The sequence below is a fragment of the Mixophyes fleayi genome, chromosome 7 (genome assembly GCF_038048845.1).
Source record: "Mixophyes fleayi isolate aMixFle1 chromosome 7, aMixFle1.hap1, whole genome shotgun sequence".
Taxonomy (NCBI): Eukaryota; Metazoa; Chordata; class Amphibia; order Anura; family Limnodynastidae; genus Mixophyes; species Mixophyes fleayi.
Window position 1 is genome coordinate 135844116 of NC_134408.1, and position 288358 is coordinate 136132473.

The window sequence follows — 288358 nt, forward strand, 5'->3', positions numbered from 1 at the left end:
GTTCGGTACACGGGTCACAAGAATAGAAGGGTAGTCAGCAAGCCTTTGGCTTATCGCTCTTCTTTTCATCCGCTACAGTAAGAGATTTACCTCTTCATCTACACCATGGAGCTTTGAAATAGGAAACGGGGCCACGCATGCGCGGTAGCCCGGTAACGATATGGCGCACGCGCAAAATGACGGCGCCCAGTATATGTAACTCGGACTTACCATTACACACTATTTATTCTTCTTATCCTCCTGATGAAGATTCTAGACAAAACGAAATGCGTTGAGCTCAATTGTACGCCCATAATGAACTATACTGACCTTCCTTTGGGATATCCTCAGTGGACTTTACTTCATTGAACTTTTGTGCGAAGACGGTGGAGAAACTACTGTATGGACCTATTGGAGATCTTACGTTGCTAACTGCTAACCCAGCAGCTATGCACTACAGATAAGCATATTATGATTTAATACTTTGTAAGTGAGCATTTTATATTTTATGTGGAATAATTTTTTGGTGATAAACATACTACACCATATGGGATTTCTCTTATCATATTCTATACTTGGTGAGTGCCTGCAGCAGCAGCAGCGAAATTCCTCCTTTCGGATGATTGAGAAACAGCGAATATATAGGCGATGACCACGTGCTGATTACAAGGATACTACATGCAGTAAAATATACAGATCAGCGCATATTTACATATATCTGGTAAGCATATATATAATCACACGTCGGGTGATCCTCTGTGATTTCCATAGTACCACACTCCTCCGGTTGATTCTATACCACTTACTTGGTGTTTGGAACCCTGAAGCTATATAGTTGGGAATCCACATAAATGGTTTAACTCCATAAGCTGTATTTATGTATGTATATATATATATATATATATATATATATATATATATATATATATAGATAGATATATTTGTGCTTATTTAATAACATGGTGCAAAGGAACTGCCAATATAGAAAAATACAATTTGCAGACTGTCCTGCTCTCTCCTACCTGTTCTTGTCGCTTTCCCTACCTGTGGCTGCTGGTGTCTTTTGCTCAGTTGCCGCTTGTCTGGATCCTGGAATGTTGGAGGCTCTAATTGGAAAAAAAATAGGTACATGAAATTTAGTAAACTCCAACGAGCCTTGGCGTTAAATGAAAAGCACCCACATTTATTAATTAGGCCTCCTTCCAGAACCCCTAGTGGGCTTTTTTGTCGCCCTCCAGCCCCAACATTAAAATAATAGTATTCATATTTAAAAAATAAACCTATTTCCCTCCTTCCAAACAGCCCCAACAATAAATTAATAACATTTATGTTTAATAAATATAACCTTTTCCCCCAACCATACCGGCATTAAATAATTCATATTAACATCTAATAAATAGCCCCCTTCCCAAACTCAGCCCCACATTCCATTAATAGCCCCAAACTACTTCACCATTAAACTAAAGGTCCCGTCACCTCACCTTAAATTAATAAGCCCCACTATTAAATAGTCCTACCATTACCCCACAAATAAATTTATAGCACCCAGCATTAAATAATTAGCTCTAACCCATAGTCCACCATTAAATTAATAGCCTACCATATACCATATGCCCCCCTGCCATCACACACATTCAGCGTCGGACTGGGGAATGAAGGGCCCACCGGGGAACTGCAACGGTAGGGGTCCACCAGAGGGGGCATGGCCAGCCATCATAGAGGTGAGACCGGCCAAAATTAAAGTAATAGTATTCCCATTTAATAAATAAACCTATTTCCCTCCCTCCAAACAGCCCCAGCAATAAATTAATAGCAGTTACATATAATGAATATACCTATTTCCGGCAACCGTCACTGTCATTAAATAATTCATATTCACATTTAATAAATAGACCTCATGCTCCTCAAACTCAGCCCCACATTCAATTAATAGCCCCCAAACAACCCTATCTTAAATTAATAGTCCTCACTATAAAATTAAATTGCCCCACCATCACCCCACAAACAAAATAGCACCCATTAGTTAGCCACCACCTACCACACATACATTACATTGCCACAAGCCACCTGTGCCATCACACACACATTACTGTGCCCCTTCATCACCATGCTGTGCCCCCTTATGATCACACTGCACCCTTCATGCTACTTTTGCTTCCCCCTTCATCACACTCTGCCATGCTGCCTTTGCTCCCCTCTTCTCCTGGCCCCCCTTCAATACACTCTGCCATGCTGACTTTGCCCCCTTCACACTCTGCCGTGCTGCCTTTGCTCCCCTTTTCTTCAGTTCCTTCACTTACCTTTTCTATCGGCTTCTTTCTTCTCTTTTCTCCTCTTCCTGTCTTCTGTCTTCTTGCTGACTCCTCTCTGCGCAACTCCTCACTGAACGTCGGGCGTGATTACGTCACGCCTGACATCTAGTGCGAACGGAGTGGAGAGGAGGGGCGCCGCGATCACGGTTTTTTTTTTCTTTTAAAGTACACGCTCCCCCCAACGGAGAGGGGAGCCATCAGGGTCGGGCCTACTGGGGGATACCCCGGCGGGCCAGTCCGACCCTGCACACACTACATTTCCAGAAGCCCCCTACACAAACATAACATTTTCAGAAGCCCCCCTACCCACATTCTTACTTTCCAACAGCGCTTGCTTCTCGGCACACATGGGACGGCACCTGTCACATGGTGCACGTCCCATGTGACCTCTGTGGACACACATAGGGGGAGGGAGGGATCCACGGCCACTAGAGGGAAGGTCCCGGGGAAGGGGCCAGCCACCTACTGCACCACGCGTCATGTGGCTGACATCTTTGGCCTGGTGGGGGGGCACCTGATAGAGGGGGGCCAGGGCATGTGTCCTTGGTGCTCCCCCCCTAATTCACCCTGGTGATTTTAATAAAAGAAAAAAGTTATGAAGATAGAACAAAAACCATCAGGCAGCCTACGGATGGCCTCATTAGGCCACCGGCCTACCAGTAAAATTCCCGATAAGGCCTATGGCCAATCCGTTCCTGTCCACGATGATGATAATGATGAATGGCTATATTACCTATTCGCCTCTGACTGAATGATTGCGGAATAACCTCCACGGCTCTGTTACCTGATTTGTGGCAGATTGTGCAGAGAAATAGCGCTTCTGTTGAGATATGTAAATTTCATTTCATTTGTTTACACCGGTTAACGCTGTTATGTTCTGTTTCTTGACGCGTGCCTGTCTCCTTAGGAAAGTGAGAGTACGCAAACGTTTATGTATAGAAAATGACATTAAAATGATGTTTGCCTAGGCTTATGTGATTGTGAATGCTATTCTGCAGCTACTGACACTTTTACAATTAGTAAACACATTACTCTGGCTTGATAGGATTTATATATTATGCAAAATGTTTTCTATGTTCTTTTTAATTAATATCAGCATTTTTTATTACTTTTTATAAAAAAAAATGTTGTCAGTGAGGCCACGGGCCCTTTTTACTGTGGTCACGTGAGGGGTGGAAGTCCTGATCTCACGTGACCACAGTAAGCAGCGCCCGTGGCCGCACTGACAGGCAGCTAGCAGCGATCGCTGCCAGACTGCCTGTCATGTAGTAGTGACAGACCAGGGGCGGTCCCGATGATTCCAGCCCTGTCACTGCCATAATTAAAAGAAATGGTAGGAAAAAAATGTAATCTCGGCAATGCTGCACTCCCAAGGCTCCAGCGCCCCAGGCTGCAGCCTGATCAGCCTATTGGTTGAACATGCCTCGACTGTTGCCATTTGAAGTGACGTGAATCTCAGCGGCGGTGTGTTCTTTGGGGGGAATTCTTGTCTGTGACTTTTTTCTCAAGTCTGTATTTTCTCCATGTCAGGATTAGAGCATTCACAATTTTTGTGTCGTTCCTGTTGTTGTCGGAATGACGGTCTTTGCAGAAAAGTCTACCACTGAGGTGTACCATCTCATATAGGAGTCCTGGGAAGCCTTTAAGTCTGGTGGTCAACAGGGCCGGATTAACCCGAGGTCTAACTGGGCTATAGCCCAGGGGCCTCGGGCATCCAGGGGGCCCTTCAAACTCCTCAGCAGCATTATTGATCGGTCGGGGGCGGGGGCGCCCCCGGCCCGATCGATGCTGCTGAGTACTGTCAGTGCAGTCCTCCGTCCCGGCGCGCTGTAGTCCGCTTACTGAGGATATCTCGCGAGAGTTCATGAACTCTCGCGAGATCTCCTCAGTAAGGAGCTTACAGCGCGCCGGGACGGAGGACTGCACTGACAGGTAAGTGCTTGGGGGGGTCCTCGCGGGGGGTGGGGGCGGCGGACGGCTCACATTGGGGGCCTCGCGGGGAATGGAGGGCCCCTTAGCCCAGGGGCCTCCATTCCCTTAATCCGGCCCTGGTGGTCAAGCATGGATTTCATATCTATCTCCGTGCAGACCTCTATGGGGTCACCTGCAAAAAACAGCCAGCCATTAGTGGACTATACTACATTTCCCGAAACACATATCTCAATCTGTCTTCCAATGAATAAGCAATGGCTAAGTGTGATTTGCAGTTTTGTAGGGCGAGAGCAGACATCGGGTAGGTGCTGCAACTTATTTGTATAAAAAAACATGTTTAACAAACAGCTTGATTTACTAAGATGTCTAATCTCTCAAGTCTTCAGCAGAGTGTTGAGGTATAGCGTATAATTATTCATTATGGGTATGACTAAGTAAGCAGTGGTTATATAGTCTGACAGAATCATGGGTAGTTTGTTATTTGGAAGTAACATTATGGGCCTGATTAATTAAGGAACTTAAATTAAGAAGTTTCTTATTTAAGTCTCCTGGACAAAACCATGTTACAATGCAAGGGGTGAAAATTAGTTTTCTGTTTTGCACATAAGTTAAAAACTGACTGTTTTTTCATGTAGAACACACATATCAACTTTAAATTTCAGTGTTTGTAATTGTCTAGAGAAGAGGGGTTGCTCTAGATCCCAAGCAGCATGCGAGAATCCTTTCTAACTGGGCAGTGCGCTAATTTTCTGTAACTACGATGAACTCACACCTGCCTGCTGCCATTCCTGAGGAAGCTCTGCACTGGTGGTGCCGCCGATCCTGCAGCTGAATCAACTTTAGGAGACTGTCCTGGTGCTTGCTGGATGCTCTTGGGCACCCTGAAGCCTTCTTCACAATTATGGAACCTCTCTTCTTGAAGTTCTTGATGATCCCATAAATGGTTTATTTAATCTTACTAGCAGCAATATCCTTGCCTGTGAAGCCCTTTTTGTGCAAAGCAATGATGACTGCACGTGTTCCCTTGCAGTTAACCATGGTTAACAGAGGAAGAATAATGATTTCAAGCACCACTCTCCTTTAAAAGCTTCCAGTCTGTTATTCTAATTCAATCAGCATGACAGAGTGATCTCCAGCCTTGTCATTATCAACCCTTTCATCTCTGTTTACGAGAGAATCACTGACCTGATGTCAGCTGGTACTTTTGTGGCAGGGCTCAAATATAGTGGAAATGTTGTTTTTGGGATAAAGTTCATTGTCATGGAAAAGATGGAATTTGAAATTAATTTCAATTCATCTGATCACTCTTCATGACTTTCTGGAGTATATGTAAATCCTAAATACTGAGGCAGCAGACTCTGTGAAAAATAATATTTGTGTCATTCTCAAAACTTTTGGCCGTGACTGCAGTCTCTTTTAAGGTATATACAAAGAGCGGTATATACAGGTAATGGGATGGCTATCCAGAGAGTTCTGAAAAACAGAGTTAATATTTTTCTCTGCTCAGTAATAATGTCATATATATTCTCCGGGAAAGTCCTAAGTATTCTGGATAATAAAGTCCTATACTACAGATAGGAAGTTATAGATCAAAAACTCTGGAGTGATCTTAAAAAGTATTATTTTATTTAAAAGAAGTAATGTCTAGAAACAAAAAACTCCCATCAGATGATGTTTTCTTTTAATATGCATTAGAAATATACCGTTAGATAAAACGTACTGCTTTTCAGAAAGGCATAAAACACTAGTTTTGATATAGTGGAAACAAACCATATATACACAATGTAAGCTAACCAGTCATATTCTGCTCTAAAATATCACTGATTATATATTAATATGTATAATTGTATTAAAATAATGATCAGGATCAAATTCCATGGGGCAGATTCAATTCGGTCACGTTAGTGTAGGATTAACGATGCGTTAGTACTATTACATTTAGGGGGGAATTCAATTGGCCGCGTTACGGGTAAAAGTAACGCAGCCTGCGCATTATTACGGTAATAATGCGCTTAATTATCGTTATTACGGTAGTTTCAATGCCAGCTTTTGCTCGCAGCTCCCTCAGCAGAAAGCCGGGTTAAAACTACCGTAATAACGTTAATAGTTTTAATGCCGTGCAAATTCGGGGGGAATTCAATTCCTCCCTTAATACTGTAATTTTTAACCCAGATTTTTACTCGCGATCCCGAGAGGTACGAGCAAAAATCAATGTTAAAATTACCGTACTAACGATAATAGGTAGCAGGCCGCTTTATTCCTAGAATAACGTGGCTGAATTGAATTGGCCCCCATATTTGAAAACAAAACGTTGTACGTCCTGCGCATCCTTTGGCCTACAGAACTACGGTTACCTGATAAGATTCATTACACCGTTAAGTGGAGAGTAAAAAGCACAAAAGGTTCTGCTATGGGTTCTTCAGCCACTGTTTTATGACATAAATCTACAGTGAGGTGCAGCATGGCTATTCTTAGGGGCTAACAAGGGAATTTACATAAAAATATTAAAGGGCTCAACAGACCCCAATTTGACAATATTCCAGCACCAGGTTCCATATAGCTGTATTTGCTCATTTCAGACTTTATTTCATATGAACCAATCATATTATTATTATTATATTTATTATTATTTTCGTTAATCAAGAGTATAGAGAGCCCCGTCCTGTCTTCTGCTCCCACCAAGTTAAACCCTCCTCATGATTATAAAGATGTGTGAATTACATAATGGTGACAGATGCCTGGGATGCAGCTGTCAGTCCGTCCTTGCCAGCAGCATCATCCACCTTCACCTCAGCGGAGTCACTGCTCGCAGGATCACTAGAGGGAGCCTTTGTCTTCCCTTGGACAATAAAGGGAGTTTCCATGTTGTATTCAGGCTGCCGTGAGCCTCTTCTGCTCCTCACACCAGCAGCAGCAGCAGCACCAAGCGGGGAGTGGGGTGTAAATTGTGCAACATGCAGATGCCACCCGTGCCTCCTACCCCTTCTCTAGGAAGCAAGCCGGGCAAGAGGGCACCCGGGGCCGGGAAGGTGCAAGAGCTGCTGCTGTGCTAGAAGGAGCCTGGGATCTGATTGTATTGGAGCTGTTCCATCTGCGCTGCTGGGTGCGCGTTGGCCAGTTTGGACTCACGCAGGAGAGTGGGGAGAAAGGACCAGCAGCTGTTGGTTGGTGGCTTGTTGCCGATTCCTGTGGCCAGGAGAGGGGTGAAGGTGGCCTTTGCAGAGGCTGCACATCATGGGGAATGCAGGGAGCATGGATTCTAACCAGACTGATTTCAGGGCACACAATATGCCCCTTAAACTGCCCATGCCTGAGCCAGGTGAACTGGAGGAGAGATTTGCTGTCGTCTTGGTGAGTACTCAGATCATTGCTGCTCTTGGCCAGACCCCCCCTGATTTGTGTTTTGTATTGATGCCTGCTCAGCTCTCCTTTGCAGAAAGTGCAATCTCCACGTCCAACCTCCTAACATTAGTGTCTGAGGCTGATCTAGGGGAAGGGTATTGCTGCTCTACTCACTACAATTCGCACTGAAAGCTGCCTTGGAAAAGCCCCATTGTCTGATTGTTTGCAAGGGGTGGCTCAGCTAAGCACGTTTCTGCTCGATCCTTTCAGCCTTTTCAATCGGGAATGCCTTTGTAGTGTAAGAAATGGGTTGTTGTCCCATGTGGAGATATTATAGTGTAAAGTCACTGCCTGGACGAGCTGTCTCATCTCAATAGTGGCGAATGGGGAGGGGGGCACTGAAAAAAAATCTGCATTTTATTAGCATCTGCAGGGTGTCAGTTCTTAAAATGGAAAGTCACTGACTTCAGAAGGACATTTTCCTCCATAATAATATAGTGAGAGCTTGAGTACCTCATAGATAACTCTGCTTTAGGGGCAATATCATGTGCAATGATTCTGAGTCTGGAGGTGTGATGTGTATTTCAAGTCCTGTGTGGTTTTTATAAAATATTAACTTTCAGCTTGTTCAATGAGTGGAAGTGCAACTCTGTATTTACTCAGTTCCAGTAGATTACTGTGAAGTGATTGTAATTCTATACACGTATTAAGTCAAAAAGTGTGGGAGCCCTTGCATGTAGAAGTGGTACAATGATTGACAGAAGGACAGGGCGATTTGCAGGAGCTTAATCACACCTTAGAGCACAATGTGGTGTTAAACTACTCACCCAGCATGACCTGGCATATCGTGTGGTTCACCTGGTACTTCCTTCACTTTTACATTACTATGATTATTGCAAAATTAAAAACCATGTTAACACTGTAGAATGTCTCTTGTATCACCAGACACTTCATTGTACTGTTAACTATGGGATAACAGTGTCAGAGTAACACACTGGACATCGTAAAGGAATATATCCAAATTGTGCGCCCTTCCTGCTCACACCCCCTTTATCCAACACCCTCTCCAGCAGTATGAAATGGTTGTTAAAGAACAAGTAGCAAAAAAAATAATAATAATAATAACATTAATGGAAAAAAGAATTCTGCAATTCTATTGACGTTTATATGTATCCTTATGGCCAGTACAGCTCTAGTAGAATTGGACTATTGGTAATATCAGCTCAGTTCACATGTGGCTGTGAAGGGGTTAACAGCATGTACTATAGCAGGCCTGGAAACAAATAGGATGATCTGTAGGTAACTTCTGTAAGATTTGCCCTTTAACTTGGAGTGTACGCCATAAATACTCATCCTGTACTTTTCTGAGTGTTTTATACATATGTTGATTAAAGGGCATGTAAGTGACAGTAGATATCAGAGGTGGGTAGATATGTGCTAGCACTGAAGATCATGCACTGACAATGTATAATGTTATATGCTTCTTTGTACTGAAAGAGTAGTGGATATCTAGAACATGCTCTCAATAGATATTAATGCATTTTTTGTAATAATTTAGAAAAACACAGGTATTTCTGGAGGAAAGGGCTGATTAGAGACTGAGTAACTGGATTACTGTGCTATCAATGACTGTTATTACCCCCCCCCACCCCCTGTAATAACACAGAAGACTTAGCCCATTTAACACATTGTAAATAGCTCTGAGTTTTTCATTGCCAAGTAAACGCTCTACTAGTAGTAACTTATTCACTTGCCATTGAGCAAAGCACGTCACCGCTGAGCAGATTTTGGTGACGATAAGCAATGTGTGGCATTTGAATTTCTTTTCTTTGTTTTTTAAATCTGTTATCCTAAAGCGGGATTAAGCCCGTGATTCAGCAGCTGGTGGCATGCTGAAACTTGTAGTTCACCAACAGCTGGACAGCCACAGGTTGACAAGTCCTGTCTGGAAGCAGTGTCCTTTTCTTTAGAAGCAGTGTGTTGTTAATTATCTCCTGTTATCATAGTGATTTACTTACTAATTACGGTACCAAGAGTTACTTCTCAACTTGGTTGAGATGGGTGATTTTATTGGTTGTGATGATGTCACATGTCCAGTCTGTGGCTTCTGGTCTGAGGATTTGGAGCAATGCTCTGTCATTAACACAGTAACGCTAGTATTCACATCTGACAGAGTAACATGTTTGTTCAGATGTGACAAGGGTTTCCTTCATAAAGTAAAAGGGTATTTTCCCCTTAAATATATACAGCTGAGCAATTTTGCACTTCCAATAATTGTGTGTTATGTCTGACAACCAAATTCATATTTAACAAACTGGGGTGCAGCTGTAGACCCGTAAAAATTATTTGTGGATTTTTAAGACTTTCATTTTGTTTGTTAAGAGGGGCAATCAGAGAATCCAAATGCACAAGCAGTTTTATCATAACGAAAGAAGATTTAATTTCTGTTACTTTTATTAATATACAGGAGAAGTGTGTGATCACGCTCCCACAGTATTCCATACACTCGGAAATTAGAGAGTTCAAATCTTGATATGCTGGGTTGTGCTGAACAGCAGATTCTGAATGCAGCTCCTCGTGGCGAAATGCTCGTTGAATTAAGTTTTGACTTTCTCAGTTCCTGAGCACTGACTGCGCTCTGTTCACCAGAGATGACTGCCACACATAACAGTCCTGATTTATTAAGAAGCATAAATGCCGCTACGTGCCGTAGTTTGTGTAAAATTGTTCTGTGCATACCCAGAACTGGAGCATAAACCAGAGAACACAACAACGTCCAATTCATCTTCGAGCTCAAAGAACCCTTACTACAGCCTACGATTCCAAGGGCAGAACGGGGAGCAGGCGTATGCATGTTGTCAACGTACAGTAAGGACTTGCAGAGCTCAAGCGCACGCAGCAGCGCCCTATTCAAGCTTTGGGCATCTCAAAGGCACCTGATTTTTAGTCGTATAGCATGCACCAGCTACAGGTCTGGTGTAAGTGCCGATTACTAGTGATGGCGGTTGTGTATACATGCTAGAACATGTGTTTGCAATCAAGAGCAACTGTAAAAATGTATTTTATGTACAGTAGTCATTCAAAACATCCCCAAAAATGAATTTTATGAGGTAAAAAAAGAAATTTTTTATTATATATTTTTAATATATATTAACAGGTGACAACAATTGAATGGTTGCATTCTTTTGTGACTTTTTATTCCATAAAGGTATTGGATGTCTCCTGCAGTGTATTGTCTGTTAGAGCAGAGCGGACCTAGACCCATATTCATCAACAGACGAATCTTTACATCCGCTCCTTGCTGTATACAGTCGTCCGTATACCACACATTACGTTCGTGTTGCGTTTGTTAGTGAATCAGGCCCAATGTGTATATATCTGAATGACACCCCCTCAATCCTCTGATGTTTAGAAGTTTCATATTGATACGTGACTCGTGAGTGGAATACTGAAGGGCCTGGCTTGTAAGTTTGGAGAGCGTCTCTGTATTCTCTGCCATTGTGCGGTGGTTTCATGCTCTAATCTGCACACTGTGCTGACAAGTCACTTGTAAACTAATTTGATGATTGTTTCAGTCCTACTTCTATGTGTTAATCCCCTCTTTCAGGGTGGAATGTGACGCTGGGGAGATTTCATGTGAAGTTTTGTGTTGTCTTTGTTATGGTTGAGTGAAAAGATATTTAAACACAAAAAAAAAAAATATCTCACTGGTAGATTGTAGTTTATAATGTTTAGAGTCTCTCCATGGCCTAGAACCAGACACCTAGGGGTATGTTTACTAAACTGCGGGTTTGAAAGAGTGGAGATGTTGCCTATAGCAACCAATCAGATTCTAGCTATCATTTATTTAGTACATTCTACAAAATGATAGCTAAAATCTTATTGGTTGCTATAGGCAACATCTCCACTTTTTTAAACCCGCAGTTTAGTAAATCTAGCCCCTAGTGAATTGATGGGCTAAATTCTCATAAATATTGGTTCAGCCACAAAATGACCACCTTCCCTCTGATTTGTTTACATTCGATGAAAGAGCACTGTGTCGCAATTACAAACATATACGTAAATCTTTCCGTACCTTGATTCCGATTTAAGATTGACAGCGCTCAAAGACAATTTAAAAACTGTTATTTTTCGGAAATGTTATGTTATGAAAAAAATAATGTCTTAATTTTTGTAATATTATTTAAATGATTGAATTTATTGTTTTTATGACAATGTTTATTATTCTTTTGTTGTTTGTTTTGCTCAGGTGTTCTGGTGTGATTCTTCATTTGTACGGCTGTTTGTAGAGAGTTACATAATAGAGTTTATTAGGACAGAATTAAATAACTAAGATAGAGGAAATTTTTTTCTACATTTCTACACTATGCTTTTCTACTCTGCTAAACTTTTTATTTTCTTATGTTCACTTTAAGGCCCTTGTACACAGAGGTATTAAAAAAAACAAGACCTGCAAAAGTGAAAGCAAAACCTTAGACTTTGTCCTCTCTTTTACAGACTGTTCGAAGCCTGTTTTATAATTCTCCGTAATGTTGAAATCGACCCAAAGCAAAGCAAACGCTTGTCAGAAAGTGTTTGTGTACAGCTTCTTTTTGCTTACATCATGTGTTGGACTGCCAGCGTTAATGGGCTTTAAAAGCTCATGATGAACATTCTTCCCAAATTCCCAGGTGGGACAGTCCTGATTTTAGGGCACTATCCCACGGATCAAGATTCTGGGACAGTTGCGTGGTACGACCCATTGTCAGATGCCCCTTCAATGGCTGGCGTAGCCAACCCAGGTGGAAGAAACCTAGCGATTTGGAAGATCTGGACATTCCTCAGGAAGGGGGAGTGACAGGCCACGTGTTATGTGAGCATGCACCGTTGTAGTGTGACCACACCCCCTTCATGTGGGCACTCTGTCGCTCCACAGTGGCCTGCATAAGTTGTCCCGATTACCCAGCTGGAAAAGTTGGGAGTTGTACGTTGAAATCCCGTTTGCACCAGCCCTTAAGGTGCATAACCAAACATCCCGCTGTGCCCCTTAATTTGAGCTGAGCACTTTTCCCACTGATGCCATTGTCTCCTAGTGATTTGATAAGGCCAGTGGTTAGGTTGCAAGCAAGGAGTGGGGAGGACATGGTTACATGATTGCATCACCATGATCCTGCCACAATACGTTTTATGGGGGTGGAGCTATGATAACGCAATCACGCCATCGAGCCAAACCTCCTCCCACTTCAGTATTTAAGCAGGTGGTATGTGGGGTGGAAGCCTACTCTTCCTGGAGTCCTGGAGACTCCCAGAAATTCGGGAGTAGGCAGGCGTATGTTATATTCCCATGATTATTATTTGCACCTATAAAATTGCTGCCTCCAAATAAACGAAATCAGTTAATAACGAGAGTCAAGGTTACTTTGTAACAGGCTGGAGTATAGAATTCAGCCCTTCAACCCCAATGTCAAACACATTAATGGTACCGTTGCAGACAGTATTTACATAAGAAACTACAAACTGGAAAGACTAGCCCCGGGGCTCTTAATAAAATGTATTTAAATTGTTTAAACTTAAAATCAATTTCATGGTCAGTGGTCTTTATTGCCCATTGCATTTAATGATTATTTCTTCTGCTGGACCTTGTAGGAAAGTATGAACCAATTCTGTCAAACTGCTTGTGTAACTGGCTCCTGGCTTCTGTGCGCTGAGAATAGCCCAGTACAAAGTCACAAGCTTAATCTTAAATGCTGAAATGAAAGGGATTATTGTGTGTCCTTCTGCACAGCACCCACTGGAAATGCTGTGTGTATTGTGCATTCTTTTTGCCAGTAGTCATTGCTGGGCACATAGACACAGGAATCAATGTGGACATCATATATTATACCTGAGCATTCACTTTCCACAACGGTGTCGGATGCATAGTTAGCATGGGGGGGTTAGTTTATACAATACTAGACTGATTGAATAACGAACATGCAAATCAGTCCTGTATTGTTTTGCTGGAGGTTAAATCTCCAGTGACTGAATCATTTGTATAGAGCCACCTGGGCAAACAATTCCTTGTCACCTGTCTGGATGCTACTAGCTCATTAACATTCCAGGTAGGCAATGTCTGGCTCCCTAGCTATTGTAGAACTACAGGTCCCAGCATGCACCGACAGTATCCATATAGTAGAACAGATGTCTTCAAGTATGAATGGCCGCATACATGTTGATCTTGATCCCAATAATTGCCCCCGAACCAAATCCATTATATTCCCATAAAATAAATCTCTTATGGAGTAATATATATCCAACAAAATAAAATGCACTTTGGGCCTGATTCATTAAGGCACGTATCTGCCGATTTTCGTACCGTATGCAAAATCACTCTGCGCATCCCAAGATATGTCCGTGAAGGCAGCCATGTCTGCTCCGTCATCGTATGCAAAATACATTTATTACAGTCTATTATTTTGGGGAGTGGACGGGGTGGGGAAGGGACATTTTGCTGTAATCATTGTAGAGTAAGGGCGTGCCAAACTCAAGCGCATGCAGCACCTTCCGAATCAAGCTCTTACCATCTCAAAATTACTTGTTTTTCTGCCGTATATCTTGTTCCAGCTACAGGACTAGTCTAAAGCTGGGTACACACTACAGAATTTTCCACCAACTTTTTATGCCGATCAATTTTACATGCGATCGCTCGGTCCATGGTCTGCATACACACTAGCCTTGTTTTAGAAGATAAAGGGTAGAGCGGACTTCCATTTAGCGACTTTTTACAGCCATGTTGTCGTGAGCAATGATTGCAATTTCGTACACATCGGTCGGAAGTTTATACACACTACACAACGGAAACCAGATTGGAACGAAAATATTAAACAGTACGACCAACCAAATGAGGCGACAATCGTCCATTTGGGCAGACTTTCGACCTTCGTGTCACTACACACACTGACCCGACTTTTGAACGAGCGGTCGTATGTCGGCTGATTGAGCCGATTATTGGACGAACACCGTGTAGTGTGTACCCAGCTTTAGTCCTGATCAGTAGTGACAGTCTGTGAATTAGGGACAGTTCACAACTGTGGGGTCCAGCAGCAGCAGAGCTTTGAGTCCAGAGGAAAATATCTTCCTTTCCTACACGCTCCCTAATTGGGACTGCATATAGATCTATTTAGACATTAGTAAGATTTGTTCTTTAACGTACCTGGATTCCATGGAGTCTTTTCTTTGCCTAGACGTTGTCCCATCCACCTTTTTACACTTGTGTAGTTATGGTTACAGTGTTTGTATCTTGGATGTTGCGTTTTTTGCACATGTTCTAGAGCGTTTGAGTAAAGACTATTAGAAATGAATAGTTTGGCAGCCTTGCGGGTGACTGGCTGCCAAATGTATTTGGGCTTCACATGCACTTGGCAGTGATGAGTGGCCCCGAATTTCCTTTGTCTCGGAATCATGACGCGAGTTAGACTATGGCTGCATAGAACAGACTCAGCGTTTCTGTGTCTCCTAGAGGCTGCTGGGACAGTCGCCTGACAATGGCTGTTCAAACAGCCCTTTCTGCTCACTTTAGTGTCTTGTGTGCGTGCTGTTGGCTCACTGAGTCTTTCCACAGCGGTATACATGACTGAGTTTAAAGCACAGCTAGAGATTTGGCGATGAAGGTCAAAAAGCAAAGATACACCCTATTTACATAACCCTATTTACAAACAGGGATTATTTTCACTTTATTTTTCCATAAATGTTGAGTGAATTACATACCCATATATTTTACTGAAAGATAATGCACAGAGACCTAAAAGGGAACACACAAAAATATTATAAAATAAGAATTTATCAATGGGCGTTCTAACCTATCTACTTGTGACCTGGATGTTTCAGCCGGCATGTATCAATTCAACTTAAAGATTATAGCCAGAGCTCTCACTGCAAGAGACAGTCAGCCAGGATAAAAGGATGGTGTTTCAGGAACCGGGCGTAGGATACGCTGTGCACAGAAATTCAGAATTATAAAAATTATCCTTTGAGTCTATTACATAGACTGACATAAAAAAAGTCCACAAAAGTGGACTAAATACTTTTTGAAAATAAGAAAGTTCTGCGAGTTGCAGTCTTGCACAAAATTGGTATAAAGTTGCAAAATATTTTAAATGGAATATTAAAAAGAAACATGCAGTAAATTCATAATCATTGGTATTGAACATTATAAAGTGTCTTTTTCGTTAATAAGATAAACTTAGTGAAAGAAAACAGTCAATGTCATATAAATGCACCAAGATAAAGTTCACCAGCATCGAACAGTTAAAACACACGATTATACAATATACAATACTATATGATGTGCTATAAAATTATTGAACTATTGTGAATGGATGTCGCACCAACGTGACACACAACGTGATACATTGTATGATCAATTGCACTACTAATCTTTTCGAAATGAAAAGTACTAAGTCAAGTACATGTGTTAATGAAATTGACTAAAGTTGAACCAATAAGGTAAAATGTTATGTATGTTGTCTATATATATATATATATTTTTTTTGGAATGCCATATTTTTGACTTGACTTGTTTTCCAAATGCTATATGGTACGGATTCTTTGTTGAGATGGTTAGGTGATTAATTGCCCAAATAGTAGCACGGCAGCACAGTGGCGAAGTGGTTAGCACATCTGTCTCACAGCCACCATGGCCTTATCTGTGTGGGGTTTGTATGTTCTCCCCGTGTTTGCGTGGGTTTCCTCCGGGTGCTCCCGTTTCCTCCCACACTCCAAAAACATACTAGTAGGTTAATTGGCTGCTATCAAAAATTGACCCTAGTGTGTGTGTGTGTCTGTGTGTGTTAGGGAATTTAGACTGTAAGCTCCAATGGGGCAGGGACTGATGTGAATGAGTTCTCTGTACAGTGCTGCGGAATCAGTGGCGCTATATAAATAAATGGTGATGATGACGATGAAAATAAACATTGCATGTATGAGACACACATATCAATTCAGACCAAAAGGGGCATCAGTCAATTTCCTGCAGACATGGGTTCCTGGAGAGAGGTAGCAGCTGCCTAACTGGGAAACAGATTTGTAGATGCAGCCTGCTGCTGTGTTTTCACATTGGGACTTATTTAATAACACGGGGCAAAAAGCGACGATGTGCTGTAACCCGTGACAACCAATCACTTCCAGCCTTTAGTTCAGTGTACACATTATCTGGTTCCACAAAGACGTGTAGAGAAAAAAAACATAACCGATAATCAGAAAAGAAAATAGAAACATTTGGGAATGTACCAGTAAAGGTCATGATTTTCTCAGGAGTTGTAAGACTCTGGGCCTGATTCATTAAGGAAAGGAAAGCGCAAAAAAAAAAGGAGTAACTTTGCACCTTGGCAAAACCATGTTGCATTGGATGGTGGGAGGGGGAGGTAAATTTAAAACTTGGGGACATATTTATAGTTGGGATAGGGCATGTCCTAGTTCAATTTTATATTTCAGTGTAAAAATAAAGCTATCAAGTATTTGTGTGCCAGTATTTTCCGTACGTGCAAAATAATAAACTAATTTGCACCCTTTGCATTGTAACATGTTTTGTCCAGGAGCAAATTTACTTCTTTTTTTTGCTTTACTTTCCTGAATGAATGAATCAGGCCCTATGTCTTTATCTAAGTTAATATCTTTTGCCTTTTCTCATTTGCATTTTTTGTGTCTGTACTTTGTATGTGTCATTTTGTTACTTTTCTTTTTTTTGTAGGAATCACTTGCTGTGGTACTGACAGATCTGTTGTATATTTTGTTGTTGTTATGATTCTTTAGATGTGTTTGTAAATATTCTTTCACTTCTTACATTATGGATCTATTTTTTGGCAAATGAAGACTATACTATTTTTTTATTTGTTTTGGTGCTTGGTGTGTTCTTTACCTTTAGTGTTTGGGTTCCCCTATCTTTATTACTCAAAATATGAGAATCATACGCTTGATGTGTCTAATTGTGTTCACATACAGCATTCAAAATTATTATTATTATCCATTTATCTATATATAATCAACATATTACTCAGAGAAAGTTAATTCATATCAGTCCCTGCCCTAGTGGAGCCTACAATCTAATTCCATATCACTGTTAGTTAGTTGTTCGTTATGTACTTTGTCTATTATATCTTATGTTTGTTTGTTTTTTTTTGTTTGTTTGCATTATTGTTTTATGCTTTTTCACTGTTTTGCATTTTGCCTTTGCTTGCTTTATTATTTTGCTTGTTGGACTTTTTATGTTTTATGTACTGTGTTCCATTTCCTCCGCTATACAATGCTGCAGAATGTTTTGCCACCTTGTATATAACGATAATAATAATAATAATAATAATAATAATAATTTGCTGTAGTAATTCCAGCTACCCTGTTCAGTTCTGATTTGCGCCACTGGAAATCTTTTAAAGCTGATCCAACGCTAGTCAATAAGTTGATCAGGCTCGGCGCTCTTTTTATGGCCATCCACATGGCGATTCCAGACCATTTAAACCATTTTATTCCAAATTGCAGTGTGCCTGGGCACCTTAGCGCAGGATGCATATTTCCCAGGATGAAGGTTCCTGATAAACTCAAATATACAGGATTAGTGAAAATAGGAACCTAGGGACTGAGTCATTAAGGAGAGCAAAGCATAAAAAAAGGAGTAACTTTGCACCTGGTCAAAACCATGTTGCATTGGAGGGGGAGGTAAATTCAAAATGTGATAGCAGATTTAGTTGGGGTAGGACATGTCCTATAGATCAACGTTAAATTTTATTGTAAAAATTAAGCTATCAAGTATTTGTGTGCTAGATGAATATACAGCCAGTACTTAACTTATGTGCAAAATAATAAACTAATTTGCACCCCTTGCATTGTAACATGGTTTGTCCCGGAGAACATTTACTTCTTTTTTTTCCCTTACTTTCCTTAATGACTCAGGCCCCTAGAGTTGTTGTATTGCATTTGGCACCTAAAAGGAAGCAAGGGTGGATGTTTCTAAACAAACATTGTGTCAGATGGGTGTAAGTTTCTGCTGCAATAAACATTTAACGCATTATGTATCTCTTAGATAGAAGTAATAGCAAGCTACATAAAAGCTCATTGAAGGTCCAATCTGCATGAAAAATCTGGTCTTGGGGAATTTGTGTTGTTTTTTTCCATGCAATAAAGTAAATAAATAAACATTACAAGGACAACGTGAACCAGCGATAACTGCCAGAACCCCGTTCATATAGAGCAACATTTACTCATTTATATTGTTTTATTTTTTTAGCTTCCTTCTATGTTTTTCAGCAAGGCATTGTGGACCTCATTTAGACTCGGACGCAAAGTCCGTTTTAGGCGCATCAAACACAAAAACACTATCACGCATGTGCAGCAAGCACCATATCTGCCTGCATCTTGGACGCAATTAACACTTGCGACAGCTTGCGGCTCACTACGAGAGAAAGGGCGGAACGCGGAATTGTGAGGGCGTGACCCTGTAAGCAAATCCAAGACGCAGTGAGGCGCAGACGCAACACATGTCAAAAAAGGGCTAAAACTGCGCGGCAGGAATTAGGTGGCACAAGCGTTTAGCTGCAGGAACTGCTCGCAGCTTGGTAGGGTATTAAGAGTGGGACGCAACTGGGGTTGCTTGCCACTTGTATTACTCTACCTAGCTGCGGCACACTCCCACTCCTACACGAACTTTGCGTTCGACTCTAAATGAGGTCCTGTATCTACAATTCCTACGTGTAATGACGTGTTCTCTGTGTAAAGCTGGGTACACCTCTAGGCAGTTATGGTGCAGATCACATGATTCACGACCGTTTGGTCAGATATTTCAAGAGTGTGTACCCTCCTGCGATCATTGTGTATCGTAGTGCTCCTCAATCAGTGCGTCGCTTCCAACAGGAGAAAAAGCACAAGATTTATGGCGGTACATGGGTCATACTATGGTTAACTGGAAGACCTTGTCTTTAGGAAATCATTTCACCATTTGTTCCATATGTTTTCTTTGTAAAATATTTTAATGAAATAAAGAGTTCATTATTATTATTATTATTATTATTATTATTATTATTATTATTATGTTACGGGGTTGACACTTATGAATGTATCGCGTACATGTGATGTTTCCGCAATCAGTAATTCCTGCTTTTTTTTTTTGTATATTTTTGCTTTTGGTGACGCTGCGGAATTCTGGGAAGGGCTTAGTTGTACCGAGGGTGAGAAATGTTTGCAGAGCAGTGGTGTATCGCACCAAAGCACATGGCATCTGTTGATTTGTTTTTTTAAAATTCCTAAAAATCACCATCAACGATGGAATGATGTCGGGCACATGTGGGAGTGTGTACGCGCTCACCGCCCTCTGTCCAACACTTCTGCCAATAGTTCCTCCAACACATTGCAGCAGTGTAGGCAGATATCTATGGAGTATGTACAGAGTTATGATCTTTACAGCAGTTGGTTATGTGAGATGAAGAGCACGGATCTCAGGGTAAATTGTGTAGGTGTGTACACATGATTCAACATGCTCAACGGGACTTTCAGTCGTTGGTGAAATCGTTACAGAAATTGCATCTGGAGTAAGATTGCATAAGTGTATACCCAGTTTTAGATACTGGGTATACATCTTTGTCTAGATGATGGAAAGACTTTAGTGAAAGAGACCGAAGGAATCAAGATGGATAAGTGGGGCGCTTAGTTAAAGTTGAAGAGGGCGTGTGCAACACATAAAGAAATGTTAAGGTGTAAAATCCCTTTAATCTGTTGTGCTAGTTGAAAGATTTCCTTTAGAACTTGTTGACAGACGTGCGCTGGTACAATGGGTAAAACACATTAATACTAATGCATGATTTAAATGGGCCTTAGTTATGTGTTTTAAAGTTTTTCATGTACTGCGCTTTTACCAATACAACATGTTGTACTGAGAGTGTGCCAGAGGCGTGAGAAATAGGTCAGTCTAGACTGTACTGGTAAAAGCGCAATGCATGAAGAGCGCATGATAAATGTATGACTAAAACGTGTCTAAAAGTGCTCTTGACTTTGTGCAACATTTACCTATTGTCCCAGTAAATATCTGTGAATGAGACCTTGAAGGGGGATGTCTAAATTTACCTTACAAGCAAGTTTGTTTATATATCCTTCCTTCGAATTAGTATTGGGCGATAACAAAAATATCAATACCAGTAACTTGATCACAGTAACTGTAGCAGTACTGTGTATATAATATATATAAATGTATATATACTTCCGCCACTGTATATATACATAGATGTGTATATATATATATATATATATATATGTATATATATATATATACATTGGCAGAATATTTATATTTCTGACTTTTATACCCCCCCTCCTCTAAAATTCACGACATTACATAGCGGGGAACAGGGCTTGATGACACGAATCTCGTCATTAAGCCCCTACTCTATTGGGCAAACGCAGGATTTGTAGAGGGGGAGTTTCCTCACCCCGCCGCCAGTGGGCGTGGCCAGCATGCATGGGGGCGTGGCTATAATATTAGACAGTGCTTGGCTGCTCTCCAACTCTTCCTATCCCTATAATATACATGGGCAATGCTGTGTGCACTACTGTTAGGTGCACGCAGCTCTCTCTTTTCAAGCAGAGCCGTGTGAAGCAGGGAGCAGGGTCCAGTCACCTCAGTTATACAGTGCCTCAGGCTTGTAGGGGGGTTTCCAGGCAATAGGAAACCCCCCATCTCGGTTTGCCTATGATATATATATATATATATAATACAGTTGCAGAAGTATGGCAATATATGGTGCCCATTTCTCCTCCTGCATATATCTATGTGTGTATGTATATCCAAATTAAGGCAGTGTGCTACTAGTGTTTCGGCCAGCTAGTGATTCCCTTCGCTCCATGCCCTGATGAAGGTCATCAGGTGACGGAGACGTTGGTGCACAATGAGTGACACTTTTGATTGACCATACATGTATATGATATTTTTATGATATCTGGCAGTGGAATAGAGTAATCTTCCCTCTTGCTTTTTGGTTCAGATGGGTGTTTTCTATGCCTTGACTTTTTTTGTGTAAACTTGTCAGTATAGGCAGGTTAGGTAACATCCAGAGAGGGGGAGATGTGTCTTGTTGCTGCCTGTGAGACATGAACATGTCACTATGTGCAGGCCTGGTTGCCATGGAGACGTACTGGGCCTTTGAAGGAAATCACAGACTGGAATCGTAGGCCTCATGCAGGATCCTGCATCCTACTTTTTACAAAAGCCACAATTTCTTACTTTACATGCAAAGCAGAGCAATGGAAATAGCTAATATATTGGTGCTTACAGGGGAAATGCAATCCATATAACATTTTTTATAATCTTCTGTACAATTAAATACAATGTAACAGGTCTTTTTATTTCAATATACAAAAACACACCAGTAAGTTATTTTATGACCAGACACAGGAACATAATTTTTTGCTTTATTTTTTGAAGTCTTGTGCTTAGTTTTGCAGCATTGTGCCTATGTTGCTGGGACAATGCAAGATCAACAGAATTTGCAATTCAAAATGGGCAGTTTGGGGATTTCCTTTCGCGTGATCCTCTCTGCAGGCAGTACAGGATTACTGAATCACAGAGCGGTCTGTGTGCACCTCATATCTTAATGTGCCACAGCTGGTACATGAGAACACGGAGACGATGCAACCAGGGTCGCCAAGAGGAATTTCGGGCTGCGGTACAGAGACTTTTTGGGGCCCTTTGCATAGCCACTGGGGGAGGGGGTGTTACAGGTTAGTGGTACTGTGTAGCTGCCCCCCACCTGAATGCAGCTAATTGTTGTCACACATTAAAGCTGGGTACACACTACACTGTTTTCGTCCAATAATCGGCTCAAACAGCTGACATACGACCGCTCGTTCAAAAGTCGGGTCAGTGTGTACAGTGACACGATGGTCGAAAGTCTGCCCAAATGGACGATTCTCGCCTCATTTGGTCGGTCGTACCGTTTAATATTTTCGTTCCAATCTCGTTTCCGCTGTGTAGTGTGTATAAACTTCCGACCGATCCACAACAGTGAGTACGAAATTACAGTCATTGCTCACGACAATATGGCTGTAAAAAGTCGCTAAAGGGACGTCTGCTCTTCCCTTTATTGTCCTAAATAAGGCTAGTGTGTATGCAGTCCATGGACCGAGCGATCGGAACATCGGTCGCATGTAAAATTGCTCTGCATAAAAAGTTGGTCGAAATTTCTGTAGTGTGTACCCAGCTTAAGAGGTTGGGGCAATTCAATTACCCTCAAGGTTCCGCAGTAGTCTTATGTTTCCGCATGCTGTTTAGTAATAATCTTCGCTCAGTTTTGCTCAGGGGTGCAAGCAAAAACGAGCAATGTTATAATTACTGTAGTTGCTGTGTTACGCGCATAAACCATACTTGCCAACTCTCCTGGAATGCCCGGGAGACTCTCAAATTCCGGGTAGGTCTCCCAGACTCCCGGGAGAACTGACAATTCTCCTGCATCTGCCCACTTCCTAGTGAAGTGGGCAGATTTGCAGCCTCCATAATGCAATTCTCCGGGAATCGCATCATTTTGGCCTGCCGCCCATGCTAAAATGTTGCATTTGTGGTGTTACGTCATGGGGGCAAAATGGTGCAATTCGCGGAGCCCCGCCCCCTCACACCCACCTCTATACCGAGACTCCCGGAGGCCAATCGTTAAAGGTTGGCAACTATGGCATAAACTTAATGTATGAGGCTAATACGGAACCTCGTGTCTCATTTGATCGCCGCATGCGTTTCACGTCAACCGCTGGATCTTTCATTTCTTATTAATCACCTATGCTCTCTCAGTAGAAGAAGATACTTTTCATTCTGCGAGTTGTTGAGGTTTTCTGCAGGGCAAAGCCGGCAAATTAGTTGTTTGTTGTGACTGATGCAGGACGAGAGGTGCAAAACTATTTTTTTTCAGATTTGTCTTGTGCCATCCGTTTATAAATGACCCCAAGGGCTAGATTTACTAAGCTGCGGGTTTGAAAAAGTGGGGATGTTGCCTATAGCAACCAATCAGATTCTAGCTTTCATTTATTTAGTACCTTCTATAAAATGACAGCTAGAACCTGATTGGTTGCTATAGGCAACATCCCCACATTTTTAAACCCGCAGCTTAGTAAATCTAGCCCCAAGTGTTGCTATTATTTTTAATAATTTCTAAGAAATCATAATTCAGAAAAGCAGAATAGCTGACAAGACACGTATAATTCATAGATTGAAAAAAATACTTCTGGTTTAAGGGGAAGCATAGGGCTTATGTCTGTGTTACTTTAGTTGAGATATTCTGTTTCAAGTTTTCCCCCCCCTCACTTTTTTCTCACCTTGGCAGCCAGGATACTTGGATTCATGACCCCTATAAAGCTGTTTCCCTTTCCTCTCAGCGTGACTCAACATGCTTTATACATCTATATATCTTTTATATCGTCTCATCAAAGCGGATTGCTTTAAAGGTAAGCGGATGTAGGACGTACTGTACAACTACTGAAGTGATTTAAAAACAGTAAATAAAATCAGTATGCGTAAATAGAGTTATAATATCTATATTTTAACCTTTGTTTATATAATATCTATATATAATGCAGCGATTGACAGGTAATTTTTTTTACTCATTCACATCAGCTGTTGTACTTGGGGAGCTTGCAGTCACGCGCTAACATTATTCTACCAGTGCGTTCTTTTTATTCTTAGCACACATCACAATAGTTTAAAAGCCACACACATGACAATATCAGACCATTTTGGCCAGAGTTGGAATTAGCGAGCTGTGGGCCCCGGTACGGGGAGGAGGGGCCCACAGCTCGCTAGTTTCCCATGCAGCGGGACCCATTATTTCCATGGGCTCTGGTGCACCACACCTACTGCATTGATGGTAGTTCCGCCATTGATTTTGGCTACACTGCCAGCGCAATCCATGTGTTGACAGATTTAAGCATGTTAAACCATACTTGCCAACTCTCCCGGAATGTCCGTGAGACTCCCGGAACCCGGGTCGGTCTCCTGGACTCCTGGGAGAGCAGGCAATTGTCCCGCATACGGCAAATACGTGGCCAAAATAATGCGATTTGCGATGAATCACGTTATTTTGGCCCCGCACCAAAACATAATTTTCGACGTGGAGGCGGGGCCAAAATGACGCGATTGACCGCGCTCCGCCCCCTCCTGCACTCTAGTCACTCCCCCTTTCCGGAATCTCCCGGACTTCAGTACCTAGAAGTAGGCAAGTATGTGTTAAACCATTAAACCTCGAAGTATGTCATTGTATTCTTCAGGACACCGTTTGTTTCTTAGTTACGTTTAATCAACATTTAATTATAATAGCCATAGGTAGAGTCTTCCTACCCGTAGATTGTGGCAGTGTATTACCATTCAGAGGCAAGGGTTAGCGGGCACTGTTAGTACCTGCCTGAGATCAGTGTAATACGTTGGCAAAATATCCAGGTGAGACGTTCCCACATATACCTGTATATATGGACAATGTATTACAAAGGCTGATCGGTATTAGTTTGGTCAATACAACCACAGAGTTGAGATTGTAGAGCTTGACTGGCCGACCCGTGGTTCTCCCGGTGCTGTGGAACTACAAGCCCCAGCATGCTTTGCCAGTGGAAACCCAGCTGCTAGCGGCAGGATATGTTGGAAATTGTAGTTTCAGGACACCAGGAGAGCCACAGTTTAGCCAGGTCTGCTGTAGACGGATAAGTGTATTCCTCCAAGCTATATAACAGCATATACAGTGGAATGAACAGCTGATAGCAGGAAGATCCACTTATCTTCACTGTTTGTATGACCCAGTCACCGGCAGGTTTCCTGATAGAACAGGAAAAACACTGTTGTTTCCGCTGAAGAGATAATATTTTCCACACAAACATGTTCCCACTGTGGACACGGAGGGTGACGCCAGACTGAGAAAGGGCGAATGTGTTCATTCCAAGTTCTTGCAAAAGCAGGTGTAGGAAGTTATGGTCAAAAAGAGCCAATTTCTTCCAGCTAAAATGAAAAGGAATATCTTCCCCTCCCTTTTGTTTACCTTTATGTAGCAGTTATTTAAAAATAATAGATTTGAATTCATCTGAATGAGCTCTAGTAATTGGATTTCTTATTGTGTTGGGATCAGGGCACTTTCCTCAATCATCTTATTGCATCGTACATATATCACACAAGACACTGCAAAAAATTTAATTCATGCACTCATCATCTCCCGCATTGACTATTGCAATTCCCTCCTTACTGGTCTTCCCAAAATCAGACTTGAACCCTTACAATCTATTTTGCACGCTGCGGCTAGATTGATTTTCCTTGCAAGCCGTTCTTCCTCTGCTGAGTCACTCTGTCAGTCCCTACATTGGTTGCCTGTTTTTCAATTAATCCAATATACATTTCTTCTACTAACATACAAGGCCTGTCTTTCTTCCCTCCATCTTTCCCTCTTCCCTTCAATAATAATAAATTATTACAGTGTTGGGCGCACCCCCCCGATTGGAGTTTCTCCTTTATCGGGTTCACAAGTGATTATCATATTAAGTATTCACAATAATCTGCCTAGTGCGGTTTTTCTACCCCAGTCTAACATACAAGGCCGTCACAAAATTGCACCGACATACATCTCACTTTTCTCAAATTATCTCCCAACTCAACACCTCCGTTCTGCACAAGATCTGCGTCTCTCTTCCACTCTCATCACATCCTCTCATTCCTGGTTACAGGACTTTTTTTCTGGGCTGCACCCACTTTGTGGAATTCCCTCCCTTGCACAATAAGACTTTCCTCTAGTCTTCAAACTTTCAAGCGTTCTCTGAAAACCCACCTCTTCAGACAAGCTTATAATATTCCTCTATCACCCTCTTACCCTCCCTAGGTTACCCTATTACCACCCTCTACACAACTAACACAAGACAACAACCCTCTGACCAACATTGCTGTGTGACTGAGCCTACAGCCCACTAAATACTTTTTACCATTGCATTCTATCTGGTCCAATATGCAATATGATGTAGCACTTACCCTTGTGTATCAAATTTCCATTGTCCCATAGATTGTAAGCTTGCGAGCAGGGCCCTCTTACCTCTCTGTATGTATTACACAGTATTGTTTTATTACTGTCTGTTCCCAATTGTGAAGCGCTACGGAATTTACTGGCGCTATATAAATAAATGTTGATGATGATGATTGTTATTGTTCTGTTACGTTGTGAGCGTGCTCTGGATGTTCAAACAAATCTGTCCTTAAATTGTTGTGTTTCTGTTTAAAGTTCCCATCTTATAAATTACCCAGCGACTATGCTTGTTCTTCATCCTGGGCACAATTTTTAAAGAGACAAAATGTAAATGTTGTATATAAATGGTTAACTGCAGTCACACAGCCGGCTGACCCTGCTCCCTCTGCAGCTGATCCTGCTCCCTCTTCATGCTGACTACACCCAATGCATGGACTGGCCTTGCCCCTCATTCAGCGTATTAAGTGGTGGGCCCCTGCTTTCCTCAGTTGGCCCTCCAAATCCCAGTCTGACACTGTCTAACCCTCTAACATGACCAATTCCAGCTGCTCCAAATGATCATATTGCAGTGTTCTGAGCTGTATTCGGTTGTTTAAAAGGGAGTTGTTTTTTTTAAATGCCGATGAATTAATTAAAGCTAATGTAATTAAGACAGGAATACAAGTGGGAAGTTCAGGAGCATGACCATTTGTACCTTGTGAAATGCGTTATGTTGAATGCTGAAATATACATTGGGTCATTACTGATATAAATGTGCAGTAAGGCTGGGTACACACTACAGGACTTTCGGGCCAGTCACACAATAAACGACCATTCGGCCCGGTATCGCATTAGTGTGTACGCTCTAACGATGAACGATTATGCAAAGCACATCATATTTTTTCATTTGATTTTTAAACCAAACTACAAATCTCGTTCAATGATCGAACTATGTCGTTCCATTTCTGCAGTGTGTATGCACTCAGGACCGGCAGTGTCCATAGATCTCTATGGAGTGTGCAGAGTCACCATCTTTTCAGCCGATGGTTTTGACAGATGAAGAGCACAGATCTGAAGGTAAATCGTGTAAAATGTGCTTAGTGTGTACACATGAATCGGCTGCTGATCGGGACTTTTCATTTTCAGTCGTTGGAAAAATCATCATGGATATTGCATTGGGAGAAATTTTGTATAGTGTGTACCCAGCCTAACCCATAGTAACTAACCAGACAATTGCTTTAATTGTCTACTCTCTAGACTGGTCAACGCTGCTTGCTGATTTGCAGGGCATTGTTCACCTTGGATGATCTGAGCCAGTTAACACACCACAGAACACTATGATAACACTATTATTCCCTTCCTTTGCCATAGATCTAAATCTAAAACATGTCTCTTGTGTGAAGGAGCCAGTTCATTCCCAAACATGAAAGACGTCTTTTACTGCTGATACATAGATGCTAGTTTGTGTGGTCTTCTAGGGAAAAAAAAACTTCCCGCTTTTGTAATTATATCCAAATGTGATTCCCACAGCAAAGGACTAGTGAACATCTGTCAGTTTAATCAAACGCACGCTGTATCACCTGCAAATGAATCTGTGTGCAAGGAACTTTAACCTCTTCTATGGTGGTTTAAAGAGCCAGTGAAGTTACTTCTTAGTGCTATACATAATGCCTGAGCTTACTAATATTTATAATGTAACTGATGTGTTTAGTTTACACCATACTTGCCTACTTTCCTGGAATTTCCGGGAGGCTCCTGAATTTCAGGGGGAGTCCTCCCGCAGTCCTGGAAGAGTAGGCAACCCTCCCGGATCCTAAAAAATGCTGAAATTCACAGCATTGAATATCAGGGGCGGGGCTTAATCACAACATAAAATCCCGTCCCCCGCAGTTCAATGACGGGAATTTCACTATTTTATAGTGGGGGCGGAGCTATGGTGACTCAAAGATGACACCACGCCACCTCCTACCCCTGTCACATGATCTTTCCTCTCGGATCTCCCGGAGGACAGAGTCACAAAGCTGGCGAGTATGGGTTACACCTGGTCAGCATGCTTTCGGTCCTGTCCCTCAGTGAGAGCAGTCATTGGTTGGAGGATGGTGCTTCTCTATATTGTAGCAGTGCAAAGCCAGAGCTTGTGTGATTGGTTAGCAAGTTTGTGCGGGAAGCTTGCATGCATTATTGTCAACAATATTTGTATGTATAAAGGTTCTAAAGTTTGATAAACAGGTTATCTGACCCACAGTTTTATATCTGAATTTAGTCCTTCCCGTTGTTTGCATCCCCATAACTGTGTGCACCGACATTTTACCACCTTGACAAAAGAATAAGTGCGTCACTTTTCTTTTCAGTCGGTCTGACCAGTTAAATTGAAAATGTAGACACCACCTAGGCTGAAAATTGGTTCAGCCCACAGAATAGCTCCCTTCACTGTATATAGGTAGGACAGTCCAGAATTTTGGTGGCCTGTTCTTGTCTGGACAGGGCATAATTTTGGGTGGGTCTGGGTGAGGTTTGGGGAGGATTTGCACATGGCTTAATTTGCCACGATTTTTCAATGGCTGCCTTTGGCAGTTTTGAAGTACACGGTAAATAAAATAAAATGAAATCATTTTTGCTAAATTAGCAACAAAGCCAGGCTGAGCGGACACGGATTGCACTGACCGATCAGAGCAACCTGGCAGATACCCAGACTCAGTGGATTGATATTAGCCTGATCTTTTTCTTGTCACTACACTAATCTCATCCTCCCCCTCAGGCTTTCCTAGTGACTGATTTGCAAATGAACGTGTCCAAGTCAACAACTGATGTGAAAAGCGCTGGTTTTATTCATATATCTTCACAGCAAGAGAAGTGCCAGAGCTGTGAATGATTTAGGGAAATCTTATGTCAACAGGAGACTTCATGTTGTGGGAATCTGGTTGGTCACTTTTTTGTGCACTTGTAAGTTGCCGTTGTTTCCAGCATATGAAGCACGGAATCTCACCACTCATCTGGACTGCTGGGACCTGTAGTACCCCTACCACCCACAGTGAAACTAAATACTACATTGAATATATCCCCAAAAATCCCTTTGTGGGGATGTCACTTTGATGGACAGCATTCTTTCATTATTTATTTTTGATGATACTTTATTGATTTTATTGCATTGTTCTTATTATTTTCCATATTTTTCATATCTAATATGTCATAATTAGAACAAAACATTACTGATATATTCTCCTGTTCCCCTTTCTGTTCTAAAGCATTATATTTCTAAGGCTCTACTTACCATTCCTGTTTGCATTATTTGTTGTGCTGTTTGATTAGAAATGTATTCACTGAGTCACCTGTGAATTTCTTATTCCCTGGGACACAGTTACCCACTGTGCCTGGCGCTCCTCCTTGTACCGACTGCCTTCTCACAAGGCCTTTCAATTCTAATGCGCGAAAAGGCTAGCCGGGTCATACATCCGCATATTCTCCAAGACTGGCCCAGAGAAGTGGTAAATTAATCCTACACACTCTATGATACTCAGCTGCCTCAGCGAGATTTACTGATAAATTGCGGCTATATCATATATTGTTGAATTGCTGCAACAAAAGATCATTATTATTATGACTTTTTAATCAGTACACCCCATGTCCTGTCCGCCAGAGATTGGTTCCGCAAGGGCTGGTGAGCGGCAGCAGTGTCAGGTCATTGGAGGACTTGTAGTTGCTGGCATGCAAGCCACAGGTTGGCCATTTCTGCCTTTTCAGATTTAAAGGGAGATTCTAACTTCAATGAAAAAGTAAAGGGATGTTTATAACAAATCCCTTTGTAGGTTTTGTTCTACAAACTATTCCAGGATCCTGGTTTGTCCTGGAGCCGGTGGTAATCGCTATTCCGACTCTGCGAAGCCATTGCCGCTTTAAATTCCGTAATTTTAATGTCGCTCTCTTTAGTGATGTCTCAGTTAAGTGCCGGCTGTCAGTCTCTTTGCAATTGAAAGAAGTCTGCATTACTGTCTCTATTATTGTAAATCTACCTTTAAAGCGTGTCTATGTTGTTGTCATCACAATTTTTTTTGGTCTATTTCCTCCTTGTTGGGCTTCTCAGAGTCAGAATAACATACCCCACCACCCAGGAGCATGGTGAATGTCACTAGATTGTGTAGGCAGCTTTAGTTGTGGTTAACTACCTTATCCATGAGGCCAGGCAGAGTGGGTCTCTCAGTCAGACTGACATGCCAGGGGGTGGAGACAACTTCTGGGGCATACAGCAAGGCTTAATCGCTGGTTGTGAATGACAGCCAGCCAGTCAGTAGACATGCAATACACTGATGGGGGATACAGTGAGCTGTTACCTAGTCAAGTGTCGCATTATAATATATTTAAATGACATATTTTAATTTTGAGATCACTGGGACATCCCTTAAGATGCACATACCTGTATCCAAGCTGGGATTGTTCCACGTTGTCATGTTTAATCATGCAGAGTGGTCTTCTGCTGAATGGGAACTGGTGGGGGGAGGGTGCTGACAAGGCTGGAAACACAGGTAGGGAGTTAAAAGCAAAACCATCTTCACATTTAGTGGGGCAGAAAGTAATTGCAAGAAAAAAGTGCCAGGATGTTGTCTGAGTGGCTTTATTTCTGCTCCACTAAATTTGCATTGTAGTTTTTAACCCTTTGATACAGTTTAGGTTTTCTTTGGTGAAGCTTTTGCATTGTATTTGTTTATTTTTTTTATGTATGAGACAGTTTATACATTCAGTCACAATAATCACATGTAAAGCTCGTGAACACAACATTGGTGTTGGGAGTTGGACATTTTTTAGTTCATTTGCCTTTTTTTTGTTTTGTGGACAATAAGTCTGAATATTTGTTTTCTGTTCTGTCTGGATAAAGATCCATCTATAGGAGTCAGTAACACTCATTTACAGGCATTGCTTTCAATGCAAAATTGGCACTAAGCCACATCAACCAATCAGACACTTGCTTTCATTGTCAGACATAAACTAGTCAGATAAAAAGCTAATTACTGATTGGTTGTTGCTGTGATTCAGAATAAACATCTAAATATGATATTGGTAAATAAGCCTAGTCAGTTCTGTCTGATCCCTACCACTCCCTTCTCCTTTCCATCCTCCTCCTCTCTAAACAAATGTCTGATAAGAAAGTATAATACTTCTATATGCAATATATAGAAGAAAAGTGGGTTAGGGGAGTTATTAGGCTCACACATATAACAAAAGTCCTTACATGTATACCTAACATCTATTCAGACGCAATCATGGCAAAATAAGCCAATCTACGCACCCAGCCTGACCAACCTGCCATCTTTCCGACCAATCACAACCACTTTCGGTTGAAGACCACCCCTTCAAGTGGAGATGTTGCCCATAGCAACCAATCAGATTCTAGCTGTCATTTTGTAGAATGTACTAAATAAATGATAACTAGAATCTGATTGGTTGCTATAGGCAACATCTCCATTTTTTCAAACCCGCAGTTTAGTAGTTATACCCCAAAATATTAAACTCTGCAGTAGTTAGCTTTTTTAAAGAGATTGAGAGAAAGAGAGCTATATTGTGATTTCCACATTGCATACAGTTGTATCCAGAAATCAGCTTTGTGTTGTATTCCAGGCAACGAAAATAAGCAAGTCTGCATTATGATATAACAACATGGCTGAATATTGCAGAAGGATTGATGAAAAGGCAATATATTTAGTAACAATTACAGTATTTACTTCCTGATGCAGTATGACATTAGTGTGATTATTCCAATATTCTTCTGTGTTACCTATTTGTTGTTATCAAGACCATGAAATTGATTTTCTGTCACTGGTCGGTAATCACGGAATGGACAGGCTACTTATGACTGACATCGTTATATTATACAACAACAATTTTGACAAATTGAAATGGTAATTCCACCAGTTAAATTAAACTCGAAATAGCAGTTTAATATATAAGTAATGAATAAAATTCAAATAACGACAACTCTTAAAGATTTAAAGATGCAAAGAAACATACATATATGCATTCAGGGAAATGTACACTTTTTAGAGGTTACTTGGGATACATAGATACACAATCGGGGGTTCCTTATAATAACATTGGGAAGAAATAGAGTATACAGAGGCAATATGACTATAAGTAATTTATATCTACTTCTAGACACATGGGAGTAAATGTATCAAGCTGAGAGTTTTCCGGCGGGTTTGAAAAACCAATCAGATTCTAGCTATCATTTATTTAGTACATTCTACAAAATAATAGCTAGAATCTGATTGGTTGCTATAGGCAACATCTCCACTTTTCAAACCCACCGGAAAACTCTCAGCTTGATACATTTACCCCATGGCCACGAGAGTCAAAGGGCCCAATTCATTAGGGAAAGTAAGGCAAAGAAAATTAGTACATTTTCTACAGGACAAAACCATGTAACAATGCAAGGGGTGCAAATTAGTTTATTATTTTGCACATCAGTTAAATACTGACTGTTTTTTCATGTAGCACACAAATACTTTATAGCTTTATTTGTACACTGAAATTTAAAGTTGATCTAGAACATGCCCTACCTCAACTATAAATCTGTCTTCACATTTTTAATTTACCTCCCCCTCCAACGCAACATGGTTTTGCCAAGGTGCAAAGTTACTAATTTTTCTTTCCTTTCTTTAATTCATCAGTTCCATAGATCTTATCATAACCACTTGTCCAGAATGTCATCTGAGGTTTTAAAGCCATTTATCTTCCAGATTGTCTAATATGAAAAACATTTCTTCTGGCTCGTTTACCATACGCTATTTAATTTCCCAGTTTAGGAGACATAATTTAATACTTATCTGTTGACTATTGTTAAAGGGCTAAGAAAAAATATTGTTTCCCCAATACAGATACAAGAATGAAGATTTTAAAGGGATCACACTGGTCCTTCTCAGGCGCAGATACTCCAGTCACCTCTTAGGGCGATGTTCCTATGGGTGAAATGCGTAACCTCATGGATGGCTGAGGAGACATTTTTTTGGCTGCTTCAAATGATACAAGAGGTTTCCATAGTCACAATGACTGGGACTGTCTGAAAGTGTGCAGAGTCAGACCTGTGACTATTTTTTACATCACATCGGGCGTCACTTGATCTAATGTCGCTGCAATGCTTAAAAAAAAATCCATTCCACCCATGTTATAATCCACCACTGCGGAGGCCAGAAATCATGATATCACAGTGACCCAGTCCGAAATTCACAGGAATCCTACAGACACATAGGCAAACCAAGGAGGGGTTTCTAGTGCCTGGAAACCCCCCTCCAAGCCTGGAGTACTGTATACTTGAGGTGGCTGGACCCTGCCCCCGCTTCACACGGCTCTGCTTGAAAAGGGAGAGCTGTGTGCACCTAACAGTAGTGCATGCAGCATTGCCCAAGTATATTATAGGGATAGGAAGAATTGGAGAGCAGCCAAGCATTGTCTAAAATTATAGCCACGCCCCCATGCATGCTGGTCACGCCCACTGGCGGCGTGGTGTGGAAACTCCCCTCTACAAATCCTGCGTTTGACCCGAGACAGAATGTGTCCTCCAGGCAGAGTAGGCTACTCTCCCACATCCCGCTTCATTTTCTTGTGAAATGGGTGGGGCCTTGAGGCCGCAAATCGCGATGTTGGGCAGCAGGGGGCGGGGCAGTGATGCCGCAAATCGCGTTGTCGCATCTCCTGCACTTGTCTTTCTTCAGGAGAAACAAAAAGTAGCCAAGTATGAAATATTGAGTTAGATTTACTAAACCTTCTAAAAAGGAAAAGTGTAGCTGTTGCCCATAGCAACCAATCAGATTCTAGCTACCATTTTCTAGAATGTCCTAGATAAATGATAGCTAGAGTCTGATTGGTTGCTATGAGCAACACCTCCAGTTTTCCTATTTAGAAGGCTTAGTAGATCTCCCCCATAGTGTTTATCTTACATCACTATTTTCACAACTATGTCCTGACCGTATAATAACTGTTTTGGCTAACTTGTAATGAGTAAAAAAGTGATAATATCTCTTTTAAACCACTTAGCAATTGCATGCCTCAGATTTTTATCAATTACATAAAATAAAGTGTCTGTGGCAGTATTACGGACATGTCTGTGTAGCCTTTCTTACTAAACTATAAAGTGACATGTCAGATACATGTTTGGCCTTTTAGAATACTATTGTTATATTTAGTGTTTTGTTTTTTAATGGTTTTAAATCTGTGGTACATGTGTTCAGAAAGTGTTTTTGCTCGGAAAGACACACAGTTCACGGGCAGGATAGAAGGGGATTTCTGCTGAGTTAGCTAGTGCAGTAGTTTAATCTCTTAATGTTTTCTTTTCCTCGTATGCAGAGTAGATCTGTTTTTCTTGCAGAGTAGAAGCCAAGGTAATCCAAATGCGCCTGCAAATTTAGCATTGAGAATTTCAGATAAGCCAATGAGAGCAGCATTCACTAACTATTATTCTTGTAGAATCTGATAAGTTGGTTCAGCAGCTGCAGTCTAAATTTGGTTAGCACTTAATGCCTTGCAGAGCATAAAGACGCTGTCTGTTCTTTATTGGAAAGTGTTCTTAATTATTTGTAAAACTTAGATACTGCTGTAATGTACTTGTTTTTTTTTTATGTATATTGTTAACAATTTATACTATTCTGAATAAAATAAAAAAGTATTCCAGAACAGTGCAATAAAGTATTCCTTTCAGCCTGGGGGAAATAAACCGATTGTCATGTTCAGAATTTCTTTTTATGTCTGTAGCTTGTTGACATGTTTTGTTTTCTTCTAATATATCATTTAGATCGTAAGCTCTTTGGGACAGGGTCTTTTCTTGGTACAGCTGTAGGAATTTGCCTTTATACTGTGCTTTTTTTTTTCCACCAGGCCTGTCCATTATAATTTTGGAATGCATTACATACATTGGTGGTGTGAAAAAAGAGAATGAAAGTTCAAAGACAGACAGTTGTCACATGCATGAACTATGGGAGGTAGAAGGCTGTGTGCAGCCCAGAAAATATGGAATGTTTGTTAATGATTGTCTGTCGCTGTGTTCTGTTTTAGAATTCATGCAGAACAAGGGCTTAATTTGTGCTAGAGAGCACAGGAAAGCAGCTATAGCACATCTTTTGACCCCATAGTCTTTAAAGCTGCACTACCTCCATAGTGTAGGTCCCCCATCCCCCATTCCTGGAGCCCCCGGGGCCATGTAGCTGTTTTTCCTGGGCACCCTCATTTTTGTTATAGCCCTGAACGAAAAGCAGAGTTGTGTGTAAGGGGGAGGACCCATCACAGATAGTGATTGGTCCTCCCGCTCACCCAATAACCGCCTCCCCTGTTTTTTTGGCCAGAGATGCAAGAGAAACTTAAGACCCCCTGGATATAGGCTGCATGGAGCAGCCCTGCGGCTAAAAAATTTTTAAGTATTAAAGCTGCACTGCCACCGGCTAAAAGGTAATAGTGCACCTTAAATGTTTAAAGAGTTTTCAATGTCCTCTCAGCATAAAAATATCTCAGCAGAAATTCCCTTCTATCCTGTTGACGAACTATGTGTCCCTCCAAGAAAAATGTTGTATGGCATATCTTTTTGAATTACACTTCTTTTTATCTACAAATCACTTGTTGAAGGAGCTCCCGAGAGGGTAGACCCTCCCTACACATGCCGACCAGCTGGAGAGTTCATAAGTTGGGATTCCTCCACAAGGATTACCTGCTTACTGCTGTTTCCTATCTCTGAGTATGTTCAGTCCTTTAGCTATAGAAGTATATTACAGCTCAGAGAGCACCTAGCAATAAATCAGTGTTGTCAAGTGAATAATTAAGCCTAGGTGGCCCCAGTTTGGACAATACCACCTGGACAGTTCTCTATAACAGTAGCAGAGCTATGGGAGTCTGGTTCACCGCCATTGTTAGGAGCCACACATCCTGAAGCCAATCAAGGATCAGAGAAGAATTGGATATTCAGTAAATTTGACTAATCAGAGCTCTTAAAATATCAGGTGTTGAGGAGCTAAGATTTATAATTCTTCTCCACCTTCAGCAGTGATTACTGCTTTTACAGTTTACTTAATTTTGAAATTGAAACCTGGGACACCCATCTGGCATTGAAGTTTTGTTGGGTTTATAGTCTACAGGCTTTGCTTCCTTTCAAAGTCACTAAAATGATTAACAGATACAAACACCCCTAATTGATACTTGTATCAGGAGTGTGGAATTGAGGAAAATAAGCATTCCATGTCCTATATCTCCAGGGGCAGAAAAGGGGACTGTCCTGCAAGAATGTTGGACACCGGAATCTTGTGTTTGTCACATACGTTCTTTGTGCCTTAAGTGAACTCAACTTTTCAATATCTGCATGTTTATTCCACATTATGAGGAAGGTTTTGAGAGCTGGTTCACTGGAAAAAAGATGCTGTAACTCCTCATCATCAGCTATTTATACAGAACCACTAATTCCGCAGCGCTGTACAGAGAACCCACATCAGTCCCTGCCCCATCGGAGCTTACAGTCTAAATTCCCTAACATACTTATACAAACACACACACACATAGCAGCCAATTAACCTACTATTATATTTTTGGGAGGAAACTGGAGCACCCGGAGGAAACCCACACAAACACGGGGAGTACATAACACCTAAGCAATTTAATAAATTACCCCAACATGCAGGAATACACTTCAGAGTCCCGGTTACTGAGGAAAGGTCTGACTGACATCATAAAGCCTCCAAAGTACTTCTCTGCTAGTCATACTACTGCAAAAAAAATGTTATTACTTACACTGTACTAAGTCCATGTTTTTCACGAAAACACATAATCACAGGCTAGCGAGTAAAATAGGCCATAAAAGCTAAGGGGATTTTTAATGAATGACATTAAGCCACATTGGACCATAAGTTGGGCCACCTATTGTATAATTTGTGCCCACAGTCATCTTAAATCTTGTTTCAGACCCATTTATTCTGTCTGTTCACAGATTCTAAACAAACCATAATGGTTTGTTTTTTTGTTTTTTTTAGAATTAGTTTTACCCTTTTAATTGTTTTTATGCTGTCATTAGCTTAGTGGCAATGGTTTCTATGCAGCAATAATGTTTCTCTGTAAGAGAATGGAGCCATTAATGTAGACACATATTAGCATAATGCATTGAGGAAAATGTGGAAACTGATGCTTTGTGGAGTGAAGTGCTCCAATTTTGATACAAAATAGCTGTCTTCCTTGTGAAAGCTGCTTCAGTGTACTTTGTTCATGACTGGCGTTGTGGAAGCCTGGTGGCTCTATAGAATACTTCCTCTACATGAAATACACCATTGATGGCAGAATGATTTGCAGACATTTAAACAGTGGCTGTTCTATTTCTCTGCTGATGCAGCCTGGCACTTAGGTCGGGTTAATCCATTTCCAAACCCTACCCTGGAGGTAATCGTGGTCTTCAGCTATCTCTAGATTATTAGTATTGCCATATTCTAGAAAAGTGGTTATATGGTATAATATTTAGCATTGTGAATCTATTCTGCCTATATAACAAGAGGTACGTGATTACCAACTGGCCCTGGTTTCCCAGGTTTTAAAACTTTGACCCTGGGATTTTTTGTCATGGGAACTGTCCCTGATTTTTTTTTAGTTCTGAACAGTTGCACAATAGAATTTCCCTTTTTCTGCATGTCATATATCATTTTTGCAATTCAGCCTTATTCTCTACGCTTTATATGTTTATATTTATTGTGAACAGGAGAATTTTAAAAAAAAACAGAATGCATTATGTTCAAATTCAGTAAACATGACATGCTGGTGATTGTAGTTCGTAGAGCATGGAGCGTGGTCTGCTTAGATTCCCAGGCTAAGCAGCAGAACATCCCTGGATATTATTGTATAATGTTGGCAGTTATGGAGTTGCTGTCTGTAGATTGTATAGTGTTTTTGTTACAGGACAGGCTAAGTATTAGCCTGAAACTATCAGCTAAAGGCTAAGCAATTAATAGAAACATAACTAGTGGGACAGCTGTTAAGTCCAATGACTTTTTTTCTGACAGCCCTGTACTGAATGGTTTGTATGTAAAATTCCCCAGGCATTTACGCCTGGAGAATTACCTGTTACAGGCTCTGTGAGCGGTAACTATCTACCAAAACGTTCACGTCCTGGGCATGGCAGACCTATGTTTTATTTTGTTGTTAGGAGATGAGGTTTATAATTACAAATTAGTTTCTTCCTGGAGAACCCCTTTAAAGGATCACTGCCAGTAAAATGTTAACGTTCAGCTGCTCCTCCATCTTAGCGGAGTCTTAGGAACTGAACTTTGAAGCAATTTTTTTCCCAGGCAATTCTGTGAAAAAGGTGTCAGCTTATTCTGTGTTTAGAAGTGTTAACCAGCCTAATATGTCTGCCCGATGGGGACCAATAGGAAGCCAGGAGCTCTGATCCATGTGCAATTAGCATATGCCCTTGTTGCACTATAGCAGGGAAGGCTAACCTGTGACACTCCAGGTGTTGTGAAACTACAAGCCCCAGCATGCTTTGCCAGCTATCAGCTAGTTATCTATTGGCAAAGAATGCTGGGGCTTGTAGTTTCACAACACCTGGAGTGTCACAGGTTAGCCATCACTGCACTATAGCAATATTGGAACCCAGGGAAACTGTTCAGTGTGCAGGTCCTGGTGCTGCATTAAGGCTGGGTACACATTTCAGTGTTTCCAGCTAATTATATGGCCAATCAAACGATAAACGAGCGTTCGACCTGATATCACATTAGTGTGTGCGCTGCAACACTAATGACTGATTATCGTTCAAAGCACATCCTATCATTTCATTTTATTTTTAAACCAGACTAAAAATGACGTTTAACGATGAAACGATCTTGTTCCAATTCTGCAGTGTGTATGCACTCAGGACCGGCAGTGTCTATAGATCTCTATGGAGTGTGCAGAGTCACCATCTTTTCAGCCGATGGTTATGACAGATGAAGATCACAGATCTGAAGGTAAATCGTGTAAAATGTGTATAGTGTGTACACATGAATCGGCTGCTGATCGGGACTTTTTTTTTTTTTTTATCGTTGGTGAAATTGTTAAGGATATCGCATCTGGAGAAATTTTGTATAGTGTGCACCCAGCCTTAGAGGAAGGAGCAGCTCAAATAAAGTTAACATTAATACACATTGTGGGATTGCTCCTTTAAGTAATTTCTTTTATGCATACCTTTATATGCTTTATTCAAAATGTTTTGTTTTGTATTAGTGACCTTCTGATGAGATTAATACTTTTGCATTACCATAGCCAAAACAGCTGCTATTATGGCTGCTCTGACATTCCATTGTCTACTGCTGTACTCTGTGTATACAAAATATTTTCATTCAGTTTAGTAGAACAAAAATTAAGTACAAATAATGAAAAACCATAATACATAATGCCTGTTTCCTCTGCCCATAATATGTGTTTCTGAAAAGATAAATTATTCCAGAACTTTATTTTTTATATATTTGCAGAACTCTTTGCTATGTAAAACAGTCTTAGCAATGATTTCTTAGTACATGACTGCTTGTTGAATCGGATATACACCTGAATATATATAACTGATATTCATCTGACACCGTTTAAACTTGATTCCCCTGGACTGGGGCTGGTCTATTTCACCAGGTTACCAGAATCAACAATGAAATATTATAGCATGCAGTAACATGCTGCATAACTTTGAAGGAAGGTGCCCAGGTAGGATGTTATTAAAAACTAAAATGAGAGGTCCCAGGGATGGTGGCATGTGCCCAAGTTGCCCTCCCCACCTCAGGTACAGAGGGCATCAGTCAGACTGAGTCATGTTTTGCTGGGCTGTGACATCATAACTCAGCGCCACACTCCCAGTCCATTACTAATATGGAGGAACAGCAGCTTCACAGGTAAGAAGCTGGTGGCTGCTGCATCTCTGTTGTGGGGTCGCTATTAGGATAATAAAATGAAAACATTATGTCACTCATTCAGTGTTTTAGGCACCCCCTAAACCTTAGCTCCCTCGATGACTCGGTGGACATCCCCTTTAAATACTTTAAAACTTTATTCTCACAAATATCTCCTGTGAGTGTCTAATCCTCTCACAACACACTGGATTGGGTTTGTAACCTAGTGGCAGTCATGCCTGACCCAGTTATTGTGTAACAAGGTGACAAAGAGGAGACAATCACAAACCTCTCATTTAGCCGATAGATGGTACATAAAGATAACATAAATCTGTGTCTATGAAAATGTTTTCAGCTAGAGTGTCTTTAAATTTATGTCTACCTTTTATTTTGAGATTAGAGTGTATTTAAATTTATGTCTACATTTTTTTTTTTGAGGTTAGAGTGCCTTTAAATTTATGTCTACGTTTTTTTTGAGGTTAGAGTGCCTTTAAATTTATGTCCACGTTTCTTCTTTAGAGGTTAGAGTGCCTTTAAATTTATATCCATGGGTTTTTTTTGAGGTTAGAGTGCCTTTAAAACTACCGACCAGGCTGACCCACATCAGTCTGACCTTAGACCCCGGAGAGAAGTCTCAAGCGCTTGGCCCCTTTGTTCATTCACATACCCAACAAACTGCGCAACAGACAGAACTCTGCTGAGAGAAACTATACTGAAGCCAATGCAGGGAAATGTGATCTCAATATAAAGAGTTTGCTAAGCTGTTCTCTCCCTGCCAAGTGTGTGTGGTCATCTGTGCCAACAAGATCATCAGCGTTTCCCTTTCCAAATTAAAACCTTGAATTGCAGATTTTTCTTCATGTGGATTCTGTCCAGACTTGTTGACTTGCGTCCTGCACTTATATGCTGAGGTATTGCTGCGGGCTGCAGATAAACCATGAATTTCAAGGATAAAATACCATACACTATAGAGCTGCTTTCTGTTTTATTCCACATAACTTAAAATAACTTCATTTCAAATAGCAGTGCTTAATGTGATATTAAATACTTAATAGAAGTTCTGGTGCGCTCCATTTAAATGTAATATAACAGTAATTTGAAATAAGTGATGGGCAACAGCTGGCCCTAGGGCCATATTTGGACCTCTCATCCTTCGCCTGCTCCCCAACTCCTTCCTGCGTTATTGTTAGATATATTTGCTAATGCCTGCTGATATTTTATCACAGATATGCGTCTTGCTCTTTGATTACATGTATTGTTTAGTTTATTGCTGATTTTAAGGGTATGATGTTGCCCAGAAATGTCCAAAATTATAAGGATTAAGGATTAGCCTGCGTGTTTTTTTAATTTATGAATCTGGGTTTGTAGAAGAAACGTTTGCGCACAAGCAGATGGATTAAGACAAAATGTATACGGTAAGTTCTTTATTTCCGCCATAATGCCGTAGAAAAATAAGAACTCAATAAACCATTGTAAACCATGTTACTTTAAATTGAAGGCTATGAATAAGAAACTGAGGAGATCTATTCTTTAAAAAAAAAATAATGCATATAACTTAAAAGACATTGGTTTTACAAGGAAGATTCTAATGTTGACAGCTGAGAATCTGAAACATCAACATGTAGGGATATATCATCTGAATTCCCATGAGCCTCTGCTCAAAGATGTTTTCTCTTTTTATAACCACTGGAAATGTGTTTTAGCTGAACTGCCAATAAATGTGGTTTTCATGTGTCTATATGAATTACTCATCTTCAGTAAACATACATTTCTTCGAGGAATGGGTCTGTTCTGTGCCTAAATGACTTCAACGTTAGTCTTAAATATTTAGATTATAGGAGTGATTGAGATAGTCAGGTGCAGGCTGGTTTGCAAGGCCCTTAGGTGACTGTGCTGTGATTTCAATAATGGGAACGTCCATGGGAGCTCACTAGTGCCCCACAGAGCCAATTGCACAAATCCCTGCGGTTGTATGGAATATGCCAAAAAAGATTTGTAAAAGAACAGATTAGTTGTACTTGTTGTTTTGAAGGTTTTAAGGAAGCAAATATGATTGGCAATTTTGATGCTTAAAATGTTCTTGTTCATGGTTTGCTTTCAGAAGTTTAATATTTTCCTAGAGTTAAAATTTTGCTTTGGATATGGATTTCTCTGTGTCTCAGTGATTTCAATAGTTTCTTATGAATCGATAGACCACACTCTCATGAATATTGGCTTAGCCCACAAGATAGCCACCATCACTGTTGTTAGGTGACATGTACACTTATTATTTTGGATTCCCAAATGTACACAACCAATAGTAATATAGACATGCGATTGGTTTCCGTGTAGTCTGATTTATACACCAACAGTGTACCACAGTAAGTCCACCTAGCAAATAAAAAAAAAATTAAAGGAGTGTTTTGACAAATAGTTACACTTAGTTATCTTGCAATTGGCTTAAAGTCACATGACCTACAATACAGTCGCCCATTCTGTATTTTTGTTTGAGTGTAGTTAATGGAGCAGCAATGAGGTACAGGTATATCTCAGTTCACTTTATTTTACTCAGCAGTAAAGAATCTGTGAACACATGTTCCTTAATAATTACCTATGTTTCAGTATATGTCCTTTAAATGACATGTCCACCTTCAGACAACCTTGATTTATGGGTTTGTACATCTCTCCTGCTATATTATTTGATCTTTTTGATGTTCTTTTGTGTTTTTCGGCGAAGCCTTTTCATCTACCAGGGAGTTTAGTTTAGTTTTGGTGCATTTAGAAATGTCACTGCTTAGGTTTGCTCTGTGAGCCGTTTTGTGGCTTGGGGCAGAGATGCTCAAACCCAGTCCTCAAGAGCTACCAGCAGGTCATGTTTTCAGGATTTCTGCCTGTCGTACCTCCTTCTCTCGTTCTCCCCTTTCTCCACCAGCCCCGCCTTTCTCTCCCTTACTTTAATGGCTCCCTCTTGTACCTGTCTGTCCACCCTCCCTTAGGATGTGAGCTCGTATGAGCAGGGCCCCTCTCCCCTCCTGTCTCCATAGCTGTTCTTCTGCTCCATCTTCGCCCATATGTCTGCCCGGAGTTCTGAAGTATTGGTACTTTGTGTTTATTGCTCTGTGCTATGTCACCCTGTATGGTCTTCTCTTTGTATTATGTACAGCGCTGCGGAAACCTTGTGGCGCCTAACAAATAAATGATAATAATAATAAAAATAGGAACAGGTGGAATTATTACTAACCCAGAAAAATAGGTTAACTCACCTGTGCAAGATTAAAGAATTCCTGAAAACATGAACTGTTGGTAGCACTTGAGTTTGGGCAATGAATGTAAACACTGTAGCTCAGCTGATATAAAAGATTAGTTGAAAAGCATAGAATTAAGTGTTGTTGTACATGTATTAACAGCTTTTATATCAGCTGAGCTACAGAGTTTATAGTCATTGCCCAAGAAGGGCTTGTACAACCCAATAAATGAAAGTTGTCTATAGCTGGAAAATCCCTTATGAAGTGAAAATACTCTCAGTATATTAGTGACCTTTATAAAGATATAAGTTACAGTTGCTGGTTCTGCAATTCACTTTCTCCTACTTACGCAATATCTCACACTTTCCTTCTCGGCCAAGTACATTCCAACTGTACTTTCAGAATCTGTGAAATGAAAATGTTACCTCTTATTCTACGTTCACACTGGCCTTAAAACTCTACATTCAAGATTTGTTTCTTATGCACGTTACGTGTATGTAAATGGACATCAAAATAAAAATCATTGTACCCAAATCCATTCACGTGCCATTAGGTTGCATTTTTTTTAACACTTCTTGTACCTTTTCAATGTCAAAGCAGTTGAAAATGAACATTTGTGTCAATGGGAGCCTTTGAAAACACAATGATTCAATTATTACAAATTCTGAGGCAGATTCAATTGACCGCGCTACTCTTGAGAGTAACGCGGCTTGCACACTATTACAGTTAGTACGACACTTTCAATGCTGATTTTAGCTCACGGCTCAGGGAGGCGCGAGCGAATGTGGGTCACGTTACTCTCGAGAGTAACACGGACAATTGAATCTGATTAACGTGATAAATTAACCTATATAATAATAATAATAATAATAATAATAATAATAATAAAAATGAGATGTAGTTAAGAGGCATTCGTGTATGCGTTTTCACATGTGTTTGGCTTATACAAGATAACAATTTCCTGTTTTACCACAGATGCCTGTTTAAAAAACGCAGCTTGAACGCATAAAAATGAATATTAAACACGTACATAAATGTAATGTGGTTTATATGTGTTTATATGTGTTTGTACTTGTGTGTAATAAAAGAAATGTATGCAAATAATAGCGTGGATCTAGCCTTAGTCCAAAATGTGCTTAACTAAAGCGAGGTACACACTACACAGTTTTCATCCAAAAGTCGGGTCAGTGTGTGCAGTGACACGATGGTCAAAAGTCTGCCCAAATGGATGATTGTTGCCTCATTTGGTTGGTCGTACCGTTAAATATTTTCGTTACAATCTCGTTTCCGTTGTGTAGTGTGTATAAACTTCCGACCGATGTGTATGAAATTACAGTCATTGCTCACAACAACATGGCTGAAAAAAGTCGCTAAAGGGACGTCCGCTCGTCCCTTTATCTTCTTAAACAAGGCTAGTGTGTATGCAGTCCATGGACCGAGCGATCGGAACATCGATCGGGTGTAAAATCGATCGGCATAAAAAGTTGGTGGAAAATTCTGTAGTGTGTACCCAGCTTAACCAGTGAGGTTTCTCCTGCACCGTTTCCTTGACATTCCACTTATTTCCAAATAAAACAGCTGCTATGTCTATAGCACATTTAAATGCTTATTTCCAGGTACCAAGAACATTTATCTGTGGATCTTAACTATAGTAACAAAATCCATACTTTGTAACATTTACAAAGAAAAATAACTTTAATAAGAACATATCTGCTGAAAATAATTGTAGAACTTAACTTTTAGCAGAAAGCACAAAGGGTACAAACAGTACAAACCAAAGATGTTAAAAATATTGAGTCCTCATTTTGCAACTTTTAACAAGAAAGCAATATAAAAACATCGATTGAAATCTTTATCTACAGATTTTTTGGGACATTTTTAATATGATGAAATAGTCGTCAGTGGGAAGGAATACAAAGAGGGGGGTGGAGAGGGGATAGGATCGGACGCTTTATTTATATTTATGATATATGTCTTATGACAATAAAATAAAGCTGTATATACAAATAAATTATGTAAGTTTTTTTTAATGTAAATTAAAGTAAAGTTGTTTTCTTTGTTCTTGATAAGTGATTTTTTCCTTTCTAGCTACAAACTATATTGCATTTTTAACAAAGGAAACGGTGGTGGACCCCAACGGTTTTGTGTAGTTATAAATCTATCAATACAATATGGATAACATATGGATTGTTTTTTATCATAACACAACAATGTGAAATTGTTGTCATAAATAAAACCACCTTGGACAAATATGAAAATGTTTGAAAACCATCAGAATTAAAACTTTTTTGTTAAAGTATAATTCACATATAATCCCATTTTCTTATATTGAACAAATGTGTCCTGATACACATGTTGGGAAACTGTAATCTACTGGTTACGTTAAAGGGACATTGCACCAAAATATTAATTTAAGGAACAAAAATGTGTTGTGTAGATGTTAAACATGAAATATCATCATCATCAGCTATTTATATAGCACCACTAATTCTGCAGCGCTGTACAGAGAACTCACTCACATCAGTCCCTGCCCCCATTGGAAGTTACACAATCTCATTTAAGAGGTATTTTGTTAAAAATAAGTAATAGAGTAATATTTTACATCAATCAGTACAACATGTGCAAATATTTACATGTATAATATGTTCAATACGTGTCCATTCGTAACACATATAATATATTACTTTTGTCAGATTAGGGTTCATAACCTATAGCCTCCTAAAGTAAATGAAGATTGATAAGTCTAACATACCTTTGAATTAAATAGCGCAATGTATCATCCATTTAAAAGCTAAATCTATTTCTGGGGGAAAAAAATATACATTATTAATAAATGACTAAGTGACTTGTGAGAGTACCTTGTGATGTCAGATAAGGACCTGGATAGGCAGTTTATTTGCCCTCCATTTAAAAGCTTGTCCACTCTTGGAAAAATATATATCTTTTAAAGGTTAAACACTAAGGGGCATATTCAATTCTTTTGAATCCCCGCGGCGTTAAAACTATTACCGTTATTAATAGTAATAGTAAGCTGGATTTCAGCTCGCGGCTCAGGGAGCTGCGAGCTGAAATCCAACGAGAAAACTACCGTAATAACGGTATTTACGCACACTATTACCGTAATGATGGTAATAGTGTGCGCGCCGTGAGTTTTTGGGCGTTTTCGCCAACAAGTGAATATGCCCCTAAGGGTGATTTATATAATTGCTAAACTTACTTAATACAAATAAATTGCTAGATAGACTCTATAACAGAGTATCTAACGGCTGCGATCTCTCTTCACTGTTTACAAATGGTTTCTAAAGGAACCATTTGGAGGATGATAGACCAGATATATCACCTGACACTTTCATTCTCATGATGTCATTGTCATTTCATGATGTCATTGTCATTTCATGTTGTCATTGGTGGCTTCAAACTCCCAGCACCATTTGCATTATGTGATTGATTGATTGAAACCCTCAGTGCTATTGGGGAATTTTGAGAAAAGGATGGGCACATCCCAGTACGGGAGAGAGGAGATGTTAGATTCGCTCTCTCTAATAGAGTGTATCTAATCAATGATTTGTGCTGGTTACATTTAATTTTATTAGGACAAGTAGATTGGTGATATACAATCAGATTCAAACTTGGGGGTATATTTACTAAACTGCAGGTTTGAAAAAGTGGAGATGTTGCCTATAGCAACCAATCAGATTCTAGTTATCATTTATTTAGTATATTCTACAAAATGAAAGCTAGAATCTGATTGGTTGCTATAGGCAACATCTCCACTTTTTCAAACCGGCAGTTTAGTAAATATACCCCTTGGTCCTTATATCAGTAAAATGAATGATTTTTTTTAACCTTATGATATATAGCTATTTAACTGTTACCTTATTTATTTATGTTGCTATGCTACAGACAAGTCCAAACTATTTTATGAGACAAGCAAATGAAGGGAAGCTGATCTGCTTGTCCCTCTTTTTGTTGAGATGAGCTATAGGCAGCTGCATTGGAAGACAATGAGGCCTCTCATTGGCCAATAGCACCTGCGGGCTTGGGGACCGTTTTCATTCCTCTTAAGAAACAGGATTGTTTCTAGCTGAGCTGGAAAACATCTTTCGCAGTCTGCTTAATGGATCCACCACACCTCCACTAGGGAACACGCAGCTTCCGCCCACGGCCAGCCAGCATGCGTGTACATATATTAAAGAGGGACTTAAGAACTAAAAGTTGATCCAATTTGAAAAATGACCTTGCAACATTTAGACGGTTACATATGACAGAAAACAAGATTGTTAGCAGTTCAGGTATGGGATCTATTATTTGGAATTCTTTCGGACCTGACTTTTATGGATAAGGGTTTCTCCATCTGTCTGAGAACCATGCTAAACTACATTTAAAAATTAACCCTTTTCGTCCCAAACTGCCACCGACATCCCCTCCTGGTTAAAGCCTAGTAGTGCTCTTCACAGTGACAGTAGGAAGAACCATTTATTGATCATGGCATAATCACAGAACAAAAGCAATGATATACCTTTTATTTTCTTTATGAGTGTCAGAACTTTCTTGATGATTACTTTTCACATAACAGATCCCATACTTGTATAAGTGCAAGCAGTGCCTCGCGCCTCATTGATGTACCTCCTTGTGATTTGACAGGCTGCCTTCTCATGGAAAGTTGTCTTTTTCTATAAACTTGAAACGTTGTACCTATACACAGTTATTATGTTCCATCATTATTTTATAGCTGATTTTTTCCAAGTACTGGAGTCAGTTGGACTGGCACTCTAGGAAACAGGCTTTCTAGAAACGCCTCTCTTTAGAGCCCCTAAAAGGGTCCGTTACTGCAATATTTTTATGTATAATTGAACAGTTCAGTGGTGATATCTACGTTTGATACAATGTTATCTTTTGTTGTGAACAGTTGTGCTGAACAATATTACTAAGGGGTGGATGCATTTATCATCTACAGGATGGAACCTCAGTGCTGTGTAGGAGTCTTAGGGGTAAATGTATCAAGCTGAGAGTTTTCCGGCGGGTTTGAAAAGTGGAGATGTTGCCTATAGCAACCAATCAGATTCTAGCTGTCATTTTGTAGACTGTACTAAATAAATGATAGCTAGCATCTGATTGTTTTTTCAAACCCACCGGAAAACTCTCAGCTTGATACATTTACCCCTTAGGGGTATATTCAATTAGCGGATGAACATCGCGGCTACGCGCGGCTGGGCATTTTTTTATGTTAATACAGTACCGCAACATTGCGGATTTCCCTTTGCAACCCTGTGGGGGTCGAATGGAAATCCATGGATGTTGCAGTAACGCAGAGCTCCTTCGGGTCCGTTCCAGAGGCACTGCGTGCTTAATTGAATATGCCCCTTATTCTTATATATTATGTCCCTGAGTCATTTAAGAGAGCAAATCATAAAAAGGAGTAACTTTGCATGTGGGCAAAACCATGTTGCATGGTAGGGGGAGATTATTTAAAATTTATAGTTGGGGTAGGGCATGTCCTAGATCAACTTTAAATTTCACTGTAAAAATAAAGCTATCAAGTATTTGCATGATAGATGAAAAAACAGCCAGTATTTATCTTATGTGCAAAATAATAAACAAATTTGCACCCCTGGCATTGTTACATGGTTTGTCCCGGAGAACATTTGCTCCTTTTTTTTGCCTTACTTTCCTTAATGACTCAGGCTCTATATTCTTATATACTATATAGGTGGTACGATCCCTATACTCAGCTGTGCACAGTCACTGTATACGGCATCTATGTAGTATACTAGCCCATATCAATAATTGTATTGTAGTTGTTTGTACAAGGCTTCAGGAGACAAAGTATATACTGATAAGCACGATTGACCTGTAATATGACACTGCTGTCTGCTCTTAGGCTACTATCTTTGCCCGTTATTGTAATGTTAGATATATGCTGCCTTACCATGGGTGATTACTTGTGCCTGTTCCAACAGCTGGCATGTGCCAACCTTCACTCTGTAGCTTAAAGGGGTTTTACCCCTTCAGGTGACTTTACTTATTGTCTTGCTCTTACTATTCTGCTCTGGCATCTTTGCTACATTTGCATCCAGAGAGCAATATGATGTCGTGCGATAGAGCCAGGTCCATAAACACCTCTGTCTAGTGATATCTGGTTAATAGGTACAGAGGGCAGCCAGGGGAATAAAGCAAAGCATTACGTAAAAGCCGCAGAAAGCCATATATTGGCCAACAAGTTAAAGACAACTAAAGGTGGAAAGTCCCTTTTAACTCACCACTGACCTATTAGTAGTAAACGATAAACTATTAACAAGTGTGGTTGTTTTTTGATTCAATGGAAAAATAACTGTTATGTACATTGTATATTTATAACCCATACTATTTTCTTGGCTTTTGGTTATACAAAGTCCTGCCTACATAATAAGAAAGCAAAATGCTACATAGTATCCCCGTATCCAATCAAGTATAGATCCTTTTACATTTCTACTAGAATACGAAAGGTCCTTTCAAGTAGATTTCTTGGCTATAGGTCTTAGTCATACTTAACAACCTTTGAAAAGTGAATTCTGGGAGATCCCAGGCAGGGGGCGTGGTTCGGAGGGCGTGAGGGGCGGGGTGCGGTCAATTGTGTCATTTTAGCCCAAAACCCACGACACAAACATAACTTTGTCGTGGGGGGCGGGAATCGCGTCATTTTGACGAGTAAGATGCCATATGCGGGATACTTGCCTGCTCTCCCGGGAGTCCGGGAGACTTACCCGGATTTCGGGAGAGTTGGCAAGTACATAGGTGTTGTTAGCTGCTCTGCTATTAATGGCACACATAATACCAGCACATGCTATATTATGTTCTAATGGGATCCTGTGTGATCTCTTTTTCATAAATATCACCCCTCCCCCCTCCACACACACATAGACACTTTGTGTGGGGCCCAGCTCGTTACGCCCCTGCACCAGGGTCAATGGTGGGATAAGCCAGTATGTCGGTGGAACATGTGGAAAACTGCACAAACACAAGAAGAACATACAAGCTCCAGGCAGTCCGCACAGCCAGAATCCAGCTCTGTCATGCAGCAATACTAACCAATGTGCCACCGTGCAGAATAAAGACACTGCATTTGCCTATATGTTTACCCTGATTTTGAGAGGAACAGCTGGGACTTGTGGAGAGGGATAATACACTATGTTATAGGAAAGGGAACGCATTCTTCAGTAAGGAGTTATTCAGTGCAGTTACGTTGCCCATGTGTTTCCAATTTGTATTTTTTTTTCTCTTGGCTGCTCCAGAATTATATAGCACAATTGTACTAGTATGAGGGGTGGTTGGAGACGAGCCGCATTAACTCTGACTGGCTCAGGAAAAGTAACTGGCTTCTTTGTGAGTGAATCCAGTAGTTCTGTGACCTAGAATCAGACAGCGGTGATGGTCTATATAGCATCTATAATGCGGGATGGCAGGTTGAGGGTAGGGAGCGTTCTGCCTGCTGCTCTCAAACACTTTTCATCTGCTTAATTGAATTCATCTTGGAATATTTAGCTGCAGACTGTCTCTCCGTAGCCGGGATAGAGGTTCACGCACGGTTCAGATTGAGAGATGTATCTGATGTTGAGTCCCGTAGAACAGTCAGTACGATCCCCTCTGCCTGTGTTTAGCACGGATCAACATCTGGCGGCTGGAGTGAGACACTTGGGCTTAACGTGATATCTTTCCACACAGACTACATAAGACCTCAGTTATTTCAGCAAGAAGAATACAGTTATTATATCACTCTAGGTGTATATCTGAGCAGATGTGAAGTGCACATGCTTTTCGTTTGGCAGGGGAGCGCCAGCCAAGCTTTTATTTTGGAGTTTTACGTAAAATAATAATAAGACTGGTTTTCTGCACAGGTCTGCCTTTGATTCACGTTCATTTTACGTCCAGAATGGCTGCTCTCAATCATCTCGCCCTATAACTTTTTTTTTAAGAGATAGTAACTTTTAGACATGAATAAAATCCTTAACAGGTTTTCACTAAGCACAATGATGTATCTGTGGGTCTCTCTGAGGTGCAGTGTTTTGGAGACGCTTAGCATCTATATTTCATAGTTGCCTACTCTCCCGGAGTGTCCGGGAGACTCCCGAATTTTTAGGAGTTCTCCCGGACTCCCGAGAGAGCAGGCAAAAATCTCGGACCCAGCTGTCGCCGTTGTTAAAGATGGTGGTGGCGGGGGTTAAACGCGCCATCGTGGCCCCACCCCCTGCTGTGATTGGCTAAGATTGACAGGGGTGGAGCCTAACGGCGCAACACGTATGGCCACGCCCCCCTTGACGGACCCCCTCCCGGACAGCTGCCTTCAAAAGTAGGCAAGTGTGCTATATTTAAAGAGTACATGTTACCTATACACCGTGGAGGCAGCCATTGTGGATGTAGTCCAGTGATTATTAACAGGCAGCCCTCCGAGCCTTCGCCTGCAGCCCCCAGCTCCCTCCTGCTTTATTGTAAGATTTGTTTGTTATAGCTTGTAACATTTGCTTAAATGCCTGCTGGTATGTTACATAAAATAGCCACTTGTAGTAGGCTCAGTAGAAGGGGAAAAAACCATAATATATTTTCATTCAAAAGATTCCAGAGCAGAACGTCTGAAGTGCATAAAGATTGGTACACACTACAGGTTTTTCACCCAATTATTGTGCCAATCACACGATAAATGAGCGTTTAGTAAGAGATCGCATTAGTGTGTACGCTCCCACGATCATGTTCTATCGTTCTAAAGCTTTGATTTGGTTTTATAAACTTCCTAAAAATCACGATCAATGATCATCATCATCATCATCATCATCAGTTACTTATATAGCGCCACTAATTCCGCAGCGCTGTACAGAGAGCTCATTCACATCAATCCCTGCCCCATAGGAGCTTACAGTCTAAATTCCCTAACATAGACACACACACAGACCGAGAGAGACTAGGGTCAATTTTAATAGCAGCCAATTAACCTACTAGTATGTTTGTGGAGTGTGGGAGGAAACCGGAGCACCTGGAGGAAACCCACGCAGACAAAGGGAGAACATACAAACTCCACACAGATAAGGCCATAGTTGGGAATTGAACTCATGACCCCAGTGCTGTGAGGCAGAAGTGCTAACCACTAGGCCACTGTGCTGTGATGGAACGATGTTGGGCAAATGTGGAAGTGTGTAAGCACTCACCAATAGCAGTGTAGGCAGATCTCTATAGAGTGTGCAGAGTCACAATCTTTTTTCATCAGATGGTCATGACAGATGAAGAGCACAGATCTGAAGGTAAATTGTGTAGGTGTGTACACATAAATCTGCATGCTCATCAGGACTTTCAGTCGTTGGCAAAAACGTTACAGAAGTCGCAGCCCAAGTAAAATGCAATAGTGTGTACTCAGCTTCAGACCAGGCACAGTGGCCAATCATGACAAAGAACGTCATCCGGTTCACACAGCAGGTTGTAAGTTCTTTGCTCTTAGAAGTTACAATTTAGTCCATACTTGCCAACTCTCCCGGAATTTCCGTGAGACTCCTGAAATTCGGGTCGGTCTTATGGACTCCCAGGAGAGCAGGCAAGTCTCCCGCAACTGCCTAGCCTAAATGACGCGATTCACGTCATTTTGGCCCCGCCCACCACAACAAAACGGCATTTCCGTCAGTGGGGGGGGGGGAGGGAGGGAATGACGCGTTTAGCTGCGCCCAGCCCCCTCCCGCCCTCAAGTCATGCTCCTCTCCCGGACTACACTTGTCGAAAGTAGACAAGTATGATTTAGTCTTTATTTAGTTTTTGGCATCTCATAGTCTCCCTTCTCTATCACTATACACTTGCAACATTTTGAGCTCCAGTGTTCCAATACTTTAACATGCATTCTAGTTATATGATAACGTGGTACCGAATAGAGTCTATGTAATATTATAGCGTTCCATCCATTACATGCCTCCTGAATCCGTCCGTGTTCAATGTGTCAGAAAGGATAGCAATCTGCCATATATTGAAAGGGTTCATTCAATTAGTATTGAGAGTTCTCTGGTGCCCGGGGCACTTACCATGTCTTACCCCAGGTCCTTAAAAGTATCCCTGTTGCATGGTTCATTTTTATGCATTGTATTAGGAGATAAATAGAGGGCAGGGGGCACTTTCCTGTGAACTTCTGACCCTCATCTGGAAAGGACATGTGACAGCCACCCTGTGAATTAAAGTGACTCCTCCATTATAACTTGTGAAGTATTTTCTCTCCAAACCACAATTACTAATTTGAAGCCTATTAGAGCTGAAAGAGCCAAGTGGAGGTTTTCTTTTTTTTTTTTTTGTTTAATTTATTTTTATAGTGTAGAATAGTTTAATATGTTCACACCACTTCAGACACAATGTGCCTCTAAAATGAACTGGTACAGAAGAGACAAAATAATTGAAGAAATACTTAAAGTCTGCAGTGTTTAACTGGGATCTGTTAATAAAATATCTTATAATTGTATTCATGTAAAAAAAAATGGCTGTATAATATAGTCACATAGATTTCCCAGTTGGGGCACAACTTTTAGTTTTTTATTGATATTATTACTGGATTTAATCCATCCATCATCATCATCATTATCATTTATTTATATAGCGCCACTAATTCCGCAGCGATGTATAGAGAACTCATTCACATCAGTCCCTGCCCCATTGGAGCTTACAGTCTAAATTCCCTAACATACACACACACATACAGACAGAGACAGACTAGGGTCAATTTGTTTGCAGCCAATTAACCTACTAATATGTTTTTGGAGTGTGGGGGGAAACCGGAGCACCCGGAGGAAACCCACGCAAACACGGGGAGAACATACAAATTCCACACAGATAAGGTCATGGTCGGGAATTGAACTCATAACCCCAGTGCTGTGAGGCAGAAGTGCTAACCACTAAGCCACCGTGCTGCACATTTACATTCTTCTATTGGTGTCTAAAAATTTAGTAAAAGTATGGTTTTTAATGCCAGTGGATCAGGGGCCCATTGCTGAACGGATGTTGCAATATTGCAGCCAATATCAGTAAGATATTGCAATGCCCACTAACAATCTGATTAAGATCAATCGGATCATTATCGGCATGTTGGTAAATTTGTTTGGAAGATAACCACTATTGCCCTGTGTGCACTTATCTTAAATCTGTATTAGCAGGACCCAGTTAATATAAGAGACAGAGATATATGCACAGCTGGAGAAAGCCAAGGTTTAATGGACATTAATCTTAGAGGAGGCTTACGGTGGTGCTCACAGTGCCCCACACACAGCGCATGGCTTTATAAATTACAAATTTAAAGAATGGATAACTGCACATTGAAGCATACAAACCTAGCATAGTATGCCCAGCAATAGCTAGTATATTTTACCCAATTTCCAGCATAATATTTGCACCAAAATACTCTGCAGTATAAAATAGTTTCAAGAATGTCCAGCACGGTATTCAGTGACCCCAATAATGTCAAGTAATATCATATTGATCCACCAAGTAGGCATTATATCAGCAGTAGGGACTCTGTTTATTATATCAGCAGTAGTGACCCGGACATTATATCAGCAGTGGGGACCTGGGCATTATATCAGCAGTAGGGACTCTGTTTATTATATCAGCAGTAGTGACCCGGACATTATATCAGCAGTGGGGACCTGGGCATTATATCAGCAGTAGGGACTCTGTTTATTATATCAGCAGTAGTGACCCGGACATTATATCAGCTGTAGTGACCCGGGCATTATATCAGCAGTAGTGACCCGGGCATTATATCAGCAGTAGTGACCCGGGCATTATATCAGCAGTAGTGACCCGGACATTATATCAGCAGTGGTGACCCGGGCATTATATCAGCAGTAGTGACCCGGGCATTATATCAGCAGTGGTGACCCGGGCATTATATCAGCAGTGGTGACCCGGGCATTATATCAGCAGTGGTGACCCGGCCATTATATCAGCAGTGGTGACCCGGGCATTATATCAGCAGTGGTGACCCGGGCATTATATCAGCAGTGGTGACCCGGGCATTATATCAGCAGTGGTGACCCGGGCATTATATCAGCAGTGGTGACCCGGGCATTATATCAGCAGTGGTGCACTCAAATATTATTCCATCAATAATGTCCTTGGACATTATATCAGTTGCAGATCCCAATGCATTATGCTATCACTAAATTGTCATTTCCTATGATTGAGCGATGCTATGTTATACGTCTGTGAGCACAAACCCTTTTAAGTAGGGTAGAGGTTGAATTTAAAGGGCACTTAAATCTTAGAATTACTATATTTGTCTTTCACCAAGTTCTCGCTGAACAAAGAGAGGAAATCACTATTATCCCAATAAGGACAAATACCGCTACAGTAAGAACACCAGCTAATTGGCAATCGTTACAGATTCTGTTTAGACCTCTGGTTCCTGCATTGTAATGTGGAATAATGCATGGGTTTAAAACTCTTTGATCATTTCTGTTATCAGGAATTAACTTTCCTCTCTCCGCCACCAGAGGATTCTAATTATTTTTAGACCCTGGCTTGTGAAGCAACATCGTGAAATGTTACACTGCATAAATTCCCTAACATCTGTCTCAAATCCCTGAGTTTTCCTTTCAAAGGCTACTACTAACACAGTAATCTCATTTCCTTCACTCAATTTCCTCAAAATGTGACACCTCTTAGCCGTTTAACATATCTGTTGATGTACAAGTAGTATAACTCCATGGCCTTATCTGTATGGAGTTTGTATGTTCTCCCATGTTTGCGTCCCACACTCCAAAAACAAACTAGTAGGTTATTTGGCTGCTATTAGATTGCCCTTAGTCTCCCTCGGTCTGTGTGTGTGTATGTTAGGGAATTTAGATTGTAAGCTCCAATGGGGCAGGGACTGATGTGAGTGGCGTTATATAAATAAATAGATGAGGAAGATAACTCTCATTTACTAAAGCTTCTGAGAGAAGTCAAGGTGTTGCCCATAGCAACCAATCAGAGTCTATCTATCATTTTCTAGATACTAGTACTAGATAAATGATAGCTAGGATCTGATTGGTTGACATGGGCAACACCTCCACTTTTCCTTTTAAATCCACCCATCAGACTTTGGAGTGTTTTGTCAAAAACAGAAGTGTAATCGGGATGAAAGGATGGACACACAGAGAAAGTGTTCTGTAGTGGAATACAGGGATATTACCAGAATGGTACAGATAGTGCATTGTTTTCAGTGCAGAGGAGAACATTGGGACATTCTGTTGAATGGAAATAAAATAAGAGATAAACTGACAAATCGCTTATTTCTGCATTAATTTTGTTTTACTAAGGATTATTCCAACTAACAAATGTAAAGGAAATTGGTGAAATTATTTAAAGGAGACGTCCACTGATTTTGTTTCAAATTCATATCCTCCAATAGATAATGAGATGATTTGAAAATAGTATTATTTATTTTTTGCTCCCTTACGGTAGAAAACAACGTTTTAACTGTCGGTTTCTTTACAGCACTAAGGGGTAACTATTTGCAGAGCGCTGCATTGTTGGTGCAACAATGTGGAAATGTAATGCTGCCCACAGACGGTGCTTTAGCTACAGCAATATTGGGCAAATGGGCCTATATTGGCAGCGTGTGTGGACCAAACATGACACCCATGCCTGATACAGTGCCTAAAATTGATCAGATCATTAAACATTGAACATGTTAGCACTCATGCCTAATTTTCAGCAGAGGAGGTCCAAGTGATGAGTGCAGGGGGTTGGTGACGTGATTTGTGTCATGTCCCTACTGCGAGGGAGGGGGGGAGGCCATAATGATGCGATAGGCAGCAGATTGTGTCATCGGGTCCCTCCTCAGCCCACTTTACTAAGGAAGTGGGTGAGATCCAGGGGGGTGCCCTGCTCTTCCGGGAGTCTGGGAGAACTCACGGAAATTTGAGAGTCTCTTGGACATTCTGGGACAGTAGGCACGTAAGTGATTTAGCCAGAAGATGACCCCAGATTACCGACCAAATGGGCTGTGGGGGCTGGAGTAATGAACAAGATTGGGACACCAGGAGTGGAAATTTTGACAGCACTGCAGTCCCAGTATAATAAATAGAAGTCCTTAAGACCAATGCCCATAGTTGCCACTCCAAGGACCCCAATCTTGATAGTTAGTTACCCCAGCCCCCAAAGCCTAGGAGGGGATTGGAAAGAGCCCTAGTGTGTCTCAGCACAGGGCTGATAGCCTCTGGGTGGGGGGCACTCTGTTTTTTTTTGGACCACTCTCCATTGAGGCGCTATTTCTTCACTGACCTGTTTGGACTAGCTTTCACTATAGCATGGGGACCCTACACCGGAGTGAATGTACCAGTGTTGCCCCCTATCAAATGTCCCTCTGCGGCCTGGAGATTGAGTCTTATGCCCCTGCTCCAGTGAGTGTTATTTATTTGCTGGGTTTTTTTTAACAAATCGGAACAATTCACAAAGTCATTTGGCAGGGAATATATGAAATACAATCGATTTACTAAAATTCTGCCAAATTTCAGAATCAACTGATTGGGATTTCCCATCTATATTCACCAGTGTACGAAGCTGAACTTTTCCTGTGTCTCCCGCAGTACAACCTGTTTGACTCCCATTAATATCTTAAGCAACTTATGATAATCGAAGACTTTATGCCCTGTCTTCATTTCAAATGTCATAAATGTGTCATTTGTAATGTTAGCTCCTTACTGTAAGCTGCATATTGTACAGTTGAGTTGGGCAAAGGGCACACCATTGACATTAGCTTATCCTGCCAACTCCAAGGTGGTAAAATGAAGGCTTTATACATGGTAGAAAACCTTTATCATCAGCCAGGTTATCCACATAATAATCGTTTCAGTGATTTAGCCGAGCAGGTATCTGATCCAGGCACATTGTAAACAGATAAAGGACATTGCTCATCCAACTTGGCATCACTACTGCTCATTATAAATGATGTACTGGTTCCTCCAGTAGGGTAATGTGATTTGGTTTGGTTCCAACAATTACAGAAAGTTACAGGACTGAACTCCCACTATGTGATCTTTCCTTCTCCTACCTATACACATGCATGGAAGTGTCACAGGCTCTCTTAACAACAAATGACATTTGGCCAAGTGACAAAACAAATCTGCCAAGTGATAAGTGATATTTGGAATCACAATTTTTCTGCAGATATCTAGAGTGGTTAGTAACATAATAATCCATTAGTGCTATAATAGTGAGAGATAGCCTGCAAACGGGAAGACTTATGCGATTTAGGACGGTGCACATTTATAGACCAATGCACTTGCTTAACTAACACAAAAATATATTAGTACACATGATTAAGTGATATCCTCTCATATTACAAAGACATATATTTAATCATAGCACCGTACAACGGCCGATGAGGAAGCTTCTGTGTTAGTTCTGTGTTTCCAGAGAGAAATGAAAGTGTTTCCATTTCCCTGAAAATGACCCAGTAATATATCAGTGGTTTTGTTTTTAAGGGTAACATTATTTTTAGGAGTGATTGCCAATTTAAAATTAGTTTTCTTCCTCAGTCTTATGTCACCCTGGACTTTCACGACAATGAAAGTTGGTTAATAGGATCATTCTCTCAGCATGTGTGGTTGGGGTGAACAAAGCAGCATAAATTAATGAGCTGGTGTAATAATTCCTGCAACAGTCAAACAGCCAGTTATGTTTTTAAAAATATTATAGTGAGCGAGAGAACCTGTAAATTTGTACGACAGTTGTAAATATATACAATATATACCCCATACATGCCCACTTTTAAGATTCCTCCTCCAGGAGATCCGAGGGAGAAGTCATGTGACATGGGGTAGGAGGAGGGCGTGGTGTCATTTTGCATCACCATAGCCCCACCCCCACTACAAAAAGCCGAAATTCACGGCATTGAATGGAGGGGGCGGGGATTGATGACGCGATTAAGCCCCCTCCATTCACTGCTGTGAATTTCGCCAAATTTTGGGAGTTTTGCCTACTCTTTCCCGGAAATTCAGGAGCCTCCCGGGAATTCCGGGAGAGTAGGCAGGTAAGATATATCCTATGCTTACGCATATATTAAAAGCTTGGGATAATTTCCTAATACGTTTATAAAACTGTTCTAAACTTTTTCCCCCTTTGAAAAAAGGTATTTCGTGGATCAGTGATGTCACTGTTCGCAAGAGAACCAATATTTTGTATTCTCATGATTATCGGTCAAGCTCACGAAATGACAGGTGCACTATTAAGAACAGATACGGAGAATTACTTGTAGTAGGGGTTAATCATCCAGTGAATGAATATTTCCAATTTTGATTCATTCATATTCAATTGAATCTATGTAAGTCGATCTGTTGCCTTTGCTTTTTTAAAGTACGTCACATTGTTTGGTCCGTGGACATGTGTGTTCATTCGCTGGCTTTGTGCGTTCCGTCGCTGGTAATTTCTGCACCTCTCCTGTTTTTTGGTGTGTACAATTCTAGCTATTGCGCTAAACTTTAAACCAGAAATTTATTTTAAAAGTGGACATAGTAATGACGATAGTATGTGTCTCAAAATTATTCTTATGTAGTATTTTTTACATACACCATCCCCTTAACCGTTCGTTCCCTGGACTATTCACCCTATAAAGCTGACTGTATACTGGCCAATCTGGCTCCCTAGCCTGAGCACTAAACAGCTGGATCAATCAGTGCACCATTAGTGAGGACAGATGATATGTATAGTTTGGAGCAGAGAAGGGACCGAGGGGACATGATAGAAACTTTCAAATATATCAAGGGTTATAACAAGGTGCAGGAGGGAAACATTCTACAATGGAAGAGAAGTATTAGAACACAAGGACATGTACTGACACTGGGGGGGGGGAGTAGGTTCAGAGGAAATGTGAGGAAAAACGAATTCACAGAACGGTAGTGGATAAGTGGAATAGTCTCCCATCAGAGATGGTAGAGGATAATACAGTAGAGCAATGTAAACATGCTTGGCATAGACACAGGGCCGGATTAAGGGAATGGAGGCCCCTGGGCTAAGGGGCCCTCCATTCCCCGCGAGGCCCCCAATGTGAGCCGTCCGCCGCCCCCCACCCCCCGCGAGGACCCCCCCAAGCACTTACCTGTCAGTGCAGTCCTCCGTCCCGGCGCGCTGTAAGCTCCTTACTGAGGAGATCTCGCGAGAGTTCATGAACTCTCGCGAGATATCCTCAGTAAGCAGACTACAGCGCGCTGGGACGGAGGACTGCACTGACAGTACTCAGCAGCATCGATCGGGCCGAGGGCGCCCCCGCCCCCGACCGATCAATAATGCTGCTGAGGAGTTTGAAGGGCCCCCTGGATGCCCGAGGCCCCTGGGCTATAGCCCAGTTAGACCTCGGGTTAATCCGGCCCTGCATAGACATAAGGATATCCTTACAAAGAATAAAGGACCAAATAGGGTTTGAGTTTATTGTAGGTTAAAAAATGGGCAGACTAGATTGGCCAAGCGGTTCTTATCTGCTGTCAAATTCTGTGTTTCTATGTTTAAGAGCAGCTGAGTGTGGCCAAAATGGCCGCCTCACCCTCTGCAAAAATGTAAAGTGCTGTGAGTCCTATTGGGAGAAAGGTCCTATATAAATAAAGAACTAATATTATTGATGCAAAGCATAATGAGGTAATGAGGGCTTGTTGTGTACTGGTTCTTTCACTTATATATATTTTTTGAATCAGCAGCCTATTTTCAATGGAAAAAACTGCAGATGGCCCAGTGACCCAGCCCAAGGTAGTCCACTATGGGACTGGCCTGGTGGGCAAATTCCCCACTGCCCCCCAGCCCAGCCTGCCCCTGATTGACCATGGTTTTAGAAGACTCGCTCAATGCCTAAAATTAACGCCCAGAGGGGCATATTCAATTGTCGGCGGAAACGCCGAAAATCTCGCGGTTCGCTCATTATTACCGTTATTACGGTAATAGTGCGCGGAAAAACGTTATTACTGTAGTTTTCTAGCTGGATTTCAGCTCGCAGCTCCCTGACCCGCGAGCTGAAATCCAGCGAGAAAACTACAGTAGCTAACTACTACCGTAATAACGGTGGTAGTTTTAACGTGCCGCGCCACGGAAACAACACAATTGAATATGCCCCAGTGTGTTGATAGTTTTGTTACATAGAATCCAGTGATTTCTCTTATGTTTGAATGGTATTATTACAGGGAGGGCTACATAGCTGACCTTCCTATTCTGTTAGGTTCACTGTTGCCATTTCCCTTTTCTCTGTAGTCCAGGAAGACCCCCACCCTAATTCATTGCACAAGCCTCTCTGATTCCTCAGCATGTCCGTGCTTGGTAATTATGTCTCAAGCAGAGCTTGTTAATGCCTGACATCATGATCCAATCACTCTCCAGGTTTTGCAATAATGCGAAGCACAAGCGGAGTGTCAGCAAGGCAGGCAGCCAGAAGTGCCTCGCACAGCTTCCTTCATTGTTCTTAGGGACTCAGGAAAAATACGATTTCACAATAAAATATATCTCACAGTTTTTGGCTGTCTTCAAACCTTCCTGTCTCTGCCTTGGTTTCCCCCGGAATGTCAGCAGAAGGGAGAGTCAGTGAAATCTTCACCTTGTAAATGTTGTATAGAAAAAAAAAAGATATCACTTTATATAGCGAGTTCTCCCAGCATCTGTTTAAGAGCTTTCTGCACACTTCAAAGTGGCCCAAGCTGGGGCTTTTGTCATTGTTTTATTTATGTAGCAGAAGTATTCAGAGGACTAACTAGAATAATTCAGCAGAGCACATAAATGTGGATAGGTGATGCAGGGTTTAAAGGCCAAGTCAATTTTTTTTTTAAAATATATGTTTAAAAAGCCTGGACCATAAGGTTAATTCCTGCAATAGAAAAATGTACACATCTCTTGCTACTTCACTTTTACATCTTGTTTTCATAGGAAAGGTGATGGAACAGGCACAAGCAAACTGTCTCCATCATTTTCTTGATGTCCCTGGGAGTTTCAGACACCCAGCACAGAGGCAAACGCAGGATTTGTAGAGGGGGGTTTCCACATGCCGCCGCCAGGGGGCGTGACCAGCATGCATGGGGGCGTGGCTATAATTTTAGACAGTGCTTGGCTGCTCTCCAACTCTTCCTATCCCCATAATACTGCGTGGACTCCTGTGAGGTGCACACAGCTCTCCCTTTTCAAGCAGAGCTGTGTGAAGCTGGGGCAGGGTCCAGCCACCTAAATTATACAGTGCCCCAGGCTTGTAGGGGGGTTTTCGAGGCACTAGGAACCCCCCCCTCGGTTTGCCTATGCAGCACCAAAAGCGTTTGAAACCCCCAGTGCTGTCAGGAAAATGTTATACTTTGGAGACTTGTTGTTTCCTATGGAGACCATTCTGAACAGCAGAGTGGGGCCCCAGCAGTCCTAGGCCCAAATAAATTTATTAGGGGTGGGGACCTCCACAGTGAATTAAGGGAGGTAGCGGGCACCATTTCTAGGTAGCAGCTGCTCCTGAGATGTAAAAGGTGGTGTGGGAGAGACCTCTGCGCGTAATTAAGGATGTGGCAGCGGCCCCCCCTTGTAGGCAGCATGTCTGCCTCCACTCGCAAGATGTCGGGGACCCACAGCTGACGCCATTTCTTCCAGTCCCAGCTCCCCAGGTGCCCGGCTCCCGGACATTAATTAATAACGTCACAGCACTGTCAATTGTAAAAAATTACAATGGTTGGTCAGTTTGTTCAAAGATTGTCCAACTAAATTGTCCAACCAATCTCCCCAGCTGTGGTCAGATTTAGTGCATCCTTTCTTGCCTAATTGTTTACTGTACGCAGATTTATAGTTTCTGCTTTCCCTTATGCCTCCCTTGAAACTTTTTTCCTGTATGTTTCGCCTGAATTGTGCAATAACATGAACATGATGAGGATTATGTAAGACCGAGAGGAGCCCACCATCAATCTTGTGCCTTTACTTCTGCTCTGACATGCAAATGTTTTTAGAGAGCGAACTTCCTGTTTTATTTCATGTTTTTTTCAGTAAAACTGTTTTGCTACTTTGTTTGCAAAAATGGCAACTATGCAAAATGTTGCTGCAATAACCTTGTGAAGTGAGGAGAACATACAGAGGGAGTTGGACCTCTGATCATGTTTCCCTTTTATGAGCCATAAACGAGGCATATGGAGGCCATAGATCAGGCAATGTGGATACAATACTACATACTACCCAAAATTTAAACTATAGGTAAGCCCTGCCACTGATCTTTCCTAACCCACCTGTGATCCACAAGGCTTATTCGTCCATTAAGAGAAACATTTTCTCAACCATGTTCAATAAGACCACCTTTTATAGGTTCACAAATTTGGTCAGTTCCACCAAAATCGAGCCTATTGGAAGGTATGCATACTGCAATGTGGATCTGGCCGCTCTGGGCTTCACTTTAGACCTGGGTGTTTGATGGTTTCATACACCCATCAATGGAGGTAATTGGGTGACCCAAATTTTAGGCCACGAAGAGTTCAGCAGTTGGCCAATTTCATCAAAAACAATCAAGTCGCCCAAACAACCGTTCACAGGTTGTTTGGCCCCACCTGTATCTCTCATGTTGCTCGGGGTCTTTACAAACAAGTGATAATACCCTATATTGCCTGTTACAGCTGCTGATTGTCACACAGAAGTGTTTTCCAGGACACTTCCTCTGATATCTTCCTTTCCTATGTGTGATTGATTCTACTGCTGTCATTATTAATTATTAAGCGCTAACTTATTTCACAGTGCTGTACAGTGGGATAAGATTGATCCATTAATTGCTGAGAACGGAAGTCTGTGTATTATTTATAAGGTGAGAGATGGTGGAGAGGAAACAGAAATTAATCTGGGAATTGGGAGCTGCCTCAGTGTCCTTAGTGGCTTATGCAACGTGTCACCATTCACTCCCAAAAGCTTTACTTACAGACATATGAAGTGGATTTTTAATTTTGTTTTTTAAACAAAATGAGATAATATGTCCTCATCATCTATTTATATAGCGCCACTGTTTCCGCAGCGCTGTACAGAGAACTCACTCACATCAGTCCCTGCCCCATAGGAGCTTACAATCTAAATCCCCTAACATACACACACACAGACTGAGACAGACTAAGTGCAATTTAATAGCTGCCAATTAACCTATCAGTATGTTTTTGGAGTGTGGGAGGAAACCGGAGCACCCGGAGGAATCCCACGCAAACACGGGGAGAACATACAAATTCCACACAGATAAGGCCATGGTCGGGAATCGAACTCATGACTATTTAACCAATTGTAGCAGCTGCTGCCACCTTGAAGATAATCACAATCAATAAGTTAAAAATTGACACCAGTACCAGTGGGCACCAGATTTTGTGTAACACAGGTATCGGGTGAAGCAATGAACCCTTCTCGTGGAACAATTTTTTTTTTTTATTCTCCAGCCTAGACCCATATCAGGTAGGAAAATGGGTGTTGTACTAAGAACACTGCTTGATTGTCGTCTTACCTGCTTGGGGTATAAATCTATACATCAACACCTGTTTCGAAATAAATGAAAGCTGGACCTTATGTACTATCACAAGATAATTAGTATCTTGACAAACCCAACATTTTGCAACAGTGTAACACGAGAGCTGTTACTCCCAGGGGTAGATGTATCAAACTTTCAAAAAAGGAAAAGTAAATGTGCTACTCATATCCACCAATCAGATTCTAGCTATCATTTTCTCTAATGTACTAGATTAATGATAGCTAGAATCTGATTGGTTGCGAAGGACAAAATCTGCCCCTTTTCCTTTTTAGAAGATTTGATAAACATACCCCTCAGTCTGTACTTTGCCCGATGGCACAATATGGCTTTTGGCCTAATAAATCATCTGTACTTTCCATTATATAGGTAAAATGACCAAATGCAGATTATCACAATATATCCTTAGTTCGTATTAATGGCGGATGTCAGATTGGATTCCTAGCACACAGTCAAAGGGCTAGATTTACTAAGCTGCGGGTTTGAAAAAATGGGGATGTTGCCTATAGCAACCAATCAGATTCTCGCTGTCATTTTGTAGAAAGCACTAAATAAATGAAAGCTAGAATCTGATTGGTTGCTATAGGCAACATCCCCACTTTTTCAAACCCGCAGCTTAGTAAATCTAGCCCAAAGTCTTGTTCATATTAAAGCATTCTGCCATACTGGAAGTAATTACATGTTGAAATTATACAAAATTGTGAAACATAGGGGGACCGTGCACTATAAGTACCCTTATAACACACAGGCTTGTCGGTGAATTGTTGAGAAGTCCATTAAAAACAGCAAACAGTGTAGTGCCACTGATTCCGCAGCGCTGTACAGAAAACTCATTCACATCAGTCCCTGCCCCATTGGAGCTTACAGTCTAAATTCCCTAACATACACACAGAGACTAAGGTCAATTTTGATAGCAGCCAATTAACCTACCAGTATGTTTTTGGAGTGTGGGAGGAAACCGGAGCACCCGGAGGAAACCCACGCAAACACAGGGAGAACACACAAACTCCTCACCGATAAGGCCATGGTCAGGAATTGAACTCATCACCCAAGCTCTGTGAAGCAGAAGTGATAACCACTTAGCATGGGAACTATTCCATATATATTTTATATATTTTACATACATACTTTAGATATATATTTTTGTATATTTAAATCTGTCTGTTCGTATTGGATTAATATTTATTTTTAGCTTTATTTAGCCTATGGATCGTGTAGCCTAAAGATATCCCTTTTTACATACAGGCGGGAGCACAGCTTAGTTCAGTGGTAGGCAAACTGCGGCTCTCCAGGTGTTTGTGAAACTACAAGTCCCAGCATGCTCTGCCAGTAGATAACCAGCAGATAGGTGGCAAGGCATGCTGGGATTTGTAGTTTCACAACACCTGGAGAGCCGCAGGTTGCCTACCCCTGGCTTAGTTAGACCAATGGCACGTGCACGTTCTAGTTCCTCGCAAATGGAAGAGAGGTGACAGGAGCGATCAGTGTACCCAGTGGCAGTGCCGTCAGTCTAAGTAAGCTGTACGACATCTGTATATAGTTAAGGGAAAATATTTATTTTATTACTTAAATAAATGTATTCTGGAGAAAAAGTGTGAGAATGAGGAAATGCACGGAGTCTTTTTAAGTCTGTGCTGACATCTGCAATTGTAATAATGATGGAAGCTGTGAAAGTGCTAGGCAGGCTGTCATGACATATTGTGGAGTCATTTACTATATTGCATAACCAATGTATATGCCTGGATCTAATCTATGGGATTTGGTATCACTGCAGCCCTCTGATCTTTCACCGTCAGTAGAACAAATAGCATTAACATCTGGAACCTCGGAATCCACATCTTGCCTTTATAAAGTCCCTGACAGTTATCAAGCGCTGGGATAAAAAGTTTTATTCGGCAGCATACAAATGTCATGTTTCTTTCTTGTTGTTCAATAACTAGCAACTCATGGTGACCTGGATTTCATCGAAGGTTAGTGAAGTGAAATTTTCCAGACACTGAACAAGAAACAATTCAGCCAGAATGACCTCTCATTATCATAAAGCTATGGAGTCACTGTATAGCATAAACATACAGACCTGACAACCACTTGAGATTACTGGGATTAATGGGAATGAAACCCATTTTTAGTCTATATTCCCTAAATCACACAAAAAGGCTTTTTTCAAATCATGATGTTTTTCTTGCTGCTTTATGGCTGAAATTAAGCACTTACCAGCATTGAATTTCAGGCCTGGCAGAGCAATTGTGGGAGATTTGTTTTCCTTATGATCGCTAGATTACCTCTCTGTAATATAATCATCATCATCATCACCATTTATTTATTTAGCGCCACTGATTCCGCAGCGCTGTACAGAGATCTCACTCACATCAGTCCCTGCCCCATTGGAGCTTACAGTCTAAATTCCCTAACATACACACAGAGACAGAGAGAGAGAGAGAGAGAGTTGAAGGATACTGCAACAAGCCTGTGTCAGATAATAGCTTGTATTTAGTGACTATTGTTAATATATCGCAAGTTCTATCAAGTTATACAAATATTTACATATAGATTCGTGAATGTTATAAGATGATATTTCGTATTGCAGTAGCATGTGTTTTATGTTTACTTGTTCTTTAAGTTCTACTAACCAGGAAGGAACTAAATAAAATGTGTTTATTTATAAATATTTGCAGTTAAAATCACTCATATCTTTGAGGTTCCAGCCCTTATGGATTTATAGGTTATATATTGGTTCTCCACTGTGTGCAGATGACAGATACACTTTAACGATATTAAATAATGCAGAACAAGTGTCTCTGTTTCCAGCTGATTCATCGTATATGTAAATGTATCACATTCTGTTGCGTTGTCAGATTTCATATCTTGTTGTATTAAAAGCTATTCTGCAAAGCTCAGCTGGTGTTGCTGTTCTATGGCAGAAACAGCAGCACATCCCAGCAATGAAGCCATAATGATGTATTGTTGTCTTCAGCGAGTCTTTATAATAACATAGGCAGGGGCAAACGCAGGATTTGTAGAGGGGGGTTTCCACACCACGGCGCCAGTGGGCGTGACCAGCATGCATGGGGGCGTGGCTATAATTTTAGACAGTGCTTGGCTGCTCTCCAACTCTTCCTATCCCTATAATATACATGGGCAATGCTGCGTGCACTACTGTTAGGTGCACGCAGCTCTTTCTTTTCGAGCAGAGCCGTGTGAAGCAGGGGCAGGGTCCAGCCACCTCAATTATACAGTGCCCCGGGCTTGGAGGGGGGTTTCCAGGCACTAGGAAGCCCCCCCCCCTCGGTTTGACTATGATAGGTATTCCCATATCATTAAACAGGATCTATTTACGTGATTATTTGCGGTCTAAACTCTCCTTAGATTTGGGACATCCCTTTTTTACTTTTCAATTCAATCACTTAGCGCCCATTATTTCTAGTTGTTAAAGTCAACACTTACAGAAGTTCAATCAATGTTTTGTATATATTGGCTCATGTCTTCCCATCAGTCAGCGATGAGATGCAGGTCCCTGTTAATTTGGCACAGATTGAAGGTTGTCAAGTTACAACAAGTCACATTGCAGGAGACTCCCTAAAGGCTGAGTTGTGCTACTCCCCAGAAGACTTAAATCAACTGTTAGGTGGTGTTTGAGAATTCAGTTTTGGGTGAAATCACCCCCATCCCAAAAGTTTTCTTACCTTGAATGTGGTAGTCATAAGGTGCAGTGGGTCTCAGGTTGTGTTGCCGGCACTCGGCACTGCTGTTGAGGCTTCCGCACCCGGCCAGTAGGAGATAGCAGGAGCCAGTAGAGTGCCATTGCTCACATGCAAGACGTTGCAGTATTTGTGAAGACTGGAGCCCAGGTAAATAATCTTTAAGAATGGGGTATAACTTCTAACATTCACCCAAATCTTAATTTTTTTGTTTTGGGTGAACATATTCTTAAAAGAGTTATGGGGGTAGATTTATGAAGCCTTCAAAAATGGAAAAGTGGAGGTGTTGCTCATGGCAACCAATCAGATTCTAGTTATCATTTATCTAGTACATTGTAGAAAATTATAGCTAGATTTTGATTGGTTGCTATGGGCAACACCTCCACTCTTCCAGTTTTTGGAAGGTTAATAAATCAGTCCCCATTATGACGCCCCATTATGACCTTTTTAAGGCTCAGATAAGTTGTGTCGATAAGTGAAAGAGAACAGAATAAGGGATTTTTTTTACATTGTTCCCGGGGGGCATTATTACATTGTGCCTAGGGCGATGAGGACCCAAGCACTGGCCATGGTTCTGGGGCACGAATGCATGCTATACATGCTAAAAATGAGTTGTTTGCATGTACCTCATTTTGCAAACCCGTGTTTGTATTGCAAACAATTGTTATTACATATGGTTGGGTAATAATCCCCATAGATCATGGTCTGTTGGGCACACATTATTAGCGTGGAGGGCAGCTTGCTCACTTATCACATCAGATTTTCATCTGCCACACTGAGAACCTGCTCTGACTTGGAGGGACCATCTGGGATGACAATATTTTGCTCTGTGCTGTGTCCATGTGTTACACACAGCTGACATCCCGGCCAGATAGATTATACACCAAGGAGTAGATACACGGAAGTTAACAATGTGTTAAATGCCTGCTGCCCTGTCATGCATGCAGCAGGGCCCATCTTGCATGATGTTAATGATTTTACTTTTGCCGTGTCCTCCGCGTCACCCCCTTTTCCTCTACATGACAGATGCCAGCAGCATGTAGTAATGGCTGCTCGCTCCCTCTATTGGAAGCGGATAAGGGTCATTAAATAATTTACAGTATTGCTGATGAAGAAGTTGCCAAACGTTTTAGAAAATCCTTTAAATGTCTCGGTCACATATTTGATTGCAAACATTTGTTAACATTATCAGTTTTTAGCACTTACTAATGCATCCAAATTCATCGTATCCCCTCACCTCCCTGATCCTTCTGCCAAAATTGACATTTACAACCCATTTTAATCCCCATTCATTACACTCCCATACATCCCATATCAGTAAATCTCCAAGGGCCTGATTCATTAAGGATCTTAACTTGAGAAACTTCTTATTTCAGTCTCCTGGACAAAACCATGTTACAATGCAAGGGGTGCAAATTAGTATTCTGTTTTGCACATAAGTTAAGTACTGCCTGTTTTTTCACTTCTTCTGGCTCTATCTGCTGCTCTTGGTTCTGTGTCTATCAGGCCAAATTTTCCTTTCTGTTTTGCTAATGCTGCCACTTTCTACCAGTCACAGGTGCGTCTTTCTGGCAGGAAACATTGTGGAGAATCCCTCCACAATGATGCACCCTTTTACATCTTGTTTCTTCATTCTGTTTACGGAGTACCCATTATTTTCAGTCTGTCAATGACCTATGCCTGTCATCCTCCCTTTTCACCGCCTCCTATCCCTGTATCCAACATTTCTCCTATGCTGTATGTATATCATGTATTGCACTACCTCAGCCATTCAGGCTAACTCCTAACTTACAAAGTATTAAGCATGCCCTAAAATCTGCCCTCCATGACTCACTGTTTCACTTTGTACATTATTTCTCTGATTATTAGCTGATTATTTGATTGTGATTAGCATTATTTAACCCAAAGTTCGTGCTTAAGTTCATTGTCATTGGCTCTTGCCATTTGTTTCATGTTTTTATTATTGTATTTCTGACCTGTGTTTTTCTCTGATTGTACAGCACTGTGGAATATGTTGGTATTATATCCATAAAGAATAATAATGTTTTTTCTGTAACTCGCGAGGTTTTGATAGATGTTAAGTGACAACGTGCCTCTGCTGCTCTTTAAAGAATGTTAGCTTTACTACATTTCTCCTGTGGCGTTTTTTATCAGATGTTGTGGAAAGTTGAGAAAGTAGAAGCATTAAAGCTAAGCTTAGTGTTGTCCTCAGCTGTGGTTCATCTGATCCAGTTATGTCCTCCTTAAAACATTTGGTTTTCTGGAGATGCGTAGCGTGCTCACTGAAGACAATGCACAATCGTATCTATTAATACAAATACCCAGCATCATTCCTCATTATGTTACTAAGAATAATGACATCCTCTGTATGTGGTAGGATGTCAGCAGCCTCTGTTTTGCAGCATGCGACTAAGCATTGCTAGCTGAGAATGTTTGTTAGATGCCTGGCGTATTACTGTATTGGTGATTTTATTTGGCATAATGGGGACTCTGGACTCCTCTAGGAGCACATCGGTGCCTGTGTATCATCCAAAAAAGATTTGCCATGTTCACAGAAAGCTTAACGTGTACCAACGATGGGTGTCAGAAGTCATGTTTTCTGAACTATCCGTTATTCATGAGAATTTAGCCTAATAATGCAACTCATCATCATCAGCTATTTAGCGCCACAAAATCTGCAGCGCTGCACAGAGAACTCACTCACATCAGTCTCTGCCCCGTTGGAACTTACAGTCTAAATTCCCTAACATACAAACAGACAAAGAGACAGAGACTAGGGTCAATTTTTATAACAACCAATCAACCTACCAGTATGTTTTTGGAGTGTGGGAGGAAACCGAAGCACACGGAGGAAACCCACGTAAACATGGGGAGAACATACAAACTCCACACAGATAAGGCCATGGGAATCAAACTCATGAACCCAGTGCTGTGAGGCAGAAGTGCTAACCACTAAGCCACCGTGCTGCCCCTCTTGCCTCAGTCATATCACTAGTTTCTGGTAAATTGATAAGCTGCATTCTCATGTATCAACCAACAAAGGTGCCTCAGCCTATTAAGTGCCTCAAGCCTCAATGATGTCACTAATGTCCTAGTGAACTGTAAGGTAATTTTCTAAAAAAAACATTGGTTTAGCACATTAAACCGCTGGCTCCACCGTGCATGCAACAGGTGCACTTTAAGATGTAATTCAAAGAGTAAAAATGACCTTTAAAATATTAATGGAATTACACCTTTGCATTATCAAGTTTATTATTAATATTACCACTGATATTAATTAATAGTTTCATTAATGTTATTCTTTATTTATTTTGTGCTTCTCATATTTCAGAACTTAAAGGCTTATGGTACAGAATTAAAATATATTTGAAAATGGAATTTTCCATTGTATCTATCTGACATGCTCTTATTTCTTATTTTATATGAACTAGTAACAGCGTTTCACTGTGTACAGTAGGTTTTTATACTGTAAAAGTCGGCACCTATTTCATTAGATAATAGAATTTTAATATATTTTATGACTTCATGGGAAGTGTGGATTTATGTGGCTATGAATCTATATTGTTAGCAATCTAGTTTCTATAATTAGGATTTAAGTGAAAGAGCAAAGTTGCTCTCTAGATGAATGGTGTTGTCCAGTTAATTAGTCGTGACAAAGCTCGGTGCACCGGGGAACACAAGAGACAACAGCGATTCCACAAGGCCTGTATGGCATTAGTTTATTGGAGAAGTACTGCACCCCATCTATTCAGATAAAGCCAACGTTTAAGATTTCCGGGGGAGAAGTCATGTGACATTGTGTAGGAGGAGGGCGTGGTGACATTGTCGCTGTCACCATAGCCAATGTTCATGGCATTGGAGGGAGGGGCAGAGCTTAATGACACAGTTAAGCCCCGCCCCCTCCATTCACTGCTGTGAATTTCGGCAAATGCGGGAGCTTTGCCCACTTTTCCGGGAATTCCGGGGGAGTAGGCAAGTATGGATAAAACATGTACAAATTAGAGATGCTCACTGATCCCCGTGGACTGGTTTTGGTTTTGGTGTTGGATCTGGATTAGCTTTGTTTTTTGTTTTTGGCAAGACCGCCCTCATGTGTTTTGGTTTTGGATTTTTTAGAAAAAAATCCTAAAATATGCTAAAATCACATATTTTTGCTCTTTTTTTGTTCCTACATTATTATTAACCTCAATAACACTAATTTCAAGTCATTTGCAGTCAATTTTGACCACCTCACAGATCACAATATTATTTTCATACACTTTCGGACAAATACTGCAGCGACCTGGCTGGATGGTAAGCGACAGAGCAATGACTGAAACACACGGCAGTTCGTAGCACATCTAGGACACATTGGCACACAGCAGTGGCAGGAAAGAAAAATGGTGCAAGATGGAATCGTCCTTGGGCCCTCCCTCCCACCGTTATGTTGGATCTTAAAAAGGAATCCAAAAATCGCGAAGTAACGTGACGTTTTTCCACGTTTTCTATTCCGAGGTTCCGGTGTGTTCGCTTCTCGAGGAACCGAGCCTGAGCATCTCTAGTACAAATGCAAATGTACAAAAGGCTGTAACTGAAACACCGCAGAACTGTGTCTGATCGTCCTATTACATGTTCACTTGCTTCAGAAAGTAGAGTTACTGGTCTAGAAGGGACAAAATAGAGCTTGAACCATTAATGGGACAGAAGGGAGCCTTGCACAGGACAGGTAGAGGACAAGTGGATTAGAATAAAGAGAAGTTAATGTTTGGTGAGTTCTGGGGGGCTGACATAGCAATCATAGAAGTTTTTAAAAGTAATTAACGAAACAGTAAAGATGGAATAGGAAACTATTGTGTGATATCTGGTGAGGAAATTTTAACTTAAAGAGACTGTCAACTTTTCAGGTAGTTCCAACAATCATCAACCATATCAATAGGGGATCCTGTTAGTATCCCCAATGTATTCAAGATTTGTCTCCTAAACTTACATTTGGGTAGAAGCCCAGCATCTGTCACTAATGCCTGGGACCTCGATGTTATGTGCACACTGTCTGGTAATTCCAGAAATAAATGCACTATAAATAGCAAAAGAAAGAGAGAATGAGCAGCACAGTGGTGAGCATTGCTGCCTCACAACGCTGGGGTGAAGGGTTCGATTTCGACCAGGGCTTTAAATGTGTGGCGTTTGTATGTTCTCCCTGTGACTACGGGGGTTGGGTCTGGGCGTTCTCACAATCCAAAGACATACTGGTAGTTTATTTGTTTCTGTCACATTTTCCCTTAGAGTGTGTTTGTACGGTAGGATACATAGATTGTAAGCTCACTGGGCAAGGACCACTAAGAATACCTACATATTTTCTGTAAAGTGCTGCCTAATCTGTAACCACTATTAAAGAAACTGTTAATAAATATTAGTCAACAATAGTCTATACTTGCCAACTCTCCCGGAATGTCCGTGAGACTCCCGCATTTTGCGAGAGTCTCACGGACTCCCAGGAGAGTATGGCAATCTCCCGCATCTGCAGAATTAGGTCCAAAATGCCACGATTCACCGGGAATCGCGCCGTTTTCCTAAATGACGCGATTTTTGGAGCTTCACCCCCCTTCTCCCCCGGCAGGCTCCCAGAAGCTAACTTTAGAAAGTTGGCAAGTATGCAATAATCCAAGAATAGGACCATACTTTGTAAAGGATATAATGCAATGTTTACTCAAAGGCCATTAAAAATAATAAACCAATGGATAAAGTTAGTTATCTCTTTGAAGCTTCTTTTTTTGTCCTTTAAAATATAAAACAAAAAAACAAAACAAACTATACCAAACATTCCAGACAGTATTGGGTAAAGTTTTACAAGACACAATGGCGTCTCATGTTATTCTAGTTTGTCCTTATAATGCTGAATCATGTCTTCCTGAGTTCGTTGTCATAAAGTGATTTTTGAATTGCACTCCGCCTGTTAGCGTATGAACCATAGCAATGCCTCATCCATTCACATAGACTCTGTCCCCTGTAGAGTGAAATTAGTAGTGTTTCAAACCCAGCTGCTCCCCCGCTGCTTCCTTAATATCCATTCTCTTTGCCATTTAATGCGGCCGCTCTTAATCCTATTTGGTATTTTTATGCTTTTGGCTCCGTTTTTTATATCTGAATGAGCGAGAGGATCAGTTGACATCATTTTTCTCGCTGACTTAATCTCTTTGTCTACGTTGCTTCTGAGAGAAATTACATAACACAGTTTTACAGAGCATATCACAGCCTCGGAGGGGGGAGTAGCATAGAAACCTGAATGTTCCCAGCAGATAAAGACACATTGGTATATGCAGTCTGTCCACTTCTTAGTATAGATCCATGTTTATCCCCTTCCCACAAATCCACGTTGTTGTCCATCATGAATCGTAGTGCTGCTCTGCAACATGTGTAATCAATATTAAATGGTGATGATGTGTCCTCTCGTATCTCTTGCTGACTCCCACTGTCCATGACAGTGATAGGACTGGGGGCAGTTTAGTTTATTTCCTAGGTCCTAATGGTAGAAATCAGTGTTCTAGTGGTAAATGTATCAAGCTGAGTGTTTTCCGGCGGGTTTGAAAAACCAATCAGATTCTAGCTATCATTTATTTAGTACATTCTACAAAATGATAGCTAGAATCTGATTGGTTGCTATAGGCAAAATCTCCACTTTTCAAAACTGCCGGAAAACTCTCAGCTTGATACATTTACCTCCTAGTGTGACAATGCTTCTGCAGGTTTAATGGGTAGCTATGTGATGTCATATTATGAGGTTCCCATAGAGGAAGAGAGGCCTGGGAGATCTGAGTAAGAACCCATCCAAGGGACTAGAGATAAAAACGAATCTAATGGGAATTTCTGTTCGTTTTTATTAGATCCTGTTCATTATGGATCTGTTTGTTCTGAAAATAAAGGAATCTAAGGAAAATATTGGAATAAGAGAAATATTGGAATGTCCAATGCTTCAAGGTCTCCTCTGGTGTAAATAAATATATTTTTTGTAAAAAAACAAAACAAAAAACAACCGCAACAATTGTTCATATATCTGTCTCATAAGAAGAAGAATTAAGGAAAAGTGTGTGTTTACATTTTTGCCTAATTTCCATACAATGTTTTCATAGTGTACACATCTACGCCCCTTAAAATAAATATATTGTTGACTTTAGCTAGTGAACTGTGCTTGTGTGATGTCACTGGTTCCTAGCGATCTGATAGTACATTCATGTATATCAAATATAAGTGAACTATATTCATTTATATAGCGCCACTAATTTTGCAGCACTGTACAGAGAACTCACTCACATCAGTCCCTGCCCCCATTGGAGCTTACAGTCTAAATTCCCTAATATAGACACACAGACAGACAGACTAGGGTCAACTTAATAGCAGCCAATTAACCTACCAGTATATTTTTGGAGTGTGGGAGGAAACCGGAGCACCTGGAGGAAACCCACGCAAACACGGGGAGAACATACCAACTCCACACAGATAAGGACATGGTCGGGAATTGAACTCATGACCCCTGTGCTGTAAGGGAGAAGTGCTAACCACTGAGTAACCGTGCTATGTCACTTTTTCCTAGCGATCTGATAGTACATTCTTGTGCTATGTCACTGGTTCCTGTTGAACCGACAAGTTGCATTCTTGTGCTATGTCATTGCTTTCTAGTGAACTGATTGTGCATTCTTATGTGATGACTCTGGTTCCTGGTGAACTGATTGTGCATACTTGTGTGATTTCACTGGATCCTAGTGAACAGATAGGCTTCATTCTTGTGTGATATCACTGGTTCCTAGTGAACTGAGTGTTCATTCTTGTGTGATATCACTGGTTCCTAGTGAACTGATTGTGCATTCTTGTGTGATATCACTGGTTCCTAGTGAACCGATTGTGCATTCTTGTGCTATGTCACTGGTTGCTAGTAGATGAACAGGCTGAATTTTCATACACCTTGGCTTATCCCACAAAATGGGCTGCTGCTAATGTGTTAAGCTGGGTACACACTACAGAATTTCCCACCAACTTTTTATGCCGATCCATTTTACATGCGATCGATGTTCCGATCGCTCGGTCCATGGACTGCATACACACTAGCCTTGTTTAGGACGATAAAGGTAATTTCGTACTCACTGTCGTGGATCGGTCGGAAGTTTATACACACTACACAATGGAAACGAGATTGGAACGAAAATAGTAAACGGTACGACCAACCAAATGAAGCGACAATCGTCCATTTGGGCAGACTTTTAACCATCGTGTCACTGCACACACTGACCCGACTTTTGAACGAGCGGTCGTATGTCGGCTGATCTAGCCGATTATTGGACCAAAACCGTGTAGTGTGTACCCAGCTTTAGACAGAACTGCTCTTTAGCTGCAGTTTTTCATTAATGCCTTTTTTCTTACTCTGAAACTTGTTATGTAAAACACAACAAACAAACTGTAACTGGAAAATCTGAGGCAATCTTGGTCACACAGAGAGCTTGCAGAGGGTCCCAAACAGCTGGAGTAAAGGCCATTGCCATTTTCCCATCGTATCGCCTTAACAAAAGCCCTTCTGTGTCCCCTGGTTGTTGTTGCAGGCCAAGTGACTCTCAGCAGTGAAAAAAAAGAGAAATATGAAATTATTGAAGCTTGTGTAATCCTCGGTGCAGTGGGAGTCAAAAATGCATCCACAAGTATAGAAAATATATGTAGGCTGTAAGAATTTTCACACAAACAGGCCCCACCCATCACTGGGGAGATTTCGTGGGATTTACAATAATGAGAGATTGTAAACATACTAAAATAAAAACAAATCCAAAGGAAGGTTCTGTGGATAACAAAAAAAGAAGAAAATGTGTAGTTTTGGATATGTGTACAGTATGTGCTGCGCAATACCGGGGTAACTGTACTTTATTAGCAGAAACAAGTCAAAGTTTTAATCTATGTGTAAGAAAAGCGTAGATGTCAGTAAAAAATATGACAATGCAGATATAGCTTTTGGGCTACCATAGTGGCACAGTGGTAAGCATTGCTGTCTCACAGCACTGGGGCTATTTTGTGATTTAGACTACAGACACAAATGTGTACAAAATATCTAGATACGCTCTATGGAAAAAAGTATTCAGGCGCTTGACCATTACACCAACAGGGACTGTAATGACATTGTATTCAAAGACATATACTTTAATATAGAGCTGGTCCCCCTTTAGCAGTGATAACAGCTTCCACTCTTCTTGGAAGACTTTCCATAAGATGTTGGAGTGTTTCTGTGGGAATTTGTGCCCATTCATTCTGTAGAGCATTTATGAGGTCAGGCACTGATGTTGGACTAGAAGGCCTGGCTCGTAATCTCCGTTCCAGTTCATCCCAAAGGTGTTCGATGTGGTTGAGCTCAGGGCTCTGTGCGGACCAGTGAAGTTCATCCACACCAAACTCATCAAACCATGTCTTTGTAGTCCTTGCTTTGTGCACTGGGGCACAGTCATGATGGAATAGAAAAGGGTCTTCCCCAAACTGTTGCCACAAAGTTGGAAGCTTAGTATTGTCCAAAATGACTTGGTATGCTGAAGTATTAAGATTACCCTTCACTGGAGATAAGGGGCCTAGCCCAAACCCTGAAAAACAGCCCCATACCATTATACCTCCGCCACCAATTTTCACAGTTGGCATAATGCAGTCAGGCAGATAACATTCTCCTGGCATTCGCCAAACCCAGACTCGCCCATCTGACTACCAGACAGAGAAGTGTGATTCGTCACTCCACAGAACACGTTTCCACTGCTCCACAGTCCAGTGTCGGTGTGCTTTACACCACTCCATCCGATGCTTGGCATTGGTCTTGGTGATATGAGGTTTGCATGCAGCTGCTCGGCCATGGAAACCCATTCCATTAGGCTCCAGCTGCACAGTTTTTGTGCTTATATTAATGCCAGTGGAAGTTCGGAACTTTTCAGCCATGGAATCAGCAGAGCGCTGGCGACTTTAACGCACTATGCGCCTTAGCAGTCGTTGACCCCGCTCTGTGATTTTACGTGGTCTACCGCTTCGTGGTGGAGTTGCTGTTGTTCCTAAACGCTTCCACTTTCTACTAATATCACTTACAGTTGACCGTGGAATATTCAGCACGGATGAAGTTTCACGAACCGTCTTATTGCAAAGGTGGCATCCTATCACAGTACCACTATTGAAGTCACTGAGCTCTTCAGAACAACCCATTTTGTATCACAAATGTTTGCAAATGGAGACTGCATGGCTAGGTGCTTGATTTTATACACCTCTGGCAACGGGTCTGATTGAAACATCTCAATTCAATAATGAGCAGGTGGGGCCAAATACTCTTGTCCAGTGGTTCCCAAACTGTGTGCCGCGGCTCCCTGTGGTGTCGTGGTGATCTTACAGGGGTGCCGCGGCCAGTGCTGGTGGTAAGCAAGGCGAGGGACTACTTGGTAATTATTTTGGCTTAGGGTTGCCTTGAAAAAATTATGGAGACCCTAAGGGTGCCTTGAACTGAAAAAGTTTGGAATCCACTGCTCTTGTCCATATGGTGTAGATCTCAATACTGTATAAAAGTGCTAAGAGCACAGTCTTATTTAAGGTGATTGATCTGGAATGATAGCATTAAAAACAAGAGCATTGGAGGGCGGGGGTTTGAATAAACCATTGTCCAGGGTTGCACCAAAGAGCGGGTTCCGAATGCAACCCTTCATGGTGAAGTTTTCATTAGATTAAGCTTTAAACACATTAATTTTAGAGGGAACATTGACCAGAAGTGGGATAAGGGTTTGATTATTGGGAAAATGTGAGCACAGTTGTGTTAACCCTTTGAACCCCTGAAGAGGGAAATTACTGCGCATCCCTGACGTCCTTTGTTGCTGTTTTACTGTATAAGAGAGCTTCCCTGTTCTTCATAGACTGGCTTTTGAAGAGAGTAATTCTGTCATGTAGCAGTGAGGTGCCAAATAGAGTTAATGAGCTAAAGACGGATTTCTCACTAATTGTTTCCTTGAGAATTTTTAAGAAAACATGTCTCTGTTTATTTGCTTTGTTCTTCAATGAGTGTGAAAGTTTTAAATGATTACTATATTAGTCACACAACTGTGCTATTGTTTTCATTTCATTTATAGCACACAAACACATTGCTTTACTTGCTGTGCTCACCACAACTTTATAAACCCCTCTGCTTCTAAATATATAATGAATAGCAGATAATATGCAGTGAGGTTATACCCTCACAAATGAACTTCAACTGAACATTTCTCTTCTACATTAGATTAGTAGAGATGCGGGATTGTAACATGTCAGACATGTGAGCTTATTAATAACTTGATGCAAAAAAGCAATGATGTGCTGTAACCCATAGCAACCAATCAGATATGAGCTATTAGTACTGAAGTGTAGCCAGAAAGAGAATATCTGATTGGCTGTTGTGGGTTACTGCAGACACACTCTAATTCTCCCTTCACAATAATTAATGTTATATAAGGTTCTTCTGATATAACATAATTTTACATTGGTAATTATGGCAGCTCCCACTAATATTATTATTATAATACTCCACGTTCAGAGAATACTATTTTATATGCAGATTTATTTCATTTTAAAACAAAAAATACCTCACTGAATGTTATCTGTGGTGATGTACATTGCTTATCTTTTCTACATAGTGATCAATAATCTCCAATGCGGCCCTCCAGCCTTCAAAGGGGCCACACAGAGGAAGCTCGGTTGCCCCCTGTTCTGATATGATCGGGAGTAACTGGATGGGGTGCCGCAGGTCAAAGCTCGGCGGCCCCTCTATTACACACCGCTGATTAATAGGAATAGTACTGGAATCCACATTGGTTACATTGACCAATAAAAATCACAGTGTCTGTGAGTAGGTTAAGGGGTAGATTAACAAAAGCTTCTAAAAAGGAAAAGTAGAGGTGTTGCCCATAGCAACCAATCAGATTCTAGCTATCATTTTCTAGAGTGTATTACATAAATGATAGCTAGAATCTGATTGGTTGCTATGGGCAACACCTCCACTTTTTAGAAGCTTTAGTAAATCTACCCCTTAGCCTGACCTGAGCATGCTGATACTTGTAGTTCCACAACAGCGGAGAGCCGCAGGTTGTTTACTTCTGTTTAGCAGTAGCTACAATGGAAGCACTTAGTCCTGAGGCTGTATAAATACGACAGAGAGAGAGTCTCATTGTGTGTGATGTGTTTCCTGGATACGTACAAAGCTGCTCTTTTTCCCCAAACTCTGCCCCACTTTTACAGCCAGGACGTTTCATCAATAGTCCCATTGTTTACTTTTCTTCTTGTTTTCCTCTCCGAGAAACATATCGTTATAGGAATATATCACCATTCTACGAATTTAATAAGTGTTTCAACTCAATTTTCCATATATATAATATTATCTTTAGACACAAACAGCATGTAAATTCTGCTTATTAATATTACAAAGGGGAGGAGTTCTGAAGAGGGATAAGCATACATTTGTAGATATATTATATATAAATGAGTACTATCATATTAGCATATTAATTACACTGCCAAATTAAAATATCCTACATACAGTATACAACCATAGAACAGTGTCAATAGATGAACAAATCTTTGTGAAAGAACATTTTCAAGCCCAGGGCCTGATTATCCAATAGGCTGACTAGGCTGCAGCCTAGGGTGTGAGGCTTTGGGGGAGGCGGGCACAAGATTTTTGGGGTGGTAATATTGTGCCTGGGAGAGGTGTAAACTGAAATTCATTTTAAAATAAACGACAATAGTTGTTCTTTAAATTCAAAGGAAAACGTAAAAGAAAAATATAGTAAGGTTTTAATCTTGATGTATTCTCATGGTAACAGCTGAAGACATTGAGTCATCCTTGGGTGGGCGCTTGAGGATCAGGGTTTAGGAGAGACAAGAATGATAACAGGCGCAGGCATGACAGGCCCATCCCCCTTCACATCTTCACCCTCAGTAGAGCTCGTTCGCGCCTCCGTTCTGCTATATAGCTCTGATTTTGTTGAAAACAAAATGAGTGACAAAGATTGCTGAGATTCTATTAATAACCTGAGTTTCGGAAACACGGGGACATAACATTGGTGGTGGGTGGTGAAGAAAGCCAGACTTTAAACTAAAGATGAGCTTGTTTTTACCAGGGGCGCACGCAGGGGGGGTTTCTGGTTCTCTAGAAACCCCTCCCCTCCGCAAAGAACGGGGGCTAAACACTGCCCCTACATAGCGGCACTTTATACAGCACCGCCGCAGGTGCTTCTTTGACAGCGCCACGGCTGCTGTACCCCCCCTTAAAAATTCTGCGTGCGCCCCTGTTTACCTACTGCGTATTAGCCTGGCGTGGAAGCCGAGAGGGGGTGGTATAAGTGTATTAGCCTGGGGTGACATGAACCCTTAAACAGGCCCTGTTCATCAACTATCATCATCATCTATTTATTTATATAGCGCCACTAATTCCGCAGCGCTGTACAGAGAACTCACTCACATCAGTCCCTGCCCCATTGGGGCTTACAATCTAAATCCCCTAACATACACACAGACTGAGAGAGGCTAAGGGCAATTTAATAGCAGCCAATTAACTCACCAGTATGTTTTTCCAGTGTGGAAGTAAACCGGAGCACCCGGAGGAAACCCACACAAACACGGGGAGAACATACAAACTCCACTCAGATAAGGCCATGGTGGGGAATCAAACTCATGACCCCAGTGCTAATGACAGCCACTGTGCTGCCCCTGTTCAAGCCTTTATTGAGTGATGATTTACAAATATCTAAAATAATAAATAAGCCTATTATTGTTTTAAAGGCCTTCTAAACACAAGCAGTCTTTGACTATTATAGTAATAGTTATAATACACTCAGATATATGTAAAAGTTTTAGAAACTCGTTCAGAACTGAAGAGTTGTCATGGTGGGGGGAAGATATTCCTCTTTACATAGCAAACTTCCTGTGAGTAATCCCATTAATGTACTGTGATGTCATTGTGGTTTATTTATATATATATATATATATATATATATATATATATGTATTTAAGCCTACTTTTATGGGTCCAAATATACAGATAGATACCCCACTGAGGAAGTTTGTGGTCTATCTATTTTCCAGTGTGCGTGATCATTGCACTATCAAAGGTGAGACACCGCAGTGCGCACCTTACACAAGTGGAAACATAACTACTAAAATCGCTCTACTATCCCATTTGGCCCACCCCATCCTTAATTTAAAATTTACATTTATTTTCCCCAATTTACTGTGTGTTTGAAACTTATTTATGTTTCATATGACTCCTGAAAATAAGGGAACATGTGGGCTGCTTTTGTTTCAAGTGTTCAATATTTAGCACATTGTTCATTAATTGCCCCAAGATGGGGCAAATTGAAATGATTGGAAAAGTACCAATTTGCACCACGTCTGATGTGGCATCCCACAAATCAGGAATCCTTCCAAATACATGTAATCTTCTTTCCTTTGTTATCATTGAATTGTCATTTCATATTATATACTCTGCATTATTGATGTACATCCAAGGGCCAGAGCTTACCCAGCACCTTGTCACTGTCCCCTAGTGAACTGATAGGCTACATGTCATGAATTATCCGTTCAGCCCATAAAATGGCCGCCTCTACTATGTGCAGACGACAGGTGCATTCTACCCTGTTATTATCACATTTTATATTTCGCTATAAGCTCCCCTGTGTATGAGAATAGAGAACTTTGAGACCTAAAATATTCTATAATTAGTGTTTCTGGACACTGAGATATGAAAATACTGAAGGGCAGTACACATACACCTGCTTGGCAAAGTATAGCTGTAATTCTAATAATAGCAATATAGGCCATCTGGTGCATTTGTTGTGATAACAGTGGCCTGTGGAACAGAATGAGACAATTTGGCATTAATATGAATATACAGGAACTGGAAATGCCTCAAATTTTCCTCTTCTTAAACTGAACCTATCATCTGATTTTATATGTATCAGATTTAAAGGAACATATTACTGAAAGATTACTTATTTTACATACAGTATGTGCTTATTAGTTATGTTCTTAATGAGTAAAATAAGGGGAATTCCATGTCTAAAAGACTTTTCATGACTAAGTTAATGTTTAATAAAGCCATAGCATTGTTTTACAGTTTTAAGTGATCACCTGGCCACATGAGGTGCATTTTGTTGAAGCCTATAGAGAGTTTTACTTCAGCACTGACATGGAGCAGCCATGTTAAAGTGTACTGTAAAGTGTACTGCTTTGCACACCGTGGAGGCAGCCATTTTGTTGGTTTAACCAATACTATTGAGAATGCAGCCTATCAATTCAATAGGAACTAGTCACTGAGTCATGAAAAGGGCATTTTTGAAAACAGTATTGAAGGAAAAAGATGGTGTTGCCCATAGCAACTGCTCAGATTCTGTCCGTGTAAGCAATAGCCGGTTGCTATGGGTAACCCCAGTCTCCAGTCAGCCCTGAGCTTGTAGGACTGTATATTATAAACCAGCATAGGTTAACTATGTGTCACTTTCAAAGGCATGAATAAATGTATTTTAATTGAAATTTAAATATGTGCTTTCATTCTTTATGCTTCCACTTTAGCCAGTGGCATTGGCAGTATTTTTTTTTATCAACAACACACTTGGTGTTTTTATTGTATTCCATTGTTTATATTTGGGAGGTTCAAAACCCCTACGACATGATTAATGGGGCATTCTTTTGGAGTTTTGGAATGAAGCTCGGGAACGAACAAAGGCGATTGTGTGAAGTTGTGCGTCGTGTAAAAGGAGGGAGCTTTCTGTAATGCGGAGCGAGGCTTAGCTTTGCCAGGAATTGACTCTTATTCCGCAGTGATTATTGTCTGATAACGGACCAGTATCTGAGTGAGAATAGCGCGTCAGGGGATGCAGAGCACCACTTGAGATGTAATTGATTGTGTGAGATTGGTTTATTTTGTGCTTAACAAGACAACAGTATCTGCTGAGTCCTTAAGACTGATTAAAAAAAAAATAATGAGGTGTATCTGTCACGCATGGCTAAAAATAAATAGTTCAGCACAAATAAAGCCTAATCACCCCAAATGTTCTTAGCGTTGGAAACCTACATTGTAGCTGACTGAACGTTGTGAGTTTATTAGCATAGATGTGCGCTGCTCAGTTTGTGACAGTATGGAGGGCTAGTGACTGCGTTCATGGAGAATATTGTGCAGGTTGCAGGTCGCTGGGAGGAATAAACTCTTCACTTTCAGCTTAATGTGAATAAAGAATTCATTAGCCGTACTTGCCAACTTTTCCGTGCCAACTCTCCCGGAAAGTCCGGGAGACTCCCGAAATTCAGGCCTGTCTCCCAGACTCCCGGGAGAGCTGGCATTTCTCCCGCATCCAGCAATTCCCTTGCTAAAATGACCCAATTCACCGAGAATCGTGTCATTTTGGCACCGTCCCCCTGCGGAAAACGTCGTTTTACTCATGGGTACTCCCGCCCTCTGGTCGCGGCCCTCTCCCGGACGTCTCCTACTGAAAGTAGGCAAGCATGTCATTAGCATATATGTGATGACAAAACAAAATGGCTTAATATGTAGTGTAAATTAAATTAATTTAACTTTGCATTGTATTTAAGTAGGAAAATGTTGGGTGCATGAACTTTGTTTCATATAGAGGTGTTTTGACCACACAAACTTTACATAAAACTTTAATAGGGGTATTGCATCACTATTCTGTGCTGCTGGGGGAATCTCGACTTTACTCCACCAAACTCTCAGTTTGGGCTTTCCCACTTTTCTGGTCCACTCATCCTATCAGGACACTGCCCCTGTCACATCCACGTCCTCACTAATAATCACACTGTAGACAGCTCACGTCTCCTGCTGCTGTGATCTGATTGGCTGCAGGGAGTTCTCTCCCGTTCACTTCAAAGCTGGGGTACATAAAGGATGATATAAAAAAGGTGTTGTGGCCCCAATTTAAAGTATTAACATTTTAGTAATTTAAAGTGTGTATTTTATTTTTTTTTGGGCGGTTTTTTCGATCTCAATTCTCAAGCTTTGCTCCCACTATGCATTGGTACAATGTACCTAAGTGCACAGGTCCTTCTGGTGGAAGTGGGGATAGGGCTGGGGATAGGAGGACACATATTGGAGGGTTTGAATTGTCCGTCATTCTGTCATAACACTCACACAATTTGATAATGATTGACATACACCTATCATGCAGTGGAGGGGAAGAGTTGGAGGAAGGAACTTTTTAAAAACTTTTTATTCCATTTATTTTTATTCCTTTTTTTCCATTATTTTTCTTAACATGGATGACTCTCTAGAAAGTGAGGAGGGTCTGGTGGAAAGAAATGAGAGTCTGGTGGATATTGCTTACATAGCACTTTACTTTTGCATTATAAATATTAAATGCAAGAGAACATCCCTCGTTTCGGTTTGCAAGTTGATTTCAAATACCCAAAACGATCGAAATACAAAGAATTCTGAACCATGGAAAGTTGTTTCACTCATCCCTGTTAGGGATGAAAGCCTGGATAATCTGAAGTTTGGCAGTGCGCAATTTGGGCATATGGGACATAATGCTTTAGTAAAGGTAATTTATGGTTTTGGATGAGATTATTCATAGATAATAATAGAATCGATAGCTCTCATGACAGGTGTTACCTTCTCTCACAATAAACCCACAGTCATAGTTGGTCAGGTTAATTCTCCAGATCAAAAATACACAGCCCAGATTATAGACACAGTAACTAGCACAGGAATAGGACACCCAGGATCTTGTTAGTTGTGAAAAAAAGGAGAGAAACAAAATGTTCAAAAATAAGTAATAGTTCCCCTTTAAATTATTCATTTATAATTAAGACATCCAATAAAAGGGTTGCTCCCAAAAGGTTTATTTCAGCAATTTTGCTAATATATATCATAAATGTGTAATTATGAACATCTGAAGGAAGGATCTCTAGAGAATTGACACATTTTTTTCAAAGTAATTAAGTTCTTATTTAAAGTGCACGACTCTCCTTTAAAGAGCAAATAAAGCTACTATTTGACATGAATAAATAGCAAAGGTCATGTATTACTGAGCTGAATAATACACATGATATACGCGGAGGATTTTATACTAAATATACATATATGTCGCTCATGCTTGGATCCCCTCCTGTGCAGCAGGTTGTCGTGTTAGCAGGGAGGTGGTTCTGTAAGTAAATAAGCAGAGTGTGACTGACAGGCAGACTGGCTTGGCTGAATTGCCATGACTAGCCCCGCCCCTGCGTATGATTAGCCACGCCCCTGCATATGATTGGTCGATTCATATGCAGGGGTGGGGCTAGTGATGTCACAGCAACTCAGGGTTGTGTCCTAAAAATATGGGAGGGGTTATGGCTGTCTGTAATGGAGTGGAAAGGCACATGCCCGATGCAACCACTAGACAAATCTCCCAGGGCGCCAGATTGTAGGGCAGGGGTAGGCAACCTGCGGCTCTCCAGGTGTTGTGAAACTACAAGTCCCAGCATGCTTTGCCAGTAGATAACCAGCAGATAGGTGGCAAGGCATGCTGGGATTTGTAGTTTCACAACACCTGGAGACCTGCAGGTTGCCTACCCCTGGTGTATGGGATGCCTAAAACACTGAATAAGTTACTTATTCAATGTCTTTATTGTCCCTGTGGCACCCCCTCACTATGCACCAGCCACTGACATGGAGGGGTACCTGTGAAGCTGTCGGCCGCTGCTACTCCATGTTGGTAATGGGCTGGGATTGAGGCGCCGGGCTATGATGTCACAGCCAGGCGCCACACTCCCAAAAGCAGGGGCGCATGCAGGGGGGGGGTTTCTGGTTCTCCAGAAACCCCTCCCCTCCACGAAGATTGGGGGCTAAACAGGGCCCCTACATAGCGGCACTGTACTGTACAGCAGCCGCGGCGCTGTCATAGAAGCGTCCGCGGCGGTGCTGTATTGTACTACAGTACCGCACCGCCGTGGACGCTTATTTGACGGGACTGCTGTACAATACAGTGCTGCCGAAATAGGGCTGCAGCTCTCTCTATATTTTTTTCCCCCCTTTTAAAATCCTGCGTGCTCCCCTGAAGAGGAGGACATGGGCAGCTCCCCACAGGAAGGGGAGGGCCCCACCTAGGGCGCCGGCCCTGGAAAGGGAGTACTTTACTTTTCAACAGAGCCGTAGTGGTATCTCAGGGTAACAGTGAACAATATATTTCTTTTCTACAGTTCATATCTGAAAATTTCAATTTTGGGGTTCAATGGTCCTTTAAGAGTGACTGATTTCTTATAAGCCTACTTATGTAAGTTATATTTTTCACGAGGTTGGGAGCTGAAGGCAGATAGACGTTGTTGGTACTGAGGTAGCATTAATTCTTCATGTTTCCTTTGTAATATACCAGCCGAGGTCTGGAAATAGTATGCACGCTCATTTTTATTCAGCACCACGCTCTGCTTTCAAGCAGATCTGCTGAACTGTTTAACCTAATTACCATCAGAAGGATTTATTCAGCTCGCAACTGTGGAAGCCTTTGCTTTATTTAACAGGTCTTCATTTCTGCAAATCTCAGGAATTCTGACATCATTATTTAGTCCGCTTCTTTCCGCAACCTTAAACATAGTCATTTTGTCTCAGCTTTTGTTCTTCCATTATATTCCTTACACAGTTTGGGCTGAATCCAGAATCTCGGGGAGAATTGTAGTCTGGAAGAAAGGATTGATTATTTTTCATTTTATTTTAATATGCAGACGTTCATAGGTAGTGGCGTTAGGAAACCAGCAAAAGGATAAAGAGTTATATAGTAGAGGGCACTTGGCAGAAGTTATAAAGACCTCATCCTTTACTCGCTAGAAAAGTCATACAATATCATCATCATCATTACTAACAGACCGGCATTACCCCGTACACAATACATACAAGTGTCTACAAGTCTGGAACTGTAATGGAGAACACTGACAGGCAAAAGGACTGAAGTCTGTCTTGCAGTCAGGGGCATAAATATTGTTCCCATTAAACCTTAAATTGGCCCCTTCAGACCTAAAAAGCACATGTTTCTCATGCCTTTTACCATGGTAGGTCAGTGGTGAGCAACCGGTGGTCTGGGTGCCCATGTGACCGTCATTGGAGTCTCATGCAGTATTTGTGATCATGTTGGTTTACCCTCATCACCATTTATTTACATAGCGCCACTAATTCCGCAGCGCTGTACAGAGAACTCACTCACATCAGTCCCTGCCCCTTTGGAGCTTACAGTCTAAATTCCCTAACACACATACACAGACAGACTAGGGTCAATTTGTTAGCAGTCAATTAACCTACCAGTATGTTTTTGGAGTGTGGGAGGAAACCGGAGCACCCGGAGGAAACCCACACAAACACGGGGAGTACATACAAACTCCTTAATAAGATAAGGCCATGGTTGGGAATTGAACTCATGACCCCAGTGCTGTAAGGCAGAAGTGCTAACCACTGAGCCACCATGCTGCCCTCTCCTGGTAACTCTGATTAAAACACGTTATACCATAACTGGATGGCGCACAGGAATGAAGTCATCACGCTTGGTTCTGTCCATCACTCCTTGTTTTGGCCCCACTACAGGGGGATTGGCAGACTCCGGAGTCCTGGAGATCAGCCATTTTTTTAGACATAAGAGTAGAGTCTGCAAGTATGGTTTCTGCACAATATGTAAATATTTCCATTTGATTAATATAAAATTGGAAATTTTTGGGATTAGAGTGCTTTTATCTTAACTTAAAGCACTCGGAAAGCAAAGCAAAGTTGTATGATGGCTATTGCATAAGACTAAGGGCTAGTTTTACTAAGCTGTGGGTTTGAAAAAGTGGGGATGTTGCCTATAGCAACCAATCAGATTCTAGCTTTCATTTATTTAGTACCTTCTACAAAATGATAGCTAGAATCTGATTGGTTGCTATAGGCAACATCTCCACTTTTTCAAACCCGCAGCTTAGTAAATCTAGCCCCAAGTTGGCTTGCTTTCGTGCAATCTGAGAAGACCCTGAAGCTCTGAGAAAATTCTGGTGTAGTCAGACGTGTTTGCTTTACATTTTATTATCCAGCCTGTGTTCAGTATTCAATGTCATGTGGTAACTGTACTACAGTTGATTGAGTGCCAGTATTAGTGAGAAACACATACTGACATGACGTGAAGTGCAAAATAATCCTACAAGTAAAGATTACACAGACTGGACACGCTTCCTTAATGAGCGGGGCATGACCAGCACCGCAGATATTTACAGAGTAAACTGTATGTGTCTACAGACTTAGCATTGTTAACAAGTTATGTAAAAGGCCTGGATTCTGTTGCATGAGAAAAATGTTTGTGTTTAATGCAAAACAAAAACAATGCAATGGAAATAAAACACTTTAGATAAACATGTCCCAGGTTTAAGGATTTTAGCAACAAGTTCAAAAGCATTATATAAGGGGTAGATTTATGAAACCTTCTAAAAAGGAAATGTGGAAGTGTTGCCCATAGCAACCAATCAGATTCTAGCTATCTAGTACATTCTAGGAAATGATAGGTAGAAACTGATTGGTCGCTATTGGCAACACCTCCACTTCTGCTTTCAGAAAGTTTGATAAATCTAACGGTCTATGTATGTCATAAGATGCCATAATCAGGTTGTTTGTGTGATAAACACATACTTGCCAACTTTTGCAAGTTGTGCTTCGGGAGAGCAGGGGGAGGTGGGAGTGTGGGGTCCGGGGCATGGTTAAACGCGCACCACCCTCTAAACATACATCACATTTTCTAACCTATTACAGCAGGGGTCGGGCCACTATGAGGCACAAACCACGTCCTAAGCCCCACCCCTGCCACTTAAGTAAAGAAATAACAAGAGAACATGGTTTCAATTTATGAAAGCGGACCTACACATAGTGGAGGCAGCCATTTTGTGCTGTGAACTAGTTTCATAAGGATGTAGCCTGTTAATTCCCAAGAAGTTCCTAGTGAACATAAATTAGGCAGGACAACAGTGATTTAACAGGTTCCGAGCAAACTGATAGGCTACAAAGTGGTGTAGGCCACAAAATGACTGCATCCATTGGGTGTAGGTGACAAGCAGACTTTAATGTGAATCAGGATAAAATGCTTGGAACTGTGTGAGCCAGCAGATTAGAAGCTAAATCATGCTTTTGCTTACTAAGTGATATAAAAATAACACTGTGGATCAGAGATTTGGGTGGAGTAAGGATTCTTTTTCAGGGTGTGCTGGCAATGGGCTGTTTTGCCTCTTGTGACCAAGATGGATCTCTCCCGCTGCGTAAAGGGATTTAATTGCAGGTAGCTTTCAATTAACCATTTTTGCCAACTTTTCCTCATTGGCATCAGAGAAAACGGGGGAGGTAGGTGTGCGGGGGCTTGACGAATCGCATCATTTTGGTACCGCCTCTAAACAATTGTCACAATTTGGGCCAGTTGAAGCAGGGGGCGGGGCTAAGATTACGAGATATTTGCGTCATTAAGTCCCGCCCTCCACCACTTATGTATGGCGGGGGCGAGAACCGGGAGGTTGCTCTGCTCTCCCAGGAGCCTGGGAGGTCTCCCAGAAATGCAGGAGTCTCCCGGACAGAGTAGGCAACTATGCGTTAAAGAGAAGCAGCTAATGAATCTCTAGAGACTGAAGTGTCTTTTACATATCTGTCTCCATTACTGAAGTAATGTTGTTTTACCTGTCAGTCTTTGATTAAATCTTGGTCTCCATGAAAATGGCCACCTCCATAGGTATCAATACATGGACATAGGACACAGTTTCTGAACTGTGTCATCATGCCACAGATGGCGAAGCCAACCACGTCTTGTACTGGCTCAGCATCAGGGAGAATGCCAGACTCTTCAGGGAGTGAGGGAGATCACCCCTATTTCAGGGAGTCTCCCTGACATTCAGGGAGAGTTGGCAAGTATGTAATTAACTGACAATTTTATTTGATACCTGTTATCCTTTCTCTACTCCAACTGGTACAATATGACAGCAATGGAAGATTTGGCCAAAACATGTAATATTACATCTGTTTTAGTTCGTGTTCATATGTGTACCTGTAAACGGACCTTAAGTTTCCAGACATTGATCCCTTGCTATTGTATTAAAGTCTGTTCATGCCCTGTGTGTGATCTGTCTGGGATGTTAACAAAGTGTAATAAGGCTCATACAGGCCGAAAACACCCCCGTGTGAAGAAGACCTAAACATAATTCTCAGATCATGACTATCCAGCTGGCGGCCTGAGATAAACAGCAGCAATCCTGTCTGACAGTCCTGTGCGATATTATGAAACTTTGTGCAGGACCCTGGTCCACCAGAACTGTCTGAAAATGGGAATATTATAGCGCTAGACGAGATGATTAAATGACAACACCCTTGCTGAGTATGTAGCGGTCTGTGTGGGAAGCAAGTAAGAACAGTTCTCTTATGTAATCGCAGAGTTTTCTCTAGTACAATTTTTTTTAAAAATCAATACTTGATGAATTCCAAATAATATTTGGCAGTAAACTATTCAGTAAGTAGGAGTTTTAGCAATTTAATATAGCATACAAATGGTCTTATCTCTGGGACTAGACATATTAGTTAGCTGGCCTGAATCACTCTCCACTCCTATTCCGCAATGATTTATTTGTGTTATTGTAACTGCTAAGTGTGTTTAGTTACAGCACAGACAGGACATCTGCACAATGGGCGTTGGACAGAGCAGTAACACAAAATGATTACAGTACTAACATAATCTGGTCATACTTTCAATAATTATTGAACTAAAAGAAACATTTTAATAATACAGATTTTGCAAATATTATTATTATCTTTTTTTTATATTCACCACAGTATTTTTGTATCTTATAATATTTTTTTTATTAATATTTCCAGCCCACGTTGATGTAGCAGCCACCTGCTTCCTTTACCCCTGTTAATATCTGTTGCTAGATTCTGGCTTTTTGATTAAACCGCTCCCCGAATATGTCACGCTCTCAGCGTCCATCTTTAGGGACCGCATTTAGAGTCGGATGCAAAGTCTGTTTAAGATGTGGAGGAGTAGGAATGTGCCGCAGCTTGTTAGGATATTACGAGTGGCATGCAACCCCCAGTTGCGTCCCACTCGTAATACCCTACCAAGCTGCGAGCAGTTCCTGCAGCTAGCTAACTGCTTGCGTCACCTAATTCCTGCCGCACATCCTTAGCCCTTTTTTGACATGTGTTGTGCCTGCGCCCTACTGCGTCTAGGATTTACTTACAGGGTCACGGCTCCACAATTCCGCGTTCTGCCCTTTCCCTCGTAGTGAGCCGCAAGCTGTGGCAAGTGTAAATGGCGTCCAAGATGCAGGCGGATATGGTGCTTGCTGCACATGTGTAATAGTGTTTTTTTTGGTCGATGCACCTAAAACCGACTTTGCGTCCGACTCTAAATGAGGCCCTAAATCTGTAAGTTTAGTTTTGCATTTATGTGAAGTTGTCAAGCTGCTGTGTTAAATTAAGAAATATCATACAGTCTATTACTATGTTCAGCTGGTGGAAGTGTTCAGTGGTTGCAGTAATTTGGCACCAAACTTTTTCATGACTAGTTTTTCTGAAAACCTTGGTCTGACTTGCTCTTTATTTCATTATACTGTGCATGACATTACTTTTTATGGTATGTTAGGGGTCTGGGCACTTTTTTTGTTATCAATCTTCATCTCCTCATTGTCCTGTGCACCCTGATTGGAAGTGAGAGGGAGGATATAAACCTGTAACCAATCAGATGCTGGGAATGTTGACAGCAGCTGGACTGTTTTAGAAGATGAATGTGCTGATCCTGTGGGAGGCAGTGACCTGTCCATTCATGTGATTGTGGTGAAAGGGCCGCATGTGACAGGAGCAAGTGAGGAAGGGACCGGAGCAAGCAGGAAGCCACAGACTGAGAGTTAGTGGAAAGAGCAGGGTCCCCCATCAGCACGGTCCCAATGTGAAGTTCCTCTAAAATTGAAGAGGGAAGATTGTGTTTTTGCAGGCACCACTAGATGTAACAAAGTTCATGCATTCAGCTTGTAAACTTTAAAAGAGTTTATATGCCCAGTTGACAGTCTTTGCAAAGTGTCGCAGCTGGATAAGGGAAACCCTTTTGGAATATCTGCAATTCCCTAAGAAAAATAAATCACATTTAGTTGCAAAGGGTTTTGTTTTTACACTTGGTTAGTTTTCCAGCATCGATTTGGAAAAGGAGAATGATTTGGGTGGTTCAGTGATTCTGAATTGAAGTCCGATTACAAGTAATAATATGAAACATACACATTTACCACTCCTATTCTAAGAAGCCATCATTACTGGAATAACAGTCAGAGATGTTCATCTCTATTGAGCATGCGCGGAAGCATGTTGTCGAAGCTCGGTTTGAGCTTTCAGTTCCATTGTTCAAACAAAAAAAACTTTATTTAAACAACAACAACAAAACTTTTACATATAAAAAATCTCACAGATATATCATTTCAAAGCTGTTTTTAGTCGACCCTTTTTTCCCCACAGAACATAATATTTATTTTTTGTGAGTGGGAAGGAGCCCCATTCATTCTAAAAACATATGCCTGAAAAAATTAATTTATCACAGACATAAATCATTTCTTTCAGCTTCTCTTTATGTTAACGCCATCCTGAGATCCCTTTTTTTCACCAGGCTTTTCACCCTTTGATAAATAGAGCCCTTAGTTCTAACCACAGATTAACTGCATCCTGTCACATCTGTCAGTTTATAAAACATACTTGCAGGTTGTAGTGTAGTATGGAATTTGTTAACCTCGACTTAAAGGTACAGTACATGAAAATATCAGAGCTATACAATACGTGTCTGATCATACTAATATGCCACTGAATGCCACTCACAAATGCTATTTACTTCATTGTGTCTAGTACAGGGGATTGTTTATGTTAGTTTTGTACTTTTGGTCTGACATAAATATCTGTCTCCAGGTCTGACCACACCCCAATAATGTCCTGCCTGCTAGCTCCATTACCACAAGTTGTGAGAGGATTATCACACGTGAAAAAGAATGACAGAAACATTGGCTTTGAAGGCAGCTAAACTCTGCAAGATTACTTAGTAACACCTTTATAGAAGGTAGTTTAATTTCTGCAACAGCAACATGATTATGCATTCATCTCTTAAACTTTACATTGGACTCTTGAAAAGGTAGTGGCTCCAGTTCTAGGTCACAATGAACTTTTGGGGGTATATTTACTAAACTGCGGGTTAGAAAAAGTGGAGATGTTGCCTATAGCAACCAATCGGATTCTAGCTGTCAGTGGAGATGTTGCCTATAGCAACCAATCAGATTCCAGCTGTCATTTTATAGAGTGCACTAAATAAATGACAACTAGAATCTGATTGGTTGCTATAGGCAACATCTCCACTTTTTAAATCCCGCAGTTTAGTAAATATAGCTCTTAAGCTTTTTATGTGAAGGATTTAAAGTATTATCGATCAGAACTTTTATTGAATAATCGTTCCACATTACCATGGGTTGGCTGTTGTGAAATAAATATTATTAATTTTTATTTCTGTGTACTGTTGTGGCTGTCATTGCACTATAAATATATATTTTAAATATGGTTGTGAATTTATTTTTTTCCTGTATTGTACACTGCAGAATAAGACAATGTTTTATGTTCCTAGTTGTTTATATGAAACCACTGGTTAAGTTAATAGAAGTGGACACATAGTTATATGATAATGATTATATCCTCTAATGTGTTACTGTAATGCTGGCAGACATATAATTATATTTAGGTACCACTAATAACTGACTTTCTTCCTGTGTTTGGCTCTTAAACTTATTTGCTGTGATCACAGGCTTGGAAATTGCTAGTGATCAGTCCTGATTTATGATGCCTGGATTATGTGATGCAGGTTTTTGTGTTTGTGTATCTCCGTCAAGGTGTGTAGACATTCTTGATCTCAACATGAATTCTCAGGAATTCTGTGCTCCTGGTAACAGTCTCGGCACTGACCGGTTTTAAATGCTCTCTCAGATTATTGAAGGTCCTATCATGAAGTCCTCTGTTATGTTTTGCTAATTATTGGGCATGCAGTTTAGCTGCCCATTGGCACTTGCAGGGTTTATGGGGAACTGAATAAGGCTGTTTTTTTCCAGCTAATGGAACATGAAGTTCCCATTACATACAAGGGAAACACTGTTTCCCTGTGGGAGGAGCTTTCTCCACCTCAAAACTTCAGAATAAAATCTGAAAACTAATCGATCCAGGCTGCTCACAGAACCTATACCCTCTAACAGTCCCTTATGCGTTTGTGGCCATGGATTGCTGTATGGAGCTTCTTGATGTCCTGTATGGTGTTGTCTCTGGTGTTGTTACACTGGAGCCTGGGATTGGGAAGCATTGCTCCCTCCCAAAAATGGGGTCATAGATTCCATTGTAACCAAGACCCTATATGTGCCGGGGCAAATGCAGGATTTGTAGATGGGGGTTTCCACACCACGCCGCCAGTGAGCATGACCAGCATGCATGGGGGCGTGGCTATAATATTAGACAGTGCTTGGCTGCTCTCCAACTCTTCCTATCCCCATAATATACATGGGCAATGCTGCGTGCACTACTGTTAGGTGCACGCAGCTAAGCAGAGCTGTGTGAAGCGGGAGCAGGGTCCAGCCATCTCAATTATACAGTGCCCCAGGCTTGGAGGGGGTTTCCAGGCACTAGGAAAACCCCCCTGGGTTTGCCTATGATGTGTGCAGTTTGTATGTCTTGAATTCTGATCCACTGGCAACATACCCACTCTCCTGGATTTTTCTGGGAGGTTCACGAATTCTGGGTAGGTCTTGGGAGATCAGACCATTTTCCTACATCATCTCACTTCCTATTCCATCATATTGTCATTGGGGGAGGGGTGTGTCCGGATTGATGTGTGTCGCTACACCACTCCTCAGTCACGCTTCACCTCCCTCCATATCTCCTGGAGGGATACCATAAAAAAGACGACAAGTATGCCCTATGTTCTCCCTGTTTTTGCGGCGGTGTCCTACGTGTGCTCCGGTTTTCTCCCACACTCCAAAAAAACATACTAGTGGGTTAACTGCCTGCTGACAAAACGAACCCTAGTCTGTGTGTGTTTGTGTGTATTAGGGAGTTTAGTTTGTAATCTCAAAAGCGGAAAGGACTGATGTGACTGACAAATAGTCTCTGCACAGCTCCATGTAAATAAGCAATAATAATAACGCTGACCACTTAGTGATAATACAGACAGCTACTGTTGGAAGAAAAATGAAGTGTAGGCTATTGAGCCTGAGAGAGATAAGCAATAATGATAACACTTGTAAACATTGTTACTTATGTGATAATTGTGCCCCTTTAAATTGTCTTAACCAAATAAGTTTTATAATTGTGAATGGCAATATGTAAACATATCGTGATCTGTTTATAGGCGTTATAACGTGCAGCAAGATGAGCCGACTCTATTGTCCTATGGAATCGTTGTGTCAGGTAGAATTCCCGCGTTCCATCTGATCCATGCTGTTAATTGGAACGGTCCACTCACATATTGTGTGCTGTGTGTTTGTAATGCGCTGTGCTACGATGGCGAGCAGCTTGCTTTTGTAGCCTGATTAAAAGATAGGATTAGTTCCATGAATAGAGCTTTAATACTAGTCTGGAACTGACCTTCTTTGTGCCAGATGTAAGCATGGAAGGAGCATGCTCAGAGTCAGCTTCACGCTGCTCCATCAATTTCATCCTCACAAGAGCTCAATTACTGGGGACTCTGCACAACCGTCCACTGACTTCCTGACTTTCTGCAAAGCTCCCGTGACACTTTGCTATCAAATGTATTCCCCCCAATGCCTTTCATCATCATCATCATCATTTATGTATATAGCTCCACTAATTCCGCAGCGCTGTACAGAGAACTCATTCACATCAGGCCCTGCCCCATTGGAGCTTACACTCTAAATTCCCTAATATAGACACACACTCCCAGAGAGGAAGGGAGGGAGACAGAGAGGGAGAGACTAGGGTCAATTTTGATAGCAGCCAATTAAGCTACCAGTATGATTTTGGAGTGTGGGAGGAAACCGGAGCACCCGGAGGAAACCCACGCAAACACAGGGAGGACATACAAACTCCACACAGATAAGGCCATGGTCAGGAATCAAACTCATGACCCCAGTGCTGTGAGACAGAAGTGCTAACCACTAGGCCACTGCGCTGCCTTTACTACTCCCGTATCTGTCCACACCAAACCAGTTTACATCCTGCCTCTTTTACGACAGGGCCCATCACTTTTGGCTGCATAAAATTGTGAGTTTCCCATAAATATCAGGACTGTTGGCAGTTATTAGCACTAAGGGGGAATAATAATAAGTGAATCTTTTCACTGACGTGAATTATCAAGCTTCTTTCCGCAATGAAAGTTCCAATTATTGTATCCAAAGTATCACTCAATATAGTACAATTGCTTGCTCACTTGATCTCCCGTGAAAAGGGCAGGGTTTGGCGAGCTGGATAATTGGACGCAAAATGAAAAGATTTGCAACTTTGAGCAGTTGTTTAGGAACATTTGGAGGTATCCAATATACACTATATGGACAAAAGTATTGGATGCTTGACCATTACACCAACAGGGACTGAAATGTAGAAAAGGAAATATGCTTAAAAATGTAAGGGCAGGGCCCCTTTTTTCAATTTAACAGAATACCAGCAGTGAAACGAGGGACAGGTGCACACAGCACAAACACATGTAAATCCATGTTGTTCTAAATGAGCTAAATCATTAAGTTAAAAATAGAACCATTTCTGTACAACCTATCCCCAGATAGCAACGGCAATGACATCAAATGTTACTCAGCTGGTCTTGTAGTATATTCAGCTGCCAGCATCCATGGGCAATAGTCGGGCTTATCCATGCATGTGTGAGGCCAGATGTTTCCACAGAGAAAGCAGCCAGACAAATCTGTCGGAGAGCAATAAAGGATGAGAGCACCGTTACTTTCTATATAACTAGAGGTCATATTACCATTACTGGTGAATTTGGCTTGTTATTGTATAAAAGTCCAGGCCACATAAAACTATTGATAAAATCTAAGTTGATTCAGTAAAACTTAGTGTATAACTTAGAACTTAATGTAATATATTTTAATGGGAATTCGACCTAACACAGAGAACCATAGGGAGACCCCGGTTGTCGGTGGATCAAAATCCGAGAATTCAAGAATTATTTAGCTATGATTGACAAAGACAAACAAAAGCAAACAGAATGATAGTTCCTTCTGACCACATGATGGGTACGGTTTAAATAGAAATAACCCCGCCTGCCCCCCCCCTCTCCCCTCCCCCCAAATCTGCCAGCCAATCAAAGACAGGAGTTCCTGGGCCTATTAACTACTTATAATAATTTAGATGGGGATTGTGCTTGCATATCTTTTTTTTTTTTTCCATTTGGGATCAAGAAAGAAAGAAAAGAAGGTTTTGTTATACCTAATAAAGTGGTTTCAATTGTGTCTGGATGGCTATTTTTTTTTTTTTTAAAATCATTTGTAATATAATGGCCAGGGGATTCATGGACCATTATATTGGGACCACTACGGTGGGAAAGTTGCCACTCCGTGGCGTGCCTATTTATGAATGGCCACATATGCACCCCATTAAATATCATCCTTTATCACAATGATAAGGGATGATATTCCATGGCTGTTTATCAGCACCTCCTATATAGGCTGTCCCGGCGATGACTTTCCGTAACTAACAACACTGGCTTCTGGGAGAGCTGGGTGGCTGCACAGAGGGACCCGTAGATCTTTTGTTAGAGGCTTTTGTTAGATAGGAGCCAATGACACGATAAACCACCATTCAGCCCTATATCGCATTAGTGTGTAAGCTCCCACGATCAACAATTATCGTTCCAATGCACATCGTATCATTTAATTTGATTTTATAAACGGAATACAAGTCTCTGTAAATGATGGAACGATGTCGTTCGAATTCTGCAGTGTGTATGCACTAAGCACCGGCAGTGTCCATAGATCTCTATGGAGTGTACAGAGTCATGATCTTTTGAGCCGATGGTTATGACAGATGAAGAGCACAGGTCTGAAGGTAAATCTTGTAAAACGTGTGTAGCGTGTACACAGGAATCGGCTGCTGAGCGGGACTTTCAGTAAAATCTTTAACGATATCGCATCAGAAGAAATTTTCCATAGTGTGTACACAGCCTTACTTAAAAACGCCGAAACCATGTGGAGAAAGCAGTCTCCGCAAGGTTTACGGCTTAATAAATAGTTGTCCACAGTTCCAAGTTTTATTAATTACTGCAGTTTCTGTGTAATTCAGACTTTTTTTTTATATCACCAGTATATAGTGACCAGCATATGGCCAATAGGAATTCATGTTAGATCACTTCCTGCCATGTACACCAGACAGTTACCACCGGCTATCTTGATCTGCAAGGTCGGTACTCCCAGTATTGAGAGTACTCACAATATGTATTCTCCAATTATTTATCAAGATAAAAAGTTCATGCAGGTTCAGTTTCTCAAATGGTTTTCATATATAATACTACAATACCAATTAGTGGGGATATAACATTGTATATATAAACCCACAGTATGACACAACCATGTGAATAATGACCAACATTAAATGTCATTTTTGTCATCCTGTCAGTGTAAGACCACAAATCGCAAACAATCCTTGATGTTTCCGATGCTATTTTTAATTTTTCAGAGATTTAATCTTTAGTAAATCCCTCAGCACTTTCCAGTCTCCATCTGTTACTGTGGTTAAAGCTCTGCGTTCTATCCTTGTCCGTACCGAGAATTTGAAATGGAAACTTCACCTATAGAACTTGGCAGATTAAGGAAGAGGTGATTTCTTTTAGAAGTTATTCTTTTTTTTTTTTTTTTATTAACCTGCGCAAAGCTGCCAAAATACTTCTCATGAACAGCTGCAAAATCTTATATGGGAGGAAAATAACAAGCCAGGACAGGTTTAAAAATGCATGAAATAATTCATAGATTAGTGATACACTTCCAAGTTATTTTATACTACTGTACTAAATAATAAACCTGAAGGAACAATCTTTGGATTTAATATGGTATGATGGTTACATTGTATAGGACCTATGGTACGGAATGCTTGGTACTTGGTGATTTACGAATACTATTTGTTTTTTTAAAAAATATGATTGATCCCTGGGGCAGCACGGTGTCTTAGTGGTTGGCACTTCTGCCTTACAGCACTGGGGTCATGAGTTCAATTCCCGATCATGGCCTTATCTGTGTGGAGTTTGTATGTTCTCCATGTGTTTGCGTGGGTTTCCTCCGGGTGCTCCGGTTTCCTCCCACACTCCAAAAATTAATTGGCTGCTATCAAAATTGACCCTAGTCTCTCTCTCTGTCTGTGTGTGTGTGTGTGTATGTAGGGAATTTAGACTGTAAACTCCAATGGGGCAGGGACTGATGTGAGTGAGTTCTCTGTACAGCGCTGCAGAATTAGTGGCGCTATATAAATAGCTGATGATGATGATGATGATAGACATACATGGAGGGTACATGGTATATAATTACGCTGACTTTCTGCTGTTGCTGTCCCTTACTACTAGATGTTAGAACACTATTAGTAGGCTTTCTCCTCAATGCCAACATTCCTGATTGCAAAAGTGGATCAGTTTAAGCCATCCCTACCTCCCATATATCATACACAACATCTGGCCAGACCAACCCACATCCAGTTCTGGTGAAGTCACACCCTTTTCCAAGCAGACTACACCCCTTTCTGACACTTGGGCTGATGAAAGCAAATTGGTAGACTTCCTACATTTGAATAACCAACTAATGCACAAGGAAGACATAAAGATCATATAATCATCTAGCATTCTTACAGGACATACTGTAGTGAGGATCCATTATCTAAATCCGCCTCCATAGGGAGATTGAAAGTAAAAATGTTACTGTGTAATAATATAAGAAGCTGCTGTGTAGAGTCGTCTAAACTTGTTTGAAAAGCCTACAAAGTATCAATACTATTCCATTCTGCCAGAGCTCTGACTTAGGTCTTGTTCACATATACGCTGGAAAAGGACAAACAACACATTAAAACTACTGCATAATTCAGATTAATTTTGGCTAAGTGTTTTTACTGTGGTTTCCATGCATTTGTTTAGATGTTGGGCATTTACCAATATAACCTATTGTACTAGTAGTGATTATTAATGCGTAAGAAATTGTTCTGTCCATGTCTTAAAATTTGAAATGCAAAATTAAAATGTTAGAACAAGCCTATAGGAAACCATTCATCATGTTTGTGCTTTTCATGTGTAAGTGGGTTAAATTGAATTAAACGCGGATAGATGTATAGATGTATAAGATGTGTTTTCAGAGAGAGAGAGAGAGATTAAATAAAGAGTGATATACTCTAGGATTTCTTTTCCAAAAAGAATAACCTCCTATCATAACAGCACACAATCACTGTACAATATAAGTACGTTTTATCAAGAAGTGAAGTTGTTCATTTTCATTTGAAATTAAGGGTTAAAGTTATCAAGCCCTCTAAAAGAAAAAGTGGAGGTGTTGCCCATAGCAACCAATCAAATGCCAGCAATCATTTATCTCGTACACTCTAAGTGATAGCTAGAATCTGAATGGTTGCTCTGGGCAACGCCCCCCCACTTTTCCCATTAGAATGTTCGATACGTCTATCCCCTAATGTGCTGTTTTTCAGCACCACAGGAACACTTCCCCTTTCCACAATGTCTTTCAGAAAACTCTGAGCAAGGATCAGACACAAAACATCACAAGAATTAATTGTTTCAACTAAAATAGCTTGAAAGACTGGTGCTAACTTCTGTCTGTCATTTATATTTGTAAATTCCCCAAAATGATTTTTTAGACATTATCAGCTTGTGACTGTTATTCACCCTGTAGGTGAAGAGCTTTATGTAGTAGATGAGTGGTAGGCAACTTGCTATTTTTCAGGGGACTCAAATGTGGCCTTTGGTCACTGAAAGGGGCTACATAATTACATTCTTAACTTTGTGGGCACCAAGACAATGTATCACATAATAATCCATGATTGGGTGTCCTCTGCCAGAGATTACTGCTCCACCTGAATCATGGATATGCTGGCCATTTGGTGTAGGAGTCATTGGTGCAAGGGGTCTATTTATCAACAGGGGACAAGCCTTAAATCCTGCGAAAAATGGGAGTTTTCCCAGGATTTAGGGCTTCTCCCTATTTACCAAAGTCTCCAACCAGTAAGAGCTTGGCGGACAGGCAGAAAAATCTGAAGAAGTGTGTAAATGTTACATCAAGTCCAACCTTCTATCATTTCAGAACCACTCTCTTCATTAACCATTAATATTGCAGAGTTTAGCCTCTACTTTGGCTTAAATTACTCATCAGAGTGAGGATACACCCAGACTGTTACACTACCTGTTGCATTTTTGTATTTGAAGTTTTTTTTTTTACATTGGGCAAAGTACAACTAGAAATGCGCTTGTCCGCTACTTGCTGATGTGTTTGTGTAAATGTATCAAGCTGCGAGTTTCCGGCGGGTTTAACCCTATAGCAACCAATCAGATTCTAGCTGTCATTTTGCTGAATGTACTAAATAAATGACAGCTAGAATCTGATTGGTTGCTATAGGCAACATCTTCACTTTTTCAAACCCTCCGGAAACGCGCAGCCTGATAAATGTACCCATTAAAGCCTCTTTGTTGATCAGTAGAGCACTTTAGACAAAAGACATTGACTTTCAATCCAATTCTTACTGACTGTTCTTTGTTCTCTTACAGAATGCTATGAACCTTCCGCCTGATAAGGCCAGATTACTGCGTCAGTACGACAACGAGAAAAAATGGGAACTTATCTGCGATCAGGTAAAAAGCTAATAAAATGTAATAATATGTAGAAAGCTAAATAGGATGTTTGAAACGAAAAGATAATAATTATTAAGAGATGTATTAGTTTTGATTGATTTTCTACAGTCAAAATCACACGGATGGCAATGGATTCTAAGCTTGTTGCTTGTACTTTACATTACTATACTTGACAAAATGTCTAAATGATTTTTTGCTGTTTAGCAGGTAAGTCTATACTCCATACTTGCCTACTTTTTAAAACCTCCCTTACAAAGGGCAAGAGTGGGGGAGGGGCCATATTGGCGAAATCAGGATCCGCTTAGTGAGACCTGATAATGCCAATAGCCCCGTCCCCAAAAATCACAGGAGGATTCCCCAAAATTCCAGGATAGTAGGCAAGTATTCTGTACTCATTAAGATTCATTTTCATATATATTATGGCATGTAGCATAAATGCAAGTTTGTGACATCATGCTGAAATGTACTGATTTATATGTGAGGCACCCGGATCAGTGCGCCAAGGTGGCGGTTACTATTTCGGGTCTGTTAAGGGGTGAGATTTAGGAGACTTTCGGATTTACGTGGGACTACAGCGAAATTTTTCTGCATAATGATGATGTTTATAATCTGTTTATCACTCCAGCCATATGGCAGGGCACCACATTATATATAGACAACATTATCGGTTAATTAGTATCTATTTTCTTTTACAACATAGTGACCAATCATGGATACTAGGAGAGAAGCAGTAGTTGATAAAACAGCTGCAGCTTCAGAAATAATGTAGTAACAGATTTGAGTTTCTCTAAGAAAGAACAAAATGATTCATACATATAGGCGTAGGGGCACAGACAGGTTTTAAGAACTGTCTGCGCCTTTATTTAAAAATAAATCAATAAGTCCAGATTATGACCACATCGTGACAACCACATTGTTAATATATAAATACATACATATATATATATATATATATATATATATTTCTCCTTTAAAATACCGATCATCCAAGCCTCCTCTCCTGTCTTAAATCAACCATGAGGATGAGAGACATTGGGACTGTCTCTTTTACATGTTTCATGTTTGGATGCTTGAATATTTTTATTACATGATTATTTAGGCACATAGAAGTGCATGTACCTGTACCAAATGTGTCTGTAAGGTATTGGTAACAAAATCCACCCCTGTGAAAGAATAGGATGACCCCCAATTATCTGGACAGTCTGAGCACCACATCCTGTCTCTTTGTGGGGGTAGAGACAATCTGGGGCTACCTCTAACAAGGAAATTTCCCCACAAATGTGCCCTTTCCACACCTTGAATCTCATTGAAATCTCATACTTCCATGTGGTGCAATTTGAGTGTGTCCAGACCATATTTACCTAGATGTCCGCCCAGCTTCTCCTAGTGGAAGATTCACTATTCCCTCCCTACCCAAGTAAAAGCAATGATCCTGGTGCAGATCCTCGCACTTCCCATAAATATCATCATCGGCTATTTATATAGCGCCACTAATTCAGCAGCGCTGTACAGAGAACTCACGTTAGTCCCTGCTCCATTGGAGCTTACAGTCTAAATTCTCTAACATACACAGAGACTATGGTCAGTTTAATAGCAGCCAGTTAACCTACTAGCAGGGGAGGGCTGGCAAACTTCACCCCGGGGGCCAAGACTCGACTCAACATCCTATTTTAAAGGGGGAAAAATGCCGGTGGCCCAGTGACCCTGCCCAAGTTAGCCCACTTTGGGAACGGCCCAGGGGGCAGATACCCCCCTGCCCAGCCTGCCCCTGCCTACCAGTATGATTTTGGAGTTTGGGAGGAAACCAGAGCACCCGGAGGAAACCCACGGGGAGATCATACCAACTCCACACAGATAAGGCAGAAGTGCTAACCACTAAGCCATTGTGCTGCCCATAAATATAGGTGCATTTGTGCAAAAATTATTTCCCAGAAATAATAAATGCACATTAATAAATAACCCTCACCTTGTGCATTATTTCATCAACTATATAGCTTTAAGGGCTATATTTACAGATACATTGATATTATACAGTTTTGATCATATAGTCCTTTAAACAAGTAATAAAAGTCTTAATTCCCAAGACAGCCAAGCCTGTTGTTTGCTGACATTTAAATGCACACTCACAGGGACTCATCTTTTTACCTTCAGCCACTTAATAAGGAATTACATCTTTATCTCATATGATTGACAGGTGTTTTGGTAAGCTGATCTGTCTGCAGGCAATTAGTCATCTGATGTAACTAGTCCTATAGATATTATGTAAGGCGAAGGATTATGTCATGTTCCGGATCCCTTGTCTTGTAACACAGACAATATTTTTAACCCTGATTAGGAAGGGTGCCCCTCCACTTCCCCCTGGCTCGGAACAGTTACTGTAATCACCATCCATCCATCACCAACTGAAAGGTTCATCTTCCACTTCAAAGAACTTCGATAACGCAGCCTGCGTCATATAGACGGCAGCCACTGGCTGCGGGAGAGTGAGGACTGGTTTTTTTCTTCCTTAACTTTCCCCCTGTAGTTATTTTTTGCTGTCAGATGAGGAATAAAATTCACATTTTGTTCCATAAATTAGACAATTAATTCAGCGAGGAGTTTACAAATGCTAAATTGCAGAGTCATCAATTGCCGTTAGTTGACATTTCTGGAGCGGTAGCTGAGAATCAGCCTGTGGGAGTTCCGTCTTCCTGTCGCGCAGGGACCAGCGCGGCACAGAATGTAAATGACTTCAGTATCAGCACAACGCGGTGCTAAGGTGCACGATACTATATATTTTGAAATACAATGCATTTATGCTGTGTATTAAGTAACAATCCAGTATAAAAATAATAGGGATATCAGGAAGCTGGTAAAGAGAAAATAAACCAATATCTAAGAATTCGGTATTGTTGATGGCTATTTTTCTTGTGTATTCAGCTCCCAGGGAATTTCCTTGTCAGTCAATTCATTTACATAGTGCATTCCTTATTTGTATGTAATAAACCTGGTAAACTTGCTCATTAAGTGCAATATAATTTAACTGTTGTCTTCCTAAAATGTCGCTAAACATCAGCATTGGAATTGTCAGGTATGAACCGTGCTGAAATAACTTTGTTCCATGTGAAAGTGATGTTTCATTGCAGCATAGAAAGAAAGTAATGTATTACCTCCCCACTTCTTTACAAACAGCTGCAATTCCATCCATATCTTTAGGAAAGTGTCTTGACGGGATCTAAAGCAGGTCAAAATGCTGCAGTCGTTTGAGCTGCTGTGGCATCATTGGCCCTGCCCATGTATATGAATAACCCACCCCACAAAGTGCATTTTTGCAAAGACTGCAAACTTGTTAGTCACTCTCTGGGATCTATTTATCAAACTGCAATAGCCTAAATATCCAGAGAAAACAGTTGTCTTCTCCAGAGAATGGTACGTGGAAGTAAGTCACTGGAACGCAGACGGACGGTGGCTGTGTGTTGTCAAAAAGCTCCAACGCATTTCATTTAATGTACAGACTTTCAAGGATCCAGTGACTCACTTCCATGTTCCATACGTGGCAGGATACCAGGACACAGTGGAACACAATCATCGTCTGGGGACATCCAAGCAAAGACTGAAAGAGCCAGTAGCAGCATTATAGGAACAACTAGATTAAGATTCTACTGTTCCAGCCGAATTGGCCTTAGTATGAAACCGTTCCAGAGACGTTTATACCTATTTACTGAAACAGCTATATCACTGTGCCATTGTTTCATCATTTGCGTGAATCACACTTATTTTGCCATATCAGATCTACGCTTGCAGTTAGTCTTTATTTTTAGTGGTTGCTAACGTTATTGGTTAATTTCAGCTTTTACATTTATTTTTGTTTCACGTTTTGCTTTTAGTTTGCTTATTTATTTATCTATTTTTATGTTTACTCATTCTATCTACTAGTGTTTGCTTTGACTTTTGAGTGTTTACTTTTCTCAGTGAGTTTATGATCCAATATATCCTTATTTATATTACAGATATTCTTGAAACTGCGCTGTCTTTGAACCCTTGTTTGTTGCTATATTTTATGAGGTGCTGCAAACTTGGTGAGAGCACTTCCTTTATTTACTAACTTTGAGAAATAGCCGCATCCATCTTTTGAGATGGGGGCCCACAATAAATATCACACAGGTCCCTGTATTTGCAAAGGCTAGTAAGTCACTCACACAGGGGGGAAATTTAATTGGCCGCATTACTGTAAAAAGTAACGCAGCCTGTGCACTATTACCAACGTTACGGTAATAATGCATGTAATTACTGTTAAGCAGGGTTAAAGTTACCATATTAACGGTAATAGATTTGGCACCACGTTACTTGCGGCAGAATTGAATTCCCCCCACAGTGTTAATCACGCTGTTATCATACTAGTGTATTGGTAAAACCAGCACAACGGAGACTGCTACTGCAGGCATCTCTGGCACACCTACAATTGTAATTATATTCCGGAAAGCAGGACAAAATAAGCCCCACCCATATTCATCAAAACTCCGCCCACAAATGGGCATAGTTGTTTTAAACACCACCCACTTTTCTGTTAAGCTCCACCCCGCTAATCTGGATGTCCCACCAAAATTAAGATAGTTGGGAGGTCTGTATGCATTTTGTGGTGGGCTGCACTACAAAGTCAGGGAAAGGAGTGTCTCTGGAGGTTGACTATGATGAGTATATTAATCCAGACACCCTTCAGTTCTATTCCCCCCACATACACATACACACACACACACACACACACACACAGGCACATGCCGGTTATGTCTCCTGCTCATGCTGGCCACATAGGCCACGGCCCATCACCAGAGATATTGGGGAGCACCATAGCTTGTGCTGGCTCCAGGCACCATGGCCCCTTCCTGCACCCCTCCACTAATCTCAGGTAGAGTGACTGTTCTTGACAGAGATTGAACATTTATGTAATGCTGTTTGGTTCTTATAACCACTCGTCACTACATATTTCATCATTTGTTTCATGGAGATATTTTTTACCTCTTTAATTTCCATTCAGTGTAATGCGAAAGCTGATTAATGCTTGGGAAGAAATATTTATATATACATTTTGCGGCACGATGAAAACGTTTGAGATCTGACTGCCAGGAAGATGAGATATGGAATGGTACGGGGTGAAACATGCCAGTGATACATTGTGTCGGTCTTTCTGTCTACACTTCCCTTCTTCTCTTCCCTATACGACCTGTGATCGTATTAGCAATGTCTGCTGTGGGTCGCAGTGTAACCAAATTAAATGACTGCTCTATTTCTTTCCATGACATTAATCTGTAACAATCTTTCTTCCGCATGTCCCTAAATGGCCTGCTGTAATGCCTTTCAGACCCTGCCAACTGCAAAATAATATACAATATGCGTGAAGAATATTGTGCTTTCTGCCGTCAGAGAAGGACTCTTTGTACATCTTCTACCTACAGAATTATATTTTAATTTCATTGATATCTATTTGTCAGCAGGTAGTAAGGGAGGTTTCTATTATTTCAAAGTATATTTTGAATATATTTCATAATGACAAATGCAATAAGATCTCTGGACATGGGCCAACACCAAACATGGCAAGCTAGTGTTATAGCCCACTTATACACTATCGTTCCCACAGTCTGCTATTGTCTATTCAGGCCTAAAAGGAAAGCAGTAAGCAAGGGAAGGTTTTTACGACCTAATCTTCAATGCTTGACCCAATTTTACTAACCCCATGCTGACCCACTGTCCTTTCCCTCTCTCCTTCTTCATATCCCCCATTTTTCGATGCCTACTGTATGTACAATTGACTTTTTTACATGATCCGTAACAGAACAAATAAAGGGGACAAGAGATATATCAAGAAATATTATTAAGTAAAATACATTTCATGAACATGTGGATACTCTGGTTCCCCTCGATGCCAAGGCATACTTACTGGGTATAATTTGAAGATTGCTTGGCACAAAAAGATTTTCTAGCTGGTAACCCCATGGACCCTAACTTTAATGTTTATCTAACAGAATACTAAACTGCAAATACAACTTACAACAACAATACAACATAGATGGAGTGTTACAAACTAACACCAACGTGACATATGCATGATCCACTCACAAGAATCCCTGAAGATTCCATGCCGCATTCCATTCTTCTCCACCTAAATCGTTAAAGCGATCACATGACCAGGATTCATGTCAATTGGTTACTGGTTGGTTTTCTGTGACCTGAGGAGACCAGAGACAAGGACCCAAGACCCTTTCTGCCTCCTATGTACATGGATTAAATATAACATATTATGCTATGCTACCTTCAAATGACTTTAATAGCTTGTGCATGCAGCCTTGCAATACTTACTAAATACATGGTTTATCTTTCTAAATCCCGTCTGTGCTTTTCAGCCATGTATTTATATTGTAAGATGGCGTTATGTATTCTGTTTGCACTGAGAAATGACACAAATCTGTACTCTGGAAACAATTATATAATGTTGGGTGCACAGCAGCTATGTGTCATATCTTGGCTCAATGAAAACAATCACCTCTGCCCGATGATATAAATGTATGGCTGAAGAACACAGATGGGTAGCAGAAAGGAATCATTGTATTTAATAAAGGACACAGGAGGCCTATATAAGTCAATATATGCATCTTTCAGTCTATGTAAAGTATAATGGAGATAAAATATTTCCCTCCCAGAAACACAGCCCCCGCCTCTTGAGATGTCATTGTGGCTATAGAATGAATGTCAGAAAAATAATATGCACATAGTTTGCAATATCCTGTTTATTTAAGAAATGTGTCTCTGGCTAGCCTTTCTGGCAAATTTTACAGATCCAATTTGGAGGTGGTAAGTTGAATTTATTTTGGTTCCGGACATGAAAACTCATTTATCAGCTTTAGAGGCAGACTGATAAATCTAGACAGTGGGTCGCAGCCAAGATCAAGGAAAACAAATGAAAAAGACATTTTTGTTTCCGTTTTCTTTTTTCGTGTGTTGACTCCTCCGTCTCTGAGGTGGTCTCAAGTCGGACTGAAATAGAGCAAGCGATTTATTATTGGTCTGAGGATCATATGTAAAACAGAATCTGAATATTTGCTGCTGGAATGAGAGATTGTTTTTTTTTTTAAATGAACAGGATCTATCTTTTAACAGCTTAGTTTAGAATTAAGGGGCCGGAATCATCAAGGAATGTAAAAGTCAATATGTACCTTATTTTGCATAAAATTGCACTGCGCATAGTCAGCACTGGAGCGACACCCGATTCACCTTCACGCGCAAAGGACCCTTACTACAGCTTGCGATTTCAGGGTTGGAATAGGGAGGTGAATGGGCGTGTGTCATACTTGCCAACTCTCCCGGGAGTCCGGGAGACTCCTGAAATTTGGGTCAGTCTCCTGGACTCCTGGGAGAGCTGGCATTTCTCCTGCATCACGCAACTCCCTTGCTAAAATGACACGATTCACAGAGAATCGCGTCATTTTGGCTCCGCCCCCAACAAAAACCGTCATTTTACTCATGGGGGCAGGGCCAAAATGACGCGATTCAAGGCTCCCTGTCCCCTCCCTTCCTCTAGTCACGCCCCTCTCCCGGACTTTGCCTACTGATAGTAGGCAAGTATGGCCAAGCTCCAGCACACACAGCTGCGTCCAATTAAAGCTTTGGGCATTTCAGAGGTACGTATTTTTCGGTCGAATCACTTGCACCGGCTACAGGTCTGGTGTAAGTGCCAATAACTAGTGATGACGGCTAGAATGCAAGCTAGAGTATGTACAACCAGGAGCAACTGTAAAAATATATTTTATGTACAGTAGTCATTGATAACCTCCTAATAAATGTATTTTGGGGGAAAAACAAGAAAAAATACCTTTTTTTTTTATTTATTTTTTAATGTTTTCTCATTAATGACTATTGGGTCTGATTCATTAAGGAAAGTTAAGCAAAGAATTGAGTAAGTTTTCTTACTCAAGTTTTCTGGACAAAACCATGTTACAATGCAAGGGGTGCAAATTAGTTTATTATTTTGCACATAAGGAAAATACTGACTGCTTTTTCATGTAGCACACAAATACTTGATAGATTATTTGTACCCTTAAATTTTAAGTTGATCTCGAACATGGCCTACCCCAAATATAAATCTGCCACCACATTTTAAATTTACCTCCCCCTCCAATGTAACATGGTTTTGCCTTACTTACTTACTTTTGCTTAAGTTTCCTTAATTAATCAGGCCCTATATTATTAACGTTATTTGAAAAGATTTTTATTTTATTTCTGTGTGTTCTTTTGTGACTTTATATTCCACATAAGTATGGTACGTTTCCTTTAGTGTATTGTCTGTTAGAGCAGAACGGACCTAGACCCGTATTCATCACCAGATGTATCTTTACTGCTTCTTGTTGAATACGGACGTGCGTATACCCGATGTATGTGCGTTTGTTTTAAAAACACACATTGTGTTTGTTTTACGTTCCTTGATTTAGGCCCATGGTATTCTTTTACTAATCTGTATCATAGGGAAACCGAGGGGGGTTTCCTAGTGCTTGGAAACCCCCTTCCAAGGCTCGGGCACTGTATAATTGAGGTGGCTGGACCCTGCTCCCGCTTCACACGGCTCTACTTGAAAAGGTAGAGCTGCGTGCACATAACAGTAGTGCATGCAGCATTGCCCTTGTATATTATGGGGATAGGAAGAGTTGGAGAACAGCCAAGCACTGTCTAATATTATAGTCATGCCCCCATGCATGCTGGTCATGCCCACTGGTGGCGTGGTGTGGAAACCCCCCTCCACAAATCCTGCATTTGCCCCTGTGTATCACAACCTAGTAAGAGGACACCTATAACTCCAACTGATCTTTTATACACCCAGTTGTGCTGCTGTGACCGTAGATCCTATGGGAAAGTATTATAACTATTCCACACTTACCAACATTTGAATACAATTTCCAGAGACAATTGGACTCAGTAATCTGTATGTGTTTGTACAGAATATTATATACAGACATAGGACATTGCACCTTTCCAACATAACCTGACCTCTGGACGTGATCATAATACAATTATATTACACGCTATACCAGAGGTTGAAGTGGAAATTTTGAAGTGCCAGTATGGAAAATAGGAGTGAGTGGAAATTGATAGTTTTAAAATTAAAACAGAAGGAGAAATGGCTGTATGCAGTGTTGGCTAACCTGTGACACTCCAGGTGTTGTGAAACTACAAGTCCCAGCATGCTTTGCCAATATATATAGCAGCTTATTGTTGGAAGGATATGCTGAGACTTGTAGTTTCACAACACCTGGAGTGTCACAGGTTAACCAACACTGCCGTATGTCATACCAACATACACCAGCCTTGTTCTACCACTGCTCTATACATATGTTATTTATACTTACCAACTTTTTGGTTTCCCCTCTGGGAGATCCCGGAGGCAAGGTGAAGCGGGAGTACTGAAGGGGGCAGTAATTTGCGAATCGTAATTCGCATTTTGGCTCCATGCCTGTGTCGGAATGACGCCAAATCGTCATTTTGCAGCCGGGTGGGGGCAAAATGATACAATTCACCGTGAATAGCGTGATTCACCAGGAAGTGAGCAGGATACGGGAGAATGGTCTGCTTTTCCGGGAGTCCGGGAAACCTACCCGGAATTTGGGAGTCGCCCCCCCCCCTTGACATTTCGGAAGAGTGGGCAAGTATAACGTTATTACATTATTTTGATGTTATAAACCAAAAATTTAAATACAGAAATCTGTGTCATATGTCATCAATTTGTGAAAACTGTTCCCATTGTGTGTCTGGCAAAATAGACTGTCTGGAATGTTCTCACCTTTGACATAGAAGCATTATGCTCTTTTATTTACAGTTGTATGTGTACAGAAACTATGAAAACAATCAATATTTCTTCAGATTGTATTTATACCCCCAATTTGCACTTGCAATAAAACAATGTCAGAACGCTTCAGAGGTAACAGTAATGAGAACTGATCACAGTACAAATGACATCTGATGAGTCAGACGTTAGATCCAGACGGTGCGGAGATAATTCAGCTGTGTGATGTGAAGTGACCTTTGGCCGAATGTTTTATCCCTTTTCTGTGATTAACCAGCGCTCCTTTCTAAATAGTGATACAGACCTCAGTGGAAAGCTTCTAACTCCAAAGTGACAAGTTGGCCTTTACCACCGAGCCATTCTTTAGATGATCACATAAATTGCCAAAAGAATAAGATCAGGACTAATATTGTGGAAGCCAGCGGCCTGTCTGACACGGTTCTGTGGCTCGAAACTAAACAGCCCACGAGAAGTCTATTCATGTACAGCCTGAGCTTGTATTATACATTATTTGGAATCGGGACATCTTTGTGGACACTTCACCCATTGTATCTTGAAATTTAATTTGATTTGAACTCTATACATCATGACATTAGGCATTAAATGTTCTCTTAATTTGCTTACACTTCACACGTTATTTTTGATGCCCTTGTACTTTGGCAACGCAGCTAAAATAACAGCTGTATTATATCCTGTGTTAATTAAGGAAATCCGTCTGGCAATCAAAACAGGCCATTCATAGAAGACATTAATTTAAGAAGTGTAACTTTCTTTGCTAATGCACTCCACATCTCCCAGAAGCCTTTGCCATGTGGCGATGTTTTGCTTTCATTTGGAAATGTTATTTCGCATATTAGTAATGCCAGAGCAATAAATCCATAAATATTGTTAGTTAAACATTTTCATTAGCTCACTTAGTTTCTTATACACCTGTATTTTCTGTTTTGGGTTATTGGTGAGTGCTGCCATCCAAATTCACAGCTTCAGAAACAAGAATGAGGAGGAGGTAGAGATTACCGGAGGGTTATTTTATACAGTTCTGTGAGAAGCTCATTGTTTTATTCATAAACGGTCACGGTGCCTCATTTGCATGATTTCTTGCTATACCCATCTATTTGAACTAACATGCCTAATACTTTCATTACAGGGATGCACATATTGGGCCTGAGTCATTAAGGAAAGTAAAGCATAATAAAGGAGTACCTTTCCCCTGGGCAAAAAAAACATGTTGCATTGGAGGGGGGAGGTAAATTTAAAATGTGGGGACAGATTTATAGTTTGGGTACGGCATGTCCTAGGTTAACTTGAAATTTCAGTGTAAAGATAAAGCTATCAAGTATATGTGTGCTAGATGAAAAAACAGCCAGTATTTAACTTATGTGCAAAATAATAAACTGATTTGCACCCCTTGCATTGTAATATGGTTTGTCCCAGAGAAGATTATTTTTTTTTTGCCTTACTTTCCTTAATGACTCCCGAAATTCGGGTCAGTCTCCCGCATACCTTGTTCAAAATGACGGGATTCACCGATAATCGTGTCATTTTGGCCCCTCCCACCCATTAGCCACGCCCCTCTCCCGGACGTCGCCTACTGGATGTAGGCAAGTATGTCCTTTATACACAATTACACCAGGTATCAGTGTTAGTCAAACGGAATAATGTTTATCTGTGACCCACCTGTCCAAGACCACTCTGACACCCCCCCCCCATAATTCTGATATCAAACTGATACTGGCAATTTACATACCAGTTCCTTCACGGTGCTTCTACATGATCTGTGCACCATGATAATGATTGGATGGTCATATCTCATAGTTATAGTAAAGAAGAACCAGTTACTAAGGAACCTACTCATCTCTATAGTCCTTTATGACAAAGTTATCCTACAGAGCGGTCACATGGTCTATACCAGAGGAGCCACCCGTGATTGGATGTTGATATCAGCTGACCAGTGACCAACATAACTGGCCAATTGTGGATGAACCAAAGTGTATGAGCCATTTTGCATTGGTATTCTGATGCTTGTTTAAAGTAAGACATAAAGACCTTGGTCAATTGACGGACCCAGGATAGGGTAGGACTCCATGGTGTCCTGGTTTTTCTTTGACATTACTGCTTTTTGTGGGAATATAATTCTGTGGTGGCTTTTATGGAGTGAGAAAACTTCATGTCCTTTTTTTCCTGTTTTAGAACTAAAGAAGCCCTAAGCATGGGCCACAAGTAGATACCATAATGTATATTATCTTGTCCATTGCTGGTATATAAATTCACAGTATCTTTTCAATGCTTTTTTTCTAGGAAAGGTTTCAAGTAAAGAACCCTCCACACACATATATCCTGAAGCTGAAAGGATATCTAGATCCAGCAGTAACACGAAAGGTGAGAGAATATTTATTACCTTGTCATTTTGATGGGCATTAGTTGGGATGCTCCATGACTGATCATTCATCACGCTGACGTTTCGGGAGAGCATCCAGTGAGAGTTTAGAGAGGGCTACATCATGGAAAGTTCTTTGAGAGGAAACCAAAGAGCAGACAGTTTAGCAGTGTCGCGAAGCGGTCCAAAAGTGGTATTAAGAAAGCGATTTGTATCTGCAAAATTGACTTCTTACCAAATCAGTGTGACAACAACAGACTGCTATACATGGTAATAAAATAACTTGGCGAAATTGGAAGAAATATCTTAAAATAACAGCTTTACTGCAAAAATATCTGTAATTAATAATATCCATGCAAGCCAGATGTGCTCGTATCCTGTGGTGATGCCTGAGCTGGGAAAGCTTAGTAGATCATATTGCTGATTGCTTCTACGGTCTTCTCAATTCGAACAATCCCTGCTTTGCGGGTTCCATAAAACTGCTTTATATTAGTACTGATAAGTGAGTTATGCAGAACTGATTGTTTATTTGTGTGTTTCTTAAAGTGTACCTGTCTCCTACACACAGTGGAAGCAGCCATTTTGTGGGAGGAGCAAATGTTCATGAGAATATAGCCTTTCAATTCACAAGGCGCTAATATTATTTCTGAGGTATGAGGCACTCTGTGTTTCATATGCCTCTTTTACTGGAATTCAGAGTCCATGTGGATTATTAGAGATACTGGTGGTTGATACCACAGATAACCGTTTAGTGCATTTTGCCTCCTCCAAAGGGAAGCAGGGAGGGCGGCAGAGCAAACTTGAGGCCTCCCGAGTTTCTTTATTTCTGTAGATGAAGGGAGCCCTGCCCTGAGGCGGCGTTCTAGTGATTCTGATATCAAAGTGCCAGCAAGGTGCATCCGCATAAACTAAGCAGCAGAATAAGCCATCCAATTATAACCTTGCAAAGATCACCGTTACCAAACAGCTTTAGAGGAACTTGGCTGTGAAACCACATTGGTACTGCTTACATCAGCGAGTTATAATGTTCAATTTCAAATCTGATGCTTTTCTGCTAACGTAGTGGGAGGACCCCCGAAGTACCGCCGCATTATAGATATTACCGTTATTACGGTAATATTAACCCGACTTTTTGCTCGCAGCTCAGGGAGCTGCGAGCAAAAAGCCGGCGTCAGAACTACCGTAATAATGGTAATTACGTGCACTATTACCGTAATAACGGTACTAGTTTTAGCGCGGCGGTACCTCGGGGGGAATTGAATGCCCCCCTATAAATCATACTGCCGGAATGTTCGGGACTCATGAGTTCCAGGGAGTCATTCCAGAGTATCCCTCCCTCCTGGATCCCGCCTCTTCCTGTTGTACAAAGGGTGGGTCAGGACCTCGCCAGACAGGTCTTGATGATGTAATCTCGCCATTGCACAGCGGGAAGCAGGAATGCAATGAGGCTCCCTGCAATTGCCATTTGGACCTCCCCTCTGGTGGAATTATCTGAATTAATAAATAAATAAATAAAAGAAAATGACACTTACCTGCTCTCCCCCGATTCTCTAATCCAGTAAGTCCTGTGATGCCTGTAACATTCTTGGCAGAAGATCTTATCGAAGTAGTTTTTTTTTTTTTTTCCAAACCGCTTGTGGTGTCGTCAAGTTTCCCCCATGGGGGAGCGCCCATGACAACACCGCTAGAAGTTTGAGAAAAACCAGAAAAGGATCTCCTGTTCGGACCATTATAGACATCAGTATCCATCTGATAGGAGGATCAGGCCGCTGCAGGTAAATGAAATATTCTTCTTTTATTTATGTGTCCAAAACAACATTTTGTTTTTGGGTGGAGTTATCTTTTAATGTGATACATGTGAGTCTGTCTTTGTGTTTTAAATAGTCTTATTTTACATCATGTTTTATATATAAATTAACACTAGTGGTTGGAAAATACATTTATCAAGTGAGAACAAAACCCCCCACAAAAGCCTGTGTTTAAATAAGAGCACATATTTAAATGCTAGTAAAATACATCACATTAGTTAGCCAACAGTACATAATATATTAATATGTTAGTTTTGGCGACCCTCCTTCTTTATCTGTTTTCCATTGGTTGGATAAGAAAGATATCACTTAATTTTCTATATTATTATTACTGTTACTCAGCGTTTCTGAAGCAACAACATGTCATGCAGTAATGTATATTCTGTACAATCAGTAAAACACTTCACAAGTCCAACCTATGACCATGTTAGGACCTTGTTCATTAATCCATAGTGTCTGGAGGTATTTTGTGCCTCTATGACCTGACATTTTTTCATACATTCCAGGTACAAAGTGCATGTAGGTAGTTTGCCCAGTGCACATCAAGGAGCACACCGATGCAAAAGTGCCATCTCCTAACCCTTTAGAACCTCTAGTCTACCTAGATCTATCAGAGCAGGCTGGCACAGGAGACCTGATCCAGTTCTCCCCTGCTTTTACCTAGCCTGGATAAAGCTAGGAGGATGTCCTAGTCCCGTCCCAGTGATGCAGTGATGGTGGGATCAGGACAGAATTAAACAAACTGGACCAAGTGGTCGTGGAAGGTTGGGGTGCTGTAATGGTGGTTCGCTCCATAGAACCTATTTTAAGCATAAATTCAAGTATATGAATGGGCATTTATAAATGGACCATAGGCATTAATAAATGGGCCATAGGGGATAAGGAGATAATTGAAACTTTAGTTTGTTCCCTACAATACTGCTTGGTTAAGATCCATTTATGTCATAAATGAATCGCAAGAATGAAGGGACATGAGGCTGTCCCTATGGTGTGTATGTTGTTATGACATTGGCTGAAATGGGCTTTCTGTATAAAAATCACCTGGAAGCTACAAAACAGGTCTCATTGACAGTATAGGCTGACTCCAGATTTCCACTACCTCCTGGGACGTGTTACGGGGAGAGAAATGTGCTCCGTCCATTGCCCCCATTAACCCGGAAAAATCGCCCTAGATTTGCCTCTTCTCCAACCCGTCCCACAAAACTATATCTTGTGAATGTGGGCGAACAACAAAGAACATTCATGTGCCTAGCCCTCACTCTTCAACGATCACCCCTTTCGCCCATCCGATCCCACCATTTATATATGTCATAAAAGTTGCTCAAAATCTTTGCATTGTTCGTAAAAATGTTGTTGTTTTCCGCAAGCAAATCAATCCTACATCATCTTGTGTTTATAGGAAGGGACAGGATTGGGGGCTAGATCTGACATGAAGAGAGATACTTGTTGCAACAATCTTTTGTTATAAGTGAAACTTAGGCAAAAATAATGTAATAAACTTGTAGTGGCTTTGTCTCTTTGATGACTGTTAAATTTTGGCAATTGCAGACCCATTCTTTATGTACAAATTCTATAGCAAGATTGTCTGTTCATCTTATGAAACGCGTCTCTGGGGGTTATTTTCAGAATGCTTTTGGAAACTGCTTAGCATGTCCGTTTAGATGTGGCTGATACATTGGCAACATGTAATAAACCACTCACAATACAGAACTGTTTCTGCATAAGATGGTGCCTCTTTAATTCTTACTTAATCCCTTTTGTGAGCAAGACGTTATACCCAAGTATAAAGAGTTCTGGGTCACCAAACCCACCACAGCTATTTGAAGTTCAGTTGGAAACAAAGATTTTCATTTGTATGGTTAAATATCTTAAAAGGGAAAATTGGCCGGTATACAAAATCCCTTTTAAATTGATGCTGCTTCGTATTTATTAAGGCTAAGTGGTAAGGTATTATTGCAGTTCTTTCCATTGCTTCTAGTTGCCAGTTTTATGCAATTATTTCTAAAATTAATATTTCTTATGAAAACATAAGTGTAATACGTATAAAACGGAATATTGGCCAGTTCTGTGGAAGTGATTGCTCTCTGAATTGCACAATTCTGTAGCAGTAACAGTATAGACTTGTCAGACTTAGGACTGTGTATAATGTCTCACTCTACTGGAATGCATGAATTGGTAACAATATCACACATCTGCACCACTGTTTCCTCTAAGCAGATCTGGGAGTCAATGTATCAAGCTGCAAGTTTTCGCCGGGTTTAAAAAGTGGAGATGTTGCCTGTACCAACCAATCAGATTCTAGTTATCATTTATTCGGTACATTATACAAAATGGTTTCTAGAATCTGATTGGCTGCTATAGGCAACATCTCCACCTTTCAAACCTGTAGCTTGTTACATTTACCCCCTGGAGTTAATCACAACGAGATTCTGCCATTCAGTGCAATCCTACACAATGGATCTTTCTGAACAATTTTTATTACACTATCAATTCCATCTCAGCATAGACAGAACAGTGGTCGCAATATCTCTTAGTTAATCAAAACTCACAACATCCCCAATTAAAAAATGTGCACAAATTAGGCTACACCCTGATCTTCTCAAACCACGTTTGTACCATCAACATCACACCCATTTTTCGAGGAGGCCAGGCGTTTTTCTGGTATAGGAAAGCTGGTAACGACCATGACATTGGGGCTGCTGGGTGGTATGGTAATTGGATGTAGAGCAAAGGATAAATAAAATTACTGCAACTTTTGCAGGGGGTAAAGCGTCTCTCAGACCTTACCTGACAAAAGGCAATTTGATGTGTGATTCTAATTCCAGTGTAAAATTCCATAACTATCTGAAGAATGTAAACACCGAGCATTGGGTAAGTGATGCATTTCATTTTCTATCTCTTCAGAAGTTTCGGAGGCGGGTGCAGGAATCCACTCAAGTTTTACGGGAACTGGAAATCTCTCTGAGAACAAATCACATAGGGTAAGAGATGATGTTTTGAAAATGTCTGTATTAAAAAAGAAAGCAAAGAATGTTTTTAATAAGTGCAGGGTGCAGTTATAACCCTAATGGTGCCCACGGCTGGTGCCCACTATATTCTCATCACAACCTTCATAACCTATATGTAGAGAATTTAAAAAAAAAATGAAGATTTTCTTTCGTCAATTAGTGCTTTTATACCTTGTTGATAAGCTTAATATTGACCAAAATGATAATTTCAGTGTTATGTGGTACTTTACATTAAAGCCAATATTTATGTTAATTTGAGTAAGAGATGAGAAGAATGCCAATTCTGTTGTTGCCACAGATGGCAGAATGGCTGGGTTACATGGCAGGAATAGACAGTAATGCGGATATAATGAACATAACTTACAATGATGGGATCTAATACATCCTTAAAGTATAGCGACTTGGGGGTATATTTACTAAACTGCGGGTTTGAAAAAGTGGAGATGTTGCCTATAGCAACCAATCAGAGTCTAGCTGTCATTTATTTAGTACATTCTACAAAATGACAGCTAGAATCTGATTGGTTGCTATAGGCAACATCCCCACTTTTTCAAACCCGTAGCTTAGTAAATCTAGCCCTTAGAGTCATTAAGGAGAGCAAAGCATAAAAAAGGAGTAACTTTGCACCTGGGCGAAACCATGTTACATTGGAGGGGGGGGGGGTTTCATTTAAAATGTGGGGACAGATTTATAGTTGGGGTATGGCATGTCCTAGATCAAGTTTAAAATTCAGTGTAAAAATAATGCTAATCAAGTATTTGTGTGCTACATGAAAAGCAGCCAGTATTTAACTTATGTGTAAAATAATAAACTAATTTGCACCCCTTGCATTGTAACATGGTTTGTCTCAGAGAACATGTACTCCTTATTTTGCCTTACTTTCCTTAATGACTCAGGCCCTTAAAGTGTACATGTGACCTATATATAGCGGGTGAAGCTAATATTTAGGAGAACACAGCCTATGAAATCACTAGGAACTAGTCACATTATGGAGGCACGAGGCACAAAGTGATTTGCCTTAGACAATTCTGGCTACATCATCAGGATCTCCTGACTTTAATTTCTCACTCTGAAAGGCACATTTGGGGCCTTATATGGGGGCCTATTTATCAAGGTTCTTTGAACGGATAAATCCCATGAAAATGTCAATTTCTGGGATAACCACATTATTAAGTATAGCAGTTATTTATATCTGATATCTGCTGCTGTCGCATTGTTATCGTGCGCAAAGGCAGTCCCCATAGCTCTCTATAGGGATTGCTATTTTGCGCGGTGTACCAAGTTGCCCGCAATAGCTAGCGCCATCTTCAGGTGGGTTAGCCATTGAATCCAATAGGAGAGCATTGGGATAAAGGGATTTTTGGATCCCTCACCGCGGCTTACCTGCTCTCTCCTCCGGTCACTATCTCAAATATGTCTCTGCTTACGCGTAACCAAAGCAACTTTGCCATAATGACCGTAAAGAAGAGACAGACAACGGGAGTTTTAAAGTAAGTGACATCATTGTTGGGATAGCCTCCTATCGAGTACGTTTTCCTGGGATGATTTTTTATTAAATGGTGTTGAAAAATTATCTGTCATCGTTGTAAAGACAGATGATCATTAACAAGGCAAAGCCACGTTAATTAATTAATATTCCCCTTAAAGGGAAATGTAAATATGTGAATTTGCATTTAAGATATGTGCCACTTTAAACCCAGCGTATAGATGTCTGGTGGATAAATGGGATTGTCATCATCATGAACTCGGAATCTTGCACCAGGCAAATGGAAAGTACAATGATTTGGCTCCTAAGAGACGTATCTTAAAGATCAGACGCTTCTCTAAGGGGTGTCGTTGACCATTGTCTCCACGCCCCTATTTTACTGAACTTATACATGACTGCCCCTGACCCTCCTCTCCCAGTGCACGTGGATTAACTATAAGATACGCTCACCTCAAAATACATCCCCCCGTTGCGCACATGCGCAATGCAACAGATTTTATGCAAATCGCATTTTTATGTGGTGCAAATGGTCTTGTGTCTAGCGCTAATTTAGGCCGTTTGTGCTTAATCAGTGCCACCTTTTTCTCCTGTTCTTCTCTAAGGGGTGTATCATGTCATCATCATCATCACCATTTATTTATATACCGCCACTAATTCTGCAGCGCTGTACAGAGAACTCACTCACATCAGTCCCTGCCCCATTGGAGCTTACAGTCTAAATTCCCTAACACACACACACACACACACACACACACACACACACACACACACACACACACACAGACTAGGGTCAATTTGTAAGCAGCCAATTAACCTACCAGTATGTTTTTTTGGAGTGTGGGAGGAAACCAGAGCACCCGGAGGAAACCCACTCAAACACGGGGAGAACATACATACTCCTCACAGATAAGGCCATGGTCAGGAATTGAACTCGTGACCCCAGTGCTGTAAGGCAGAAGTGCTAAACACTTAGCCACTGTGCTGTCCATATCTCCACGATTTACAATTGAACTCTGTCCGAGGCAGCTGAGAGATTCTTGGTTGCCTTTGGCGTTACTGGTCTGGATAAGTCTACAAAAAATGGATTGGTAAGGGTTAACTTAGAAAAAATAAATAAGAAAATTGCTAAAATACGGATCTCAAACATTGCAAAAAATTATGTTTTAAAAGTTTTCACAAATGAAAAAAAATGTTTCTTTAATTACTAGAGCATCATTTTTTTTCTCTTATTTTCTTCTGATATCGCCATCCTGAGACTCTACCACTGGGATCCTTGTTAAATAGACTTATATATCATCATTGGAACCTGTTAGAACATCCATATTAGTGATTTGCCTACTAACGAGCCTCAAATAGAACCACAAGTCCCAGAGGTTGGCAGGGGACCAGCTAGTGAGTCATAGGTTGCCCTTCACTGTTGTAAAACTTTTTTACAAAGTTACAAGCTAGGTCGATACTTAAATTACAGTAATTAACAGCTTTTCTATTCAGCTTAATTTTAGGGGGTTGTCTGTTATTATTTAATTTTACGATTGGCGTGTTTGAACATTTAAATGTACTTTATATAAGTATGTTCTGTTTTAACTGCCTGGTTCTGCATCGGCAAACTACGTAATAATTATATCTATTAGGTTTTATAGGGCATATAAGTACCGGTTTGATGGTGCCAGATTAGTGACCTCAGCAGTTTTACATGCCACAATGGAAGGGAGGGGGGGGGGGTGAATTTGGGCGCCCGCTGCAGCCTGGTCATGTTACTCAGTTTTTAGCAGCTTCCTATAACAAGAACATTATAAATTTGAGAGAAATGGAAAAACCACACCTTCAAATAAGGTTATTTTTAGCTAAACCGCAAAGTTTAGTCTACTTTTTCCATATGGATGATCTTGTTGTGGCAAGTACAAATCATTCATCATTCCTGTTCATATGTCACAGACATAGTGCTCTGAGAGTAATGTGCAATTTAGACCAAAGGTTTGCAAATATATCCCTTACTCTGTATCTGACCTTTGGTTAGATACACTCTGTTGATCAGATTCTTGATCTTCAGGGGGTCAGACTTATGCTGTCCTATGTCTACACATGATAAGATTAGTCAATTCAAACTAGCTGGCCAGGCCGTACAGCAGTGGGAGTCAGATGTTATCAGAGAACAGATAACAAATATGTATAACAAGGTACTTGATAGATAGACCAACAGTTAGATACAACCCAGTGGCTATATACACTTTGTGTGTATTTTGATTATTTAACACCCTAAAAAAAAAGGGGAAAAAGCTCCAAAAAAGTGGACTTAGCTTTTTAGAGTCTCTTTAAATCCCCACAACACTTAAAGTAAAATTACTCTACAAGTATCTTCTGAATGTATTATACACACACAGTATTGTCACACTTATGTATATTCTGAAGAGCTCTGCAGAGCAATGATAGGAATATAAGATACATAGTAACAGACCGAACCTGTCCCGAGAGCTCACAATCTAAAGGTAGTAGGAGGACTTATATACACAAGGCGGTTCATGTAATGATTGGATCTCCTACTGTAGCAACAACTTTAGATGCTCCTGTTAGTCCTTCAGATAGTCAGTGGTCAGCAGGGCTTATGAGAAGATAGATGCCAAGTTACTTTAGGTACTAAGTGAATGGGCAATATTGGAATCAGATGAACAGTGTCAATGACGAACTGGCTTCAATGTACCAAATCACTACAACTTGTTGTTTTGCCTGTTACCGCCCTGTTAGCATTAGCTGTTATTTCCTGATAGTTATTAGGTAATTCTATTATACTAAACAAGTATTCTGCAAACAACTGCTTATTGATGTGTAAGAAAGTCACAAATACAGTACACAAAAATGCGGTCTTGTGTGGGTTTCTCTTTAACGTTTAACCACCAAACTCCACCACATCTCTGCTAACCATCAGGTGGGATTCCCTCCCAGCTTACACTCTTACTCTTTCCTTGTGATCACTGCTGGTGCCCAATGACAGGCCTAGTGAGAATGCAGAATCACCGGGGATATCAGAGCAGGAGGAACCACAAAATGGGGACAGTTCAGACCTGCATCAAGGTGTGTTTATAGTGAGTGTTGCACCTGATTGGATGGCTTCACCTGTCCAATGAGGTACAGCAATCATTATTTGATAAATGTTGGACCACCGTCATTCTTCTAGCGCTGAAATCCTTGGAGCTACGGCATTGTCCCCCAAAACAGTCATCACCAATAATAACTACAGGGTAATGGTATGGAAGGGACTTCAGATGTATGAAATCCCCCTACTGCAAAAATAATATTAGTACAGCTGAGTTAAGTGGGGAAGTGGAACCCTTCCATTGGCTTTTACTGCTATATAGCTTTGTATATAATGTAACAGACTGTATAATGTAATGGACTATGGGGTCTATGCATCAAGCAAAAACTTAATGCGGAAATTGCTGTTTCCACATCTTTTAAGTAAATTTGCTATGTATTAACTGCCTAACGGAGGATATTTCATAGAAATGGGCAGCACTGTGGCTTAGTGGTTAGCACTTCTGCCTTACAGCACTGGGGTCATGAGTTCAGTTCCTGACCATGACCTTATCTGTGAGGAGTTTGTATGTTCTCCCAGTGTTTGCGTGGGTTTCCTCCAGGTGCATCGGTTTCCTCCCACACGCCAAAAACATACTGGTAGGTTAATTGGCTGCTAACAAATTGACCCTAGTCTGTCTGTGTGTGTGTGTTAGGGAATTTAGACTGTAAGCTCCAATGGGGCAGGGACTGATGAGAGTGAGTTCTCTGTACAGCGCTGTGGAATTAGTGGCGCTATATAAATGGATGATGATGAGATCTCCTTCGTTTTGGCTCACACCGTGCAGCATCGCAGTCCCCATAGATTACTATGGGGACTGCGATGTTCTGCAATGCATGAAGCTTTGATAAGCTTCGTATTGCACTGACAGGTACCTGTCATTTCCTATGGGATCCTGAATCCGGTACAGTGGAATTTCCTCCTGTCACCGGCAGCACTAAGTAGCAAAAAAGATCGCAGGAGAGGGGTCACTTCCCTGGGGCTCCCAGAGTAGTCCCTGCATGGTGCATCTTAGCGGTACCTAAATATGCATTACTGCGATTCATATTAAGCTGTACCGCATCTTATTGATGCATAGACCCCTATGTGTTTGTACAGGATCCCACTGCATTTTGTTTGGTGTAAAAAATGTTCAAAGTACAGATTAGACATACTTGCCAACTCTCCCAGAATGTCCCGGAGACTCCCGAAATTCGGGTCGGTCTCCCGGACTCCTGGGAGAGCTGGCAAATCTCCCGCATCCTGCAATTGTGGGGCTAAAATGATGCGATTTACGGTGAATCGCGTCATTTTGGCCCTGCCCCACCCGACAAAATGTCATATTTGACGTGGGGGCGGGGCCAAAATGACACGATTCACCGCCCTCTAGACACGCCGCACTCCCGGATACAGCTTGCCAAAGGTAGGCAAGTATGAGATTAGATTGTGATGTAGATTGTGATGCAGAACAGAAGCTCCATTATTAAGTAGTTTACTCAGTTCACTTACATGATAGGATTAATAGGGTCATGTATATTCTTCAAGTACACCATATAGAAGTTTTACATCAAGGAACTGCAAAGAAAAATTAGTTAATAGAAGTATAAAAAAATCTAAAAATAAAACTTATTTTGGATATTTCTGAGGGACATCTGTTCTCCTGGTCTCATGGATCTCAGCGAGGCGGTTGGCTATGTCCTTGCCTGGCAGCAGAAGAGTTAAAGACATTTATGGAGCCAGGGTTGGTATTTATAGCAGTACACTTGCCAGGCCGGGATGTCCAAATCCTGCATGAAAGTTGAACTTTGAACTTTATTTAAAAGGCCATTTTGTCAGTTCCCCAGCATTCCTCAGCCCCTCACTTTCTAGAGGGACAGATAGGCCATTCAAACTATTAAAAAAAAAGCTCTTCATGGTTCTGCGTCCTGCAGATGTTTGGATCACGGCGTCCTGCCCCAGAGGCCGGATATGTTTTTCTAAGTCCATTTCACTTCAGTATATTAATATTTACCATGTCCTACTCTGCTGTACAGATTTCACTTCTATTTCCTTAATTCAATCCACTAATTATGAATGTGTTGTTGTGACAGGTGGGTGAGAGAATTTTTAAATGAAGAGAACAAAGGACTTGATGTACTCGTGGAATATCTCTCCTTTGCGCAGTACGCAGTCACGTAAGTTGAAAAGATTTCTCTGCTTAAGCATGCTGATGCTCATGGTCCTTCATGGAGGAGAGTAGGCTATAGAAGACTTGTAATGCTCAATAAATGAATATATAAAATATGTGTGTGTTACTTTATTCATTTAGCACTTTTCTCCCGATAGTAGTGAAGTAAATATGTATAAACTCATATAACTATCTGTCTTTATCATCGGTGAGTCCTAATGTCATTAGTTCAGTGTTCATTAGGAAATCTTGTGAACTATAGGAAATAACGCACTCCTTGTCATAAATTATTACATATAGTAGTAATCATCGTGGAGCACCATGACCTGTATAAAGTTTGTGCCTTTAACTGCTCCTGGAAACCTTTGATGACTTATAATATCCTAATAATTTGCAGTAGGGGTACATTATCTCATACATTTAAACAAATACAAGTGATCTCAATATCTGTGATACAAATATACAATGCGGTTCTAATCAGATTTTGATGTGTGTTCATTTTCTTTTGGGCTCAGGCACCCTTCACTTTGCGGCTAATTAGGTGTACAATGACCTAACTGACTGTCAAAATCACAGTCTGTGCACCTTTGGACACAATGGCCTCTATCTTTTTAATCTCAATCAAATAATAATATAATTAAATAATTATATATAAAAGAGAAATAATATATCCAGGCTTTAGTTACTTAGTAGAAGAATGTTTTAAAGGCACTCAGATCTTCAAAAATATCTCGATTGACAGGAGGGTTATGGTAGGATATAAGGAGATTATCGGACAATGTGATAAAAAATGGCAGTGCACTGCTGCATTGTTAATTATATTATACAATTACTTCCTAATATTTTAATTAGAAAAAAACAAAGTTAAAATAAAAAAATAGGGAGAGTGTGCCTTTAAAGTGTGTATGTGAGTTTTAATTTAAGTTTAACTTAAAGTTCAGGAAATTTGGTCTTGGTTGCTCTCCTGTGTCTTAAAACACCTTAATTATAAAAGTCTTGTGAAGAGCTGGGGCTAGATTTACTAAACTGCGGGTTTGAAAAAGTGGAGATGTTGCCTATAGCAACCAATCAGATTTTAGCTGTCATTTTGTAGAATGCACTAAATAAATGACAGCTAGAATCTGATTGGTTGCTATAGGCAACATCTCCACTTTTTCAAACCCGCAGTTTAGTAAATATACCCCCTGGAGTTTAGACAAGATGTTACCTATTTGTGTAGCATATGTTACATTTCTACACTATATAAAAGAGAATAAGTAGCTGAATGTTACAAATAGTTCGGTTGTACCTTGATTAGAGTTTCGTTTGCGATATTTGCGTTTGGTAAACCGGTGTATCTAAAACACTGAAGTGTGTTTATTCATAATCATGTCCCTAACTTGTATATTTCAAGTTCCTCCTCATAAAATACTAGTTTGGCAACAGTTCTTTCACTTTCCAGAGAGTTGCCACGATGGAAAACATCCATTTTTAATAGAATGACTAACATTTGAAAATGGCACACAGCACAAAGACCCTCTTGTCTGCAGATAATTGTGTATGAGTAAACATGACCCAACTTGCCGTTTGGTCACTAGGATGTAGACAAAATTAATTAGCGAAAATCTAATAAAGTTATGTGCTGTGCCTCGTTTTCTGAGAAGTCACAATGGACAAAATTCCGTATAAATTTATAATTGACCATTACTGCAATGGTGCAGTGGTGGAAGTATTATGGCAAGTAATTACTGATAGGGTGCACTTCAAATATGGCAGGTAGCCGTGGCATGAACGTTTCCCTCAGTAAACACATGTACATACAGCTAAAATAGGTATGTGTCCCCTATTATATTTACTTATGATCAGTTGTGCCCCTCTACATTAGAAATAAATAATTCATGTGTCCCCATTATTATTTTTTAACCTTATTGACCCCATGAATTTTTCTGTAGTATAGAGTCCCTAATGAATATTTACCTGGAATCGGCTTGTTTTCTTGATCCAAATTATTCCATATGGAAATAAAAGAGAAAAAAGCCCAACATAGACAAAACTAACTGCTCCTACGCAGCTCCCAATGCCAAATGCGTTAAGCCCGCCTACTTAATAGATGGCAGCCAATCAGGAGCAGTCTCAAACGTATAGAGAGACCGCTCCACCCAAATCAGTAACTCCAGTTGCCAAAGATACATAAATGGATTATATTTCAGTTAAAAAAAATAAAATTAAAATGTTTGTGAGAACAAAGGATAAGTGAGCCCATCGATTAAAATGTATAACGCGTTTCACATTGTTGCACTTCGAAACTTTCTGGAATCGTGAGAACATGTCTCTAGTTTTATTATTCTCAATGCTTGTTCTTCCAACGTGTTGCAGCATGTATGTGATCACTGAATACTGTATGCAAGAGCGATATACAATAAAAATAGTGTTATATGTAAACATTCTTAGGTTATAACAGTTGGGAAACTCTTAAAGCGACCAAGGCTAGCAATAGTGCTCTGTGTGAGTGGGATGGAAATGTTCTGAATATTTTTTATTTTAATCCCTGCATTTAATTTTCTTTTTCCGTTAGATTTGACTTTGAGTGTCTGGAGAATAATGTAGAAAACAATGTCGACAAATCAAAACATTGGAGTCGTTCCATTGAAGATCTACATAGAGGGGGTAACCTGCCTTCTCCTGTGGGAAATAGTATTACTCGGTCAGGCAGACACTCTACTTTACGGTAATATATAAATATACATCTAATATCTCTCTCTCTTTCTCTCTCTTTCTCTCTGACCAATTGACGGCGAATCGCATCAGAAAAACACCTGTCCTGGCCACTTCACTAGGAAGTGGGTATGATCTGGGAGAAAGACCTGCTCTCCTGTGAAACTACCTGTATCTCTGGAGTCTCCCGGACATTGCGGGAGAGTAGTCTAGTATGTATTAAATACACAATCCAAGATATAGGTGCAGGTGCACAGTTTAAGCACTTAGAAAAAATTTAAACATAAGATTCCTAGTCCAAAGTTTGATAAAAATGTGCACTAAGAACCTCATGTTTATTCTAGAAGTCATATTCTAGAGTTTATTTTACTGCAGAGTTAAGTTGTATTTAGTTGTATAGATTTGTTCTTAGTGCGTAAAGTGCGCCCCTGCATCTGTATTTTAGATTGTGTATTGTATTTTCAGTCACATGAGTGTAGCACCTTTAATATAGTTGGAAATTAGTGCGGACCAACTCCCCCTTTGGTAAAAAGGATGTATTAAATGGTAGCTAGCAGAACCGTGTGGATATTTTTTTTGTAAATTGTGCAACCTGCCTATTTTCTGTCATATGTTCTGTAGCGGAGGATGTGGGGTGTCTGGAGTGGGCGTGGCTGACAGGTTTCACAAGCGCTAGTCCGCCTCCAGTTCTCTCCATTATCCCTTGTAATGCTGTGTGCACCACTATTTACTGTGGGTGGCTCATCCTTTGTGCTGTCCAGTGTTAGCTGATTTACAATACAGAGAGCCTTCTACTACCTGATACACAATACAGAGAACATTCTGCTGACTGATATATAATACAGAGAGCCTTCTATTGACTGATACACAATACAGAGAACATTCTGCTGACTGATATACATTACAGAGAGCATTCAACTGACATTCACAATGTGAGAGCATTCTACTGACTAATTTACAATACAGAGAGCATTCTGCTGACAAATACACAATACAGAGAACATTCTACTGACAGATATCTAACACAGAGAAGAATCTAGAGATTTTTTATAAAGGAAAAGAATTCTATTAATTGATATACAACACAGGGAATATTTCCACCTCATCTTTCCCTCACCCTCTTACCTCACTTGCCATGTTCCCCTCTTTTTTCCTTTCACATCCTCCACTTACATCATATCTGCTAGTGTCCTCCTTTCTCTTCCGTGTCTTCTCTGCCACTTCGACTCTCCCCTCATGTTTCTTGTAACCTCTGTCTATCAATTTTTCTTTGACAGGTCTAGTCCGGCTATTAGTTCTGTCTTACTATGTCTTTGTGTTTCCATATCTTAGCTGCCATATTTCCCTCATATTTTTGTCCCCCCTGTCTGCACCCATTCATACATCTGTGTCTCTATGCTTATGTCTGTCCATCCACCCCTCACACCTCTACTGGCCTGATGTCTCCCCTTGTCCTGCTACCCACTTACCTGACTGACGCACCAGGGCCGTAACTAGGGCTGTGCGACAGGGGCGATTGCCTGGGGCGCTAGGACTCTAAGTTACGGCTCTGTGACCCACCCTACAGCAGCCATGCATCTTCCTGAGCTGTACCAGTACCACAGGATCTCAGCCACCTTGGAGCACATATTATCTCTCTTCTCTTTGCAAAGAAGTGAGAGCACACAAGATAAGAGGAATGGGGGAAGGGCAGCGGGACAACAGTTTTTGGGGCTGCAGGCAAAATGTGTTGGAATGCCGTTACACTAGCACGAATGGAGCCCCGGGCATTAGCAAATACTAATTATTAATGAGAGCCTGAAAGAGAAACATAGGTAACGGCACTTCAAATACATCAACACAGCCTTGCTGCCGTTACTTGTACATCTCATCACTACAAATGAGAGCACACTGTTAGCGTACAAAATAGCATTGACATGCATACTGATAGAAATTATATTGTGTACAAATGGCCATAAAATTGCTTTTGAAATAAGCATTATCTCCATTTTTGCGAATGCCCCTAAAAATACATAGCAGCTTAGTTAACCAACTTTAAATGGCAGCAGAGGGGATGTGTGAGGACCAATCACAAGCTGCAATCTCTTGATTGGATTCTACGGGGTACATGTATCAAACCTTCTGAACAGGAAAGGTAGAGGTGTTGCTAGCTAGAATCTGATTGGCTGCCATGGGCAACACCCTCACTTTTCCTTTTTAGAAGGTGTGATACAGTTACCCCTATGAGTGATATAGATATATATATATATATATATATATATATATATATATATGCCTTCAGTCCTGTTTTTCCCCACAGGTTACTGTATTGCTTTAATGTGGATTCTTTCCTAGCAGTCAACGTCTGAATTAAATACTCTATTTATGTTTTTTTCATCTGCCGTCTTAAAAATATAACTTATCAATTGCGTGACTAAGAACGAGACTATTTGAAGAAACGACATGTGCAAATAAGTCTGCATTACTGTTGTACATCGCCACGTAAGTGTAAAATCAATAGGGCTGTCCACGTATTTGCTGATGTATGGAAACAATGTATTGAGAGGAGATTGCCTTGGTTCTATAAAGTGCAGTGTAGTAAAGAGCGCAAGATGATTAACGGCCATAGATTAAAGTTCAGTCACAACATATGTTGGATGCTGACATTGTTGTATGGATTGCTGCCTTGCTTTTAAAAGGAAAGTGTCACTAAAACCTATTCGTATATTTATGGTTTAGAGCAGGGAAAGATGTCCTGAGTTTTCTTTTCAGATATATTTTCCCAGCATGCTGTGCTAGGCAGACATTACCATAGCCAGGCCATAAAATGGATTTATGAAAATGTATAAATGTGCATTGTTTCATGCGCTAAGGTAGAGATTTATCGTCCTTGAGCCAACATTACTCCATGCTCACATCAGGGGCAAACGCAGGATTTGTAGAGGGGGGTTCCCACACCACGCCACCAGTGGGCGTGACCAGCATGCATGGGGGTGTGGCTATAATTTTAGACAGTGCTTGGCTGCTCTCCAACTCTTCCTATCCCCATAATATACATGGGCAATGCTGCGTGCACTACTGTTAGGTGCACGCAGCTCTCCCTTTTCAAGTAGAGCTGTGTGAAGCGGGGGCAGGGTCCAGCTGCCTCGATTGTACAGTGCCGCAGACATGGAGGGGGTTTCCAGGCACTAGGAACCCCCCCCCCCCTCAGTTTGCCTATGCACATTACGCTTTTGGGAACTGACCCCATAAAATCACTCTGCAACTAGTTTCACATGATTGCATATATACAAAGATGATAATAAACATCACTTTGGAGCATACGTGCCTACAGTCCTGCTATGTCCTAGAGACTTGTGACATTTGTGTCACTCCAGGAGAGCAGGCCTTTCTCCCAGTTCCCGCCCACTTCCTAGTGTACTGGGAAGGATGGAGGACTCAATGACGTGATTCGCGAACAAAAAGCCAGTGTTGAAATTACCGTAATAACGGTAATAGTGTGCAGGCCGCGTTACTGTAAAAGTAACGCGGCCAATTGAATTCTACTGTTTGCGCTGTGCAGGAAAATGAGAGGAGGTTTCAGGCCAGACATCGCCGCAGAGGCTCCTTGCGCAAGGATCGGAAGGGAGTTTGTCTTGTAAACACCCAGAATTCACTGGAACAGTTAACGTCATTTGTGATGTCACAGATGACAACAAGAAATCTGAACATGGCAACAGTTTATAAATAGAAGTAATAACTTCCTAATGTTGTATCTCCCTATAGAGATGTGTTGTGTACCCAGAAGGAATATATAGTTCCTAACTGATCATAAACATAATAAAGAACAAACGTATTGACATATGACATTATAGGATGCTGAATTATGTCACTACCAGTGAAAGCTGCCATCTTCATAAGAATTAAATGCCTAATAGTTAGCAAAAGCAACAATGCCATCATTCTAGGCTTGAAAAATATAACCCAGTATGATTGTGATATGTACACACTCCTCTCTGGCTCTCAGTTATCTATGTGTTTCACACTCCTCTCTGTGTTACCTTGCGTAGCAGTGCTCCTCGCAGTGACTGAAGGAGGAGGCTCTCAGTTATCTATGTGTATCACACTCCTCTCTGTGTTATCTTGCATAGCAGTGCTCCTCGCAGTGACTGAAGGAGGAAGCTCTCAGTTATCTATGTGTATTACACTCCTCTCTGTGTTACCTTGCATAGCAGTGCTCCTCGCAGTGACTGAAGGGGGAAGCTCTCAGTTATCTATGTGTATTACACTCCTCTCTGTGTTACCTTGCATAGCAGTGCTCCTCGCAGTGACTGAAGGAGGAGGCTCTCGGTTATCTATGTGTATCACACTCCTCTCTGTGTTACCTTGCATAGCAGTGCTCCTCGCAGTGACTGAAGGAGGAGGCTCTCAGTTATCTATGTGTATCACACTCCTCTCTGTGTTACCTTTCATAGCAGTGCTCCTCGCAGTGACTGAAGGAGGAGGCTCTCAGTTATTTATGTATATCACACTCCTCTCATTGTTACCTTGCATAGCAGTGCTCTTCGCAGTGACTGAAGGAGGAGGCTCTCAGTTATCTATGTGTATCACGCTCCTCTCTGTGTTACCTTGCATAGCAGTGCTCCTCGCAGTGACTGAAGGAGGAGGCTCTCAGTTATCTATGTGTATCACGCTCCTCTCTGTGTTACCTTGCATAGCAGTGCTCCTCACACAGGAGGTAATTTAATTTTAAGTGCAAATGTTCGACGTGTAATACAAAACTAGTTTTGGTCCCTCTTGATTTCTCCATAATCACGAGAAGGACGGAAGCATTACAGGACTTACATATAGCAAGAACTATGTTATTACTCAAATAAACCAATGTTTTTTGTGATACAGTTGTACCCTGATAAAAATAGCTTTGCCTCGCTAAGACGTTGACTAATTTAATTAAAAACACAAATTTTGCTTTTTTACGCAGATTTTAGAATAAATGTATTGCTTTGCAGTGCAGGTTAGATGGGGATCAGCGCTACCTTTATAGATGGGGCTTATTACAATGTATAATTCAGTAGTGCATTTGAGCACCTAATTTATTTCAGAAATGGAAACTCATTTTCTGGCACATGAAAGGTTTCCCAGGGGTGGATATATACTTTTCTGCCTTGATACATAGTGTATGTGGTAGGTACATTAACAGTGTCCCTGCTGGGTGGTATAATACAGATCATTCATGATGTCCCCTGCGGCGCTTACATTCCTTCTATACCGGCTTCTACGTAGCTGCCCGAGCCTGCTTGAGTTTGGTCAATTTTGTCTCAATGTTTTATTAATGAATGTTGGGAGTTACGCTAACGTCCTGATATCCAAGTGATAAACACATACAAGAAGTATGTGTTTAGTTTCTGCTTTTGTGCCTGTCACACATTTCATCTAATAGAGGTCAGATGTCAGTGATACGTACACTTTCTAGCAGTGGTGGATAATATGTGGCGAGAGCTAATCCGGCTACAGTACGTATTTTGTCAGAAGCAAAATCTTACCGTCATCCTCATCAATTTATTTATATAGCGCCACTAAGCGCTATACAGATAACTCACTCACATCATTTCCTGCCCCATTGGAGCTTACATTCTAAATTCCCTAACATACACACATATGCACCCGAAGAGGTGCTAACGACTGAGCTACCGTGATTAGGCAGATTATTGAAATGAGATACAGGACACATTTTTAGGCCTGTTTGCACATTTATAGGTACACAATGTAAAATAAGCTTCAAACACATAAAAGTAGCACATTTAATAAAGCAGAGTGTCCCGATGTCCCCTCTCTCTCATGACTTTCCCTGACTCCTATATGACTTTCTCTGGTTGCCAGGGGAAACTGTCTCCCAGGGGGCTGGTAGAAAACTCGGTCGACATTGACTATGAATGTTCCAGCGCAGTTACTGTTTATTGTGTTAGGAAAAAATAACTATTGGGGCACACTTCACCCATGGAGTTCCTCTTTAAAGCAAATGTACATTAGTGGTTTGACCCTCTAAACAAAGGATATAGCACTAGTGCGCACCTTAGTAGGTATGTATATAGGGGAAATGTGCTTCTAACTGACCTGTATTTTTTTTTTTTTATTATTAAAAGCCTGGGAACGTGCTAACAAAAATCCAAAAGTGCCCAAAAAAGTTGTAAAACCATAAAAAAGTGCACTAAGGGATGCGGAACTTGGCCCTTCCTTTAAAAAGAAAGGGCCCTGGTCCCCGACCCCCAGAACCAAAAGGTTCCTTAGGGGGCAAGGGTCTTCAGACCCCCTTCGCCACAAGGCTAGGGGGGGTCCCTTTAGTCCCTGGGATCCACCGAGGCTTCACCCAGGGCTCCACAACTAGTCCACCCCCTAAGGGGAGGACCTTCGAGGGGTTTCAGGGGGACCAGAGCCTCAGGGCCGCACAGCCCCCCCCCCCTAGATCTTCCGGGGACAGGAGCCCAAAAGGGCCTATCCGCACCCAAAAAAAATTCCAAGAAACATGAAAACATAAAAGTGAAAGAGACAAACGTGGAGAAAAAATAAATAGTGCCGATTGGATACGGCCCCAGCCTAATGGCTGGGCTTCTAACTGACCTGTATAATACAACTGAAATGAATACAGAGATTGGCCAGATAGAAAACTCACCCACCAGCCACCATATGATGTCGGGAAAGATCACGTTGTAGCTGGTGGAGGACATTTCTGTCTGGGCCATTTCTTAGTAGGTATGTTCTGAGCATCGTACTTGCCTACTCTCCCAGAACGTCTGGGGGACTCCTGAGTTTCTGGGAGCCTCTCAGACTCTTGGGAGAGCAAGGAACACTCCCACATCACTAGTGGGCGGGGCTTGATGATGCGATTTGCAGCAAGCAGTGTCATCATGGCTACGCCTCCTGAGGAGCGTTGGCACCAATCCTGGGGCAGGGCAACGTGGGGCGGGGCCATGATGACATACAGGGCAACGTGGGGCGGGGCCATGATGACATATATCTCCATGCCCCCATGCCATTGCCATGCCCCCATGTGCTTGACACTTACTTATGCTTGAGGTAATTGTGTTCATCACCCTGAAATGTCCTGTTACAACCTGAAGCCCCTGACTGCCGGGCCCCACCCACCTTGCACACAACATATACAATGTTATATCTGCGTGACCCGTACCATTGACAGTGGAGAGATGTTGTAACCTGAGGACACATTTTAGGACTATAAGCTCCAGGCTAAGCTGTTTCCACCCTTTAACTGTGATCCAGTGACTCAGTGGAAGTTGTACTTCCTGGATCTTCTGTATCATTCTGTGACTGTGTTACTGCTGCTCCTTAATACCCTCCACAGGAAATCATGTCATAGTCATTACTGAGTGATCAGATTGGTATGATAGACTGTGGATGATTGCCCTAAAATGTCATTATTACTCAGTCTCTGTGTTTGACTTAGAGATAAAGCTGCCTGAGGTTACAGTATATCGATACAGCGGTCATTATATGTTACTCAGAAGTGAATGAGATTGTAATCTCCTTGTTCTACTGATCTCCACTTGCAAAATCATTTCCTAGCAAATAGCACTCTCCCTGCTCCCTCCTGAGCTTTATATACAGAGATTACAGTAATATGACTTGATCTATTGTTCCTGCAAAGAGACATTATACTGAAACATCACTTATATTTAAGACAACATATCTTATCTTTCTGCCTTGCACAGAGCACTGTGCACCAGGGTTTTTGGGGTCCGGCTGGAAATTTGCGCAGTGAAAAGAATTGAAAGGGAACTTCAAAGTCCATCCACTTAGTATTGTAGGACCGCCTCCTTTTTAGTTTTTCCCCCATAAATTACTGTTTAGCCTTGTTTCTGTCTTAAATGAATCACAAGTGCCTGTCCTTATTATCTGTCTCTCAAAATGTGTTCTCTAATATAATGTTCACCAGGAAGGTGGAATGACTATAAGCTGATGGCTAGTAGCTACCACCTCCAAGAACATGTCAAGATCAGAAATGCCCTGCGGCCCCCAGGGAATGCCCAACTAAGATGTGCCCTCTCCACCACCTGAATATCATATGAATAATCTCCTTTTTACATGTGGGTGCATATCAAATCGCTTTCATGCACCTAGTATCCTGGTGTGTCTACAGGGTAGACACACCAGGAGGGGTAAAACAAATGATTGATGATCTAGGTAGACTGGTTAAGAGAGTGGAAGCTATAGTTTAATGCCAAAAAATGCATAATCGTGCACTTGGGTCTCAAAAACTAAAAGGCTAAATATAGTATTAATAGCACTATAATACTATAATATTAACTACTGAGGAGGAAAGGGATCTAGTAGTCACTATTTCAGATGACTTAAATGAAACAAAGCAATGAGGAAGGAAAGTCAGATGTTTGGGTGTATAGGGAGAGGAATCAGTATCAGAAAGAAAGAAGTAATAATACCATTGTATAGGTCATTGGTACGGCCTCATCTAGAATACTGTGTTCAGTTCTGGAGGCCGTATCTACAGAAGGATATAAATACATTACAGACTGTACACAGAAGGGCAACTACAATGGTGCATGGCCTACAGCACAAAACTTACCCGGAAATACTAAAAGATCTTAATATGTATAGTTTGGAGCAGAGAAGGGACAGAGGGGACATGATAGAAACTTTCAAATATATCAAGGGTTATAACAAGGTGCAGGAGGGAAACATTCTACAATGGAAGAGAAGTATTAGAACACAAGGACATGTACTGACACTGAGGGGAAGTAGGTTCAGAGGAAATGTGAGGAAAATCTGCTTCACAGAAAGGGTAGTGGTGGATAAGTGGAATAGTCTCCCATCAGAGGTGGTAGAGGATAATACAGTAGAGCAATTTAAACATGCTTGGGATAGACATAACGATATCCTTACTAAGGAACAAATATGGTTTGAGGTTACCAATGTTTAAAAAATTGGGCAGACTAGATGAGCCAAGCGGTTCTTATCTGCCGTCAAATTCTATATTTCTATGTTAGTAACGCCCCCTATCTATATAGCTCTTTCCATCAGAAGACATAATTCTGCACCTACACAGAGATGCCACAATTTTCACATGTTAAATTGTGTTTCATAAATCTGGCGCATTTGCCCAAGACTAGGTACCAGTGTCATTTGTGTGTTTGAGTGCACTTACTCTGGATACTCTGGTTTCCTCCTACACTCCAAAAACATACTGGTACCCTAGTGGGTGTGGGGTAGGGAATTTATATGGAAAGCTTATTGGTGGTATATAAATGAATGATGATAAATAACTTGTACGTGTGTATGGAAAAATAGAAACATATTGAAAATATGCAAAATGTAATAAAGCTAAATTTAAAATAAAAAAAGGAAGCAGATCTGATTTTGGCAGGATCGCGGAAGCTCCTAAAACCACAAGTCTGTGCAAGTAACAGTAGCTGTCAGTCTGCAGTCACATAATGACTCATCATCAAAAGGAGAAGCAATTAGTTCTAGTCTGCAGTATCCCGCAGTAAATGTCAGTGTTATCTGACCTACCATTAACAAAAAATGGCTTTTCATCTATCTGTTATGTTGTCCCAATAGACAGTATTACTGTCAGTTTACATCTCTGAAACTCGTCATAATCAAACCCTGAGCTTTGTTTAATGAGCAGTCGCAGGAGGACAGGAGCGTACGTTACAAGGTTGTGATGAAGTCATTCAACCAGGGGCAGTTTTCAGAGAATATTCTGCTGGTGGGCGATTGGAAGTGGGAAGCTTGCATTGTATTCATATTCTATAGAACAATTGACGGACTACGGATTTTCACTTTAATCCAGGAACAAAATAGCATTTGCCTTAGCAGTTATTGACATGACTGAGTATGAATAATATGCCTTATATACACATTAATGAGTGCATCAAATATTGATATAAATGAACTCTACTTATTGCATTACAAAGTAATGTTAGTTGTATTCTATATAAAAACAGTAAATCTCATTGAGATTGCCACTTTTAATAATTGGAGAGACGTTTTAAAACATGTTGTCACTAATTATGTTATGAAAGGCATAAGGGAGTCCAGGTAATGTCACGCTAAGTGATTCAAACTGCAATCTTTTTAGACATCATTCTGATTGGTTGGTAACAACATCCAATCAGAATGATGTCTAAAAAGATTGCAGTTTGAATCACTTAGCGTGACATTACCTGGGAGCTGATTTGAAGCTGTTACCAAACTATTCACATTATTTCCTATTTATCTGTATTGTTACACCTTTGGATTTAACATGCTACCTTTAGATATAATTGAACAGGAAAAATATTTGTTTTATTTATTTAATTTTGAACATGCCAAAATCTGTGCATTTTCTTGTTCTTTTTACCGAAAACTCTTTGTGGTGATGTCATCGGCATCTTCTGTGATGTCAGAAGAGTTTTTAGTGAAAGTCTTCAGATTTTCTTTCCCTAGGATTTAGTTACTGATGTATTGATGTACTTGTGTGTGTATTTATTGGTATTTTAAATAGAAATATATCTGCATTTATATGTACTCATAGATTTCACCTTATTTCTCCTGTAAACATGCAAAATGTTCATCTTGAAGGCAAATGTTCCTCCTGGCTATAAGTGCAAACGGATAAGTGTCAGCGTGAATTAGGCATCAAATCATTCCCACAGTAATTACATGGCTTATGTAGTATTATGACTCTTAAGTTATTTCCAGTGTCCTGACAGAGAGTAACCACAGTCTGTCTGCTTGTTATTAGTACAAGTGCTATAGCAGAGTAACATAAACTGCTGTCCTTCATCTCTTACGTTTACCATGATCCGTTACTGCTGTGTATAGTGGGAGGCGTTGCTGGTAAGCCGCTGTCTCCATGCCGGTATCGTCCCCACTGTCTCAGTGGATCTTGGGGCACTACAATCTCAGTCTTGTCGTGTTTTACTGAATGGGACAATAGTGTACTTTATTTTTTATTTAAAATGCTCTTTTTCAATAAATATTGACTTCTAAAGCCTAGAGAAGAAGAAAACATGGGAAGAATTGCATCTAATACGCTAAGCGATACAGTCTACTGGCAGAGTAGACAACCCTCCCTGATCCGACTTTACTTTCTGTGAGCAGGGCCTTGAAGACACAATTCAATGCGAAACGCGTCATTGCCCCGAAATGCGCCGTTGAGCAGCAGGGGGGTGGGACCAGGCTGATATTACAGTGTCGTTATTCCCCATGCACTTATTCCTTGGCCCCCCTGGGATCTCCTAGAGGGCACTAATATGCAGAGAAAATAGAAATGTTGTTGTACTGGAACATAGGAGTATTTACATGGACAACATTTTCTTGGGACAAATCATTAAAACGTGGGACTGTCCTGAATATCAGGGACAGTTGGTAACTATGAGTGTACATGTGTGTATATGTATGTATGTTTAGGCAGTTTATACAGTGTGAGTATTCAATCACACTGCATATATAGACATATAAGTTACCGAGGCATAACATTTGCACTGAAGCACAGCAACCAATCAGCCTTTAGAAAGCTAATTGCTGATTGGTTACGAGTTACTGCACTGTTGCCTTTTGTTAGTAAATATTCCCCATTGTTTGGTAAAGCCAGCAGGTATTCTACCATTTGTATGGGATTTTCATGTCATGTCACCCGGTGAAATAGAGCGACTTGTCATTTAATGGAATTATGCAAAAACAGGTTTCTATATCGGCTATATCATGTGTTTCAGGTATAATACTCTGCCAAGCAGACGGACACTGAAAAACTCAAGACTAGTCAGTAAAAAGGACGACGTCCACGTCTGTATTATGTGTTTACGGGCGGTCATGAATTACCAGGTATGTAAACTTATTTCTCTCTAAAATACTACAAAGAACCAATGTCTTTTTAAAGTAGAGAAACTATCAGCACATGATAGTTTGCTACAGCAATTTGGCCCAATATGGTGTTAGGTCCACCACCGAACACCAGTGATTGTTCTGAACAATAAATATCTGATGGCATTACTATCTTTCAGATTGGAAAACCTGGTCAGCTGATGACTACATCAACATGTGTATTCAATGATTGGTGTATAGATGTCATGGGTGACCTGGTCATTTGTTCCCAAACAGTCAGATCTGTTCCGACCAAATTGGCTACAGATTTGGTTGTTCATCAGTTCAAACAACCACATCCCCATGGCCTCGTTAAGAGAGCAGGCCATGTATTTTTGCATTAAATGTAGTTTAGATGTAGCCTAATTAATGCTTCATAAACTATATCAACATTTGCCAAGTGCATCAGGAGTATAATATGGCCTATTTTCAGGTTTGTACATGGTCATTTATGTGTTATAACGAGTTGTGTAGAACAGTAGTCTGCACTGAGCTGCATAACAAAAGTCTTCTCTGTCGGATACATTGTTAATATTTAGGAGATTAAACCCAAAGTATTTGATACAATATACTATAAAAGTCTCAATCAGTTTGGCTTCTGCGCTACATAAGTCTCCCAGTCTGGCAGTAAAATCTCTGTTTAATTCAATAGACAATTTATTTATTTCAACTTACTACAATATTAAGCCCGGGATGGTCGAATGTTGTTTGCTGGGTAACATGGGAGATGTAAATCAGCTGCAGTGCTATTGGCTTCCCATCCTTTTATACAGACCAATCAGAACGCTGTAGGATCAGAGTTTAAGGCTAGTGATATATGTGCGCCTACATGCCAAATATGGTGTCCACGCATAGCAGGCACCGCGAGCGCCGGAGTCCCAAGTGTGATGATAAATGAATTATTTGTAAATGGATCTTAGACAGTAGATGGCGCTGTTACATATATCATCATCATCATTTATTTATATAGCGCCACCAATTCCGCAGCGCTGTACAGAGAAATCACTCACATCAGTCCCTGCCCCATTGGAGCTTACAGTCTAAATTCCCTACACAGACAGACACACAGACTAGGGTCAATTTGATAGTAGCTAATTAATCTACCAGTATGTTTTTGGAATGTGGGAGGAAACCGGAGCACCTGGAGGAAGCCCACGCAAACACGGGGAGAACATACAAACTCCTCACAGATAAGGCCATGGTCAGGAATTGAACTCATGACCCCAGTGCTGTAAGGCAGAAGTGCTAACCACTGAGCCACCGTGCTGCTCACATTATTTTCCGTTTCCTCTATACTGGGGAATATTTCCTCCCAACTGCCCCAATTTAAGCGGGAAAGTCCCAAATCTAGAGGTCTGTTCTGCTACCTTGACATCCCAGGCTTTTGTCCTGACTGCCGGGACTGTAGCAAGGTGTGTCCAGCTCACTGCAGGCGTGTGTTGAGGGAAGGGTGGTTGGAGGCGGACTCACACTTCTGAAGCAGCATGACACAATATAATGTGGCCACGCCCCCCTAGTGTGTCATGACCACTCCCCATTTTTGTAGCCGCACTTTCCCAAATCTGGAACTTAAAATACTAGGAGTTATGTCTTTGGTAAATCATTGGAAGTTCTTGATGCTACATTTGCAAAGATCCTCTACATAATTAAGGACTCGTGTCTAAAATTAAGCAAAAAAAAAATTTCTGGACAGAGGAAAGAGAATTTTTGGGGGGAATTCAATTAGCCGCGGTGTGTCTTTGAAATGGTCATGAAGGCACTCGGTGACGATGTCAGATCCCCATAGAGGTGCGAGGAGAAACCTGCAATGTTGAGGTACCATAGTAGCTTGATATGTGCGCAGCCGCAATGTTCTGCGACACATCGCGCACAATTGAATACCCCCTTGAGACAGATAATTACCACCCTGTGATAAAACCATGGCCAGGAAAAGATGGAAGCTATTATAAGCCTAATAATGCCATCAAAGACTACTAAACGTAGATGCTTTTAGGAATGGCTATCTGCTTGGGATGATAGGTGAAAGACTTATCTGCCAATCTCTTACTCCGTTGAGATCCGATATTTTGTGTTCCGAGATTTTACCAACTCTACAGTTCTCTACAGGTAATATATACTGATGGTGGTCGGTGCCGATGGCAGCAGATATGACCTTGGAGGAGCATTGCTGTGACTTTATGAGTCATTGTGGAGTCAATGAGTCATTGAGTATTCTCTAAATGTTCTGAATTAGTGAACACTCATTAAGTCACTGAGGAAAACAGGAAAAGGATTGTTCAGCAATAAGTTTCTGTTTCCACTATGTTATATGTGTTACACCAGGGTCCCATAATATATATGTCTGGCGTAGTCAGGTTCCTACATATACATATAACAGGCTGCCCCGTGTGTACTGACAATGTCGTAAAATGTATCATTATAACAGAATCTTCCATCCTTTTCTCTTTCTACAGTACGGATTCAACATGGTCATGTCCCACCCTCACGCCGTCAATGAGATTGCACTTAGTTTGAACAATAAAAACCCAAGGTGAGCCTATCTGTATGGAATGTCAGTGGTAATAAGGTACAATCTATGCCAGTAACACTATCTATGAATCTACCAAAGTACAGCACTAGCTGTGATAATGTGGAATATAAAGGACCGTACTGATAGGCTAGGAGTAAATCATTTCATTAAATGAACTGGTTCCTTGTCAGTTTCTAAATAGAGCATATTACAATAAAAACACACCCAATCCTTCTGTGGAGACCAGTTGGAGCTGTGTTTATGTACTAGGTAACAACGTCATTAAGTAATCATTGTTCCCGCGACTACAATCCTCTCTAATGTGTGGGACTGACAAATTATAACGTGTTAAGTCCAATATTGTATTACCTCTGTCTGGAGGCAAAACCTTTTCTACAACTGCAATTTCCTGAGTGTTCTCTTTTATTGCACCCTGGGTCGGTCATGGCCAATACGTCCTCTTCATTCTTCTGCATTAACAGTTAATTCTGTGTCTGAGTGTTGACAAAGACCCACATACTGCTGTGATTTTTTATTAATTTCCAGAGGTCTGGTTGTTAAATTCTCCATATGGCAAAATTAGGTCAAATATGTTATGTCTGCAAATGAAAAGAAAGCCTGTTTAACCTAGTTTAATAGTGTTTTCATCGGTTTTGGAATGCTTATTTTTTATGGGGGAGATGTCACCTCCCCCTAATTGATTTAGGGTATACAGCTTATAGACAATCATCCCCTCTTATTAGGAGACCTGTGGGAGTTCCACTAATTGTAATTTATATTATGTAAATAAATATAAAATATACATAAATATATTTATGTATATTTATTTTGTAGTTGTCTAATATAACTAGGAAGAGATGAATGTTTAATAATATTGTTGTGATAGGACTTTAGTCTAGTATAGGTAGATAGATAGATAGATAGATAGATAGATAGATAGATAGATAGATAGATATGTGATAGATAGATATGAGATAGATAGATATGTGATAGATAGATAGATAGATAGATAGATAGATAGATAGATAGATAGATAGATAGATGTGTGATAGATAGATAGATAGATAGATAGATATGAGAGAGATAGATAGATATAAATGAGATAGATAGATGTGTGATATATAGATGTGTGATAGATATATAGATAGATATGAGATAGATAGATATGAGATAGATAGATAGATAGATATGAGATAGATAGATAGATAGATAGATAGATAGATAGATAGATAGATAGATAGATAGATAGAAATTAGATAGATAGATGTGTGATAGATAGATAGATAGATAGATAGATATGAGATAGATAGATAGATAGATAGATAGATAAATAGATGTGGGATAGATAAATAGATGTGTGATAGATAGATAGATAGATAGATAGATAGATAGATAGATAGATAGATAGATAGATATGAGAGAGATAGATAGATATAAATGAGATAGATAGATGTGTGATATATAGATGTGTGATAGATATATAGATAGATTGATATGAGATAGATAGATATGAGATAGATCGATAGATATATATATATGAGATAGATAGATAGATATGAGATAGATAGATAGAAATTAGATAGATAGATGTGTGATAGATAGATAGATGGATAGATAGATAGATAGATAGATAGATAGATAGATAGATAGATAGATGTGTGATAGATAGATAGATAGATAGATAGATAGATAGATAGATAGATAGATAGATATGAGATAGATAGATATGACATAGATAGATAGATAGATAGATAGATAGATAGATAGATAGATATGAGAGAGACAGATGTGTGATAGATAGATAGATAGATAGATAGATAGATAGATAGATAGATAGATAGATAGATATAGGATGAGATAGATAAATATACACACACACACACACACACACACACACGCACACATGCGATTGTGATGTAAAGGTTTTGGGATCCCTTGATAAATGTTATGTATCACAGAATCTTTAGACAGCCTCTGCAGTGTACAAGCTTGAACATGACATATTTCAGCACATTTTTAGGCAAACTTACTGCACATATGTTTACTAAATGTATCAGACAGTGAATGCTGCACATACAAAACTTTAAGGTCTAAAACCTTGGTTGACTCAAAAACCATCAATGAAGTCAGGTGAAGAGAATTCTAGAGTTAAATGAATGCTCTGACCCTTCAAAGATGTTGTGTCTGCTCTCAGCCACGGGCTCTGACCCTTCTAAGATGTTGTGTCTGCTCTCAGCCACGGGCTCTGACCCTTCTAAGATGTTGTGTCTGCTCTCAGCCACGGGCTCTGACCCTTCTAAGGTGTTGTGTCTGCTCTCAGCCACGGACTCTGACCCTTCTAAGATGTTGTGTCTGCTCTCAGCCACTGGCTCTTCTAAGCAGAGGACCGACGACTTTAAAATAAAGATACTTCATTGTAACAGAGTAGTGAAAGCTATAAAAAGATATGTAAACACTTCTAGCTTCTAATTTCCACTGTCAGGAACACCATTAAGCAAATGGAAGTAAAGGAGAACAAGTCAAGATCTGTAAGACCCAGAAAAATCTCGGATAAAATTGCTCGTAAACTGGTCATATATGCAAAGCAGAGGTCACACGTCACAGCGTGGGGACACACAGGATCCACAGTACAGCGTGGGGACACACAGGATCCACAGAACAGCGTGGGGACACACAGGATCCACAGTACAGCGTGGGGACACACAGGATCCACAGTACAGCGTGGGGACACACAGGATCCACAGTACAGCGTGGGGACACACAGGATCCACAGTACAGCGTGGGGACACACAGGATCCACAGTACAGCGTGGGGACCCACAGGATCCACAGTACAGCGTGTGGACACACAGGATCCACAGTACAGCGTGGGGACACACAGGATCCACAGTACAGCGTGGGGACCCACAGGATCCGCGTGGAAAAGCTGTCTGAAGAAACCTCACCACAAAGTCACTATCTGAAATATGCAAAACAACTTCGATAAGACAGAAACAGACAAAAATGTCACAATTTGGCCACAACCACAAAACACAACCACAAAAGATACATTTTGAGAAAATAGTTGAAGTATTTACAGAAAATAACACATTGCAAACCATTTGGTTTTGTGGCAACCAGTGGTGCAATGTCCCAGAGTCGATAAAGAAACTGAAGCTGAGAAGAGGTTGGAGATTTCAGCAAGACCACAATCCACAACATACCTCAAAATCAGCCTTGAAGTACTTACAGGAATGAAAGATAAAGGTTCTGGAATGGCCCTCACAGTTCCTATACTAAAGAATTATTCAGAATCTAGAGGAGATCCCATAGACACAGGGGGCCTGATTCAAGTCTGAACACAACCTGCACGCAACTTGCATATTAAAAAATAGCGCGGAACTAGTACCTAGTTCCGAACGTATTCAAACCTAAGTGGATCCCAAGATTTGTTTCTAAACGTTCTGCCTAAATGTTACTTGCCGTATGTGGAAACATAGAACAGACTGCAGTATATGTGCATCCATATGTACAATATAAGGTCTCATCCAAATGCATAAAGAAATTGTAACATAAAATATATGGAGAGCTCTTAACAGTATATTCATCTTTAGAAACTATTTGTTTTAAAATGTGTACTGTACATATAATGCATTTTTATAGTCTATCTTTGTTGCATACACATGTTTTGTACTAGCTACTAGTGTACTTTTTAAATCATTGTGTGCTTTGTAGACTATGCTAGGTCAGAATCCTTATATGTCATACTTATTGTTGTTTTCTATGTATGGTATGCATATAATAAATCCTTTGCTTACCCTTACCGTGTACAGAGAGGGGTTGAATGTAAAATTACACAGTGGCTTAATGGTTAGCACTTCTGCCTCACAGCACTGTGGTCATGAGTTTGATTCCCGACCATGGCCTTATCTGTGTGGAGTTTGTATGTTTCCCCCGTGTTTGCGTGGGTTTCCTCCGGGTGCTCCTGTTTCCTCCCACATTCCACAAACATACTAGTAGGTTAATTGGCTGCTATCAAAAATTGACCCTAGTGTCTCTCTCTCTCTGTGTCTATATTAGGGAATTTAGACTGTAAGCTCCAATGGGACAGGCAGTAAAGCCTAGGGAAAGTTGCATTGAAATGGGGAACATCATTGATATAAGTTGGATGATTCATTCATTTATCAATCACTTGTTAGATAAAGCATTATGGGATGGGTGTACTTTCCTATTTCATAAGGTTAAACACATTTTATAGTAAGTACTGTTTTAATGTAACATGCTTTGAATCAAAATAAATTCTTGAATCTTGGCTGAGATTGGCACGCCGTACCAGTTCCGTCATGAATCTAAATCACGCCACACCTTGGATGTGTATATAGTGTTTATATTAGATAAACTCACAACCTTTACATGGAGATTGATTTAATGAGCCCTACTGAAAAAAAATAAAACACCCGACTGCAATTCTTCTAAATGTCAACGCTCACCATGTAATCCAGGTACGTAGTGATATATCACATCGTCCTCATTGATTTTTGACATTTCTTTTGTTTTTATATTTTTACAGAACAAAAGCACTTGTCTTAGAGCTGCTCGCCGCCGTCTGCCTGGTCCGCGGAGGGCATGAAATCATTTTATCAGCGTTCGATAACTTCAAGGAGGTAAAACAAAAAAACTGCTCTTGCATTTCTTCTGATACAGGGAGGAGGCTCAGCGTGTTTTTATAAACCAAGTTGTTTTTTTTAAATTTATTTCTGTCCCTCCCATCAAATACAACAGTGAAACTGAAGCTTTGTGATAGAGGTAATTGATAATGATTTATGGGCTTGAGGTCCTGGTGCTGTGTGCTTTGAAGATCCCTTTGTTGGACGTTGTCATTCTGCTCACGTATCATCTGCTTTTTGGGAATCGTCACTGTGCACAATGCCGCTGTGGTGGAATAATGTAAATGAGGAAGATGAACAAATGGGACACAGTGGAGGCGGCCATTTTGTCAGCTGAAGCAAGATACATTCACTAGGTACCCGTTACATCACTATGGCACAAAGTACGCCAGGGATTCTTACAAAAAGACCTATGAGGAGAAATCTGTAGATAACCATTCCTAATCAAGGCAGAACCACAGGCACTGCAGGGAGGGGGGCTGTCATCCCTGATATTTTTTTTGGGGGGGTGGGGGGGCTGAATTTATCTCATATAGCAACTGTGACATTGGTTAAGAGTTGTACAGGAGATAACAAGTCAGACCCCAGGGGATCTCTGAAGGCGGCTGGTTATGAGCAGCTTGGCAACAGGCCACAGTATCTTTTTCGCTGAGTAATAAGAAGCGTCTGAAAAAAGTCCTATCTACAGTGTTATTCTGTGAAAAAATATATATATTTTTTTTTACTTTAATGTGACATTTTCTATCTAATAAGCACAAAGATGAATAAAAACCCTGTTTATTAAATGCAATTAAGCATAATATCATCTGTCTGGATTAGTGGATACATGGATCAACATCACAAACAAACAGATAGCAGCGGTTAGCACGCAGTATGGTTAATTCTAAACGCAATAACAGACAAGCTAAAAATATAAATGTGTTGAAGAGTCGAAAGAGTTTTGGGACAAGTGGGCAGAAAAGAAAGGTCTTCGACTGACTGTTCCATCTATATTTTAATTAGCTCTGTTTGCATGAAATAACGGGTATCTCCATGGTAACCACACATAAATACACTGGGGATTTTTCATTTTGCAGTTAAGTGTTGTCATATTCGCATCCACACTAAATATAGGAGCTCTCCACGGAATGCGGCTTTGTTAAATTAATGTGACGTGTTTATGGCAGGATCTTTTTTACAGGCATTTTTTTCCTTAATATAAATTATGAAGAATTACAATTGTAGCCAAACATAATGACAAAATAAAATGTGAGTTTTAGATTATGTATAAACCTTTTAATACAGTGACAATGATCCTATTTTCTCTCTAATGCAGCTGTTATCTACACAGGAGCCTCAATGATGGGCTGCATTCATATGAACGTTGCTGCACAAAATGGCCGCCTCTGATTTACACTAATGTTGGTCCAACCCACAAAATGGCTGCTTACACGTGTGCGTGTGAGCTAGGTGAACTTGAAACACAGGTTCAAATAAAATAATGATTAAAACAGGGTTACTTAAAACACAGACATGTACATTGCATAGCTCCCAACATTGACCCAGAATCAGGACGAAATAAGCCACAAGTTGCCTAAGCCTGTCCTAAAACTATATATACTTTGATACGAAGCCGTCTAAAGCTAATTAATATTCTTATACCTTGAGAGCCTGATCTGAACGTTCATGATGTGGTTAATTTCTTTCCTTATTTTCCTACTAGGTTTGTGGTGAAAAACAACGCTTTGAGAAGCTAATGGAACATTTCAGGAATGAAGATAACAATATAGATTTTATGGTAATTTCCACACTTTTAACTTCACTAAGTTATATTTCTATGAGTTGTGTAATTACGAATCAAATGGATTTTTGTATGGCTATCGGTGGTTTTCCTGAACAGTTTTAGTGGTATATTTACTAAACTACGGGTTTGAAAAAGTGGAGATGTTGCCTATAGCAACCAATCAGATTCTAGCTGTCATTTTGTAGAATGCACTAAATAAATGATAGCTAGAATCTGATTGGTTGCTATAGGCAACATCTCCACTTTTTCAAACCCGCAGTTTAGTAAATATACCCCTGAGAGTTGTCAATAAAGTAAAAAATGGATAGTCTAAATAAATAAAATATAAATAAAAAATGTTTTTTTAATTGACATGGCTTGTCTTTCATTAATGGATTATGGAGTATTATAAAAGAGAATGAAACTATAGTCCGCAAGTGCTAAATGATTGGTCAGTCCTATAACGAGCAGACAAGGTGCTTTAGAACATGAGTGAACCGATGTCAAAGGTCACGTTAATGTGCCTCTATACCACACAGAATGCATTGAACTCCGTTATTTAGGGTTAATGCTTGGAGTATACACAGATTAGGGGCCTGATTCATTAAGGATCTTAACTTGAGAAACTTCTTATTTCAGTCTCCTGGACGAAACCATGTTACAATGCAAGGGGTGCAAATTAGTATTCTGTTTTGCACATAAGTTAAATACTGACTGTTTTTTCATGTAGCACACAAATATCAACTTTAAATTTCAATGTACAAATAAGCTATCAAGTATTTGTGTGCTACATGAAAAAAACAGTCAGTATTTAACTTATGTGCAAAACAGAATGCTAATTTGCACCCCTTGCATTGTAACATTGTTTTGTCCAGGAGACTGAAATAAGAAGTTTCTCAAGTTAAGATCCTTAATGAATCAGGCCCTAGGATTTTATTTAAGGATAGCGCTATGTAAGAATTAGGACCAAAACTATTCCGCTGATAGTAGTTTTGTTTATTCCATATTTTATTTGACCCAGGAAATAAAATTGACAAATCAACTTTGTGTTTGCAACATAAGACTCTCTTCTTTGAAACAAGGGGTCTCTTGTCTTCCGCAGACACTTGGGGGGCCGATGGGGAAGCCTCCTCTTTCCTGTAGGGAATCTTAGGTCGCCCCCTGTTATCACAGGTCCAGGGCAAATAATCCCTCTTATTACAATGACCCAGCTAGAAGAGCTGTATGTTACAGAGATACAAGATGAGAGTTACACAAATAATAATCTGCTGTATTATTGATTAAGTCTGGCAGCGGTATCCAATGTGAATCAGTATACATGTATATGTTGCAGGATACTTTTTACAATGAATTATGTATCGCACTTAATAGCAATTAATAATTCAGAGGTTTTATGATAAAAGTCTTTGTAGAGAAAGAGAGGAAGTAGGAAGCATTTTCCCTTACAGCAAAGTCATGTCATTAGGTATAGATATAGATATTTTACAGTTTCAAAGAAGTGAGAAATGTTGGATGATGTAATCTTTAAACAAAGTTATATTTACTCAGTAAGACGTATCCTGTATTACTGCATAATTCTGCACATTGTTCATAACAGTAGAATTCCTAAGCGTTTAGAAACTTCGATAAATATGGATAAAAGAGTGGTGCAAATTTAAGACATTAAGCCCATACAGAACTGTTTATATTAGGACATAGAGCCCATACACAGCAGCTCTGTATGGGCTCTATGCCATAATATACACAGCTCTGTATGGGCTCTATGTTTTAATATAAACAGCCCTATATTAGGACAAAGAGCCCATACAGGACTGTGTATATTAGGACATAGAGCCCATACATGGCTGTGTATATTAAGACATAGAGCCCATACAGGACTGTGTATATTAGGACATAGAGCCCATACAGAGCTGTGTATATTAGGACATAGAGCCCATACAGAACTGTTAATATTAGGACATAGAGAACTGATGGCAGATTCAGTAACAACCTCATAAGCTATCCAGGTTTCCCTAGCACACATACACACAGACTATGGTCAATTTAATAGCAGCCAATTAACCTACCAGTATGTTTTTGGAGTGTGGGAGGAAACCGGAGCACCCAGAGGAAACCCACGCAAATGTGGGGAGAACATACAAACTCCACACAGATAAGGCCATGGTCGGGAATTGAACTCATGACCCCAGTGCTGAGAGGCAGAAGTGCTAACCACTGAGCCATCATGCTGCCCCAAATGGAAAACCATCTGTTTTAGTTAATTGTGTCCCTTACATTTTCTTATTCATGTTTGTTTTTTAACTACATTTGCTGGAAGTCTGGTCTGAGAATCTACTTCAGTAATACATCCATATATCACTTGCTTCAGAGTTCCACTCCAGCTGATTTAGAGAGTGTCTTGTTGCTGTGAATGTAACTGTCTCTTCCTCAGACTTGTTGAAATGTTATTGTAATTAGTCACATCCCTATTCCTTCTTTCTATCTGCGGTTTACGGTAAGCTTAGGAATGTGCCATTGTCATATTAGGCCTGGTATTAAAAAGGAAATAATTGTATTTTTTACATAAACCACCTACCCACTAGGGGCGACCTGATATGGTTCCCGGAGACCCTAAAACTACCCTACATGACATAAACTAAAAATAACTGATAAAACGAGTAACAAGGATGATTTTGGTTTAAGGAGAGAGCGCAGGATGAAGGGGACAGGAGTAGGGGTGGAGAGCTAGTGGGAGTCTATGTATTACAAAACATTTCTGCACAGTTTGCAGAATCTCTAATTAGTTAACTCTTTTAATGCTGTTTGTGACTTGTTGCAGGTGGCGTGCATGCAGTTCATTAACATCGTCGTCCATTCGGTAGAAGACATGAATTTTAGAGTACATCTTCAGTTTGAATTTACCAAATTAGCCTTGGATGAATACCTGGATGTAAGTATCCTTTATTATATAATTATTTGTGCAACAAATGTGCTTTGATGGCTGCTTACATGTGAAAGTTTTACTATGTTGCCTTGAATAGTCTCATGTATGTCTTTAAATGACCTCGCACTGTAGAAAGAATCTGCTTGTAGGTCAGTCGTGATCACATTTCCATATATACTGTCGTTTCATTGTGACGATAAAGATTATTTACGAAAAGTGGAAAACCTGCTGTCCCACAGAGCTTGTGATAAGTGCGCCTGTTAGTCTGATTTATATTAGTTGTTATTAGGATCTGAGAACTGCGCCAGACATAATCATCAGTAGGTGCGTATGGTAGAGATAGTGACGATGTCGCGTCAGACCCCATCACGCTACCACTTTACTGTCGCCCCCTTCGTTGGTTTCAACTTTTCCGTTTTTTCTTCTACCATATCCCTCGGTATAGCCTCAGTTATATCTTATGTTAGTTAATATAAAGAGTGAGGAGATATCAAGACTGTCTGTGTCACTTTTAGCTGGTTAAATGTTTTTATTATATTGGTTGAAATAATAATAATAATAATAATAATAATAATGAAAATAAAAATGTAATAATAACAAAAACAATAGCACTTTTCCCACAATACACTTTACATTTGCAGAATAAAAGCTCATGATATTAGGACTAACAGAATACAGAATATAGAAATGCAATTAACCGTATAAGGTGTCTGGGTGGTGTGTCGGCCGTCTGTCCTTTGAAATAAACATGTCCCTTTGCATATCTAGGTGCATTCTTGTGCTCAACGATCCACCCAACCCCTCCTATAAGGAAGATGTAAACATTTGCATTCTTGCCCACTGTGCCATCCTCACATCCAAAACCTCTGTGTTCTGTATAAACGTGGGCTCAAAAGCCACCGCAAACGGCATACACGGCTGTTACACTTTCTTAGAGGACCATTATTAAGTCTATTTTGATAATGTGGTCTGTCTCTGTCTACTAATTAATCACCATGAGAGAGACCCAAGAAATAATTTATGTAAAATATAAGTAAACAAATCCATCCCATTATAATTTATTTTATTTTATTCACCTATGGTGATATTTTCATTAATTTCTCATTCATTTTTGTGTGTCAAATTTTCACAGTGCCCCTAAGAATGGCTTTCTTCACCCTTTTATCTAGTTTTAATAATGTCACTAAATCTTGATTTTGCACTGCTCCACGATTGTAGACGTACCTGTGTCCTAAATGATTATACATAAAGATTCAGCCTGTTATTTCTCTAGTAACCAGTGACATCACTGTAGCACAGGGTGATTTGATTGGCTGCATTCTTATAAGCCATACATCATCTTCATCATCATCATTGTTCGGAATTTCTTGGCTTTTCCTTTCAGAAATTGAAACATACGGAAAGCGACAAACTCCAAGTTCAGATTCAGGCTTATCTTGATAATGTATTTGATGTGGGAGCTCTTCTCGAGGATGCAGAGACCAAGAACGCAGCCTTGGAGAGGGTGGAAGAACTGGAAGAGAATATTTCTCATGTAAGTGACAGCTTGAGCCCCTTCGTGATGACTGTGTTTATGGTGGGAGATAATCTAGGACTAATGGATGGAATCCCACGTACCACTAACATATTGCAGCAGCTGCTAAGCGCTCCCTCTACATTGTACTATGTGTCAATGCAGAGTGGAGCCAGACATAATCTGATCTACATGAACATGTAGAAGTGACATTGCTGAGGCACAGGGGACTGATCCTGCCAGTATCAGACATTTCCAGTAGGTCTATTGCATGTCCAGGCGGGTGTGACCATGGTGATCAGCATCCCCCAGATGTGGGAACGTTACCTATTAAACTTGACACTAAACAGTTCCTAGGTCCTGAGAGTCCATGTTCTATACTTTGATGTCACTCTGTGTTGGTCTGCACTGGTGTAAGTATTGGTCTGCACTGGGACAGGGTTCAAATGCTACCCCTTTATTCCACATGCCCCCTCTCTGCACTTTATCTGAATGCATTGCATGTATCTTTGCTGGATAGTATGAGCTCAGCAGCTCCCAGCACACATCTCCTGTCCTCCCCCCCCCCCATATGGTCTTCTTTCAGCATATTGGTATCGCTTACAGTCATCAGTGGTCAGCAGTAACGATGGTCAGCAATCTCAGTGGTCAGCAATATCGATGGTCAGCAATATCAGTGGGTCGCAATATCGATGGTCAGCAATATCAGTGGGTCGCAATATCGATGGTCAGCAGTATCAGTGGTCAGCAATATCAGTGGGTGGCAATATCGGTGGTCAGCAGTATTGGTGGTCAGCAGTATCAGTGGTCAGCAATATTAGTGGTCAACAGTATCAGTGGTCAGCAATATTAGTGATCAGCAATATCTATGGTCAGCAATATCAGTGGCCAGCTAAATCGGTGGGTGGCAAAATCGGTGGTCAGCAGTATCGGTGGTCAGCAGTATCAGTGGTCAGCAATATTAGTGGTCAGCAATATCTATGGTCAGCAATATCTATGGTCAGCAATATCGGTGGGCAGCAATATTGGTTGTCAGCAATATTGATGGGTTGCAATAGTGGTGGGTAGCTATCAGTGGGTAGCAATAATGGTGGTCAGCAGTATCAGTGGTCAGCAGTATCGGTGATCAGCAATATCGGTGGTCAGCAATATCAGTCGTCAACAGTATCAGTGGTCAACAGTATTAGTGGTCAGCAGTATCGCTGGACAGCAATATATCGGTGGGTCACAATATCAGTGGTCAGCAATATCAGTGGTCAGCAATATCAGTGGTCAGCAATATCGGTGGTCAGCAATATCGGTGGGTCACAATATCGGTGGGTGGCAATATCAGCGGTCAGCAATATCAGTGGTCAGCAATATCGGTGGTCAGCAATATCGGTGGGTCACAATATCGGTGGGTCACAATATCGGTGGGTCACAATATCGGTGGGTCACAATATCAGTGGGTGGCAATATCAGCGGTCAGCAGGGTGTAGGCAGTGATATACTGCATATTATGAGGTATCTGCCACCTCCCTGACTGTCACCATTAGGCAATATCCTGACATTTACTAGTGGTCCCAAGTGAAATATTCCACTGGATTCATGAAAGTTCTACTTAGACCCCTGATCCACATTTGTTGTTTTCAGTGAATTTGTTTATGAAATGAACTAACCTTTCCCTCCATGTCTATAGCTCTCTGAGAAGCTACAAGACACAGAGAATGAAGCCATGGCGAAGATCGTAGAACTGGAAAAACAGCTCATGCAGAGACATAAAGAACTGGAAGTTGCCCGGGTACGATTCTCATTGTCTGCGCATTGCACATATTCAATGTCTGCCCCTGAAATAACTCCAGCCATAAACAATGAGCTCATAAATTTATGTCCACAGAAGTCTCTTTATGAAGTACTACAATGAGTGAAACCTAAGCTGTCACCATATTGTTACCCCAAACATCTTCTCTGACTGGATATTGAACATTGTGGTGTAATTGGGCGTCCAAGCACAATGCTTTGCTGTGTATGTCTGTACAAACATGAAGTCACATTACTGAAAGGAATTAAACCAACTCACACACAGCTTACATTCCTCCAGTGTGTTCTGACGGCAGTACGCTGCGTTTCTTTATACTTCCAGACATCACTAATACAATTCTACTGTACAATATCCTGAGCAACATAACTTGTTTTATGATTCAGAACTGTTTATTTCTACATTTATTTAGTTTCTACTTACTGTGTGATGGACAATCAAAAGGACACTTCCTGGATCCATTACTAACCTAAAACTAATAAAATGGGTTGGGTATCATTCTCAGATGACGGTAATACCGACATTGGAGAAACCTCCCAAAAAAATCTGATTATAAGAATGCCAAAGAAAATAAAATAATGGCTTACAAGAAAAATAACAGTTTACATAGCCGGCCGATAGCGGACCTCTTTACGCTACATCCCGAGTGCTCTAAATTCCGGCACTTCAAACTCACGTCACTGCGCATAGCCGCAGGGATATGTTTGTATTTAAAGTGCCAATGCCAGCACCCTAACTTGTAAATTAAATAGTCAAGTGATGGGATCCTGCCATTGGCGCTTTAATTACAAACTTATCACTGCGGCTATGAGCAGTGACGTGAGTTTGAAGTGCCGGAATTTAGAGCACTCGGGATGTAGCGTAAGGAGGTCCGCTATCAGGTGACTATGTAAACTGTCATTTTTCTTGTAAGTCATTATTTTTTTTTCTTAGGCATTCTAACAATCGGATTTTTTTTGGAGGATTAGTAGTTGTCGGTGTAGTGGTAGTCATTAATATGACTACCACCGAATAAAATGACAGAGGGCAGTTTGAATGCATATCTCTAGGTCATAACTTTGTGATTGGTCAACGCACAATCTTAATGCCAAATCGGGGTAGTTGCATACTGGCACTTGCAAAATATTTACCTTTCAAAGGTGTTGCATATCCAGTATGACATCTACTGTCCAAAAAGTATTACAATTATGACTCAAAAGCAAATGTGTGTATAAAACAGACAAAACTAAGACTCCTAGGTGTCAGGTCGAAAATGCCGATGTTGATGTTGATTTTCTGTTAACAAACCAATTTGTAGGAACTTGTTTTATTTGACTGTTATGGTGCTTTTCAAGTACAGTTGTTGTGAATGTTTTTTAACTGTTTATTGACATTACCTGTCAATGATTATTTAGTGGATTATGTTCATAAGTAATAGTAATCACCTACTTGCTGCTTTATATCTGCTGTCTGTTTGTATTTCTGCGCAGGAAGTCTGTAAAGATGCTAATACGCAGGTGCACACTTTACGAAAGATGGTCAAGGAAAAGGAGGAAGCCATTCAAAGACAATCCACTCTGGAGAGAAAGATCCACGAGCTGGAAAAACAAGGGACTCTTAAGATTCAAAAGAAAGGCGATGGTGATATTTCCATTACGTCGTTGGTGACGTCAGGGGCTGTGCCATCGGGGACAGAGGTGACGTCCGGAGCATCATCCGGTGCCAGCATCGCACAGGCTGGACCTTCTGTGCCGGGTGGCGCTTCTACAGGTGCATCAGGAGCTTCCGTATCTTCTGCAGCAACGCCTCCGCCTCCACCTCCTTTGCCCTCAGAACCTGGGGCAGGTAAGAACATTCAGAACCTTGATAAACTTAAATTTGCCTACATGTCTTCTGTGGTTCTCTAGCTGTGCTGGATGTTGTAGGTGCGGATCTGTCTGAAAAGTATTTGGCTTATGCGGACGTTATATTTAATATACGTATTTGATATTATGAGGAAGAACTATTCACACACTATAATGAGTTTTCTTTCGATTACAGTACAAAATGGTCCCACGTCAAGCACCATGCCTTCGGCATCACCACCTCCTCCTCCTCCTCCACCTCCGCCTCCACCACCACCTCCGCCACCGCCACCACCTTTTCCAGGCTCAACTGGGGATCCTCCCGTTCCTCCACCTCCTCCAGGAGCTCCCCCTCTCCCTGGATTTGCTTCACCCACAGTTATTTTTAACTCAGGACTTGCAGGTAAAACCACAGTCAGACCCTGTGACAAATACTTTATTGTAAATTGGAGAAAATGTGGCTCTTGTGTTGTTGTTGCTGGTAGCTGGGACCCCCAGATAACACAAAATCCATGAAAGCCCCCTTATTTTTCATTTTGGATTCCAAATGCAATTATATAAATATATTCCCCTTACTATTATTATAGTGGATTCCACCTTTACACAACTATGCACCCTCCAACAACGTTCACAAAATATTTTACTATATTTCCCTGGCTTCCGGCTGTACTTTATTACCATATATTCATATGACCACAGGGTTGATTAATGTAATTTCTCTGTATACAAAACAGCTGTGCATTGGATGGGCAGAACGGTGGCTTAGTGGTTAGCACTTCTGCCTCACAGCACTGGGGTCATGAGTTCAATTCCCGACCATGGCCATATCTGTGAGGAGTTTGTATGTTCTCCCTGTGTTTGCGTGGGTTTCATCCGGGTGCTCCGGTTTCCTCCCACACTCCAAAAACATACTGGTAGGTTAATTGGCTGCTATCAAAATTAACCCTAGTCTGTCTGTGTCTCTGTGTGTATGTTATGGAATTTAGACTGTAAGCTCCAATGACGCAGGGACTGATGTGAATGAGTTCTCTGTACAGTGCTGCGGAATCATTGGTGCTATATAAATAAATGATGATGATGAGATACAGCGTGTGTCATGTCCCACAGCAATAAGTAAACATTGTCGGTCATAGACAAGGGTAAATTGCAAGGGACGATTGAAAGAAAAATACAATGATTTTAGTAAAAGTTGCAAGAGATCGTGAACAAGCCAAAAAAATAAGATTATCCGAAGGTGGACCCCACTTTAAAATGGGTCAGTGGATCTGAAGTAAAAAAAGATCTGCATAATTCCAGTTTCCATTGAGGGAAAAAAATTGTCTTGGGAAATTCGGGACACTTGGGAAATGCTGATGGGAATTTTAGTTCAAAAACAACTGGAGAGCTGGAGTTTGTCTACTTTGATGTTGCCGCTGTTAATATTTACTGATCTACAGAGTTCTTTACACACCTTTCTGCCTGCATTAGTCATCAGGCTTTTTTTCCAGCACTTTATTTGTTGACTGATCAGTTCTGAGCCGCACAGGAAATACCTGGCTGTGAGTCAGCTCCTATATATCACCAGGTGATAAACGCTGATATCACGCCGGCAAGAACAGGCTGCTCTGATCAGCTGTGCTGTGACTGTATTGGGACATTGTCCCCAATATATATTATTAGGGGCCTTCAGGATATCAGAAGCTGTTTTATTTTGAGTTTTAGGCCTAGTTCTCATGTCTTTGTCATCAATTTATTATACCACATGCAAAGCTCATTTAAAGGACTAATAAATCCAATATACAATTTATGTTATATAAAAGAGGTATAAGTTCCTGTACTTTGCCAGAGTTTACTTATTTGACTTTATTTTAACATTTTTTACACAGTGTCCTTCAATGGGATTGCTGACAGGAAGTCTGCTGTGCGCAGGAATATAGCTTCCCCCACACTCAACCTTATCTGAAATATTTCCCTATCTTCTGAACAGTTTACATATATGCAGGGGTGCTGAGAGTGGGGGAAGAAGCTGGTCCAAAGTATCAGGGCCCGGGCCTGTCTGTGTAGTGGGAGGAGCCACCGATCTGGGGCGGTCACGCCCCCTTCAGGGTCTATGGAAGTTATTTAGTGTTATTATTATTAGATCTTTTCTATAAACCAACTTGAACTGGCTGAAACAAAAGAGCAGCTATAGGGATCATTGAGCCCTATGGTAAACTCTCCTGAAGACAGCATGACCCTGTATGAACTTTCTAGTGGTGTGAACCGTACTATGAGTCCATTATGTGTTAGTTACATTAGATTAAAAGATTAGTTTATGTTGATTGCTTTTAAATCTTAATCTCAGGCTCCCATGTAGTAATGGGTTCAGGTTAATTGGATAGATAGCTCTGTGTTAACAGGAATCCCAAAATTAAGGGCAAGTCAAGTCTCTACAATAAAATGGAAACTTACACAAATGTGATTATATAATTATATATTATTAGATTAGATATATATTGCTCTGAATACTGTGCACAGGAAATTAGTTGGCTATAGCTACTGAGCATCTCTTGGTCACAGAACCTTGGTTCAGCAAGACTATAATGAAAAAAGTAATGTTTAAGTACAGTTTTAACTTTTAACTTCAAGTTACTGCTTCAGGCAATATGTTGTTTTATTTAGAAATACATAAAAAGAGTTTTGGGGGTAAATGTATCAAGCTGAGAGTTTTCCTGCTGGTTTGAAAAACCAATCAGATTCTAGCTATCATTTATTTAATACATTCTACAAAATGACAACTAGAATCTTATTGGTTGCTATAGGTAACATCTCCACTTTTCAAACCCGCAGTTTAGTAAATCTAGCCCCTGGTATCTTCATATTTCATCATTAGTTTTGTGTGTGTATGTTCCTTACCCAGTGCCGCATTAATATTGTAGATTCCCCTAGACTAGGCCTGGCTAACCTGTGACTCGTCAGGTTTTGTGAAACTACAGATCCCAGCATACCTTGCCAGCCGATAGCCAGTCACTAGCTGCCAAAGCATGCTGGTACTTGTAGTTTCACCTAGAGAGTCCCAGGTTGTCCAGGCCTGGTCTAGACAGCTCTCAGGCTGCCTGTGGTTCCACTGCGTTTGTGGAACTACAAGTCCCAGTGTGAGTTGCCAAACTGTAGTTAGCCGGCCATGCTAACACAACAGCTGGACAGCCATAGGGTGCGTCACTCTGCTATAGGCCGAACCACAACCCATAGAGTTATCAGTAAACCAGAAGTGTTAGAAATAAAATGGGGCCATTAACAAAGAGGCGCAGGTCTCAATAACATGTATGACGTTTAATGGAAAATGGGCAGAAGTGGGTAGTGGTGAAGCTGGTGTGACCACATAGCTGAGTCGCCCTTCTCCTCTAGGCACCGATAGGCCTTCACCTTACCCAATTATACGTCCACTCCCAGCTTATGTTGCACATTGAAATGAATAGGGTTAGTTACACACTTGTAGCACACTGACCTCTGAGAGTGACCTCCTCCTGAGTCTTACACTAACAAGCTTATACTAAGATATAGAGATGGATTTATAATTAGGAGCAAATCCAGCGACTTGGAACAAAATTTGCACCTGTAAATACCAGTTTGTGGTGAAAAGTGTTTAATTCACAACCTGATTTAAAGTTAGTGTTTTTGTGCTACATGCAGTATTTCCCTAAAATAAATGCTTTGCACCCCTTGAATTGCAAAACGGTTTGTCCAGGAGAAATTTGCTCCCTTTTTTTTTTATTTGCTCATAGCTGGATATAAGGACCTGTGTGTGCAGCAAGCATGCAAGATAAGTTGGCAATTGCACCCCTTGCAGAGCATCCTGGTTTGCATGGATGCAATTTCTGCACCTGGGCAAATTTTGCAACTAGATCTAAATCATAGCAGACAGTTAAGCAGGGTACACATTGATGTAATTCTCGTGCCGATCACACGATAAACGACCGTTGGGTCTGTTATTGCATCAGTGTGTGCGCTCCCAAGATCATGTTTTATCGTACCAAAACACGTTGCATCTGTTTATTTGTGAAATCACAGTCAACGATGGAACGATGTCAGTGTTAGTGTGTGTAGACATGAATCTGCATGTTCATCGGGACTTCCTGTCATTGGTAAAATCAGTACAGAAATTGCATCTGAAGTAAAATGCAATAGTGTGTACCCAGCTTTACTCTTCAGGTAGATTACGTGTCATTACTAAAGAAATCCCCCCACAAACAGAATAAAAACTTACAATGTAAATTGTTAAGTACGTATTTATCATTGTTAGAATTATTTATACATAATGCAATGTATCAAATTTTGTATTTTAGCAATATTTCACCTTTGTATAATTTTAAATGTTTTTTTTCCTCTCTTTTTTTCTACTACATAACCTGTGACACTAACCTCTTCTCTTGTTTCTATGCTTCCGCTAAAGACGGACCAATCAAGCTGTTCTGTAGGTTTTCTTGTTCTATTTTACAAATTGTGTTACTCATCCTTGTGCTGTGTTGTAATCAAATATCTTGTTTTCAGAAACTTGTTGATAATATATGTGCAGCGATATTTTTTACTAACCGAACATACAAGTTGATCCAATAGGAAAAGACATCTTGTAGTAATCACAAATAGATATGTAAATATTCCCATTGATAGAACTTGAGATCTTTGACAGTGTAATTAGATGCTGTGTTATTGTTTTCTGTTATCAATTCATTCAGAGGCATTCAATAAACTTCAAGACAAACGGCCTGTTTCATTAAGACACTCAAAACAAATGTACATTGCATTCATAAACAGCCGTCATCTTTGTCACTCGGCACTTACACCAGGGGGTAAATGTATCAAGCTGAGAGTTTTCCTGGCGGGTTTGAAAAACCAATCAGAGTCTAGCTATCATTTGTTTAGTACATTCTACACAATGATAGCTATAATCTGATTGGTTGCTATAGGCAACATCTCCACTTTTCAAACCCGCCTGGAAAACTCTCAGCTTGATACATTTACCCCCAGACCTGTGGCTGGTGCAAGTGATACGAATTAAATTTTGTACCCATTGGTAAATGTGAACCTACCATTTCATAATAACCACTGTCTGGATTGTCACCCTATACTGAGTAGCATAATTCCATTATACCGCAGTTACCATGGTAACAGGGTAGAGTGTGGGACCAGACTTTGCAGCAGTGCTGTCAGGCAGTGACCTGAGCTACAGGCAAGAATTAAATACATGTCTGTCAATTTCCCAGTGTAAAAAGCCCTCTGCCTACTTTCCATGCCACAATTTGTCAGCTCACCCTCCATCAAATCTCACTTTATAAATAAACTTACTCTTTAATATATGATCATTGTTAGTAAATTTGCTGAACTGTATTGGTCAGATCCTTTTTTTAAAAAAGAACTTTGGTTTTCCAAATTCAGCTTTTTGACATCCATCTTGGTGTGTGTGTGCGTGTGTGTGTGTGTGTGTGGTGTTGTATAGCGCACATCCAATGATAACATATCTGTACTTTGCTTCTGATGCCCAGCTGTGAAAATTAAGAAACCGATCAAGACAAAGTTCCGGATGCCGGTGTTCAACTGGGTCGCACTCAAACCCAACCAGATCAACGGCACGGTGTTCAACGAGATCGACGACGAGAGGATACTGGAGGTATGGAATCGTAGTAAAGGACCATACCTTTATCAATTGTTTTTTCCCATTATTGAAGTCAAAGTAGGAAAATGTTTCTGGAGTGTAATAATTAAATGATGAGTAAAAAATTAAAATGTTGAGTTGATTAGCAGTTTAAACTTATAATGTAAGTTTATCTTGGTAAATATTATGTAGGGATCGTACACACACAGTCGTTAATTTTGCATGTTCAATTTGTTGCTCTTAAAGCTTAGTAAGCACACTTTTTAATGAACTGGTGCTAAAACTAATGTAAACGAATTGACACATACACACTGACTTTTTATTAAATATATATGCATTACTTTTAGAAAAATCACATATTACCTTATTTTTAAAATAAATGTGTGATTTGCAGAGGAAGTGTTTTTCCTATGCACAACAAACTTCCTGTCTGTAAGGATGCGTACTCGTAAGTGGTTTTACATCTGCTTGTGGTTGGATGTCATGTGATGCATTCCGCCAGGAGATTGGTAAAAGAGGGTCTGGTGATCCATTGGATGAAATGAAAACTATTTATTTGCAGCTGGTCTAGGAAGAAAGCAGGTGGTTTCCTTAGTGTGTCCGACAAGTGTTTAAAAAAAACAATGAGTATAGGTATGGTGTTTATCGTAGGGATCAGTAATCCCTACTTTTACCAGAGTTTAACCTGTCATAATGGATCATGCAATGCAACACAGAACTGAAGACATGTTATTTTTGGAGAGAATTCCTTATACTGCTCAGACAAGTGAGGTGCGGGCAGTTGCTGTGTATTTAGGACTTCTTGTTCCAATGTGTGTCTGTCGGTGAAGAAGGTTTAGGAGCTGTTCAATAAACAATAATTTCTCCCTTTAGGATTTAAATGTTGATGAGTTTGAGGAAATCTTCAAGACAAAAGCCCAAGGCCCAGCCATCGATGTCAGTTCCAGCAAGCAGAAAGTGGCTCCTAAAGGCTCCAGCAAGGTGACATTACTAGAAGCGAACAGAGCCAAGAACCTCGCTATCACCTTGAGGAAGGCAGGGAAGACGGCGGAGGAGATCTGCCGGGCTATCCAGCAGTAAGTAGGGACACAAATCTTCTTATGCAGTTTTCCAATGTTCCGCTAACCTGTCACAAAAAAGTTAGGGCAGAAACCGTCTTACTATAAATAACTAATAGACATTACAATGGAAGAAAAGGATTCCACTTTCTATACATAATAATATGCTAGGGTTTATGGAGAAGACAGGGCTCTCTGTATTTCTGCTAATCTGCATAAATCAACATCAAATTAAGATATCATCATCATCATCATCACAATTTATTTATATAGCGCCACTAAATCCGCAGCGCTGTACATAGAACTCACTCACATCAGTCCCTGCCCCATTGGGGCTTACAGTCTAAATTCCCTAACATACACACACAGACAGACAGACAGACAGACAGACAGATTAGGGTCAATTTGTTAGCAGCCAATTAACCTACCAGTATGTTTTTGGAGTGTGGGAGGAAACCGGAGCACCCGGAGGAAACCCACGCAAACACGGGGAGAACATACATACTCCTCACAGATAAAAGATATAATGTAACCTTCCGCTAATGAGGCCCCTGCTGTATGTTTTCTGTTAGGAGAGGGAGGACTGAAATAGAATTTCAGGGGTTTGTCAGCTTGTGGACAGACCATGATTGCTATGCACTAGTCACCCCCAATCTATTCAGTTTTGGGATTAGAGCTGATTATAAATAAATGCAACAAAGAGTCATTGTTAACTTGTGTTTGCTGCACTTACATGTGAACGCCTTCCTATCCTCCGCAACTACAAGATACACTCAATTTACAGCAACAAGTTGTTTGTGTAGGTAGTGTGATAACATTTATGGGAGACACTTTTTTACTAGGCACATTGTATAGTTTGATTTATCTTTATAAACTGACTAAAAATCGCGATCAACGATGGAACGATGTCAGACAAATATGGAAGTGTGTACACACTCACCACCAGCAGTGTAGGCAGATGTCTGTAGAGTGTGCAGAGTCACGATCATGTCAGCAGACAGTTATGACAGATGAAGAGCACAGATCTGAAGGTAACTCATGTAGGTGTGTACACATGAATCTGCATGATCATCGGGACTTTCAGTCGTTAGTAAAATCGTTATAGAAATCGCATCTGCAGTCATTTCCTGGAGTGTGTACCCGGCTTTACATCATACTTGCCTACTTTTGGCAAGTTGTATCCGGGAGAGGGGCATGTCTAGAGGACGGGAGGGGCGGGCACGGTGAGTCGCGTCATTTTGGCCCTGCCCTGCGACAAATATGCCGTTTTGTCGCGGGGATGGGGCCAAAATCGTTTTAGCCCTGCAATTGCAGGGTGCGGGAGATTTGTCAACTCTCCAGGGAGTCCGTGAGACTGACCCGAATTTCGAGAGTCTCCCGGACATTTAGAGAGAGTTGGCAAGTATGCTTTACGTCCAACTCCTACATCAGTCGCTAACAGTCTTTCTCTCCCAATAGCCAGAGATATGCACACCAGTTGTTTTGCCCATGCCAACCCATAGCAATCAGAAACTAGCATTGATAGATTTACAGTTAGGCAAGGGATGCACATTTGATTTGTTACACTTTCTTTTTTAGTAAATAAGTGAGAGTATAGCAACATGTGGCTCTCTAGCTGCAGTAGAACCACAAGTCCCAGCATAACTAGAGGGCCATGGGTTACCTACCTCTGGTTTAGACTACATGACTAAATGAAGCCTGTTTCTCTCCATCTAATATTCACACAGCACAAATGTGGATAAAGTGAAGCAGTCCCAATGTTATCATAAAAAAAAAAAATCAATAATTCCGTCTCTGTGTACTCTCCAATTGATAGTAACAGCAGGTTGTGTATCTTAGTGATATATGTTCTGCCCGGCTCTTCCCAGACACTGTGTCTCGTCTAAAAAGATCTTTAACGCTGCGTTCTGTTTGACGTCTGGGTTTTATTTGTTTCAGCAAAATAATGAAGGAAGACAGGTTTATCTGTGTCCACTTTTCTGACAGTTTAGGAAACTATTGCAGTTTCTTCTACAGGAGCAAAGATAATGCCCCATTCGTGAGGTTTTATAGTGCGCGGGTAGTTTGATTCTCCAAATGACCCAAGAAACGGCTGTATAGTTCTGCTTTAGATCTCAGGCATTTAAGCTGTTAAACAGATAAGTGGTTCATATTACATGGATCCCAAGATGCTGCACGCAGCAGTATTGTAAAAAGAGAGATGGGAGTATTTTCTGTGCATGCCCACAAATGGGACACACGGTAGTCCACAGAACTGCTTCTTACCTGTTTTATTCGATTGATTTTGCTATCTGAATGATATAACAAGCAAAATAGTGAAATGATAGTGACGATCAAGGTGTAAGCATCTAATCCAGGGTCACTAGGACAGCGATCAGGACTGACGAAATGTCGGTCAGAAGATGACTGTCATGTGTCTGGGTCAGAGGTCATCGGGCCACATAATGATCTGTTGAGTTTAGTCACATTTTTGTGCAACTGGACACAGAACCAGTGCTCCACGCTTAGGCCACGTATGCTGTTCTGCCCATCTACCGGAGCTATAGCCAAAGTACAAATCCTGGTTATTAGGATAACTGTTTGCTTAGGAGAGTTTTTACTGTTGCTTTATCTCTAATGCTGGAAACAAAGCAGATTTCTTCTGGGGCCTTCCTGCCTTCTAATCTGCCCGAGACTCTCCCTGCAGAGCTGCTCGGACCCCTTCCACACCGTCATCACTGCTCCCCTCCTTCAGCTGTACCTGCCTTGGCAAATAGGGCTTTTTTTCATCCATTGAATGTATGAGGAAGCGCACAGTGACACCGATCACCGGGAGCTTCCTCATACACTCTCTTGTTTCATGAGAATGGTTACTGACAGCAGCAGTAAAATAAATAGTTGGGACCACGTCTTCTCCATCACCTTGACGGTTTATCATACAGTCAGTGCCAGCGGAAAGTGGTAATTTCCACAGGCTACGGGGTACAGGAGAGGGAGAAAATGTATCTTGGTTACAGGAGGTGGGGTGAGAACTTCTTGTGGGCCACCTAGAATTGTGACACATGGAAGGACTGGCTTGTAACTGGTCATTAAACCCAATTGAAGCATGACCGACATACAGCCATTACGGCCACATAATTAATGATCTAAACAGCACGGCAAGTCATTGGCTTCAGATGAATGTATAAACTGCCTTGTTGTTCAGCTTCATTTATGTTACAATTGAAATGGTTCCCTGATATCACTCAGGATCATGTACAGCAAAACATAGTGTACAGTCCACAGCACAGCCCACACTCAGAAAAATCATCACTTCATCTTCTTTAACGCTAATATATTTTTTCCCCGTGACTTAGGTTTGACCTGAGAACGTTACCCGTGGACTTTGTGGAATGTTTGATGAGGTTCTTGCCCACAGACGGAGAGGTGAAGGTCTTCCGGCTCTACGAGAAGGAGAAGAAGCCTATGGAGAACTTGTCGAATGAAGATCGTTTTATGATGCAGTTCAGCAAGATAGAGAGGCTGATGCAGAAGATGACCATCATGGCTTTCATTGGAAACTTCTCCGAGAGCATTCAGATGTTGACACCGGTATAGACAAAGTTTTGGTATTACACAACGTGACAATTATGAACCATTGACTTTTTAGGGTCCGTGGTAGATGCTGGCGGTCCAAGTTACCCATCTCTTAACACAACATATAGGGGCATATTCAATTAGGATTCGCTGGCGCGATTACGTGCGGCCGCACCTGGCCCCGGTACCGCAATATCGCGGATTTCGGGTGTGCACAGAAATCCGCAATGTTGCGGTACCGTAATGGCACTCTGTTGATTGGCTAAAATCCCTCATTATTTTATAGCATCAGCAATGATGAGGAATACCCCTGTAAAGGAACATTATTATTGTAACTTCTAGATGGCAGTATTGTAGGTATCCTGCCATTCCATGCATGGGCTGAGTGGACAGATCACATTTGTCCTGTTAGTGAAATCAGCATGCACAGGTCCGCAGTGGCCAATAGTATATGTGAGCCTGATAATGGTTCACTCGATTCTGATTGAACCACTCATGGACATACCAATGGTTTTAGGACCACACCTGCCATGGTATTGGGCTGATTTGCCAATATTGATGTGGATATTGCTGCGGGTGTGACCAGCATTAGGATATATTGGCACATTTTCACATATAGGTGTCACAGTTGCTGTACATGTTGCCATGCTTACCTGTAATGGGGTACATTATATGACAGATTCCATTTATATGCATATAATCCAGGAGATTAAGGGTAATAATCCAGCCTCATAATATGTGTCATAGTATATAAACATCAAATATTACATACAAACTTATTTCGTTTATTGTATTCCTGCTTAATTTGATTCCATGATTGTGCATTTTAAGAGGAACAAAAGCATACTTTGATATGTTGTAGAGCGTGTTATTATAGTATAGAGCAGGGTTTCCCAAACCCAATCCTCAGGGCTCCCTATCAGTGCAGGTTTTCCATATCTCCTTGCTGGAGCACAGGTGTATTCATTACTAACTGACACATTGTAACAGATCCACAGGTGGTACTAATTATGTCACATGTGATCCAGAAAACCTGCACTGTTAGGGAGTCCAGTGGACTGGGTTTGGGAAACCCTGGTATAGGGTGATCTATCGCATTGGTCTCCCCTTTGGTTGTCAGGGCAGCTCTTTTTATCATTCTAAAATTTGCTCAGTGCACCCTGCCATATTCCTGAAACTAAATTGACTTGTTAGCAACAATTTACATGACAGCAGCCTTGTATTTACCTGTTTACACGTAACAACTTTAGAGATGGCCAATTAAAAAGTGAATATGTCCATGAATGTGGAGTTTTCTTTGTTCTCGGCAGCGAGCATAGTATCACCCACTTGGAGGGACATTGTGACATCCTTAATCAAAAACTTCTGAAATTCTATAACAAATGTAATTCTGTGTTCATATTATATCACGGTTACATAGAGGTTTAGGGGTGAATGTATCAAACCTTCTATAAAGGGAAAGTGGAGGTGTTATCCATAGCAGCAGCCAATCAGATTCTAGCTATAATTTATGTAGTGCAGTCTAAAATATGATTGGCTGCAATGGGCAACACCTCCACCACTCCTGCCCCTCAATGTCTGTTTTATTAGTTTTTTTGTGTTTACATCCAATTTAACTACAACCCTCCCAATTCATAGATTTATCTTAGTTTTATAATGGAATACATTGAATTAATATTAAATCTTGTATGTTATACTGTTGGTTTCTTTTCAGCAACTTCATGCAATAATAGCGGCGTCTGTGTCAATTAAATCATCTCAGAAGCTAAAGAAAATACTTGAGGTATGGATGGAATTTCCTCTGGTTGCAGTGGATCTATCTGTGGTTGAAGTATGTTGCTGATATAGTGGAAATGTGTTTATTAAAACATGATTTTATTCATTGAAATATTATTTCCCCGGTTTTGTTGTGTAGATCATTTTGGCCCTGGGAAATTATATGAACAGTAGTAAACGTGGAGCCGTTTATGGGTTTAAACTTCAAAGCTTAGACTTGGTAAGTACTTACTGATAGGTGCATTACTCGTAATTATTACTACAAAGCTATAGAGCGGCGGTAGGCAAACTGTTGTGGCACTACAAGTACCAGCATGCTCTGCCAGTACTTTCCAAACAGGATCTGTTGAAGCTTCCAGCTGAATATAACAATACAATTAGATTCAGCCACAATTAAAACAAAGGTTTTCGCTAAACACCTTTCACATAGCTTTATTGTGTTTTAGTATTTTGTTGCATACAATTATATTGGTTTCTTATTTGATCTCTGCTTCCCGCTTATTTCATTGCCAACATGTTTTTGGATTCCAGTTCATCATTATGTCCAAGGGCTAGATTTACTAAACTGCGGGTTTGGAAAAGTGGAGATGTTGCCTATAGCAACCAATCAGATTCTAGCTGTCATTTATTTAGTGCATTCTACAAAATGACAGCTAGAATCTGATTGGTTGCTATAGGCAACATCTCCACTTTGCCAAACCCGCAGTTTAGTAAATATACCCCCAAATGTCATTCTCTACATAAAGAAAAATAATAATTTCTACCATCATAATGCTGGAATTTGAGTCTCACATTTGTCCCCAGTATGTTCATGTCTGAAGTCCCTGTATATTATTTTTTCAGATACTTTATAAATATTTCTCACTATTACATCATGACGTACGTATAGATAAAGCCGACCATGTGGTCATTTTGACTTTTTTTTCTAAACCTAGACACAATTTTTGCAAAAATGGGTCTTACGGCGCCCCTGCTGGCTATGAGCGGTACCGCAGCTGTCGACCGCTAGCTTTCATTAATTATTTAACTCCTAGCATGCTATGCTGTATAAGCATAATAGAGTACAGCATCTTAAAAAACAAACTATTGCTATTTGCTCAAGAAACACCTATTTATTTAAAATAATTTCCCTATTTTAATTCTGTCGTATTCCCTCTTGGCTCCTGTATTTTCTGACTAATGCCAATGGCTTCAGTATGCAAAGGAAAGATGAATCACATTAAGCAGCATAAAAAGAAGAATGGTCCTCAACACTTTGGGAACAGACAAGGGGTAAATGTATCAAGCCGTCTAAAAAGGAAAAGCGAAGATGTTGCCCATAGCAACCAATCAGATTCTAGCTATCATTTATCTAGGGCATTCTATAAAACCATAGCTAGAATCTGATTGGCTGCTATGGAACACACCTACGCTCTACTGTTTTAGAAAATTTGATACATTTACCCTAAGAAGTGTAACAGTTTTTTGGTTTCTGTTGTTTTCTACAGCTAATCTAGGACTAGTAATTGACACATCAGCGTTTTTCATGTGGGATTGACACTGTCTCTACCTTTTAAATGATATGTGATTAAACTATTATAGGAATAATTCCTCATTTATTCTTCCAAATTGATTATCAGTCTATTAATCACCCATTTGTTTTCTTCTGGGTTTTTATGCTCTTTAGCATTTTTCTTTTTGTTGAATTATTTTTAAATTGTTACCCGCAGCTATTGGACACCAAGTCTACAGACAGAAAACAGACATTGTTGCACTATATCTCCAACGTGGTACGAGAAAAGTATCAACAGGTTTCTCTTTTCTACAACGAAATTCATTACGTGGAAAAGGCCGCTGCAGGTAGAGTACACCTTGTCCTAGATGGGGACCCCTCTGTGCATTTATAACGGCTGTTAGGTCTGAATGAAAATTTCTCAAAGTCTGGCCGCTTAAGTCAATGTAATCCTATACCCACTGTCAGGGGAGGGCTGGCAATTTTTACTTTGGGGTTCATTTATCACAGCTTTTAAAAAGGAAAAGTGGAGGTGTCGCCCCTAGCAACCAATCAGATTCTAGCTATCATCTCTAGAATGGACTTGACCAGGCCTGGCCAACCTGTGGTTCTCCAGGTGTTGTGAAACTACAGGCCCCAGAATGCTTTGCCAGTTGATAGCCAGCTGATAGTTGGCAGGGCATGCTGGGACTTGTAGTTTCACAAACATCTGCAGAGCCACAGGTTGGCCAGACCTGCACTAGATAAATGATAGCTAGAATCTGATTGGTTTATCCAAACATACGGCATCTACAACAGACGCAAAGAGAAACAACATAGTATAGTCTGTATAAACTACACAACACATCCCCTGTGTAAAGGAGCTCTATGTGGGTTCTTCTAATAGGAGATTTCTTTAACCGATCACCCGTGTGTAGACAGCTTCATGCAGGGGGATAGGACCCAATACCCAAAAGAAATATGCTTACAAAGTGTAGTATGATATAGGGCATATCAAAAACACCTCCTCTCCTCTGGGATATGTTGGATTTTGTGGAGTCCCATTTGTATGTAATAGGCAGCACACTGTAGAGGGCCTCCGGTATTCATCTTTTACTGATTGGTTGCTATGGGCAACGCCTCCACTTTTCCTTTTCAGAAGGTGTGATAAATCTACCCCCTTTGACTGCTTTAGTTAAAATTAAGTATATAGTTATTGGGGATGCTTTTGATAATTGTATATTAGCCAGGTGGTCCATACTAGCCATTGGTCCATTTTTGAGTCCAAATGCAATATTAGCCGTTACTTGGGGCAAATGTATCTAGAAATTACTGGAAAACATTGCAAAGTTGGGAAGGAGCCTCTCACTACCCCAAGCCCGTCCCCACCACCTCCCCAGTGCTAAAATACAATCAAGAACGGTGTAAAATTTTAATCTGCAGTGGTTGAAGCTCTTTGGGGTGCATGTATCATGACACAGAACAGTATACCTATGTTATTATGATTATTTAAAAAGAGGGATTTGCAATGTGTGTGCCGGAATTGTTAATGTATCTAATTGTATATAAAGCCAATCATTTGTTCTAGAATGCAAACAATCATTGCATCTAAGACCAGCCTCTTGACACCTACAGTATGTTGCTGCATAGTTTGATTGTGAATTTTGAAGTCTAATATTTTTAATATAACCACAGTGTTCAGCTTGCATTGGGTCATAGGAAGAAAATATATTATGTCAGTTTATGCTTTTCAGTAGTGCAAAGTTGGTCCAAGAGTCCCGCAGCAGCTTAGTAGGTGCAAAAATCAGTGTCGGATGTATCGCTCAGTGGAGTCTTCATCTATAGGTTAAACTTGTGTGTTGTGTAACTTGAGCGCCCTCACATGGTCATAGTCAGGTAGTGCAGATGTGAGGCTGTGACTGCACCGTATCCTCTCATTTGCTGTGTGCTTGTTGTTAACACTATTATCTGTCCTGCAGTCTCTCTGGAAAATGTCCTTTTGGATGTAAAAGAGCTTCAAAGAGGGATGGATCTAACAAAAAGAGAATACACGATGCACGATCACAACGTAATGCTGAAGGAATTTATACAAAATAGTGAAGGAAGGCTGAAGAAGCTGCAGGATGACGCCAAAATCTCGCAGGTGACTGCAGATATATAATAACAATGTTATAATCGTTTCAGCAGCCAATCTTCATTTAGTCACAGATGTCATTGGCTCTTAGTGAATATACTGCAGTGTTGGATCCACCCACAACATGGCTTCCTCTGCTGTAGTCACTGGTTTCATTTTTCAATCTCTGTTTACAAATAAAAACCTGATTTGCAGCTTTCAGATCATTGTAATTTTCTGTGCAGACACCAACAGAAGAAAATAACCGCTGAACGTTTTAATGTCATTCTTCTCTGTCCAATAACTTTCAATCAAATCTTACATTATATTTCTGTTGCTGTTGCTGTGTCCCGTTTCTAAACACACCGAGATATTTCGCCATTATTAATGTATTTTTCTTAAAACACTGTAAAAGCCGTTATAATGTATATAATAATTTCGTAATCTCTTCTCATTGATTTGCAGGATGCCTTTGATGAAGTAGTGAAATACTTTGGCGAAAATCATAAGACTACCCCCCCTTCTGTATTCTTCCCAGTTTTCGTCAGATTCGTCAAGGCCTACAAGGTTGGATACTTTTCCTGTGTTACGTGTGTTTAAGCAAAAGTCAATACATTCCTGATTTATTCTCACCCTTAACGAACTGGATGTTATGATACATTATATAACATGACAGGTTTTCCATTCAAGTCTATCGGAAGACCTAAAATGGCTCAGAGTAGTCACCAAAGTGTTACATACGATATCGAGCCTCTTAAGTCCTGTCATGGTATTTGGCCTTATATGTTTGTGACTAGTACTATAAGATGCCTTTTATGTTGGATCGTTGTGTATTTTAGATTTGGTGGGAAAATATTGCACCTCTTCTTATTAGGTATTTGCGTTGTGCAGACTTGTTACCAAAGCACCAGGGACTAGATAACACAGATACCGTAATAGCCAGAAGGAAAGTAATTTGGAGAAGGATAAAGAACGTAGTTTACTTAGCAATAGTGAAAGGTTTGATGGTATTTAAAGGGGCTGTACCACCCCCTGAACTAAAAAAACAATTGTTATATTTGACCAAATCCGCTAGCAGTCAATAAATAGCCTTAAAGCAATAGGTCTGCATGGCCTAATAAGGTCGCTCATGATTGGATGTTAACCAGAAAATGTGTCATGTGGTCATACAATCACCTGATTCCAGCCAATCAGTTTACAGATAGTGAATGGCTTGTTAGTGCAGGGGGTGTAATTGGTGTATGTCTGTGCTTTGTGGCTATATCCCAGGCAGTGTTATTACTGTTATATTATATATGTATAATGACTGTGATGTCTCTGTGTTTTCTGTTTCTCAGTTGGCGGATGAAGAGAATGAGCTCAGGAAAAAACAGGAGCTGGCCCTGATGGAGAAACTTCTAGAACAAGAAGCAATGATGGGCCAGGAAGACCAAAAGGTTCTGTCATCTTTCTGTAGCGTCAAATAAGGGGCCGTCTATTGTCTATTACCCGTCACATATCCTAGGTCACCCTGCCGGGAGGGTACATGCCTTGTGCCCCAAGGGGTTAATTGCCCTAATTGGCGTATGAATGTGTTCACAGATTAATTACTGAGTTGTTTTTCTTGATGAAGCCGGTTATGTGCTCTTCACAGCTGGTTGCCCCTCACCATATAGCCAGAGGTAGCAGAGCCCTTATGGGACTTTTCTGCAAATAAAACACAATTCATCACAATGTACTTCTTTATCGACATAAAGATTTGTACTCCAGGGGTCTTTACCATCTATATGACCAGAGGTCATTTATTCTGTGGACTGTTTGCAGTGTTCCATATCCCATATTGTAATATCATCATCAGCTATTTATATGGCGCCACTCATTCTGTAGCGCTGTACAGAGAACAATATATGATTTTATTTAGTTATACTGCTTTAGTTTTAGTTTGGTTTCAACTTCGGCCTTGGTAACCAACCTGGCTGAGCCCTTCTGTGGCTTCATATGAATAACATAAAATACTTTTACTAACCTACAAGGCCATTTACAAAGCTGCATCAACATACATCTCCTCTCTTGTCTCAAAATATCTTCCAACTCGGCAACTCCGTTCTGCACAAGATCTGCGTCTCTCATCCACACTCATTACATCCTCCCATTCGCGGTTACAGGACTTTTTTGGGCTGCACCCACTCTATGGAATTCTCTCCCTCGCACAATAAGACTTTCCTCTGGTCTACAAGCTTTCAAGCGTTCTCTGAAAACCCACCTCTTCAGACAAGCTTATAATATTCCTCAACCACCCTCTTAACCTCACTACCTTAGCCTATTACCACCCGTTATACAACTACCCCTTGACCAACATTGTTGTGTGACAGGATCATTTAGCTTATGAGTCACTTTTATCTTTGCAGCCTGGCTTGGCCAACTGCAAATGTAGACTTACCCTCATGTGTCAAACTCCCATTGTCCAATAGATTGTAAGCTTGCGAGCAGGGCCTTCTCACCTCTTTGTCTGTTTTACCCAGTTTGTTTATTAGTTTACTATGGTTGTCCCCAATTGTAAAGCGCTACGGAATATGTTCGGGCTATATAAATAAATGATGATGATTTCCAGTAAGATCCAGCGGACAGAGATGTACTTAGGATCAAGCTCACATTGTTGATTTTACTGAAGAGCAGAGATCACTACAGAACATATTATTCACATTATTAAGCAGCAGTATTGCCACAAAGGGGGCATTTGTAAGAAGACCCTCACAGCTATACACAGCACTATCAGAGCTTTGTGTTATTTGCAGCATAGTCAGAGGGACAAGACATTGAGACAGAGGGAGAAACTCTACAGTAATAACTACTGCAGCTTAGCAATCTAGAGACATTTATTCCAATAGGACAATAAAATGAGGATTTATGGGAAATAATATCCTCATAAATGAGATAACTACTCTGTCTGTCTCAATGTTATGGTTCAACATGAATATACATTGTACATGACACTTCTCATTCATAGACCCTTCGTTTCATACTGTGACCCATTCTGTATAATGATGTATTGCTGTTGTTTCCTCACAGTCTCCATCACATAAATCTAAACGCCAGCAGCAAGAGTTAATTTCAGAATTAAGAAGGAGGCAAGTTAAAGATAACAGACATGTTTACGAGGGGAAGGACGGAGCCATTGAAGATATCATCACAGGTAAGAGGGCCGCTCACATCATAACAGACAACATGGACATAGTGCGGATTAGGATGATACTGTCCTGCTAGATTACCTATATCATTAGTAGCTGCCTGTGTACAATATATTACGTTGTAGCATCAACCAATAGACACCGAAACCTTAGGACCCTCACTCTATCTTCTGTCACTGCCCTGACAGCCTGGGAGCTCCCTATTGGCCAGTTTGTGGATCTTGTCCTATCAGGTGAAGTTATTTTAAATAAACATAATTCAGGGGCGCACGGAGCATTTTTAAGGGGGGGTTCCCCTCCACCGAAAAAAAAAAAGGGGGAGAGCTGGCGCGCCCGCGCATGCGCAGCAGCTCCGTTCAGGCAGCACTGTACTATACAGCAGCCCCGGCGCTGTCAAAGAAGCGTCCGCGGACTGCCGCGGGCGCTTCTTTCACAGCGCCGCGGCTGCTGTATAGTACAGTGCCGCTATATAGGGCACTTTTTTAGTGGAGGGGAGGGGTTTCTGGAGACCCAGAAACCCCCCCTGCGTGCGCCACTGTTATTAACCCTCTGCTGAACCTGCCAAGTAGCAGTCTCTGATAGAGTCTCTGATAGACAACCTGTGCATATCTTCTTGGAGTGTCGCTCCCAGTCTGAGCAGGGTATTCTGGGTCTTGTAGGCGCACAGCTGTGACCCTGAAAAGTCTTTCTCTGCTTTAGTAAGAAATCCCAGTAAACCGTTGTCTCTGGGCAGGTAGTGAGTGTTGGCTGCAGTGCTGTCCCTGGTATGTGTCATATGCTACATTCACTTGGAGCTGGCTGCAGTCCATGTGCTCTCTGGTGATGCATTTGCATCTTTAGTGCTCTTGTACGTAGCACATACCTACTAGGCAGCTTTATATTCCCACTCTAGGGCTAGATTTACTAAACTGCGGGTTTGAACAAGTGAAGATGTTGCCTATAGCAACCAATCAGATTCTAGTTATCATTTATTGAGTACATTCTTCAAAATGACAGCTAGAATCTGATTGGTTGCTATAGGCAACATCTCCACTTTTTCAAACCCGCAGTTTAGTAAATATACCCCTAAGTGTGTCCACACTTTCTAGCTGAATTTACTCCTAAATGTACATGTGGCTCTTTATGTCAACGTATGTACTGTGAATGTAGTCAGTATAGTCCCATTAGTTTGTCAGCATATCACTATTATCCACAGGAAACATACAATGGGCAGCTGTAGACCCTTCTGGGAGTAACACCGTCCTCAGGAGCAAATAACTAAAACTACAAATGAAGCTACATATAGCACCAAGGGGTTCCCCATGCTCAGATTACGTTACATGTATTGGTTTCTTCGTGCTCTTTATCTGTCATACTTTCTTCTGGTGCCTCTCACCCATGTCTGTGTATGATCAGGCAGAGTTGTTTATGTTGTGTTGCCCTGGGATGCGACACAGAGCTGCAGCCCAGATACAGCTGTATCCTATGCAGGCAGTAATAGCAAAACCCTCTGCCTAATGCAGAGGGTTTTGCATCAGTGATATACAGAGAGAGAAACCAGTGTATCTACGGTGCAGCCGTTATCTGGAGGTAGCCAGCCCCTGTCACTGGGGTATACTATATATATACTATATATGCCTACAACAGATGGCCGTTATCTGGAGGTAGCCAGACCCTGTCACTGGGGTATACTATATATATACTATATATGCCTACAACAGATGGCCGTTATCTGGAGGTAGCCAGCCCCTGTCACTGGGGTATACTATATATATACTATATATGCCTACAACAGATGGCCGTTATCTGGAGGTAGCCAGCCCCTGTCACTGAGGTATACTATATATATATATACTATATATGCCTACAACAGATGGCTGTTATCTGGAGGTAGCCAGCCCCTGTCACTGAGGTATACTATATATATATACTATATATGCCTACAACAGATGGCCGTTATCTGGAGGTAGCCAGACCCTGTCACTGGGGTATACTATATATATACTATATATGCCTACAACAGATGGCCATTATCTGGAGGTAGCCAGCCCCTGTCACTGGGGTATACTATATATATACTATATATGCCTACAACAGATGGCCGTTATCTGGAGGTAGCCAGACCCTGTCACTGGGGTATACTATATATATACTATATATGCCTACAACAGATGGCCATTATCTGGAGGTAGCCAGCCCCTGTCACTGGGGTATACTATATATATACTATATATGCCTACAACAGATGGCCGTTATCTGGAGGTAGCCAGCCCCTGTCACTGGGGTATACTATATATATATACATATACTATATATGCCTACAACAGATGGCCATTATCTGGAGGTAGCCAGGCCCTGTCACTGGGGTATACTATATACATACTATATATGCCTACAACAGATGGCCGTTATCTGGAGGTAGCCAGCCCCTGTCACTGGGGTATACTATATATATACTATATATGCCTACAACAGATGGCTGTTATCTGGAGGTAGCCAGCCCCTGTCACTGGGGTATACTATATATATACTATATATGCCTTTGTGAATGTTACACACTGTATCTCTCATATTGGATAAATGAAGATTTAGTGACCGTTTAAGAACCCTGACTGTCTTTTTTGCATAGGGCTGTTCTTATAAGGGTTTATTCATAATGCATATCCCTATGTCCTTTTCTATACACTGACACATATGTATTACATCAACCAGCACTGCACCAGGTCTACAAACATAGGACACAATGTCGTGCATTGTGAGTCCGCTGCAGGGACCGTATTACCCGCTAGACCTGTGATGGTTTTATGCAACACTCCAGATTATCCCATTCCCCGCAGGTACCTGTCAGGTGCTACTTATTCCCTTATTTGCTGGTCTTGTAGATCAGTATAGTTCCCAGCACAGCACATGATGAGATCCTGTTGTACACAGACTATCTATAGCGCTGCTGCAGTCAGTAATGTGCACTACTAGAGATGTCACATAACCCCGGCTCATTCCAAAACGGGGAGTATCATGTAACCAAAACCCGCTGGTCTAAGTACTAACAGAAAGTTCCTGAATGGACAGTCACCTGCGTAATACCTGGTTGACAAGCACAGTTATAGCACAGTTGAAATTACACCTTTACAAGGGTTCATGTTGATGTTCAGCCTGCTGTGCTCCACACATGGTTAAAGCAGAATGACCGGCACTCGGAATAGGGATCATTGATCCCTATAAAGAAGGCGCCCGCAGTGCACACAGACAGTGCTGGATGGACCATTGCTGGAAGATCGTGTACGCTGCGTCCGTGGTCCACGCAGCTTTCCCTGTGTGCACTGTGCGTTCGCCTATGGTGCCTATTGTACATCTTAGTTCTGCTGCGTTATCCATGCAGTGAGGGAAGGCACCACGGCCCACGAGAAGCACTGTCTGTGTCATCCTTATACTGTGTCCAGCAATATATGTTGCATGTTGTCTAATCCTTGCATAGTACATTGTGATTTACAATGACGCTGGGGGATTAGACTTTGTAGATATCAAAAGTGACATAGCAGAGAAAGCCTTTAATATGTCACGTGAGAACAATTGATGACATTAATGATGGCTTTATATATCATTTCATTTCTGTGCAGTAATACAAACGGGTAGGCTCTACTGCACCATAATTATATCATATTGGGGATTCCTTCTGTATATTGAGCATAGTGTGTTGCGGGGTAATTTAATCCAAAGTGAGGGGTAGGAATGATGACATCTAGTGATATAAGTGACACTCTTGTAACAATTAACAATTTGTCTGACCTATCACAATGGGCAACCCAAATAAACAACTTCCCCTGATTGCATAAAGAACTGGCTGAAAAGCACAGGATGAAGCTAGATAGCAGACACAATGCATTTAATAAGGGCCACGTACAAGCTTATAAATTAAAGTCATTTAACCTGTAATTAGTCAAGCTGGTAGTAAACTATGACCCTCATGTTCCCCAGTCTGCTGAGGATCATGGGTGCTGTAGTTTATAAAGAGCAGGTTTGCCTAAACGTTGACTTCCACCTAACTGGTTCTGTTGTGAAGGGCCACAAATAATTGTCATTGTTTTATTGTCATGTTTTTGTTTTTTTTTTCCAAATCTGCTGAATGTCCGTTAACTTGCTGTGATTAATCTCTGCATAGCCTCCCACTGTCTCTGCCTGTCAGACCAGGCATTGGTTTATTTTGCATTGAGATAACCTGAGCAGAGCACTAACCATGTACTAATGCAATAGATCTTGGCTTCTCACCCTCTTCTGTTTGTCTTGTTTGGCTATTATTTTCCATGCAGTGCTGAAGACAGTGCCCTTTACTGCTCGAACGGCCAAGCGCGGCTCACGGTTTTTCTGCGACCCCGTTCTCACTGAGGAATTCCATTACTAAAATTACTCTCTTTCACACCTGATGCGCTTAAAACAAAAAACAAAGGTTGCTGCAGATTTTTCCAATATTACTCCATTTATCCGCATCACCACAAATATCAGAGTGGATTCTCTTGCCTGCGGTCCACGTGAAGCTGTGATATTTGCCATCTCATTGCATGCTATTACACTGACAATCCTCTCCCCACACCGTCTTGTTGTGCATGAGATATTTTGGACATTTGCATTGTTTGGCAACATAAAGACTGGTTAGCCAGTGTCATGACATGAAAGGTGTTAATGTCGGAGCGAGTTGTTCACTTTTACCACATCTGTCATTGTGCTCGGTGTTAAAGAACATTATTTGTCTTGTTAAATGACATGTTTTATTCCATAATGAATGTATTTATGAGGAAATTACTCTGTAAAAAAAAAAGTTTGGTTACATGACTTAAACAGTGTTTGGTCAAATGAGCGAAATAGAAAAGTAGAGAGCAACAGTTTACTGTTGTCATTAAAGCAAAGATATTTACATGGGGTTGTCCAATTTAAAAAAACAAAATAAAACACAATTGCTCCCCAGAAAGAACCCACTAATGATCCCCACCTCTCTCAGTTTGCTGCGTTGTTCCTTCCCCGCAGCCATTGCAGACTTATTTTTATAAAATTCAGTTAACCCAGCAGCTTTTGTCTCCGTGCTCTGGAGGTAATATCCAGTTTACTGGATTATACCCCCCATAAATAAAATCTGTTCCCACTGGGGGGAGCTGGGAAGGAGGACACTGCAGTCCTGTAATATGGGGACATCAAGGTTCCGTCAAGGAACAGGACTGAGCAGCCAGGGATATGTCCCGTGGGGACCGGATTCTAAACAGAAGGACATTAAAGACAATGGCTGACGGGAGCAGGACTCTCAAACACAGTAAATTAATAGGTCGCCTTAGTAGGAAGCAGCATTTGTTGGCCATACGACAAGTGCTGAAGGATTATTACCACGGTAAAAAATAACACATTACCATGAAACCACAGGGCAGGCAGCAAATTGTAGGGACTACTCCGAATTTGTTCTGCTGCTATAGTTTCAGTTACAGGTTTCATGCTTGCTTGCCGATTTAATAATGATTACAGTGTACTTTTAGACAGTACAGTATGTTAATATAAATGTTTGTTACGGGTTGGGGATGCTTCACCAATGACAAGAAATCTGACACAGAGAAGACAAAAAAACCCAAAAACAAACAAAACCACAAAAAAACAAAACAAAAACGATTTCAGGAAAAAACGACTGCAATATACACAGACTTACCTGAAAACCGACTCTGTAGATATCCGATGGCAGCAGAAGGCGGACAGGACCTCCTTCCGAATGGACAACTCTCCGGCAGTAGTGTCTGATGTCAGTGCGACCTGAATGAATTTTAATTTAAAGCAGCAATGTCGGGGCAAACAGTTTAAACAGTTAATCTGCGGGGTCCCGACATTGTCGCTTTAAATTCAAACTCATTCAGGTCGCACTGACGTCAGACACTACGGCCATTCGGAAGGAGGCCCTGTCCGCCTTCTGCTGCCATCGGATATCTACAGATTCGGTTTTCAGGTAAGTCTATGTACATTACAGTCGGTTTTTCCTGAAATTGTTTTTTTTGTAGGTCTTCTCTGTGTCGGATTTCTCGTCATCGTTGAAGCCATAACCACCGGTTTGTTACAGCAGTTTTAGGAATGGATGAGAGTCAGGCCAGGGTCCATTGCCCACTCTTTTTTAATTGATATTGTTCGTGCTGACTGGTAGCACCTCTACCCGATTCCAGCACCAGATGTTCTGAAATAGAATAATATATAATCATGAAATGTAATCAAGAGCTAACAGTCCATATTTTATACAAGTGCAACATTTATTCCTTTAAAGTGAATATATTTACGTTTGCCTATGACTGGGTTGGTAGATTCTATCTTGCTATTACAGCAGAAGCCTATATGTGCTATACGATGCACTTGTTCGTCTTGCCCACAGAATAGCAATATTAGTCCGATTTGGCTGATCATATGTTGGTCAAACGATCAGATCTCTACCGGTGGACATGCATATTTTGTGCTGGAAGCCAAATAAATTACCTGTACGTTTATGGAGTGTGGGAGGAAACCCACGCAAGCACGTGGAGAACATACAAACTCCACACAGATAAGGCCCTGTTCGAAATTGAACTCCTAAACGCTGCACTGTGAGGCAACATTGCTAGCCACTGTGCCACAGTGCTGCCCGAAATAAACAAACAAACTGTCTGACCTTTTGTTATTCCAGTATCTTTTTGATAGTAATCATTGATAACAGGACACACGTAAACATTATGAGTACAAGATAAACTATACATTGTTTAAAGTGTTGAAAACCAAACTATATTTGTGTAATTTCCTCATGTGCTTTGTCATGACAGAAATGTTTCCATGTTTAGCCTTTCTTGCTCTTCGTTTAGTCTGACGTTAGAATGATTTGCTGTTTCTACTCTTACCCACAGCTGCATGTTTGTATTTGCATGAGAGAAGTTTACGATCTCAGCATGATCTCTTGTTTCATCTTCAGTGTTTCTAAATTTTTCAGTTCCAAGACAATGTGATTTCTGTGACTCAGAAGTGACCAATTGTTACTACTGTAGAGAATGATTTTAATGCATAAATAAAACACACGAACAACATACAACTAGATTATTTTTAATTGATCTAACGTCGGATCCGGAGTATGGTTTGGATTGTATTATTATTCAACCTCAAAGGGCGACGGGTGTCAAGACATCAAATCCAAATTGAAGCTCAGCTAGGAGACATCTTATATAGCCTTATATTATTAGATAGCCGCTGGGACCATGAGAAAGTTGGGACCATGAGAAAGTTGGGACCATGAGAAAGTTGGGAGCAGCGGGGCTGGGGACATTTGGCAAAGTATCTGTAGACAGGGGCAGGGTGCATAGGATTGGATAGAACGAAACAACTGACCATTGCAATCCAGGGCATTCTGGGATTTGCAGTTTTCAAACAATTGCAGTTTATTTTAATAGACACGTTTATACATATTTATAGTATATGTAAATATATCATTGTATTGGAACTGGAAAATGTACTATATGATTGTCAATAATAATATATGTATTGTACTTACCACAGCCAACACTCTACAGTGGCTGTTATGGAAAGCAAAACATAAAATCTCACAACACCTATAAAATATAATACAATATTTAATTCTAGGTGGTGTTGTGAGTTTTTACCGGATGTGTTGGTGACCTCTTTCCTGTGTAAATTTCTTCTAAACATGAATTTCCTTTCCATGTCAATTTCTGTATTAATTATCTTTCTGGAGCCAATCTTCAAAGCAGCTTGCCTTTCTCCCTGTCACAGTTCTGAAGGAATAGTGAAAGCTTTTAATGAGCTAACAGGGCGGCCATCTTGTCTCCGCTGCCTCTATCTGCTTAACCCACGTCCCCTTCCGCCCTTCCCTCCTGCTTCATTGGCTAACACACCTGAGGTACCGAGTTGTCATCTCAGATTCTCTGCACCCCCCCAGATTTTTATTTAACCACCATTTTGTGTTTTCTCCTGTTTAGCCTTAAAGAAGAATAATATCACTAAATTTCCAAATGTTCATTCGAGGGTAAGGATTTCTTCTAGCACACCGGTGGTGGAGGATACACAGAGCTGGCAAGCATTTCTTTTTTACTTAGTTTCCTCCTCTCTCTGTATGCCAGACCAATCATTAAGATTTAATGTCACTTACACACAAGTGAGACGGCCATTTTGTGAGCTGAACTGAAATTCCCGAGAAGGAGGCCGGTTGCACGTTATTCAGTCACTAAATTCTACTGTGTATCAGTTTATTAGGAATTAATGACACAATGTTTCACAGCGATGTTACTGGTGAGCTGACAGTCGTGCATTCTTTGTCTGCACTTTCAGCTCACAAAATGGCCGCCACCACTCTGAGCAGACACTGAGTGCACATTAACTTTCCACCTGCTTAGCTAGCTAACCGTAGATGAAAGCTAAATTCACAGCAAAATTAACTTGTTTAATAAAACCAGGGACACATTTGAACACAAAGGAAAAAAGTTGGTGTCACCTTTAGCAAATAATCAGATGTTTCATTTCATTTTCTACACTGTAAACAGTAAAATAGTGTTGGTTGCTATAGGTAACACCATCGTTGCCAGTTTTTATAAATGTCTTCCAATATTGTAGTTTCTAAGAGTCTTGCTAAACAAAAAATATAGAGTAATGTAACATGTTTTCTTTATGCATAAACAAGGTATATTTTCCTCTATAGCAAGCATGTTTACTAAAATGCTTCCAAGTTGTTTCAAAATATTATTTTAAAAAAATATTATTTAAAACAAATAATAATATATACATTAAAATGCTGCTATTTATTGGAAAATATTTAAAAAAAATAGCACTTAGTAAGTGATGTGTTTATGTACAAAAAACAAAAACAAAACAAAACTCACAAAGCCACAGCCTAAAATAAAAATGCGTTACACAGTTTAATGTGAACATTTTGTGATGGCCCTGTCTAACAAGTAGGACCTGGGGCAGATTTCCCCAATAGACCTTATAGTGCATCTGTTGTCTGATCGGAGACACAGATACTTTTAAGTCTCTTCCATGTCCTTGTCCAGGTTCAGGAGAATAAACCATTCAGCTCTTCAGTTACTGCCGCAGTGCTGGTAAAGATGGAGGCTGCCGGCAGCATGCTGGGACTTGCAGTTCATCAGCAGCTGAAATCACATTTTGTGCATTAGAAAAACCTACTATTAGCGCCATCATTCTTAAAGGGACACCATTATGTTTTTTGTTCATGTTTTGTACTTTTTTATTCAGTAAAAGCAAAATAGCCGAGGTTATACTCAAAAATGATAAATAAATTGAGTAAGTAACCCCATAATGGCAAATTAGTGCGTACTACGATAGATAAGCAGATATAAAATTATCCCTGTGTTCTGCATAAAGTAGAACGGCCGCTCAGCCATATATCTAACAGATCTACAATTTGTGCGTTCTGGCCGTGGCTCCATCCACAGGAAGTGAGTGGTCATCACCAGCCCGATAAACACCTCAATATGCCCAGTTTAGTCTCGAGCGACGTAATGGTCTGTTATAATTGCAGCATTAAAGGGTAACTTTATTGTAACTTTATTGTATTGTACGGGATGGAAGAAACATTTACAGGTAATCTGCAATCTAAAGTAAACTATTACATTTCTTTTAAAATACAGGATAACAGGATAAGTTATCTAGTGATCTCCTGACCACTGTATAGTGTCGAATCTAAATCAGATTGTTCACCTGTAAGTGTCAGTCTATCAGTTATGAGCTCATTAGCTGGAGAGAATTAAATACACTGCATGGTTTGCGTGTACAATAAGCTCTGCTTTATTAGTTACAAGTCCCTATCTACATAGCAAAAATCACGTATTACAGAAAACTACGCCCCAAAAGGTTTTAACCACTCATGCTCCCTTTACACAGATGTTAATACAGTCTTATTATCACACAGGAAAACTCCCATAGGGGGGTTTGGCTTATCTCCTGTCTGCTATGACCAAGGTTATACGCATAGTCTTGCAACTAATGAATTACTCCTACAAAACAGGTGCATCTAATCTGTCTTTAAGCTATAACAGAAGAAAGTGGCTACAAGGCAACAGGATGGCGTCAGCTTAGCAAAATCACATTTCTCAATAGCAGTGCAAAAAATTAGTAGACCAAACAATATATATATATATACATACATATATACATACATACACACCAACACACTCTCTCAGTGCCCGCTTTATTAAGTACACCTTTCTATTACTGGGTAGGACCCACGTTTGCTCCCAGAACAGAATTAATTCTTTATGGCATGGATTTACAAGGTGCTGGAAATCTTCCTTAGACATCCTGGTCCGTGGTTCCGTGGTGACATGATAGCATCACTCAGTTGCTAAAGATTTGTCAGCTGCACATTCATGCTGCAAATCTCCTGTTCCATCACATCCTAAAGGTGCTCTATTGGGTTGAGGTGACTGTGGAGGCCATTGGAGTACACGGAAGTCATTGTCACGTATGGAGATGACGTGGGCTCTGTGACACGGCGGGTTATCCTGCTGGAAGTGGCCATTAGATGAGTAGAGTGTCGCCATAAAGAGATGCACATGGTCAGATAAAACAAAGCTCAATTGGTATTAAGGGGCCTAATGTGTGCAAAAAGAACCATTCCCCACATTGTTACACCTCCAGCCTGCTCTGATGACTCAAAGCAGAAGTAATTCATGTTGATTACAGCAAATTGGGACCCTACTATCTGCATGTCGCAGCAGAAATGGAAATCGTCAGACCAGGGGCTAGATTTACTAAACTGCGGGTTTGAAAAAGTGGAGATGTTGCCTATAGCAACCAATCAGATTCTAGCTGTCATTTTGTAGAATGCACTAAATAAGTGATAGCTAGAATCTGATTGGTTGCTATAGGCAACATCTCCATTTTTTCAAAACTGCAGTTTAGTAAATATATCTCCAGGTGTTTTTGCAATCTTCAACAGTCCAGTTTTGGGGATCCTGTGCTCACTGTAGCCTCAGTTCATCATCATCATCATTATCATTGATTTATATAGCGCCAGCAAATTCCGTAGAGCTTTACAATTAGTTTCCTGATCTTAGCTGACAGGAGGGGAATCTGGTGTGGTCTTCAAGATTCGACGTGCAGAGAGGGTGTTCTGCATTCCACTATGGTAATGGATGGTTATTTGAGATACTGGCTCTTGTCAGCTTTAACCTTCTCCTCTGAGCTCTCTCAGTAACCAGGCATTTTCACCTATAGCGCTACCAATTGTGCGTGAAAATCCCAGATTAGCAGTTAGACATACAAAAAGCACCCCATCTGGCCACATTTCTTCCGCATTCTGGTGTTTGGTCTGAACAACAACTGAACCTCTTGACCATGTCTGCATGTTTTTGTGCAATGAGCCACTTCTACATGATTGGCTGCTTAGATATTTGCATTAATGTGCAGGTTTACATGATAAAGTGGGCACTAAGTGTATACATCCATACACACAAACAACAATTGCAACTCCACCAGGTCGGGCCATCCAAGAATTATACGCTAAAATATTAGAATTTGTGGAAAGTTAGAACACCAGAAAATAAGTGTTGTATCCCATTTAAGGCTATTTTAAGGATTAACCCAATTATGTACAATTTTGATAATGGTGTCCCTTTAATTTCACAATTTTGTTTTACCAAATCCCGACTCCCATAAAAACACATCAATTGCTTCATTATTTGTAATTTTGGAATTACAACATTTACATTGACTGAGGTTTTGAGCTACCTATTCGTGGCACTTACAATATGTCATCGATTAACAAACACTAGATTTACAGATGAAGATATTGGAACTCCCTCCACAATTATAATTACTTGCAAACAATAACCAGCGGTACTCTACACTCACCCCCAATTAGTGTAACTGCAATTCCCACTTTACAAGCTGCTTTGATTGGCTACCAGGTCTTTTCTGCCAAGCAAACAATAAAACTGTTTCTAACTCTTCTCTCTTGTTACAGATCTTAGAAGCCAGCCGTATAGGAGAGCCGATGCGGTAAGAAGAAGCGTGAGAAAGCGCTTTGATGACCAGAACATGCGCTCTGTAAATGGTGCTGAAATACCCGTATGAACTGGAGTCATTCCTTGCAAACCAGCGGGTCTGTGCCTATGTGGGGGGAGGGGTAGGCCAGGATCGCTCGCAAGCTACGCACGCCAGCAATTTCTCTGCACCTTTTAAACAAATGCATTCAACCTTTGAACTGCAAAGGGCTCAAACTGATCAAAAATTTTTTTTCGCATGGAACGATTAAACGAGCTGGGACCTCCACTCAAAATAGATATGTATCCAACTGTAGCTAACAAGTGCCTAAATCCCAAATACCTGCTCAAATTAATCCAAGCAATAGACCTTGATTTGATCAGGTATCTTTACACCAATACGTTACTCAGTATTTTTAACCAAAATGTAAAATACATCATTTTCTTTTTGTTACATACAAGTTGAGAGCGTGGTTGGTAATGGCCGCTGTAAGTTGGCGGTTGACTTGTATATACGTAAAAACAGAAGCACGGATTGGCTCTGAAGAAAAGAAGCGGCCTTTAGAAGTGTTTGTGTGATGTCCTACAAAAGTGATTTTGTGCTAAAGTCGCACTTATTGGTCATTAATATTTAAGGGCTTATGGTGTGAGTGTGAGTGAGTGTGAATGAGTGAGTGTGTGTGTGAAGGAAGTGCACCTTGAAAACAAACCACCCAGAATAGTGATAATACACTTCAGTTGTCATTTTTTTAATACAAATACGTCCCGAATTCTCGTTTTAGAGCAGCAATTGTGCATCAGACCTGCCACATTTAAAAATGAAGATTTTGTAATGATCAACTTGCACTAAATACAGTATTAGGCTTTATAAAGTCAAATCAATTACAGATACTGGACAAATGAGGTTTAATCATAACTGTAGGTTCTCAGTCGGAGCCTGTAAGTCATCGCTTGCTAGAATACAGCTACCAGCTTCCTCTTACAGCCATAAGAGACTGAGAATTGTAGTTTAAGGAATGGGTGGATCTCAAAGCGTTGTGGAACTACAAGTCCAGCATGGTGAGAAGTCGCAGATGGCCCATCTGTGATCTAAATGAATGACCGTAAAATAGAACCAAGTTGCATTGTAAATTGTTTTATCCTCAGCCTGAGAATCAGGCCTGCAAATCCCTTTGTATGGGGGGAGATTCAAATGGCTGGTGATGTGCCATGGGGATTTTGCCATGATGTCCGGCTGTGCACATTCCCAGCCATTGCAGTAGTCATACCCGCTCATTTTTGTACGCGTCTCCATAGGGTGCGCAGGGGGGGAAGAGAGTGGAGCTTCCTGCCACAACATTAGCGCAATGTGTCCGTGGATAATCTGGAGACACGTTGCAAGGCACTGAATCTTCCCCTATGGCTGGTTAGCAGCCTGACGAGCATGTTTATGTACCATTATCCCATAACACAATACGCAACCTTTTATTTACTCTCATAGACACTTTATCTCTGTACACACCGTTCCTTTTTGGCTGACCTTAATTGAAACTAACATTTTTATTGTAAAAATAAACAAAATATTGTATAGTATTTAACCACTTTAGAGGAGATTTACAACACAACCTTACTTTGGATTTGATCTGGGTAGTAAAATAGCCAGATAAGAGTTTAACCATCTTTTTTTCCCCATGTACAAAAAAAAAAAATGCACGTTCAAGAATGTGTATGTTCTTGGCGAATGTTTATCCACTCGGTCTGTTTCTTCTGCTCAAGTTGTGTTTAAGTGGACCACTCGACATTTCCAAACTCATTCTCCTAATATAAGATGTAGTTTTATGATAATCGGTTTTTAAATGTACAGATATTTTGCTACAAAGTTGGTGCAGTTTTTACGTTTTGTTTTTTGTTTTATACTTCTTTAATTCCCAATTTAGCCGCTGAGTGATACTGTAAATATTGTTTAAAAATAAATAAAAATCGCATCAGCCAGTGCTATACAACCTGAATGTTATTTTAAATTATAGGGTTTTTTTTTTTCTTTTTTATATATTTAACTAAAAAGATACATTTGAGGATCACAGTTACAACACTGACATTTGCTTAACTTTACAGACTTTGTTTTTCTTGTGTACAACAGCCAATACATGTTACATTTGCACATGCGTGTGTACTTTACAAGCTGGAGAAAACATGCCAATATTGGATAGTAATGTAATTAACAGATATTGTAGAAATAACTCAATATCCTCTCGGTTTAAAAGAGAATTAACAGGATTCAAGTCCAAATAGGGTCCGAAATGACATTTTGTCTAAAATGTTAAAAACTTGTAAACTAATGTAATTTACCTTCTTGCTATATTGGTAATATCGGCATGTTTTCTTTGGTGTTCTTTCCGCTTCTTAGTAACATGTTTCTTCTCTGTCAATTGCATATGATCAAATAAACTATTTACACTACTAAGTATAACAGTCTCATTTTATGCACATTAGTCAGAAAACCTGCAGCTGTGTGCATTAAAGTATGGTCATTCTCCTAGTAGTTTAGACCAGTGATGGACCACAGACGGCCCTCCCCGCCTTCACCTGCGGCCCCCAGCTCCTTCCTGCTTTGTCATAGCTTTCAACACTTGTTTAAAATGCTCGATAGGCCTCACTTTGATTAAATGTATTGTTTTATCTTAATATTGAGATAAGGGGGTAATGTGCGGCCCCTTTTGAAAGAGGACGGCCCCTGAAGTGTATCAGATTGCTCATCACTGGTTTAGAGAATGAAACACCACAAGAAATGAGGGATGTAACTGATAGTTACATGACTTTTATCATCAGTAAAATGTGATTTTGCACATGAGCCTGATCAAACTCGTACATTTTAAAAGAGCAAAAGAATTTGAGGTGTGGGGAGCAGAGTTTCATTATCCTAAATTATCTCCCAAAAGTTGATTGATCTATATTTAATTCTAAATACTAGAATATCAGCTGTATCAGTCTATAAAGCAAGACATGTATAGAAAAGTAAGCAGTTTCGTGTGTCCTAGTGGATCACAAGAAACTATTAAAGGAGTATATTTACTGTACTGCTGGTTTGAAAAAAATGGAGGCATTACCTATAGCAACCAATCAGATACTAGCCGTCATTTTGTGGAATGTACTAAATGAGAATTAGAATCTGATTGGTTGCTATAGGCAACATCTCCACTTTTTCAAACCTGCAGTTTAGTAAATATACCACTAAATGTTAATAAAACTGCATGGAAACAATTCTACGTAGAGTATAACAAAGAGTTCCAGAATTGTACATACATAACACCTGTGTGTATAAAACATGCTGGGATAAAGGCTTAATATTTGTATGTATATTTCTCTAACAGCGATTTATCTAAAAATAAATGGCACCAAATTTGCCAGCAAATTTAACTTTTTTTTCTTTTAATGCATTACCCACATTTCAACAAAATATTTGGCTGTCTCTCTTGGCAATGAAATATATACAAATATAAGAAATAAAGTATGAATGGACATACACAATATTTCCCTTACACACAGTGAAGGCAGCAGCTTAGTGAGCGTAACCGTTGTCTATGTAAATGTATCACTCAGCTACTTCCACTGTGTGTAGGCAAAAGATTTATTTCAAGTTCTAGAACATGGAAGCCAGTTCCCAAATAAATACTAGCACAAACTAAAAGACAAGGTTTTAATACTTCATAAAAATGTACAAAAATATCCCAGTCAGAAGGGGTGTACCACAGAATGAGTCACTGGATGGAAACAGGCTGCAAATAAAACAGAACATAAAAAAAATAGGATGGTTTAATTCAGAAGAACAATTCGATTCCCCCACCCGCTATGGAGATAATGGTTTATGATGTTGACAAAATTAAATTTAATTGTTCAAAGAAAATTGGGTGGCACATTCTGTTACGGGTTCTTAAGGCAACTCCTCAAAAAGAAAAGGAAAAAAAAAAGTGAAATTTACATCTGGAGTCTTAAAACACTCGGCCAACAGGCCGGCATGTTCTCCAACGGAGATCATCCTTATTTTGTACAGAGAGCAGCTGTTTAAACTCGTGGAACGTGGAAAGATTCCCTGCTTGAAACTAAAAATTAGGCATGTCACATTTTATTGTAAACGGGTTTGGTTATAAGGTGTTCTTATTGATCATCGTCCAGTTGCTCCAAGAGGGTCCTTCTCCGCTTTTCTAACTCCCCTTCACTTAATTCACTTCCAGATGTGTCCCAATTACCCTGCAAAAGTCATAAATACCTTTAAAGGAAGGTGGAGCTGAAAAATGACAGAATACATGACAGCAGACTCCTTAAAACATTCAATATCTGATGTGGAACAGAAACAAAATTATCCATGCAGGTCAGTGATGTCGGGACAGATCGCCGGTTGAGCGGTGGCAGGATCCGCCATGTTATGATCCCTTCAGGTGCCACTTTCACACCACATTTCCCATTCCCCACCCTTGAATCGTACTCGTGGGGGATCACAAGATGCCAGCTCCAGCTTCCAATCAAACAGCAATTAAAAGGTATGGATTCCAGTGGGGAGGGGGACCCACACAGGCTTCCTAACGGGGGAAACTCCACTACGAGTCTGTGTGCAAGGCCACAGCTAAGTCATCGCATTAGTTGGGAGGTGAACATGCGCAACGCCATATTGATGCAAAGCGTAAGCTGGCGTTCTGGACACAGTAAGGGGGTTTCTCCCTTAGTTGAGGTAGAATGAGCTATATCGTCTTCTTCTGGACCAACAGTGAGGACTGGCAGGTGAACAATTGTGTAATATATCTCAGAACATCATTTTAAAGTAAAATAGCCAAGAAAAAAAATTGTAAAAAAATAAAAATCACCTACGGGTGCAAGTTTGACAAAAAATAGTTTCCAACCATGTAGTGTAATGACCAGAAGAGAACCAACGTTACACTGCCAGCTGGGACGTATTTACAATGGTTATTCCACGTACGGGCTGTAAAACCACCACACAATACAGAAACACATTCCCTCTACCAAGCGCCACTTACAGAGTCCTTCCCTCCTCTTCTTTTGGGGGATTTCTGTTTTGATTCTGTTTTTTGCCTGGAACGTTCCTTGTCGTTCTCTTTGTCCCTTTCTCGTTCCCGTTCTCTGTCTCTTTCTTTCTTGTCTCTTTCTCTGTCTCTCTCTCCGTCGGTGTCCGGAGAATTCTGGAAAGAGACCCCAAAACACAGAGAAAAAGGACAAAGTTGAGAAAATAAAACTGCATGACTATCCTAAATTAATACAACCAGGGGATTCCCGTACAGAGAAATACACTACTAGTAGGGAGCAGGAGCCTGTTCATGGTTCACACCAAGCACAGAATATACTTCAAGCCTAATCCAACAGGTTTCCTGTCTCCTGAACAACACTTTCTGGTTTGTTATCAGACCGCTAAGTCTGGGCCTTTATTGTGAGCGGACTGAAGATTGAGCAGGTATCAGGATAAACATTCCCAATCCCAGTACACTGCCACTGCTTATATACCGGGTGCCAACACAGCACTCCCGTCGTGGTAGATGGAACCAAACTGGTCATTCTCCCAGCAAGGAGCTTCCTACAATCCCATAAAACTAACATCCCAGAATCACACTTACAGACTTGTGCCTCCTCTTCTTGCTCTTCTTCTTGTGCTTTTTTGTCTTTTTATTATAGCTTTTTTCTGAAAAAATAAAGAGAAAGCGTGTGAGAAAGAAAATCCTGCTGAGGACTAATTCTGTTACCTTCACTGGAGGAAACAACCTGATTGTAATACAATTTAAATGATCTTAAGAGACAAAACTGTAAAGTTAGAGTGTGGCCCTTACAATAATATATATAATACAGTCAGAATATTGAAACCAAGGGAACACAAATTAATTCTAACAACTTTGGGAAACTTTGCAGAGCTGGTTATTATAAAATGATCTTTATAAACAGAAGAGATCAGATTTTTAATTTACCAGATTCTCCACTAGAGGAATGTTCAGAGCCTGATCGAGAGTCTGATCGCTGCCTTTTCTTTTTCGTGTGGTTGTCGTCCTCTTCCTCAGACTCCGACCCCTAAAACACAAAACCATTAAGTGAACCTTTCAAAATGAGGAAACTGAATATAAATAATCTACATCAAAACAGTCCCTGCAGAATAAAGTACATTAACTACTCTCTGGACAGATAGGACTTTTGTTTTGGCAGCATACTGGCATATATCTGTTTTACAGGCTTTAGATAGGGAAAATTAGCAAAAATATGAATAAACTTGACAATGATTTTTACCAAAATTACTTTGTTAAATTTTGGGATAAATTACTATTGTTGCCTTAATTAACCAGACTAGTTCTCCTGAGGTGTAGGAATAACAAATATGTGTTTGTATAGGGTCTGGTCTAATAATCATGCCCAGAAACACAGATATATTATGTAGTTTTAGAAGCATTTTTTATTTGACATTATATTGCAATTGCACAGAAAAGCAAATCATTCACCTGCACAAATACTTCGTGCAGAGTAAGAGGGGGGGGGGCTAGGAACTGGTGAACAAAAATAAATAATGGCATCAGTTTTGGATCACATCAACTCTGCATGACACTCCTGAAATGCTTGATATTTTGGGGAGCTGTAAAGGCTAGGGAAGGAGACTAACATTTTCTAAGCATTTATTTAATTTTAGATTTTAGGGAGGCCCTGTCAGGGTAGACACACGATCTCCCCGTATATCCGCAGCATTAGATTATTTGAAATAATGCTAGCTGATCTGCCAGGGAGCTTAGATCGCCATGATCAATGATCTATAACTGCAGATCTAAAGGGGATACACATCTTTCTGGTACCAGCGTAAAGCTTGGGATATAATCTGGTCCAAATGCACCAAACTGCCGTTACACAGTGGTCAATATAAAGGTGTCACCAGCTGCCTGTCTACCATGAAGGCAGAGTGCAGAGCCTTGTTACAAAATACTGGCTGCTGACTGGTGGTAGATCGGTGTTCAGGAACCAAAGTTTTGCATTAAATACTCTCATCTGCAAGTACTTTCTTGAATGAGGTGCTAAACCAGAGTTTGTACTGTACAATAACTTATCCAACAATGACATTTCATAAAATCCTTACAATAAGCTTAGCTTTTAATCAGCTGACTTCCCATCTCACAAACGTTAGAAATGCAAGGAATACTTGAAGTACACCCGCCACGTACATGGAGCCTATTTGTGCACTGAACCAATGTTCATAGTACGGCAGCCTCACCCCCCACTGGCTGCCTCCACTCCTAGCGATTCATAGAAAGCATTCACACATCTTGGTTCATCCCATTAGTTGCTGCCTCCACTGTGTATTGGAGACGGGTGCACTTTAAACATGTATTTGTTAAACATTTGAACAAGTTTAGCAGATTAGTACCCACCGAACGCGAGCGAGACCTCTTACGATGGTGTTTTTTAGACTTCTTAGAGTGTTTCTTGTTTTTCGAATGATGATGTTGACATTCATGCTTTAGGAAACAAGCGCCAGCATTGTTACATAGTTAGTAAGGGTGTAAACAACAAAACTAAATTAACATGTTCATCACGTTTTACATTTCCTAAACTGTTTGTGTGAAAATAAAAGAACGCTTACAAGAGTACTAAGTAAATACAGTACGACTGCTGTGACGTTTAAGGTTCTATAGGAATCTGATGGAGTTTTCCCCAAATAAGGGAATCTTTAGTCAAATCCTTTTCTCGGAGGACGTATGAGCCATGTTTCACCCCCAGGAGACACAGATTACTCTTCCCTATAACCCCTGGTCCTCATCAGTTACTCACAACTAGCCCAGAAAGAGGGCAACACATTCCCAGGTGGGTCAGTGTGTGTCCTGGTCAGACACAAGTGATCTAATGGTAAATACACAAAAGGCCCTTTTCTCCTTCAGCAGATCAGACACATAAGACTGTTGGGATCGCTCAAATACTTGTTGAAAATCTGGTTCAACAAACTCCATCACATACCGGCCGAGGACCAAACACCCCGGTGACGTGTGAGGTCAGCACAGAGATGGGGCAGTTATAAGGAGCAGGAGTCTATTCTTATTGCCTGCCGAGGGGGAAACTTACTCACCCCATTAAAAGGAGACAAAAGGTGATTTCATATAGAAGCAGCACTAATGGTAGGAAGAACTGTTCATTTAGAAAACTACTATTTTTAATTAAAAATAAGGCAATTGACAGTTAAATGCATGCAATGACTCTGCATACATCATAGGTCTGAGACAAGAAGAGTTACCTCAAGCGCATGGACGAAATCTTTAAATATCCTCCTGCGCTCAGATTCCAGTGTGATATCTTCAAATGCTGGCTCCTTGAGGAACCTCTCCCGCACCTTAAGAGAAAACAAGAAACTCATGTGATCAAATATAAAACGAGAAGATTTAAAAACCAAATTTCTCCCTCTTTCTTTCATAGAGCGCTGTAAATGTGCACTTGTGCAGCCTTCAGATCTTTCTTAAGGAATTTGTGTAGAACTCAAAAGCTGATCAGTTGTGCAGCCGAAGAACAGCCACCAGGGGGCAGCCATCTACAACAGCCTAGAGAGGAAGTGGATTCAGCAGCAGCACATGACGTCCACCAATCAATGCTCCTTACAAAGTCAAAAACCCTGTTAAGATGTAAATTTTCCCCCACCACGTGGACAGAATGGTTGCTAGGTAGATTTTACAATACAATGCACACAGGTATGGTGTACACACAGTACACCAATTAGAATGTAACCGTGCTAAAAAGCTATATAGTTTTATACAGTAGTAAGGTAAAATCATGGCACCGTAAAAAGCATCGGTGGCCAGGCCGCCTCTCCCAGCACTTGCTACATGGGTCGATTTAATGTCTGGCGCTATGTCGGGGTTAATAGATGAATGCTGGCACAGTGCAGTCTCGTATAAATAACTAAATGTTTAAAACTACAATAAATATATAACATACTTAAATTCACTTTGGTTGTCCAAGGCGAATCTGGCAGGTCCCTGTGGTATTTTCGCTGCTTTACCTACTCCCAAGTGCTGGTAATAATAAAATGGTAACACAGGGAGCCCACACAGTAACTGTGTAGGAATCACCTAAACACTGCAGGGACAAGTAGAAGAGGAGGGAATGATGCGAGTTCTCTGTACAGCGCTGCTGAATTAGTGGCGCTATATAATTAACTGGTGATGATGATGAAGGTGTTCAGAGATATTTGGGCTGCTGAAGTTCATTTCCCTATGTAGGGATCAGGGAGCAGCAATGCCGGAGTCCCTTCTGGCAGCACCAGAGGGATACTTATAAAGTACAGCATAATTTTTAGATGTACCCGTCAGCCTATACTACATGGAGGCAGCCATAGTACAGGCTCATTCAATGTTCCTAAGAATGCAACATCTCAGTTCACTAGGAACTATAGACCTGGTGCCTCCCACCTCGTACCTTGTCAGGTCACCTTGTGAATTACCTAAACTTGCTGATTTTTCACTGAAATCATAAGATCATAAAACAGCTGCGTCCACTGTAGACAGGCTATAGATTAAGTCAATGACAGAAGCTGGAATTGCAGGATAATGCAAAATAGCAGCACAACAAAACAATGAATTACCTCTTCCCAGACAGAGTCCATTTCAATAGGGGGCGCCGCTTGCTTTAACATGCTCTTGAAAGCAGATTCCTTCCTTTTCATTTTACGCGCCTCTTCCTTTTCCCGTTCTCGCTCCCGAGCTTCTGCTTTCTCTAAAAGCTGTAAGATAAGGAATCAAAGCAGAAGGATATTCTGAGATGTAGATCTACAAAGCATTATAAAAATTATAGTTCAGCTTCAAACTACCTTTCAGTCCATTTAAATAAAATATAAATAAAAGTGAAAATAAAAGTAGTAAATATGTCTATAAATAGCTATTAATAGGGTATGGCAGGTGCACCACCTGGAAGACATCACAAGTATTCTTCACTACTGCCCAAATATATTCCACAACATATTGTCAGCCTGGCTACTCCTACAAGGCTCCTGATATCACCCCATGATTGTTATGGTGCATCAGCCCTAATATGATCTTAAATGAATATGATTCTGACAATGGAACAGCCAATCGCCGCCTCTAGTTTCCCCCCACAAACAATCCTACCTACCCCTTACCTATCATTCCCCTGGGAGGTTACGTGTCATTTAAATTTACTTGTGTTTATTTTCAGATTTGTTGTTTTTTTTTCTGGGATTACCATCTGTTAAATTGGTGAACCTCACTGCCGGGACTATGGTACCATAGAGTCAAGATTACCAATTAATGTTAATGTTATGGAACCAAGAGGGTCTTGAACGGACTAGTCAAAGCACAGCCTCTTCTGGGAGGAGAACCAGTAAAAATGCCACAGCTGGCATATATCAATCACCAGGAAGGAATGCACCGTGACCTCTCTGGCGATGGGACAACAAAGGAATAATGCGCTGTGTGAACTAAACGGTCCAGCAATCTGCAAAATGCATTTTGGGGATGGAGAACTCAGAAGCAGACTCTCAGCCGGAATGCTTTACATCCTGAGTAATGCCATCATCATACTGAAGCTTTCTACAGATAGTTGAGAAATGCACCAACCAGTGGCTGACATCGCATCTCGTTTGGGTCCCTTGTCCTTGAGCAAAAATGGTTTACTTTGTGGTACAAAGGCTATTCCATGGAATTTCCAACTTCTTTACCCATTTCCTGATATTACCAAGGGTTCTCAAAAAGATAAAGAGGGAAGGGATTTTAAGATATTCTTGAGTCACTGGTTTTGCCAAGAGAATTGTGGAACATGGATGATCTAAAAATGATAAAAGGTCTGTCATGTCGTCTCCCCCAAGACGCTACCTGTTAAGTCAAGGACCTTAATGGCGTGGCTTTTGAAGCAATGATTCTTAAACCTAAAAAGGTTTTTCTGACAATGTGGCATGGCTTCAAACCAGGTTTTAGCAAAGAACTACCATAGAGCATATAAGATCTACATATCTTCCTTGTGAACAGTAGGGATTTCTTTGTCTTTTAAATTATCTAGATTACGTCATTTCTTCCAGTGGGGTCTGGACAATGGTTTGAGGTTTAGTTCCTTTAAGGTTTCTTTCAAAGACAACTGGCACTGGTCTCAACGTTATGCAAACTTTTTGTATATCCACCCTCCATATATTCCTCACATTGCTCCATGGGACCTTAGTCTAGTCTTGGCTGCTCTACAACATCCTCCATTAGAACCTTTAGAAACAGATTCCAGAAAACTCAATCTGTAAAACAGTTTCTTTTTTGGTAATATTTCCACAGCGAGAAGAGCCTCATATGGAGATCTGCAAGATAGAGCCTGTAAGTAGAATTTTTCATGAAGGCCCGGCTTTGTTATGAATATAGCCCTGTTATCAACCTAAACCAGTGTCAAAATTCCACCTAAATCAAGATAAAGTTATCACGAAGTTAAGTTAGTAACAACCTTCCAATGTGAACAATTCTTTCCTTTTAGACACCGCCAGATTCAGCTGTATCTGTTGCATTAAGTTTATTATACTGCTGTGAGATTCTTGAAACTGGGTAGGAGAGAAGACTCTAGCTGCCCCCGATGTGGTGCGGATCCAGCTGATTTCTGGCACCTCTTTTGGTCCTGTCTAGGAGCCGGGCGGTTCTGGGCTCCAGTATGGTCATGTATCCAGGCGACAGGGATTGGGATCCCCTTCGTGTCCCCGAAGATATGCCTCTTTGGGCTCTCTATCTTTTCTTGGGCAATCCTCCCAGTATGTCAGATATTTACTGACCACGGCCAAGGTTATTATAGCTAGAAAGTGGATGGCCCCTGAAGACCCCACTTTTGGGGTTTGGGTTGCCCTAGTTAATGACACAGTCGGCCATGAGCATCACTCACAAGGCCAGGAATTCCATGCTGAAGTACATAGTCCTGGTGGATTAAGGAAGATATTCATTGTCCTCTCCATCTGAAGATTCAAACTATGGTCCCACGTAAGCATCCGGGTCCGGAGTTCTCTCCTTAGTGCTGTACATGTTCTGTTTGTTATTTGCACACTTTTCTTCATGGGTCCAGATGTATGTGGCGGTGCTATTATGTGTATTGCAGTTACATATGCCCCCAGTTTATTATATGCCCATTTCAGTGATGTGTTATGCTGCCTCACTGTTCTCCATCATCTGTATTAGTTGCGTTTTTTTACATTTGGGAAGTTACTGTAGTGTTGTATTATGGGAAGGTGGTTTTTCCTCGTTTGAATTTTTCTTGGGGGGGGACACAACGTCGCAGTGTCCACCAATGGCAGGAAAGAGAAAAAGGGTTTTTTGTAGTTATGTTAAAGCCTTTTTTCAAAGACCGTGGGAGCCCACCCGTTTTACACTCTTTGTTTGTCTATTGTTGGACGACAATGTCCCCTTTTTGGTTTCTCTCTCGCTCTTTACCTCTCACTCCCTCCTGCACATGGGCAGAGTTCAAAAAGAAACAACAGACTTGGTCCTGGCCCGGAAATATAGAGGTGGAGGAGCTCCGACTACAGCGAGAACTTCTTAAACTGCCCAATCAGCTGCAAGCACCTCTATACCACATAGTTCCAGTGCCCCCAATGGACTTTGAGAAATGGATTTAACGCAAGTACAAAAAAGTGTACATTACTATCGCCTGTTAAAAGACACGACAACAAAAATCCAGGAGGAATACCACCCGGCTAGGATTGCTATAAAAACAACAAAATACATTAAATATTGTTGGGCAGGAAAGAGAGATCTCTGTGTAACAGCAGATCAGACTGTTCTCAGATTGGCTTCTGTCTTGTGGGTCTGTGTTAGAAATATAACATTCTCTGCAGAATGGGGATACAGAGGAAAGAGGAGCAGAGACATTTTGAATACTTTTAAAGTGCCTAAGTCCTAAAGGAGCCTCCACACCCCATGGTTCACTCTCCTCCAGTGGATTGAGAAAAAGGGATTTAACAAGTATAAAACTGCCATTTTGGTGGAAAGGAAATTCACCAGAACAGATCCCATCATCAGATCTCAGATCTCTCGTTTCATTGAATAATACACAAGTGTAAAAAGCTCTAAAATAACGTGCTAATAATAGCTGTATAAACAGTGAATTCGGATGTCACCACTTCAGGATTATTGGGAAAACTTGGTGTATTATACAGAATAATAGTTCCCTTACTGTAAATTTTGGCTCTTGTGTCATTACAACCAGCTAAACAGAAATGACAAAGCATGACGGATGTTGTTAGCCAAGTATTATCCACGTCATTATATCATGTATTACTGAGCTGAACAGAACACATTTAATACACAGTAATGTCAAATACTGACTGATCCTGTAAAGGATATGTTCACTTTTAATAAACCCTGTGACATACATTACCCTCATCTATCCTACTTATATAATGTAATAAAGTAGTCCCCACCCTATGGTGCCTGGGAAAATGTCTTAAGCTGGTGCAGTATATAGGAGGGGGCGATAGACTGGGATATATTACAGCAAGGAGGAGCTGAATTGACGAGCACGTATTTGAAAGAACGAGTGTGTGTGTGGTAATGAAGAGTGAACATATACATCAAGTTAGCAACAATCTACATGACTACAGCGTGTGTTTCCCCCCCAGTTATGCTCAGGAAATCTAATTTCCTGTATTCTGGTTCTTAGCTGAAGCTGGGTTTTAAGCTTTCGGCGCGGTCTCTACCACGGCCGAGCTTTTCAAAATTGTTTTGCATGCAAACGCCTCAAAATTGCACCAGACTGTTCAATCATCAATTCCAGGCTGACAATTGTAAATGGTTTGATTAATGTGCATATGTAAATCAGACACACAGCATGCAAGCTTGGAATTGGGAATAAGCTGCACTGTATATTGGCTGAAACGTTCTGCACAGACATTAAACTGGTCAAGTTGGTCTGTTTAACAAGTAATTGAAACAGTCACACAACTACTACTCAAGAACATTCAATATGCACAAGTATTATCAAGGTGTGGAAACTAATATATGAAGTGAACGCCTCCAAAGACTCTGTGTGTGTGTGTGTGTGTGTGTGTGTAAGTAAGGTTTTACAGAACGGAGCGATGGGAATGAAAAGGAATGTGCAACATTAAGGAATTTCTTCAAAATATGGAAACGTAAACAAGAACAGCATATATTCAGTCAATAGACAATTATAATGAGATAGACATATTAAAATTATTAGCAGATCTCAGCAGTTAGAGATTGTAACTTACACTGTTGAATGCAAGTTTGATATTCCCAGCGTCTAACGTAGTGGCCCTTTTTGTTGAACTGATGACTGTAACAAAGTCTTCAAATGTTGTACGAAGCTCAACTACAAATCCTTTATCCTGGGAGACAAAATATTAACAACTATAAACTGTTTATATCGAAAACATTTAAAAAAAAAAAACAGAAAAAAAAACCAAACAAACCACCCCCCTGAAATGTCCCCAATCTGCCCCCCCCACACCCGGATTATACAACATAAAATATACAGACACAAACCTACCCTTAATATATCTTTTATGATCTTTTTCTCATCATGATATCGAGCCTTGAGACCCTCCACATAAAATTTAAAGAGATCTAGTGCCGTTGAACCTGTAACAGATAATACACATAATTTAACTTTGCCAGACCCCCAAATAATTGGGCACCAAGGATGCCAAAAACATCTTTCTAATGTAAATTGTAAAACCCTTCTGCATACATCATTTACCATATACAGAGCAAATATTTTCCTATATGTGCTTTTGAAGTAGCAAATTTCTGCTGCTTACAACAGCTCAGAAACATTTTTTTGGAGCAGTTTAAGTTTTGTTTTTTAATCCGCTTGGGAAATGCAGCTTTGACTCATCGATGGCTTATTACAGCGTGTGTGCTGCAAGCGGAGGCTTATTACAGCGTGTGTGCTGCAAGCGGAGGCTTATTACAGCGTGTGTGCTGCAAGCGGAGGCTTATTACAGCGTGTGTGCTGCAAGCGGAGGCTTATTACAGCGTGTGTGCTGCAAGCGGAGGCTTATTACAGCGTGTGTGCTGCAAGCGGAGGCTTATTACAGCGTGTGTGCTGCAAGCGGAGGCTTATTACAGCGTGTGTGGGATTTGAAATAACGGCATATATTCGATGCTTTTTACAGACACAAAAAACAGTTTCCAAAAAAACAAAAACACACTATTTAAGATAACTATTCTAAGGGGGGGTATTCAATTGACGGCGGGACCGCCGAAAATCCCGCGCTCAAAAACTATTACCGTTAATACGGTAATGTCTCGCTGAATATCAGCTCGTAGCCCCCTGAGCTGCGAGCTGAAATCCAGAGAGTAAGTTACCGTATTTATGGTTTTTCTGCACAGGATTACCGTAATAACGGTAATCCTGCGCGGACCACGGGATTTTTGGCAATCCCGCCGACAATTGAATAGCCCCCTAAATGTGTGATATAAACTCCTTGGTTTATGAAACAAAGAAAGAACACAAACATCTTATTGAAGCTTTTCAATAAGAAAGAACAAAACAATCAGAGCGCAGTCAGGGGGGATGTGCAGGGTACCCAATAGATTCACCGAAAATGATCTAACTTAAATATAAAAGTCCAGTTTTCTCTTTTAGCCTATAGGGCACAATGGTAGCATAGGGACATCCCAAAGATTCCTCTACAGATGGGCACTATCACACAGCTGTAGTGTGCAGCACGTTCCAACCAAAACTGGCATCCTTGACCGCAAAACATTAAACCTATAGATCATAAATGTCTGCACAGAGGACCCTCAGCCAAGCACCGTGCTGCCCACAAAGTGTTCACTGATCTGATAGAACGTGTCTCCACATTGTAAGGATCAGATTTCCCTGCACCAATGTAAGCTTCCCAAAACACCAAAGTGATCCATCTGTTTAGAAGCTGGCCAATCTCTTGTGGGCACCACCTGATCCAAAGGGTCATCTGATCATGTTTTGCTAAACTCACCTAATCATCACCTATCATATTGACATAAACCTGCAAAGCCCCAATAACATATAATAAATCAGAAGATACAGCGTAGACCGATTCATTCACACCATTACATCATTAAAGCCAGTCATGGTAATCCCTGATGGTGAATGGACCCTGAGTTAGCAGATCCTTCCTTAGAGAAAGTGCTTTAGCAACTCCGGTGCTGCCACCACCAGCACTTGGACTTTTCTTTTTCAGAACATGAGGCAGCTTCGCCACCAGTGGGAACAGATAAATCAGATGAAAATCCAATGGGACCATCATGAAGACACATCTGCAGATCCCTCATCCTTGAGCAGGACCACTCATTTTGGACGATGTCTGGCTGGTCCAAACTCTGTTGAAAGCCATCTAGGCAGCACAGTGGCCTTGTGGTTAGCACTTGTGCTTCGCAGCACTGGGGTCATGAGTTTGATTCCCGACCATGGCCTTATCTGTGTGGAGTTTGTATGTTTTCCCTGTGTTTGCGTGGGTTTCCTCCGGGTGCTCTGGTTTCCTCCCACACTCCAAAAAAACATACTGGTAGGTTAATTGTCTGCTATCAAAAATTGAGCCTAGTCTCTCTCTCTCTCTGTATGTATATGTCTATGTGTGTGTCTATATTAGGGAATTTAGACTATAAGCTCCAATGGGGCAGGGACTGATGTGAGCGAGTTCTCTGTACAGCGCTGCGGAATTAGTGGCGCTATATAAATAAATGATGATGATGATCTAGGTTGAGGGAACTCTCCCGTAAGTGCAGGGCCTGCTTGGAGAGATAATCAGCCTCCCATCTGTCCACCCTGGTATAATACACTGCGGATATTGCTGCAACATTTTGTCCTGCCCAGTGCATAATCCTGCTCGTCTCCGTCATTCCCAGGGAACTGATGGTTGATGTACTCCACTGTGGTGCCACTGTCAGACAGAATCCTGATTTTAGGTTGTGCCCCAAAGAAGTGTCCATGAACTAGTTTAGCAGGGCACTTAGTTCTAGAACATTAATAGGATGTTTTGCTTCCGCTGGGGACCATGGACGCTGAAACACTTTACAAAGAATCTATCTTGTCACCTGGAAAACACATTATCAGCTCTCTAGTGTCAAAAAGCAATCCCAAAAACACCAGCCTCCCAGATGGGACTGCATTGGATTTCTGGCGATTGATAATCCAGCCACCGGCCTCCAGAGTATGTGTCACAACTTGGTAACATTTCCGAGTTGGGGGACTTGGCCATGATTATCCTTTTATGTAGACAATCGCCACACTGTGGACCTCAAGAAATCAGCCATAACCTTAGTGATCCCCCATGAAGCCAGGTGGTGTCCTGGCAGCGGGGCGTCCCCGGTCATTATCTACAGCAGTCCTATAAAGCAGGAAGGAGCTGGTGGCAAAGGTGAAGGTTTGGAGGACCGCTTGTGGCCCATCACCAAAGTATACGCAGCATATTGAACAGACTAACAACCACCAGGTAACAAAACCTTCAAAACAGAAGTAAAATGTCATGATAAAAACAAACAACATATCGCACAGGATTACCTGGCTGACCCAGCATGTTGGCAAAGCGTATATCAGAACTGACGGTAGGATATAACTCCATCCAGGAAGACATGGAATGCAACTGACCATGTTCATGCAACTCATCCAGAAATATCTGAAAAACACAATAAAATTCATCATACCGTTACATGCATTTAAACAAACAAAGATATTGTAAATATATCCAAGCGGCATCAAACGCGATATTTAAACTATTAACCTGAAAAGATTCCCGGTTCTTCCGCTGCCGGCGTCTTTCCCTTAGCAACGTCTTTTGCTTTTCATCCTCCTCTTCTTTTTCTAAAGCCCGGATATGTTCCTCAAAGCATATTAAGGCATCTTCCTTGTCCATATCTGGGGACGGGGGAAATACATTAAGAGAAATGGCATCTGTGGGTATAAGAGCTTGAATGCAGCTTTATATTGTTCTTGCCAGTTTACTATATGCCTCAGTGTGATCTCTGAAACTACTAGGAACGGTTTACAACATATTAAGTCTACGGTATTAAAGTAAATCACAGAAACTTACAGTGAATATTTAAATTTGATTTTTATTATTGCTCCCAAGTATAGTGATGCTTAATGTGTGTCATTTTAATCAAAGAGAAGGGATTATAGGGGCAGGAAACATGGTTATATTTCTTTTTGTTTAAAACAAGGGAAAGACATTTAATTGTGATGTCACCAGCGATACCTTAAGTACTGGATAATAGATCCATTGCAAACTGGATATACTACTAGATACAGAAACAATTATCCATGTGCACATGGATACAACAGGAACGCCTTGCATAGTAAAGCAGATTCTACTATCCATGCAAGATATCTTTCCTAGCTGCCAGAAGGAAACATCTAGGGACAATTTAATGATAATTAATGGACTAATGGAAAAACGTGCATCGTAGTCCCTTGTAGACATGCTAGTATCCATCAACTACCAACTGTACCATAATAAAACTGAATACACACTTTGGAGTTCTTCATCTTCAGCAAACGTGGGGTTGTCCATGAGATACTGCTGAGCATCAGACCAGGTGGTGCTATAGGTTACGTTCGCCATATTGTCCAATATGTTCTTCAGGGCCTCCCAGTTCCTCTTCCTCAGCTGCTTGGCTTGTTCCTGGAAAATAGAAAAAGGTAATTTAAGAGCAGAAAAGGGATAACACAGCACATCTTGTACACAGCAGTAACAATCTAATACCTTGTGGCAGAAGCACATTCATATAATGATCTCTAAAGGTCACAAGGAACGCTGGAACGCGAACACGTGATTACAAACATGCTCATTGGATGGGTGTATTTTTGTCTCATGTGGGGCCGGTTTGCCTACACACGAAAAAAAATACAAGAGATGTATTTCCGACTTCAATTCCAATATTTCTAATTGTTAAAAAAAAAAAGCACACGTAAATCTTATGAGCTTGCTGAATGTCACCTGCTCAGCGGTGCGGCTTTCACCACAAGCAACGCAATAGATTTACTCCCACTAACCTTCAAAATGCATGTTATCAGCATAATCAATCTGGTGTAAGACTGAATACAATAATACATCGGTCTTACTGACGCATGCTCCTTTCCTTATTATGTAAAAGCATCATTAAATAAAATATTACCTATTCTATGAGTATTAGAGGAGAACTCTAGGAGTAATAATATTTTAAAAGCAAGCCCAACACTCTTCCGCCAAATATTAAAAGACCAGCAATCATCTCAACCACCTGGACTAAAGAATAGATCAAGAGGGGGCCCCAGTGATGGTTCTTCAATGATTTAAATTGTTTAGTAAAGAGAGTGAGAGTGGGGCAGGACTGCTAATATTATGCTTCAAGTCTTCCTTTAACCCCTCCAACCCCATTATCCTCTGCCAGGAGTTAATGTGCTGTATTACACAAAGTCCGCCCAGAGTTGAATGGAAGCTTTATATTCAGATCTACAGACAAGGACTGGGATAGAGGGAGACCTCTAGCAGAGCCACTGATACACACCGCGCTCCATCTCCCGGCAGAATATAACACAGGCAGCTTCTCCACAACCTGACAACTCCTTTAAGGAGGCATTTTAATATTCTGCATAGTCATCTTCCTATGGAATTAGCACAAACAGTACAAAACAATAGACAGCCTAATTTATAAACTGCACCCCACCTTCTCTTTCTTCGCAAGATAGAACAAAACATCTTCATAAATCTCAAGGCGGTCACGCTCAGAAATCGCATTCCAAACATCTAACTCGTTGAACATCTGTTCTGCTTTTCTGGAAGACAAAAGGAAATAGATGAAAGGACTTTGTAGAATTAAAATGCGCCGTAAACAAATGAGCTGTATTTGGATGAATCTTACTTGTATCGGGTGGTGGAAGTCATCCTGTCATGGTTCTCTAGGAACCTCTGATAAGCCTCTTTTGCTTCCTTGTATTTCAATCGGGCATCCTCTTTTTCTTCTTTTTCTGTCTGGACCTTGTAAGCATTAAACGCTTGCTTCTTCTCACTCAACTTAGCCAAAGCACTACGGAGAAAAACACAACGTGAGAGATCCAACCATTCACAAACGGACATAACTGGTTCACCAGACTCCGTAGTAAGATTACCTGTATCGCGGATCATTAATGATCATTTTCATGGCTTGCTCCCAAGAAGCAGTGGACGGCACACGCTGGAATGAAAGCAATAAGAAAATCTCTCATTACACAGCAGTTTCGGCTGCACCACCTCTTTCAGTCATTACCGGGCTTTTGTGTGCAACTACCTGCTGACAGGGGGAATGGACTGGCAGCTACATACAAGGAGAAGGAACACTAACCTAATAATTCTCCCACGTGTGTTTAACTAACATTTCTACATAAGCAGCATATGCTTAAGCTCTTATCATAAACCAATCTATAAATATATAGCTATTGTGACTGGATCATGTGGCCCAATCTGCTTAGATTGCAAATGTACAGACCTAGGTATTATCTATAGATACAATTCTACCAAGGACATGAAAGTAGCAGATTGTATCAGGGAGCTGTAAATCTAAACATATTCTTGCCTTCAGATTGTAAACTGTAGGAGAAAAGGGACTATTAGAAACTAATTGGTTGCTACAGGTTACAGCAAATTGTTCCTGTGAACCAGTTTCTGCAAATGCCCTTTACATTTTTCTGTAATTACCCCTGCAGATTTCACCCTTATCCTTAATATATTGTTATTTGCTACAACAGGCAGCATCACTGTTAAAGTTTATAGTATGGTGTAAGTCATAGACCGTCCGAATTGAGTTTGTAAATAATCAAAAAAATTCTCTGAAAGAATGAGAAGAGTCCTGATTGTTATAAAACATGCACATCTCCCACATGCGCGCCCCCCACATGCACATCACTTGCAACTATTGTTAATGTCAAAATAATCCAAAAATAAAGGAAAGCAAACTGCAAAAAGGAGGAGTAAGTCCGGTGCACATGGTTCTCTTTAAATAACAGGAATACCTTTTCTTTAAGGAGTTCTTTAAATGCCTGTTTGGCTTCTTCCTTTGTATTCCAAGTGTACGTTTTTTTGGGAACCTTTTCTTCTTCATTCTCCTCTACAGAAGCAGTGCTAAGGAGATAAATTGAGGAAATGAAGACAATGAAATGTTTAAACAGGATTTGGATTTAATATTAAGATGCAAGCGATCTATCAAAGCTACACAAACATATACTCACTCCGCCAAAACTTCTTGTTTGGAAGATTCCTCCACCACGCCGCTGCTGCTAACTTCTGGGTCCTTCTCTGGAATGGAGGAGGACACGGAATGGATTTGCTCCTCCCCAGAGTCATTGACCATGTTCTCAGAGTCTATGGCGGGAGTTGTGGGCGTGGACATAACAAGCTCTGGTTCGGCAGCTATTGACACAGGTATAGGAGTGGGGATGCTGATCACCTCTGCGGCTGGTGCCACCTGAACAGGTGCTGCAGCGGGAGGAGGAGCCGTGGTGTCCTGAGCACTGCAACACAAACCACAACCTTAATCCAAGAGGATACAATTCCTTCAAAAGAGACAAACTTATTTATACCAGTGCTTATAGGTCAGCATCAAGAGGAGCACAAACAACAAATGACAGTATATTCTCAGTGTATACACAGAGAAGTATCAAGCAACTGCATAGTAACCCCAGCCTCTCAACCATAGCAGTGAAATCCCTAACAGGGGCAGTCTGGGATAGCAAGCAGGTTTTTCTTTTTAAAAACACAAAAACAAAAGAAGAACAAAATACAATATATATATATAGGCAGGAGGGGGGTAGGACTATTAAACTAAGTATAGGCAGGAGCCTATACCAATGTGTCCTGTCTCCTAGGCACTTAAAAAAACAGGAGGTATCCACAGGAGAGGGGGGGCATAGTAGGGGAGGAGAGTGAAGATCAAAGAAGTGCCCCCCCATCCCGTTTGCTTATACTTGGGCGAGTTTTAAACAGTAGATCAACATACCTGCTGCTTTCTTCTGCTTTAATCATTACTGTGTGGGAGGAAAAGGAAAACAAACAACTCATTAACAACGGAACTAGAACGTTGCATTTAGTTAGTGATAGAAAGAACCACCACCAGCAACCAAGTCATAGCTCACTCACCTTCAAGATCCTCCAGTTCTTTAGGTTTGGCCCAACGAGACTCCTTTGTCTGGGAATTGTAATAGTATGGTTTCCCAGAGTCGGATTTAAACTCCTTCCAATGACATTTGGATAATAATTGCTAACACAAAACAAAACAAAAAGTTACACATCATTACAATAGTGTTAAATATACAATGCTCCTCTTTATAAAATCACCCTATCCTACCACCAGGTATTTCTCAGCACAAAAGGTAGGTCCATCAGGTCATCCTCTTATAATGCAACCTCTTACTTAGAAAACCATTGGTTTAAGTGTCATAACATAGAATTGTAGATCACATTTATTAATATATTGGATGTTTTACACCACTCTTTATATTAATAAAGAGGGATGGTATTACATAGAAGATATCAAGGCAGCTTTATCTCTCAACTGGGTTCTTTAGGTAAGTGTCAAAACATTTCCTTTTATTTATGCAAATACACAACTTTTTATGCATCTTTTAGCGTCCCGTGGTCACCAAATGTAAATAGGAAATCATGCTTCAACTTGACAGCTTCTTATTAAACACACAGCAACAAAACCTGATTTACCTCAGCTGGTGTTTTCATCTCATCTGGTTTCTCCCAAGTCGACTGCTTGGTTTCAATATGATAATAATACGTCCTCCCGTCTGGTGATTTATGCTCCGTCCACAAAGATTTCTGCGAGTGGGGGGGGGGGAAAAAAAAAAACAGTGTGTAAGATCGAGGAAATAAATCTATCACACCGAGAGACAAATTAAATAAGCATATTACCGGTTTGGATGGGTCTTCATTAACGATACTGTTCGCTGTAATGGCTGGCGGTGCCGAGATTACAGGATGTGGTGCCTCGAATGAAAACAATAAGCATTATTAGAGTCAAAATGTTTGGGTTTTTAATAAAACAATTACTGATTATCCATGCACAGTTCCGCAGCAATATAAATGTCAAGTATAGTAAAACACAAGGAACAGAAAATCTATATATACCTGTGTAACTGTTGGTGGAGCTAAAGGAGAGAGAGAAAAAACACAGTAATTAAAAATAAAATTTCCAAATGAATGTTGACTATAAAAAGATGGGCAGTCTATAGAACAAACAGATGTAGAATGAGAAATGACAAGATATGGGCCTACATAGATTAACTAGATAAGGACAACTGACATGAGCTCAAAAAGGTCTGAGAAAATCTAGGTTTTTATGAGATATACAAAGTAGTGACAAACTTACTACAATACATTAAAAGCACTGTACGTACCGAGCGTAGGATCCATGCTGGTCACTCCAGGCTGTTAAAAGAAATATTAGTTAATTGAAGACGTTCTACAGTAATTTTTGCCCCATATTCCTTAACTGTCCATCATAACTCAAGAAAACATGCAGAGAACATAGAACATATAAGAGACAATATAAATAAGTGACCCAAAAAATTGGTATAAAACGAGCGAGTCTACAAATGTATCAAAGTAAAAACAACAGCATAAACTGCAATTGGCCAGTATATTATTGTGTTATAGGCAAAGTCCTTTTTCAAGGGTTAAAAATGCAAAATAGACCCTGTGGGCAGAGCCACTTAGCTGTGAAGTTTCTCAGAACACCACGGCTGTGCACTTCTTCTGATACTATGGTAGAAATCTCTGCTCATTTTTACTTGCACCTCTACGGGATGAGCAGAGATTTGTGTCACAATCTCCGTCGCAAAGAGTCTCTGAAATGTCCGCGAGACACTTTGCGACTAATTTAATTCCCCATGTATGTATATCTTGCAAATATAACACATAACCTATCTGCAAGCCATATCGTGTACACTATAGCAGAGTGTATACAGCACTGTTCTTGACCTCCATCTCCAGAGGGCTAGCTGTAGAGAATTATTTGTCGATGATCAGCTCCAATCAGACTTACCATTACCTGGCATCATTTTTATAAAGTAGCAAGAAAAGATAATTTATGCTACTCAGTTCAATCCAATGCAGTTTAAGTAAGTTCTTTTACTCTTTGTTGAAAAAGGGAACCCTGAGATAAAAGATGGTCATATTACGTAGCTTGTGCACACGGACCATGAACAACGGGTGTTAAATGTGACCTCTTTCAGCCTGGTATATGTGCCTTAATCTTGATACTCCCAAAAATAAAAAATAAATAATAGGCTAAGAGAATGGACCAGTACACACTTTCTGCAACAATCACGAGCTGCAACATTCTGTACAATATACGAGTTCTACTGGAGCAACCATTAAGTACATAATAAGCTATGCATTAACGTTCTGTTAAAAGCAATCACAAAATACAAGGCTTTCTCTATGCTTCCAAAAAGGTGTTTTTCAACATCCGAGTGTAAGAGAGCTCAATGTATTTTTTGCTACATTATGTGACTATTTAAATCCAACCAATTCAAATAATTTTCAGAAATTAATTAAAAAAAAATAAAATAAATAAAATTACCAGACGTAAGTAAACAAAGCAAATTACATTACCGGTAAGGTTGGCGGCAAAGTGCCTGGTGCCACGTGAGTGGTCATCATCATCCCAGACATTAGAGGAGGAATCATTGGACCCAACTGTATGACATCAGAACAAATAGTCAGCAAACAGAAAACCATAACAACCTGAAATAATACTCAGCATAACACAACTGAACATATGTATAGACAAACTTATATCTAGATTTGGTATCAACAAGAAAAGTTTAATAATGCGGTTCTGCCTTCTCTATACATTACCTGCCCCATTTGATGTGCGCCCATTGGTCCCATCAGAGGTGGGATCATGCCTGGTGGGGCTAAGTTTGGTCTCGGAGGTAAGCCGGTCATTGGCACACCTGGGAAATGGGCCACGGGGTTCATCTAGTGAAGACAAATATGTGAAGGCGTTTAAGTATTTCGATGACAGGAAACTCAGATTTTAGAAAATAAATACAGCTTAAATAAATCACATGTCTGAGCCACACTTCTAAAGATACAGTTCATTGTATAAAAATTATTTCTAGGGATACTGAGTAGAGAGTACAGAGACCGAAAGCACATAGCAGACTATTACATTTCCCCTTACAAGTTATATTTTGCATGAGCAATGCAGACTTGGGAAGGGATTATTAGAAACTATAGGTTTCCATTTATCCTGCAAGGAAGCATTGCATACAATTCATCATTGCTAATTATTCTGGAAAGAAACAAGCAACGTCATATGTATATTCTAAACATGACTTTTGTAGCAGTTCTTGGTTAGGTAGATCTGGAAATAAACATCCGTAAGTTTAACATTTACATTACATAGTATCATGTAGGTTATTTACAAATTCTTCAGTACTTGTTACTGTACTTGTAAGAATCTGTAAATAAGGGCTTGCAAGAAAAGAGAACAAATGTTACTTACAAACTGTCCTCTCATCATGCGTGAGCCATTTGGATAAAGTCCCGGCTGACTTGGTCCATTTGTACCATCGCCAGACGCCTGAAAGAATCATGCATGTGTTTTCACTAGGATAACTCATACTAGAAAGCTGGTACACTAGGACATAACAGTAGTTAAATTAAATTACAAAAGACTGGTGAAAAATGCGTAATATTTTCAGAGTCTACTCACAGAGCTACCAGTGGATTCAGAGTCTGACCCACAATTGATGCCCCCCCCCCCCCCCTTCCCAAATCACAAAAACAACCCACATTGATCAAGTGAGTGGAGGGGGCAAAAGCGAATTAAAAAAAAAAAAATCAAGAAAAGAAAAAAAACAAAACACAAACCCACACACCAGGTGACAGCTAAGGCAAAACCAAAATAAATACAATAATGTAAGAATAATGTAAGTAAGGTCGGAATAAAACCAAAGACCTTCATCAATATCTAATTTTCTTGCTGTACTGTACAATATCTACCTCCTTACTGTACATAGCGGAAGAATGTTAGCATTTTATGAATGAAAAATAGCAAGCATTGAGAAAGATAAAAAGTAAGATAAAAACCAACACCCCTACCACAAAAATAATAAAGTGCTCTTACACAACAGAAAAAGTTATACGTGGAACAAAGATTTATAACAGAAGTAATATTTTACTAGAATGTCACTTCCATATGGAGACATGAGGAGGCACACACTGACCCAAAATATAGAGATAACCGCCCAAAAAATAAAAACTGAGCTACGCCAACTTAAAAAACAAAGAAAAAAAAACCCCCACTGTTCCGTTAAGTTAATCTTGTTTATTATCTTTAAGACACAAGAAGTAGATCAGGTCACCTACACACAGTGGAGGCATGGTTTGTGACCTAAACTAATAATATTCATGAGAATATTCAATGAGACTGTCAAATCACTAAGAACCAGTATTTCATGAATATCAGTGCTTTCCAGCAAATGGATAGGCCACGCACTGGTTCAGATGACAACATGGAAACATCCACTGTTTGCATGCAAGGTCTAGCTTAGAAATACTTATAGTAGCATTCAGTGATGTAGATTCTCGCAGTGGCTCTCCACTGTGCTCAACAAGCAGTGTCAAGATTGAAATTGGAAAGTATTCATTGTGCTAGATGCTGCTTTACTTTAAAGATGCAAAGATGTGGTATAACATTCCCCAAATCATGCAGAATGTCCCTTACGAAAAACGGTATAAGGTTACCATGATAAGCAAACAAATTATTGTGTATCCTTGTGACAATTTGGTCATTTAGTTGTAGCCCATTTCTTGTAAGCAATGTAACAATGAGATTTTTTTATTTCAAGGTCAGATTGAGGAGTTCATGAACTCCTCCTACACTTTTAATATAGCGCCATTCTAAAAGTACCAGGGACTAAAAGAGACGCACCTGAGACGTCAAAGATACCCACATTACTCCTGCTCAACAGCAAACATTTTAGTTTTGCTTTTCACTATTAGACGAAAGGTACACGGGTGACAGACAATAGCTTAATTTGCACTATTGTATAGGGCAAAATAAATCACTTTACTGTACAAAAATGTACACAGAAGATTACTGCAACAGTCCTTATTAGGATGAATGAATATAATCACAACGATTTAGATGGCTTATATATACAATTATTAGACTTAAAATGTTGACACTACAGCCAAGCACAGATCATAGTGGGATCTAGACTACTGGTTGATGGGGTTAACTGTATTCCTTCTTAGCATGCTGCATATATGGAATACACATTGCTGTAAGTCATTCACCTAACACCACAAAATGCAGTTTCAATGACTTCACCAAGGAGTAGCAGCGGGCAAATAAAATGTAATGAGTTACTGTGAATGCTTCTTTAAGGAAGCAAGTGTAAATGACAAAGCATAGCTTATCATTTATACTTGCTGTATAAGCTACAGCACTTTTGCATATGAATTTGCAATCTGTACAGTGCACTTGTTACCTAGGAGACCAGAAAGCCGATCACACTTTTCAGTTCTTTAAAGTGATGTAAGATAGAGAAGCACCAGGATGCTAAGCAATGTCTGCTTTCTCTAAGGCAGGGTGCACACTGGCACCTGAACAACATAAGTTCAAACACCAGTGCAACCACAGGCACTAGATTGACATGCAGCGGTTACCAAATGCTTGTGCTAGGGTTCGGGAAGGTCAATGGAGGATACTCTAGTGGACACACCAGTAGGTATGATGGCTTAAGGACAGGACATGGCTATTATGGATATTTTATGTACAAACAGTTCAGTTATTCATGTATGTTATTTAGATCAGTAGAGGACATATTGATACATAAGTAGCATTACTGCTCTGTAGCTCTCCATGAGTTTAACTGACACTTTCCTGAGTGGGTCAATCCCTGTTTCCACATTATTAAATGTCCCATGTGTGCTGGCTGCTCACCCCATAACCCATCTCTCCCTGGTGCGTCCGTCTCCCCATAACCCATCTCTCCCTGGTGCGTCCGTCTCCCCATAACCCATCTCTCCCTGGTGCGTCCGTCTCCCCATAACCCATCTCTCCCTGGTGCGTCCGTCTCCCCATAACCCATCTCTCCCTGGTGCGTCCGTCTCCCCATAACCCATCTCTCCCTGGTGCGTCCGTCTCCCCATAACCCATCTCTCCCTGGTGCGTCCGTCTCCCCATAACCCATCTCTCCCTGGTGCGTCCGTCTCCCCATAACCCATCTCTCCCTGGTGCGTCCGTCTCCCCATAACCCATCTCTCCCTGGTGCGTCCGTCTCCCCATAACCCATCTCTCCCTGGTGCGTCCGTCTCCCCATAACCCATCTCTCCCTGGTGCGTCCGTCTCCCCATAACCCATCTCTCCCTGGTGCGTCCGTCTCCCCATAACCCATCTCTCCCTGGTGCGTCCGTCTCCCCATAACCCATCTCTCCCTGGTGAGTCCGTCTCCCCATAACCCATCTCTCCCTGGTGCGTCTGTACCCCCATAACCCATCTCTCCCTGGTGCGTCTGTCCCCCCATAACCCATCTCTCCCTGGTGTGTCTGTCCCCCCATAACCCATCTCTCCCTGGTGCGTCTGTCCCCCCATAACCCATCTCTCCCTGGTGCGTCTGTCCCCCCATAACCCATCTCTCCCTAGTGAGCATGTCCTGCCCTTTGTCTGAACCCCTACATCTAGCATGGAAGTGCCCATCACTTGCACTCCACAGACCAAGCCTAATCAGGTCCCAGCATGCCCTGCCTGTCTCTGGCTCACAAGGCATGCTGGGACTTGTAGTCCCGCCTTTTGCTGTGGAGCCAAGGCCTAGGCCAATATCGGCCCCGGGTGCTTCCCAGAACCCAGCAGCAGCAGCAGCTCAGCCACCGGTGAAAGCGAGCAGCAGAGCCCACTACTAAACATCGGGATCCCGGGATATGGGGAGGGAGGGGGACCGCACTAGGTTTAGAAGACACAGAAAGCCGCACTCACCATGATGTCTCCGCTCAGCCTCCCAGCAAGGGACACGCGTATTGGTCCCCAGCACAGGGCAGTCTGGAAGCCGACGTTCGATGACGTAAAAATGGGGGCGGGGAAAGAGGAGGGGTGAAGAGCGCAAGCTACAGCCTTAGCCAATGGCAGCGCCTCTTGCTCAGACAGACTAAGAGGCGCTCAGCGATTGGCTGCTAGGTGCCTGTAGCAGGGGTGTACGCGTCCTGACTTCAACAGTTGAATTTCCTATACATTTTTTCACTACGCGGAGGCCCCGGGAGCCAGTCATAAGGTATCGAGTGTGACAAAGCGGGGTCTGTCCTCACAGGGGCCGGGCTATCCCTCCTAACAGTGACCTAAGCCGCCAGAGAACCTCTCTACAAGCAGTGCCGTCGGTGACAGGCAGCTTCTAAAGAGCATCTGCGGCAGCTGCCGTGGTAATTCCAGTGACAGGACACTACAGAGATGCCTGCTGACCATACGCTAGTGTAGTGTAGCGAGTGTGTGTATATATATATTTATATACTGACAATAACAGCCGGGGAACGGTCAGTCCAGTGGATAATATACATCGCAGTCTCCCGCTCAGTGACTGACGCGCGGAGGGATCTGAGTGGCGGTGTGACCCACGGGGCGATGAGGTCGCGCTGCGCATGCGCCTTAAGTTCGATCAGAGCGGCGGAAGGATACACTCAGGGCGAATCACCGGATCAATACTTAGTAAAAGTTGTCACTAGCATCATACAATAACCATTAGACGGCACATTGTATTGGCTGTGTGACTCTGCAACTCAGTGCTGATATAGGTGTTAGTGAATTTCACCATCTGGTTTGGAACTACAAGTCCCAGCATATCCTGCCAGAAGTTGTGACCTGTGATCTATCATCTGCTTCCAGGACTGAATTTTAGTTTTTTTTGTTTTTTTTTTATTAATATTGCCAAGGTCCTGACAAACAATTGCTTGGAATTAAATAAATACAGCAAGGGGTGTATTACTAGTAGGTTAATTTGCTGCTATCAAATTAACCCTAGTCTCTCTCTGTCTGTGTGTGTGTGTGTTAGGGAATTTAAACTGTAAGCTCCAATGGGGCAGGGACTGATGTGAATGAGTTCTCTGTACAGCGCTGCAGAATCAGTGGCGCTATATAAATAAATGGTGATGTATGCAATATAGTTACTGTAGATTGACAAGTTGTGTGCATCATTCATAAAGTAATACACTTCTTCATTTTCTTTAGTTGGGTCCTATAAGACTTCATAATTCCGGGCACATCTTGTCCTCCTGCATCCAGCACATATGTGGATAGGACAGGGTACCTCAATGAAGCCTTTCCTGTGATTAGTGAAGTGCACAATTAAGTCTAGGTGCTGGTGTATATGTGGTGTGAAAACATTTAGGGGGAATTCAGTTCTCTAGGATGTGCCTGGTTATCACTGCGATGTCCAGCTGTGCACATTACTGTTTATTATGGTAAGGAATTTCCGCCCACGTTCCTCCACCACTCCAGGGGGTGCAAGGAAAAATGAACGGAGGCCACTGTGTGCTTTCACGGACCGCTCCAGAGGCACTAAGTGGCACATTGTGGACAATTAAATTTGTGTCCAAAGTATCCTAGATGACATTAGTTCTTAGCAAATTCATAAGATGTCTACTCTTAAATATTGGTTCAGCCCACTAAATATGTGTCTTCACTAAGCATAGGCAACTATTACATTACAAAGGATATGTCAACCTTCGTCTACTTTTTTTTTTTTGTGTTGTCAAAGCTGCACTACTACATAGGAAACATTTTTCCTACAGTGGGCCATAGTCGGAGCTTCTGAAAAAATAGGTGCACACAACAGCCCCCTAGCTCCAGTTAAGGGGAGAAATTTTGCAACTACATTTACTTAAAGCTGCACTGTCTATCTTTAATCATTCAGAGAGTGTATCTAGCATGTATCTGAAGCTCAAGAAAATCTAAAGCATGCACTATCATCTGAATCTGCAGCCAATGCAGATATGCCCTCATCCTATGCTACATAATTGTTTGAAATGCACAATGCAAATATCTTTTTTATGCTGTGTATTTTAAAACTGTTGACGGGACTGAGACACAGTATTGTCGTCTTTCCTGTCTGCAGAGATTAGACCATCTAAAAGACCAATCAGTCTGCTCTCCCGAAGCGTCCAGGACACTCCTGAATTTCGGGTTATCCTCTTGGACTCCAGGGGAGAGTAGACTACCATCCCGGATTCACCTGTTCTCTTGTAAAGATGACGGGAACGGGGCCTTGGTGATGGGATTCCATTCGTCATTGCCCTACCTTACTGTGCCTTACTTAAGAGATGGAGCAAGTTTTGTCTTCAAGTACCCTGCACATGCCATGTGGACTTCCCTTTATCTCTATTTCACCTAAATATTAGATTTATAAAGCACCAACCATAAGTCATATATACCGGGCATTACAGCAATTCAATTATTGTAACATTTTCAGAAATATGAGACAATGAGAATGAAAACCCTGCCCTTAACAGCTTACAGTCTAAAGGAAAATTTATAGAAACGAGGTGGGGAAACACGAGCTGACAGCAAGTATAAATCAGATAGTAGTGGAAGAATTTTTGGTAAAGGGAACAAGTTATTATGGGGTCATATGAGTTTTTAGGGACCATTTAAAAGCTTGAAGATTCTGGTGGCATAAGGATGAGAGTTCCAGAGAATGGATGCAGCACATGAGAATTCCTGTAGGCGTGAGTGAGAAGAGGTGATCTGAGAAGCCTTGTGTAGGGAGATTACCTGTAGATTAGTACAAGGTTGCTGAGGGTTTTGTAGGTTAAGATAAAGATAGGCAACGTGTTCTATTCAGAAAGCAGACCCAATGAGTCTATTACATTTATTTATGATATAACATGTCCTTGGTTAATATCATCGTATGGTTTGAGTTTCAGCACACATTTTCATTACAGTAACATCATTTTAGTTCTTACAGATTGCTGGATGGATACCTCTTATGTGACGAGTGGTAGGCAACTAAGGAGCACGAACCGGCGCTCTGTTGTGTCCGCCACGTCTCAAAGCGTTCAGAGCAGAGGTGCAAAGGGAGACGTTCGAGAAGGCTCGGTGGTGAGAAACTTGGAAAGTGACTTAAATGAGAATGCTGTTTCCAAATCAAACAAAGAGGACACGTTGCTGTATCCAGGACCTGAGCAGTTTGGACACAACGGAACAGTAAAGTCACAAGTGGTCACATCCAAAAGAGGCAAAAGATGGCCGGCCAGATTGTTGTCAATGTTGTGTTGTCTTGTGGTCGTCAGCATCCTGGCTGTTCTTCTTGCTGTTCTTTATATTGTGATACAAGGTAACTTTTTATATAAAAGTAAACAATGTAATATTTATATTATCTATAACTTATTGCTGTATTAGCAGTATGCTATATAATGTCTATATTGGGATTTATTGTGTGTGTGTAAATATTTAAAAAAAATCTAAAGTGCAGAGCACTTGCAGTAGCAAATCCACATGACTGGTGCAGTTTCCAAAAATTAGTAACCAAGACATAATCACACCTTCACCTGTGTACTTGAAAGCTGAGTTTTGACATTACTCTAACACTCTCCACCCCTGTGGTAACCCCAAAACCAAAAAGTCATTATAGTTTCCTGTATATTCAAGCATATTAGTGGTATGAATAGGTGGTAGCTTTATAATGGGCTCACTCATACCGTTCTCATCGACCTGCTTGCAGTGAGACTCAAGGAACCACAGCCGAGTTTGCATAATTGCTGAGATTCCGGCTTTGGCCTTACCTCAGACTGATGCCAGATAGAGAACTGCCACCCTTCTAAGCAGCTATTTTTTTTAAATAAAATAAATAAATCTGCCTACAATGCTGGTATTTTACAGGCAGATTTAAGTGACCCCTCATGTCAGATCTATCAAAATCCTATAGTAGTTTTATTTGCCCTTAAAAGGAAACAGACATAAGTAATTTCATCTTGATTTGCTGCATTAATGCATATACTGATATGTTTTGCAATATTGTTTACTCTAAGGAGTTAAAATTAGATATCTTACTTAGCTTCCAATGAGATTTTCGGGACATTACTAAGCATCTACCAAACACAAGAGTAGCTTGTTTGACTTGGCCGTAAGAACTATAAGAAAAAAAAAAATATTTCCTAAAACACATGATTTTGAACTGGCCGTCATCTATCTGTAAACGGTTGCTATACCCCTTTCTGGGGGTTCTAACATTCTAAAATGCCTGTGTTCTCATGCTAGTGAATCCTTCTGCTGCAGCCTAAGTTCTGATTTGCATATTGAAAAATAGGTGCCCACGCTGGAGTATTGCTGCTGTCAAGCTGGACACAAAATCCCAATCGTTTACAATCTGATCATTCACCCAACAATGAGTGATTGCTTTACACACATTACAAGTTTCATCTACAGAGCAAAAAATACATTTGCAGTGCTTGAAAAATGTTTGTCAGTTGTAGGTTCGTATGACTGCACAATTACAATACACCTACCCCAGTCAGCTTCAACGATTGGATAATTGATCTGACAATTTACATTTCATTGCATTGGATCTGTTGTCACATACCGGTGTTGATATTTTTATTTAAACTGGAAACAAGACATCATTGTAACATGTGCAGGCTGCTGTAGATGTGGTAGTTGTAGAAGCTTGCTAGTCTGTGGACTGATTGCCAAATGTATCACTTTGATACATAATAATACCCTTCTCTTTTTCTCTAGACATGCAATCTGTAAAAGTGAATGAAGATGGAGTTAAAACTAGTCTTTTAGGTAAGAAAAATGTTCTGTCCGCAGGGCTCATTGTATAAAACCCTGCAAGTAGAATACATTTGCTTTAATGAGTCTGACTGCTCCAGGCTGATATCAGACACATTACAATGGCTTACACCACATCGCTGCTCATTGCACTATATTCCGTGTTATCGTGCTATAGCAGCATCACAGAACCAGCGGTATTCATGCAATAAACGGTCCATTTGAATTGTGTTTGGTGTTTAGGATTCTGGAGTCTTCTGGTCCTGTCCCTCATCGCCGGCCTATCGTGCTGCAGCTTTTCCTGGACTGTGACGTATTTTGACTCTTTTGAACCAGGAATGTTTCCCCCCACTCCCCTGTCCCCTGCCCGATTCAGGTAAGCACCCTTGTTTTGTTTCACACAGATAATATTATTTCTCTCTATGGGGGATATTAATGTACCACCCCATTTTTACCACAATCCATTTCAATTCTTATCGCAAAGATAAGGATTGAAAGTTTGTGAGTATTTATTAAAAAACTTCACCAGGAACAGCAGTCACGAAAAACTGCTGTTCCTGTGAAGTTAAAAAAGTACATTTTCACTGCCTCTTCGTTCCCGAAGCTGCTTTGTGCCTTGTACGCCTTCTTCGTCTGAAGTGCAGAGATGTTTGTGCGCATGGCCGAAGTTTTCATTGTTACGGAGAGCGGTTTGTGACAGTGCGCATGCGCTGTAGAGCTCTGCTCTTCGGAGCAGAGCGGAACAGGGCTGAAAAACAGCAAAACCGTTAATGTACGGCAGCCTGAGCTGGCGTAGATTACCATATGTGTAAAAGCATTTTCATTCATTTGTTAAATTGCGGTACATTGCAGTCCCCATAGACATCTATGGGGACTGCTATGTATTATGAAAAAAGTGCAAAGCAGCCGATATCTATGATATCTGCTGCGATGCACTGTTGATTGACTAGGGACATACTTCAATTGGCGTCTATTCCCCGATAACAGCCGATTTGAAAATTGGGTTTAATAAGTAGGCCCCAATATATACACATTTCTAAATCCAAGAATAATTCATAGGCCAAGAGAACTCTGTATTTTTCTTTAATAAAGTGCATGCGTTAATAGACCCCAGATGTTAATGTATCGCATAGTGTTGTCTATAGTACCAGTAAGAGAGTCTCTCTCTCAGCAATGCTTCACTTACCGTAATACCGGGAAGTGCGCTCCGGCGCCTGTCACGCAATCCTCCAACGGGACTTCACGCTGAACTTCCCGCAATGTGTATGCATATTCCACTTTACTTTACATGGGGATTAGTGATCCCTAATACAATTTCAGGCTTTGAACACCACATTCCAGAGCCTGCCAGATGTAATCTTTATATATGTTCCAGTCTTATCCTCATGCTTATATTTGTATTATGAAGCTCTCAGCTTTCCAGCTAGATACAGAGTTATTAGATCTAGTTTCTTGAGCTGCCTGCAGTTGTTTTTGTTGTAGCCAGATATCATCTGCTGACCAAGGATCCAAAGTCAAAGACAGGATTTAATAAAGTTCTTGGCCACAACGGGCAGACGTAGACTCTGTTCCAACCCTTTTGGAGTCATTCATCTGCAGGGAAGTTGGCCAAACCCAGTGCCTGCAATATTCACCAGCTATTTCATGTAGCGGTCTTGTAATGTGTTTATATCTCTCTAGCATAGTATGTTAAATGTGATATTACACAGTGTACTAGATAGCAGCTCTGCATCCAAGAGATTGGTCAGCAGATGGTGTTCTTGGATAAGCACATTCTCTTCCTGGGTTTAGGGCTGACACAGTGAACTCCAACTGTGTAATCAGGGTTGATTTGGTTTACTTTTGTATTTTGATGTTTTTTCCTCCATTTTTATGTATACTATGACACAATCCGCGTAGGACAAAAATGACTGCACCCGTTACATCATGGTATATGCAGCAGTCATCAACTAGAAAAGAATTTCTCAACCTTTTGGCATTATGTACCCCCTAGTGATAGGAAATATCTGACAAATACCCCATTGCTGTGTGACAGTGTTACAACAGGTATGAATGTAGAGAAAATAAGTAGCAGTCAGATAATCAGACATGCAGAGGTCACAGGTATACAAGAGGCAGCCTAAGATTGGTCAAACAAAGCAGAGAATCAATCAATAACTTGACAGGATCACGGGACTAAGGGAATGAATCAAGTACATAGGGCAGCACGGTGGCTAAGTGGTTAGCACTTCTGTCTTACAGCACTAGGGTCATGAGTTCAATTCCCGACCATGGCCTTATCTGTGTGGAGTTTGTATGTTCTCCCCGTGTTTGCGTGGGTTTCCTCCGGGTGCTCTGGTTTCCTCCCACACTCCAAAAACATACTCGTAGGTTAATTGGCTGCTATCAAATTGACCCTAGTCTGTGTGTCTGTCTGTGTGTGTGTGTGTTAGGGAATTTAGACTGTAAGCTGCAATGGGGCAGGGACTGATGTGAGTGAGTTCTCTGTACAGCGCTGCTGAATTAGTGGCGTTATCATCATTATCACCCTTTATTTATATAGCGCCACTAGTTCCGCAGCGCTGTACAGAGAACTCACTCACATCAGTCCCTGCCCCATTGGAGCTTACAATCTAAATTCCCTAACACACACACACACAGACAAACACAGAGAGAGAGAGACTAGGGTCAATTTTGATATTAGCCAATTAACCTACGAGTATGTTTTTGGAGCTATATAAATAAATTGTGATGATGATGATGATGATGAAGCACTTGCAGCAGGGGCTTCAGTTGGGATACAAAGGTGCAGACTGTGGCAACTACTGCTGCAGTTTCATAATGACTGGATCCTGACCTCTGACCCCAAGTAAAGCACTGACTGCTATCTGTGTGTTCAGGTAACAAGGAGGACCCTTTAAATAACACCAAGGGTATTATGGAAGAAAATACATGACGTAGATTAAAGGGATGTGATTTGATAGCAGATGGCGTGACGAATTGTGGGAATGTAGGATAGAAAATAACTAGACTACAATTAGGCTGTGCTTTTTATATTACAATTTTCCAATTAATGCATTTCTCTTGTATTACTACTGAGTTCTGTGCAGCGGCTAAGCCCTGTTATCTCTTGCTCTAATCAGTCGTTGTACTTGGCACAGACCGCCTCGGCTCTTGACAAAGCTGTCGGCTAATTAGTAATAATAATTAAAACAACCTACTGTTTGCAACACTGTGAAAAGTAACAAGACCTTGAGAAAAGCTATAGTGATGATAGCTGCAGCTCTGGAAGATAACAGTATTTATATTTTTATGCAAATCCAGCTTGTTTCCTTCTATGTTTAAACAAATGACACACAATTTACTTGGAAATTAACCCATTCAAACAAATGAATGTGGAGTGCCCAGAATATTATGTGTTCTTGAGACTGGGTGGTGAATTGTCTACATTGATATAAGACCAGATATACGACTGGCACTGCTTAGGAACCCAGCTAATTGTAGCGCATCAACAAAGCTCCTTTTTTGTTTTCCCCCTTTAGTTCACCCAGGCAACGGAGAGAGCAAGCCAGAAACTGCCGTAAATCAGTGCTCTGTGCCAACCAGATAGTTTGCCAATAGAAAGTAATTTACTGGAAGCAGTTATACGCAAACCGTGTTTATTTGCTGCAAACCAGTGATAATAAAAATAAAAGTGCATCTTGTCATCTTTTATTTATATATAGTTGTTTTTTTTTGTATATAAAATATAAATTTTAATGTGGTGAAACGAGGTATTAATATCACCCTAACCAGCCTGCCCCTCGTTTCTCACAAAATGTGGATTATAGCATCTACTTTTTCTAGCCCTTGCTTTTGTTCCCCAGCTCAACAGAATACCACTGCAGTGTCTAATTACATGTGGATAAGGGGACATTGTAGCTCATTGTAAAAAAAATATGTTGTTTGTTGTATCTTATTGATATTGCATTAAATCGTTTAGTCATTGTCCTTAAACTGAAGCCAGGTGGGTTATAGGTAAGGCTCAGATTGCAGGACACAGATGAGGGTGAAGACCAATTAGTATCCATTGTTTTCTCAACATGACTAATTCAGACATTTTGTCTAGAGCCCATGAGGGGACCTTCTGTGGAAGTACAGCTCATCTCCACTCCCCCTCCAACCCCCTAATACAGCACCCACCAGTGGTTAAGAAGGATTGACCCAGGGGTTTGCCCAGGGAGGGGAAGACACTGTGGAAATTAGACCCTAAATATAAAGAGCCACCCCAGGTGGTGGGGAGGGGAATATTCTTTCTGAAGATTGATTCATGGAAGGTGCAGTGTAGTTGGTTTCATTCTCTACCAATGGGCTGCAGCTAAGAGAATAACTCCATGGGTCTTTAAGTCAGTACATCCAGGGGACTGTAGCTCCTTAAGCTAGTGGGGTAAGGGACAGATGATGTAGTAAACCTGCCTGGCATTTATTTACTGTGTGTCCATTGTAATCTAGTGATTGTTTTTATTACAATAAATGTATTGCTTTATTTTCTAACCGCATTTGCCTGAGTGACTATGAGAATCCTAGAAGGTACTGGGTAGACTTCCCTGGCTTAAAAAGGCACCCGTGGGTGGCTAGCCAGCGCGAAGTGGGTAGAATTGGTCCAGAAATCCCGGTATCTTCACAATTAGTTTTTGACTATAGATCCTATTTAACCAAAAAGCTTGTTTTAGTTTAGGATAGTGTCACACAAACATTTTAGAATATCTCTCCTTGGCCAAAGTATCATGAAATGTAGTAGGATGATTGCTAGGTTTTACCAATCAATAATTTCATAACAGTGTCTCTGACCTGGATATACTCTCTGTTTTACCCAGCAAAGAACACCAGGCAAAACATGCTCTGTTCTTCTTGAAAGCTGAGGGGACAACACTTGTTTCCTCCAAGTTGAGCAATATAGAGAAAACAGTGTTCAATTCAGAATTTGGGGTGGAAAAAAAATTAGATTTGTGCAGGGTTGTACTGAACAGCAGATTCTCAGTACAGCCCTTCTCAATAGAATGAGCATTTAATTTTCATTTTCAGATTGCTTAGCTGGAACACTGATGCACCTAATTTACATTTTGTAGAGGGCATGCAGCACAATAGAAGTCATCTACATGGTTCTCATGGTCTGGTGTAAGTCCAGCACATTAGTAAATAAATACATTGAGGGTCACCTCTCATTTCAAGTATGTCCTGGGTATTTAAATGACAGATCAGCAGGTATGTTTAGTGACGCCCATGCCCAGGTCATTGCAAGGAAAACAGTTTGGGGCATTACTGGATAGCTAGATTATAAACTGGATTTATCTCTATTTGTTGTATTTACCATTCTAATCAGTTAAGAAAACTGGTAACTAATTGTAGACCTCAATAATAGTGAGATGTGAGCAAAGGAACAGTCAGTCCTTTCCCTAATTCACTGTGAAGCAAAGTATATAAGCCAGGAATAGGTTCTAAGTCTCACAAAGCAGATGTCCGGTTCTCCGTTCCCCTGCGGTGTAATGTTATGTCCATTATAAGTATTCTGTGAAAGGTTTGTATTCGCACAAGGATTAGGACTCTCCTCATTACCAAAGTTAGTAAATAAATACAACATAGATCAACATTTAACCTAAAAGACCAGAATTGGAAAAACACTTTGGTCCACTGATTTATTACTTAATCATATTAAAAATCACAAATCACAAATCAAAAATCACAAATCAACATATATTATCTCACTTATTGGCAAAAAGCCTTTATTCCAATAATACTATGTTGGCGAAATAATAAAAGGTAATAGAAAGAAATGTGAATAAAGAAAGAAATTTGTGTATGATAAAAACACAAGGCCCTTCTTGTTTCCTATTAATTAGGACAAACACACACAGACAAATAATAAAAAAAATAGTTTAGTTCATAATTGATACAACAGAGACTTAATTTTAGGAATTTTTTGGGAGGTATTGAAAGTCGGACTATAACAATAATATTTATTTAGGTCTTTGTTAAGATGAAATGTATATTATTAAAAGCAAAGATTTTCCACAAACATCATTTGGATAAATATATATATATATATTAGTAATTTCCTCCATTTGAGAATGAATGAGCTTCTGTAGAAGGTGAAGAAATGGTTTTGTCATACACAAGTTTCTTTATTCACATTTCTTTCTATTACTTTTAATATTATTTTAAAAATATTATGGATTTCATTTTTAGAACTTCACAAACATCCTTTGAAACGTCAAAAAAATCTGCACCGTCTATCATTTCTGATAGTGACGGAATTATCCTAGCATTTATATGCGGTTTGACTAGGGTCAGAGCATTGAATTAGTTCTTCAAAACTGGGGTCACAGGTGAGGTTACAACAACTTGTACCTATTCGGAGCATTATAATGTATAAAGCAGCACAGAGTATTTCTGCTGTACATAGACAAGTCTGCAGGGAGGGGGACTAGCCGACATATGCCAATCCCAGTGTGTAGACGTTAACAATAGCAGAGTAACAATGCAAGGCTCCTTATTTGTAAGGTGCGACGGTTGGAGTGTAATACATGCGTCTCATTTTATAGTTCTACCTCTAGCGATTTACAACCATCTCTGAGACATAATATCATTAGCTGGTCTGCCATAGCCTGAGGCGGCTCTTGGTGGAATCCCGACAACTCGCTAGAACACAGTCCTGAAGATTGTGATTTTCTGTGCTCTTTCCTAAGTAGTTTTTAAAGGGCTCCCCACTGTGTGCTTCAGTAGAAGATTCCCTGTTCTCTAAAACAACAAGTGATGTGTTTTGTAGGAAAAGTAACATTGTCTAATATAAAAAAAGGTTTGGAAAGATCCTGAAGCGCTAAATATATATACAAGTATTTGTGAACGCTACTCCATGCAATTTAGATTTAGCTGTCCCCTATGAAGCGGTTTTATTAGGGGAGGAAGAAAAGCTGTCAGCGACTACAATCTGGACACCTCGTGAGAGCAGCCGCTGTGAGGTCAATTAAACGTAAAACAGTACATCTAGCACTCTAGGCAGTGTTTCAAAACGTTCTTGCAACAAGCACTGGTACGCACTGCGAGCCATGTGAACATCCATTTTTAATGTTTTTGAAATTCATTGTCAATCAGAAAAAGAAATCTCCTGGAGTGCCAGCTTCTTGGCAGAAGTTACGAGCCATTGGGTAAATGCTTGGCCTGAGCTGTGTTTGTTTTGTACCACTCATCAGGTGTATATAAATTGCCCCATGACATTGACTTACTTTAAATATTTCCTCATTTAAATTATACTAGGTTTCAATTATTTCTGATCTCCCTACAATTAGCCGCTAACAATAGGGATTTTTAGATCTCTAAAATGTGTTTGAATTCACAATACCCAGCACTTTCCATACCTCTTTTGAGGGTTATAAAACATTTGGCCAGGACATGTGGATAAAGCTCTTCAAACTTATTGCTAAATAACTGGTCCTCACTCCCCCAAATTAATATAAATGTCTATACCTCCGAGCATTTCAGGTTCTGTAGAGTAGGCGCCGTAAAACGTAGCAGGGGGGGCGCTCCTCTGTTAAGCAGTTGGCTTTTATTAACAGCCGCTGTGCTACATCTCTCCTACTACCAAGAGACCAGGGCAACGTCAAGGGTCATCGGGATATAAGTGGTGCTGCTCTTAGCAGCCAATCAGATTCTAGCTATCATTTTGTAGAATGTACTAGATAAATGATAGCAGCCAATCAGATTCTAGCAACACCTTCACTTTTCCTCTTTATAAAGTCTTATAAATATACCCAAAGGAGTCACTGGAAAAGCTTTTGCATCACATCCAAACGTCTGGTGAGAGATACAAACTGGGAATCAGAGACATAATGCAACACACACACACAGGCTCAGCTCAGTTAGTACGGTACAGTCAAGGTGCTCACACATTCACATAAAATAGGAGAAACCCTTTAACCCTTTTTTTATCTAGATCTTGTTTAAACCTGGAAGTTGGCATTGCAACCTATGGTTAGACTAATAATTATTTCATGCATATTCTTTTAATTAAATATATTAAGTATGTTATTAAGTTGTAACTAACAATGAGGAAACTTGCTACTACAACGATTAAAGTATAATTCTCTAATATCCTGGCCCCCTGCGGGCCACAATTCAAAGAAGCTAATGCATGTCAAGAATCGGCTAAAGATTTTGATGTTTAAGGGTTTTTGTGTTTCTTTTTATCTGCAAAACAAGATCTGAACAGCCCACTGAGAACTTTCTTATAGCTGTTATAAATGTTGCCGATTAGTCTGACGACGTCATCCCAGAACTGGGCAATCTTGGGGCAAAACCTGCTGATGTGGGCAAAGGATCCCGTCTCGCTGCACCCGCTCCAACATTGACCTGAGTTTTTAGCCTTCTGTCTTATTAATAGTTACATCTTTATAGTGAGAGGTGTGTTCTCCACATTACTTGTAGGGACTACCGTGTTTACTTTTGCTCTAAATCCTCTTTAGTCCGGTGGGAAGCAGTTACCACCTATAAAGGTTTTTTTTTATTACTATTTTATTTTATATCTACTACATACATATAGACGATTTCAATGCATACTGTACATAGTACGTTTTTACAGTATACCTTAGTACCTATCACAGAACTAAATTCAACTGAGATGCATATGTGCACTTTTTGAGTCAAAGACTATGCCGTGTCATCACTAGCAGTCGACATTTACGGCTGAAAACAAGCGTACTTACAACAAATACAGGATTTGTAATGTACATGGCCTACGTCAGTCCGCTCCTTCCCTGTTCTGCCCCTCAAGTCGTAGACAGTCGTGTCAGTTGCGCTCATTGGCTTAATGTCAGTCTCTGGCCGTATGCAGTATGGAATAGCGCAAGATACTCCACGCAAATAGACGGCTGTCCGAACATTAATCAGACCTTAAAAGAACAGAGTTAAGTATATCAAGATGAATCTCTGGGTAACCAGATGTTCTTAAAGATTGTTTACTATATTTTGTGATACATATTTGGCACACCACTAAGTGTATATTGGGAACTATTGGAGGCTTCAGTTGATCATGGGTTCTGCTGTGGAATGTACGCCAAGACAGGACCCTCACTAAGGTATTAGGATGGGCAAGAAGAGCAGGGATAGAGAAAATATGTAACATTTTTTAAGACATTACATCCCTTTGCCATTTTCTGATTGTGCATATATCCTGTAACAACTTCTTGTTTTCTGTATGTGGAGGTGGGAAATGGATTACATTACCTGTTTAGGGTACTTACCTAGAGTGGACCATTCCTATATTATATGTCAGAATTAGTATATATTATATTACTGGTCTTATTTTATCCCTGTGCTGAGTACTACATCTTGATACGTGTTCTACAATACTGTGCGTGAAGGCTGGGAATGGCATCTAGCCAATGTAATTCAGTGGGATGTTATTGAGCGAGGGGGTCTGGCAGAAGAGGAGTTTGCTCCGGTCTGCAGGGCACACTTATTAGTTGCTATGTAACTCTGGCGTCTGCGTTGACCAGATGCCCTCTACGTCATGATGGCCGTTTTTATGCTTAATCCACTGTTCCTTTTTGAAGGGAATAAAAGGATGATCACAAAAGTTAATTTCTGTCTAATAGCTTAACTCAACATAGTCTTGTCCAATGCTTTTAGGTGCAAAATATGTAGATTGATGTTGAAAGAAATTAATTTGCGATGAATATATGTCAGCGGTACAGACCTCAGAGGCACAGAACAAGATTAATAGCACAAATTTGGTTTTAACGAGTTTTAAAATCCCCATAAAAGGACTTGACAATTTTAATGAATTTTCTAATTGTATATTAAAAGACATTGGTACAATTCTATGTGATCCTTTTTTCTACAGTGTTAGTCTGCACCATCCCACTGATTTCTTGATGCCTATTGTGTTCTATTTTAATTTACTCTTTTAGCTCTTTCTTGTTAGGGAGTGTTTTAAATATTTGTGTGTAACTTCCCTTTAAATTTCTATTTTATATGCTGGCTTTGTATACTATACTATGCTTTGTATGTGCTTCATAGTGTCACTGTCTAATATTCTATTCCTTTTTTCTTTTTAGGAGAATGACAGGCCATTCATTCCACATAGGCTACACCATGGCAATACTTAATGGCATCGTGGCAGCTCTCACCGTCTTCTGGTGCCTGCTTTGAATGTATATACACCCAAGGACCGAGATTCCCGTACAGTTCACAAGAATGTCGTCTTTTAAAGCCTGCGCTTGGCATTTTAAACAAAGCCGATTCAAAGCTTTTTTTTTTTTTTTTTTACACACACCATAGGAGAATTTTATATATCTAGCTAAATCTATTTCAAAGGATTTCAAATGGATTTTGAGTTTGATATTTTATGTTGTGCCAAAAACAAAATAATTTTATAGTAATTGTATTTGGTTTTCTAGCAGTTGTGTTTGGACTTTTCTTTAACCTAATTGTGAATAGGAGAAATTTCTTAGCTCAGTTAAAACTTTTGTTTTAGAAGTCTGCGCAAAAAATATATTCTGTATATTATTTTTAAGATGAAATCTTGGTTTGTTTGTATATATTTAAATGAAAGTACTGTCGCAGCATACTAGGCCTTTATATTGTAGCAATTTTAGACCAGTTGGTTGGGGTTTTGTGTCTTAAATGCACCACAAGAATGTATATGAGCACATGGGGGGGGGGGGGGGTCTTACAAAAAGGTGTAAATATATGCAATAGGGGTAACATTTACACAATATTTTAAATTAAAATAACTAAGATTGGGCTTAGTTTTTTTTTGTTATCCTCTTCAATCTTTTTTTATCTTTTAAATACTAATTCTGGTGTCACTGACCAGTTAAAGGGGCTTTCCCCTCCCTGTTTACGTACTGCCCTTTCCTTGTAGCAAATCAGGGGGAAAAGAGAGAGGCATGCAATTTGGCATGGGTACTCCAGCGTTGCATGCACATAAATAGAACCACCTGACTCATATCTTCATAAGGGGGAGGCAGGGGCGCTCGCAGGATTGTTAAGGGGTCCCCCCCCCCCCCCCCCACCAAAAAAAATAAATAAATATGAGAGAGCAGCAGCCCTGTTTCGGCTGGCAGCACTGTACTATACTGCAGCCGCGGACGCTTCTTTGACAGCGCCGCGGCTGCTGTATAGTACAGTGCCGCTATGTGGGGCATATCGTCAGCGGAGGGGTTTCTGGAGACCCAGAACCCCCCCCCCCCCTGTGTGCGCCACTGGGATGTGCGGTACATAAACGGGGTTGTGTCCAAAAAGGGACAACCACTTTAATAGCGTAGGTTTGTTAGGTAACCCCAAAAATATTGTGAATCACTGCTTTAGTGATTTCTACACCAATAGGATTAACAGACTTACCACAATTCACACGTGCAAATGATTTAAAATATGTTTACTACTAAACTGTGTGTAGTTTTTACAGTCTGTTTTGAGATCTTGGCATAGGAAGTTAGATGGAAATTGTGGTTTTCGAAGCATTTACATGAATGTGAAATACTTCTACTGTTAACACCCATTGTAAAAAAAAAACCGAAAAGAAAAACAATTTTTTTTATTTTTTTTTTATATATCAATTTTTCTACTCTTACCTGTTGTGGGCGACTAATTTTATATTTTGCTTTTTGTTATATTTGCCCATATGTCTTGATAAGGACGTGTATAGAAAAAGAACGCTTCATTGTGCTGTTGTGGGGTTTTTTGTTTGTTTTTGTTTTTTTTGAAACTCTGCTCTTAAAAATGAAAGTTATTTGGTTGGAAAGCGAAAAATACTTAAAGTGGCACTTATATAATACAGTAATTTGAGCTTTTGTGTGGTGTTTATCAGTTTACCAAATGTATTAATAAGGGCTTGTCTTTCATTTGATCTGACAAATGTCAATGGAAATAGAGAACGATTATTATATAGAAAGGACATAGAGCATTCAGCCCCGCAGGCCGTCCCTTTACAACAACATACAGAGGCTATAAAAAGTATTAATCTCTGGCAAAAAAATTTTTTTAACATCATGATTTCAAAAAAGGATCTATTCAGGATCAACTCAAACTAATCAACAATGATGTTAAAAAAAAAACAAAAAACTCTAAAGCTTTTTTTTTTTTCTTAATTCCAGATTCATTCAGCCCTTTGTTTTAATATTCGTTGAGCAGCGATTACACATCTAGACATTGCCATTTTTATTCATTATTTGCAATACTGGTTGGGGTTGGATTTAAGCCACTCCAATAAGGCTTTTGTTGTGTGACTATAAATCTCCCCCCAAGTCCTAGGTCTCTTGCAGACTTCAGCAGTTTTTCCTCCCAAAATATAGCAATATTGTATCCCCTCTATTTTGCCAAGTTTCCCAGTTTTTTAAACAGAGAAGAATCCCCATAGTATTATGCTGTTATCAAGCCGCACAGGAGGGATAGTCTTGGGATGATGCACAGTGTCAGCTTGCACCTAGTATGGAGTCCAGAAAGATCAATCGTTGTCTTATCAGACCATAGCGTCTTCCTCCACTCAGTATGAAGATCTCCCACATGTGGCTGACAAACTCTTATAATAAATATTCTTCAACAATGGTTTTCTTTTTGTCATCCTTCCGTAAAGCACAGATTTGTGAAGTTCATCCACTATTATCCCATGGACAGTTTCTCCCACCACTTCAATGGAAGACTATCACTGTCTCAGAACTCCCATACGTATGTATCGGCCTCTTGGTAGTATCCCTAACAAGTGCCCTTGTATTATAAATGTTCAGGTCCAGAGATCGGCCTGCTCTAAGCAAATTCACAGTTGTGCCATATTCTGTTCCCATCTTTACAATGAACTTGAAAGTGATCTGTGGGATGTTGAGTCTTTAAAATATTCTTACATCTTTGCCTTGATAGGTGCTTTTTTCAATAGCCTTTGCTTAGATTTGAATGGTCTTTAATGTTCATGATGAAGCTCTTCTGAAATGCACTGACCAATTTTAAGACCTCTCAGTTTTATTAATGTTGAAATCAACAAACACTATAGCTGTACACAGTTGGGTTTCAAACAATAAGTTATGTGACCTCTGAAGAGCACTTATTACACTGGGGTGTATTTAGGGGTGTCTTAGCCAAAGGGGTGAATAATTATGTATTATAAGCTTACTTATAATTGTCAAAAACTCAAGTCATTAATGATTTGTTCTTTATTAAAGTTTCTACCTTAAATTTGTTTTACCTCTATTACCTTTTCCAAGTTATTCTTTAAATGTATGTGACCTTTTCTGTACAATGTGCTGACTTTTATATTTCCACAAATACACTGGTTTAAACAATGTATTTTGGTGTGTGTTTTTGTATTTAACGGTCATAAAATATACATCCTGAAGTGTGTCAAGTGTTTTCAGTGTATTTCTGTTGCATGGAGGAGAGACAGATCCTCACATAGAGGGTATTCCACCAATGACATTGATCTCTGGGGCAGAACGGTGGCTCAGTGATTAGCACTTCTGCCTCACAGCACTGGGGTCATGAGTTCAATTCCCGACCATGGCCTTATCTGTAAGGAGTTTGTATGTTCTCCCCGTGTTTGCGTGGGTTTCCTCCGGGTGCTCCGGTTTCCTCCCACACTCCAAAAACATACTGGTAGGTTAATTGGCTGCTAACAAAATTGACCCTAGTCTGTGTCTGTCTGTGTCTTTTTTGGAATTTAGACTGTAAGCCCCAATGGGGCAGGGACTGATATGAGTGAGTTCTCTGTACAGCGCTGCGAAATTAGTGGCGCTATATAAATAAATCGTGATGATGATGATCTCTATAGAGGGAAGCGCGTGCAGTGGACACCAGCGTCTTACCCAGCATGCTCTACTTTCCTCCTCATTCCTGGTTCTGCTATCCGCTTTGGTAAGACCGCAGGGTGCAATGCTCGGGTGTCTCTCCAGAGATCTATGATCCAGTATGAGGTTCTGTGTCATCTGCTAAGACAGTAACTATGAGAAGACTGATTTAAATAACACCCATAGGAGGGGCATAGTAGGAACAAACAAGTTGATAAGTGCTTAAACTCCTAGTCCCACCTACTATACCCCAATGTAGTGTCGCAGTGTCCCCCAATGGACTCGATTTTACGGTGAGTTAAAATCTACCTATTTAACAGCTAGCCTAGTAGCATCAGATAGAAGTCCTGCCAAAATATTGGTGGCTTAGCCTACCCCCTGGTGCTGGACAGTGACAGCATCTGATTGCAGCAATGATGTGTTTCCCCAGGTAGTGGATCACAAGAAGTCCCTGTACAGAAGTGGTCTCCACATCCGGCCTATCTCGGACTCCTACAATCACAGGGATCCTGTTCTGTCCATACACTGTACCCATGGTAGATCACTTGTAACAGCAACATGGCGTCAAGCAATAGTCACTATTGCTGTGATTCAGCAAAGGATAGGAGAACTGGATTTGGTTCTTGGTTACAAAAAACACCCCAGTTATTTAAGAAGTGGTGCCCACAGGACTATGCAGCTCATTATACATGAATATAATAGAAAGTGAATGAGATCTTATACATACAAAAATAGAACATTTAGGGGCGTATTCAATTGTCGGCGGGGCCGCCGAAAATACCGTGCTCAAAAAATATTACTGTTAATACGGTAATCTCTCGCGAGTAAATTACCGTATTAACAGTTTTTCCCGTGCACGATTACCGTAATATCGGTAATCGTCCGCGGGATTTTTGCCAATCCCGCCGACAATTCAATACCCCCCTATGAATGGAAATGTAGTTACAGACCAGAGGAAAAACAGAATACACCAGACCTCAAGCAGAGCAATACTTACAGTATGTATGGGTTAAATTTGGGGATTCATTTACACTTGAACGTTACTGTATGTCAAAACCTGGAAAAGTGCATAAATTGCCTGTTTTTCTATTTAATGCTCATAAAATAAATTCCATTATTCCAGTGATCAATAGACAAAAAACATAGTTAACTTTATGGTCGCACCACCAATAGTACACTTTAAACGTCAGCTGGCTTTATATAGGAAAAAAACAAAACAATGGAAATTCCCATTTTAAAATCCAGTCAAAGCACCACAATGGGTCAAATTAGCCACTAGTTAAAATAAACAACCAAGCTGGCAAGTTACTATAAGCCCCCTACTCTATGGTCAGGCAATTTCCACAAATATAACATCAGCTATTATACTAGTAATAACTATCTAATAAAATCTAATTCTGTTTTGATTCATACTTATCTGGGACTGAGCAATTTGTGTGCCGATACTATCAAAAACTGGGATTTCTGTTGTATTTTAAACCCTGTCATAGCTTGGAGCTTGTTATAATTTAAATAAAAAATATTTCTGAAACTTAAGGCCAACCTAGGTTGGCCTTAAGGATCGTTTATACATTTAATTTGTTGGCTTATTCTAACATGTCTGGTCAAGAAGGATTAAGGATGGTGGATTTTCTTTAATATGTATTGTGTTTTCTACTGCGATAATCAGTCAGCATCGTACCTGCAGTTGACATTCTAAGTAGTGCTGCTCTAGAGTTTCAGAAATATATTTCCGCTTGTCTTCCCCGGCACAGCCGTATTTTTCAGATGTTTGGCCTTGATGTTCTAGAGCTAGCAATCTCCGCAGGGCTGATATCAAGAAATGATGTACGATTGCCCAACTACAGGCAACTAAACGGTTTTCGTGAACTGCATTTTGTAACACTTGTGATGCACCCAGTAACTGAACCATCACATTGCAGCTGCTTCCAATACAACAGTTTCTTTATTGTTCCTATCGTTGTACGAATGATCATCGTCGTTTAAAAAGGGCCACAACGGTACAGTCAACAAAATATAAAACAGAATAAAATGCAAATTGGTAAGCGGCAAGAGTAAACACTAAAAAAGCAACTATGTTAGAAGATACAACTAGAATGAAAAAAAACCTTACAAAGAACAAAGAAGACAGGAGGTTGCAAAGAACTTGGGGCCTGATTCATTAAGGATCTTAACTTAAGAAACTTCTTATTTCAGTCTCCTGGACAAAACCATGTTACAATGCAAGGGGTGCAAATTAGTTTTCTGTTTTGCACAGAAGTTAAATACTGACTGTTTTTTCATACAGCACACAAATACTTGATAGCTTATTTGTACACTGAAATTTAAAGTTGATATTTGTGTGCTACATGAAAAAACAGGCAGTATTTAACTTCTGTGCATTGTACTTTTTTCCAAGTTAATAACATACATGGCCTTACATTTTTACTTAAGTTTAATTTTAGATATTAACCTCCTAGTACAGCACAGCAGTCGGATCTTCAGTCGCATTATAAACCCTTCACCACCAGATGACTTTCTGACCTGCAGAAAACTCATCTCCTCCTTATTGCCTGTAAGTTATATCTTCCTTCTACTGAGCGGCTGTCATGTTCCTCAGTATATAACCTCTGAGGTCATCCTGTGGAGAACTCTAATGTCCAACTGTAAATTGCTAAGTCCTATAAGCTGCCAGTTCTAAATGTAAAGTCTCTGTGTTGCTGGAACAGCTGCGTGTTTTAAATTGTAAAATATGATTTTTGGCAATAGAAATTGTACTTTTGCTCCACTTTATCCAATTGTATGATTTTTTTATACAGCATTTAACTGTGTATTCTTTTGACCCTATGTCATTTACAGACGTGGATTAACAAAATATTTTCTTCCCCAAAAAAATCAAAGCTTTCAACAGAAATTTCATGAAAATCGAACAACATCTCAGTCAGATGATCTGTATATTACAGCGTTGGACCTTTATGACTTTGTGTTTCATTTGGAACACTGAGAGAATCCGCTTGTCTGGACCATTCTAACACTATAATCCATTCCCCTGTATAATAACCAGGCCTGACAAAGCCTTCTCTTATATGGGCCTAATTATGAACCTCCAAAGAGGTTTAAATAGCCTGAAAACTGCAGTTTTTGAGACATTGCCGCAATTTCAAGCTACAAGGCTATTTATTAGTACAGAGATATCTGCTGCGGTTCCAGCCTCTTCAATAGCAAATGCAGTCCCCATAGGTGTCGTGGTAGGCTGCGATTTTGCCCCATTTATTTACAAATTCAGAGCTTAACCTCCCAGCTAACACCATCTGAAGATGGCAATAGCTGTTCTATCCTATGGGGAGAGCATCGCAGTAGAGGGATCTTCGGATTCTTCCCCGTCAAACTTTGGGGCACATTTATCATTAATCGGCAAAAGTGAGAAATAGTTATCAATCCTTATCGCAAGGATAAGGATTGAACTATTTCTCAAATTTATTAAAAAGGGAACACAGAAACAGCACTTCCGAAAAACTGCTGTTTCTGTGATAGAAAAAATCACACTTACCCCCCTCTTCGGATGCGCTGTCTCGGCATCTCCTCTTCGTTCCTCTTCTTCCTTCAATTGCGCATGTGCAGTGCACATGCGCACAAAGTCACCACTCTGTCTCTGCAACGATTAGTTGCAGAGAGAGCGCGCTGAGTGACAGGGAGGGATCATGTGATCCCTCCACACATGCGCTGTCCAGCTCTGCTCTTCGGAGCAGAGCTGACAGCAGTGGATTTCTTCAATTCTGATAATGTACACCAGCTTCAGCTGGCGTACATTATCAAGACAAGTTCCCGAAAAAAAAAATTATTCGGGACTTGTTAGATTGCGGCCAGAGCAGTCACCATTCTGTTGAATGGTGACTGCTCGCAAAAACGATCAGGAGTGCAAAGCAGCTTTAATAAATTTGCGGAAGGCACATCGGGACTTTAATAGTGCACTACCGTGATTTGTTAAATATGCCCCTTTGTGCTTCTTCGTTTGCAAATTCAGCCATAGGAACATGTTAGTAAAGTTATTGTGATTGCCATCACTGTACTATAGCTTATTAATTTGAATAAATTACCGCATTAATTCATTTCTTATAAGTGCGATAATAAATGATAATTAACGTGAGCAATAGACCCCATAGTCATGTTGTCACTTGGCTCATTGATGAGTTTGCTTCAACAGAGTATTGTAAGCAGTGACATTTCGTCTTTTTTACAGTTTTGTTTGCTAGTTAAACCGCTAACCAAACAACTCTGATGCATTCAACTATTGTATTTGTGGTTATCTTGCACTCATAATGTTGGCAAGTATAACATACACTCTACTAACTATGCTGACCATAGTGCTACAATCCCCATCGTGATGTGTACTAAACTTGGCTATAATGCACTCTTTGAATTTTAAATCTTAACAAAATCTCAATAAATATTAACTTGTGAAGCCAAGATAATAAGACATCTAGTAATCATTGCACGCACGGCATGTATCGTGTCACTTCCTGTGGTCCTAGAGCCTAAAACCTTTTATTTTGAGCTCTGACGACAGACCACATCACGTAGAAGAGGAAAAATGAAATATGCCAAGAATTGATGAAGCATTTTAAGGATTATAGATGATAAGAATAGGAAGGGTGAAGAGGGAAAATATTTGACACATACAGATTAACATTTATTTGTTTTAATCATTAGTTTCCTTTGCAGTTCATCAAAATGAAATTAACAATCGCACTGCATGCAGACAGCTGACGGCTCACGTCCTGCTCAAGCCAACACCAAAAGCTCATTATATTCTAAAAGGATTATCACATGTGAATGCATTGACAAGAAGACTTAAAGATGAGAGAAAAAGATTATGGGATAGAGACATAAACAATGGCAGTCTAGTGGTATCATATTGCAAAGGCTGTCTAACTGGCAGGAAAAATCATCCTTAAACAGTATCTATAATGTAATTTTTACTAAAACTATATTAGAAGCACTTACATTTCATATTAGACATGAAAAACCAATGGAGGGGGGGGGGGGGGGTACAATATGTAGATGATCAATGCTCCTAATAGAGCATTTATATGAAAGGGGGCCGTGCCCACCTCTATACAGATGCACAGTTGCCTGTCTGCGCTCAGCATTGTCAAGAAGTCCTTTCTTTTACTAAATTAGGATATAAAGTAATTGTTGTACATTTTAAATACTTGGGGCAGCACGGTGGCTCAGTGGTTAGCACTTCTGTCTCACAGCAGTGGGGTCATGAGTTTGATTTCCAACCATGGCCTTATCTGTGTGGCGTTTGTTTGTTCTCTCCGTGTTTGCGTGGGTTTCCTCCGGGTGCTCCGGTTTCCTCCCACACTCCAAAAACATTCTGGTAGGTTAATTGGCTGCTAACAAATTGACCCTAGTTTGTGTATGTCTGTGTATGTATGTTAGGAAATTTAGACTGTAAGCCCCAATGGGGCAGGGACAGATGTGAGTGAGTTCTCTGTACAGCGCTGCGGAATTAGTGTCGCTATATAAATAGAGGATGATGATGAAATACTAGGCTTCAATACATATTAATTTGTAATGCCTAGAGCACAAGAGTAAATAGTGAGAATTGGATTAAATATACAGCTTCCAGGTACAGTGCTAAATATATCCAATATGGACTTGATGGCTTTCCACCCTTTATAAATTCATGTACATTAGCGATATAAGTATTTTTGTTTGTTTATCTACACATCTATTTGTCTGTCTGGACCTTATAGCTCACAATTCCATTTAGAATGATGAATTAGTAATATAAAAATATATATATACATATATATACATATAGAGTTATATAAACACAGAGATAATCATTGACAGTATTTAGTATTTCTTTATTCTGTATACAGTGGCAGAGATTATGATTATTTTATTTTTATGGGAGGTGGTGTTTATGTTTTTATTTACGTCTTATTACTTTGATATAATGCATTATTATTTTCTCATTTTTGTTAATAAATTGTATTATTACCACTATTATTTTTATGTGATTAGCATTTTATAGTTTGTATTATTCTGATATTTGGGTGGAAATCCCTAAGGGGTAGTTTTATTTTCACAGCGCTTTCTTTTGGTTTATGTGTTTGTTTTTTGTGTATAGGGCTCTGCAACGGGCCCCAGAATAGCAGCAGTGTTAATAACTCCCCGGGACATTTATCTAAGTTTGTGGATACTCTTGTGTACAGTCTTTCTTGATATATATTGTGTACTCACACCCATTTAATAGCGGCGAAGTTTGTCCTTTTGGAAGTTAACAATGGCGGAGATACTGCTATTACACAGGATGCAGTGGCTTCAGGGGCCCTGGAGATAAGCAAGGGCCCATAGTCGACTCTTTCCATGCAACAGCGGTAGTTTCGTCACTGCCTGCGCCAACTCTCATGTCAACGCAAGTGCAGTAGTGTTCTATATTAGAATGTTTTTTTGTACTTTGTCTTGTGATTGTATTATTGTGTTATGCCTTGTTGAAAAAACAGTAAAATTAATAAACATAATCATAAAAAAATAAAATAATGTGACAGGTACACTGAGATAATTATTTCCCAGTCCTACCCTCCTTTAGAAAGCACCTTTATGTTATTCTTTCCTGCTCTCCTGGAAGGGTTGCAGCATTGCTCTGCGGGGGTGGGGCTATAGCGGTGCTTAACGTGTGACCACGCCACCACACGTCTCCCCTCAGGAATCTCTTAAAAGCACCTTATCTTAGCAGATTTTACCCTATAACCACATTCCAGTTCTAACCTCAGGCTCTGCACATTTTCTATGTCCTCTATGTAAGACAATCACATTGGAATGTACAACCTGTCATCGAAGCTGTATTTGAGTTTTATGTACAGTTTGTGTGAACTTCATAGCTGAGGACAATTTTACACAACATTGCAGAGAGTTTTTTTACCGCCTGTTACAAATGACTCACTGTTTTGTAAAATTATTAGACATTCCTGTGACAGTGCTATATCTGAACTACCGCTTGCCTTCTGCATCAGAAGGCCTGTACGGGGGTGTATATAATAATAATTACCGTGGTGAACAATCTGTGTTTCTCAAGCTGTTTGTTGGTACGTACTGCCAAATTTTCAGCAAAAGTAAACTTTGGAGCAAGTACATTTTAAATATGTGTTTAAATACATGTATGTAATATCTCAAGCCTTTGGATATTAAAGGAGAGGAGTAAGCCAAAAATAGGGAGAGTCCAAAATGATCCCCAAGAGAAGGATTCTAAAACAGGGATAATTCTGGTGGGTGGAATCTGCGTCTCTAAATGGATTCAACCAACAGGAAACCAAGAGGGGAATCACTTGTCCAATCAGGTAAATCTCATTTAGCTTATGAGTCACTTTTACCTTTGCAGTCTGGCTGGGCCGAAATGCAAAATGTAGACTTAACCTCATGTGTCAAACTCCCATTGTCCCATAGATTGTAAGCTTGCGAGCAGGGCCTTCTCACCTCTGTCTGTTTTACCCAGTTTGTTCATTAGTTTACTGTGTTCATCCCCAATTGTAATGCGCTACGGAATATGTTGGCGCTATATAAATAAATGATGAGGATGATGCTATTACTATCCAATTCTGGGGCCAGAAATACTGGTAATTTTGTCTGCAGTCTGTCAATTTAATGGACCATAAGGGGATGAACCTTAACTTTTCAGCTAGTCAGGTGGGTTATTTGCTTTAATTAAAAAAAAAATATTAAATACTTCTCTTAAAGTGTATATATTTTTTTACACATCTTGAAAGCAGCCATTTTGCAGGTAACCAGGCAATATAGGCATCAATAGGCATTTTCAAGACTGTCCACAAAATGGCTTTCTCAATCAGTGATGTCATGTCATGTCATGAGTCATGTCGCTGCTTCCTATTGAATTGCATTAATGGGTGCGGCCATGTTTGAAAAGGTCAAAAAAAATAGTGCAGAAAGCTACACACATAGTTCCCTAAGGGCTAGTACACAGCATTATAGCAAAAAACTTTGCCCAGCATATACATCCCCTGGTCTATATTATATTATACTTTCCTGCTCTCCTGGAAAGGATTGCAGCATTGCACAGCGGGGGTGGGGCTATAATGGCGCTTAAAATGTGGCCACGCCCCCACACATCTCCCCTCAGGAATCTCTTAAAAATTGGCAATTATGTATTATGTACAATTAAGAAAATAATGTGTTTAAAGTTGGTGTCCCTTTAACATGAGATTTAGGATGTTGCAGTTGCATTGCTAGTTATCTTATTTGATTGCATGTTAGAATAGAACTGACTTTATCCCTTTTCTTTCTGACAAGAAAACAAACAAATCCAATAGGACGTTAAAGAATAATTAAACCCAAGAGACAACTTGCTTTTATTTTAATAGCTGCTATTGACACACTAGATAGGTCAATCTGTACTAAAATTCTATATTTCTAGTAACATTCATAAATATAAATGAAGATGTTTTCTAATTGACAAAACTTGAGATGTCTGACATTTGATAATTGAACTCTACAACTTGAGTGCAATTATCAGCCACTTTCTGCAGAAGGTGGCTAATTAGTCTGCATTGTCCTTCAGTGGGTGTACTGATAGGAAGTCTGCTGGACATAGGTGAAACCACAGACTAATATCAAATATCTTCTGTGCTGATAAGCTACTGACACTTATAGATGACTAATTGCACATATTGGACATCATTTAGTGGTAGGAGCAAAGCAAACAAAAACAGCAAATTTGCTAGTGGACAATCCGTGTTGCCATGCAGGGGGTGCAAATGCAATTTATTTATATTTTTGCATACAGGAAAATACTGTCTGCGGTTGCATGTAGCACAAAAAATACTGGAAAGCTTTATTTTTACACTGCAATTTACAGCATACTTGCCAACTCTCCCGGAATGTCCAGGAGACTCCCGAAATTCGGGTAGGTCTCCCGGGAGAGCAGGCAAGTATCCCGCATACTGCATCTTGCTTGTCAAAATGAAGCGATACTCAGTGAATCGTGTCATTTTGGCCCCACCCCGCGTCAAAACAGCATTTTGTGGCGGGGCGGGGCCAGAATGACGCGATTGACAGGGCCCCACCCCTCCCACCCTCCAACCACGCCCCCTGCCCAGGATCTCCCGGGATTAACTTTTCAAAGGTTGGCAAGTATGATTTACAGTTGAGCTCGGACACACCCCTCCCAACTCTAAATCTGGCCTCACATTTTAAATTTGCCCCCCCCCGTAGCACAGGATCTAGTCGAAATGTCGATTGTCAAAAAGTCAACAACATAATGTCGACAATCGTAATGTCTACATGTTCATAATGTCTACACAGTTAAAATGTCCACATACATAATGCCTGATTCATTAAGGAAAGTAAATTAAAATAAAATGAGTAACTTTGCACCTGGGAAAAACCATGTTGCATTGGAGGGGGAGGTAAATTTAAAATGTGGGGACAGATTTGGGGTAGGGCATGTCCTAGATCAACTTTAAATTTCACTGTAAAAATAAAGCTATTAAGTACTTGTGTGCTACATGACAAGACAGCCAGTATTTTCCTTATGTTCAAAATAATAGACTAAGTTGTACCCCTTGCATTGTAACATGGTTTGTCCAGGAGCAAATTTACTCCTTTTTTTGCCTTACTTTCCTTAATGAATCAGGCCCATAATGTCTACATAATGAAATATCGACATGTAAAATGTGTATAGGGTTGTGATGTCGACATAAATAAACAGATGTAAACAGTAAAAATGACACTACATGTAAAATAAAAAAGGCCCCCTCTCCAAACAGCTTAACCAACCCTACTGCTGCCACTAGTAAAATTGGGGGGACAAAAAGCGTGGGGTCCCCCTGATTTTACTTTACCAGCCTGGGCTGGTGGCACTATAGCGGTTAAACCCGCAGCGTAGGGTTGGTCCCCCTGCAATAATCCCAAACCAGCCCCATGCCCGTCAACACAGGGCTGGACCCCTTAGGGAGATCAGGCCTGCAAATAAAATGCGGATCCCCCCATAGGTTTAATAAGCCCCGTGCTGATAGCACTAGGGCTCTTCATAGAGTGGGTGGGGGGTAATATTAATTGACCTATTTTATCCCTGGTGCACTACAGGTCCCAACATGCCCAGACTGCCATTAAGTGTTTGGCATGCTGGCGCTACAAATCCATGGCTGCCAGGGCATGCCGGCACTTGGGGAACCACAGGCCCTAGCACCCAGGGCATGCTGGGACCTGTAGTGCACCAAGGAAAAATGTAAATAAAACACAGACACAATTGTTAAAATAATTTTATTTGACATAAAAACACCCTGACACTGCCCTCATTCACCCTAAATGTAGAAATGTTGTTTTAAAAAAAATCTAAATATATTTATAATATATTGGGTTTTTTTTAATCCAAAAAATATTTTGTCTATTACCCATAAACAAGAGTCAATGAGTCCTTTTGGGAGAAAGGCGCTATGTAAAAACATAATAATAATTATTATTATCTCTAAAACTCATTTTGACCTTCGGTTAAGAGCAGCTATCAACATGAACTGCATCCGTTTCATTGTAGTCTGTAATTTCTCAAATCTAAATTATGATACCATCATTGTTGTCAAGGAAACGAGAATTGGGAGAAGTTCGGCAGGATGAGAATTTAATACAGTAGAGGAAAAAATCATTAAGAATCTTCTGAAATAAATGAGAGCATTTAATAACAGACTTCTTAAGGTAAAGTGGTTTGTGTCAAATTGAAGATGGAGAATTGACTAGTCCAAAATGCTCTGTGGAATAACAGATAGGAAGTCTGGTTATTTGACATTAAAGTGATTGCTTGAAGCACTAAGATCCCTTTTAAAACACTTCTGAACTTCCCCAAACATTGGCCTATTCTCAGCCTAGTTGATGCTTGTACTTAAAAACATTTCAACCAATCAGCTTCAGGAAAATGTTTATAATTTATTGTTAGTGTCATTGATAATTAATACTGCAGTGGCTTCAAGTCATTTACACGTCCAGCAGAATCACTAGATCCAGTCCCCATCCATACCTCCCACCTGTCCCGATTTCAAAGTAATGTTTTGTCAGTGAGGACTTTTATTCCGATTGCTGGAATGGTTTTTTTTTAGGGGGGGAGGGGGTGTATGACCCATTCATCACTCCTGTGCTTTTTGAGGAGGGTGTTGCAGTGCCCTAACCCAACAAAAATGCTAGGCACGCCCCCCAGGGGATGTGATATTATAATGCGTCCAACGTGAAGCGGCCATGCCCCATATTCAAAGGTGGTGTCCTGCCCTATTCCCAAACATGGTAGGTATAGCTCTTTTAACTCCTGGCCTTATTGTTAAAATACTAGGAGGCCACACTGGGAGTAGGAGAGAGAGGATAGGGAGTGAACCTTGGGGCGTGGCTGATGTGTGGGCTGAAAGTGGTCCTTTCTCTTACACACACACAGTAGAGGCAGCCATTTTGTGTGCTCTACCAGTATGCCATCACTGAGGAACTGCCAATAGCAACCAATCAGCAGTTAGCTTACATCTGCTTAGTGCAGGTTATACAATGAAAGCAAATCTCTGATTGGTTGCTATGGTATTAGTATAATGTTAGTAAGTAACCCTCACTGTTGTATAGTGCTTTAATGTACTGAAAACTCAAATTAATTGTATTGTTATGTATTTGCGAGAAGCATGATGTTAACAAATCCTGTTGACTAATTGTTATATAATAATAACAGCTGGCTCATAAAAAATAGAAAATACATCATAAGCTCCCGGGAAAATTAGATTTTGAACATATGCTGCAATTATGTAAATGTCAATCATTGCATCATTTATAAACCATATGACTGTCACCAGGTTAATTGTGTTCTCTCAACAATATATCCAAAGTGGGGTAGATCTAACATTTAATATATATATATATATATATATATATATATATATTGACATCAGTTACTGATAACTAGCGTTGTGCAGCTCCATCCATGTCTATGGCCCATTCATTAAAATGGGGTTTCTGCTTCTAGTACATAACCCCATTGAAATGAGTTGCCCATTGGCTCCATCCATGCCTATGGCCAATTTATTAAAATGGGGTTTGTACTTCCAGTGCATAACCCCAATCGGAATGAGTTGCCCATTCACATGAATGGGAACAAAAATAGCACAACACTGGTTAAACAGGTCATGTTAACCCTTAATGAATATGTACATAGAGACCAATGTATTTTTTCACATGCTTTGAATGCACTGAAATGCAACAAGCAGCATCTAAACAAAAACTGTGCCGCAAAGCAACCATATGTATACACAAGTATGAACGCATATGACTATAGGCACAAGTCAGACCCAGTGTTTTCATGCCAGTGGGTAACCCAGACTTAGGGTGAAACAAATATAGCCCGTCTGTATCTCACAATTCTCTCTGAGAAGGCAGACCATTGGGAATACCGATTAATATTCCCAAGAACTGGACAAAGCCTCTGCGGCTGTGACAATCACCATCACAACATTGGTCTTACAGGACTCCTACAGCTGCTTAGGCTGTGCATAGACACACCTTAAGATCTCATAACGAACTGCATGGCAGGCTGAACGCTGGCCCAAAGCACTTAATATCAGGGACAGCCGAGGGAGCACATGCCCCTCCCACCCAGCCTGCCCCTGCAAGGACCCACGTATGATCAGATGCCTTTTAGATGGCATTTTGGAAACATTGTTTTATATTTTGTGTAATATTTCCCTTTAGACACCACTTTATAGCATCTTTTGTTGACGAGGTGAATACATTGAACCAACAACTGTCCAAGGTTTTCTCTGTTTCTCTTTCACAGATGAAGATAAACCGCTGTACCTCAAACATGACAGGTCTATAATCCCGACTTATTTTATTCGCTTGTGCTATTATTCCTGTGAGTGACGGTTTCTGTTCAGCATTCTCTTCTTCCTGAAAGCGAAGCAATAAACGGCTCTCAGAGGGAATAGCATGATGATGACCATCTCTTATTGCCTGCAGATAACAGACATCTTTACTACAAATAAACTGTTAGAAATTTCCAAGGATCGGAAACTGAATAGAATTTTGACAAAAGTCCATTTGAGTTATGTCCCCTATTTTATTTTCATCTCAGCCGAAAAGTTCTCCAAGGTGGAGAATTCTTTATCTGTAGTGATGTTGTCTTACAGAGCCCTTGCTGTTTCTTAAAGTGATAAGTGTGATGTATTTTACTACAAAAACAGTAGCCCATACTTACCTCGTAACCATAGTCCAGCTCTGACCACTAGAACCCATCGTTCTGCACAGATCTCGGCGTCCTGCCCTCCTCTGTTGTCACTGCCTTATCTTCAGTTCCGACAAGTTCCTGAAACTTTTAAACATATATCTGTAAATGTTTGAAGTAGGTTTCATATATAATAACTTGTCTACATACACATATACACTTGCAGATTTGGTCAGCCAATTTAGCTGCATTTAACCAAATGGGCCAACTAATATTCTGAGTGCCCCACAATCAAACGTTATGAATGATCACAATCTAATGAGACTAAATTTCAGTGGGTGGATTGGCCAATGACTCTTCCAGTAGATGCCTGTATGAGATGGCTAGCCAGGATAGTTGTACAGGTCCCCATTTCATTAGAATCCAGTTGTTAAGACTAATACCACAAAGAACAAATCTGGGCCCTATATTCTGTAGGGTTCCACAATCAATCATTTTGAATGATCACAATCCAATGAGATTAAATTTCAGTTGGCGGATTGGCCGATGACCCTTCCAGTAGATGCCTGTATGAGGCGACTAGCCAGGAAAGGTGTAAAGAACCCCTTTTCATTAGAATCTAGTTTTTCTGACTAATACCCCAATGGAGAAATCTTGGCCCGCTATGTGTTCGGTCAAATTGTTCCCAAATCCAGTTGTTTGGTGATCAGACAGAATAACCCGATTGCAACGTGTATTCCCAGTCTAGGGGTCATTAAATAATGTTCTTCTTGAAATATGTTAATAAACAGCAATAAAACAGTTATACTACTTGTCACCTAGAAATCTATATGATATGTTAAGAGTTTATGTCCACAAAATAATTGGCATTCACAATAGCTGGACACGTTGGTAAAGTCTATTCCGCTCACAGTAATATTATCTATGCTTCCTCTGTGAAGCCTCGTTCCATATGTCTTAATCTGCCGTTAATGATATTACATTAGTACGCAGTTTATGATGAGTAATTTGGAAAGTGGCTATTTGCTGCATCTCTTTTTATTACATCTATAATAAATGAGTTTGCTTTCACTGGGGGTGTTTTCTGCTCTGGAACATTAGAACGGAATTCTAATGCATCTTTAGAAATGTAAATATTTGAATAAAAAGATAAAGAGATTGGATTTTCCTTTTTAGTGGAGTATCAGACAAGAACTGTTTAGAAAGGACTTGGGTATATTCCACACCATAATGTTTGTTTGAGCTCCAGTTGCTAATTGTATTGGAAGATAGTCTTTCAGAGCGTGTCATTGTTGGCAGAGAGATGCCTATATCTCTTTTATGTTTTGCCTTAAACGCTCCCATTTTGGCTCTCCAAATACAGCTACACTCACAGCTTTAAAGCTTTAAATGTGAATTTGCCTATAATGACTGTGTTAAAACAGAAAGGAGTTGTAATTGCCTCTCCTATCTTGTCTCCAAATCGAAAGAACACAAAACATCTTCCGCAGCGGTCTTAATGCAAATAACATTATGTGATAACTGCATTATGCCATCTGCAGGGATTACTGGGGAGGGACCACCCTGAGGGGAAAAGGGGTTAGTGTAGAATCCCACCAAAACCAAATTTAATCTGGTTTACAGATGAAAAAGAAAAGTAGTTTACACCTTAAGTTGGGTACACACTACAGAATTTTCCACCAAATTTTTATGCCGATCGATTTTACATGCGATCGATGGTCCGATCGCTCGGTCCATGGACTGCATACACACTAGCCTTGTTTTAGACGATAAAGGGAAGAGCGGACTTCCCTTTAGCAACTTTTTACAGCCATGTTGTCGTGAGCAATGACTGTAATTTCGTACTCACTGTTGTGGATCGGTCGGAAGTTTATACACACTACACAGCGGAAACGAGATTGGAACGAAAATATTAAACGGTACGACCAACCAAATGAGGCGACAATCGTCCATTTGGGCAGACTTTCGACCATCGTGTCACTACACACACTGACCCGACTTTTGAACGAGCGGTCGTATGTTGGCTGATTGAGCCGATTATTGTACGAAAACCGTGTAGTGTGTACCTAGCTTTAGGCAACGTGGATATATAGGTTATTTGGATGCCTGAGTGTAACAAACACTAAATCCTTTTCTTCCTTCATCTTATTTACCTTAGTTTGAATATACCGCCCACAGTACAGCCCACACCATCCCCACACATGTCCCTGCATCTCCCTCCATGCAGCATCCTATCACAGATAAATAGACTCCTGTCACATCACACTTCTGTGTGAAAACATCATTTAATACAGTGGTGATAAAAATACTAAAATATTACATTTTTCTGTCAAAGCTACTACCTGTGTATTATAAGAAATATTGCACCCCTTGCATAAAAAATATATTTTGTGCTCACAGAACTCCTAATATCTGTATGTTTCACAGTAGGGGTGCATTATTCCATATATAAGTATTGTACGTTTTATTTTACATCAAATGAGATAGGTAACTAGCTTTGAAGATATGCGGGCCTATTTAATATCATACTTGAAACTCTCCCGGAAAGTCCGGGAGACTCCCGAAATTCGGGGTCAGTCCCCCGGGCTTTCGCGAGAGCTGACATTTCTCCTGCATCCCGGAATTCCCTTGTTATAATGACATGACTCACAGAGAATCGAGTCCTTTTGGCCCCGCCCCCGCAACAAAACGGCATTTTACTCGTGGGGGTGGGGCCAAAATGACGCGATTTGAGGCGCCCTGTCCCCTCCCACCCATTAGTCACGCCTCTCTCCCGGACGTCGCCTACAGAAAGTAGGCAAGTATGTTTAATATTGGTGATAGTGCTGCTTCTCTATCACCGCTTGTTGATGTGATAGAAAACCTCTTATTGACAATATTGCCGGACTAGCTGGATGATACGCAGCAGACTGAAATTTTTTTTTTGTATTAAATAAATTATTTTACATTTAATTTCTATTAATATTCCCTGGTATCCTGAGATGACGATAGGAGGACTGCGAGGTACACTAATTTCACCGGAGAAAGGCTTTTTCTCCCTTTTATAAATAGGCGCCTTTGATTTTATTGGGTCCCTCTCAGTGATTAAAATCTCCTTTGTTAAGAGAAACAGTGCTTAGTACTTGCAGCTGCTTCCAATAGCCTGATGGTGGCACTGTTTGCATTGTGGACCATTGTAGTTAGCACAGTGTACGCACAGTGTACAGACAGAAACTAATGCATTCAAGAGTAATGCACAGTGTTGCTTCATTGCATTTTTTTCTCAAATAAAAGTAATACCGTAATGACTTTTGTCCTTTCATATATGTTTGTGTGCTATTGTACCAACATGTCTGTAGCATATCATCTCAAATATGTCCGGGTGCTCCGGTTTCCTCCCACACTCTAAAAACATACTAGTAGGTTAATTGGCTGCTATCAAAATTGACCCTAGTCTCTCTGTCTGTGTGTGTGTGTGTATGTTAGGGAATTTAGACTGTAAGCTCCAATGGGGCAGGGATTGATGTGAGTGAGTTCTCTGTACAGCGCTGCGGAATCAGTGACGCTATATAAATAAATGATGATGATGATTCAGTTTCTCGTTGCTTGGCAGCAGTGGTCATGTGACAGGAACGTGCCATATACGTTGCCTGCTGTATACAGACAAATAGCGCAAATTTGTGAAGAATTCCTACATATATACTACACAGGAGCACCATTTTCTAGTATGTGTTAGTAGTCGCGGCGGCCGCGGGCACCGCCGCAACTCTCACCTCCTTCCTGTAGGCGTCCCGGCCGTCGCTATGACGACCGGGACATCACTTCCGGGAATTACACGACCATTGCCAAGGCAACGGCCGGATACCAATAACAGTAGCGCCGCGTCCCGGCGGCTAGGGACAGCCAGGCACGTGCGCAAGAATAGGCAAGCCTGTGGGCTAATTAATAGTAATTAGTTCGAGTCCTGTCCATGTGTTTGGAGTGCCAGCCTCTGATTGGCTGGTACTGGTATTTAAGGCAGTGAGGTCTGCAGCCTCACTGCCGGTTATAGCTTCTGTGCTCCAGTCTGCTGACCTGCTTGTTCCTGTTCCTGTATTCTGATACAGCTACTGATTTCCCGTGTATGACCCTTGGCTTTGAATTGGACTTCGCTTGTGTATCCTGTGACCCTGATCTCTGGCCTGTTTACCGTTTCTGCTATCCGCTTGTGACCCCTGACCTCAGCTTGTTTACTGGTACTGTTGTCTGCTTCCGGCCCTTGACCTCTGCGTGGACCTCACTCCGCTTGCCTGGGTTCTCCCCAGCCGGTACACACTTCACGACCCTCTGTCAGTCTGCGGCCCAGTCTGTCCCCACCATCAGGGGCTCCAGTGAACACCTGATTGGCAGAGTAGATTCCGGGTTGTGTTGTGCCGGCTGGAGGGGTTCCTAACAGTATGACACTATATTTAAGGGTCTGTCTTTGACTGTTCCGATTTTCTCCCTTTTAGCCACAGTGAACGTCTTCAAATCTGGTTGCGACCATTACAGATGAAGAACATGCCTTGAACTTTACAAATACACGGCATCACCCTAAAGGGAAGATTCAATTTTTTCAGATATATTAGTCTTGAAACAGCTTATAAACAGGCATTGAGGTGAGGTCTTCTCATAGGGTGAATTCCATTAATAGTGAAGTTCCGCCGGAGTCTCTCGCGATGAGATGAGCTACTGCAGCGACGTCCGGTGTGATATCTTCGCTTCTTTCTGCCGCTGCACTTTGCAGTTTATTGAATCATCCCCCTTAGGGCTCATACACACAGGCAGTAATTTTAAATATGTAACATGTTGTTAAAGCCTATTGAACACACTGGGCCTAATTCATTAAGAAAAGTAAAGCAAAAAAAATGAATAACTTTGGACCTTGTCAAAGCCATGTTGTATTGGAGGAGGAGGTGAATTTAAAATGTGAGGACAGATTTATAGTTGGGGTAGGGCATGTCCTAGACCAACTTTTAATGTCAGTGTAAAAAGAAAGCTATCAAGTATTTACGTCCTACATGAAAAAACAGCCAGTATTTTCCTTATGTGCAAAATAATAAACTCATTTGCACCCCTTGCATTGTAACATGGTTTTGCCAAATTTAAAATGTACTAATTTTTTTGCTTTTCTTTCCTTAATGAATCAGGCCCTCTGTCGATCAGTAAATGGACCTGTAGATACACACTTACTGACAAGTCGTTGCTTTGCTGTAAAACACAATAGAGTTCTATGGGAAAGCTGGTTACGTGCACGGTGCACTCTGCTGCAGGGAAACTTTGGGACATGCTGATGAGCTTGCTTCTAGCACTCTGTTAAATCGAGGATAAATACAAGGTTTTGCCTACACTTCCCATTAGCATTTTTGACCCCCCCCTAGGTTGTGTGAAAACGGGGAGGGAAGAGCTGTTTGATCTTATTATTCCATCTTTTGTGCATTTGGAGGGAGATGAAAGGATGAAAGCTCACACGGACCATTAATCCCTGTAAAGAAACACACTAGCATGCACATGGTGGGTCTGATTCACGAGGGCAAAGTGCGTTCAGTATTATACCCACGTATTTAGGCTTTGCCTCTGCCCGAATTCATCAGGGCACGGATCTCGAGATACGTGAGCTTTTGAAATTGTGCAACTGTGCTCTACTGCACCGGATGCAGCAGGATGCGTCCAATACCTATGTGGATTATAATCTCACAATAGAACGCATACATTTATTAGAATGTTGTTAATGTCTACTGAGAATAAAATAAATTTTTACAGTTGCTTGTGATTGAAAACACATGTTATAGCATGCATATGAGACTGTCATCACTACTGATCAGGACTGGCCCTGTGGCTGGAGCAAGAGATACAGCAGAAAAAAACACAGACGCATAGCGCTGGAATCGGTAGCGTTCGGATATGGCTGCGTGGGCTTGAGTTTGGCACTCCCATACTGTATATTCACTACGGCAAAATGCCTCTTCCCAGCCTAAGTTGTAGTAAGTATCCGTTGTGCTCGCAGGCGCACGGAACAGGACTGCGTTCACGGCCGTATCTCCTGGGACTGTGCCCATCGATGATTTGTCCCTCCACAGTAATAATATATATCATGCTTGCCCACTTTTTAAACCTCCGGCAGGTCATGTGATCATGTGACAAGTTCACGAGGGGGCGTGGTGATGATGCCGTCATGCCATCTGCCATCGCGTCACCATGGCCTCGCTTCCTGCTATGAAATTCTGAAATCCTTGGAATTACATAATGGGGGGCAGGGCGAACTTCGCATCATTAAGCCCCGCCTCTACCAATGCTTACTCTTATGGGAATCCGGAAGAATTCCCTGAAATTCGGAAACCTCTGAGGAATTCCGGGAGAGTAGGCAAGTATGGTATATATAGACTGTTGAAGAAAGGCATTGGGGCATATTTACTAAACTGCGGGTTTGAAAAAGTGGAGATGTTGCCTATAGCAACCAATCATATTCTAGCTGTCATTTTGTAGAATGTACTAAATAGACAGTAACTAGAATCTGATTGGTTGCTATAGGCAACATCTCCACTTTTTCAACAAACCCGCAGTTTAGTAAATCTAGCCCATTGTGTTTTAAATAATAATATATCTAAATCATGTTCTTTGTGCAGAATATTTTATGCCTATATATTATTCATAACATAATGCACAAGCTTATTTTCTTGTACTTTATCAGAAGAACTGAGATATATTAATAGCAATACACAGGATCTAGATAACACAGACTGCGGGATTTTCAGAGTGGAGATTATTTCTTTGTCCTTTGTGCTACTCGAGAGCCTTTATTTCTGGCTGGTTCATGTGCACTTAGCCATGAAACAATACTTTTGTTTTGGAATATTGATTAGCTTCGCCAGTCATGTAAAAATATACATATGGCAATGTATCTCATGCTGGTTGCCTACCATATGCTGTATGATTTCAATCCGCGTAAGAGCACATTTGGAATTTGATATATGTTAATTAAATGTACATTCAAATAGACTACTTTATGCATTCAAATGTAAAACTGCCAAATGCATATGTTAGTTCGATGTATAAATAGTAATTGTATTATACAACAGCAAAAAAGCTTTTGTAATTCACTTGTAGTAAAGAAGATTCTTTTCAATTTTAAGCTTGTACAAAAGGCTGCGCTTAACAAAGCAATTTAACTACATTATTATGAATACTATTTTAGCAAATAGTATTAGAGATACCATAAAACAAAATGACTTGGGTGAAGTCAGGGGCAATTGCAAGATTTGGGTGACCAGCATGCATGGGGGCGTGGCTATAATTTTAGACAGTGCTTGGCTGCTCTTCCACTCTCCTTATCCCCATAATATACATGGGCAATGTACAAATTAACTTACAATATTCAATATCATATTCCCCTTCAGCCCTAGTTACAGCCCTGATGAGTACATAATGCCTCTGCCCCTGCCCTAACATAATATACAAATTGCATTGTACAATACATCTACAGTTTGAATGAAAGGGCTCACCATCTAGTGGTCACAAGTGGTACTGCAGTTTTGTTTTGTCTTTCTAACATTCTGAGCATCATTTGGAAAAGTTTTAGCTTGTTGGATTCCAGGTTCTTTCAATCTCCCCAAAACACAGTGGAAGCGTAACTAAAGGTCAATATAAAACGCAACTCCTACAAAATACTTTGTGGCTACCCAAAATAAACATTTTTTAAAACGGAACTAAAAATATATACCCTCATGTCTTATGAAAGAGGTATCAGTAATATCTATTACCATTTATTTATATAGCGCCACTAATTCCGCAGCGCTGTACAGAGAACTCACCCACATCAGTCCCTGCCCCATTGGGGCTTACAGTCTAAATTCCCTAATATACACAGAAACTGAGAGAGGCTAAGGGCAATTTAATAGCAGCCAATTAACTCACCAGTATGTTTTTCCAGTGTGGAAGGAAACCGGAGCACCCGGAGGAAACCCACGCAAACACGGGGAGAACATACAAACTCCACACAGATACGACCATGGTCGGGAATTGAACTCATGACCAGTGCTGTGAGGCAGAAGTGCTAACCATTGAGCCATCGTGCTGCCCTAGTAGTATCTATTACCAGTAGTATCTATTACCATTTATTTGTTAGCATATATGCCATATTGCACAGCACTGTGCAGAGAGAATATTTAATCATTCAGATCGGTCTCTGTCCCATTAGAGCTTACACACACATGTCCATTTTTTGTCAGCAGCCAATCATCATCATCATTTATTTATATAGCGCCAACATATTCCGTAGTGCTTTACAATTGGGGACAAACACAATAAACTAATAAACAAACTGGGTAAAACAGACAAAGAAGTGAGAAGGCCGCTGCTCGCAAGCTTACAATCTATGGGAAAACGGCAACACCAATTAACACCTGGAGGAGATCCATGCAAAGAATTATAGTAAGAACAATTAAAATTGTAGTAGTTCCTGGCTAATATTATGAACTGTCAATGGCTATGATATAGCTCTTGCTGTCATCTTCCAACCTCACTAATGGGGCCCATGAGATGAAATGATTCGACTTGAAATGCTGCCTGTGTTTCACATGCTAAAAGCATACTTGCTAACTCTCCCGGAATGTCCGGGAGACTCCTGCATTTTGTGAGAGTCTCCCGGACTCCCGGGCGAGTATGGCAATCTCCCGAATTCTGCCCACTTCACTAGGAAGTGCCCCACTTCCTAGTGAAGTGGGTAGAATTAGATCCCAAACGCCGCGATTCCCGGTGAATCGCGGCGTTTGGCCCGCCCCCGCTGTCAAATGACGCAATTTGCGTCATGACGTCACAGGGGGCGGGGCTGAAATGACGCGATTTTGGCCACCCCGCCCCTTCACGCCCCCCTCCACTGGCTGGCTCCCGGAAGGGAGCTGAAGAAAGTAGGTAAGTATGGCTAAAAGCAAAGATAATTACACAATAACAGAAATGTTCAGCTCCTGTGATGTGTAGACATGTGAGCGAGAATAACATCATTGCTTTGCTTAAAGCAGGAATTTGGGACATATGTTTCCAAAATACGGCAACACAAAGTAGGCAACTAATTAGTGGATGATTGTTATCATAACAGATGAATCATTTGTTTCTCTGTAACACTTGGTAAAATATTAACTTGCACATATTCGGCAAGCAATAACTTTACACACCTCACCTCTTGCCTGAGTTGGTACCGTTGCTATTCTTGTCTATGGTTATGCTGGAACGGACACAGTCATCAAAATAGTGTACAATTTCAATTTACTTTAATCACAGGTTTAGGAATGTATATTTGTTATCTATTTAATAAAGTTAAAATGGTCATAAAGTCTAAGGGCCTGATACATTAAGGATCTTAACTTGAGAAACTTCTTATTTCAGTCTCCTGGACAAAACCATGTTACAATGCAAGGGGTGCAAATTAGTATTCTGTTTTGCACATAAGTTAAATACTGACTGTTTTTTCATGTAGCACACAAATACTTGATAGCTTATTTGTACACTGAAATTTAAAGTTGATATTTGTGTGCTACATGAAAAAAACAGTCATTATTTAACTTATGTGCAAAACAGAATACTAATTTGCACCCCTTACATCGTAACATGGTTTTGTCCAGGAGACTGAAATAAGAAGTTTCTCAAGTTAAGATCCTTAATGAATCAGGCCCTAAATCTTTATTGTTTTATTAATGAAGGAAGTTGGATTTCAAATTAAGGATGAGTTGTATTAGCCAGTAACGGAAGGCAATGGGGTACTATGAGCGTATTAGCCTGGGGTGGCCTGAATCCTGCTCACAGTGGAGGCAGCCAATACACTCCTAAATCATAGCAGACAGGTTGCCGAGAGAATGCTCTTGTCCCACTGCAGTAACTTCTTGCCGACTCTTTGCAAAGAAAGTTAAACTAAAGTTTAAATTACCCAATGTTAAATTAATGGTTGTAGCTTTAGAGTTAGCATCTAGATGCGTCCGGAGAAAATAGTAGCAGCACAGTGGCCTAGTAGTTAGCACTTGTGCCTCACAGCATTGGGGTCATGAGTTCGATTCCCAACCATGGCCTTATCTGTGTGGAGTTTGTATGTTCTCCTTGTGTTTGCGTGGGTTTCCTCCGGATACTCCGGTTTCCTCCCACACTCCAAAAACATACTGGTAGGTTAATTGGCTGCTATCAAAAATTGACCCTAGTCTCTCCCTCTCTGTCTGTCTGTGTGTGAGTGTGTGAGTGTGTGTCTATATTAGGGAATTTAGACTGTAAGCTCCAATGGGGCAGGGACTAATGTGAATGAGTTCTCTGTACAGCGCTGCGGAATTAGTGGCGCTATATAAATAAATGATGATGATGATGATGATGATGATGTAGCAGTCGTCATCATCAACAGGAAAGCTGCACCCGTCTTGTGTAGGTGCAGAAGGAATGTCTTTCAAAGATATGCGTGACCCTAAATAAGACACTTCTCAAAGAGCCGTACTTATCGTCATCATCACCATTTATTTATACAGCGCCACTGATTCCGCAGCGCTGTACAGAGAACTCACTCACATCAGTCCCTGCCTCATTGGAGCTTACAGTCTAAATTCCCTAATATACACACACAGACAGACAGAGAGAGAGACTAGGGTCAATTTTGATAGCAGCCAATTAACCTACCAGTATATTTTTGGAGTGTTGGAGGAAACCAGAGCACCCAGAGGAAACCCACGCAAACAAGGGGAGAACATACAAACTCCACACAGACAGGGCCAGTCCCATAGTGGGCTTCCTTGGACTGAGTCACCGGGCTACCTGCTTTTTTTTCCTTTAAGATATTCCTAATAGGCTTCTGAGCTGAGTCTCGCCCACGATGGGCAGGTGTCTGGGGGCCCAGCGGGAAAGGGGGCCCAAGACAGCAAGACAGGACTCCTGTGTAAAAAAACCCCGAAAAAAAACCTTACCTTTTGCGGTCACCTGACCGTTCAGATCAGGTGGTCAGGTGGTGATCCGGCTCCCTCCTTGGTCCCCTCTTGCGTGCTGTGCTCGCAGTGAATGTCGGGCGTGATGTCACGCCTGACATTCACTGCTAGCACAGCACGGAGGAGCACAGAACAGAGAGACTCAGCAAGGAAAAAAGAAGAGAAGGGGATCGGACTTAAGGTAAGTTAAGGGGGCCCCTATATATATGTAAAAAGAAGTGATTATATAATCACTTTTTTATACATATACAAAATCACTGTTTTTTTATTTTACACACACACACACACATATATATATATATAGAGAGAGAGAGAGAGAGAGAGAGAGAGAGAGAGAGAGGCCCGGTGCACTGCTTTGCCTGGAGGCCCATAATGTTGTTAAGGTGGCCCTGCCCCCTGGGCTAAAATTTGCCAACCAGCCCTTGACCCCGCCGGATAGAGCAAACATCGGATATCACTGGGGACTGGTGAGAAAACCTCTGTAAATACTCTCTATATACTCTGTGAGTATCTACAATGTATTTCAGTTCCTGTCTGCTGAATGCAAGTACACAAAGTATACACACATTATTCTAGGTGGACGCTGAGCACAAAACAGTGTTATTGTTGAGTCTTCTGTATTTTAAAAGGACAAATTCCAACCTATATTGTTTACAGAAATGAATCAGAACACTCCAATGCAACCTCGCATTGACAAGTCTTCATCACATTCCCAGAGTGCATGGCTGAGAGCTAATACAGAACACAAGCCAAGTTCTCCAACATCTATAGATGAGTAATAAAAATAGTATAACAGCTCTACATGGAAAGACTTGTGCACAATGAGCAACGACAAAGGAACATTGGAGCACAGTGTCAAGGCGTTTCCATAATCACAGTGTTTTCTCCCAGATCTTCTATTATCTGTGCTCATTATGCATAAGCCTCAATTAAAGATTTGTAAAGCAAAATTGCAGCTAAAATAAATGTTCTTCCAATATGAAAGGAATTTTTGAAGATAATTTTACTAAACAAATGCAGTTTAGTTCAAGCTTGAATGTCCCAGTGTGACCGTTCACAAGCATTTTTATATTTATTCATAATAAGGTACACATTTGATCAATATCAGAGAGTACCCTATGGACTATGCACCAGGAGTATGTCCTACAGCAGGGCTTCCCAATCACATAGGTCCATGTATCAAGCAGTGCTAGGGCCAACAATTCTGGGACAGAGGACAGCTCTACACAATGTGGGGAGCCACGTCAAAGTGTCGAATAGGTATCTATTACATCTCCTATCCACCCCTGCACTAGATATACAGAGGGTGCATTAGCATAGCAGGTACAATTTGCCGCACTGCGCATGGGCACAACTTGCCCCAGCATTTTGAGCTGCACGTATCTAACGCTCAGGGCCGTAACTAGGGCTGTGCGACAGGGGCGACTGCCCAGGGCGCAACGCTGAAGGGGGGCGCAATGTATGTATTACCCAGTATTGTCTTATCAATGTTTGTTCCCAATTGTAAAGCGCTACGGAATTTGCTGGCGCTATATAAATAAATGTTGATGATGATGATGATGACGATGAATTTAGGAATATTTTAGGTTAATATGTTTAAAATTGAGGGCTAGAGGGGCGGCATTTCTCTTTCTCGCCCCAGGCACTAGAATTCTAAGTTACGGCTCTGCTAACGCTTGTGGCGAATCAGGAGCGTTCACATGCAGTGCAGTAAGGCTGGGCAGCACGGTGGCTTAGTGGTTAGCACTTCTGCCTCACAGCGCTGGGGTCACGAGTTCAATTCCCGACCATGGCCTTATCTGTGAGGCGTTTGTATGTTCTCCCACGTGTCTTTGTGGGTTTCCTCCGGGTTCTCTGGTTTCCTCCCACACTCCAAAAATATACTGGTAGGTTAATTGGCTGCTATCAAAATTGACCCTAGTCTCTGTGTGTGTGTATATTAGGGAATTTAGACTGTAAGCCCCAATGGGGCAGGGACTGATGTGAGTGAGTTCTCTGTACAGCGCTGCAGAATCAGTGGCGCTATATAAATAGCCAATGATGATGAGCGTGCCCCCGGAAATATCCTGACAGACAAACACACAAATAATAAATCTCTGCCCACCAGCATCTTTGGGACTTATGTATATGATTTTTATAGTCTCTCACAGAAATGCCGTTATCCAAAGGGAGAACATAAGGAACCAATTATTTTCACATTTACTTGGTGAGCACAGAGAGAAACCTTCTGAGGTTTAAGATTCAGTATGTTTCTTTATTTTTACATTTCAAAATACCTGATAACTAGTATATGACCCGAACTTTGCGAACAGCAAACAGTTACATCGCCAATCAATGCCTCGAATTTCATCAGTGATGTGTGAAATGCACAAGCCCAGAAACAATGAATACAGAATAGAGTGGAGCTTTCTTTGCCTTTAGCAAATGTTATTCATAACTTGTTCTCACTTTCGCTGGAGACCAGAATAGTTTGTACATCAGGTAGATAGAGATTATACGGAGAATAGTGAGAACCAGTTTCACACCCTAACATGCTATTTATAACTGAATTGATTTAGCTGTGCATATGTTTAATATTCAATGTTACAAATGTACCAGTAAACGTTCTAGATACCGACTGAAAAGTAACTCTGTGAGCGCTGTGACAAGCTGAGAGTGGGGGGAGTAGAGTGACAGGGGTTAGAGGCGGCCGTGCACACTGACAGACCGGTGTTTCATACAATATACGTCCCGGGCAGTTCCTATTATTGACAAATAAAATGTGTTATCCACAAATGACCCGAAGGAGAGAGGAGAATGACTGAATTTATCATCACAAACGTGACTTTAGTAATAAGTACTGAAATCTCAGCTGTTTTCCTAATCAATACACTTGGAGAAAAAACTAAAATAAGCAAAAAGCTGTTTATTTTCACATCATTTGTTGTAATTGATTGAGCATTAGGTCTGCGCTGAATATAACGATAGTAAAAAACATTCTTTGATCATTCAGATACAGCGATCTGATATGTGATCCGCTGACTGTTATTCCATCTAGACAGAGTTGTATAAAACAGACAGAGATCTCCCTCTGCGTCACCCCTAACAATGGTATCAGGGGCTGGGTGGCTGGGTGGGCAGGGGTCAGTCCCATAGTGGGCTACCATGGACTAGGTCACTGGGCCACCTGCATTTTTTTTCCCTTTAAAATGTTCCTAATAGGCTACTGAGCCGAGTCTCCCCATCCTGAGCTACAATTTTCCAGCCCTCCCCTGGTATCCTACTCAGTCTAGATGCATAGTTACATCCTACACATATGCTGGCTGGTTGCTCCCATGTTCGCACCATGATTGGATTGCTACTGTCAGCGTTAGTTCGGTGTTCTGTTGTTGTGACCGGTTAATATACACGGCACTGGAATCGAACATCTATATTTAATGAAGGCTGGTTTGGGAACGTTGGTGATTTGCTTGGGTAGACTACACAGTAAGTAAAGCCATTATGCCAGACTGTGCATGACTGCGATTAGTAATATAGCCCCCCCCCACCCCCCCCCACACACACCTACCGGAGATTGTGGAGATTGTGTATGCACAGGCGCCCTTCCCCAGTACACAGGCGCCTATTCCGATCTTCATTCTGTGCAGAGCGTGAATTTGGATGCTAAGGGAGAGTGGTGCCCTCCTCCTGGACTTGGATCTTCCGCCGACCCTGCTTACCTGTGACTAGCACAGAGAACGGTATATACTACACATAGCTTTATAATATTACTTTGTGCTGGGTATGAACAAACTTAGATGGCTGTGCCTGCACCCTGTCATATAACACCCCCATAATATCACACATATCCCATGCCAACAAGGGCGTAACTAGTCAGGGGGTGCAGCTGGTATGGGACTCACAGCTGAGAGGGGGGGGCGCGACTTCCTTGTGAAAGCCCCTTGTGTATGCAAATTTTTAATCTTTGGCTGTTCATGAGGGCCCTTACCAGATTTTTGCCATGGGGCCCACAAACGTCTAGTTACACTCCTGCTTACCACTACACCACACCTCAAGCTATTGTATTGTTTGAGCATTATCACAGCTCAGTAAGATCGACAGGAGGCTTCCTGGTGAAGATAGCGGAATTATGGTGAAGAGAAAACAGTGACTTCTCTCCTGTAAAATGAACTCTGCAAACTGACTACCTACCTCTATTATAGAAACTAGATAAAGCCCTGAGCGCCCATTATTTTGGAACGAAAACCAAAGGTAATCCATGTGACCTAATGTTTTTTTCATGACAATCAACCCTATACTTCCTTTTGGGTCCCGAATAAGGTAAAAGAGTTATCTTTGTATTAATGTAGCATCTTTATTAGGCTGAATACTGTGACATCAACTTGCTTTCCTTAATTTAGAAACAGCCATGCCCAAATCTTACCTGCTCCCTGTCAGTCCCTCGGAGAACAGAGAGAATGTGGATATTTGTCTGTATAATTGCTTTATTTTAACTAGAGATGCTCAGGCTCGGTTCCCCAAGAACCAAACACACCCGAACTTAGCATATCCGAGTACCGAGCCAAGCCGGCACGGTAATTTTGCGCGCCCTCGGAATTGAAAACGAGGCAAAAGGTCATCGTTACTTCGTCGGATCTCGCGAGCTTTGGATTCTATAAGTACCGCCCTCCACGGTGATCCAGCGCCATTTCACAGAGGGACACAGAAGGGGTAGCACAGTTCTTGGCAGCCTCTAGTGTAGCTGGGGAGCGTCATAAGTAGAAAAGCAAGAGGAGGGGTAGTAGTATTCTTCAAAGTCTCAAGTGACATTCGGGAGAGCTGCATTGCTCCATTGCTAATTGTCATTGCTGAAATAGAAATACTAGGGCTGGCAGTCTTGGTGTAAATCTGCAGTCACATTGTACGGTGTTATATAGGTAACACACAAAGAGGAGAGCTCCATTGCCTCATTGCTAATTGTCATTGCTGAAATACAAATAATAGGTCTGGCAGCAGCCTCGGACTGGCCCGCCGGACAGCCGGTCAATCCACCGGTAGGCCCAGCGGGGTTGAAGCTCCGCCCCCTCCGTTGTTAGGGCGGAGCTTGATGTTGAACTTTGTTTAGATGGCGGCGGCGGTCACATCTCCTGTAACCACACTACCGCGCAGATGCAGAGAGCCCAGGCACGGTAGTGTGTTTTTCAGCAGTTTGAGCAGGGGAGGAGGACGTCCTGATATCAACATACTGATCCAAGGTCAGTTTGGTCATCAGAGGTTCATGCAACACTGGACGCAATAGACCACGCCCCCTCTGACGCTGCAGAGTTTCCCCGGGTTATCTGAAGCCCAGCCAGTTTGATCGTGGCTGGGATACAGAAGCTGGATACTGCCGTTTGATCGAGGAAACATATGGACTGAAAGATACCTTTTTAACATACAAAATGTGAGTGTTTTTAACCCCATGTTTTAACTTAATAAATAGAGAACGTAAAACACCATGAGATCTTTCTCTGTTCTCTCCCTGGTCTCCCATATGTGCACTCTGGTGAGGAGAAGAAACAGGTTTAGAGGGGAGTAAAAGTACATCGTGGTGGTGCTTTTTGAAGCAAGAGGACACATTATTCAAATACTGTATGGAATAGAAAAGGTCACATTGATGTAAGTTTACCATCTGGGACATCGGTATAGGTGGAACTAGAAGACCAACATCCTTTAATGACTTTGGGACCGTTTTCCCTTGACTTATTCATTGACCCAATCCTTGTGTTTCTTTACCCTTCCCCCATTTGCGCCCGTCCTTTGATATTTATATTCTCTTTCATACAACACTGGCAGCATACCAGCATATATGGAATAAATGTGACAGGCTTTGGATGGGCTGTATTCTGTTCATTTTTTTGTTTTTTAAAATTTCCCTTCTCAACAAGCATTCATTGGTGAAGTACGCAACCGTAGTAGCACTGATGCTGTGTGTATGGTCTTTGACGAGTGGCATATTCTGTAAGAGTCCTTAAAAAATAATTATAACAAAGAGTCATTTTAATAATCAGACTGTGTATACAAGATCTGGCAAATGAAGGGTGCTTTTCATGTAGTCTAGTATTCCAATTGCATCCAGTTGAAAATATAATCATTCAGGGTTGTATAATATGTTGGTCTATATTGTATGTTAGTGTAGAAAGGCACATGCATAGGAGAACATAATTATATTTATATATTTTTTCTTTTGCCTATTGTGCATTCTTTTTGATGGTTGTCCTGTTTAGAATTTAGGGGTGATATAGTGAAAGTATTATAGGCATATATCAACCGTATTTAAAATGAAATTAGATGGATTTCACTGAGATTAGTTGAGAATTACAATCACTTGTTTTTTTATGAATTGACTTTTATTCCAGGACATGTCACAGCAACAACAGGTTGGTAACCATTGTACTAAAAAATTAATTGTGCAGTTTATGTCTTCTAATTGATGATGTTATTATTTGGTTTGTGTAGCCCTTGTAATGGCTTTTAATAATCTCAATACATGATGGGCAATAACAACATATGAGGCGAGGGTTGGAGGTAACCAAATGATGCACTTATCATAAGTAACTGTCTTGGTGCATTAGGAGACGACAGGAGCTGGTACTGGAGTTTCTTCCAAACCACAAGTGTTTTATTAATGGGTCCCATGTAGTTCCCTACCAGTAGAATGGGCAGGGTCTAATGCAAAAGGTGCACATTTAAAATAGTGCTATAAGTTGTCCTCCATAGCCTGACCACACCCCCTTTACTGGCCACACCCACTCCTAAAGTTGGCCACACCCCAATATAGTGGGCCCCTATCACTGAATTCCCCCGGTGGGCCCTTCATGCCCCAGTCCGACACTGTCTGGCAGGCTTGGTCTTCTAAATCTGCAGTCACATTGTACTGTGTTATAACACACAAAGAGGAGAGCTCCATTGCCTCATTGCTAATTGTCATTGCTGAAATACAAATAATAGGTTTGGCAGACTTGGGGATAAATGTATGAACGTGCGGGTTCTTCAACACCCGTGTGTTCGGCAATTAAATTTCAAGCGTCGCTGCATTGTAAAGGGAAACTTGAGGTGGTCAAAATTGACTGCAAATGACTTGAAATTAGTGTTATTGAGGTTAATTATAATGTAGGGGGGAAAAAAAGCAAAAATATGTGATCTTAGCAAAAAAGAAACCAGGAATTTTAGAAAAAAATCGGGATCCAAAGCCAATACCAAAATACGCAAGGGCAGCTTTGCCAAAACCAAAACCAAAACAAGAAGTTAATCCAGATTCAAAACCAAAACCTATACCAGAACATGGGGGTCAGTGAACATCTCTAATTTTAACACGTACTTTGTTGTTAATGTTATACTGCCCTCTAGTGGTCACTGAAATGGGAGAGAAACTCCATAACTGGAGTTCTATAGTGTTTGTCTAGTGTGCAAATTCTGACCTCTCTTCCTAGATAACTACAACAAGATTTGAAGATTTGAAAATGTGGGGTAATTACTTATACAGCACAGCCAATTATATGCATTCACTTGTGCATGATTAACAAGCCTCAAAATATGAACTGAGAGTAGCTGACTACATGTGTGAGAAACTCCAGTCTAGTGTTAAATATTATGAATATATATTGAATAAAAATATAACACTCATTCTCAGGCTTTGTGCCGCTTGCTTTCCCTCCACTACATCTCCTGAATCTCTCTCACCCATATATTTATTTGTCATTTTCCCAGCATCTCCCATCTTTCCATCTACCAGTTTATACATTTCATAAATCAAGATAATATAGCTATATATACTGTTTATGCTGTTTGAATATATTCTTTATTTTGCATGTTGTTCATAATTTACAGGCTGCTCATGTTCTTGTTTGCTATGTTCTATTTTGAAATAAAAACAGTTACAAACATAAATTGTTGCTATCCCCAAAATGCAGATTGAGTCAAAACAAAAACAGCAAATAGCACTAAAAATTGATATAAAAGATTATTAAATGAGTATGATATTATAATTGGAACTGATCTCCAACTCACAATTAAAATCTAAATATTTAATAGTAAATAAAGAATAAACAGATGGCAGAATTCATACTCTGGGATAGGTAAAACTGTATAGAAGTTTATTACACAGTGAAACAATAAATAAATAAAAAAAATCAAATAAAAAAATAGTTACAAACTTAGAATACTCATTTCCTAAGGGCAAATCGCTGCTGTAGTGAACAACTAGTCATGTGACTTGCCATACACGGTACCTGTCACTGGGACCGTATTTATAACTGAGGCTGCCCTAGGCATTGAATGAATGACGTGCTTCTGCCCCTCTACCCAACACCCCTCATCCATTATTTCTGATCAGAATAAATGGTGGTTGGTAAATAAGGTATGAAAAAACCCTAGAAAATTCAAAATTAATATAATGAAGACATGTAAAGACATGTATTTGCTGCCCTCTAAACAAGTTCTTAATTGAATATATGACAGTGACCGTCTCCTACGCCTGGGTTACCACCATGCCACTGCAGTGTATCACACCAACAGAGTGGATTGGCCATAGACCTTACTGGGAATTTTCCTGGTAGACCGGTGGCCCAATGAGGCCATCAGTAGGCCACCTGCTGGTCTTTGTTTTGTTTTTCATTACTTTTTTAAAAATTTAAATCAATGGGGCGAAGTAAGGAGGGCACCGAGGCACATGCCTGGCCCCCATGTCACTGCCCTCCCGTCTCTTCTGTCAATCACCAGCATTGGTATGCTGCCAGGAAGAGGTTTATAAAGGCAGCAGCATCAAACAGAACTGCAGGAATGATCCTACACATAGTAGTACACTGGGCCAATTGGTTGGAATATCCCCCTAGAGTTACAACTTTCCAGCCAGCCCACGAACCATCACACAACCAATTAGGTGCCATGCTATCTGAACATCCCCATCTACCCGTGTAGATCACTATCAAAAAGCAGTGATCCCCATTCAATGCAAGGGAACTAAGTAATCCCTTTAAGAGGTGTTAAAATGTTAATGTATTCATTATATACTGAAAATAATTATGCTAGAACAACCTTCTATATCATTTTGTGGCCGAACTGATAACTTCATTCATTCGGAGCAAGTTCTTCAAGTGCCTATGAATTAGATCACATGAAATTGGCAATGTGGTAGATATGAAATAAATAATACAGATTTAATAAAATGTGCTTTAGCAACTATTTAAATCCTGTAGTCAACAGCGGCACATTTACAATGCACAGGGACATTGGGTTCGTGATCTGTGTAATGTTTGATCAGGAATTTGATGCATCTTCCGCTTTCTTAGCCCAACTAAGCAAAGTAAGGAAACAAAACAACACAACCACTGCTAGAGATGATGGTATGGTTTAAAAATAGACTGCTATATACAATGTTAGGCTAAACAGCCAGAGGGAGAATTTAATTTGTAGTTTTTGCCAAGCATCAATCACCTAGGAATAGTACAAGATGTCAATATCAGTCTATCCACTCAGGGATTCTCAGAAGACAGGACCTCAGCACCAGATGCTCATATATAGAGGCTTTTCATATAACATCTCCCACGGTGACTATTTGGACATTAGATCTATATATTACCTGTCTTCCCATCACTTCAACGCAACTTGCAGAAAATCTCCTGCAATAGAACGCCAGGTTTCTAAACTGATGTGCGGCTTATTTCCATTGTCCGCGTTTGTCGCGACCTTCTGCAAATCAATACCATCCTTTAATATAAAAGCGTTTGACATACGGTATATGAAGTAAGAAAATTTCTATTTGGAGATTTCATATTAAAAAAAAAAGTTCTTAAAAGTATAAATCATTTGATGCCTTGTCTGTGTGGGTTTACTATCACACTCCAAAAACATACTAGTAGGTTAATTGGCTGCTATTAAATTGTCCTTAGTCTCTCTTGGTCTGTATGTGTGTTAGGGATTTTAGAGTGTAAGCCCCAATGAGGCAGGGACTGATGTGAGTGAGTTCTCTGTACAGCGCTGCGGAATTCGTGGCACTATATAAATAGCAAATAGATGCTGCTGATGTACTAAAGATCCTATCTGTTTAGTATCATTTTTGGGCAAAAAGAAGAACTTTAGACACTTGCTGTAAACTTTCATCCCCCAAGTTTAGAAGCAAGTGGGGATTAAGTTTGGGACAAGCACAGTTCAGTACCCAGTTACCTTGCTGGCTTCAAATATAAGGGGCTCTTTGCAAAATAGTCATTTGGAGCCGACCACGCAATTATAATACTAGAATGGAGTATGGTGGCGGAAGGGGTGGGGGACACATTTGGATGGGATTCTTATTTAATATATTGTTCACTTTTACAGCTTTGGGAGAAGATTTACTACAGCTTCTAAAAAAAGAAAAGTGCAGGTGTTGCCCATAGCAACCAATCAGATTCTAGCTGTCATTTATCTAGTACATTAGAGAAAATGATAGCTAGAACCTGCTTGGTTGTTATGGGCAACACCTCGCCTTTTCCTTTTTAAAAGCTTAAGTAAAGTGTTTGCTAAGTGGCTGTTCTATGTCTGTAGGCAGGCGTGTAGGAACCAGAGGGCAGATGGGGCAGTTGCCCCCCCCCCCCCCCATGATTTCTGTTGGGTGGGCAAAGACTGTGTTTTGCCCCTCCATGAACTTCTACACAACAGCCGTCACGCTACTTTCTGAAGTCGTTGTGTCTGTTCTAAACTTGTGGAACTTTTTTAAATAATAGATTGTCTTAGTATAACTACCAAATGTTCTTTAATATAGATCGCCTTAGTATAGATTTAATACAGATTGATTGATTTGTTTATTTAGAAAAAACTCGAAGTGTTCCGTTCATAAACATTTAATAAATAACCTGTATTGATGATGAACAACTATTCAATTTACTTTTACCCTGAATTTTGTGCGGTGCTTCCATTAATAAACATGAGATATAGCAATTTAAATGTATAGCACGTACTATAACCAGTGAGACAGTGACTATAGATTTAAAAATACTCCCAATCAAATGAAATAAGGCCGTCAATGAAATCTGAATAAAAAGTAGATTAATGACTATGAAAAATTTTAATTTTTAAGATGAACAATTGAATTTATCTGACTTTCTAACAGCTATTGTACTAATTGGTAGTTGATATTAATAAAAATATTTATTTAATAATGTATTGATACATTTTTGGCCGACCCCTGAAACACTGACAAAAATTAACATAGGATTGGGAGTTTTTGTATCTCTACAGTCACTGTTACAACTGTCGTAAAACTAGATACCAAAAGCGAGAAGAAGGGGCTCCAAGCCCTATAGTATTCCTTGGCCTTTTGCCCCCCCCCCATGAAAATTTTCGTTCCCAGGCCCCTCTCTGTAGGATACAGTAATATATCATCATCATCATCATCATTTATTTATATAGCGCCACTGATTCCGCAGCGCTGTACAGAGAACTCATTCACATTTGTCCCTGCCCCATTGGAGCTTACAGTCTAAATTCCCTGATATAGACACGCACTCACACACATACAGTCAGACAGGTAGAGACTAGGGTCAATTTTGATAGCAACCAATTAACCTACTAGTATGTTTTTGGAGTGTGGGAGGAAACCGGAGCACCCGGAGGAAACCCACGCAAACACAGGGAGAACATACAAACTCCACACAGATAAGGCCATGGTCGGGAATTGAACTCATGACCCCAGCGCTGTGAGGCAGAAGTGCTACCACTTCGCCACCGTGCTGGGATATGTTTTCACAGAAGGCAAAACATTCTCGTTTGTATATCTGGCTGGTTTGAGCTGTTTAGAACAAGTTGGAGTTTCGTCATATGCTTCTCAATCGTTTAGTTTTGATCAATAATAGACAGTGAGAATGTCCCTGGTGGATATTTGCATTATTGAGTGGGCTAATGGTTGCCCAGCATGAGGAAACTAAGACGGGGGTAGGAAGTCATGTTTCTGAGAACATCAGATTCACAACGGACAAAGCATTCCTATTGCAAATAACGTGTACGGGTTACACTATGTCATAACAGAATGGAGATTTTTTTATTTGTTTTTTTTCCCATGCATTCAATGCAAACAATAAAAATATCACATTGTCATATCTGCCATCCTGTCTCCTACTCACAGTGTGATAATAATATGTTTCTGCTTTTCCCACTTATTGTCCGATTGCAATAACCTAGGCTGGATTTCTTAATGTTGAAGAACATGACAACCAGCTTTATTGCAAATGGATAATAAGCAGGTGCAGACTATTTCGACGCTATGAAAATGAGCATCCTCAGCGTGGGATAATGTCAGGACAATTAAAAAATATGTTGCACTGCGATAAATTTATTACACTTTAATTTTAAAAAAGATCCCCCATATTCCTGCACTTAGTATAAGGTCTAGTTCTGAGTTTTGAAATTAGAGCACTTATTTTAAGCAGTTAGCAATTCACAAATTTGCTGTCACAGTTTTCAAATATAATCCCCATAATATAATCCCCAATGCCTTTTCTCAATCAGTTTCAGAAGTCACAAGGGGGTAGAAAAGAGAAATTTAATTAGCATATAATGGGGTTGATTTACTATACCTTCTAAAAAGCAAAAGTGGAGGTGTTGCCAATAGCAACCAGTCAGATTGTGACTATCATTTATCTGGTACAGATGTGCTCAGATTCAGTCCTCTACCAACAGTTCATGTTTTCAGGATTTCTTTAATCATGCACAGGTGATGTAGTCTATTTTTCTTTGTAATTATCCTCCCTGTGTCTACGGACAGAAATCCTGAAAATATAAGGACTGGGTTTGAGCACCTCTGATCTAGTACAATGTACAAAATGATAGCTAGAATCTGATTGGTTGATGGGAAACACCTCCAATTTTTTTAAAGGATTAGTAAATCAACCCCAGTGTGTTTTATTAGTTTCTGTGCTAGAATTGATTTTATTTTTAGAAACGTTCTTTGCTGGGTTTGAACATACACACTTGTTCTCCTACCTGTTCCCAGGGTGAACATAAGGGGGGTACGGTTGGTAGAGATGCAAGGGGCACAGACTGAACAGGGGGTCTTTGAGACCTACCTGGAATTTGGGAGTCTCCCGGATATTCTGGGAGGGTTGGCAAGTATGCTATTGCCCCAGTACGGCAAAAGTTATAAGAGGCCAACTCCACCTACTCCCCCCCCAAAAAATAAAAAATAAATAAATTGTAGAAATAATTTAAATTTAAATTTAAAGTCATTTTGGACGGGGGTACCCCTGACTGTTTCATTCATACTGGGCCTCACAATTTCTCACGGCAGTCGTGACTGTCCCCGTGCCTCACCAGAGCCCCTTATGTTTTCTAGATCTCACAGAAACACAGGTGGAATAATTAACATCAGAACAATTGAATATACCCACCTGAGCTCCACTGAGGACAGACGCAGGGGTTATATACTGTGTATAAAACAGAGCAGTCAAAAGAGAAATAATGAAAATATAATTTGTAAAAAATTGTCCATATTTATTTAAAAAAGTAACCTGGTGCAAAGCCCCGCCCCTTTTTAACATTAAAATATTTGTGGAGCAGAGAATGAAAATGCAGTGTTCATAGATGAGTGATAAATATGCAAATTCATTAATTTGCAGTCTGGCCGCACAAACTGTCCCTGGCAGCATTCGTACGACACAAGGACAGGTTTGAGAGCCTCTGATCTCATATACGCAGACATGAATGTGAGAAGCAGAACAAAATAGTGTGTGGTTGGTCCTGCTGTAGATGTATGTGGTCGCATACCTGATAACTTCTCTGCTGGAGGATCAGCAGGGAATTGCACTGGCCAGAAGGGGCAATAATTATCATTAGAGTTACTTACCCTGCAGTTTGGTGGATAAAGTACCACTAAAAAATATTTATAAACGAACTTGACAAGTTTATCGAATGGAATTTATTTCTATTATTCTCCGTCGGACGCTTAATAATTTTGCCTGCACCTGGAGACCCTGGACTGACTGTTTTCGGTCTACCTCCCCTTTACAGGATTAAATATCAGACAGTGACTTCCCTCCTTCACATTTCATACGTTGTTTATCTTAAATTTGATTTCCCCTCTTATAAATAACTTTTCCAGCTCATGCTTCCTCTTTTGTGCAGGGCTTCACAAATAAGCCCTGCTGGAAAAAAGCTCGGTGAATCTATGTTCAGCAGTTCAGCTGTGCAGGTGAATACTTTCAATATCAGGAAATCATGTGTCTATTATTATGCCTCTCTAGTGCTCTTTTTTAAGAGTCCTGCAGCTCCAAGTTCCTACTACTCTTCCTATTTAAAAACCATAAAAGGGGCACATTGTCACTTGAAAGTTACACACTGGTACCCATGCTTGTTAGACTGAGGGGATGCTGAAGTGCTTTGAAATCCAGTTAGTGAGCAGAAAAGATTTAGATTCATATAGATTCAGGATTCCAGTCGAAATGCTCTAATGTGATTCTAGCGAAGTGCTTGTTGCAGAATCATTGCACAATGAACAAATCCCTCATCTACACATTGGCCAATTGATACAAAAAACTACCTCTAATATTAATCCGAAAAATAAAAGCGAGAACTTAGTACAGGTTTTGCAAATAGATCAGCTAACCGGCCATGACAAGTGATCTCTAATAGGTTGGTCCCTCACTAGCAGTGAGATTAATCATCATTGGTTTACCAACTCTCAATAATAAGAATAGCCACATTGGTTTGTAGACATATAAACATATGGAGACCAAGAAGGCTACCATCAGTCCTCCAAGAAAGTCATATTACCCGAGGGTACCGTGTCACACGATGGAGACATCCAGCCCCATAGGCAAACTGAGGGGGGTTTCTAGTGCCTGGAAATCCCCCTTCAAGCCTGGGGCACTGTATAATTGAGGTGGCTGGACCCTGCCCCCGCTTCACACGGCTCTGTTCGAAAAGAGAGAGCGGCATGCACCTAACAGTAGTGCACTCAGCATTCATTGCCCATGTATATTATAGGGATAGGAAGAGTTGGAGAGCAGCCAAGCGCGCTCTAAAATTATAGCCACGCCCCCATGCATGCTGGTCACGCCCACTGGCGGCGTGGTGTGGAAACCCCCCTCTGCAAATCCTGCGTTTGCCCCTGGCCACCCCCATAAAAACTAAACAAAATTCACCATACTCTTTATTTATGTAATCCAGGGGGCATTTCTGCTATGAGGCAAGTTCAGTACATTTACCCTGCTGGCAGAATGTGGGGGCATCTGTAAGCGGGATGAGTTAAGACTTTAAGGGGGGGGGGGATTTAATTGCCCGCCATGTGCCACGGAAGGCATTCTCTGGTGATGTATCTTCAATGATTTTTTTTTGCGTCCCATAGAAGTGCGCAGGACACCCAGGGATCAAAATGAACGCAGCCGGACATTGCCATGATTTCTAGCTGCTCATTCCCCCCTTAATGTTTCCGGAACGTCCGTGAGAGACTTCGCTGCTAATTGAATTCCCCCCCAATATATAAACTTATTTTATTCGTTGATATCTCCAATACTTCCCTCCTCCCCGCCATTTACCGCCGCTACGCCGACCTACCTGAGTGAAACACGAGGTTATTCATTTTTTTACACGATAGGAAATAATTCAGTATGGTGGATTTGCTTCTGCACCGTCCGTCTCCCTCTCGTTAAGGACAGGAATGGTCCTAATGTGAATCCTTATGTGGCCGTTTCAATCCTAACATAATATGCAATTCATGGTGGAGCCATTGCCATTTGTTTGACTGTTACGACTATAAATCAAGCCGCGAGGGGCCAGTGGATGTTATGTCTTGAACTATTATGTCTCCAATTCAGAGAAAGTGCATTGTAATTAAAATTTAATAACGCCATAGGAGCCGCACAAAATAGCGTTTTGTTATTCCGATCAGATAAATGAGGCTGAGGAAAGCATAGCAGCAGCTGAAATGTTATTTCTTAAGAAGCTAGCATTGTGACATAAGAAAAAAAAATCCAATTTAATCCCAAGCAACCTACTGGGATCATTATCAGAAATCAGATTATAGTGGGTGTTCAAATACATTTGCTTCACAGAAAAATCTGTAAAATAAAATTACCATTTTTTTCCCTCAGGATGAGATTCCTCAAGCACAGTGGCATATCTTATTTTACTCGCACGCCGTGCCAGTCTGCAGGCTTTATATCCTGGGATGTAGGCTCTTAGTGATAGAAAAAATGGTTAAAACTAGAGCTATTTATGCTTTCTCCGATCGAAATGTGAGAAACTAGAAGCATCTCAGCTGTGAAATAAGGAAAAGAGTTAGACGTGTGTTTTCATGAGAAAAACGAGTATTAATGAGCAGCCTGGCACAAATAACGAAATGTCACTTAGCTGCACGCATCTAAAATAAAAGCTTTAATTTGCTGACCTAAATTCACAGTTTTGTGCTCCCAAACCTAAAGGTAATAACTATAATTTTTTTTATATATATTTTGGATGACAACATATAGATTACGAGAATTAATTAACAAAATGATGCAAATGCCACAAATGGGCCGTAACCCATACCAACCAATCAGATGTAAGCAGGAACTGAATCTGTAACCAATTAGAGTATTGGAATATTCAACATGTAATATTTCAGAAGGTGAGTGTGCTGATCTGGTGGGAGGCAGTGTCCTGTACCGCTGTGTGATTGTGTTAGGCTGGGTACACACTACAGGGTTTTCAGTCGATTGTTGGGCCAATCAAACGATAAACAAATGTTCGGCCCGATATCGCATTAGTGTGTACACTGCCGCAATGAACGATTGTCGTTCCAAAGCACATTGTATCGTTTCATTTGATTTTTAGACCGGACTAAAAATCTCGTTCAACGATGGATCGATGTTGTTCCAATCATGCAGTGTGTATGCACTCAGGACCGGCAGTGTCCATAGATCTCTATGGAGTGTGTAGAGTCACCATCTTTTCAGCAGATGGTAAATCATGTAAAACGTGTATAATGTGTTCATGTGAATCGGCTGCTGATCGGGACTTTTTCTGTCGTTGGTAAAATCGTTACAGATATCACATCGAGAGAAATTTTCTGTAGTGTGTACAAAGCCTTAGGGGCACATTTATCATCACTCGCAAAATATGAATATGAAAATTAGTTTTCAATCCTTATCGCACTGATAAGGATTGAACTATTTCTCATATTTATTAAAAAAGCAACACAGGAACAGCAGTTCCGAAAAACTGCTGTTTCTGTGAAGTAAAATCATACTTACCACATCTGCTTCGTTCCCGAAGCAGTATGTGGTCAACGGGGGTCCTGTTCTTACTCCAGTGCGCATGCGCCGAGTGAAACCCTCGGGCATGCGCATAAACATCTCTATCGCCAAATTATAGTTTGCAGAGAGAGAGTGTGAATGACAGTGAGGGATCATGTGATCCCTCCACACATGCGCTGTCCAGCTCTGCTCGTCGGAGCAGAGCTGACAGCACTGAAACTTTTCATTAAGGATAATGTACGCCAGCTGAAGCTGGCGTACATTATCAAGACAAGTTCCCGAGAAAAATCTATTTTTCGGAACTTGTTAGATTGCAAGAGGGAGCAGTCACCATACTATTGAATGGTGACTACTCCCCAAAACTAAGCAGAATGCAAAGCAGCAGATATCCACGATATCTGCTGCGATGCATCTTTAATAAATATGCGGGGGACATATCGGGGCATGGATTCTATGTTAAGTGCACGTTAGTGCACCATCACAGTTTGTTAAATATACCCCTTAGTGAGGACAGGGCTGCATGTGACAGGGGCATTTGTCATTATGTGGAATGAGGAATAAAACAAGGCAGGTTGCCACAGACTGAGAGTTGGATAATGGAAGGAGCAGGGTTCCCAACAGCACAGAGTAGTTACAGGAGGCTCCTGTTATAGTGATGGAGATTGTGGTGTCAAAACGTACCTATATCGTTTAAAGTTTTGACTGTCCGGCACTCATTTTCTCCAGTGTGAGTTGGAGGTGCTTAGTACTTACCACAGATGAGCCTATATCCAAGCAAAATCATTTCCTTTTTAATGTTGTGTAATATAACTTGGAAATATGCAACTTTTACTAAACTGCGTGTTTGAAAAAGTGGAGATGTTGCCTATAGCAACCAATCAGATTCTAGCTGTCATTTTGTAGAATGTACTAAATAAACAATAACTAGAATCTGATTGGTTGCTATAGGCAACCTCTACACTTTTTCCAAACCCGCAGTTTAGTAAATATACCCCTTTTCAACTGTTGAAGTTGCAGCTCAACATTTAGCCCTGCCACTCAGAAAAAGATCACCTCAAAAAAAGCCTTGAACTTACATACACACACATAGAGATCATTAAAGGGACCTTATACTGAAACATTTGTTATTCTAATATCGATCTATATTTTCCAGAAAGCTTCACTATGGACAAAAACGGGCACTTGCTTCATAGCGACAAACAAGTATTCTACTGTTATCATGTCATAATAATTTGCAAATATATCTGATAACGCTGATACCTCCAGGAAGCCTGAAGGCTCAAACTCTTTAACCTGGGCATGAGTATCAGCTACCCATAGACCTAGACAACATTTCCAGTACTGTGCACAGGTTACGCACACGGCATATAAGTAATGTCCACACAGATTACTCTACTGCAGATCAGATCTTTATTGCGTCTCAGAGTCATTCAATAAACCAGTTAACCAGGAGGTGACCGTATCCTGCCGCCAGAGACAACATTACAAAGCAGTTGCAAGTGGAGATATAGATGTAAACATTAGTGTGACGATTATGTAGTATATCTAATGACTGATTGTTATTTTCTGTTGAATTCATGTATGAAAATGTATATTGTATGTAACCTTGTAATGTAATATCAACACATGCTTTGCTAGAGGACATGAGTCTGAGCCTATGGAAGTGTCAATAATATTTTGAAATTAGCCAGAAAGAGATAGATAAGCATCTCTGAGGAGTTCTTTTGGTATGCAGATGATGTGGACCTGACCAGCCAAGCCGAACGAGCAGAGGTGAGAACTCAGGCCATGTGAACATTCCTGATCTCAGGACATCCCTAGCTCACTTTGAAAGTCCTGTGACATTTGGGAGATCAATCTGTCCTTATTGACAGATAAACTTCAAAGGTGAGGGGTGAGAGCTATGTGGAAAAAGGTTTAAAATCTTCTGACTTAGACAATAATGTGTGCATTTTCATCAGGGGGTCTATCAGGACTAAAATGTCCCATATATCTCAATTGTGTTCCCTCACACACCAGGGGGTAATTGTATCATACCCCGGTTTTTGCATCCCGCGCGAGATCAGCGAGATGACAGCTAAAATTTAAAGCGGCGCTGCCTTGTAAAGGGAAACTTGCCTTTACAAGGCAGCGCCGCTTTAAATTTTAGCTGTCATCTCGCCGATCTCGCGCGGGATGCAAAAACCGGGGTATGATACATTTAGCCCCAGGTCTTAACTAGTAAGTAGTGACTCTGGTTTTATTTCCTATTTTATTTTCTGAAACTTACTTGTGCAACTTAATGTATGTCTTGTTACAAACTTTTTAGTAACTAAGCCTTGGAAACATTTTTCAGATTAAATAAATTTAATCTAGTGTGTTCTCCGTGATTCTTTGTGAGTTTACGAAGCCCATGGAGGCTCATGCTACATGTATATGTGATTTAAGCGTGAAACATTTATAAGTGGTTTTGGTGAACGTAAAGGACACCATAATAAATCCTTCGTGGTGGCAGAAAATGTGTATTCATTGCTAAGTGACTAAGGTGACGCCAGTCACGGCCATCTGTTCAAATTGCTGTATCTGGGACAGGCTGGGCGTTCGTGACAATTAAGATTCGAAAACTACATGTATAGTGTGGCTTATTATAAACAAATGTAAGCAAAATACACATTTATATCTGTTTCCATTTATTTTTTTGACATGATAAATTGCAGGAGTTTAATATTAATTCCACTGGGTGACACATATTTCTTACAAGGGCAACAGAAAATTGCATGTTATAGGATTCATTTGTAGCAGAAGGCGGAGCTGTGTGTCAGCATAATGCAAAGGTCTGGATTTGAGGCAGCAAATGAGCCCTATTCCCCTTAGTGTCACTGAGTGCTAAATAGATGCCATGCATCGGATGTGCTAATGAATGAGAAAGAAATGTTGAGCTGTTGCGTGGTCTAAAATAGTCTACATTTTATATAATGAGAAAATAAGGCGTTTTCCTTAAAGGGCCACTAAAAATAAGGGGTAAATTTATCAAGCTGCGGGTTTGAAAAAGTGGAGATGTTGCCTATAGCAACCAATCAGATTCTAACTGTCATTTTGTAGAATGTACTAAATAAATGATAGCTAGAATCTGATTGGTTGCCATAGGCAACATCTCCACTTTTTTCAAATGTTTTATTTTCCACTGTATTTTTGCAATTGAGGTGAAAAATAAGGACTAAGGATAATAATTGTTTGGATTTATAGTGAACCAGTAGGATAAATCTTTAGGGTACAGTGTGGCCTCCACAGAATGCAATGTAGGAAACCACTGGTGAAACAGAGCTGCATAGAAACCCACTGATATGTATGTCGGTTCACATATACTCTCCACATGACAATATAAGTGCTATAGGGAAGACCGTCATATAATGATGAACACATAATTTTCTCCATGTAACCTCCTCCAATGAAGGAAAAAAAACAATTGTCTGACATTTTTTTTGACAACATCCTAAAAAACATCTGCAGCATTCCAGAGACCACATGGCACGACTAAGTGCCATTCTCAGGTCAATTTCCATTCAACTCCTTGCCTGATCCGTATCAAATGATATGCTCCTCTTAGATTAACAGAAAAGGATATTTTAGTTTCCTATATTTGATCAAAAACATCAGCTGTAATAAGGGATATTTATAATTCACTGTAATTTTATTCATAACCCAGTAATCAATAAAAGGACAGACCCCTCCATAATTTTTATCAACGAAGAGAATCCATGGTTGCTGCAGGCAAGGTCTGATTAAGGGTTCAGGCTGCCCTAGGATAATATGCTTGTTGTACCCTCTCAGCTTCCACTCTAGTCTATTACGCAGCTGTTAAAACAAATTCATCCTTAATTTAAATGTCGTCTTCCTTCACCTCTGCCAATGTTTATGTTGTCTGTGTTTGTGTTTTTCTAAACTCAGCTCCAATTGGCTTTTTAAAAGGGTCACAGCGATCGATGTCACTCATTCTGTTTCCGTCAAGATCAGAGCTGTATAGCTGCAGAACGGAGGCATCATCATCATTTCTTTATATAGCGCCAACATATTCCGTAGCGCTTTACAATTGGGGACAAACACAGTAAAATAACAAACAAACTGGGTAAAACAGACAAAGAGGTGAGAAGGCCCTGCTCGCAAGCTTACAATCTATGGGACAATGGGAGTTTGATACATGGGGTTAAGTCTACATTTTGCATTTCGGTCCAGCCAGACTGTAAAGGTAAAAGTGACTCATAAGCTAAAGGATCCTGTCACACAACAATGTTGGTCATGGGGTAGTTGTCTTGTGTGAAATTGTGTAACAGATGGTAATAGGGTAATGTAGTGAGGTTAAGAGGGTGGTTGAGGAATATTATAAGCTTGTCTGAAGAGGTGGGTTTTCAGAGAACGCTTGAAAGTTTGTAGACCAGAGGACAGTCTCATTGTGCGAGGAAGAGAATTCCATAGAGTAGGTGCAGCCCGAAAAAAGTCATGTAACCGGGAATGGGAGGATGTAATGAGGGTGGATGAGAGACGCAGATCTTGGGCAGAACGGAGTTGCCAAGTTGGGAGATATTTTGAGACAAGAGAGGAGATGTATCTTGGTGCAGCTTTGTTGATGGCCTTGCAGTTTAGTAAAAGTATTTTATATTGGATTCTGTAGAAAACAGGCAACCAGTGTAGAGACATACAGAGTGATTCAGCAGAGGAATAACGATTTGCAAGGAAAATCAATTTTGCCGCTGCATGCAAAATAGATTGTAGGGGTTTGAGTCTGTTTTGGGGAAGACCAGTAAAACGAGCACTACTGAGGGTTATCTACTCCTACTCGCTTATCCTCAAGCACCTGCCCAAAGATGACTTCAGCCTTTACCTCGGGAATAAGTCTAGATTAAACCCTTTCTTCATTTTTCTTTCATGGATTCTTTTTACTTTGGAGAACAACTATTCTCTTATATATTCTAAAATTAATTTAAATTTATACCTCTCCCTTTCACAATTTGCAACCCCCAAAATTTTTGCAACCCCCCCCCCCCAAAAGCCTTGCGCCCTGGGCTGCAGCCTAGTTAGCCTATTAGATAATCAGGCCTTGCCTGCAGGAGAAATGAAAGGGCAAATAAAAACACATTTTAGAGTGTCTAAAACTTGTCTATAGATTCCTGCATTGGACAAGGACGACTTGTATTATTATTATTTTTGTTTTTGATTTGTAAGACGTCACAGTGCTCTTCAGCGCCGGTCACAAGAGAAAGCAGGGCAAACATAATACATTAAGACACAAGGTAGACAAAATAAATGCAGACATGAATACAAAGGGTAGGGAGGGCCCTGCTCATAAGAGATCTGACAATCTAATGAGCAATCTAACCTTTTCTCTAGGGGGCATGGTATCGGGTAACAGATCAATAGGACAGTCATATCAGCAAACATGAATAGGTTGAATTAAACAGTTTTGAAGACAATATGAACTCAATTTGGTTATCTCACACATCTGCCAGCCAATCAGAGGATTATGTTGATGCAACCGGAGAAGACTCAGGACTGACAAGAGGGAGAATTGATCTTTAAGATGAGACTCTGCGCTATCAACAAGAATGATTTTGTGGTTATACAACTTTCTTTATTCCTGTTCCCTTTTGGCTTTGTTTGATTTACGGTCTCAGGATATTTGAAGATAATCTCTAGTTTCTTGTTATTTCTTTTAGCTTTAATTTAAAAACCACTCACATCAGTCAGGCTTGCATCCATGGAAGATTAAACTTCTTTTCTAGACTTTACATAATATGTCATTTTCCAGTCTCTGCTGGACCATTGGCCGGACAATACTTCTGGTTCTCTGGTCTAGTAGTAGCACTATGACAATATATCACTAGTTGGAATTATGGAGACTACAGTGTGCCAGTCATCTTATTGGTTTTCCGACTAATGAATGTTAGGGGTCTTAGTATCAGTCCCAAGTGAAAAAATGCTTTGTGTATTTTTATTTATCAAGAGATTTAGCACCTGAATAACTTCCTTGACTTAATCCAAGGGTACAGTCTCCACTCTCTCTCTTTATTCAGCTCCATTAGATGTTTCTTGGCTCTTCCTCTATGCCTCCGAGCACTACAAAACTTATCTCTTGTGCCTTATTGCTTTTTTCCAAGCTCTATTAATGCTTTAATTTCTCATTCTGTTTCCCTTTTATCTACTTTTGTTAGACATATTCCAGTTCAATTTCTCTGCTCTGATTCCTTAATGGCTGCTGCTTCTCCCTCACAATGGCCACATAGCCCTATAGTCTCCTCTTACTTTCCCTTCATGTGACCCATATGCTTAATGTTACACGTCACTAATGTGGCTGCATATCCCAAAGTTCACAACTTAATAGACCCCAGGTCCCCCTGATACATTTTATCAGACCTTTCATGTTGTAGTCTCTACAAGTATGTCAGTACCTTGTAAAGTACTCAAAGTGTAGAGTTGGGGCACCCAGGGTTACTCTCTCGGAGGGCCTGATGGTTGAACACTCATTAGGTTAAGTTTATTCTATATGATCTTGGTCCTCCTGATCACCTAAAATAGATTCTTCCCTTTCTGGGTTCTGCAGACACGTTTCTCTTTCTTCGAATGGATGATACCACCACTCTACTGTAATTATTTGTAGTTATGTTTTCAGTTGGTCCTACCGCCGTGTTCAAGCTCTATCTCATAGACTTGATACTCAAAGGTTTTACTGGCACTTCCAATAAGCTTTCTATTGATCTATCTATCTATCTATCTATCTATCTATCTATCTACCTATCTATCTGTCTGAGGCTAGTTTTTCAGAGTAACATAAACGCTCTGTACAGGCTGCAGAATGTTTTTTACATTCACAGAATCCAACAATTTGCAATCTGCAGCCTGAATTTTGGACCTGTCCATTAGAACCCAATATTTTAATGTCATCATAGGCAAACCGAGGGGGGGGGGGTTTCCTAGTACCTGGAAACCCCCTCTCCAAGCCTGGGGCACTGAATGCTTTAGCTGGCTGGACCCTGGTCCCTGATGATGAGACTGTTAATTTAATGCTGGGGTGCTCTCGGCGCTATTAATTGAATGTGAGGTTGAGTTTGAGGAGAAGGATTGATATTCTTAAAAGTGATTGCTAATTATTTATTGGTTGGGAGAAAATCGGTTTATTACATGTAAATACTATTAATTTAATGTTAGGGTTGTTTGGGGGTAATGGATCTTTTTATTAAAGGTACATTAATTTACTGTCCGGGTTGGTTGCTGGGAGGCCTAATTATTAAACGTGCTTACTTTTGATTTAATATTGGGCTGCTTTGGGGGAGGGAGGGCTACTGTGTTCACTCATTGCTGGGATTTCTATATCATATACCTGTCCTTTCTCCAAACAGGAATCCAACATTCCAGGATCCAGACAAGCAGTTACTGAGCTTAGGACACGAGCAGCAGCAAAAAATTATAGCCACACTCCTACGCATGCTGGTCACGCCCACTGGCGGCATGGCGTAGAAACCCCTCTCTACAAATCCTGCGTTTGTCCCTGGTCATACTTGCTGACATTTGAAACCCAGTAGGGAGGTCAGGTGGTAAGCAGCCAGGGGACGTGCGTCACCATGGCTCACCCCCAGCTGTTAAGTGCCGCGATTTGTGGCATTGCGCAGTGGTAGGATGTGATGATCTCAAAGCATGCTCCTCCTCTACCACCTCCAATAGTGAAGTGAGTGATTCTGGGTGGGAGGTCTGCTCTTCTGGGATTCCGGGAGACTCACCCAAAGTGCTGCATTAGTAAATCAATGTAACAATAACACATGCTTCATATTTCATATTTTCACTGCTGGGGTTAAGTGGTCCTTTAAATTAAAGGTTTATTGTCATTGATACACACAGATCAATCACAACCCAATAAGACTAATACATTTTTCTTGGATTAGAGTTTTATGTGCTTTCAGAGCAGCATTGGTATACACTAGACCCTGAATTCCTCCAAAATCAAAATCCATTTGCAAATACATTTGTTTTAAAATGTATTTATTTTTCCCAGCCTGGATCACAAGTCTGTCTCGTTGTGTTAGTCACTAACCAATGACAACTAAATTGTGCATTCTGCCCTTTTTTTTAAAGCTGAAAATAAATTCAATATATTCTAAATTATGCATTTTTATTTCTGCAGAAAATATGCTTGACTGAGAGCTTGCAAATGAGAACATCAGCCGAGAAGTGTAGAGTGCTAATTGCAAAGCGGTACAGTAATGTAGGAATAAATACGATTTGTGAAAAAATGGAAAAAGTGTGATAATAGGGTGGAATGAAGATCTGCGTTAGGTGGAAAATTATTCACAGTACAATAAAGAGGGGACATAGTTTCCTCTTTGAGAAAGATTTGATTATCTGTGTGTAACGCGTTAGTTAAAACAATTTACAGTTCAGCTGTCTAACCTGAGGCCCTGGTATTAGTGGACGGCTTCGTTATCTCAGAATAACTAGGCACTGGGAGCTGACTATCGCACTCCTTAGCAATGGAGCATGGAGTATAGTGTTTTCATTGCCTTCTTCAAGGGAAAGATGTAAATAATTATAAATAATAGGGCAGCATGGTAGCACGGTTGATAGTATTGCTTTCTCCCAATGCTGGAGTCATGGGTTCAAATCCTACCAGGGCCTTATCTGTGTGGAGTTTGTATACTCTCCCGTGTTTGTGTAGGTTTCCTCCAAATGCTCCAGTTTCTGCCTATTTATCAAACATAAATCATACTTGCCAACTCTCCCGGAATGTCCGGGAGACTCCCGCATTTTGCGAGAGTCTCATGGACTCCTGGGAGAGTGTGGCAATCTCCCGGATCTGCCCACTTCCTAATAAAGTGGGCAGAATTAGGTCCCAAACGCCGCGATTCCCGGTGAATCGCAGCGTTTGGCCCCGTCCCCCCGCTGTCAAATTACGCATTTGCGTCATTACGTCACTGGGCGGGTCCAAAATGATGCACATTTTGTAGCCCCGCCCCCCATCACGCTCACCTCCCAGGGCAGGCTGCCGGAAACCAACTTGCTAAAGTTGGTAAGTATGACATAAATTCTCTGTTAAATCCCCAAAAACTGACTAACCGCAAAATTGTGATTTATGATCATTGCATTACAGCAGATATCGTCGATATCTACTGCTTTGCATCTGTGTTCGTTTTACTGAGCAGTCCCCATAAAAGGGTATGGGGACTGCTTAGTAACGCTATTTATCAATACATTTTTTCTTCTTTTTTCCCACGTTAATGTACGCCAGCGCGCATATTAACGTATTTGAATCTTTTCTTTACTGTGAGCTCTGCTCCGAAGAGCAGAGGTGGACAGTGCATTTGTGGAGGGATCACGTGATCTCTCCCTGTCACATGACTCACGTTTGTCGGCCACTCATACTACAATGGCTCTCTGTGTGCATGCCCGATACTTTTGGTCGACGCATGCGCACTAGGATTTTCAGGAAGATGCCGACAAGACAGTTCTCTTCGACACTGAAGAGGCTGAAAACAGGAAAGTGATAAACTTCATAGGGACAGTTTAACGTGACTGCTATCATACAGTATGCAGAGCATCTTAAAGTACTGTGTACAATGCAGAGAGCATCTTAATAAACAGTATACAATACAGAGAGCTTTCTAGTGATCTCTATATAATACCATGGTGATTGCGTGCCCCCGAAAGGTGTTATGGTGACCTGGTGCTTCAGAAGTGCTAGCTGCTCCCCCATTGTGAGGTGGTCACGCCCTTATCATAATATGGCCACGCCCCCTTTCAAAGCACTAGTGGGCGTATGCCGATATAGGAATTTTAAATGTTGGGAGGTATACTAAAATGAGCTCTGGTATGCATAGGTATATGGCCAAAAACAGTTTCATTGCAGCTTTTTCCCCTCCCTGGACAAGCAATGTTCATGGAAAATGAACAATTTACTCAGAAACTGTGACCTCATTTACTCACTTCATGACTAATATTCATGAGGTCTGACTAATATTCATGAGGTCTGACTAATATTCATGAGTTCTGACTAATATTCATGAGGTCTGACTAATAT

General features: G+C 40.7%; 3 protein-coding genes and 1 long non-coding RNA gene across 16 annotated transcripts; 2 read left to right on the forward strand and 2 right to left on the reverse strand.

Moving 5' to 3' along the window:
• The first annotated feature begins 7066 nt into the window (after window positions 1-7066).
• On the forward strand, window positions 7067-191938 carry FMNL2 (formin like 2). Of its 7 annotated transcripts, none has more exons than XM_075180885.1 (28): window positions 7067-7574; window positions 103484-103567; window positions 115671-115751; window positions 120462-120538; window positions 127191-127274; window positions 129822-129974; window positions 141652-141760; window positions 144253-144329; window positions 148857-148950; window positions 150656-150730; window positions 153534-153644; window positions 155023-155172; window positions 156830-156931; window positions 158419-158773; window positions 158969-159175; window positions 163184-163204; window positions 164274-164398; window positions 165257-165459; window positions 168777-169011; window positions 170711-170779; window positions 170912-170992; window positions 172482-172611; window positions 174223-174386; window positions 174822-174923; window positions 175694-175792; window positions 177405-177528; window positions 181810-181946; window positions 189477-189597. In XM_075180885.1, the coding sequence occupies exons 1-27, from the start codon at window positions 7458-7460 to the stop codon at window positions 181899-181901; spliced, it is 3321 nt and encodes a 1106-aa protein (XP_075036986.1). In that variant the 5' UTR covers window positions 7067-7457; the 3' UTR covers window positions 181902-181946; window positions 189477-189597. The 7 variants fall into 7 exon arrangements, with proteins under 7 accessions (XP_075036986.1, XP_075036988.1, XP_075036985.1 ...); XM_075180887.1 differs by lacking the exon at window positions 181810-181946 and adding an exon at window positions 185476-185522 and having other exon boundaries at window positions 7068-7574; window positions 189477-191938; XM_075180884.1 differs by lacking the exon at window positions 181810-181946 and adding an exon at window positions 185476-185569 and having other exon boundaries at window positions 7069-7574; window positions 189477-191938.
• On the reverse strand, window positions 41877-46401 carry LOC142097078 (uncharacterized). The gene is made up of 3 exons (XR_012678116.1): window positions 46348-46401; window positions 43945-44000; window positions 41877-42741 (listed from the first exon to the last, which is right to left on the reverse strand). It is a non-coding gene; the product is annotated as an uncharacterized LOC142097078 (long non-coding RNA).
• A 1219-nt stretch (window positions 191939-193157) lies between the features above and the next one.
• On the reverse strand, window positions 193158-219045 carry PRPF40A (pre-mRNA processing factor 40A). 4 transcript variants are annotated; one of them, XM_075180890.1, is made up of 27 exons: window positions 218951-219045; window positions 214941-215018; window positions 214289-214411; window positions 214043-214126; window positions 212824-212854; window positions 212555-212574; window positions 212339-212413; window positions 212135-212245; window positions 211559-211679; window positions 211419-211446; window positions 210652-210933; window positions 210436-210544; window positions 209557-209621; window positions 209310-209474; window positions 209115-209223; window positions 207940-208090; window positions 207191-207324; window positions 206971-207085; window positions 203971-204062; window positions 203693-203809; window positions 199076-199213; window positions 197735-197830; window positions 196878-196964; window positions 195441-195540; window positions 195096-195160; window positions 194505-194666; window positions 193158-193722 (listed from the first exon to the last, which is right to left on the reverse strand). In XM_075180890.1, exons 1-27 carry the CDS (start codon window positions 218990-218992, stop codon window positions 193630-193632), a joined length of 2793 nt encoding a protein of 930 aa, XP_075036991.1. In that variant the 5' UTR covers window positions 218993-219045; the 3' UTR covers window positions 193158-193629. The 4 variants fall into 4 exon arrangements, with proteins under 4 accessions (XP_075036991.1, XP_075036992.1, XP_075036993.1 ...); XM_075180891.1 differs by lacking the exon at window positions 218951-219045 and adding an exon at window positions 218421-218586; XM_075180892.1 differs by lacking the exon at window positions 214941-215018 and having other exon boundaries at window positions 218951-219031.
• On the forward strand, window positions 218604-233480 carry ARL6IP6 (ARF like GTPase 6 interacting protein 6). 4 transcript variants are annotated; one of them, XM_075180896.1, is made up of 5 exons: window positions 218604-218857; window positions 221386-221763; window positions 223164-223214; window positions 223443-223575; window positions 233270-233480. In XM_075180896.1, the coding sequence occupies exons 2-5, from the start codon at window positions 221403-221405 to the stop codon at window positions 233361-233363; spliced, it is 639 nt and encodes a 212-aa protein (XP_075036997.1). In that variant the 5' UTR covers window positions 218604-218857; window positions 221386-221402; the 3' UTR covers window positions 233364-233480. The 4 variants fall into 4 exon arrangements, with proteins under 4 accessions (XP_075036997.1, XP_075036999.1, XP_075036995.1 ...); XM_075180898.1 differs by having other exon boundaries at window positions 221395-221763; XM_075180894.1 differs by having other exon boundaries at window positions 218604-218712.
• The last annotated feature ends 54878 nt before the right edge of the window (window positions 233481-288358 follow it).

Excerpts from the sequence above, each read along its gene's own strand:
- ARL6IP6 (XM_075180896.1), top strand. The coding sequence starts at position 221,403 with ATGGATACCTCTTATGTGACGAGTGGTAGGCAACTAAGGAGCACGAAC. Across the intron at positions 221,764-223,163 it reads TCTTTATATTGTGATACAAG|ACATGCAATCTGTAAAAGTG; the intron begins GTAACTTTTTAT and ends CTTTTTCTCTAG. Across the intron at positions 223,215-223,442 it reads AGTTAAAACTAGTCTTTTAG|GATTCTGGAGTCTTCTGGTC; the intron begins GTAAGAAAAATG and ends TTTGGTGTTTAG.
- FMNL2 (XM_075180883.1), top strand. The coding sequence starts at position 7,458 with ATGGGGAATGCAGGGAGCATGGATTCTAACCAGACTGATTTCAGGGCA. Across the intron at positions 120,539-127,190 it reads CTGAGAACAAATCACATAGG|GTGGGTGAGAGAATTTTTAA; the intron begins GTAAGAGATGAT and ends TTGTTGTGACAG. Across the intron at positions 169,012-170,710 it reads GCATTCAGATGTTGACACCG|CAACTTCATGCAATAATAGC; the intron begins GTATAGACAAAG and ends GTTTCTTTTCAG.
- PRPF40A (XM_075180890.1), bottom strand. The coding sequence starts at position 218,992 with ATGTATATTATCCACTGGACTGACCGTTCCCCGGCTGTTATT. Across the intron at positions 196,965-197,734 it reads ATTTCGTCCATGCGCTTGAG|CATGAATGTCAACATCATCA; the intron begins GTAACTCTTCTT and ends TGTTTCCTAAAG. Across the intron at positions 193,723-194,504 it reads GAAGAGGAGGGAAGGACTCT|GGTAATTGGGACACATCTGG; the intron begins GTAAGTGGCGCT and ends TGACTTTTGCAG.